The sequence below is a fragment of the Vitis riparia genome, chromosome 3 (genome assembly GCF_004353265.1).
Source record: "Vitis riparia cultivar Riparia Gloire de Montpellier isolate 1030 chromosome 3, EGFV_Vit.rip_1.0, whole genome shotgun sequence".
Lineage (NCBI taxonomy): Eukaryota > Viridiplantae > Streptophyta > Magnoliopsida > Vitales > Vitaceae > Vitis > Vitis riparia.
Genome location: NC_048433.1, coordinates 4,698,603 through 4,921,845, shown reverse-complemented (window position 1 = coordinate 4,921,845; position 223,243 = coordinate 4,698,603). Strand labels below are relative to the sequence as shown.

The 223,243-nt window shown below is 33.5% G+C and overlaps 23 protein-coding genes, 1 non-coding gene and 1 pseudogene across 37 annotated transcripts; 9 read left to right on the top strand and 16 right to left on the bottom strand.

The window, feature by feature from the left end:
• The first annotated feature begins 3,075 nt into the window (after positions 1-3,075).
• On the top strand, positions 3,076-14,272 carry LOC117908835. Of its 2 annotated transcripts, none has more exons than XM_034822619.1 (6): positions 3,076-3,393; positions 4,135-4,370; positions 4,453-4,711; positions 13,307-13,486; positions 13,565-13,720; positions 13,822-14,272. In XM_034822619.1, exons 1-6 carry the CDS (start codon positions 3,364-3,366, stop codon positions 13,993-13,995), a joined length of 1,035 nt encoding a protein of 344 aa, XP_034678510.1. In that variant the 5' UTR covers positions 3,076-3,363; the 3' UTR covers positions 13,996-14,272. The 2 variants fall into 2 exon arrangements, with proteins under 2 accessions (XP_034678510.1, XP_034678521.1); XM_034822630.1 differs by lacking the exon at positions 3,076-3,393 and adding an exon at positions 3,881-4,024.
• A 793-nt stretch (positions 14,273-15,065) lies between these two features.
• On the top strand, positions 15,066-20,357 carry LOC117911204 (polyadenylate-binding protein RBP47-like). 2 transcript variants are annotated; one of them, XM_034825455.1, is made up of 7 exons: positions 15,066-15,492; positions 17,678-18,158; positions 18,528-18,610; positions 18,685-18,815; positions 19,207-19,303; positions 19,657-19,796; positions 19,992-20,357. In XM_034825455.1, exons 1-6 carry the CDS (start codon positions 15,175-15,177, stop codon positions 19,789-19,791), a joined length of 1,245 nt encoding a protein of 414 aa, XP_034681346.1. In that variant the 5' UTR covers positions 15,066-15,174; the 3' UTR covers positions 19,792-19,796; positions 19,992-20,357. The 2 variants fall into 2 exon arrangements, with proteins under 2 accessions (XP_034681346.1, XP_034681347.1); XM_034825456.1 differs by having other exon boundaries at positions 15,067-15,486; positions 19,657-20,352.
• Positions 20,358-23,661: 3,304 nt separating this feature from the next.
• Positions 23,662-26,311, top strand: LOC117908828 (putative serine carboxypeptidase-like 23). Its single transcript, XM_034822606.1, has 9 exons — positions 23,662-24,248; positions 24,323-24,430; positions 24,515-24,610; positions 24,699-24,791; positions 24,873-24,961; positions 25,040-25,401; positions 25,598-25,690; positions 25,773-25,881; positions 26,018-26,311. The coding sequence occupies exons 1-9, from the start codon at positions 23,882-23,884 to the stop codon at positions 26,144-26,146; spliced, it is 1,446 nt and encodes a 481-aa protein (XP_034678497.1). The 5' UTR covers positions 23,662-23,881; the 3' UTR covers positions 26,147-26,311.
• Positions 26,312-30,941: 4,630 nt separating this feature from the next.
• Positions 30,942-34,733, top strand: LOC117911697 (serine carboxypeptidase II-3-like). Its single transcript, XM_034826097.1, has 8 exons — positions 30,942-31,312; positions 31,969-32,076; positions 32,196-32,470; positions 32,557-32,802; positions 32,896-33,014; positions 33,111-33,206; positions 34,113-34,218; positions 34,310-34,733. The coding sequence occupies exons 1-8, from the start codon at positions 30,946-30,948 to the stop codon at positions 34,457-34,459; spliced, it is 1,467 nt and encodes a 488-aa protein (XP_034681988.1). The 5' UTR covers positions 30,942-30,945; the 3' UTR covers positions 34,460-34,733.
• A 2,422-nt stretch (positions 34,734-37,155) lies between these two features.
• On the top strand, positions 37,156-38,487 carry LOC117909140. Its single transcript, XM_034823035.1, has one exon. The coding sequence runs from the start codon at positions 37,226-37,228 to the stop codon at positions 38,321-38,323; it is 1,098 nt and encodes a 365-aa protein (XP_034678926.1). The 5' UTR covers positions 37,156-37,225; the 3' UTR covers positions 38,324-38,487.
• Positions 38,488-42,753: 4,266 nt separating this feature from the next.
• On the bottom strand, positions 42,754-49,176 carry LOC117911653 (zinc finger protein ZOP1). Of its 2 annotated transcripts, XR_004650886.1 has the most exons (7): positions 49,020-49,176; positions 47,551-47,751; positions 45,985-46,087; positions 44,694-44,789; positions 44,073-44,478; positions 43,071-43,334; positions 42,754-42,986 (listed from the first exon to the last, which is right to left on the bottom strand). XR_004650886.1 is itself a non-coding variant. In XM_034826056.1 (6 exons), exons 1-5 carry the CDS (start codon positions 49,026-49,028, stop codon positions 44,114-44,116), a joined length of 774 nt encoding a protein of 257 aa, XP_034681947.1. In that variant the 5' UTR covers positions 49,029-49,176; the 3' UTR covers positions 42,758-43,334; positions 44,073-44,113. The 2 variants fall into 2 exon arrangements, 1 of the variants encoding a protein (XP_034681947.1); XM_034826056.1 differs by having other exon boundaries at positions 42,758-43,334.
• A 6,181-nt stretch (positions 49,177-55,357) lies between these two features.
• On the top strand, positions 55,358-61,092 carry LOC117911436 (pentatricopeptide repeat-containing protein At2g15820, chloroplastic). Of its 4 annotated transcripts, none has more exons than XM_034825810.1 (4): positions 55,358-55,994; positions 56,954-58,920; positions 59,997-60,125; positions 60,801-61,092. In XM_034825810.1, the coding sequence occupies exons 1-2, from the start codon at positions 55,377-55,379 to the stop codon at positions 58,805-58,807; spliced, it is 2,472 nt and encodes an 823-aa protein (XP_034681701.1). In that variant the 5' UTR covers positions 55,358-55,376; the 3' UTR covers positions 58,808-58,920; positions 59,997-60,125; positions 60,801-61,092. The 4 variants fall into 4 exon arrangements, with proteins under 4 accessions (XP_034681701.1, XP_034681702.1, XP_034681703.1 ...); XM_034825811.1 differs by having other exon boundaries at positions 59,954-60,125; XM_034825812.1 differs by lacking the exon at positions 59,997-60,125.
• Positions 61,093-62,528: 1,436 nt separating this feature from the next.
• On the bottom strand, positions 62,529-67,851 carry LOC117911633 (B3 domain-containing protein At5g60142-like). Its single transcript, XM_034826036.1, has 5 exons — positions 67,297-67,851; positions 64,454-64,819; positions 64,153-64,393; positions 63,849-64,039; positions 62,529-63,007 (listed from the first exon to the last, which is right to left on the bottom strand). The coding sequence occupies exons 1-5, from the start codon at positions 67,366-67,368 to the stop codon at positions 62,729-62,731; spliced, it is 1,149 nt and encodes a 382-aa protein (XP_034681927.1). The 5' UTR covers positions 67,369-67,851; the 3' UTR covers positions 62,529-62,728.
• Positions 67,852-68,558: 707 nt separating this feature from the next.
• LOC117911187 (protein ALP1-like) lies at positions 68,559-70,537 on the top strand. Its single transcript, XM_034825438.1, has one exon. It carries the CDS (start codon positions 68,650-68,652, stop codon positions 69,997-69,999), a length of 1,350 nt encoding a protein of 449 aa, XP_034681329.1. The 5' UTR covers positions 68,559-68,649; the 3' UTR covers positions 70,000-70,537.
• Positions 70,538-73,020: 2,483 nt separating this feature from the next.
• On the bottom strand, positions 73,021-76,275 carry LOC117911186 (pentatricopeptide repeat-containing protein At5g39710). Its single transcript, XM_034825437.1, has 2 exons — positions 73,519-76,275; positions 73,021-73,175 (listed from the first exon to the last, which is right to left on the bottom strand). The coding sequence occupies exon 1, from the start codon at positions 76,211-76,213 to the stop codon at positions 73,925-73,927; it is 2,289 nt and encodes a 762-aa protein (XP_034681328.1). The 5' UTR covers positions 76,214-76,275; the 3' UTR covers positions 73,021-73,175; positions 73,519-73,924.
• A 311-nt stretch (positions 76,276-76,586) lies between these two features.
• On the bottom strand, positions 76,587-100,597 carry LOC117910826 (CDPK-related kinase 5-like). Its single transcript, XM_034824997.1, has 11 exons — positions 99,909-100,597; positions 83,681-83,811; positions 83,377-83,418; positions 83,165-83,273; positions 81,168-81,246; positions 80,774-81,070; positions 80,580-80,692; positions 79,149-79,256; positions 79,006-79,068; positions 78,754-78,921; positions 76,587-77,448 (listed from the first exon to the last, which is right to left on the bottom strand). Exons 1-11 carry the CDS (start codon positions 100,410-100,412, stop codon positions 77,308-77,310), a joined length of 1,755 nt encoding a protein of 584 aa, XP_034680888.1. The 5' UTR covers positions 100,413-100,597; the 3' UTR covers positions 76,587-77,307.
• A 10,383-nt stretch (positions 100,598-110,980) lies between these two features.
• On the bottom strand, positions 110,981-115,231 carry LOC117909500 (sodium channel modifier 1-like). The gene is made up of 3 exons (XM_034823544.1): positions 115,010-115,231; positions 111,484-111,924; positions 110,981-111,386 (listed from the first exon to the last, which is right to left on the bottom strand). Exons 1-3 carry the CDS (start codon positions 115,184-115,186, stop codon positions 111,339-111,341), a joined length of 666 nt encoding a protein of 221 aa, XP_034679435.1. The 5' UTR covers positions 115,187-115,231; the 3' UTR covers positions 110,981-111,338.
• Positions 115,232-116,840: 1,609 nt separating this feature from the next.
• Positions 116,841-117,711, bottom strand: LOC117911632. The gene is made up of 2 exons (XM_034826035.1): positions 117,417-117,711; positions 116,841-117,304 (listed from the first exon to the last, which is right to left on the bottom strand). The coding sequence occupies exons 1-2, from the start codon at positions 117,709-117,711 to the stop codon at positions 117,042-117,044; spliced, it is 558 nt and encodes a 185-aa protein (XP_034681926.1). The 3' UTR covers positions 116,841-117,041.
• Positions 117,712-122,774: 5,063 nt separating this feature from the next.
• LOC117908797 lies at positions 122,775-123,488 on the bottom strand. The gene is made up of 2 exons (XM_034822560.1): positions 123,186-123,488; positions 122,775-123,083 (listed from the first exon to the last, which is right to left on the bottom strand). The coding sequence occupies exons 1-2, from the start codon at positions 123,475-123,477 to the stop codon at positions 122,821-122,823; spliced, it is 555 nt and encodes a 184-aa protein (XP_034678451.1). The 5' UTR covers positions 123,478-123,488; the 3' UTR covers positions 122,775-122,820.
• A 3,157-nt stretch (positions 123,489-126,645) lies between these two features.
• LOC117911883 lies at positions 126,646-127,643 on the bottom strand. Its single transcript, XM_034826310.1, has 2 exons — positions 127,141-127,643; positions 126,646-127,037 (listed from the first exon to the last, which is right to left on the bottom strand). Exons 1-2 carry the CDS (start codon positions 127,421-127,423, stop codon positions 126,775-126,777), a joined length of 546 nt encoding a protein of 181 aa, XP_034682201.1. The 5' UTR covers positions 127,424-127,643; the 3' UTR covers positions 126,646-126,774.
• A 4,659-nt stretch (positions 127,644-132,302) lies between these two features.
• LOC117911631 lies at positions 132,303-133,034 on the bottom strand (annotated as a pseudogene).
• Positions 133,035-135,547: 2,513 nt separating this feature from the next.
• On the bottom strand, positions 135,548-136,385 carry LOC117911129. The gene is made up of 2 exons (XM_034825332.1): positions 136,065-136,385; positions 135,548-135,961 (listed from the first exon to the last, which is right to left on the bottom strand). Exons 1-2 carry the CDS (start codon positions 136,345-136,347, stop codon positions 135,699-135,701), a joined length of 546 nt encoding a protein of 181 aa, XP_034681223.1. The 5' UTR covers positions 136,348-136,385; the 3' UTR covers positions 135,548-135,698.
• A 4,327-nt stretch (positions 136,386-140,712) lies between these two features.
• LOC117911126 (armadillo repeat-containing protein 6) lies at positions 140,713-144,741 on the top strand. The gene is made up of 8 exons (XM_034825329.1): positions 140,713-140,974; positions 141,064-141,354; positions 141,825-142,108; positions 142,404-142,532; positions 142,842-142,964; positions 143,611-143,718; positions 144,088-144,266; positions 144,381-144,741. The coding sequence occupies exons 1-8, from the start codon at positions 140,827-140,829 to the stop codon at positions 144,499-144,501; spliced, it is 1,383 nt and encodes a 460-aa protein (XP_034681220.1). The 5' UTR covers positions 140,713-140,826; the 3' UTR covers positions 144,502-144,741.
• Positions 144,742-145,452: 711 nt separating this feature from the next.
• LOC117911128 (peptidyl-prolyl cis-trans isomerase CYP40) lies at positions 145,453-156,666 on the bottom strand. 3 transcript variants are annotated; one of them, XM_034825331.1, is made up of 10 exons: positions 155,663-155,859; positions 154,966-155,038; positions 152,589-153,089; positions 152,231-152,318; positions 152,061-152,113; positions 149,414-149,518; positions 146,482-146,557; positions 146,082-146,119; positions 145,924-145,995; positions 145,453-145,840 (listed from the first exon to the last, which is right to left on the bottom strand). In XM_034825331.1, the coding sequence occupies exons 1-9, from the start codon at positions 155,716-155,718 to the stop codon at positions 145,942-145,944; spliced, it is 1,044 nt and encodes a 347-aa protein (XP_034681222.1). In that variant the 5' UTR covers positions 155,719-155,859; the 3' UTR covers positions 145,453-145,840; positions 145,924-145,941. The 3 variants fall into 3 exon arrangements, 2 of the variants coding, with proteins under 2 accessions (XP_034681222.1, XP_034681221.1); XM_034825330.1 differs by lacking the exons at positions 154,966-155,038; positions 155,663-155,859 and adding an exon at positions 156,303-156,646; XR_004650839.1 differs by lacking the exons at positions 145,453-145,840; positions 145,924-145,995; positions 146,082-146,119; ... (1 more) ...; positions 154,966-155,038; positions 155,663-155,859 and adding exons at positions 150,575-150,711; positions 156,303-156,666 and having other exon boundaries at positions 149,432-149,518.
• A 7,415-nt stretch (positions 156,667-164,081) lies between these two features.
• Positions 164,082-165,021, bottom strand: LOC117911533. Its single transcript, XM_034825942.1, has one exon. The coding sequence runs from the start codon at positions 164,601-164,603 to the stop codon at positions 164,205-164,207; it is 399 nt and encodes a 132-aa protein (XP_034681833.1). The 5' UTR covers positions 164,604-165,021; the 3' UTR covers positions 164,082-164,204.
• A 1,960-nt stretch (positions 165,022-166,981) lies between these two features.
• LOC117910863 (peroxidase 10-like) lies at positions 166,982-169,355 on the bottom strand. Of its 2 annotated transcripts, none has more exons than XM_034825040.1 (4): positions 169,054-169,355; positions 167,953-168,144; positions 167,665-167,827; positions 166,982-167,564 (listed from the first exon to the last, which is right to left on the bottom strand). In XM_034825040.1, the coding sequence occupies exons 1-4, from the start codon at positions 169,276-169,278 to the stop codon at positions 167,155-167,157; spliced, it is 990 nt and encodes a 329-aa protein (XP_034680931.1). In that variant the 5' UTR covers positions 169,279-169,355; the 3' UTR covers positions 166,982-167,154. The 2 variants fall into 2 exon arrangements, with proteins under 2 accessions (XP_034680931.1, XP_034680932.1); XM_034825041.1 differs by having other exon boundaries at positions 167,665-167,823; positions 167,964-168,144; positions 169,054-169,350.
• A 1,648-nt stretch (positions 169,356-171,003) lies between these two features.
• Positions 171,004-174,470, bottom strand: LOC117910903 (la-related protein 6C). 2 transcript variants are annotated; one of them, XM_034825086.1, is made up of 10 exons: positions 173,991-174,470; positions 173,216-173,297; positions 173,032-173,126; positions 172,870-172,941; positions 172,694-172,773; positions 172,529-172,607; positions 172,390-172,437; positions 172,233-172,301; positions 171,991-172,101; positions 171,004-171,624 (listed from the first exon to the last, which is right to left on the bottom strand). In XM_034825086.1, exons 1-10 carry the CDS (start codon positions 174,321-174,323, stop codon positions 171,373-171,375), a joined length of 1,221 nt encoding a protein of 406 aa, XP_034680977.1. In that variant the 5' UTR covers positions 174,324-174,470; the 3' UTR covers positions 171,004-171,372. The 2 variants fall into 2 exon arrangements, with proteins under 2 accessions (XP_034680977.1, XP_034680975.1); XM_034825084.1 differs by having other exon boundaries at positions 171,991-172,119; positions 173,991-174,468.
• Positions 174,471-178,390: 3,920 nt separating this feature from the next.
• On the bottom strand, positions 178,391-181,226 carry LOC117911879 (transcription factor HHO6-like). 2 transcript variants are annotated; one of them, XM_034826304.1, is made up of 5 exons: positions 180,820-181,226; positions 180,170-180,408; positions 179,699-180,086; positions 179,147-179,226; positions 178,391-178,939 (listed from the first exon to the last, which is right to left on the bottom strand). In XM_034826304.1, exons 1-5 carry the CDS (start codon positions 181,031-181,033, stop codon positions 178,652-178,654), a joined length of 1,209 nt encoding a protein of 402 aa, XP_034682195.1. In that variant the 5' UTR covers positions 181,034-181,226; the 3' UTR covers positions 178,391-178,651. The 2 variants fall into 2 exon arrangements, with proteins under 2 accessions (XP_034682195.1, XP_034682196.1); XM_034826305.1 differs by having other exon boundaries at positions 179,147-179,223.
• A 21,212-nt stretch (positions 181,227-202,438) lies between these two features.
• Positions 202,439-209,705, top strand: LOC117911233 (serine/threonine-protein kinase SAPK10). 3 transcript variants are annotated; one of them, XM_034825522.1, is made up of 9 exons: positions 202,439-202,974; positions 205,617-205,691; positions 205,783-205,884; positions 205,968-206,021; positions 206,127-206,219; positions 206,585-206,677; positions 207,676-207,780; positions 207,854-207,952; positions 209,041-209,705. In XM_034825522.1, the coding sequence occupies exons 1-9, from the start codon at positions 202,798-202,800 to the stop codon at positions 209,332-209,334; spliced, it is 1,092 nt and encodes a 363-aa protein (XP_034681413.1). In that variant the 5' UTR covers positions 202,439-202,797; the 3' UTR covers positions 209,335-209,705. The 3 variants fall into 3 exon arrangements, with proteins under 3 accessions (XP_034681413.1, XP_034681414.1, XP_034681415.1); XM_034825524.1 differs by having other exon boundaries at positions 202,880-202,966; XM_034825523.1 differs by lacking the exon at positions 206,585-206,677.
• Positions 209,706-209,951: 246 nt separating this feature from the next.
• Positions 209,952-210,023, bottom strand: TRNAW-CCA. The gene has a single exon. It is a non-coding gene; the product is annotated as a tRNA-Trp (tRNA).
• Positions 210,024-223,243: the final 13,220 nt, after the last annotated feature.

Here is a 223,243-nt window from a genome sequence, read left to right as displayed (position 1 = left end):
ATAAAAATATTAATAAAAAGGCAAGTAACTTAATACTTAATATTATTAAATTTTATTTAGACTTAAATTAAGTGGGTGTTTAGTAAATCTATTTAATAACTAAAAGTGACTTAATAACTTAATTTAAGTCATTAAGTATGTTTTGTGAAATGACTTAATAGTATAATTTAAAGTAAAAAAAAAAAATTAATTAATAAGTAAAAATAATTAATTTATTTTTAAATTCATATCTCCATTTTATCTTTTTACCTTACCTTTACGATCTCTTTTGCTATTCCATAACCTTCATTGCTCTACTTATAATTTATGAAGATAAATATGTCAATTTGATTATTTGAAATAAATTTTAAGTTAATTTTATCAAACAACCTTATAAGTTTTAAGTCAACAACTTAAGTATAATTCAACTTAAAATTAACTTAAGATATTAATTAATAAATATTAAGTTTTACCAAACATGCTCATTTAGTTAATAGTTGTAGTTATCATAGGAGGCGTAGTTTTAGTAAAAAAAAATTTGTTATTAGAGCAGGCTTATTGATAAGAGCGAGAGGTTGAGGATCGCCATCCCTCGAAGTGACCACATCATACCATATGGCTTGTGGTGGCAGTTGGCAATTGACCATCTCTACTCATCAATTTAAACACCATATAAATGATAATTAAGTTAATAATACAAACCCAAAAACAATTTAATTATTACAAAGGTGGCATATCATATAATCTATTTAAGTCATTTTACAATTAAGTGTTATTTAATAATCAAATTGAAATAAGTCTTATATAAGTGATTTATATAAGTCAATTGGTGTATTTATTCAAAATCAAATTTTAAAAAAATCAAATATGTGTTAAGCATGTTAAAATAATTATCAAGTTCATCAACACAAATAAATCAATTCAAAAGCAAATTTTTATCATGTAAGTTGACTTAAAAGGTATTCTATCTATTAAATTAATAATGAAAGTCAACACTAATTAAACTTTATCATTCTTAATACAACCCTGACCCACAATCTTCTTTTTCTCTTTTTGTTTCCAATGGTTGATTACTCACTCTTTTTGGATATGCACAAGCACATCGAACAACAGGGATTGTACATGATTCTTATTGTATCTTCAACCAAAATATTATATTTAAAATTTGATTTATAATTTCATATAAATAATCATAATATGAGATTAATTTTTAAATTGAAGGTCTACGATCCACCACAATGTATTTTTCAAAAAAACCATTTTCATGACAAAAAAAAAAAAGTTTGATAACAAGAAAATATAAAACAATTTTTTTATTAACAAGAAACATGGTATTTTCAGATAATATTTTTTAGTTTTAGTTGTTTTAACTCATTTTTTTAAGATTGTTTAAAAAAATAATTGTACAAATATAAAGAATTATTAAAAATAAATTACTACATATATATTTAAAAACATAAAACACAAATTAAAACATTTCAAGTTTTTAAATAAACATTTGTTTTACAAATATCAGATAATAGTTTTCAAAAATAATTATTTGGAAAATGTTTTAGAAAATAATTACTAAGAAGAATGAGAGGATGTTCCCAAAACAGTTGGTCACTTCTTCAGGACTCAAATATCAACTACCAAACAAAAGTAGTAGACAAACTACCATTTATTTCTCAATATTCGATAATTTATGAACAAATCAATTAAGTTTTCCATATATACAATAGAAGGCATTAAACCACTTGATGAGCATATTCAATGCAAGCTTTCATCCATATTAATTGAAGGCAAAATGTGTTAGCTCATAAACTAACCCAATATGCTTTCCCCTCTATTTATATGATTTGACTAGAAAAAGCATCAAGATGGATTACCTCCCTTCTTGGAACTAATCCATCGACTTTTCTCAATTAATGAAAATTTTCCTTTTTTAAAATAAATAATAAAATTTTCATAATTTTTATATTTTATTTTTATGAAAATTTGACCTATATTTTTTTTTTTCATATGTTAAAAAATTAATTTAACTTTTATTTATATATGATTGAAATATTAGTACTTGAATTTCATCCCATATTTATAAATACAATCTCAAACTCACTTCTACCCTAATTATGGTTCTACTTATTCTTTGATAATTTCCACTTCAATTTGCAATTTATTTGGGATGAAAATTTGATTATTTATTTATATTTTTATAGATACCTGAAATGGTACTATACTTAGAGGTGTTTGATAAAACTTAATACTTATTATTTAATAACTTAAATTAACTTTAAATTAAATTATACTTAAATTATTGACTTAAAACTTGTTATTTAATTCTTATTTTAAGTATTAAAATTATTTGATAAAATAACTTAAAATTTATTTCAAATTATCAAATTGACATATTTATCTTCATAAATTATAAATAGGGTAAATAAATAAAATTGAATAATAATGAAAGTCGTAGAGTAGCAAAAGAGATCGTAAAAATGATTATGACAAATAAGGGTAAAAATATAAAATCAAAATATGTATATAAAAATAAGTTAATTGTTTTTACTTGTACATTCATTTCAAATGCATATTCCATTTTTGCACCAAATTATGAAAATCCATGAGAAGTGATTGAAACTTATTGTATGAACGAATTGTCATTTAAATAATACATTCGTGAATATTGAAGTTTATTATTTAAAGTTGTTTTTAATTTTAACTCATGCAATTAAGTTATTTTAATAAACATGCTTAATTTATTTAATAACTTAAATTTAGTTATTAAATTATTTGGTAACACTTATTACCATTTTAGGATCTTGCATATGCCATTGACCAAATGAGTATTTTAATTTTTTTGCAAAATATTATAACCCATTATGGTTAATTTCTATTTACCATTTCAATTATAGTATATATAAAAAATAAAATCAAAGCATAATAGCCTCAAATTTTTATTTTTTATTTTCATTTTAAGGAGATAAATTTTGGGTTTCACCATCTTTCGATTTGACCAAAAAGCATCTATAAAATTCAGGGGCGGCCGAAAACGGCGTCGTTGGAGTATTGCGATTTTGAACTTTTTAAGTGTAAGAAAAAGTCAAATACGTCAGATAAACGACGACGTTTCAACCTGCCACTGTTCGTGCTGTTCTCAGTTGGGTGTGAATCGTAGCATCCTAGATTTTGAAAGGGTGGAATGTAAATCCGAAGAAGGAAAGCAATGAATGAAGCATCCGATAATATTGTTCTTCAAGAGAAAGAGCTCAAGCCTTGAGGCCTCTGTATTTCATTTTTCTCTGAGAAACTGAGCGAGAAAGCTCGAGAAAGAGAGAGAGAAAATATAAAAGGAGTCGAATCTGAAGTGCCAAATGCCTTTTTATTTTCTTCCTTTTTGAATATTCAAACATGGCAGACGATCTCTGTTTCTTCACCAAGGTTTGTTGATTCATCTCCTCACAAAATGGTATTCTATGAAGGAGCGAGCGTGTATGGATTGTTTGGGTTACGAGTCCAGTTTTCAATTATTTTTTATTACTAGAAATTTTGTTGGCATGTGGTGTTGTCTGATCTAGGTGTTTGAATAATCAAATATTTTTTTCCAACGTTTCCGGGTTTTGTTTTGCTAATTCATTGAACTGAAGCAAACCCAGATTTCCTTTTCCTTTTCTTCAGAGTCTGGTAGGATTGAGAATTTCAGCTTGAATCATCTGATTTTTGTTTTTGTTTTTTTTGTTTTGTTTTGTTTTTGTTTTTTTTTGTTATAAAATCAGTTATCATTATTTTTTTATGTGGGTTATCTTCTAGTTAGAGAATGAGGGTATACATTTTCTAGCGCAACCAGATTGATTTTTTCTTTCTTTCTTCTTTTTTTTTTTAATTTTTTTAATTTTTATTTTTATTATTTTTTTTCCCCTTTTCTCTACCCCTTTTTCATCATCTGGGTAGCTCAATCCGAATGGATTCCTATTCCTGCTTCTAGTTAGACTATTTATTAGTGCCCATGTCATATACCCTTCTGATTTAACTCCTTTGGGTTGCTCGATCAAATTGGATTATCGGTCTCAGGGTAGATAATTTCAGCAATACCCATGTCGTTTTTAAGATAATTTCAGCAATACCCATGTTGTTTTTTCTTGTGATTTCCCATTTTAACTCTGGGCCACCCTTGAATCACAGGATTCCTTCGTCTTCAAGGCTCCTAAGAAATCTCCATTGGTGTTGAGGATGATTGTTTTGGTGTTTGCAATGGTTTGTGGGGTTTATATTTGCTCGATCTGTCTAAAGCAAATTAGCACCACAGCCACAGCTGGGTTCCTAAATGTCCAATTGACTGAAAGGCCGTGCGAGAAGCCTAATGTTGAACCATCAGAAGTTCGTTATGTGCACTTCCCGAAACCCATATCCTATAGCAGGTATGCCGATGTTTATATTTTTCGGTTTTGAATTTGAGTTCCATTTACATCATTATGATATGCTGTTTGGCTGAATTATCAGGGCTGAATGTGCATGCAATCCTGTGCGATATTTTGCCATCTTATCAACACAAAGATCTGGGAGCGGGTGGTTTGAGACCTTGTTGAATAGCCATATCAACATTAGCTCAAATGGAGAGATTTTCTCTGTTAAAGTTAGAAGGAGCAATATTTCTTCAATCACAGAAACTTTGGATAAAATCTATAATCTAGACTGGCTCAGTAGCGCTTCCAAGAATGAGTGCACAGCTGCCGTTGGGCTGAAGTGGATGCTTAATCAGGTTAGCACTATTGATATGGTTAATTTATATCATTATTTTCCTTCTGGTAAATTTAAACCATTTAGTTAGTACTACTTTTGTTTGACGAGAGACCCCTTAGTTTGCATTTAGGATATTATATTTATGTGGCAGATGCTTATGTCTTAGGAGCCACTTAAATTTTCCAGTATTTTCCATGACATGGAAAGCTCCATTCTAGCTACTAATCTGGATCATCAAACAAAGTTAGCATGTACAAATAACAGCCATGTTTATTCCTGCTTATTTTGTAATGCTACTATAAAGTTGGTATGGTCTAAACATAGTGGCCTGTTCAATGGTAATTGAAGAATTTCTGAATTCCTTTATTGATTTTTTAGGTACACACCATACACATATATATACACAAATAACTGAATAAGAAAAAATCAATCTAGCTTGATTCTCTCCTAAAATTAGGAAACTGAATCATCTAAATGATCTTTCCTTTTTTATTCCTAAAATACTTTCCTAAATTAAAAACCCTAACTTTGAATGCCAAATTTCAACACTCCCCCTCAAGCTGGAGAATATATATCATATAATCCCAGCTTGCAAGTTAAGTCTTCAAAGTTAGGCCTAGGTAAAGCTTTGGTGAGGATGTCTGCGGTTTGGTGCTTGGTAGGAACATAGTTCAATCTAACCGTCTCACTAGTCACCTTCTCTGTGATGAAGTGTCTGTCAATCTCAACGTGCTTGGTCCTGTCATGATGCACGGGGTTCTTTGCTATGCTTATAGCTGCTGATTATCACACATCATCAGAATTGGAGATGAACTCGTTTGCCCCAGTTCACTAAGAACCCTTTTTATCCAAATCCCTTCACAGATTCCCTGTGCAAGAGCTCTGTACTCAGCTTCTGCACTACTTCTGGCTACAACTGATTGCTTCTTACTCCTCCAGGTAACAAGATTTCCCCAGACAAAAGAACAATATCCAGAAGTGGACCGCCTGTCAATGATGTTTCCTGCCCAATCCGCATCTGAGTATACTTCAGTGTCACGGATCTCTATCTTTCTGAAGAATAGACCTTTCCCTGGTGTCATTTTAAATATCTAAGAATCCTGTAGACTGCTTCCATGTGTTCCTCAGTGGGCTGTGCATGAATTGACTTACAGCACTCACTGCCAAACCAATATCTGGCCGAGTGTGTGAGAGATAAATCAAGCGCCCGACGAGCCACTGATATCTCCCCCTGTCTACCGGTTACTTTCTTTCTCGATACCAAGTTTCTTCTGACTATCCATAGGAGTATCAATTGGTTTGCATCCAAGCATACCGGTCTCCTTAAGAAGATCGAGTATGTATTTCTTTGAGAGACTACAATTCCCTTCCTTGATCTAGCCACTTCCATACCAAGGAAATATTTCAAATTTCCAAGGTCTTTAACTTCAAACTCCTCTGACAAATACTTCTTCAAATTCTGTAATTCCTCCATATCATTCCCAGATAGAATAATATCATCAACATAGACTATCAATATGGCATTTTCCCGGCATGAGACTTCTTGACAAATAGAGTATGATTAGCTTGACCTTGTTTGTAGCCCAGCTTCAGGACTGCTTTTGTGAATCTATCAAACCAAGCTCGGGGAGATTGTTTAAGGCCGTACAAGGATTTTTGGAGTTTGCAAACCTGATTCTTTGCCATACTTCCTTCGAAACCAGGTGGTATTTCCATGTAGACTTCCTCTTCTAGGTCACCATTTAGAAACGCATTTTTTATGTCCAGTTGTTGCAAGCACCAATCTTGATTGACAGCCAATGAGAGAAGAATCCTGATAGTGTTCAGTTTTGCAACCGGAGCAAAAGTCTCCTGATAGTCTATCCCATAGGATTGTGTAAACCCTCTAGCTACCAAACGAGCCTTGAATCTCTCGACTGATCCATCTGCTTTGTATTTTATGGTGAAAATCCACTTGCACCCCACGGGCCTCTTCCCAACCGGCAAATCTGTGATAGTCCACGTCCCATTCTTCTCAAGTGCATCAATCTCATCTTGTACTGCCTTCTCCATTCTGAAATTTTTAATGCCTCTTGTATTGTGTTGGGAACCTGAGTATCATCAAGAGAAGTAGCAAATGCTCTGTAAGATGGTGATAGCCCTTCATATGTAACATAATTCCCAATTGGATGATCTGTACATCTCCTAACACCCTTCCTCAATGCAATCGGCAGAGTAGAATCATCAATGCTGGGAATTAACACCTCTCCAGCCCTATCCTCACCTATGTTCTCTTCAGGAAGACTTGAATTGGAGTCAATATATTGGCCACATGTTGACTGTGATCCGTGCTCTAATTCCTGTCTTTTCCTCCTCCTGATGTAAACTGTAAGTTCTCATTAGCAAGTTGTGGGCTATAGGTTGAATAGGCATGGGAGACTGGATGGTCACAGGAGATGACTGGACTGATGACGGTATGGGTGTGGACAACTCAGTGGGCGCGAATTGGAAAGGATTTGTGACTCTGAGTGAAAAGAAGTACACTCTCAAGAAGAGACTCCCAAACTTGATGTTCATTCATGTTCTCCCCCTGAACATGAGATTTGGGATAGAAGAGACATGTTCAAAGAAAGAGACGTCCATGGTGGTGTAAAATCTTTGTTGGTTGGAGAATAGCATTTGTACCCTTTTTGGGTTGGAGAATACCTAGGAAAATGCACTTATTGGCTCGAGAGCAAATTTGCTACGATTTGAGGATACACATGAACGAATGCCGTGCAACCAAATACTTTGAGTGGTAAATCAGAAGAGGTGCACGGGTGAGGAAATTGTTTTAAGAAAAGTTGACGTGGGATTGAAGGTAAGCACTCTGGATGGCATACGGTTAATCAAATAAGTAGCTGTGAGAATAGCTTCCCCCCAGAAATAGTTTGGAACATTAAAGGAAAACATAAGGCACCGGGCAACCTCCAAGAGATGTCTATTCTTGCGTTCAGCCACCCCATTTTGTTGTGGGTGTCAACGCAAGAACTTAGTGGATAATGCCGTGATTTTGAAGATAAGTACTGAGACTACTAGTAAAGTATTCCTTTGCATTATCTGACTTGAGGACTTGAATTTTGGAATGAATTGATTTGAACCATAAGATGAAGGTTTGAAAAATGTGCCCGACCCCTGACTTTTCTTTCATAAGAAAACCCATGTTACCCGTGTATGATCATCAACGAATGTCACAAACCATCGAGTGCCAGAAATATTTTTTATCCGGAGGGACCCCACACATCACTATGTACTAGAGAGAAAACAGTGAAGTTTGTATGGGATTTGAGGATAGACTGTTCGAGTATGCTTGCAAACTGACAAATTTCACAGTGATAAGATGCTGGATTTTTATTATAATAATTTGGGAAACAATTTTGCAAGGTAAACAAGCTAGGATGACCAAGCGATAGTGTAACATTATAATCTCACTATCTTTATTGACCTTAGAATTGACACAGAATTGAAAGACTCTAACATACTCTGAGACTGTACGCAACTTGCTTGAGAGACTTGGTTTGAGAATTGCCACATGAGAGGAGTAGAGCCGGAACACAGTTCAGCACTGCCAATCATCTTCCCCGATTTCAAGTCCTGAAAACACACAAGTTTGGATAAATTTAGTAACACATTGGAGATCACGGGCCAATTTGCTAATGGACAAAGATTACAATCCAAGTTTGGAACATGGAGAATAGAGTCAAGATATAAGTCTTTAGTAAGTTTTATAGAACCTGTCCCGGCAATTTTGACTTTGAACCATCAGCAATATGGACGATGAATGACCATTACTTGGCTTGTAATTTTGAAGAATGGTAGCATCTCCTGTCATGTGATCAGAAGCACCTGTGTCCACTATCCATGACTTCATTCCTCCTCGATTAGCATGAAGGCTACACCGTAGTACTGTCACTGCCAACTTGGCTTATAGTTTCTGTAGCATCTCATCTCCTTGTTGAATGGACTCGGCTCCGGGAACAGATGTGCTCTCAGAGTTGGCAGCCACGTGTTGCTCTGCCATCTCTGTCAGACCGTGGCTTTGGTTTCCAATCAGCCGGTTTGCCATGAAGCTTCCAGCAAGTCTCCTTATAATGGCCTGGTTCTTACAATATCACACCAAGGTCTATCCCGTTTCTGACGATCTCCACCACTACTATTAAATGACCGATAGCAAGGGGCAGAGGCATCCAATGTTGGGGCAGGTTGCTCTTTGGATCCCATCATCACTTTCTTCTACTTTCTTCACGCCTAACCTCTGAAAAAGCCTCCCTGAGACTTGGCAGGGGTTTAATGCCATGATTCGGCCTCTAACATCATCCAATTCCTGTTTAGTCCTAGGAAAAACTTGAACAGTCTCTTTTGTTCCACAATTTTCCTGTATGTTGCTGCATCATCAGACATTTCCATGAGTGAGTCTCGAATAAGTCAAGTGCTGCCAATACCTTGTGAGTATGTTGTAATACTGAGTAACTGTCTGCTCTCCTTGGCGGAAGTCATGTAGGGCTGATTCAACCTGAAAAAGTTCTGAAATATTTCAGAACTTGAGTAAGTTTCTTTGGCTGCATCCCATATGTCCTTGCAGTCCTAAACAGCAAGAAATTTTCACCTATGTCATTATTCATGGAATTGATAAGCCATGACATGATCATGCTGTTTTCAATCTTCCACTTCCTGAAACCCGGTTCTGTAGTTTCTGGCATGACTGCTTCTCCAGTGAGGTACTCATCCTTTCCTTTACCGCAAATGAACAGCAACACAGATTGTGACCACTGTAAGTAGTTATGGCCATTTAATTTGTGTCCTGTGATGAGAATAGGAGAGGAATCACTACCACCAAGGTTTGGAATTTCAGATCTGCCTCCTAATTCTGGTGACGTGACGCTGGATACTTGTGATGATGCCATTCCGTATTTCGTCATGGACCGGAAAGGTAGAAGAACACTTCCCAAGGCACGTGCAGGGATTGGAGTTGAGGAAAAATAGCCGGAGGACGTCGGAAAAGCTGATCGGAGGGCTCGCGGAGGCAAAAAGACCCCAAAAGAGGCACGTGCAGGGCTTGGATGGCAGAAACAGGTACGTAGGGTGGCTGGTCGGCGTCAGGCGAGCTTGGAGTAGGAAGCGCGTCGCCGGAAAGTGGCTCACGCGCCCTCACGCGCCGGCGCGTGAGATGCAGTCGCCGGCCGGAAAAACGCGCGTGGGCGGCGCGTGGATGGTTTTCTGGCTCCGGTTTTTGGAAAAGTTGTAGATCTCCTCCAGACGCTCCTTGCGGTGTGAAAAAAAAAGTCGCCGGAAAAGTTCGCCGGAAAAGTTCGCCGGCGGTGAATGTTTTTCTGACGACGATTCGACCGACCGGAAAGCGTTTTCTCCTTGGCTCTGAGAACAGGGACTGATGACCGGAATGAGAGATGGTCGTATGAGAGATGGCCAGAGAGATTTGGCCGGAATGAATGATGGCCTGAATACGAGGTGGCCAGAAGGGATTAGGGTTTCAGAAAACTGGCTCTGATACCATGAAGAATTTCTGAATTCCTTTATTGATTTTAGGTACACACCATACACATATATATACACAACTGACTGAATAAGAAAAAATCAATCTAGCTTGATTCTCTCCTAAAATTAGGAAACTGAATCATCCTAAATGATCTCTCCTTTTTATTCCTAAAATACTTTCCTAAATTAAAAAACCCTAACTTTGAATGCCAAATTTCAACAGTAATAAATTCTCCAATGAGGATTGCAGTAGCATTATGATGCTCATATTTCTATACTGAGGAACCAGCATTCAAGTTTTTAACACATGAGTTGTCTATGAGCTTCCTGATTCCTTCAGAGTTCCTATTTAACAAAGCTCCATGTTAGCTCTTTGCTAACTCCTTCATCTGGAACCTAGTGTTGTTATACAAGGAAGTTAAGAGTAGCTGATCCAATCCCAATGATTCATTTCCAATTGTTGGCTTACAAGTAGGCCAAATTAAGTAATTCATACGTGATTCAGGATTGGATTGTTGCTAACTAAGCAGTACCCAACTTTTCTCTTTGGACTTGTCACAAGCTATAATTGAGACAGATGTGACTTGGCCAAGTCCTACCATTCTTGGTGGATACGTTGAAACTGGTTTGGAACCTGTGTTTTTCGATATAATTAGTGAGAAAAAAGACTCAAATGCGCTCTTTTCTGGGGATGCCTTTTTACTTTTTATTCCTTGGGTTTGCCATATATTTAGAATCAGAAAGGTAAAAATCAATACAGTGAAATGTAGTGAAATTATTCCAAGCATGTGATATTAGTACCTGCTACAAGGGCTTCTTATCCACCCTTTCTGGATGTTTTGTTTTAGAGATCATTTCTAGGAACAATCATGGAGTGTTTTAAATTTTATTAAATGCATTAATTCATTTGATATGAATGTAAGGTTAATTGGTAATGGTCTTGGATGGCTGTCATGATTATCCTGTTTGTAGCACCAAGGAGACTGGAGCTTTGTTTCTTATAGGTATCATTTTTATCCCAAAATGAGGAAACAGTATTCTTTTTATGTTGTTATGGCATGTACGTTTTCCAGAAGCTGGCACGCTCTGCATGCCTCATTCATCGCATATTGTGAAAATATTTCTTGATAAGATAATTTTGCCTATTGTACAAGACTTCAATGACATACTTTCCAAATTTACTATTGTATTTGTGCCCTCATCTGGTAGTGTCAATATGCCTCATTTCCTGTTTCCTTTCTGGTAGAACAGGTGTCATGTCTTCTTATTATTCTCACAAGAAAATAATAAATGTTTCCTTTAGCTTATTCTTCTCTTTCCCAACTCTTTCTGGAGAAACAGACACAAATGAATCTGGTTGGCTTTGACATTTGGGCAGTTGATGGTAGATTCTTTCTAGGGTTGCTAAAAGGAAACTTAGATGTATATGGCAATTCATTTCCTGGACATTATGAGCCAACTGTGTGGTCCTAGATCAAGTTTTGATGTTTGTGAAGAGAATATACCAGATTCAAATGAAGTGGATGGATGTCTATTTAAAGGGTTAAAATATTTTACTTGGTTAACCCTGAGGAAAATATGGAGATTTCTTCTGGTTTGCTTCAATGGAAACAGGAGTCTTGGAAGAAGCGGATGTTGATACTGGTGTCTGAATCCTTATGGTTGTGACTGTTGTCCTATGTTGAGTATTTGAACAATATGGGACTATTAAGGGTGAATAACCAACCTACCCCCAAATAAAAGCAGCCTATTTTGAGCAAAGCGTAAGTTATATTACAATGTGAACATGATGGAAGTTTAACTTTTCTGGAACTATCTTTCTAGATTAAGTTTTCCATAGTACTCAATAAGTGGTTGTTTTCGCTTGAAGAAGTGGGTAAAATATACTTGGAAGACAAAATATCCAGAGGTTTACTATTACAACCTTGGCCATGCATCACTGATGAAATTAGATGTATTTTCCTGGGTAAATAGATTGAAAGATGTCCTTGGAATGCAGAAACAAATCAAGGGGGGGAAGGGGGGGGGGGGGTCATAAACACATTAATGCAAACCATCATACGACTAATTTTGGAAGAAACTATGGCAGTGAGAAAGGCTCAAACCCAATGAACTCTAAATTAAGTCAAAGCACCTCTTTTGACTGGGAAGCTGTCATTTAAAATCAGCTACTACAAGGAATTGGGCTAGTAAGACCACAGATCCAAGTAGATGTAAGTTTTCGTCTAGAGGAGACAAAGCTAATATTTTGTAAATACTCCTTTTTAGTGCTTTCAAAGGAGCATACTTTTCTAAGAGATGCCACTTGATTCCCCCTTCTCCAAAACATTTAAGTACCATATGCTCATCATTCAATCTCTAATAATTTCGGAGCTGGCCAAGGAAGGGTTGAACTCTTCCTTTTGATATCTTTGTAGGCACACATGGTCTATATGGTAGTTAAGAAACCCTTCAGCTCAAACTAGCTAAACCTGCACTGGCACCCAAATGCCCGCATTCATATCTTATCTATGTTATAGTCAGAATTTCAAGTTCAGCCCCCTACCATTGGTGTAGATTGCTGATTGTTTACTTGGATTGAGGAGTCCACACCAGACTGTCTTTCAGTGCATTTGGTTAGTACCTATAAAATACTGTCATGGCTTCCTTTCCCCAAACTAAACTTCAAATCTGAGTAACTAAACAAAACATTGATGAAATGTATTTATTTCTTCCTCCTTTTTTCTTTTCTTTTCTTTTTTATTTTATTTTATTTTTATTTTTATTTTTATTTATTTATTTTGTTTCTTTTCCTTTTTTCACAAAATTATCTGTTTAGAATTTTGGAATGATTGACGTGCAAACCTTAGCAGTTTTTCCAAGTGGGCAGTTGGCAACCAATGGGCTTGCAATTTAGCGTAGATTGCGCCTATTTCTACTCCATATTTTGCTCTGTCATTCCATTCTTTGTATATATGCATCAGTGTGCAGTCACTATGTGGAGTAACATGGCAAATGTGGAGTAGATAGCCGCCTATCTTTCAATAAGTATGCTATTCCCGCCTTTCTATGATTGTTTTGTCAATGAAACCGTGGTTATGGTTGCCTGGAATGATTAATGCAGGGATTGATGCAGAATCATAAAGAGATAGTAGAATATTTCAACACGAGGGGTGTTTCACTGATTTTCCTCTTCAGAAGAAATCTGTTGAGGAGGATGATTTCAATGCTTGCCAATTCTTATGATCGAGAAGCCAAGCAACTAAATGGAACACACAAGTCTCACGTACATTCACCTCGTGAGGTCTGTCTTTCTACTTCCCTCCTCTCTCACACACACATACCTTCATATGCAAGTTATTGAACTCAGTAATGGTTTCAGGCTGAGATACTTGCCCAATATAAGCCATCGATCAATGCAACTTTGCTGGTACGGGATCTGAAGCAAGTAGAAGATACAGTTGCCAAAGCTTTACAGTACTTCAATAGCACCAGACACACAATTTTCTACTATGAGGATGTGATAAAAAACCGCACGGTGAGACAAACTACTTCAACTCAAACCTGATCTCATCCTTCAGATAAAACTTAATACGCATCATCATTACAAAAGCCACTGTTCTCATTGTCTTACTGCAGAAACTGGTTGATGTTCTGAACTTTCTTAAAGTTCCACAAAGGGATCTTAGGAGTCGCCAAGTGAAGATACATAAAGGGTCGTTATCTGAACAGGTCGAGAACTGGGATGAAGTCCTAAAGACTCTCAAAGGAACCCAGTATGAAAGCTTCCTCCACGCTGATTATCAAATATGACTTCACCAAATCTGAGCTTGAGCCCCTGTGACAAATGTAAATAGCACATTCTCTGTCCTAATTATTTATTTTCCAGTCACAGGAGCCAAACACCCAGCAGGACACACCCTGTCGAAATTTTGTCTGCAGCACTTTCATGTGTTGCCTTGCCCCCTAGCTTCTGTTTTCCACGTCCCAATTATTATTCAATTGATTCATTTTTTTTACCTACTTTTCATGGATGGACTCTGGTTTTTCTTCCACCTAATCCTCAGAGAAAGTTCGTTTACATTTCCTGTTACCCTTTTGTTTTCCTTCAATTCTGTGTAAAATTCAGAAGAGAGAGCATAGATTTTTCATAGATTGTAAGAAAAGGTTGTGTCATACATACGCGGTCTTAGTAAAGAAGAAGCCAATGGAGGGTCCAAAGGGACATGGTTGACTCGCAAATGAAGGGCAGTTGAGGTGGCTAACAGCCCTTATTTGACTGGACTTGGTCTTGACAGAGTTCCTCGTTGATCAATGAAAGCAAAAGGATGCCACTTTTCAATCATTCACATGTCTCCTTCGCAAGATAATTTTTTATTTAAAAAAAACCCAATTTATAAATTAAAAAGGCATGCATGCATAAAGTTTTATTTATTTAAAATGAAATAAAATATTTAATTAGTAAATAAATAAATAAAATGAAATAAATTTTACTCCCTTCATTATAGAAAATTTGACAGCTAGAAAAGAAAAACAAAAAAATTGTGAAGAAAAATGAAAATATTTTGGAAATTGAAAGGATGAAAAAGTCGTCGGTAGGATTCCCGGTCTTAAACGTGCGGCACTATTTTACACCGTCCAATGAATCATTCCAATCGTATCAAGGGCTCAGATTAATAATAAAACTATCCTCTGTTAACGAGACAACACGGGAAAAGAAATACATAAGCGGTGGGGTGCCAAAGACGAGGGCCCACACGAGTATCTGTAGGGCAAAGTGACAACCGTGGATTACACGGTCATCAGAATCAACGGCTAGAAACCAATATCGTTATAAACTATGTGAAAATCAAGATCCACAGGCTCGCTCTCTATATCCCTCTCCCACAACACTTTGTTTCCCTCTTTGGCCCTTTCTCTCTCTACTTTCCTCTCTACAATTCTGCAAATTCCCGAGTGGTAGAGAGGAGAGAGATCAAGAAGAGGGTGACGATGCAGACATCGAACGGTGGCGATATGAGCCAAGACCATCAACAGTGGATGCAGCAGCAGCAGCAGCAGCAGCAGCAGCAATGGATGGCTATGCAGTACCCTGCGGCGGCTATGGTGATGCAGCACCAGATGATGTACCCGCAGCATTACATGCCTTACCATCACCCTCAACCTCCACAGCAGTACCAGAATCAGCCACCTCAGCACCAGATGCACGGATCAACCGACGAGATTAAAACCCTCTGGGTCGGGGATCTCCATCAATGGATGGACGATAATTACCTCCGTACTTGCTTCGGTCATACCGGCGAGGTTAAGGTTTCTTCTTTTTCATTTTCTTCTTCGGTCTGGATGTGGTTGTGTTTGGTTGCAAGAATGGGCAGAAATCGGAGGCGCAAATGACCAAATCTCATAATTTGGTTGGAAACGGGTTTGGATTTGGATTTCATATTGAAAAGATTTCGAATAAGTTTTAGGTTCTGGGTTAAGGTTTTCGCTATCCACGGATGTGGAATTTTCAATCAAATCTGTTTCTTAGCAACCTTGCGCGGACTTTATCTAGGACTTTATTCTATATAACGAGTCATTAGATTGTGTTTGATGGTTGAAATGATTATGTGAAATAACAAGCAATATGCCATTATTGGTTTTGATTTGTTGACTGAATTAAGTTCCAATTTAAGATTGATTGTATTAATGAAACAACAAAAAACATTGATATAAATGTTAGATTTTGTGTGTTTAAAGAATGTTTCTGTAACTGTAAATAGTGGCTTTTTGTGATGTGTATTAGACACATTTATTTTATAAATAGACTTCTGGTGTTTGGCTTTTCAATAGAAGTGCATATATATAGTCAAGTCTTTTAAGATTTATGAATGGATTTGGCTGTGGGCTGGGGATGTTTTTCATGAGCTTGGAATATTAGGTACAGTAATTGGTTTCGTAGCAGCGTGAATGTACTTGAGTTTTACAATTTTTTTTTTAATATCTTGTAATGTAAGTTCGTGAATTTTTACATCCGGATCACATTTGTATATGTTCAAAAATTACATCCAAATCCTTGATAATGCCGATATACATCATTAGGAGTGTGTGCAAAATAACCCTTCAGTAAACAACTGAAATAAACTCCATAATCTGTATGCCTTAGTTGTTAAAGGCTAGGCCCAAGGCGCAACGACTCCTTACTTCTGGTGCCTTGCTTGGCAATGAGCTGGCCTTGTTGAAGAGGCCTGCTTTGTTTATTTTCTTTCTTATTTCTTAACACTTTTATTTTTTAAATTTCTAATCGTGTATTGATTTTATATACTCCACCTCAGTTCAGCTGTCTGCCTTTAAATCAATCTTCCTTAGATTCTTGCATCCAGTCTTTCCCTATGTTGGTGTAAAATATTGATGCTGCACTCTTCCTCCAAAGCATGTCCCTCCAGCTGGCAGATCCTGCAGAAGAAGGCGACTGGAGAAACCCTTGTAGCACTACCTCCCATGATTAATTAAGCATAGAGAGGAAACCTAATCACAGAAACTGAATGCCCCTTTTTCTCTCAGGGTTTCCCTCTTTCTCTTGGATGACCTCAGCTTCAATATGGTTATGGATCTAACTATAGTTAGCAATCATGCATAAGGCATTTGGGAATGCGATATGCAGGCCGTGTTCTCAAAAAATACAGATGTTCAGCCTAACGTCTCTGTGAACATGAATGTTACCCATTTTAGACTTTGTTCAGACATGAAATAATGACTGACATTTTCATGAAATCTTGCTGCTCTAGTTTAGATTCTTGGTCACTCATATGGCAGGATCTAAGTGGAAAATAAGGTGGTGCTTGCTTCACATGTGCCTGAGAAAATGGCAGGCACCTTCATCCTAGGGGCTGCATATTTAGAATTTTGGTATAAGCTCTCTCCCCTGATCAAAGCCTCAAAAGTGTGATGCTTAGAGTCCAAAATATTGACAAAAGCCACAGCAAGCTATCCTCATTAATACATTGTCTTGGTGACTTCCCCTTTCCTTTAATGGCTGTTTTTTGATATGGAATCCCATTGACTGCAGTACATCTCCAGTTCTATGCTTGTTGCTTGCAATGGAGAGTAGAAAGTGACAAGCTCATCAGCAAAGTACCTGAACGGTTCATCATTGAGTCCTCAGTCCTAATTTTTTAGATGATTTTGGTGGTTGATTTATGTGATTCTAGATTTCTTCCTTAAGACACATGTTTTCTTGGGTGAGATTGCTTCCAAATTTGAAACCTTTGCACTTGCATATATAATTGAATGTGAGATAATAGTTTGCATCTGACATTTGTGCTTGTCAGTTTGTATCTACCACATTTGTCGTGAATCGTTGAATATACCATTTCTGACTTGTGGATACATTCTGATAACAAAGACAATCATCCATCCATTTTGGCCATTTAATTTTTCCCAACCAGCACATTCTGCTTTCAATTTTTTACACCATGCCCAAGCATGCTCACTTTTGGTGTTATGAACTCTGCAGGTTTCTTCCATAAAGATAATTCGTAATAAGCAGACTGGACAGTCTGAGGGATATGGATTTGTTGAGTTCTTTTCGCGTGCTACAGCTGAGAAAATTTTGCACAGCTATAATGGAACCCTAATGCCAAATACAGAGCAGCCCTTTCGCCTCAATTGGGCAACTTTCAGCACGGGTGATAGACGTACTGATGCTGGTTCTGATCTGTCTATATTTGTGGGAGATCTAGCTTCAGATGTTACAGATGCATTATTGCAGGAAACTTTTGCTACTAGATATCCATCTGTTAAAGGTGCAAAGGTTGTCACTGATTCAAACACTGGCCGCTCAAAAGGTTATGGTTTTGTTAGGTTTGGTGATGAAAATGAGAGGTCAAGGGCCATGAATGAAATGAATGGCATCTATTGTTCAAGTAGGCCCATGAGAATTGGTGTGGCCACCCCCAAGAAGGCATCTGGTTATCAACAGCAGTATTCTTCACAAGGTAATACCATTCTCTGAGTGTTAAAATCATATTGCAATATCTTTGATCTGTGAGTTTTACATAAAGTTCATTCAATTTTTTTGTTTTATGCTGATTGATTCTCTCCATAGCTGTTTGTCTTGTATACTTTGCTGCATGATTTACATATAGATAAGTCCTTTCCGGAACTTCTACTTTTTCTGAGCTTGCAATGCTTCCTCTTCTTTCTGTATTTTGCCAATTGCATATCCGCATATTCTTCTTAATTTGAAGTGCTGAACCTGCTTTTGTAGATGATTAAAATTGTAGATCGGAAAGCAGTTGATTTAATGCCTTTACACATCCAATCTGGATTTGACCAAAAAATTTAACTATATTTTCTTCAATTAGCTTTGGTTTTGGCTGGTGGAAACGCGTCAAATGGTGCAGTGGCCCAAGGTTCCCAGGCTAATGGCGACTCAACTAATACAACGGTGAGTTCAGCTCTCCCCTGATGCATTTACTAGCACAAATTCTATTTATTTCATTAATCCATGTTCTATTGTAGATATTTGTGGGAGGACTTGACTCTGAGGTCACCGATGAAGATCTCAGGCAGTCTTTCTCTCAGTTTGGTGAGGTTGTATCTGTAAAAATACCAGTTGGAAAAGGATGTGGATTTGTACAATTTGCTAACAGGTACACTTTTTTGATATTGTTAAATTCCCAGTTTGTCTACCTATTTGTTTCCTTTTTTAATTAAACAGAGTAGAATATACAGTGTAAAATTATGGCCAAGAGTTTACATTTGTATTAGTCTGCCATTAGTTATTCATTCAATATCATTTATGAGTATTATCTTTCAAATTTAATATTCACTATTTATGTTAAGTAAAATGTTGGAAAGTAAAAGGAATATAATGGATGCTGCAATTACTCTTGATGTGTGGCTCAAGTGGTAAATGTTTGGCGGTGATGGGAGAAGTTGAAAGAGTGGAAAAGGCCTTTCTGAATAAAAATAATTTGGGTAATGTTTTAACATGGATTTGATAGGCGCATAACCTTCCCTGTTTGTTGTCTTTGTTTACAGAAACAGTGCCGAGGATGCACTACAGAGATTGAATGGGACTGTTATTGGCAAGCAGACTGTTCGTCTATCATGGGGCCGTAATCCGGCAAGCAAGCAGGTAATTGCACTTTCCATCTAGATTCCTAATGAGGGTTCCCTTAGTCAACTAGAGATTATTCCTCCATCTCACTTTTAGTTATTCTATTCTGGTCTGCAGTGATGACTATAGTCTATGATAACATATTCTGGAAATATACTCTCGTTTTTGTTGTCAAGCAATGAGGTTTACTTTGTATTGCACGAGAATCAATAATTTGCATCGACGATTCCTAAGTGAAACAAGTTGCATTTTCTCATTGATTTGTTTTTCTTTTCTTTTTTTTCTTTTTTTTGCATTTGCTTTCTATCATCTTGCTCTTATCCTTGGATTGTGCCTTATTTGATTGTTTGAACTACATTGTAACTTGGCAGTGGAGAAATGATTCCAATAACCAGTGGAATGGGGCATATTATGGAGGGCAGGGGTATGGTGGCGGCTATGGATATGCAATGCCACAGAATGATCCAAACATGTATGCTGCAGCTGCAACTTATGGTGCTTCTTAGCATGGGTACGCCAACCATCACTGGCAATAAACCAAGTTTTACTGGGACAGACTTTTAAATTTTAGTTATCGAAAAAACAAAGACAAAGTTTGATAGAATTTAATTGGTTCTAAGTTTGTAGTGTGATGAATTTTTGTAGCTGGATTCAATTTTGACAGTCTTGTAACCATTGTTAGGATGTTATTTTAACCGTCCTTCAGGAATTTGAGGTATGCTGTGATGCTTTGCTGAATAGGCTATGGATGAAACAAAAACCCTAGTAACAGGTGATGGATGAAGCAAAAAATGATCCTAATTCCATGTGCTTCTCCTCCATCATTGACATGGACCTACAAGCATGTCAGATCGACGGGGGTTTCTTATTTGGGCTCTATTCAATTATATGAGTCTAATAATTTGTACTTCTTTGTATTGTTTATTGAGATTGCACCGTGTGAAAGTAAGGACCTGTTTGGGAATGTTTCACCTTTTGGGTGGTAGAACATGCTTTGTGATTTTGTGAAAACAGTGGCGGGCTGGAAGCTTCATGCTTCTCCTCCTCTCACTATGAGGTTTCTTTGAGCGTATACTCTTCCTGTAATGCATGTATTGCTCTTCTTCTTCCTTCTTTTTTTAGCCTTCTTTTTTTCTTTTTTCTTTTCTTTTCTTTCAGTTGTAGAATCATTGTTTTTGTTGTTGAGCAAAAATTAAAGGGGCGGAAAACACATCTTTGGTAGTTCAATTTTGGAAAATTGTTTTTAAAGATTAAGACACCGTGCACTTCATACATTATTTTTGCATATACTTCTTATTTTATGTTTTTTTTTAAATATTTTTTATATTTTGAAATAAAAATAATTTATCTTAAAAGAAAAATATTTTAAAAAATTAAGATATCAAAAAATTCTCACTTTCTCAAATTATAAAATTATTTAAAAAAAGTTGGGATAAAACTAAAAAAATAAGAAGTACATTAAAATAAGTTAATTTTTGCGTAGATGATGACGCTAACTGATTCAACGGTGACGAAAGACTTTGAATGAAAAAATTAAAAAAAGATCAAGTTGTTTAGACAGTTGAGGCAAAAATAAAAGAAGAAAAAAAAAAAAAAAAAAAGGAAAAAGGGGAAGAGACAAACGGTGTAAAGCCATGATGGGAGGGAGATGTTCAATCATGGTTTGCTTTTCAAGCATATGCATTTGCTTTCTTCATCCACCCTATCTCCACGCGCCTTTCCCAGCACGTGGCTTAGGCTTCCGTTGCTTTCCATTTGTTTTTTGGCATAGGGTTCTTCTGGGAAAACGTTCACACCTTGGATTCTATGTGCTTACCATTTTTTATTCAAAAAAATAAACCTTTTTATTTAAGATAATAAGCTTTTTTAATACTTGTATTTTTTTTAATGGTTTTTAAAAATTATTATTTTTTCTTATACTTATAAAGTCCTTATTATTTTCTGTTTTTTGAAAATATAAATCAGAAAATATTTTCAAGCAGCAACCCATTTTAATTGTAGGTGGTTGAATTTATAATTAATTTGGGGTAAGTATTTTTTGTGATTTAATAATATTCTCTATAAATTCTAAGATGTTATTTGATCTGATTTTTAGAATTTATGAACACTTTTAAATTTAATAAGAATTCTTATATTTATTTAATTAATTTATTTAAAAAGTTTCGTGATTTAAAAAACACAATTTAATATCAAAATAAAAAAAAATAGAATTTAAGGGCTTGTTTACATATTGTTTTTTAGAATGGTTTTCTGTTTTTCAAAATAAAAAATATAAAAAATACGTTTAACAATTAAAAATTATTTTTTATTATTAAAATCAGAAAACACAATGCTTTCAAATAATATCTTTTAGTTATTATTATTATTATTTTATTTTTAAAATAATAATTATATAAACATATAAAATAATTAAAAATAAAACACTAGATATAAAAATTATTTTTTAAAAAATATTAAAAATAAATTAAAAACATTTTAAGTTTCTAAACAAACTTTTGTTCTTTAAAATTTAAAGAACGATTTTCAAAAACTATTTTTTTAAATTATTTTTGAAAAGTAATTACCAAACAAACCCTAAGTTTTCTTTGAATTTATTAAAAAATTTAACAATTGGCGCATGATTTGAACTTTTATCGAAAAAAGGTAATAGAAATATAGTATCAATATACAAATGAAATCAAGATATAAATAAATTATGATGGATCAAAGTTTAAGGTTATGTTTGATCCCCCAGAAAGTACCAAATGAAAGAAAAAAAAATGAAAAAGAAAATAGTTTTCTCATATTTAGTTTCACTATAATTTTTATTTTAAAAATTAAATATAATTAAAATTAGTTAGAAATGTATATATTTTAAAATTATTTAATCTTTATATAACGAAGGAAATTAAGTTTGAGAAAATATATAAAAATAATTTATTAATTTTTAATCTTTTTTCTTTTTCTTCATTTTTTTTCCTTTCACTTTTTTTTTTTTTCCTTCAAATTTTGCGGAACGAAACATAACTTAAATGAAAAGTAATTCAACTTGAATTATATATCTAATGTGATCCTATTGATACCATCTTTAGTCCACTTTTTAATCTTTAGCAAGAAGAGTGTAAAGCACATGCTACGAAATCTCGTGGATTAAAGCAGGTCGCGCGTGTCATGTGCAAAACCGTGACCTTTGGACCACCTTCCTTTTTCTTTTTTTTTTTTCTTTTTTTTTTGGAAATATAATATTTTTCCTTGACAAGCTAAACAACTTAGCAATAATTATCTTATCTATTTAAAGATTGAAGTGATTAACAATAGTTTATATCGCTGCATTATTTGATGTGACAAGTTATGCAAGCAAATGAAGTACAATCATTTTGAGTCATATTTTAGTACTTGAAAATGGTAATAATAATAATACCCCATTCAATGGTATCAATAATGTATTAAAATAATTTTTTTAATGTAAATATTTTAAGAAAATAAAAAGAATATCATTAATTTGATCAAATATTCACTTAGTATTAAGAGTCTGTTTGATAATAATTTTAAAAGATGTTTATAATTTTTCTAATATTTGAATTTTTTTAACATTTTAGTATTAGAAAAGCTAAAAATGTTTTCTAAAATCAACGCTAAATGCTCTCTTAAGTGTGAACCGTGAAATGTTAGTAGTACTGGCATTTTCTCTTCGGATAAAATATATGATAAAAAAAAATGTTAAGACATCAATGAAAATGTCGAAAATAAGAGGTGTTTTTAATAGTATGTTCTTGTCTAACAAAATATGATAAAAGGAAAATGTTTAGATATCGAAATGTTACTTATCAAATTTCATTTACGAATGTATATGATAAAATTAAGTCTTGTTAAATAAAGGTACAAATAAATAATATTAAGAATAATAAAAAAAAAGGAATATAGATACAAATAAATGGAACTTAGGATGCTTGCATGATATCACTAAATTAGTGATACTTCTTTAATACTATATCGAAAAAAGTTATTTAATACTAGAACTTGATATTATGAAAAATATTACTATATTATAAAAATTATAATTAATGTTCCAAAGATATTGTTAAGGATATGATCAAGATGGGCCCAAGTATGAAATCCAAATAGTATGTTCTTCCACTAACTAATAAGCTCAAATAGAAAGACAATGGGAAAGAGAAAAAAGAGGCCTTGGAAAAAGCATGTCACCCATTTCTTTTAATAACTTTATTACATTATGTGCCTCCCACCAACACTAAACAGCAGTGAGACGACAACTACTATTTACTCTTACTAAAAAGTCTACACCTCCATCACGTATGTCCAGCCTTTATTTCAATTTTTTGTCCACAGCAGGCCCCATGGATTTAGCAAAGGACCAATCCAAATTCCTCATAAAGAGAAAGCATTAGAAACTGCAGAGAGAATCTTTGAACACCATTGGTGGAAGACATTTTTCAGTTCATCATCAAACATTGGGAAAGGCCACTGAATTTGATACAATTATCGTCATCAACAAATGGGCAGCTGAAAGTACTGCATAAGAAAAGAAAAAAAGATCGATATAAGAGAAGTCCCTGGTTCAGTACAGTGCAGGAGAGGCTTCATTTCTTCTCTGCAATGCAGTACTACAACTTGTTCATTCTTCTTGTTTTGGTGCTCCTTCATGGCCTTAGCCATGGCTTGGGGATTGATCAAGCGAGTAGGCTGAGGGCTTTGAGAGGTAAAAGACTGGGGGGAGAGAGGAGCTCTGATGATGGAAGGTGGGAAGTGTTGGATATGGAGGATGAAGGGTTTTTTGATAGTGGGAAGATGGAGGATGATCTGATTGAAGGTGGGCTCCCTGGTCAGCCATCAGGAGTGTTGTTTAAGCAGTATGCTGGTTATGTAACTGTCAATGAACTCAAAGGGCGAAACCTTTTCTATTATTTTGCTGAGGCAGCTGAGGATCCATCATCTAAGCCTCTGCTTCTGTGGCTGAATGGAGGTGAACATTCTCTCAACTCCTACCTCAGACTTTATTCAGTGCTTGTCTGAAGCTGGCTGCTTTTATATGTACAGGGCCTGGTTGTTCATCCCTTGGAGTAGGTGCCATGGTGGAGATTGGACCTTTTGGGGTTAAACCAGATGGCAAAACGCTCTATTTAAGACCGTATGCCTGGAACAAAGGTAGGTGAATTTGGTCATTGCTGAATCTTCAGCTTATTTTGCTTTGAATTTGATTGTGGCTGAGCCTTGGTTCTGTAAATGCAGTGGCAAATACTCTGTTCTTAGAGTCTCCAGTAGGTGTTGGGTTCTCATACTCTAATAATTCCTTCGAGTATAACGAAAATGGCGATAAACGGACTGGTGAGTGATTATGTGCTTAGATATATCGAACAAATCCGAGCCAGGCTCTGCTGTTGTGCTCTATTTCTAATGTTTGTCAGTGTTACAGCTCAAGACACATACGCCTTCTTGATCAATTGGTTCAGAAGATTTCCCCACTATAAGAATAGGGACTTCTATATCATGGGAGAGAGTTATGCAGGTATGAAATTGAAATCCTCCTTAATCATGTTTTCCACCTTGCGTGCAGTGCAGCTCATATGAAAACCAAATTTTCTTGCAGGTTTTTACATTCCAGAGCTGGCTGATACAATCATCAGGAGGAACATGAAGGCAGTCTCTTCCTCTATCATCCACCTTAAAGGGATTATGGTAAACAGACATTTCCTCAAAAGTACTCTAAACTTCTGTCCTGTTGCTTACTATATTCTGTTGTGGTAATTGGTGTAGATCGGGAATGGGATTATGAACGATATGACGGACAACAGAGGATTCTACGATTATCTTTGGAGTCATGCCTTGATTTCTGATAAAACCCATCAAGGACTAGTCGAATACTGCAAGTTCCCCGACAGCTACGAGTGTAAGAAGCTTGAAGATCATATTGAGTTGGAAGTTGGATTGATAGATTTTTACAACATATATGCCCCAGTTTGCATTCGCTCCTCAAACTCTTCGAGAAAACCGAAACGCCATGGAGGGTTTGATCCCTGTGAAGCAGATTATGTCCTGAAATATCTCAATCTTCCTCAAGTACAAGAAGCTTTGCATGCCAACAGAACCAAAATACCTTATGCTTGGGAAGTTTGCAGGTTTGAAATCTTAATCTTCTTTATGATTATCTAGTATGTACTTTTCTTGAACAATAATTAACAGAAATGATATATTTTTTTGAAAACTCATACGAAAGATTAAGTAGGAAAAGTTGTTCTAGAAGTTGTTCTTTCCCATAAACTACCTACCATCCCAACTGAGTCCTTTTTTTCCCCCTCTTGTGTAATGTACCAGCTCTGTGATCACTTCTTGGACGGACAGCCCATCAACCATGTTTCCGATATACAAGAGGCTAATTTCCTCTGGTCTTCATATACTAATTTACAGGTAACCGGATTTCCAAATATTATCCTCTGCTATTCCAAATATTATCTTATGTTTCTGCCTGATTCTCTGGATTTGGGGACAGTGGTGATGTGGATGCAGTTGTATCAGTTGTTGGTACCCGGTACTCCATTAATGCCTTAAACCTTAAAGTCATCAGACCTTGGCATCCTTGGTCGGAGAGCACAAAAGTGGTATGCTTTTATTTTATTTTATTTTATTTTTTTGAAGTGTTTTTTTCCTCTTGATGGGCAGTTTGGTTGCCTAGAAAACAAAGAAAGAGGAAGAGAAAAAAGATTGGAATCTTACTGAGATGGTTGATAATTGCAGGTGGGTGGATACAGGGTTGTTTATGAGGGACTAACGTTCGCAACAATTCGAGGGGCAGGGCATGAAGTCCCAAGGTTTCAGCCCCGCAGGGCTTTTGCTTTGATGGAGTCCTTTGTAGCAGGAAAATAGTGGGTGTGCTCCTCTGCTTCATCTTTTTCTCACCATGAAGAAATCAATGAATCTGCTTTATGTTACATCTATGATTAGAATTTTTTTTTCCTTTGAAAGGAAATGTTGGAGTATAAAATTGTGATTTTGCCTTTGCTGGATTTAAATTATATGCTATTTCGAACATATTTCATTTGTCTTAAATAATTTTAAAATACATCAAATTTTAATTATTTTTTTATATTTTTATAATGAAATTAAATATAAAAATTTAATTTTAATATTTTTTTCTTATTTATTTTATGGAATCAAACATAAATAATGAATTTTTTTTTTTGCATTGAGACTTTTTTTTGCAAATGGAAGTAGAGACAAATGAAACTAGAAGAAAAATTAATAAAGAAAAAAACAAGTTTATCATAAATTTTGGTATTGTTTTTTAACTCAGATATTTGTTCTCTAAAAAAGAGTTTTTCAGAGTTATTTTAAAAAAATAAAGATTCATTTCATTTACCCTTTTTGAGGTTTTGGATAATATATTTAATTTCCATTAGTTTGAAATTTTATCATATATATTTTTATTTAATTTTTTTTTACTTAAATAAAAGAGATATTCGATAGAATTTCAAATCAATGAGATCAAACATATTCAACCAAAACATTAGAAAAATGAAGTAAAATTAACCTAAAAATTAATTATATAAATATAAAAAATAATTTAAAATAAAATATTATAAATAAAATTTATTTTAAAAATGTAAAAGACAAAATAAAAACATTTCTGATTCTCAAACAAATTATTTATTTTATAAAATATCACAAAAACGTTTTCAAAAACTATTTTTGAAACCACTTTCAAATAAGGGCTAATGGACGATGATCCTAAAGCATGCCTAACAGACATGTTATTTCCACGTTAAAATTAAGTGGGTGGCCCACTAACCTAGTATTTAGCCAATTAAAAGAATGTCCAAAATATTTAAACTGTTATAAATATATTTACCCTTTGACGTAGTGGGTAAATTATAATAATAATAATATTATTATTTGGAATAAAAGAGTTATTCGAATAACACGTTCAGAACGGTTTTGAATGTATATTCTTAGCCCTTTTCTCCTATCAATAAGATATATATACAGAAACCCCTTCATGTGCGGTGAATGCTCTCTTCCATCAATTACAGAAAACAATTCTGTGTATTAAAGTTTGATAAGGAGAAGAAGAGATCAAAGATTTAAGATCTATAAATTGAAGAGAATCTCTCATGGTTGCGTGTTCTTCAAACGGTATGTAATATATTTTAATTTTATTATTTTTATTTTTTGAGATGAGTTTGAATTCAATGATCTGAAATATCGTGTGTTAATTTCCGTGTTAAATCTCAACAAGACCGAGATTGGAAATGGAGAATATTCATGACCTATTTTTTTTCAAAAAAGAAAATTTATATTATTAGAATTGGGATGGTAGAAAGCTTGTAAAATGGAAACTAATAAATAAATAAGAAATTCAAAATTAGTGATTGGGCTACTTGGGTCTACTGGGCCGCCAAGTTCAGCCTAGCCTACCAAGCCATGCCAGCCTAAGACGCATAGTGATCATATGTGTCGGGCTGGGCCAGTCCTTGGAAGGACCGAGCTAGACTGTTGCGGCGTTGCCTACCCATCCGACTTTCGCCCACTGCCGCTCAGGGACGACACGACTGCATAATGATCAATCCGAAGAATTTTGGGCTAAAATGATCTTTCACACCAACAAAATATAAGATTATGGAGTTTACATGCAAATTCCCCGTTAAAATATATATATTTTAAGCGTCGCTCCAAACTATTCTCCCTTTAACCACCTCTTTTATTATTTTTAAAATAAAATCATTTAAAATTATAGCAAAAAATGATGGTGTTAATATAAATTTAGAAACTAAATGTTGATGTAATAATTCGTTTTCAATCGTATAGATATTATCCACTCTACGTCAAAATGAGTTTTCACAACTTTAAAACATTGACTATAGGTTAAGAGAAGTCTATACATATATAGCATTAAAAACTTTCTTTCCCGTCCAATTCTCGACCTCGATGTGAAAGTTTGTTTGTTTGGTCTTATAATCCTATGGAGCATAACGGAATGTTGTATTTGCATAATGGATATTTATGATGTCACATATCGGATATGAGAATCCCGAGAAAAAGTTTTTAATCGTTATATAAGTATGAATTTTTTTTTAACCTTGTAGACGTGTTTTTAAACTCATAGGTCCATTTGGGTTTAAAGTGCACAATATCTATACAGTTTGATCACATGTTTTCAGAATCGGACTAGTGATTGAATCAGAAAAGTAACCGATTCATGGTTCACAAGTTGAATGATTGAATCAATGACGTCATAAATAATAATTTATATATTATATAAAATTTGAATAATTATAATAAATTAAAATTATATATAATTAATTTTTTTAATAATATTTCATTTTTATATTTGACATATCAAATTAAATGATGAAGAAAATATAAATATATTAATATTTTAAATTTTATTAAATAGAACATTATAATATTTAAATATAAAGATATATTTAAAATGAAAAAAATATAATATTTAATTTATTTGCATGTCTTTTGTATTTTATTATTTTAAAATTATTATATTAATTAATTTATATTATTTTTTAATTACATTATATAATTACTATAAAAATAAATGTGAAAGTGTTTTATACTTTTATATAATAAAATTTTGAAAAAAATATATTAATTATGTTATATATTTTTATTTTCAAATATAATACAATGAAGAAGTTTCATAGTTTAATAGTTAAGTTTCAATTTTTACACCTGAAGGTCCCAATCTTGCAAAAAAAATTTCTTTCTCACTAACTAATCCCACATAAAAAATGGATAAAAATATATATAGGGATTGTGGGATATAAAAGGCATGCAAGAATCATTAACTTGTAACACTAAAAACTTATTGGGTTTGATGACAAATGGGTTGAATTGGCTCCCCATAGAGCGATCTAGTTCCTTTAAGGATATGTTGTCGTTATTTTTTGGTCTTAAAAAAGGTTGAACCGACCAGTTTGTTCAATCTAGCCATTAATTCATCCGATTTGACCCTTCAACTGGTCTGATTTCAATTGAACCCTAACTCAATTAGTTGGATTGAATTGGAATCGTGCTGATCAAACTAGTCTGATTCTAGTTGAACCCTTGACCAACTCAATTAGTTGAATTAAACTGGAATCATGATTGACCAACATTTAGATCGGTCGGTCGGTCGGTCGGTCCAATCTAATTTTTAAAACCATAAATGGGTGCACGTAAGTTTGATATGATGACATCCCATGCAATAAGTTTATACAACTACATTAATAAACTAATATAAAATGAAAGATGTCAATCAAGGTTATCAAATCATGTTTCCATAATCTATTTGTTGAAACACGACCAAGTCATGATATCAATAAGACATCATACATATATATTATTAAAATTAAAAATAATGATAAGAATTAGAAATCGTATGTATAAATAATTAATAATTCAAAAATATTTGATCACTTTATCTTTAAGATAAGAACAAAGAAATGATCTAGATAGAAAGAAGATGAATTGGGTTTTAAAATTCTATAGGAGCCAAAGGGATGTACCCAGAAGGGGTCAAATAGGAAGAGAATTCAAATCGTTGCATCCCTACATGAAAGGAGCCGTTTCCATAGCCCAATTCAAATGGACAACTTGGTGTGCTGCTACAAATATTTTGGACACCATTTCATTTTTTGTGGCTTTATTGTAATGCAGCAGAAATCTATAATAATTTTTATATTCACTCTTATTTGACCAAAAAAATAATTTAACATATTTATAAAAATTTCAAAATAATACAAATTACTATAATAAGAAAATTATAAATAAATAATTTACAATATCATCCTTAAATAATCAATGTTATATTTGTTCTATTTTGTATAATTAAAATAAAATATGTTAAAGCTAATAATTTGATAAATAATAAATTGGTAAACCTAAATCAAATTAAAGAAAAAAAAAAGAACCATTCAATTACGTTTGATGATAAATTTCTTATAATTATAAAAAAAATAATTATGTCAAATGTCTACGAGAAAAAAAAAAAACAAAAAAACAAATATAGTACCTCATAAGGTGATAGAATTCAAAGTAGCATATATCCAAACAAGTAAATTAAATGGACCATTTTATAATCATCAAATATGCAATATACTAAACCAAAGGTCTATTATGTCTTTTGCTCGTGGTCAACTTCTAAGTTTTGAAACTTTTTTTCTATTTAAGTACCAAATGTGAGGCTTATCTTTGCGAGCCATGACATAACAGAAGAGGCATAAAATAACAAAATTGGGTTCAAAAGCCAGGCAATGAATAGTCAAACTAACCACGGGAACTTCTAGGCATGTATATATATAGAATTAGCCGGCTGATTACTCACTTGTCACCCGATCCTTGTCCAACTCCCCAACTTCTCCTCTTCGTTGTCTTCTATATGGATCTGAGCCAGAGCTGATATGTTTGTATTAGCTGTGTAAGTGCTTCTGATAATTAAAAACAAAATAAAAATCCAAAAGCATAGTTTCAAGGAATAAAAGCGCTTTGAGTACTCCTCAAAACCCCAGCATTGTTAAGGTGCAAATCCAACAAGAATAGACACAAAACGATACTAACAACAGTTTATGAAAGATCCTCGTGTGCATCAAACCTCACATTCAGGGGATTGCCTTGGTTCTATAAATAGAAACCCATATCAATGACAGTTTGTGTGAGAGACTCTCATAGCAAATATGAAGGCTGCGTTCTTTCTGACATTACTTTCTCTTACTTGTCTTGTTGCCCTGGTGCAATGCCATGGAGGGAGCAGATATGATCTGCTAGGGAAACTTATGCAGGCTCAAAGGTCGAAGAGGCAGTCAGAGGGTCACTCAATTGAGTCCATGTCCACAGAGTATTCACCAGTCTATATGGGGCCTCAAGATGGGTTGAAGGAAGGTGATAGGATCCAAGCATTGCCAGGGCAGCCCAATGGGGTGAATCTGGATCAGTACTCGGGGTATGTCACTGTTGACCCTCAGGCTGGGAGAGCACTCTTCTACTACTTTGTGGAGTCTCAGAACTCTTCTTCTAAGCCTCTTGTCTTGTGGCTTAATGGAGGTAACTGTTATATCACATGGTTGTTATGTGTTTTCTTGATCAGCTTCATCATTCAACTAGCATAATCATTTATAAGTGTGGCCTGATGTTAGAATAGAAACACACTAGTGGAAGAACACAGATATAAATCCTAAAGCATACAATATTTTAAAACCCGTTTAATAGTGATTCTAGGAAGCGTTTTTAATATTTTTAATACTTAAAAATTTTCATCATTCAAGTGTTAAAAATGTTAGAAACGTTTTCTAAAATCACCCTTAAACACACTCTTAATATGATTCTATAAATCGAAACTATATATAATATTTCACAGTATGATAAAAAATATTATAAAATAAAAAATAGAAACAACTTTCCCGTGGTAAAACATCTCATGGTTCTCTATTTTTTGTATCATAAGCTCTTTTGTCATGTTAAATGTCTTATGCTCTTCCTTGCATCCTAATAAGGCCTTTTATTTCCTCGGGTATTTCTTGTTATTCCTCACATCTATACATCATGTATAATCTTTATATACTCACATCTCTTGTAACTTTTTCTCTGGTGACCCAAATAAACTTAGATTAGGAATTTGAGAAAGCTTCCAGCATGCCACTCCATTAACATCCCTCCGAGAACCCTTTTTTCATTTTTTTTTTGGTCTTTCTGTTGAGCAGGACCAGGATGCTCCTCTTTAGGATCTGGGGCAATGATGGAGCTGGGGCCATTCCGAGTCAACAGTGATGGCAATACTCTCGCTTACAATGAATACGCATGGAGCAATGGTGGTATACATCCTCAAATTTCTTATTCAACTCACCAGTCATTCTTTCAGAATAATTTAACAATTTTACAAAGCCTGCAATTAATTTCTTCCTTCTTTTCTTTTTGGTTTGAAATTCAGTGGCAAACATCCTCTTCCTGGAGTCTCCTGCTGGGGTTGGATTTTCTTATTCAAATACGACATCAGACTACGACAAAAGTGGAGATAAGCAGACTGCTGAAGACAACTACACCTTTCTTCTGAACTGGTTGGAAAGGTTTCCTGAGTACAAAACCAGAGATTTCTTCATCACCGGAGAAAGTTATGCAGGGCACTACGTGCCTCAGCTCTCCCAGAAAATCCTTCAAAACAACAAGATCACCAACCAAACTGTCATCAACCTAAAAGGAATCGCTGTAAGTCCACATGTTTGAAGGCTTCAGGCCTGAGTATGAATAAAAAATGAAGAGAACTGACATGAATATACTTCATAAATGTGCAGATAGGGAATGCATGGATAGACTATGAGACAGGACTGAAGGGAATGTACGACTTTTTCTGGACACACTCTCTAATATCCGACGAAATCAATGAGGGAATCAACTTAAACTGCAATTTTTCATCTGAGACAACAATCTCGGATGCCTGTGAACAATATCTTTATGATGCAGATGCAGCTATAGGCTATATCTATATATATGACATATATGCTCCCTTATGCTCTCCATCCTCAAACAGTACCCGACCGGTATAGTTCATTAAATCTACTCAACATGGTACAATTCTCTTCTTTGATTTTTAATTTCTCCTTCATTATTATATGGTTTGATGCTCCAAACAGATATCAGTATTTGATCCATGTTCCGAGGACTACATCCAAACTTACTTGAACATTCCTGGAGTGCAAAAATCTATGCATGCAAACGTCACGAATATCCCAGGTCCATGGGTGTCTTGCAAGTATATATTACAACCCCTCATACATTCTGAGCATTTCGTAAAAATTAAAGCAGATTATTTCGTCCATTGTTTGATCTAATTTGTAAATCAATGCAGCGACGCTATTTTCTACGGTTGGAAGGACATGCCATTGACAGTGTTGCCAGTGATTGAGGAGCTCATGGTCAGTGGGATAAGTGTTTGGATCTATAGGTAAGTGGTACATTATGCATAATTTTCCTTTATGCTATGTTTGGTTTTTAAAAGATTAGAGCTCAAAATTTAAGCTTTGGTCCATATAAGTTCACCATTTAAGTCTGAGATCGGGAGGAAAGTGTGAAAATTGAAAAGAATGATATGAAATTTTTATCTTTTCGGAAATGACCTTTGTTGATTATGAAAAAAGAGAGTAGAAAAATATTAATTTAAATTTTATTCTTTTTGTAAGCCTCAATGAAATTCAATATAATTTAGTGATTTGGAAAAAAATACATAATTTTCCAAAAAAATATAAATAAATTATTATTATTATTTAAAAATCAAATATTTTGGAAAGTACATATTTTTAAAATTTTGTATATAAAAAATAACTAAAAATATGTCAAATTTATTTTTTTAAATGATATATTATTAGAATATATTTTTAAAAATATTAGTTTTCTAAAAATAATAAATTTTAAGAATAATTATTAAAAAAATATTTAAAATCAAAAAGTTTATCAAACATTGTAGTGAAAAATGGTTTTGAAGGGTATATTGGTCTATTCATATTTTATATCTTTTTCATCAATTATACAACTTATATGTGTCAAACTTTAATTTTTAAGCTCAATTGAATTCAAAACACAATTGTCCCAAAAAAAAAATTAAAAAGAAAAGTTAAAAAAATATATATATTTAAAATTGATAAATTATTTTTATATATATTTTTTTATTCATCCAACTTATTTTTACTCTTTTACATAAAAATTAAATAATTTGAAAATAGACATATTTTTAATTAATTTTAATTATATTTGATTTTTTATATATAACTTTTGTAATATAATCAAACATTTTTTTTACATTTTTTTCTTAGTACTATTTAGAATTAAATATAACCTTAAATTTTGTATACAGTGGTGACACAGATGGTAGAGTGCCAACAACATCGACCCGCTACTCCATAAACAATCTTGGAACATCGGTTAAGACTCCATGGTACCCCTGGTACACCCAAGGCGAGGTAAGGATCCATCGCCTATCTTGCTTCTCTATTCCCTAACGAAATCATCAGAACCAATTCTAACAGTCTATTTTTCTTGTTTTAAGGCGAGGTCGGCGGATATGCGGTAGGATACAAAAACCTATCATTTGTGACCATAAGAGGAGCTGGACACTTTGTTCCAAGTTACCAACCAGCCAGGGCTCTTGCCTTCTTCTCATCCTTCTTGGCCGGAAAGCTTCCATCTGCAGATGAACCCTAAACAAAGAAATTCATCACTAATTGAATTTCCTTTTTATTGTTCCATGAATTACATTACCAGAATTTTTTTTACTTAATTTCGTATCCCGTTATGATTCAAATAAGAACAAAGTCCAAATTGTGCATGGCACCCAGTGAGGGACTATTCAAATGGATAAATTTATCAATGGTGTGCTCAACAAAAATTGTCGACACCATTCTTCCAGATGTTCAACTTTGACATCGTGGACTTTCCACGAGCAATTAACGTGGCCAAATGGGATGATTTTTGTTCATATTGTTTTTGAGAGTCAAAGTGCATGAGGACTGAATATGGGCATTTTAAATTTTAATTATCTTGTATTATAATGGGCAAGTAGCATGCAAAGGCATCGTGCCATCACCTACTGCAGAAAGATATAAGGTAAGACACAATGCGGCCTACCTGCCCCTTCATACCAAGTCAAATGCAATATAAAGACAAGCTCTTGGTGATCATCACCTAACTTTCACCATCTGTAAATTTGTTCCAAAAAAAAAAGAAAGAAATTTAAGCTATTATTAGCATTTAGCAGTAGTACGAGCTTGTACAAAGAGAGGGCTGAGGGCGTGACTCGTGAGGAGTAGGGGCCTCAGGCGTGAGGGGCAGCTGGGAAGCAGACAAAGCAAGGCTAGGTGGGGCTGGCCGGCAACATAGACTTTATCTCTAGCGCGTTTCACGTCTAGTCCAGTACATTTTCCATCGATGAATCAAATAAAGAGGCAGCAGCAGCAGCAGCTCCGTCATCAGTTTCTGGGATTTGCTTCCCACACATGACACGACCATTCCATAATCTCGCAATGTGAAATTATTTCTGGTGATTTGAATCTGCAACCAAACAAGTCCTCGATATTATTAGGATTCAGTTAGCCACCGTTTTTGATCTCTTCTTCTCCTCTAGATTTCAATTGGTAGGATGGGTATGTGACATCAACAACATCATCAAGATAATGTGAATTGGGTTTATTTTCTTCATCATTAAATTATATTATATAGTTTTAATATCGAGAAATTCACTGTAAATTTTGTGTCCTTTTTCCTCTAATTCCGTGACTCTTCGCTACAAATTTTGAAATATGGTAGCCGGTTCTTCCCATTCCCCAATACCAGAGAAGAAAGTCAAAATTTTTGTCATGAGTGGGGAAAATACTGTTGGCAGAAAGGCCCTTTAATGCTTGTGTAACGTGCCTGCTCCCCAACATATATGATAAAATAAATTATATTTCAAAAACATCAATAAAATTAGATGATTACAAATAGGATTTCCGCTAATTTTTTCGAATACCCGTCCCGTTTCATCTCTACACGTTTGAAATTTAAACGAATGAATTAGAAATAAATTTGAGATTTTTCTAAAAATTTTAGGACGGGTCCTGATATTACATTATCCAACTTCATGATTGAAAATTAATTTTATTTAAATTTAAAATTTTAATATATATAATATAATAACGATAAATTACTTTTTGATAAAATAAGTTATAAAAAATTGTAATATTTTAATTATTTATAAAGTATATTTATTTTAATATAATTAAAAAAATCTTAAAATAGTTTTTTAAAGATTTGAACAAGAGAAATTTATATATCTGTCTTCTTTATTATCTCGTTGTTATCCCTAATTACAAAACAATGTTAGATATCAGTGATATAAAAATTGGAACTATATTTTTTTTTTTTTTTTACAAATTATAAGATATCGTAAGATTAGAATTGGGTTTAGAATCAACTTTAATTTACAAATATTTAATTTAATTTGCAATAAATTTCAAACCAACTACAAAATTTAGTTATCAATCAACAAACCATATCCATACAATTAAAAATCATTAAAGATGAGACTAACCATGGACCTGACACATTGATTACATATAAATAGTAAAACAAACCAATTAAAACTTGTCATCCCTCTGTTTTTGAAAATTAATCTGCATGTGAGAGTGGGCTGTCCAATGACTTCATCACTCATCACTTTGGTGGCTCTATTAATTTAATCTATCAAATCACAAATTTTAACCTCCCTCTATTTGACTGAGCCCCATTAAATATCACCATCAAATCAAAAAGAATCATTACTCTTTTTTTTTTCTCTCAATTTTAAATTAAAAAAAAAATTGTGATTTGTGAAAAGGTTAAACAAACTTGATGCCACCACACCAACCCATTTTTATGTGGAGGGAGGAGGATTGCAAATTGTAGTCCATTTTGGGCACCATAAATCAGGGAAAAAGGAGAAAAATCAAAATCCTTTAAACCCATTTATTGGCTTGGCCCCACCTCCAACAACCACCAATCTTTTTTTATTTTTTTATTTTTTTATTTTTTTATTAAAAAAATGAATTAAGACCCATAATTAGAAAAAATTATATATTAATGTGAGATAAAAATTAAAAATAATTTTTATGAAGAAAATGTTAAAATTTTATTGTGAGTTGAAGGGGGTAATGCATGGATGTGATTGGTTAATGAGAAAATATATATATTTTTTAAAAATCATTCCCTTAGGATTTGTTTCACGTGGTATGGGGATTAATTGATTTGGAAATTTGGAATGCGACATTTTGAATGGAAGACATTTTCTAATGATAATAATAAAATAGAGGAGGAGAAGTGTAAGATTACAAAATATAAAAGGCGGCTCTCTGGTCAATTCTGCTTCATCTCCCTCCTTCCTCGCATTTTCCTTTCTCGCTCTATAAATCTTTGGGTTTCACAGCAGCTTCAGCAGTTGGGATTCTGTCGTCGATAATGGAGATGGAAGTGGTGATTCCGGTACCGGCCGTCGACTTTAACTTCGACAGCGCTTGTTCTACTCCCTTCATCAGTGCTCCTTCTAGTCCTCAGCGTTTCGGCAGTTTCTTCTCGGCCCCCACCAGCCCCTCACGCGCCTCTGCTTTTTACCGGGAATTCAACGACTTTAACTTCTCCGGCAGGGACTCTTCCGCCTCCGCCGCGTCCGTTATCCCTTTTGATTGGGAGGAGAAGCCCGGAATTCCGAAGGTGAAGACCGCTGCGACGAGGAGCACTACGCGTGATGAAGATGACGATGATCAAGACTTTGCATTTGATTTCAGTGGCCAACTGGAGAGAACTTCTCTCTCCGCCGACGAGCTCTTCGACGGCGGCAAGATTCGCCCTCTCAGGCCTCCTCCTCGGTTACAGCTCAGCAACAACAAGCCGGATGAGAATTTCAAGAGTGCGATTTCGTCTCCGAAATCGCCCAGATCCCCGAAAAATATATTCTCGCCGCGACACAGAAAGGATACGGATCCGTTTGCGGCAGCGATCGAGCGGACGCGGAAAGAAGCGGGAACTGAACCCCAGTACCACCGCGGAAGAGAACGGAAAACTGGGTCGTCGTCGTCGTCTTCGGCGACATCGACGGCGGCAACTTCACGGAAAGTGACGAGGTCTTTGTCGCCGTTGAGGGTTTCGGACGTCACATTTGGAAGCGAACACAGTGTCCCACAGAACATCAACAATTCAAAACTTTCGTCATCCTCTTCAAAAAGTTCCAGAATATGGAGACTCAGAGATTTTCTACTGTTCCGAAGCGCATCTGAAGGTCGAGCAGCGAGCAAAGACCCACTGAGGAAATACTCATTGCTGACCAAGAAGAACGAGGACGTGAAGAACTGTAGCTTCCGGTCCACCGACAGCTCCGGCTCAGTGTCGAGCTCGAGGAGGAGAGGACCGGTGTCGGCGCACGAGATGCATTACACAGTGAACCGGGCGGTCTCAGAGGAGATGAGGAGGAAGACCTTCTTGCCATACAAGCAGGGGCTCCTGGGGTGCCTGGGATTCAATTCAACTGTTCATGAGATTTCCAAGGGTTTGGGTCTTTGACACGTGGATGGTCCAGATCTCTCGATCTGGGGGTTTTAATATTGTGATTATCTTGTTCTTGGACGCCTTTCTTTGCCCATAACAGTGAATGAAAATCCAAAGATTTGCACATTTTGATTCTTGGGTTGGAAAAATAATTTCTTAGTATAAGATGAATTTAATCATATTTCCTGCATTTTTTCATACGATTATGAACACGGTCTACGTGGGAACCCAATAATCAGAATTACATTGATCTGATGGTCACTTTTAAGGGTGGGATGAAGAGAAATGCGATACTTTCCTAAGCTCACATGCAAATGCAAATAAAGGAGAAGTTGATTCTAAATGTTGGTGTAGAGAAGTCACCGAGCGACGGAATGTTTGGGGTGATGATAGCACAACATGTGAGCGTGGCTAAAGAGAATAAAAGGGGAAAGGGAAAGGAAAGAAAAGGAGATTGGCTCCCACACTTGGGCGGAAAGAGAGTTCAATATTATAATCATTGGATTGTGGAATAATTATGTGGATGATGTGCTATACAGTATTGAATAGAGGTCTTTAATCGGGTCTAAACAACCCATTTTAGAAGTTAATCTCGGGTCGGATCGGGTCGTGCCCATATCGGTTCTTAATTTTATATAGATGGGTCATTTCAAATTTCTACTGTTTTCAATTAGTATAACTAAATTTAACCAAAACAAGGAAAAAAGAAAAGCATAGGAAGAGGAAAGATGATTGGGGTTATGCTTTTGTAAGGCAATAGTATTGTTGTAGGAAAAGGCAAAGGTGAGCAACCATGCATGCAAAACTAGCTTTTGTTAAAGGCAATTTGTGTCTATTATAAAGGAAACCTACATCAAATCCTACAATCATGCTCTCACTTCTTTTCTCTTTTCTCCTTTTCCTTTGAAGCTTGCTGGCTAACTAGCTATGGTGGAAAGAAAAGTTGACCAAGAGAGAAGATGGGGATGATAGTGATTACAATCATGGGTGTAGGGCTTCATCCATCACCGAATACCATAATTTCCAAAGAGAGAAATTGTCTCATTTATGATCATGATGATGGTTTTATGATGATAATGAAGATCTTCCAATGGTGGTGGTGGTGGTGGTGGTGGTAGTAGTAGTGGTGGCAAATGGCAATGTTAGTTATATTTGTTCATCTCCATCATTAATCATATTGCATAGTTGTTGATGATAATCATTGCATTGATCCTTGACTCCATTGATCATGAATTTGCATAAATATCAAATTATATTTTTTCTCTTGTTTTTTTAGTTTATGTAATAATTAATGTTTTTATTTATTATTATTATTATTATTTCTAATTAATAATTCAAATGTAGAAATAAACAAAGGGGAGTAGCTTAATTATGACACTTTTGACTTAATTTCATATGATGTGATCTTTAATCTATGGATATTCTTATGCTAAGTATATCCATTATGGACTCGCCTTTTTTACTTTTGCTTCATAGAACAAAGCAATTACTGATCAAGAAAGAAAAATTATATCAAGAATTATTTCGATTTTTTTTTATATACTTTTTTTTTAACCCTCCTTATTTTTATATTTGAAATAAAATTCAAAAAAATACATTAATATTTAAATTTCAATTTCAGAGAGAAAAAAAAAGGTTGGAGTGGGAAAAGTTATTCTAGGAATGATAAAAGGGAAAAAGGGGAAAGGAACTAAAATCAAATCTCCTCTTGAGTCCCGCAAAGTTGGTTGTTGACATGTTGGCATGTAGTATGGTAGGACCAAGAAGAGGTATCCTATCTTTCTATGTTTCAACTTCTTCCATTCCCATTTCTCTCTCAAATTCTTCATTGTAATGCCTAGAGAAACTTGACTCCATAGAGACTCAAAATGAGGTTTAATTTTGGGATTTTATTTAAATAAAACTCATAAAAATATGAAATTTTTTCTATAATTGCTTGAAAATGTTTTAGTGTTATTTTTCTTCTAACCCACAATGTAAAACAAACAAAATTTTATTTTATCAATTGTTTTTAAATATAAAAATTATATTTTTAATAAAATGTTTTTTAAACTTTAGTTACCAAATTTATTCAACACATAAAATGAGTTCTTCTACGGCTCCTTAAGATAATAATAATAATAATAATATAAACATAGAAGAAACCCTAGTTATAATTTTTTTTTTAAAAAAAAAAAATTGTTATTAAGTTGTGTATAGAGATGGTAACTAGATGGGTTTAAGACAGGTCATCTCTATTCTAATTCTATTTATTTAAATAATTTTCATCCTCATGTAATTAAAAAAATTAAATGGAGTAGGGCAATGATGGCTCATGAATTTCCGTTTCTCTTATTTAGTTTTTTCTTATAAATTTTTTTAAGTTTAATTATATTAAAATAAATATATTTTATAAATATTTAAAATATTATAATTTTTTATAACTCATTTTATTAAAAAATATTATTATTATTATATATTAAAAATAGGAATAAATAATTAAATTAAATTATTTTTAAAAATCAATTTTATATATAATTGAAGAATGAAATAAGGTAATACCTCAACCCCATATGTTTTTTTAAAAATTCTTAAATCCAACTTTATTTAGGTTGTATTTGGTCCCGAAAAATACTAAAGAAAAAAAATACAAAAGAAAATAATTTTTTCATGTTTAGTTTTCCTATTAAAAATATAAAATAAAATAAAATATAATTAAAATTTTTTTTAAATTATTTAATCTTTATATCGATGAGTTAAAATAAATAAAATAAGTTTGAAGTAATAAATATAAATAATTGATCCATTTTTAATTTATTTTTTATTTTTCTTCATTTTTTCTTTCTTTCTATTTTTTATTGTTATTTATTTTTATTTTTTTTGGCATTTTCCTTATAGATTTTTCGAACCAAACATAGCTTTAAATTTCAAAATCCTTTTCATTAGGAGCGGGTGGGGCGGGTACCAGAAAAGTCCGCCCTACTACCATCCCTAGTTGTGTCTTTAACTCTTAACGCTTGGAGGAGACGGTGGTGTAGAGGGCGTTAGATTGCATACTAGACAATTGACGTGGACTTGGACGAAGGGCGGATCAAAGCCCACCACGTGGATAAATACTGTTCATTCATTTAACTGACATGACTTCGTATTTATATCGTATATCTCCTCCGCCGATAAAACTGACTGTTTTTAAGGTCAAAGCACTGACCTAGTCAGTGAAGATCAAGACTCCGTTTCGTCTCCCCACCCCATTTTTTTTTCCAGTCATTTTCATATCAAAAAGATATTTCACATTATATAAAAATTTATATTATTTATTTATTTATTTGCTTAAACCTTATCTTTATTGTTAATACATTTTTTAAAAAATATATACAAAAAATATTTGAGAAAAAACTTTTAGATCCCTAGACTATAATTCCTTTCCAAAAAAAGCATGACCAAAATTAAAGGACATTAAAGATGAAAACGACTTTGGAAGAAACCCGAACGTGTGAACATGGAGGATGTGGGCTGTGACTCAAAAGTGAATTGAAATAATAAAGAGGTGGGAAAACTCATCACGTAACAAGCAAGAAAGAAGTCTAACGTGAGTCCATTTATCATAAATAGCTTTCCTTGCATGACTTTGACTGTTCCCCCCCTACCAAACCCATTTACCCACAGCTGGTCTACTTTTAGGGCTCGTTTATAGTGCCGATTTCCCAGCAGTTTCCTGCCATCCACTACTTTCACCAAACAGGTCTGTACAACTGAAGTCCTCCTCCATCTTGTAGATCTATCTGTAGAATGTTTGCCACCATCAGCCATCTTCTTCCTTGTACTTATTACAGATGATGCATCACGTTCAGAGGCCTTTGGCATGTGCAGGGTTAGCCACAAGCTATCTAGATAACACAAGTGTACCGACCAATTCTCTTATATAGATATTGTTTGCTTTAAGTCTATTAAACCCCGTGGCTTAAAACACGTCTACCTAATTAAAGAGAAGTTCAATATATATATACGCACTTTTAGAAACTTCTTTACCCATCCAATATAAAATATCATACTCATTCCAGATACAACATCCTCATTGTGCCCAAAGCCTGTTTTATGCCTAATGAATACTCACAGTTTTAAAATATATTTACCTGATTAAAAGGAACCGACTACATATATGATATCTCCTCTCCTATTTGACTTACGCACAATTGGGTAAGCATAAAGAAGGTGAGATTGGACCGTGAGGAAGAACATTGATGGATGCCCATCCAGCCAAAGATATGGCACTAGCCACCAGGTAAATACAAATCTGAGCACCTAAAAAATTGCATAATCCTTTTGATATACTGGGGCATTAGGCAACCGAGAAATAAATTAAATGATCCTACACCCAATACTGAAATTTCAATTGCAATAAAAAGAAAGATATAAGTGATATTCATGTTCCCATGGTTTCAAGGGTTAGCCTAAAAGGAAGAGCGAAAATGAAAGTTGGAGAACAGCTCATTGTCCAAACAAATATTTGATATAAGCAGATGACATTATCCCAAGTTTTCAGAACTGGAATCTCAAAAGGTGTTTTATCCTCACCACATTATACAAACAAAGAAGCTATAAAAAGTAAAAACTGTTTCTATTCAGTACACACCTGTACAACCATTCTTGCTTGAATTTCTTGTTAGAATAGATAGCATTAGGAATGGCCATGTTCCACCTGGAAATGCATCAGTCAGCAAGAACCAAAAAGTAAAAGGCGGCGTATGAAAAATAACACAAGGGGACAATGAGTTTCTTTCACCAGAAGTGGAGAGTAGATGCACAATACAGAATCCTTGGACCCACCATTTGACGGAATGAAACAATGAAGATCTTTTGAGACAAAATCTGCTGATAAGATAATTAAACAAGTCTGCAAATTATAATATTGATTTCCTCCACTCACTGCATTTCTCTATTAAAAAACAGCATCATTCAATGTTAAGAATGTGACTGAAGACACCAGATCAGGACCCCAGGAACTCTAAGATCTTAGCATAACATGCAGTCAAATAATTCACAATACCTGCATCAGAAACACAAACATAAAGGATCTGCTGAATCAATATGCTTGGCATATGGAAAAGATTATGCATTAATAAGAAAAAGACTATTGATTGAACATGACAAGCGAATTCTCCCACAAGAAGTTGTCTGAAGCGAAAACATAATGAGTATTTCATTTGCGTAGTGCAGCCAAGAATTCATTTCAGACCAAAACCCCAATAAATGCTTATGGATATGATTATTGATATCTGATGTAACACCACCATTGTCTTAGAATAACTCACTAGCTTCCACATGATCTTTTAATGGCTAGGGGGATTCCCCCTTTCTTCCTCTCATTCATTCATACTTCATCCCTATATCTTCATTCAAATGATATTTGTATGCTTGTATCAAAGTTCTATAAGAAGTTGAGGGTGCAACTGTTAAATTTTTGTTGTCCATGCCAATGATCACAGTAACCACAGTTTTATTGTGTCACAGTATAAAAAACAAAGTGGATATATGACATACAGCTGATTTTAGGCCTATAATGCATCATAGGCTCATGATCTAAACGACTCAATTCTCATAACATGAACAAGCCTGCAACTCTACCAAAGCCTGGTTACAAGGGCAAGAAAGAAAGAGAAGTAAAGCATTTTAGACAACTGGATTTGGGCCATAGAATCCATTTAACTACCAAGAGTATTGCACCCGCTTATACATTACAAATGAAGCTAAGTGAAAATATGGTCCAAAATACGCTAAAGCATACCTCATAACAAGGAGAGAAGTATTTGCTAGAGCAGTTCCAAATTAACGGGACCCATAAAGGCCAAGCAATGATTTCTCCCTCTCTTCAACTCTCTTCTTTGCAGCCTCCCTTGCTTTAAGTGCAGATGCTTCCTCTTTAGATACAGCCTTTGGCTTCTCATCTTGCCTCTTCCTCTTGTTAACAGCCACTGATGATGGAGCACATTTGGAAGATCTCCTGGGGTTTAAAGATGCTGAAACAACAGGACCAGGTGGAGGCCCATTTTGATGTTTAGCAGCACTCTTGTTTTCTATGACTTGAGTTCCCTCCGAAACTGAGAATGGACTTTTCAACACAGGTCCTTTTTGTTTGGAATCTGAAGAAGCTTGAGATGTGGCAAATGCCTCTTCCTGTGTCACCCACTTGCCTGTAACATTCAACACAAGTAAATATATATATATATATATATATATATATATATATATATATATATATATATATATATATATATATATATATTATTTTTCTAGATAAGTATTCAACACAAGTAAATATACCATTACATCATATGAACAAAGATGATATTTTAGGGAAGAAAGAATCAAAAGAACAATAAGAAAATTCAATAGTTCAAGTCAATACCTATTGCATCAGAATAGTAAAAGCCAGAATTTGGATCATAGTAGATGCCATTACTTCGACTGTAGTAATAGCCTGAAGCGCTGTCATGCTCCCAATCTACCATCATTGAGAAGTGTATTAGCTTGAACAGTACCACAATCATATTTGCAACAGAAACATGGTAAGTACAAGAATAATGTCCAGAAGATTGTTTATAAGCATATGAGTTGGGGAAAAGCTCAAACCTATAGAATGGAAGTGGTTATTCCAGTGCTCATGTTTGCATAGTTCCCAACCATAGTACAGCTAATGGGTGGATTTTCTGCCTCCCCAAACAGCAGTTTAGTACATTAGAAGTATGGCCTACCCACCCAAGAAGTGATAATCAAAACAAAATTTGTAAGGGCTGCAAAAAATCTAAGGCAACCTCAGTACTAGTTCCTAAAACTCATCTTGGCTGTGTATGGATCTTTGTGCTTGTTTTGCATATGTTCCATTGAGCTCAAGCTTGTTCAGAAACTTAACAGTGCTTTTTAGTTTCGTCCATTTCTTGTGGTGTATAACTGTCCTCTTAATTCTATTGGAGAAGTTCTCTATATTCCTTCTTTTGATGAGAATTTGTAAATTTTGGAAGCATTTCTCATATTTCATTTGTACTCACATCATTGAATTGGTTCGTTTATGATAATAAATAAATAAAATAAACACTGCTTTTTAGTCAGCCCAACATCATGAAAAATTTGTTTCTGCCTAACAATCCAACATGGCTACACTATCCAGATGCTACTCAAAAGCCTTGCTGGATTGATATTTTGTCAACCTTTTTTTCAAACATGCTCTTTGGATAAATTACAGGATCATGTCAGAAGTTGATCCTCTGGTTGCAAGCTTGAAACTTAAGCTTGAGTTTGACTAATTTGAACAGGCCCAAACCATCTGCAGAACAAAATAAGACCCTGTTTATTCTGATATTTATGTACGGTTGAATTTAGGTCTATTGAGATTTCATATAAAAAAACAAAGGCCACTTTAGTCAAGCTATATTTATGAGCAGCTTGGTTCATTCAACTGCTGTATACCCCACCTATAAGACACCCAGGACCATACAACCTGATCAACGATGATTCCAACTATCCACTTCAAAATATGGACCTTTTTTTACATCACACCAAAGAATGCAATAGATCAGTCAGTCACTGGATATCTGTTAGCATGGGATTCTTAGTGAGTCCATCGAGCAGTGCTCCCAGCAATGTGCATGAAGTGTTTGCTTATTACCAAATCTTTTATCAAGACTAGTTTGGAAACGAACCGTTAGCAGTACTTGAATCATCCTCTTGAGCTAATGCATTGGCATTTGACTCTCTGGCCTCCCGAAAAGTTGCTATATCCTTCTGATAGCTACGCTTAGCTTTCTGGCAGGCAATTGGAAAGAAACAAAAACAGTAAGCATAAAGAAAAATGTGTTTGTCCCTGTATGTTTGTATGTCAGTATCTCTGATATAAATCATGTACTGGCTGTACTACAAATAGAAAAATAATTATTTCCTGAAGCAGCAAAGTGAAGTAGGTGAGAGTTCACATGAGCAAGTGTGTAAATGTGCATGAGCAAGTGTGTAAATGTGCTTACTTTGGATGATTTCTGGCATTTTTTTCAATGCATAAAAATAGCACTGTTAATGAAATTAACATGAATCTACTTCAAGCCCCCAAACCAAACTGCAGAACTCATTCAGAAATGGACAAACACAGCGAACCAAATTATTGGCCACTTACACTCACATCTACATTATCCAAACCACTGACAGTAATATCAAATTCTAATAATGATCAAATAGAAAAATAATTATTTCCTGAAGCAGAAAAGTGAAGTAGGTGAGAGTTCACATGAGCAAGTGTGTAAATGTGCTTACTTTGGATGATTTCTGGCATTTTTTTCAATGCATAAAAATAGCACTGTTAATGAAATTAACATGAATCTACTTCAAGCCCCCAAACCAAACTGCAGAACCTATTCAGAAATGGACAAACACAGAGAGCCAAATTATTGGCCACTTACACTCTCATCTACATTATCCAAACCACTGACCAGGTTGCACTTTGGAAATATTTTCAGATTATGCTATATAACATGATTTTCTTTTGCAATCAAGTTTTACACTGCATATTTTCTTAGGTACTGTAACATCCACACTTGAATGAAAGATAGACAAACAAATCCATATCTTTTGTTTAACGTTTAATGTGAAAGACAAGGCTTCTTCATATGCCCATTTCTTCCCTATAATTTTTTTTTTTTTTTTTATCATTATTGTTTTGATCAGTATTTTTTGCTTTGGAACTGTAATCCACTTTAGAAAAAAACCTAATCAATACCACCTATATATTATTGACTATTGCACCACCACCACCATCGTGAATGTATACCACCCCAGCCACCATCATGACATTTTACATGCATGTCACACAAACAGTGCTCCAAAATAGATTTCCTTTTTTTATTTTGTTTCATTTTTTGGATAGGAAGTGCAGGCAGATGCAGTGAGTAAAAACAGTCCTAATGGGTTCATCATACAAGACTGGCAGCCAGAATAGGCTGGTTTTATGAACTAAAATTACTCACCCTCTATGATTCTCACTCAGCAAACAGATGAGGACAACCTAAAGTGCAAACTTCAATGTGCCAAGTCTCAAATATAATGTCAATTAACCATATTCAACATCTAGAGAAACAATATCAAAATTAAGTCATATTGAAATCAAAATTTGCTGAGTTATTGTTCTTGTACATTTCCATGGCAACCACAGTCACCAATGTGAGAGTAGATTCATTTTTCATACCGTGGATTAAAGGCAGAGAGCTTTCAGATATACTTACTGATTCAATCTGTTCAAGGGCATGGGCTGCTTCCTTTTGTTCCTTTTCCTTAGCAGCATTCTCTTTTCTCATAGAAGCAAGCCTCTTGGCAACACTATCCTTGTGGCGTTGACCAAGTTCATGGTTTCTAATGCTAGAAGGATTGTTGGCTATATAGATTTTGCAGAAGTCACACCATTTGTTACCCTGGCTAACCCAGTACTGTAAACAGGAGAAAGGTTAAATAAATAAGACATACACATAAACAATAAAATCATAACTTCATTAACAAGTTCTTCATTCAATTAAATTCTAGGCTGTTAATGGTAACACATCAGGAACTCCCCACCACAAACAAACACAGAAATAAATAATTAATTGGAATAGACATGGATATCATGAGAATTGAATAAAGGAAAAAAAATTAAATATGAAAGGAAAAAATTGGCCCTACTTCCAATTAGTACATGCTCAGCATCACAAGAAACTAGTTAATACTAGAAAATATCAAACAATTCTAAAACTTTAGAAAATCTCAGAGAAGGAATGCAAGCATGATTCATGTAATACAGGCCTGAATGCTAAAACAACTTGCCAACATGAAGATGGATTGACAAATATTCAAAACAGTCCGTACACCCACTGCTAAAAAGAAAACAGAGCATGTCAAAAACGCTAAATCAATGTTTTATACTCTTCAAATCAACCTCTTAAAAATGCATATGATGAATGGACACACAATTGACCTCTTAAAATGCATTCAATGAATGGAGACTACTATTCAGACACTGCAATTCACCCTATTCACTACCGGGATTTGGTCATTTAGACTATGTTTGGTTCCAGGAAAATCTAAGGGAAAATGTGAGGTAAAGAAAATAGAGAGGAAAAAAAGAAACAAACGAAAAAAAAATATTTAAAATCAATAAATTATTTTCATGCTCGGCTTGGATTCGTTTCAGTTAAAAGTTAAATAATTTAAAAATACATTAATTTCTAACTAATTTTAATTTTGTTTTATTTTCTATGGTATTTTCGCAATAAAATCAAGCATTTTCTTATTATTTTTTTTCCCGGAACCAAACATAGCCTTAATGATCATGGAAAAGAAATAGAATTGCAGATACATGAAGGGCACCAAGTTCTTCACATTACTATAAAGCAAATCCGCGGATGAACCAATTATCTGGGTATTTCGTATTAAGTTTGAGTTGCTTGTAGACAACCCGCACGCATATCAAAGTACAATAAACAAACAAGCCGTGATCTTTGAAGATAAACAAAAACAAACAAACAAACAAAAAACCCTCTTTTTTCGGTTGATTGTGTAAGGACTGGTTTGGTTTGTAGAAAGAAATGGAGAAAATAAAATGCTCAAAAACGGATTCCTTGCGCGATCAATTTGAAGCATTTTGCTTGCTTTTCTCTCAACTCTTCCGAGAACCAAACACAGCGTTTCAAACAGAGAAAGAAAGAGGGATGGACAGTACCTCAGTCATGGCTGCAAATTGGATCTTCAGCTGCTGATGATTATGTGAGAATTGAGAAACCTAATTGTTAGGGCAAGTCTGAGAATTGCAAATTTGAAATTTGGATTGATGGGAAAAGGGTAAGCCCTACTGACTCTCTCCACTGCCCTCAGTCAATTGGGGTTCTGGCCCATTTTATTTCAATTGCTTAAAAAGAAATTAAAAAATAAAAAATCCTGGGCAGGACACTCTAATTTCTTTGCTAAATTATTTAAGAACGTTTAAAAAGAAGCGAGGAAAAACTAATTTTTCAAATTTAATTATGATATATTTTTTAAATTCCCTTTCCAACAAGATTTTTTATAAATATTTCATTTAAGAAATTGTAAAAATAAAAATAAAAAATTCATTAAAGGGGATCATATTCAACAATTTTAGATTTTTGACAATAGTATAGTAGTTTTAAAAAATAATTTTTAAATTATTATAGTGGAAAAAATAAAAATTTTTAAAATCATCTCTTCAAAAAATGATTTATTTCATTTTAAAAAAAATATATATTAAAATTATCCTTTTCAATATACTATTTCTAAAATTTCTATTTTAAAAAAGGGGAAAAATCGTTTTTTCAAAAGACGGTTTCCTTAAAAAAATATATATATTGAAATCATCTCTTTAAAAACGATTTATTAAATAAAAAGAATATTATAACATAAATATCTCTTCAAAATTATATATATATATATATATATATATATATATATATATATATATATATATATATTCATTTTGTAAATAATTATTTAATAAATTTGTTTTTTATAAACTAATTTTTTATATAAAATTGATAATAGTTTTTTTTTTTAATTCCAAAGTGAAAAAAACAAAAAATAATATAGAAATATTATTTATCTTATAAATAAAAAAACAATATAAAACTAAATTAGTTTTATTAGTTGTAATTAATTGAATTAATTTAAAGAAAAATTGAAGATAAAGAACAAAATATTCTTTAAATCAATATATAATTTAACATAAAATTTTTAAATATGGAATGTTAAATATAATTTATATTTTTATAAACTAAATAAGTGTACACGTACTTAAGCGCGTGAAAGAATATGAAAAAAAAAGTCCAATAAAAAATTAGTATGTGAATTTATTATTTAAAGACTTATATAAAAATAAAGTAGAAATTAAAAATCAAATAATTGAATTAAACATGAAACCAAATTAAAAAATAAATAAATAAATGAGATTAAATATAAATAAGATCACACTTTTTTACACCAAATTTTATGATAATAAAATTATTTTTTTAACCAATTTTCTTATATTAAAAAAATTATTCTACCTTAGTCCTTGACCATAATATTTATCAATCTTAATTTAAACCCATCATTTATTTCTTTTAGACTAAATTTGTAAATTTTTTTGAGTTAATTATTTTATATATGGTTTAAATACTTTTTCTTCTTTTTTATATCAGAGCTTTTTTAATAAAAATCAAAACAAAAATGAATTAATTTGTGAAATAAATTTGTGGATTAAACAAAAAAAAAACATCTTAAAAAAGAAAAAAGAACGGATAGCATACTCAAAAGAGTTGAAAAGAAAAAATTTGAAAAAAAAATAGAAACTGACAAAATAAATAAAAAATTTCAAACTTTAAATATGAAAAATGAAATAGTTACAAGAAATTTGAAAAGTTTTCAAACTTTTAATGATAAATTTTTATAACATTGATTATATTAATAATGTGGTTTTAAATATAATGAAATTTATAGCTTTTAAGACATTTTTTGAATGAAAAAAGTGAAAAATAAATAAAAATAATAATGATCGGATACACTTTCTTTTAAAGAAAAGAAAATAAAAAATTTATGTTGAATTTAAAAACTCTTATAAAAAAATCATTGACTTATATTATGTTGTTAAAAATTATTTTTTTAATTTGTTTTTAAAAACCATTATATATTTTGTATAACTTATTATTATTTTTTTCTTTGTAAAGATAGAAAATAGAACCAGATTAAATTAAATAATTTCACATCAAAAAATAGAATCCAAATTAAATTAAATAATTTCATATCAAAGAAAAATATATAATATATTAAATTATTCAATCAAACGAAAAATATATAAATAAAAAATAAGTTTTATTCTAAAAAAAATTAAAAATCAAAAGAATTAAAATCTAGATATAAAATTTTTCATCATTTTTGTAAATTTTATATCAAAATCTTAATATTTTTAAAACAATGTAGTAATTTTCTTAATAAATTTAAATTTGTTTAAATAAATAATGTAAATGAGTGATAAAACTTTTTATTCAATAATTATCTATAGTATAATAAGTGTTATTATTAATTCATTGTTATTTAATTAAATATAAAAGTTCAAAAGATTTAAATATCTTGAAATAAATAGAAATCACTATTACGGTTATAAAAAGTAAAAAGTTTCATATAATTTTTTTTTTTAAAAAAAAAGATAATTTATTTCTTTGAAGAAATGAAAGATAAGTTAGGATAAGAAGAAAAAATTAATAATAAATATAAGTATTGAATATATTTTATTTATTTTTCCAAAACATTCTCAAATATAATTTAAAGTACTTCAAATTTATTATTGAGAAAAAAAAACATGATTTATGGAAGAGTTCCAAACAAACCTTAATTGTTTCCAAAATCGAAAAACATTTTGCAATGATCCACTACTATAATCAAACTAATAAACATTGTATTGATGTTAAAAATGAATGTTTAGTTTGAGAGGTTTCCTACAAATATTAAGGGCAGTTTGGTATTACTTTTTAAAATTTGTTTTTAAAATAAAGAACAAAAAATAATTTTTTATAATTTTTTTAAAACTAGAGTGTTTGGCAAGATGTTTTAAAAAATAATTTTTTTAAAACAAAAAAAAAAACAAGAAGTGAATGAAAGAATTTGTATTATTTTTAAAGACAATGTATTACTTTTATTTTATAAAAAAATTATAATAATATGAAATCAAATTCAAGTTAAATATTATTAAAAATAAAAATTAAATTTACAATTAAATATGAGTTAAAGATAAATATATATTTTTAGTTATGAAACAATTTTTTTTTATTGTAGTGAAACAAAAATTTCTATAAGATAAAAATGATTTTAATATTTATTTTTAATACAAGTCAAATAAGTACTTTAATTATTATTTTAATTTTTTTTTGTTTTATCATGTTTTCCTATGCTTTTTTTAGAAACTTTTTTTTTTTTAAGTTAAAGAATCAAAATAATTTTTTTAATGTTTTATAAAATCAAGGATATTTGGTAAGTTATTTTTATAAAGGATTTTAAAAATAAAAAACAAAAAGGTTTGTTCAGATAAATTGTTTTTTTTAATTGTTTTGATTTTGAAAAAACATTTTAAATTCAATTTATATAATATTAATTAATTAAATTTAATTGAAGCCTCATTGAAAATGAAAATAACTTTGTAATTACAAATAAATTAAAAAATATATAGTTTTTAGTAAAACATAAATATCAATATGATAATAAAATCATAAATTATATTTTTAGTAGAAAATATACTATTTTATATGTTAGAAAAATTATATTTTATTATATTCATAAATTTATGGTATTAATGAGTTTATTATTTAAGTTTTTAATTATTTTTAAAAATTAATAGTCTTATTAAAAAATTCAACGCATCAAGTCTCGTTTAATTTGGAGTTAATTTGTCTGAAGAAAAAAAAATTGAAAAATATAAGTTTTATGTAGAAGATTAATAATAGAGTGTATTTGTTTTGTTTTTTTTTTTTTATTATTGTTTTTAAAAACTGATGAAAACAATTTTTACTTGTTCTTTAGAAGTTGTTTTCTATTTTACTTTGTTTTTAAAAATTGAAAATAGATAACAATAACTAAACAGTGTTATGAATTTTAAAAAATTGTTTTCTATTTTTAAAAACAAAAAACTGTTTTTAAAAACTCAGCCAAATAGACTCTAACTGTTTATTTTATAGTTTTTTGAGAGCAGTTTTCAAGATTGGATTTGAATATAAAATTAAAATGAAGTATTGAATTTGAATTTAAAGTCAAAATGAAGTTATGAATATACAGATTTTGTTGTGTCAAGTAATTAAACTTTTAAATTAAATCCCTATTAAAACAGTTGATGAAATAGAAATCGGAGGCAAATGAAAATATTAAATTTTTTATTACCTTTTAGGTTTGTGATACCAATTTCAGAAATGACTTTTGTTAACCCTAAGAAAACAAAAAGACTAAATTCTCATTTAAGTTGATTATGAGTATGAAAATTATTAAATTTTGAATTACCTTTTAGGTTTGTAATAATAATTTTAAGAATGGTTTGTGTTACGTCAAATCATTAAAATCCTAACAACATGAAAATATTAAATTTTATAAGTAGTATAGATTTGTTGATAAATATCTCAATAATTATAATTATTTATACATATTGAATTTACTAAATAAAATTAATTAATTTTATAATACATATAGAGACGATTTTTTTTTTTAAAAAAGAAATCTTCTCTAAAAGAGACAATTTCTCCCTTTATATATATTTTTTAAAAAGGAATTTTATAAATAAAACATGATTTTAGTATTTTTTTTTAAAAGGAAATTATTCATCTTTTGAAAAGACAATTTTAATAACGATTTTTATTTTCCTTTTTTTTATTTGACAAAAACTATGATGAATTTATAGTACGTTTGGAAATTGTTAGAAAAATTAAGCTAATCCAACCCATGGTAATCACCCTAGAGGTATGAATAGGGTGATGGTCTCTTTTTGTAAATTTAAACTACGTGAATGTAAGAGACAATTATATGCAAGTATATAATAAGTAGTATAAAGACAATTGCATATAAATTAAAAGAGTAGGGAAGAGAGAATGCAAACACAAAATTTTGTAGTGGTTCGGTGCAACCTGGCCTACATCCACTCTCCTCTATCTTCAATCCCAAGCTTGAGGTTCCACTAATTCAAGGCTTCCAAACCAAACCTTTAAGCAATGCAATTGGATTATGGTTCCAATTCACCCTCTTACTTTTGGCTCCAAACACCCTTTACACTTCTCAAGAGATATTCTACTCTTGAACAACCCCTCAAGTGATACCCCACACTTGAGAAACTTACTCTCAAAGATTTACAAATAAACGATCTCATAAAATCCTAGTACAAAAACTTTAAGTTCAAATGATACAAGAAAATTAGGATTGAAAGGTGCACTAAAGATATTCAAGTTTTAGAACAATTGTGCACTCAAAAACACTCTTCTAAGACCCAAATATATTCAAAAAAGGTTTGGAAAGGTCAAGCTTTTTAAATAATGAAGATTAGATCCTTTTTATAGAAGAGAAAGTTAAACTAGCCGTTTGAGGGTTTGACCAGTCGAGTTAGGCGTCGACCGGTTGACTAGCCGTTAGCATTTAATACTTAGCAGGTGACCGTTGGGCCTCGACTGGACCTCAACCGGTTGAGATTCAACCTTAACCAGTTGAGATTCAACCTTAACCAGTTGAACAACCGTTCTAGAAGAAAGAGAAGGTTTTTTGCACCCTCGACCGATTGAGCTGGGGGTCGATCGGTTGAGCTGTTTTTTGGCTCAACAACCAATTTTTTCAACTTAAAACCTTTTAAAACAAGTTTGAAAAACATTTAATACAAGGTTTTAGTTGAAAACATGAAATCATCCAATTTTTAAAATATTTAAAACAAAATAACTCTTGGATGATTTTGGTGCATAAGTAAAGAATGTAATGTATGAAAATCATAGTGCACCAACAACCTTACAAAGAGATCTTATGAAGTTTGGGTCTTGAAAAATACTTATCTTTGAGGTGGTCTTCTTTTTCATGATTTCTCTTTGGCTTGATTTGTCTTTGTGATTGTGACTTTGGAAATTGTATTGCCTAATCATACTTGAAATATAATCATTAGTTCTAAACCTTATTTTGTTATCATCAAAATCAAGATTAACTAAACCTTGGTTTCACATAAATAATTCTAAAAAGTGTTTTTAACATTTTTAACACTTGAATGATAATTTTTTTTTTTAAGTATTAAGAATATTAAAAGTGTTTGCTAAAATCACTATCAATTGAGCTCTTAAAATTATTTTTTCCACTACGCTAGACTACATCACTCTTCTAAAAAATCCCATCAAATTTGGAAGGGATGGTTAACTTGGGCCGTCATGCTCATAGCAGGCCGCAAGCCGCAAGCCGCATTTATCAGATGTCTTGGGCCGGAATGCTAACAGCGGGCCTAGCCTTTCTAATTTGGCCCTTTGATGAGATAAACTCGTAAACCTCGATACAGATAGACGGAAGCTTGGATTCAACTGAAGCCAGAGGGATGCTCATCGGCAGAGCACAAGAGCTCTCATCTTCCACTCTCACCATAACCACCGCTTTCTCCTCGAGCCCTAACCCTAACTATACTTTTTCCCTTCCCATGCGCACACCCGTCCTTTCTTCACTCTCTCTTCTCCGCTCCCTCTCCCCCTCTCTCCACCACCGCTTCCTGTGCTCCCTCTCCCTCTCCAACTACTCGAAATCCTTTTTCTTCCCATTACCCACTACTAATATCCGTCATTCATCTCTATTTCGGCGGCCCCCATTGGCGAAGCCGCTGAGTAGTTTTGTCGAACAGGTGGTAGGTGAATCGGAGAGGGACGAGAATGAGGGTTTTTCTCGCGGAGGGGAGGGCGAGAGTTTCGACTTCGGGGTTGCTTTTGGTTCCACTGATTTGAGGCACTTGAGTTCGCCTTCTTTAGAGGTTAAGGAGCTGGAGGAGCTGCCGGAGCAGTGGAGAAGGTCGAAGTTGGCTTGGCTGTGCAAGGAACTGCCGGCGCACAAGCCTGCGACTTTGATTCGGATACTGAATGCACAGAAGAAGTGGGTTAGGCAGGAGGATGCGACTTATATTGCGGTGCATTGTATGCGGATTCGTGAGAATGAAACTGGATTTAGAGTAAATTTCGTTACTTTATTGAACTTACTTTGAATTTGGATTGAAGTGCATATGTTGAATGTCTGGTACCCCCTGAATAATTATCTCATGTACATCTTTTACTAGGCTCTAATTGGTTATGGAGATGAATGAGAAAAAGAAAAGAAAAGAAAAAAATGCACAGAAGGTTGAAACTGGAACAAGTAGTTAATTGAAAACACGGGAATATCTACCTCTCATGTTGTATTTTATAATTATCATCACATTGGAATGTTTCTCTTTGAATTATGTGTATTGTTGATTCTTGAATTGTACACTTGTAACTAGGATGTGAGTCTATCGTTGATGTTTATGATTAATGTGAAGTTTGTAAGAACATATGGGTCAATTTTTTTTTTTTTGCATGATGGTAGTTATTCTTTGGATTAGCCTGGGAAGGATTTGGATGTGATACTTCTCTACAAGGTTTAGGCTTTGGAAGACTTGAATTAGAGGTTAATTCAGACAGGGGTCCAGGAGAACTAAAATGATTAATGTTTGGTTTTTGCTTATATAAAATGTTTTTGTGTGATAAAGGTGTCATGTGCATTTGAAGTTGATTTCCTTTTTCTAACTCACACCCATTCATTCTGTCACATTTTCATATAGAATAAGGATAAAAGATATTGCATTTAAGGGTGGGGGGTGGGGGACTTTGGAGATGGTTAATGCACAAGTCCCTCAAGTAATGGCTTTTTATTATATATTAGCTTGATTGTTCTGTGTTTTCTTAATATTTGTAGTGTTGCCTGTTAGGGTGGAAGTTGGGACTCAGTTAGCTTTTTGAAATGCATCACTCCTGCAAATTTGTGGTTTCTTATGTGATGGCCTGTTTGTTCTTTGATTTATTATTGAAGTCTTGGAATTAATGAACTCATTTCTGTTCTAGTTGTTCTGGGGTGTTAGATTTCCTCATTGAAAAAGTTTTTGTTATATTTTAGGTGTACAAATGGATGATGCAACAACATTGGTTTCAATTTGATTTTGCTCTTGCTACTAAGCTAGCAGATTATATGGGGAAGGAGCGGAAGTTTTCAAAATGTCGGGAGATATTTGATGACATAATTAAGCAGGGACTTGTGCCTTGTGAATCTACATTTCATATTCTAATCATTGCCTATCTTAGTGCATCAGTACAAGGCTGCCTGGATGAAGCATGTGGCATTTACAATCGTATGATTCAGTTGGGAGGTTACCAGCCCCGGCTTAGCTTGCACAATTCTCTCTTCCGGGCTCTTGTTGGCCAACCAGGAGGCTCTTCAAAATACTTTCTCAAACAGGCGGAGTTCATTTTCCATAACTTGGTGACATCTGGATTCGAGATACACAAAGATGTTTATGGTGGCCTAATTTGGCTACATAGCTATCAGGATACCATAGATAGAGAAAGGATAGCATCACTAAGGGAAGAGATGCAATTAGCAGGAATTGAAGAAAGCAGAGATGTGCTTTTGTCCATCTTGAGAGCTTGCTCGAAGGAAGGAGACGTGGAAGAAGCTGAAAAAACTTGGCTCAAACTCCTCCATTCTGATTGTGCTATTCCTTCTCAAGGTTTTGTGTACAGAATGGAAGTCTATGCAAAGGTAGGGGAGCCTATGAAATCTTTGGAGATATTCAGGGAGATGCAAGAGCAGTTGGGCTCCACCAGTGTTGTGGCATATCATAAAATCATAGAGGTGTTATCTAAAGCTCAAGAAATTGAACTTGTAGAGTCTCTTATGACAGAGTTCATAAACAGTGGGATGAAACCCCTCATGCCATCTTATATTGATCTAATGAATATGTATTTCAATTTAAGCTTGCATGATAAATTGGAGGCAGCCTTCTATGAGTGCCTGGAGAAATGTCGTCCAAATAGAACTATTTACAATATTTACATGGATTCTTTGGTACAAATTGGCAACCTTGATAAGGCTGAGGAGATCTTCAACCAAATGTATAGTAATGGGGCAATTGGTGTCAATACTAAATCATGCAACACTATTTTAAGTGGATATCTCTCTCGTGGAGATTACTTGAAAGCTGAAAAGATATATGATTTGATGTGCCAGAAGAAATATGCTATTGATGCTCCATTGATGGAAAAGCTTGATTATGTTCTAAGCTTGAGCAGGAAAGTTGTTAAGAGACCTGTGAGCCTGAAGCTAAGCAAAGAACAACGGGAGATTTTGATTGGTTTGCTGTTAGGTGGTTTGCAGATGGAATCGGATGAAGAGAGGAAGAATCATGTGATTTATTTTGAGTTCAACGAGAACTCTGGTGCACATTCTGTTTTGAGGAGACATATACATGAGCAGTACCATGAGTGGTTAAATTCTTCCAGTAAGCTAAGTGATGACAATGATGATGTACCATACAAGTTTTCTACCATCTCACATTCTTATTTTGGTTTCTATGCGGACCAGTTCTGGCCTAGAGGTCGACCCATGATTCCAAAGTTAATCCATCGGTGGTTGTCACCACGTGTTCTTGCTTACTGGTATATGTATGGAGGCCACAGAACATCATCTGGGGACATTTTGTTAAAGCTAAAGGGAAGTCGTGAGGGTGTTGAGAAGGTCGTCAGAACATTGAAAGCACAATCAATGGATTGCCGGGTCAAGAGGAAAGGAACTGTGTTTTGGATAGGATTGCTGGGAAGCAATTCTACCTGGTTCTGGAAACTGATTGAACCATATATTCTGGATGACGTGAAAGATTTTGTCAAAGCTGGCTGCCAAAATACCATTAGCTTTGGCAGTGGGTCTGATACCGATGAAAATGCTGCCGATTACAGTGACAATGAGAATTCATAGGATCTCTAAGTAAAGCATGCACCTTGTCACAACACGGTCCTTCACCCTTTTTACATGGATCTGTTCTTGGTCTCTGGGTTGAAAAAGTGAGTGCAGACACACTGGTTCATGAGGTAGGCCAACCTTCAAAGTTGTATATACTTCAGTGCACACAAATCAAACCTGTATCTTTTGTTTAGTCATGTGGTAAGTGGCTGTTGGAAATGTAGGAAAGGAAAAAGAACTGAGTCTTGCAGTTTGTAGCCTCTATTGCCTTGGAAGTCCATAGACCTATATGTGCAAAATGTCTTACAGAGAGATGTGGTCCACACATTAGCTTGGTTCCATTACAATTCTTAGGTTCTATTATCCTACTGTTGACATTCTGTAGATCTTTGAACCTGTTTGCAAGGAGCTTCTTGTCACCAACCTTCATTTTCAAACCTTAGCACCGGCTTCATAGCACAATATGTTTCACCTAATAGGGTGGAACTTCTCTTTTGGTCCTCACCCTTTGAAAGGATTTTCTCTTATAAAACTCAAAAGAGAACTTCTCTTTTGTATATGTAAGCAAATATATGTAATTGGATTGGAAAATCTACTGGGTGCCTGAGATCAAGGTTTCTCTTCAACCAAATGAAATGTAATTTCCTGTTATAGTTTCCTTTTATCTTCTTTGTTCTGTTTTTCAAAATAAGTAATTTCCTTCTGAAGTTCAGGAGGAACCTAAAGAAGGGCCTGGATGGTAAGTTGATAAGATATGGAGAATCAATTGATAGGAAACTTTACCAAGTTGCTTGGCAAGCATACCATGTGTCCTCCATCCCCTAAAAAAACCCTTATTCCAATCTATCTTAAAATCTTAGGAGTTCATGTGGGGTTATAAGATTCCTAGTATATTTATAGTTTCCTAGTATATATATATATAAACAGAAGGGACTTAATGTTAAAGAAATTTTGGCTACCAGTAAAAGAGAATAACTTTGTGCTGGTGCCGTGGCTGTATTTTGAAGTGCAATTTTTCTCCTTCTGAAGTTTATTTGTTGTGATATTATATTTCCAGGGTTCCACATAAATGGACTAATTTCTCATCTTTTGTATTTGCACTGCCTTTTGATACTTGCATTTTCCCATGCTATTCTGATAATCCGAAAATGCAATTATAAGTGTTTTAGCCTATGCTAACACTTTAAGAATGATGGAGAATCAGAAAACATAAAGTAGAGGAGAAAAATAGAAGAAAATAGTGGCCCTGAGTCAGAAGGAGATGATGAAGATGCAAAGGATGAAGAGGAGGAAGAAGAAGAAGACAGAAACTAACGAGAAGTGAGAAAAGGGGGTGAGGTTTTTTATTCCTTATCTATCTCTTCCTCTTTGTTGTTATGCTTACTTTGCTTTAGGCTTTTGGGAAAAAGATGGTTCATTAGAGTAGTTGTGCCTATAGAGAAAAAAAATAATAGTTAATTGGAATAGTTGTGACTTATGACTTTAGGAGGAAGTGAATTCAATTACCATTTTTTCTCCCACTGATTTAGAATCATGTATTAGGAGTTGGTTTTCCTCCACTGAGTAGATGCATACTCCATTGGTGAAACCGCATTTTTATTTCATGCATGATTGAGTGACTTGTCTAGGAATTTGGGTGTGGTAAAGAACCTTTTTATTCTTTGACTAAATTATTGTCATTAATTTTCTTTATGGCATGGATAATTGGGTATTTGAGATTGTTGTTGTTCCAATGATTCTTGAAAAGATACTATGCACAGTTTTGAACTAGAAGATTGAAGTATTCTCTTTCCTCTCAAAAGAGGGGAAAAAATAATAGAAAGAAAGAAGCAATATTTAGATGACTCACGCATTTGGAGATTGTTATCACAAGCAACATACTGATTACATGCATGATTGATTGGGAATTAAGTTTCTTCTCTCTTTTTTTTTTTGGTTATTAGTCCATGCAAGTTAGGATGGAAGTTATGGAACTTAATTACTCATTTTTCTTTTCCGTATCTTGTAGGTTGTCTGGAAGCTTTGGTTCTATATCCGGGAAAACAATTTGCAAGGTCCTAAGAACAAGCAAAAGATAATATGTGACGAATCATTATAGTCCCTTCCCTTTTTCGTGTTGATATGTTTCAAATGAATAAAAGACCAGTCCAGGCATATTTGACCATTAGATGTGGAAGATGGTATTTTCTGAACTAGCTTTTTCCTTCCCTCATATATGAGACACTGAGTACAGATACATGCCTTAGTTTACTTGTTTATTTTTCACATTTATGATGCAGTAAGATAGCATTAATTTCCTATGAGTACAGACATTGAGCATATAATAAATTTTATTAAATAAAACATGTAGAATATTTGACTATGAAGATGTATTTAAGATGAAAAGAAAATTTTAATATTTAATTTTGTCTTTATTTATTTTATTATTTTAAAATTTTAAAAATTATTATATTATTATCGTACTTATCATTATATAATTATTATAAAAATAATTATAAATTAAATATTTACATTTGTTAAATATCTTAAATCATAAAAAATTGGAAAAAAATCAATATATACTATTTTTAATACAAAAAATATTTCATAAAAAAATTAAATCCATTTACAGCAATGCCTGATGTTTTTTCAAAACGACATTTCCCTGGTTGGACCCATAATGATTTCGGTAAAAACATCCGGTTGAAGGGAAACTAGACCGTTGTCCAATTTGAAAATCGGTCTACCGGTTTGGATGGTTCAACATCGGTCACATGCAGAAGCAGTTTGATTTTTAAAACATTGTTGTAAAATAAATGCAAAATGTTGAGTTGTGTTTTTTGAAAACACGTCCATTGTTTTCTCTGTTTCTCAACTTTCATTTCTGGCTAATTTTCCATTTCTGGAACAGATTTGTATTTTTTTTTTTTCCTTTTTTCTCAATTAGTGTTTTGGGTTTATTAGTTCACTCAAGAGAGGTCTTGGTTGATGGTCCAATTGATTGAATTGGTCGATTCGATCCAATTTTTAAAACATGGTTATAAAAAAATTCAAAATGCTGAGTTGTGTTTTTTGGAAACATCCATATTGTTCTCTGGTCTCTCAACTTTCACTTTCTGGTAATCTTCCATTTCTTGAAACGTTTTGTTTTTTTTTTTCATCAGATAGTGTTTTGGGTTTATTAGTTCACTAAGGACACTAGGAAAGGACCCTTCTTATAGACTGTTTGGGTAAACATAATTTAGTTTTTAAGCATTGTCCCATTTTTCATGTTTTGTCCCCCTGCCGAGTCTTCTGCTCAAACAGCTCCTCAGTTGGGCATTGACCAAATATGATATTCAAAAGTAATTTTTGTTTTATACAAAATATAATTCATAAAAAAATTAAACCCATTTACACCAATGTCTGGTATTTTTGTAAAATGACATTTCCCTCTCACTTTTTTTATACAAAGAATTAAATCACAGGCATTGATGAGATGCAGAGGAAGATCCTCAGTACATTTATTAAAGCACATTGAATATAAACTTTCGGCTCATTTTCTTAACATCAGAAGACATTAATGCAATTGAAAGTATATAAAACCCATTTGAGTATAAGAAAAATAAATGGGATATTCACTAGTAATGAACAGAAACAGGGACTTCACTGCCTTGCTCCATCAATTCTAAGGACCAAACGACCAAAAGATTGGCCTTCTTGGGTGGGCACAGGTAGCTTCTCCCATGGAAACTTGCAGAACTTGGAAGGCCAAGCAGGTAATAAGTGAGAAGATTGTAAATTATGTATATAAAGAAGAGTTTGATTGATAGTTCAACACCAAATCCAGAGACTCATAGACCATATATATTAACAACCAGAATAAGCACCAATAGTAAACTTCATGGAGGTCCTAGAATGGAAATGATTGTGAAATTCAGGGTTGCCTTAAAATCACTTCCTCTCTCCTTTCTACTCTCAACTGCAATTGGGCGCCTTAAGCCTAGGTTGTGCCCGTTGAATGTGAACAACAATGACATCTCCCTGGTGGCCTCTTTCCTCTACTAGTTCACAAATGCAGGTGTCATTTTCATCCACATGGTTCCACTTGCAGAAAGCTCTCCACCCGCTAATCCATGTCCGACCGTCCTTCCAGACAGCAACATCTCCAGGCCATGATCTCCCGAGAGGGTCACGAAGCAACACCCTTGGAGGTAATGCAATGTTATGGTCTTTAAGTACATCTACTGGAACATACTGTGAGAGGGGAAAAGGAAAGCTTCTTTGAGTAACTAGCAAACTGGCAAAAACTAGCAACTATAAGTCAGGTCACTGCTCTGTATAATCAACAAAATAACAAGAAATCAAGTATAAGCCATCAATTGGATTTCTTAAGAAACCTGGATTCAATGAATGCATGCATGCATGTATGGGACAAATTACTAACCATGGCCTCTCTTAATCAGTCAGTGATCTGCCTCTCTTGCATATTTGGCAGTAGCAAGACTACTGAGAAAAGGAAATGCTTCTTTCAAGGAAATCTCCCCAACCCACCTATTCAACTAAAGCTTGGGCTGCTTATCATTCCCAACCAAAATAGCAATTCAAAGAATGACCTCATCCCACCCCTCTTTAATGGCTTCCCACAACCCAACACCATGTGTATTCTTTACCTCTTAAGTCCTTTGAACCCGCTCCATCTCATCAAACCTTTCTTGGATGACTTTCCTCCAAAAAACCGTCCTTCATAGCAAATCTCCACAAACACTTATCAAGCAAGGTTTTATTTAGGATATTTACCCAATGATATTCATCCTAGATAGCCATCAAATGTTATTGGGAATTACCCATTAAGATATCTCAAGGTCATATTCTGCTTCTACAGAAAGGCTAAGAAGACGTGGGAAGACATTGTGGTGACTAGTGTCATGGATTATAGTACCTTTGACCCTAGGCAAAAACAAATGAACAATTAACCAAAGAAGTATTTAAAGCCTTTTCAATAATAGAAAAGACTATGTAGGTTATAAAAGATGGGACACAAAACCATAAAAGAGTTCAGGAAGAGAAAATTATAGATAGGTAATACAAGCCTTACCAATTTACTTGGCCTCATTGGTCTTAATTTTGTCGTGAAATAAGGATTTTTGCTTTCAACGATACTTGCCATGGCAAATGAATTGTCTACCTCAGCCTGGGTGCCTGAAGGTTTTTTATACGTGCTGTTGCTATGAGAGGTTCCAATGTATGCAACTCTGGTTTTTTTTACAGCAGTTCCTTTGTAACCTCCTAAATCAAGGAAGACTGTAGGTCAAATATGGAAAAATACAATATATATACTTATGCCCATAAAAGAAATAATGGAAAACTGTTGAGAAAATAAAAGAATTACAAAACTTAACTATAATTTCTTGTACCAGTTGGTGGTCGACCTCTGCCAGAATATTTATGCTTCAATACAACCACTTTCTTGTTAGAAGATTTTGGTTGTGGTTCCTCTTCCACTCTGTCATTTGTTTTGTCCTCCTCCTCTTCATCTGATGACTCCTCTTCTTCCTCCTCTTCCTCCTCCTCCTCCTCCTCCTCCTCCTCCTCCTCATCTTCTTCTTCTTCTTCTTCTTCTTCTTCTTCTTCTTCCTCCTCCTCCTCATCTTCCTTCTCCTCCTCCTCCTCCTCCTCCTCTTCCTCATCTTCTTCTTCTTCTTCCTCATCCTCCTCTTCCTCTTGCTTCTTTTCTTCTCTTTCTGCTTCTACCACATCCTTTTCCTCCTTTACACTAAAATCCTTTTGGTAGATATCCACACTAACCTTGTCAGTGTCTTTCTTTTCACATGCAGTTCTCCCAAACAATTTAAAATCAAATATATGATTTCCGTCATATCGGAAAACCAAAAAGTCCCCCTCTTCTACAGAATTATCTGTCAGAAATCGCTGCCAACCGTTCAGAAAGCACACATCCTTTCCAATTTGGCCTACCTCCACATGCCAAACTCTCCCAAAAAAATCTCTGAGGATGGCCTTTTCAGGCACAAGGCCATTAAAGTGCCCTATAAAAGCTGTTGGGATGCGCTGCACAATAAAAGGTATGCATGTCAGCGGAAAATAGTCAATCACAATAACAATTAACAATAGATTATGTTTACCAATATTATATGGAAAACCTTTATTTCTATTTTCTTTATTTTCATCATTTCTTGTGGGTTAAAAGATGTCTACTGCTGTTGTAGGATATAGCAGTCCGCTAAACCAACTGAAAAAAGCCTTAATGCATGATGACTTAATTTATTGTTGGTTCTATGTTTGACAAAACCTCCACCTTTGGGAATCACCTTATACATAGTTCAGAAAGGAGGAAGTTAAGGCTGACAGTAATAGTAATATATATAAAAAAAAAAAATTGACAACCAATGGGAAAATTTTAATGTGCTTTCTTTCATGGACATATTTGCCATAAGTCAGGGTCCATAAACATGCATTTACTTCCTTGAAATTGAAATTGGAAGTTCTAATTGAAAAGATTGACCATTTTAAAGTTCAATAAAATGGAAACAATGTCTTTAGAGTTCAAATTTTACAGGTCTGACAGACTTCTAGCTCCTAACATATTGATGTAAGGGAACATGCAACAAAAGTGTTAAATGAATAGGAGAGCTTCTGGAAAGAAAATGAGGCACTGTCAAAGTAGCCTTGTCCTAGACCCTTTTTTTTTTTTTTTTGACATTTTCTTCTAATCACTAAATTGAATAATTTTGTAGATATATCAACTTGCAGCTACTTTCCTTTTTGATTTTCATTGGAATTATCTTTTCCATCTTACATATCAAAGCTTTCTCGAGTGCAATAAAAGCCTGCATTAATTTTTCAAGTGATAAGATACTCTCACCAGTCAATATTGTGGCTATGAAGACAAACTGATTTTTTTAACCCACTTATGCACCAAAAAATAGGTATCACTGGGCTTTATCTCTATCCAATTAGAATTTCCTTTATCCTTCAACTTTGTTAAACCTTTAAGCTAATCCGATTCTTTCATTTATTTCCCCCAAGACATTTTTAATAAGAACAAAAAATAAATAAATAAATAACAAAAAACCATGAGAAAACAACTAAGGAGAAAAATGGACCCTTCTTGGATTCCCAATATTTACATAACAAACAAGAAACAATGCTTTCCAATGTTTAATGAATGCTACTTAAGACACTTTATTAGAGTTGCCATATGTGACACTAACAAAATCTAGCCACTATCATTTTTAATGCTGTCATAGACTTATCAAAAAATAAAAAATAAAAAATTAATGCAGTCATAGCTGCCACTCCGTGTCAGTGACACTATTGCGCTAACACAACCAAGGCCTCACTTAGAACCATTAGCATGTTGTACTGATTAATCATAATTCCCTGTTTGCTAGTATTAAAAAACATAATTGGATAAGTACTTTGTTCTTGCTTTAAGTTAGAGGAAATATTTTTCTGTTCTTTTTCATAAGCTAAGTAACCTTTGTAACAGTCTGCTTGGTTGGGCATTAGTTTATTTCAATGGTTTCACCCACCATTTTCAAGGAATAGGAGTACAGTTCAAACCTCTGATGCGTCCAAGATTATAACCTAAAGCCTTGATCTATGAAGGTCCATTTGTTTGAACTTACAGAATAGAGTTTCCTTTCATTCCAGTTCACACCATCATTCCTACAAAAACTTCTTCCTCTCACCAATTCATAGATTAAATGATTTCACTTCTTGATTTTTCAAGTGGGTGTTTTGGTTCCTACATTTGTCATCTCTTGCATTCTGAAAATTGTCAAATGTCACTGGAACACTCAACCAAGTCACCTTGACATAAAAGTAGCTTTCATTGAGTAGCTCAAAGCCTCAAACCGATTGGTTGGGTATTCTTAGGAGAGAAGTCACCATAGTCAGGACAAAGAACTAAACACTAAGGACCAAGTATCCTAAAGGCAAAATGTCGAACTCCAACATACATGAATTGTTAAATTACTGTGTCGAGAAATTGTCATAAGAGGCATATTCAACCCTGATTATCCATTCTTTTTCTTGACTTTTCTTTCTTTCTTTCTTGTTTGTTCCACTATTCAATCTGATATCTATGAAGATTACAGCAGTCATCTCCTGAAAGCCCCACAACACCATGGTATTCCCAAGTCCCCTAGACAATCTCATCCTATGAATAATGCATGACCTGCCTTTTTTTTTTTTTTTTTACATAATACTACATTTCCCTATACTCAATGGCTTATGAAATTAAAATTACCCCAGATTAAACCTATCAAAACTCAAATCAAAGTCCAAAATGCCAGCTAAATAAGCAAACAAATTGGAGAATTTACAAGTCCTACAATCAGTCAACCTCACAAGGGTAAAGCCACCATGTTTTTCAACATTCAAAGCTACAAACTTGGCAAATCAAACAAACCATGCATTAACCTTTCAAGAGCCCAAAAAAGAAAAGGAAAAACAGAGAACCGAGACCTAGAAAATGTGGAATATTTTCTCATACAAAAAGGGTATCAGAGAGAGCTGATTACCAGTCTGTCCGAGCTGTATTCTGGGAGATACACTTTGAAGAATTCAGGCAACACTCTTGGTGGTGAACTCATCAGGATCAACAACAAAAAATAACACTCCAAGAACCCAGAGAAGAAGGCGAGTATATCAGCTAGAAGGGAAAACCCATTGTTTCAGCTCACAAGGTCACACCTACTTATATAAGCAAAAACCCAGAGGCATTTCTGAAACCAGGAGCAAGAAAAGCAAGAGACGGCCAGTTGTGTCAGACACAGTGGCCTCATCCTCATCTGTGGCGCGTGGAGGCACTTCCCAATGGGTGATTTGGGATGTGGAGTGTGGTTAACACAAGAGTGTGCATGTACGTGGTCGGACAATGAAGAATATGGAGCGAAAACACAAAACGCTGAGCTGTGTTTTCTGAAAACATTTTCATTGTTTTCTCCGCTTCTCAATCTTCAGTTTTCATTATCTTCCATACCTGAAAGCGTTTTGCTCAGAAAGTTTGTTGCGTTTTTTTGGGCTTTTTCTGAAAAGTGTAATCCCTGTGGGCATCACTCTGATAGCGACTGTTAAAGAAAATCCTCCAATTTTTTATTTCGTCTTCTTCCTGAGTCTCCTTCCCTCAGTTGGGTGTAGCCCATTTATCATCTTCACAATTATTTTTGTTTTTTATATTAGTTATATTATTCATTAAAAAAAAAATAAAATCAAAGCCATTCAATTCCTTTTTGGTAATAATGTTGGAAAAATTATGTTGAAGAAGGTCAAAACAGAACAAAAGCATATTATTTTTTATTTTTTAACTTAAAAATAGGTAATAAAAACAAAATTTAAAAAATATTATCTAATAAACCAATTTTTTATTTTTATTTTAAAAAAAGGTGAAAAAAACTCTTACTTATTTTCTAAAACTTGTTTTTTAATTCATTTTATTTTTAAAAATAACGATTAAATAGTATTAAAAATTAAAAAATTATTTTTATATTTTATAATATGAAGAATAATTAAAAATAAAGTACTGAAAATAAAAATTATTTTAACGGAATTTAGTTTTTGAAATCACTTTGTTTTTGTATTTTGAAATTGTTTTGCAAAACACTTTGAAAGGGGATCACAAATTGTGAAGGTAGAATGTCAACCCAATTCGAAAAGACTCTATTAGAATTAAGGAGTCCAACATTTGAAATGTTGTTACACCGAGGAGTAATTTTTGTTTTTTCAATTTTGATAATGTGAATAATTTCCATGAGTTGTCCCATTGCGACGTCGTATAGGGCTGCTTCCTTTTCTTCCTCTTTCTCTCTGCAATTTCGGTGAATTGGAGAGGAGGGTAGGGAGAGGACGGCGAGAGTGAGAGAGAGAGAGAGAGAATGGATCAATCTTTCTTGTTAATGTTGTCGAATCTCCTCCACCTCCACAACCACCTTGATCCCACCACCACCTCTCTCCTCTCCGACACCTCCACTGCCACCACCACTGCTACCACTTCCCCCACTTCCCCTACCTCCCTTCTCTCCTCCACCTCCGCCGCCCCACTCCTGTTCTTCACCATCGCCTCTGTCCTTTCCTATGTTGCCTCCTCTCGCCCATCTTCCTCCTCCTCCACCTCCGCAGCCGCAGCCGCCGCCGCCCCCAACCCAGCGACTACTTCTTCCACTTCCGACTACTCCGTCTCCGCCTTCAGGGCACTCTCCACCGAGCACATCTGGGCCATGGAAGCCCCTCTCCGAGACGCCCAATGGCGATCGCTCTACGGCCTCTCCTATCCCGTTTTCACCACCGTCGTCGACAAGCTCAAACCCTACATCGCCCTCTCCAACCTCTCTCTCCCCTCGGACTACGCCGTCGCCATGGTCCTCTCTCGCCTCTCCCACGGCTTCTCCGCCAAAACCCTCTCCTCTCGCTACTCGCTCGAACCCTACCTCATCTCCAAGATCACCAACATGGTCACTCGCCTCCTCGCCACCAAACTTTACCCCGAATTCATCAAAATTCCCGTCAGTCGCCGCCGTCTCCACGAAACCACCCAAGCCTTTGAAGAGCTCACCTCCCTCCCCAACATGTGCGGCGCCATTGACGGCAGTCCCGTCAAAATTCGCAATAATTCTGCTTCTTCTTATCGGTGTCGATATGGGTTTCAATCCGTTCTTCTTCAGGTGGTCGCTGACCACAAGAAAATTTTTTGGGATGTTTGCGTTAAGGCACCTGGTGGCACCGATGATGCCACGCATTTGAGGGATAGTTTATTGTATAACCGGCTTACCTCCGGCGACATTGTTTGGGATAAGGTTATCAACGTCCGGAATCACCATGTCAGGCCTTATATTGTTGGGGATTGGTGTTACCCCTTGTTGTCTTTTTTGCTAACTCCCTTCTCTCCCAATGGTTCGGGCGCGTCTGGACAGAACTTGTTTGATGCGGCATTGATGAAGGGGCGGTCCGTGGTGGTTGAAGCAATTGGGCTGCTCAAGGGGAGGTGGAGGATTCTTCAGGATTTGAATGTGGGTATGAATCATGCTCCGCAGACTATTGTTGCCTGTTGCGTGTTACATAATTTATGTCAGATTGCAAGAGAGCCGGAGCCAGACCTTTGGAAGGAGCCGGAGGAGAGTGGACCTCCTCCTAGGGTGCTGGAGAGTGAAAAATCAGATTATTTTTTCAGTGACAACTTGAGGCAGACACTGGCTGATGATTTGCACCAGCGGCTTTCATCAAGATAAGAGTTTGTACTGAGAAGGGGATGATTTTCAGCCTTTTGTCTCTATATAATGATGTACTTTTCCTATAGTTTTAACATGCTTTTAGGTTATTAGTGGGTTTTCCTCATTACCTCCTTAGTAAGATCTGTAACTATAGTTTCAGGACAACTAAGTTCCACGTGATGAGTCTCAGTTGTAGCTGATGGGACAAACTAACATGGGAATGAAAACTGAAGATTAAATCAAAAGATGTCTAATGGGAGGAAGTGGCATAGATCATCCATAGTCTGTTAGTGTGCTTTCAGTAATGAATTAGTTTCTTACCGCTGTTATGTTTTTGGCCGTGTGCATAATGTTCAATTTCCTCTGTTTAGAACATGTGAAGTTAGTCCAGGCCCGATGTCATGTCAATGCATTCTTAGAGTAGAGCTGATAAATTTGGTCTGTTGTAGGCATGATGATATTTTACATGTAAGAGCAAGCTAGTGGCTTTGTAATTTTGGCTGGAAGGAATCTCTTTTATGAGAATATCATTTTAGAATTGTTTGTAGTTTTTTAAGGCTTGGACGTTGTCTTATTGCTTCTTTCTTTTATGCAGTGCAAATATGCTTTTTCTTTTTGCCACTTGATTGGAAATATTCTTATATTGTTGAAATCTCTCTGATTTGTGTTTGGTTGCCTATTCCATCTCTCTTTGAACTCCCCAGTAATTGAGATGAGTTAAGGATACTAGATTTTTGGATCTATTTATTGTTTTGGAGTTATTTTGGATGATTGGTCTGCAGATATGTGGAGAAAACTATGATGTGCAGGGATGAGGTCAAAAAGTTCTACAGATGTAAAGATTCTGGTGGATACATGTAAACCTAGAACACGATCTTTTTAGATGGTAGAGATTTTGTTAAGAAAGGTTATTCTTGTGTCACCTTTCCTTACACTGGAGGGCTTTTCCCTCACTAGGCCTCTAAAGGAGATTGCTTAGGAAGATAAGAAAGGTGATAGCAGTCATTACACTTTGGCAGATATTTGTCATCAATTGGTGATGTATGTGCCTTGTTCATTTTGAAAATTTCAAAAGATACCATTGATAAAGTGCCAAAGGATCTCATTTGTTGTGGATTAGGAATTGAGGAGAGTGATCATTCTGTATTGAGGAAACTTTTTTTGACAGGTAAATGGTTATAGAGGTTTCCAAGGGAAACCGATAACCATTTGCATGCTTTTTTTAAAGCAAGTATAACAGTCACTCTAATTACTACCCAACTAATATGGTGACTTGTTGAGCTCCTTGAAAATGTATTAGCCAGGGATATAATTTCTGACGTTATATCTACTCCAGTAGCAAAGTAATATTTTGTGGAGATATTTATTCAGTTTCTTGGGATACATTGTTTGTTCAGACTTAATTCTGCATTGGTCGTGGAATTCTTTATTTCCCATGGGCAGCCCTTCTGGGAGCCATTTGACTGAAATCCTATTGACAGAAACTTCATGAGCTTCTTTTGCTTCTTGAAATGCTCATATGTGTCCATGTCTCTTCTTTTCTTTATAGAACCATTCTCTTTAGAAATTTGTTCAAGTCAATTCTCCATTGTCCCATTAAATGATCTAGTAAGCTCTTTCAAAATTTGAGGAGCTTGTGTGCACAGTTGGTTATCGGAAGGTTAACGTTTGAGCTATGCTTCAGAAAGGAAGCACAAAGCTCTGTCCATCATACATGCATATGTGCTAAAAAGGCAAGGATACCACATAAGCACCTCTTTGTTGGTGAAGTCAATTCCATTTGGAAATACTTTTTGTATGGTGTGGCTGACTGTGATTCTCCCAGGTACATGTCCTTACTGTATTGCACTTTGATCTCCAGAGGGAGGCTGTTGTTTACTTATGCAACATGGCCTCTGTTTGGTTTATTTAAATGAAAAGGGAAAATCGATTTTCTATTGATATGTAGTTCAAAAAAATCTATGGAGGTGAAATTTCACTTCTTGTTGGTTTCCATTTTGGGCTACATTTTATAACACTTTCTACAAAAAATTTATATCACTTCAGCAGGGATTATGATTTTCATCACATTTCATATCACTCACTCTCCACTGTTGTATTGCTCCCTTCATGGCACACAACTCTGATTGTTGTTTCCTAGAAGAATTTGATATTAGTTTTGAACCCTTAGAAACCTTTTGGAGAAGTGAAGACGCTAACAACTTGACTTGCGCTTTTTACTGGTTTTAAGGTTAGCAGGACCCAGAGTCTCCATGACATCATTTAGTGGTTACAGTAGGGACGTTATTAAATGGGTCTTTGGAGATTGTTCTACGTGTTGAAAGAGGCAAACAGTGTTTTGAGATATTTGAAGTGTTGTTTTGATGGGTGCCTTGATCACTGAATCATGAAGCAGATTCTCCAGCAATATGCGGATAATCGGCTGCTGAGTGGTCTATGAGTTGAACTCCACCATTGGGCCTTTGATCTTTGCTGCTTGTACCTTTTTTTTTCCTCTCTGGTTTGAGGATGTGTCATCCTCCACCCTACATTTTTCTTTTATGGATTTTGTTTTGCATGAGGAGAAAAGGGGAAAGAAAATAGAGGATACACAGGCTTTAGGTCTAACCTGTGATATGCTGTGGACCAAACTTTTAAAAAAACTCTGCGGCTTCTTGGAGTGGCTTTATGGAATATGTGGTGGGCTTTGAGTTTCAATTAACTATTGAGCTTTTAAAGATTTCTGAAATACTGGATGGCAGTCCAAGTGAGCAAGGAATGAATATCCGAGCACCATTCATAGACCAAAGATACAGCACCCAAAATGCAGGCCTTTGAAAGGGGAAGTACTATACAACTGCTCTAGCTGTTCATTGTTTCAACTTGAGAGAATTTGAGATTGAAAGCTTAAACTCTAAGTTAATGGAACAAGTTGAACCTTGTTTAAACTCTGTCACAGTTCCAATGATGGCCATCATCCAAATGCTTCTACCGTCTGGTTCTATTTTCAAATTACTCATGATGTTTATCTTGTTTGTTGAACTCTACAAGATTGATGAATTTGCTGGAAAGCCTTTGGTAACATCTGGGATTAAAGCTTTCTTTTGGTAGCAGCACAAAAACTAAACAGGTTGGAAAACATTTGATGTAAGGCATGGATGCGTTTGGCGCTTTCTGGCATAAACATCTGAAGGTGGGAAATATCTGACGGAGACCTGCAATTGCAAAAATGGCAACATCACATTCGAATCTGAAAAATTCATCACCAGCTCATTATGAAAGTGGGCGACTCATTCTGGGTTATGGATTTGTAGGTTTAATAGTCATCTAAATCATAGTGGATGGACCAATTCTACCTCCAAAGGACATTGAAAACAAGCCGTTAGTGAATTTATTTGGTTGTTTCCTTCTCCCAAAATCTGATTTGGGTAAAAAAAAAAAAAAAATGAAAACAGAGGCTACAACCTACTATTCTTCTACAGAGCTTATCTTTGATGAGCAAATTAGAAAGTATGTATAAATACAAAGGGCCATCAACATGAAAAGGAAGGCACCTACCAAATATACAACAGACCCCAGGAAACGAAAGGGAAAAATCACAACCAACAGAACACGGCCCACCTCCTTGCCCAAAGCACCAAGCTATCTATAAAAGCCTAGCTAAGAAAGCTTGATTGATAACCCCTCCCAAGCCATGTTTAAGAGCTTCAGCAAGAGTGGTGGACTCTTAATAATCGTGGGTCATCCTGTCCTGATCAAGTAAAACCTCTGTAACAGTCCAAAGTAGAATCCAAATGTTTTGAATTAGATGCATGGGACTTCAAAATCAAGAATACTATCAGATATAACCAAAGCGTGGATACAGAGAACGTGAAGGAATAGTAGACTTTGATCTGTTCTCCCTTATGGCGTCTATTGTACATGAAGAACGTATTCCATACTCCCTGAAGATCTATAATAGGGTTTATCCCCCAGCATAGGCAGTTTTCCCACTATTTGGAAGGAGGCCATCCTTAGCCATGTCAGTAAGTACATTAAGAACTGCTTCCATGTTTCCTTCTTTATGGTTAATCTCAACAAGAACTTTTGCAAGCTCAGCCTCATTCAGTCTACAGCTTCTCAATGTCTCGCCTATGACTTCACTCATCTCCTCATTCATTCCCTCCTTGAAAAGTGCTTTAATCAGAGTGATGACAGTCACAGTATGAGGGACAAACCCAGAATGAATCATTTCCTTGTATAAATTAAATGCCTTTGGCAAATTTCCACCCCTACAATGACCATGTATAATAACATTATAAACTGCCTCACCAGGTTTGTGGTTTCTCTCAGCCATAGATTCAAAAACTCGATCTGCTTCATGCATTAACCCCTTCATACAAAATCCCTTAATGAGAGCCACCACGCTCTTGAATTCAATATTACTGCAATTCTCTATCAGTGTGTCATATGTGACATCACTTGGAACAGACTCCTCATAAATCAACTTATAGAGAAGCCGCTTTGCTTCCCTTGTGCGAGCTTGTTTATTAAGTCCATTAATAAGCACACTGTAGGTAACAGCATCAGGAAGGAAGCCCTTATGTATCATTTCATCATGTAAATGAAGAGCCTTATTTAGATCTCCTTCTACACAATATGCGTTGATCAGCGTTGTATATGTAAATTCATCTGGAGGCAGGCCCATGTCCAACATCTCTTGGGAAAGATCACAGGCTTCCGTTAGTCTCCTCATCGCACAGAGACCTTGAATGAGTGATGAATATGTAACAGCATCTGGCGACACACCCTTCTCCACCATCTCCTGCTTCATTTGGAATGCCCTATCCAACTCTCCGTTTCTACAAAATCCAGATATAATTGTACTATAACTTACTACATCAGGAGCCAACCCTTTCTCCACCATTTCCTGAACCACTCCTAGAGCCTCCTCCATTCTTTCCAAGACACAGTGCCCATGGATGAATGCATTATAAGTCACAACTGAAGGTGAGAATCCACTCTCAGTCATCTCATTTAAAATCCGATAAGCTTCATTCAAAAGCCCCTGCCGGGAGAACCCATCAATCAAGGTTGTATATGTTCTCTCATTAGGACGAAGCCCTCTAATGCGCATCTGATCAAAGAACTCCATTGCTCGATTCAAATTTCGAGCCTTACACATACTATTAATCAATGCAGTGTAAGTAACAACGCTTGGAGAGACACCATTCCTCACCATCTCCGCATGAATAACAAGCGCTTGATGAAAATTACCCTCCTTACAATACCCATTCAGGAGCGTATTATAAGTCACCTCATCTGGAGTAAAACCCTTATAACCCATCTCCTCAAGAATCTCCCATGCTTCCTTCATCCTCCCTTCTCGACACAACCCATTAATGATAACATTGTATGAAATCAAATTTGGCTGCATACCCTTCGAAGACATTGACTTTAACAACCCAAATGCTTCATCAATCCTCCCCATTTTGCAATATGCATCAATTAAGGTATTATAAGTAACCACATTCGGCAAACACCCATTTCTCTCCATTTCACCAAAGCAACCCAAACCCTTCTGCAATTCCCCTACACTGCAAAATCCGCGAATCAAGATGTTATAGGTATACACATTTGGTGAAACCCTACTCCTAATCATCTCTCTATACACCTCCTCAGCACTCAATTTAACTGAACCCCGAGACCTAACAATTGCATCAAGAACCGAATTATACGACAAAACACCAGGCATAAACCCACTGGATTTTGCTAAATTAATAGTATTCACAGCCTGATCAATCATGTTCAAGTGAGAATAGGACTTCACCATGAGATCGAACACCGCAGAACTCGAATTGTAGACATGGTAAGAATCTTTAAGGCACTGAAAAATGGAAGAACCGGAGGGGTCGCTGGCACTGAGGGCGAGTTCTTGGGCCAGGGTTTGGGCGGTTTTGTAGAGCTTGAAGCGGGTGAGAATGTGGAGACAGAGGCATTTGCAATGGGAATCGAAGAAAGGGTGGTTCCGAGCCCAGGTGAGGAATTTTAGGGTTAGGGTTTGGTCGAATTGGGACTTGAGTAGGAAATATGAAGCGGATTGAGGGGTGAAACGGGAGGATAAGGAATCGAGGTGATGGGGGTGGAATTTGAGAAGAGTGATGGCTTTGTCTACAAGAAGGGCATGAGAAGGAGAAGAAAGAGAAGAGAGTAGGGCTTTGGAGGAGAGGAGTTCTGGAAGATTGGGTCTGTGGTAGGATTTCGGGAGGAGCATTTTGGAAAAGGAAGAAGCTTGGGCTTACCGGAGGCTGGCTGCTCACTGGTCATATCATGGCCTCTTGTCTAGAACTGGAAACATTTTTGGCATGTACCCTAGAATTTTCCATAATTTTGAAATTAAAAAAACAGTTAGGTTAAAAATGAAAAATAAAAATAAAAAAAGTTTATGAACCTATCTCCAGAAAAGTGTAATTCAATCCTAATTTTTGTATTTATTAATATCCTTTTAATATATAAAGGAATAGAAAAAAGCAATGGGAGTCATTGGATTAGTCCTTTCATCCACAAAAATTTACTCTCCTACAAAAGGTCAATTAAAGAAATATTAAATCAAAAAATGAAAACCCCACAAAGTCAGAATCTGATAGTTGTAAATATGACTGGTAATTGCTCCATGCCTCTATCATGCAATTCTACAAAAGAAGATCCAGAGTCATAGATTTGTTCTTCAAAACGGTACACAAAGCAAATGCCTCTCACCCTTGTACATTGGACATAACCCTTGTATTAACTCAGTATGTTCAGCTTGCCAAAAAAGAGAAAAAAACAATAATTTCATCATAACAAAACTTCTAATTTTGGCCTTTTCCTCCTCTAAACCAGTCTAGAAAACTATTACTATCCAACACGAGTAGCAGCATGGTTCCCACCAACCTCAGCATGGCAATTTGGAGTAGAGTTCACTACCATCTTCCACACAAAAATCAAATGACCAAAGGAACAACTGTTCTGCTATTAAGACAAAAGAAAGAATGTTGAAAGTACACATCTGATGAGCCCGGATAAATGGAACATCTATATATCATCAAATACCAGAGTTATTAAGAAAATACTATCACCCATACAGGCTACAACTTTACACCGAGTAATTCCAGAGCTAACTTTCATGGCTCTGGAATGGACGAAGGACAGCGGCCTGCAGATTCTGGATGGTGCAAACTCCACCCAGATTGATTAGCTTCAGAGTGGAAGGCTCAAGCTCCATGCCAAGTAGTGTACAAAGTGTGTGCAACATACTTGACCCTTTTGGTTGCAACATTGCATGGAAAAATTGATCCCTCTTTGAGTTCTCAAACGGGGTTTCAGTGTTTACTGTGCCTTTGCAAGAGCTCTGCTGGAGACACCATGCAACAATTTGACAAATCCAAGGAAGCTTAGTTTCCCATCTGTGTGCCTTATCCAGTCATGTAGAACAGCATGAACTGGAACAGAAGGGCCAAGGCCAAGTTCCTGAAATCATATTTAAAAGAAATTTAAATTCAATCCCATTAGTTTCAGCAATCTACAAAATTCAAATCTCTAACAATCACTTAGTACCACAGCATCCAACAGGAGAAGGAAGATTTTGGTGCATACACAGCAAACACGGTTATGAACTTCACAATTTTATGTGAGCCAAAGAGGACGACAAAAAAAAAAAAAAAGAAAAAAAAAAGAAGCAAATTAGTAAGTTCAGTCTATTATTGAATGTTGATGAGCTGTCGTCAAACTCATTAGAATCATCCAAGCAGGTCACTTCTTAGGACCATATACAACCAGCTCTGGTTCTTATTAAATTTCCTACCATGTGTAATATAAGTTGCAGCCCACAGGATTTGATTTCAGAGTTTTAAAAAGCAAATGAAAACCCAGGGAAAGAAAGGAGGATGAAATGGAGTCAAAGGCATGTCTTTCCAATTTTGCAATTCCATTTCATTAACAATACATACACGCATCAAAAATAGGCCAGGAGGGCAAGGCGAGAGAAGAAAGTAAAACCACAAGCCTCTGTCTCAGAACTAGCCAAAACAAAGATGTCCAGTATATCCAAACTTACAGTCTCCCTAAAACATGAACTCGAGATTGGCAAGGATGTTGGTTATTCAAAGCTCTGTTAAAAAAAATAAGTACTTAAAAGACTGACACATTCTTGTTTTTCTAAGTGAATGACAACCAGCTTCTGTGATTGTAGATAGTCACATGCCCAATGCATGAGTGCATTTGGAGATAGTCACATAGAGAGAGAGAGAGAGAGCACTGAAAAGGTGGCTCCAATCCTACAGTAACAACCCAAGCCGGACATTAACCACACAGTCCATACATACCATGTGCCATGGAATGATACTCTCATCTCTTCACTTCATCCAGCATTATGGGACATTAGTATCCTAGCAGGCTAGCACCAAAGGTAGTGCAGCACAATGATTTTGAACTCCTGATGCAGATCATAAAATTCCATGATTCTAGATCCTATATGATATTTTTTTATCTCTCACTGGAAATGTCCAAGTTAGTGAAATTTCATCAAATTTCAATACATGTCAATAGGACTATATATTTGTCCAAATTGAGTCAACCTGTGAACTGGTGAACGCATAACCCAGCCATCATGTGGTCAAATATGATAACAGCATAAACTACAGAAGTCCTGCATTCTATCAATAACCTAATCAATCTATGTTAGTTGAGGCTTTGATGTAATTTTAGAGAACACAATACAACTTTCAGTGACACAGGCCATCAATTTTCTTCAAATTTGAAAATTTTCAAACATACCGAAGCAAGTTCCTCAATCATAATAGCCCTATTTCCATCCTTGTCAAAGAGTTCATATGCACAACGTGCATGTTGTTCCCAACGATCGAGTGCCTCCAGCTGATGGACACTTAATGCAGCTGCACAGAATTCTTCGAAATCCATCCTTCTATATTGAAGTGCATTTAGCTGTCATAGAATGGAGATCCTACTAAGCTATAATAAATAAAATAAAGAAACAGTCACAGACATGAACAGTAGTCGAGCTATTACCGACGCAAGAAAATCAGGGATGCGAGACTCCTTCATTGCATCTGTTGCATTTTTCATCAGGGCCTGCATAGAATAACATGGATAAGAGACAACTTCCACTATCCAATCCAGCTACTTTGAAAAGATAAAAGAAAAAAACCAACCGTCCTAATATTCTCTAAGGTAATGGTCCCATTTTTGTTTGGCTCCAAGTGTGCAAACTGTTCTTTCAAATAAAAGAGTTCATCCACAGTCAGCGTCTTCGACAATGCCTGCCAAAGAGACACATGAATGAAACAGTAAAAGGTTTGTTAGAATGAAGTAACAAAAGTTTGAAACTTCAAATATAAGAAAATATTATTCCTCAGCTAAGGCAATGGTCTCAGAAGTTAAACTTACATAAAAAACAATAACACTAACTTAGCTAGCTTAAGAAAGAACACAAACTCAACTCAGACATGCTTTACAAATGGTAGGCACAATTTCTAACCCTGAAGTGAAGTTTAAACTTCCACCAAACAATGCATCCAGTTTGTTTTGGTACCTGTTGATATCTCTCAATCTCAACACCCAAGAACAAAAACCAGAAGCCCCAAACTGGATTGATGAATTGATGTAAGTGTGATGAAGAGGTAATGTAGTATCATATCATTTAGAAAATGCCCATTTATATATCCTCAGATGGAGACTTGAAGATTAAAAAGAAGAGCTAAATTTCTGAGATACACTAGGAAACCAGTTATCCATTCCATTAGAATTTTTCTTTCTCTAGATAAAGTTGCAGCCTGAAGAAGAAAAACCAAACAAGGTTGATGCTCCATATTCTTTCTTTACCCAAAAGAATATTCTACTATTCCATCTACGAAGCCATCTCTCCTGGTAGATTACACCCAATCAATTTCGGGAGGGCACACCAATTTCTTTGATAATTCTACTGACACAAGCATGGAGAAATATTGTTCTGTAAACAAAATTTACTAGATCAAGGAGAGCTTCTAAAAAGAGTTTATTTATTTCTCACATTCCTCTATAACACTCCACAATCATATTCCCTTCTTTTCTTTTAGTGGGTAAGCAAGGATAGAACACGCATCACATGGTTATGGTGCAAAATGTCAACAAATTGAACTAAAACAAACATGTCTGAGCCCAAGGGCAGGAGCCACTTTAGAAAAAAGATTAAAAAAAAGGGACCATCAAACAGCTGGGTTTGAGCCAATGTCTCTTCTACAAAGAGAAAATGGGGAGAGAGAGAGAGAACTTTTCTAATACTATACATATGATTCTTCAAAATGGAGAAGTACCCAATAAAGAAACATATGACTTAGCCCCTGATTCCATGAGTGTCACACCTATTTCAACTCGAAACACAAAGTTGAGTATCTTCTGTAAAAGTGAAGTGAAACAATTGACTAAGTGGACATTTTGTTGATTATGAAACTCTCTGGAATTTCACTTCTCATATTTTCATAATTACAAATAAAGTCAATAAAAACAGCATAGCTAATGCATAAAGGATTAAGCACTTCATACTAACACTTGCATAGTTAAGGAACATAAGAATATTTGCCTTTGTCAATATAATCTGTACACACCCTTAAAGCAGCCTTACGCAAAGATGATGACCGCATATAGGCTTTCATGAGTTTGAATATTAGAATATCAAGAGGGACTTTCACACCATTGTAACCTCGAATCCAAGGATGACCTGCACAAAAAGAGCTACTGCTAGATACTCGGGAAGATGATATTAGAAGCTAACATTTTTGAGAGAAAATTTAGCACTCACTTAGAGCCTGAGCAGCAGTGATTCGTTTCCGAGGGTCTTTATTTAGTAGGCACTTGACAAAGTCCTTTGCCTCTGAAGATAAGGAAGGCCATGGTACTTCATCAAAACTTGGATCAGCTTTTAACACTGCCCTAAAGATTCCCGACTCAGTTCGGGCCCAAAATGGACGACTACCACACAAAAGAATATATGCTATCACGCCTATACTCCATACATCAGCCTCTGTACTGTAAGATCTATGCAAAACTTCAGGGGACACGTAGTATGCACTTCCCACTATGTCATTAAGCCTTTCATCTGCAAATTGACAAAGCATTAAAACCCTGATCTACACTCCCAAGACAAAGAGAAAAGAAATTGCTATAGTCATATTATTCAGGATGGAAGGACAAACCTGGTTTGACAAAATCTGATAAGCCAAAGTCAATAGCTTTCAACTCAGAGTTCTCATCCTTAGAAGTAAACAAAAAATTCTGGTCCAGAAAATGATTGCATTAGATAACAAAGAAAAAAGAAATATAAAGAAATAGCAATGTCTTAGCCAAACCCGATTATCCATTATGTACTAGGTAAAGATAAATTATTTTCAAATTATGCCATTGGACAATATCATTTGAGGTGAGAGATATTTTGAGACCATAATACAATACAAATTCAAATAAAAAAGTAGACATGATTATATAATAGACAGTAGTATACACAATCCATGCGTTTTTCTTTATTTTTGGATAATTGCAGTTTTATGCAGATTTCCAAACCATGAAAATCCTACAATTTTAAGTAACTAAATATGTGACACATAAAAAATAAAAAATAAATTAATAAAAGGACAAGTCAGAGCAGAGCACTCAAACAGGAAATTTGGTTCCAGCAACGGTTGAAATTCATTTATGTATTATACCTTAGATCTACATAACAAGGATAGAGACGTAAGTCAGTGCACTGCACCAGTATTTGACATGTTCCATATGTGCCTAATACAATAATCTCAAGGATAGAAATTTGAACCTCAATGTGGCTACATATAGCTACGATAATAGACATTCATTGCACATTAATGTCAAGGAATTTAACCTATCAAAAATGCAAAATAGTTGATGTAACAAGAGTCAGGGTTAATTCTAAATTAGAATTCAAGAAGGATACAGTAGAATCTAAAGATTTTAAGAGCAGCATGGCTATGATAGAACAGATGGACAGTAACCTTAGTAAAACTAGGAGTGCAAAGTGAAAACAAATGGCCAGATACCCAAGGTCATCCTATGCTTGAGGAACTAGTAAGGGATTTGCAAAGACATGAGGTGGAGAAGTGCTTCCAAAGTAATGCATGATCATACAGCACATATCAAGATAAAGGGAAATTTTAAAAAAGACAGGTTGTCAAGGGGCAGCTCATGTTAACACAAGGATAGCTAAAATGAAATTGCTGAAACAGAATTGCAAGAGCAAATAGAACAAGAAATTAATGCATATGTGAGAAGCTAGAGAATGAGTGAATATATACGCATAGAGAATGAGTAAATATATATATATATAAATTTTGCTTTATATTGTGTGCATCAGGTTCCTTTTCTATTTATTCAGACACCTGAAAGAACCAGCTATTCAGAAAACAGCAACTTTAGACTTTCATGATGTGTTCCCACATTCTATGAGTGCAAATCCAAACCTCCTATTTTTATAAGCTAAGTATTTTGGGTTTGGGGAGGATTCCTCATTCTTTATTTTTATTTTTAAATTCATATCAATAAATATGTTTGTTTCTGATAAAAACAAAAAAACAAAACAAAACTTCTCAACTTCCGGAGTTTAAATAAATTTAGCCAAACTGAAGATATTTCCTGAGTGGCTCAGTCCCAATGAAACTGTCAGGAACATCTGTCACAGTGATCAAACTAAATGAGTCCAACATGTGGTTCAATTTCCTTACCAATTCTTTCTTGTCAATTCAAGTAGTCATCTGGTCACTTTTTATCCTACACTACAGTCCACAATCTCAAATCCTCCCTTTGACACCCCAGTTGTAACCAATCAGTTAGAAGAGAGATGACTGAGCCATTGATAGATTACTGCCATATATTAACCACGCAGTCATGAAAACCTACCAGATACCAAACAACTGTAGACAAGGAAATTGATGCCACTCAGGGAAGTTAAACATGACATCAACCATTCAAATAGAAAGGAAATAGAAACAAACGGTGATGAACAAGTCTCATCACTTTGGAATTTGGATGATCGAGTACAGTTAATGATTCCAATTCAAGTAACTCTAAATAGGTAGAACTCTAATCATATTGCATTCCCTACATTAATTTTTAACAAATATAACTTCCCAGCAGGTACTATATGATCTGAATAGGGAAAGAAAAATAAGGGAATATGTTCCACCTCTGGTTTAAGATCTCTGTGTACCACACCCTGGAGATGGAAAAATGAAACAACATTCAATATTTGCACCATGACAGCCCTCGCATCATCTTCTGAGTATTTCCCACCCCTAAAGGCAATAAAATATCTAGTTAGGGGCTACAATAATGCACCTCAAGAGCCTCAAAGAACAATGTTAAGATCGTCCATATAGCTACCACAAAAAGAATCACCTTGAAAGTATTCTATCCAGGAGCTCGCCTCCTTCGCATAACCTGAAATATGCATAATAACTGATCAACTTCCATACAATGAAATATATTATAAGAAGCAAACAATCCTCTTAATGATTTTACATTAAAAACAGACTAACAGAAACTCCATGAGTATATGCCTTAACCAAGGAACAATGTCATTAGACCAAAACAAGAAAATTGCTAATAGCTATATAGCATATATTATTTTACATCGAACAGAAAATATGCAATTCACTCTAATTAACTATGATCTTAAATAGCACTGTGTCCCTGAGCTTACTCCATTACTATATAGACGTTATCATGGTCTTCAAATGCATCATAGAATTGTACTAGATTCTTATGTCCTGTCAAGGCTCGCAATATTTTCACCTCCCTTCTCACATCCTCGATTGCAATGGCTGTTGTCATCTGGGAACAAAGAATATATTACTATGAGATAATAAGTGTAAGGATAGCAATCTCAAAAGGAGAAAGAAGAACCTTTTAACTATTCAATATAATCATATATCTATGAATTATAGAAATTAGTATATAGAAAATCATTGGTTTCAGACCAAAGAGCAATTGTTAGCCCAAAAAATTTTCAAAATAAAATTCTCCTATTAATAATATATCACATCATACAGAGGTGACATGCATTCTCATGATTGAATTTCCAGATTCCAACTATGACTATAATCCTTCAACTTTATAGAACTAATTTCTACAAAAATCAGTCGATCAACTCTTAATGTAGAGTATAATATTCCAACAACACTGCAAATATCCTTTTCAGCCTTTCTCTTACATTTAACAGAATCAAGTCATAATATCTAACTACTGACTAGTTCCATGTCAGCCTCCTCATGAATGCTTGGAATTCTTTAAATTTAAACAACCATTCCAACCATCACAACCAAATTTCATATTAATGAGCCCCAACCAGAACTTCCTAAATGAAGATATGTTCTATGCGATCTGGACTCAGGGATAAGTGTCAGGTGCAGGAGTGGGTGTGGTATCCAGATGGCAAATTTGTTCAATCACAAAATTTGTGGATTCCAAGAGACAGCTTTTCTTTTTTTTTTCAGTGTCCCAAAGCAAGGTAAAGATATTTGTCTGAAAAGGCATTGTCAAATAAATGACTGATTTGTTAAATATCCATATCATGTGCATTTTAGTACAAAATGCAAGCAATGGATTTCAAGTTATAGCAAATACTTGCTTCATTCAAAATGCAAGAAATGAAAGGGCCTATTTACAAATCTCTTATCATAAGTAAACAGCTGTTCTTGAAAGCTAAGTCCAAGGGCAACATCCATCCAACCATCTTTCAGGGACTTGTTTCACTTACAGAAGAGTCCAATGACCTAAAAGGTATAAAGATACAAATTTTCCTTTTTCTTGTATTTGATTTTTTTTCCCTTTGTTTTTCTCTCTTCAACTTATGCTTCTTTGATTGGACACAGCAGTGGCACTGGTGATTTACATCAAGTCCATGTTTTCACACCTTGTGTTCAAATTTATGGTTCCCAGTATTAACTCTTCTTCATCTCAATGTCCTCAAATAAGTTGAGATTATAGACCAGTTTGTTCTCTCTTTTTTATAGGAAAAAAATAAATTATATCACAATAAAAAGGAAATAGGATGAAGAAAAAGAGTTACTTCAAACATAGAAAAAATGAGAAACCAACAACAAGGCCCCCCAAACTCCACACACCAAATACAAAGCAAACCCAAAGAGTTAATGGGAAGTAAGTGTCCAATATACCCCATGAAAGAGGTTCCCCCCTTAGCCAACCAATCAGTTTCTTGATTGACCAGCCTGGACATCCACACAATGAAACAATCCAGCCCCTGAACAAACCAATGATTCACTGCATCCAGCAATTGCACCTCCAAGTGCTCTCTTAATCCAAGAAGTAGGGGGAAGATGATAATCAAGCCCTCGTCCAGAATGAGGTTGTAAACTCCCACTATTGCAGCCTCTTTCTGGCCTTCCAAGTTCCAATAAGACTAAGATATCATCTATGGCCAAATCAGTAGCACTAGGCTAAGTGGAAACCCAGACAAGGATCCCCTATCATCCATAAGTAAACCTCCAATATTCATTTCACCTAGATTACCTGATTAGCACCCATCAAATTTGATCTTGAGGAGCACTACAGGTGGAGGAACCCCCACTAAGCACCAATAATATCTTTGATCTAATGACATAAGTAATCATCCTCCAACCCAGTGAGATAATGCTGACAAGAGAACTTGTAAACTCTACAATGATCGTAAAGATCCTACTGTCTTCTTACAGGTAGATATCTCAAGAAAATAAACTGACAGGTCAACTAACAAAGCATAATTCCACAGAAATAGCAAATAAGTCGCTAGGTCCCCTCCCACAACTTTGAAAAGACATAAACATTTCCTCTAGAATGTCTCTAGAAGCTATCCACATAAAACCAGCTGATGAAATAAATAAAGCCACATACCAGCATCCCAATAACATGCCACTTCTCAATTACTAAAAATTGCTTCATAAAGCATAACTACTTTTTTTCCTCCGACAAAAGATCAACCCATTTAAGTTTGATTGGCCTCCCTTGATGGAACCTCTCATTAAACTCTCCCATTTGCAATTGTGGAGGCAACATCCTCCTTAAAGCTATGGTACTAATGGATAATCTTACAAAAAAATTGCATTTCATGTTTTTTTACAATCAATAAATAAATGCACAAACAAGAATAATTCCAATTTAAGACTACAATAAGAAGAAACCCTTCTGTGTCAATATTAATGAGCATTACACTATTGATTGCTCCATCACACGATGTCATTGATAGCATTAGTATATTTCTTGGAGCTAATCTTTTAAATGCAACAAAAAAAATAGAACACAAGGTTTTAAACAGGGTTTTGACTTGGGTCATTCCAAATATAGATACACACACATAAATAAATACACACAAACGCACATATATACACAGACATATGTGCACATATATACACATGAATACGTATGAGCATGTGTGTGTTGTGTGTGCATTGGAGTTCTAAGAATCCCATCAGCACAACGTTATAGTATTTTAGCATTTTTTTTTCTTGATAAGCAAGCAAAAAATGTATTAACAGCACCAACCAAAAAAGGGCACCAAAAGGCAAAAGCACAAAGAGAGAAGTAATATAACAAAAGCAATAACTCCTCCCCTTTACTCCCCTTACACAACACCCAACCAATCAGCTGTTGCATCATTTAAGCCCAATCTTACCCACTTCAAAAGAAATCATAAAAAAAGAATGTTTTAGCATTTGATCCGTTTGTTCCATGTCTTTAAAAGACCTACTATTTCTCCTTCCAAACAGTCCAAAAAAACACACAAGATAATGACTTTCCATGCTTTCTTTCTTTTCTACCCCATAAAGGATCCTTGCCAACTTAAAAGGGACCCTTTAACTGGAGTTGGCATCACCCAATCTCACATGACCGAAGAGAAAAATAGCCCCCACTAGATTCTTGTTTTGGTACAATGAAGCAAAAGGTGGCCTATTGATTCTTTTTGATAGGTGATAAGATTAATATATTGTATTAGCAAGCGCAAAAAAATAATGGACCAAAGTACACAAGACGTATACAAAGAGTGCTAAATGATAAACAAAACACCCCCCACCCCCCTCCTCCTCCTCCTCCTCCTCCTCCTCTGCAAAAGCCTAACCACCAATAAACAAAATTTATTAAAGACTTTGAGCCTTCATCTATATACAACTTTATCTGGCAAAAAAAGGTACTAAGGAAAATACTGTTAAGAATGTGAACCAACTACTCCTTGTTTTCAAATGACGTTCGATTCCTCTCTTTCCAACTGTCCAAAAGTGCATAACAAGGTAGCTCTCTAAACCTTCCTTCATCTTTTTCCTACAAGGGAGTCATGTCAACCTAAAAGTCTCTTTAACTATGGCAGACAAAACCCAAGAAACATCAAGCGAAAAGAAGAGCAACTGTCAAAGAACCCTTGTCTTGGCACAATGCAATAAAATGTGATCAATCGATTCATTTTCGACTTTACAAAAAAAACATCTATTAACTAGAGTCCACCCTCTTTTTTGAAGTTGATCTAGAGAAAACCTTCCCCTAACAAGCTTCCCATGCAAAGAAGCTTACTTTAGATGGAACCCATGGGTTCCAAATGACCCTCATCAGAAAAGTAATTGAATTCCCACACTCAAGCAGCATCAAGAGACTTCATGAAGAAGCAATCATTCCTCAATCCCATCCACGTTGCCCAACCCACCTCCTCTCTTTTCAGCCTAACCTAGCAGTTTAGAGAAGAGTTGCTCCATATTATCCTGTTCCCAAACATTTAGATTTCTAGAAAAACATGTGTTCCACTGTCCCTTCTCCCCTATCAGGTCCCACCCAAGCCTCTTTTGATAAGGCTAAAGTGTATAATGATGGGAAAAAAATACATAAAAAGAAATTTTACCATAAAGGATATCACAATCCTTCCTGACAACTTTTCATAACCCAACACCATACCCATCTCTTGCAACACAAGACCAATCCCCCTTTCTTTTTCCTCTCCATATTTTCCACTTATGAGTTGTCTCCATAAGGCTCCCCTTTTTGGTGTATAATGCCAACTCCACTTGTCCAAGAAAGTCTTATTAAGCAAAGGATGACTTTGAATGCCTAAACCCACCTTTCTTTTCTTTGTGAAAATAGTTAACCACTTTCCTCAATGAAATCTTTTCTCTAATGCCCCTCCTCCCAAAAGGAAGTCTCTTTAAGTCTTCTCAAACCAAATTCTAACTAATATTACAGAGGAAACAATGGCATAAAATAGATGGGTAAGCTAGAGAATGTGCTCCATATCAAAACAAGCCTTCTCCTCTTTAGAAATATATTGTCTTTTCCATACTAATAGTTTTTTGCAAAATCGCTCTACCACTCTATCCTAGGTGACCACCTATTTAAAAGAAGCTTCCAATGGAAGCCCAAAGTAAAAATATGGAAGATCTCCTATCCTCCACCCTAATTCATAGCCAACTCTGCATTGTCCACCCTTCCAACTACAATCAGCTTGCTCTTTTCTAGGTTAATTTTCAAACCCAATATGACTTCAAACCACATGAGCAACCAACATAAATGAACCATTTGATCTTGATTAGTCTTATAAAATACAAGGGCGTCATCTACAAACAACAAATGAGATACCTCCTCTCACTCTAAAACCTGACAAGTAGCCTCCTTTCTTTGCCCTCTTTAGAAAAAAAACTATGGACCTTCATTACTATGACAAATAAGTAGGGGGGAAAGAGGATCCCCCCTATTTTAATCCCCTAGAGCTTTAAAAAAATCCATAAAGGGTGCCATTAACAATAACTAAAAATTTTGCAATCAAAATGTACCATTTAATCCATTTTTATCCATTTTTGCCCAAACTTCATCTTTTCAAAAATTAATTGTAAGAAGTTTCAATTGATATGGTCATAAGCCTTCTGATACACACAAGGCAAGAAATTAACCAGAAAACGCAGAGAAAAAGTAGAGGAATAACTGGTATTTCTCTATTAATGTCTGAAATGAAATATCCAAGCTTTCGAGAGGCTTAGTTCTCTCCCAAATGGGCAAGCCCAATTCTATATCATTCTTTCCATCCCCTCCCCCCAAATCCCACCTCACCTTTTATTCCCTTCACCCCTTTGGTCCTAACAGAAAATCTCAACCAAATACCAAACATCTCATTTCTAACAGAATTTGCAATCATTCCTTCCACGTCAGCTACTGCTTGCAATTCCAGAATTATTCTTACGCCTAGTGTAGGTGAAGTGCACAGGTGGCCTAACATTACCTCCCCCCCAAACTTTCACCTTGTCCTCAAGGTGGAAAGCAGGAAATTGTTGGTGAATCAAATGAAAATCTTCCCAAGTGGCTTCATATTCTGGCAAAGACTTCCATTTCAACAGCACTTCAACTTCACCCGGCTGGCCTTGAGCTTTCGGACGAACATCTAGCAATAATTCCGGCTCCACAACAAGTTCAAGTTCAGGAGTTAATTGTGGAGGTAAAACTGGTGAAGAAGAGGAGACTCCATGTGCAGGTCGCAACTGAGAGACATGGAAAACAGGATGGATTGCTACTGTTGGGGGAAGCTCCAGCTTATAAGCCACCTTGCCAATACGCTGCAGAACCTTGAAAGGACCATAATATCGAGCAGCTAATTTTTCGAACTTTCGTTGTGCAAGAGAACGCTGCCGATATGGTTTCAGCTTCAAAAAAACTAAGTCACCATCTTGAAATTCTGCATGATGACGCTTGGTATCAGCTTGCAGCTTCATCCGCTATTGCGCCCGTAACAAATGCATGCGCAAATCATCCAAGACAGCATCTCGATCATCCAAAAGCTGATCTACAGTAGACACCCACGCAGTGCCTCGTTCATAACGAATGAGAGGTGGTGGATCGCGACCATACAAAGCACGGAAAGGGGTACAACAAGTGGAGGAGTGAAATGAAGTATTGTACCAATATTCAGCCCAAGCCAACCATCGAGCCCAACTACGCGGCTTATCAGAAGCAAAACAGCGCAAATAAGTTTCTAGACATCGATTAACAACCTCCGTTTGGCCATCAGTTTGTGGATGATAGGCAGTGCTACGCTTAAGAGAAGTCCCTTGCAACTTAAACAACTCATTCTAGAAATTGCTTAAGAATACTCTATCCCGATCAGAAATAATGGATTGAGGAATGCCATGAAGCCTCACAATTTCACGAGTGAAAATGGTAGCGACCGAGACGGCTGTAAATGGGTGTCTTAAGCCGATAAAATGAGCATATTTACTAAGTCGATCCACCACTACCAAGATTGCATCCAAACCTTCCGAACGAGGTAGCCCTTCAATGAAATCAAGTGTGATCTCATCCCAAACCTGCGCCGGAAGAGGAATGGGCTGCAGGAACCCAGCAGGTGTGGTGGCCAGATACTTGTGCTGCTGACAAACCAAGCATTCCCGAACAAACTTGGCTATGTCCTTACGCATACCAACCCAATATAACTCAGCTGCAAGGCGGTGATAAGTTTTTGTTTCCCCTGAATGGCCCCCAACTAGAGTGGTATGAAACTCTCCAATTAGAGTAGAAATGAGCTTAGATGTCCGTGGAATAACGAGACGATTCTTGTAAAGCAATACCCCTTGTTCCACAGTAAACCCAACATGAGACTGAGTGCCCGAAGTGATGTTGTCCTTTAATTTCTTCAGAAAATCATCCTCTGCCAATTCTGTCCGTAAAGTGTCCCAATGCTGCCACTGAGGTACTACTAAGGTAGTACACTCTACTTGATCAGATACACGGGAGAGAGCATCTGCTACTCGATTGCTTGTCCCACTACGGTATTGTATATCGAAGTCATACCCCATGAGTTTAGTAACCCACTTTTGGTATTCTTCCCCAACTATTCGCTGCTCCAAAAGGTACTTCAAACTCAGCTGATCTGTCCTCACAATGAACCGTCTTCCACGTAGATATGGCCGCCACCTCAAAACAGCAAATACAATGGCCATCAATTCCTTCTCATATATAGACTTAAGGCGAGCTCGAGAACCAAGAACTTGGCTATAATAAGCCACTGGCTGCTGGTCCTGGAGAAGAACAGCACCCAAACCAAATCCAGAGGCATCTGTCTCTATGATAAAGGGTTTGGTGAAATCGGGCAACGCTAAAACAGGGGTTGAGGTCATGGCTTGCTTAAGTGTTTCAAAGGCTGCAGCGGCTTCCGAATTCCACCCAAATTTATCCTTCTTTAATTGATCAGTCAATGGCAAAGCAATGCGGGCATACCCAGCCACAAACTTCCGATAATACCCTGTCAATCCCAAAAATCCCCTTAGAGCTTTCAAAGTGGTGGGGTTGGCCAAGAGAGCATGGCCTGAATCTTGCTAGGATCTGCTGCTACCCCCTGTCCAGAAATGATATGGCCCAAGTAAGCCACCTCAGTTTTCCCGAATTCACACTTTTTTTGGTTGACGAAGAGGCGGTTAGCTTGCAGAATCTCTAGAGCTTGTTTTAGGTGCTGCTGGTGGGACTCTTCAGAAGGACTATAAATCAGGATGTCGTCGAAAAATACCAAGACAAACTTCCTAAGGTAGGGCCGGAAGACATCATTCATCAAGGATTGGAAAGTAGCAGGGGCATTCATGAGCCCAAAGGGCATGACGAGGAATTCGTAATGCCCATCGTGAGTCCGAAAAGCTGTTTTGTGAACATCTTGGCTACTAACTCTGATTTGATGATAACCCAACTTCAAGTCTAACTTAGAGAAAAATTTTGCACCGTGTAACTCATCTAGTAACTCATCTATTACTGGAATTGGATACTTATCTGGTACTGTTACCTTATTCAATGCCCTATAATCCACACAAAATCGCCAAGACCCATCCTTCTTCTTAACAAGCAGAACTGGACTTGAAAAGGGACTGTTACTGACTTGGATTATTCCAGCTGCAAGCATTTCCTTGATTAATCTTTCAATTTCGTCTTTTTGGGCATGAGGATAGCGATACGGACGAACACTAATCGGTTGGTTGTCGTCTTTGAGTACAATGGAATGTTCATGTCCTCTAATAGGGGGTAGTCCCATGGGCATGTCAAAAACTTCTGCATACTCTGCCAAAATCTGATGTAGAAATGGTGGCACATCGGACTTTTCTTCACCCAAGCCTTCTAACTGATTCAACTCCACTAAAATTCCAGTGCCCTCATGCTTGATGGTTCGCATCATAGCCTTTAGAGACACTAGTGTCTTCCCCAGTGAAGGATCCCCACGTAGAGTAACCGATTCATTACCCAGCCTAAACTTCATTACTTGAGTTTTCCAGTTGGTATGTGTCATACCCAAGGTCTCAAGCCATTTGATTCCCAAAATCACATCAGCACTTCCCAACCCTAGTGGTAAAAATTCTTCTACAACATCAATCCCCTGTAGATGAAGAGCTACCCCTCTGCATAATCCTCTCCCACGGACAGCAGTTCCAGTCCCCATAGTAACCCCATATTCCTCACTGTCATCAATAGGCAACTGTATTCTTTTAACCAAATCTAAAGATATAAAATTATGGGTTGCACCTGGATCGATCAAGACCACCACCTCCTGCTCACCCACCATTCCCTTTAATTTCATAGTTTTTGGGGTAGTTAATCCCACAACAGAGCTGAGCGAAACTTCCGCCACTTGATTAAGTTCAACCGCCTCCAAATCAGCCACTGCCTCTTCCGTAACGTCAATCTGACTCGATTCTTCTTCATCGGCGTCATGTATGAGAAGAACACTTAGTTCTTTCTTCTTGCAGCGATGCCCGAGTCCCCATTTTTCATCACACCGAAAGCACAATCCCTTCTCTCGTTTCTTTTGTAGCTCCGAATCAGAAAGTCTCCTCACTTCCCCGGCGATCTTGGCTTCCGAATGATTTGCCCTAAAAATTGATCGGGAGGCTTCAGAGGGCACAATACTGCCCCGTGAAGTCCCTGTTCCTACTCTTGTAACCCCACTAAAGGGTTTATGGGCTTTAGTGATCCACAATTTTTCCTCAATCCTTTGGGCCAAGTCCATGGCCCGGCCCAAATTGCTGGGTTCCAGAATCCTAACCTCCACTCTGATTTCTGGCTTCAGCCCGTTAATGAAATTACCCAGAGCTACTTCATCAGAAATGTTCTCTAATGGCGCCGACAACTCGATGAATCTCCAGCGATAATCCTGTACACTTCCGTCTTGAACCAGGGCTAACCATTGCTCGTGAAGAGTGCCGGCCTAGGTTGTTCGAAACTGCTTCAAGAGAAGCATCTTCATCTCTTCCCAAAGAACGATGGATCTTTTCCTATTTTCCCACTGATACCAAAGCAGTGCATCACCTTCAAAAGCCATAATTGCAGCCTCAAGTTTCTCTTCATTTGTTAGTCGATTAAATGCAAAATATCGCTCCGCCTTGAGAATCCATCCATCCGGATTCGTTCCGACAAACGGAGGCATTTCGAGCTTCCGAAATCGGGATTCATGGCGAAATCCGGCGGAACCAGAGCTGCCATCTGACCCATGAACCTCCCCCATAAAAGGTCTGTCTGCCCTATTTCCCCCAGAAGAAGTTCCTCCCGCCCGTACAGCGTCTTCTTGCAATTTGATGAATTGCTCGAATCTGTGATTCAGATTCTGCATCTCCTCCTTTAGCGTACCCACTTCACGCCGAAATTCTTCTTGCACTGCTGCAATTACCTCCTCCATAGAATCCATACGCTGAGCCATGTTTTTACTAGCCATTTTCTCAAGTTCGTTACCGCTCTGATACCAATTTGATACACACAAGGCAAGAAATTAACCAGAAAACGCAGAGAAAAAGTAGAGGAATAACTGGTATTTCTCTATTAATGTCTGAAATGAAATATCCAAGCTTTCGAGAGGCTTAGTTCTCTCCCAAATGGGCAAGCCCAATTCTATATCATTCTTTCCATCCCCTCCCCCCAAATCCCACCTCACCTTTTATTCCCTTCACCCCTCTGGTCCTAACAGAAAATCTCAACCAAATACCAAACACCTCATTTCTAACAGAATTTGCAATCATTCCTTCCACGTCAGCTACTGCTTGCAATTCCAGAATTATTCTTACGCCTAGTGTAGGTGAAGTGCACAGGTGGCCTAACACCTTCTCCATATATAGTTTGCACAAAACACAACATCCCCAACTTTTCAACATAGACTCTACTGCCTCATCAACTATTAGCACCACATCAAGAATTTGTCTTCCCTCTAAAAAACATTTTGAAACTTGGAAACCACTTTTCCCACCACCTTATTTAATCTCCTTGCCAACACTTTAGCAAGACTTTTATATAAACTTCCCACCGAGCTAATAGGCCTAAAGTCCTTCAAATCCTTTACGTCCCCTTTCTTAGGGATTAACACCAAGAAAGTAGCATTAAGACTTTTCTTAAACTTGCTTCATTAAAAAACTCTTTGAAAGAACCCCATTACCTTTGTTCTTTTTAGAAAATCCCAACAAAATTGTTGAAATGCCATTGAGAACTCATCTAGACTTGGGGTTGTGTCCCCAGTCAACTCCAAAAAAGCATTAAAAACCTCTTCCAATTTCTCCAATTTTTTTTTGCTTCATGCCTATCAAGAGTATCAAAAGCCACCCCATCTGTTGATTCTTCCTTATCTTTACACAATACACATCTATTCACCTAGGTCCAACCCATCTTTTTCAGTTTAATCTATGATGAGGATCCTACCCTAAGTTGCTTCTCATGCAAAGAATCCCACTTTCATTAGCATCCATAGGTTCCAAACCATATCTACTTGGTATCAAAAATGAGTATTAATATTCTATTGGGAACATTCTGTTTTTCATTTCTAACCATATCACCATATCCTCGCCGCTCTTGCTTACTATTTTCATTTGCAACCTTAAAAGAAAATCCCCCATTCTTTTGAGCTCCTAGTCATGTAGTTGTCTTACAAAAGGGGCACACCAATCCCATTGCTCCTACACATTTGCTACCCAAGAATCTTTTGAAGTAGTTACACAATGCGCCTAAACCATACCACCTACCTTTCCAAAACTTTACCCTTCTTCCATCTCCCAGTATGAAACTAAATTTGTTATTAATGGCATCCCATCCTTTTCTTATTGTGTTCCACAAGCCCACTCCATAATTATCCCTTATATCATAGAAACATTAACGCCCTTCTAATTGCCCTAATTTAAATCTTTTCCACAACACTTCTCATTGAGCCTATAAATTCCTAATATCAAGACCCGAACTTTTTTTCTCCATGCAAATAATTTCCAATTTACGACATGGGATTTGTTCTCTAACTCCCCACCACCACACACACACAAAAGGAAATCCCTTTGAATATTCCCAAGCCTCAAACTTACCCTTTTTGGGATAACAAACAAGGGCACATGGTAAATCAGTAGATTTAATAAAGTATTTTTAACTTAAGTGAGTCCCCCCCTTCCCCCTTGAAAGATATAGTCTTTACCACATTGCAAGTCTTCATTGGAACCTATCTTCCACTAAATCTCACACTAAAGATGATTTTAAAAAGGCACCTAAAGGGAGCCCCAAATATGTGGTGCGGAGTACCCCCACCCTACAGATCCGCACCAAACTAGCTCATCTACATTTGTTAACCCTCCTATTAGGATTAACTCGCTTTTTAGTAAATTAATGTTTAGCCCAAATATTGTCTCAAACCACATTAGAGTCCAACTTAGGTATGCCAAATGCTCTTGGCTAGTAGCACAAAGAATGAGGGTCATTGGCTAGTAGAAGATGGGATACCTCCACTCTCTCTTTCCCTCTTGCCTTGAAACCTAAGATGAAACTCCCCTTGCATGCCTTTTTCAGAAGACATTTAAAAGGAGAAAAGTGTGTTTCCACACTTGAAAAAAAAAAAAAAAAATAGGAGCCCAATTTTGCAAAATCCAAATTTAATATATTTACCTAAAAATAATCAGGATTTTGTGAGTACCTTTGACCACACAAATACTACACCTTTGAATGATATAGTTACACCTTTCACCATCTCAGGTCTTTGATTTAATAGTGCATGAAATTTAAAATGTGTACAAGGAAACACATTTTTCCCCATCTAAAAGCTTTCATAGCCAAAACAAGGACCTCCCTCTCTCACATCCCTTCAACTTTGAAAGAAACCAACAAGAGTTCCATTTACAAGAACTCAAAATCTAGAAAAGGAAATGCATCATTTTATCCGACCTATCCACTTTTCATCAAAGCTCATCCTTTCCATAACAATAATAAAGAAACCCTAACTAAAATGACCATAAGCCTTTTCAATGTTAAGCCTACAAAGAATACCACCAGTCAAACTCCTTAGTGTGAACCCATAGTCTCATTTGCAATAAGGATGACATCCAAAATCTATCTTCCCTCTACAAAAGATTGTTATGATTGAGACACAACCTTTCTCGGCCAAAACCTTTGTTAGGGTCTTATACAAACCTCCCATCAAGCTGATGAGTCAAAGTCTTTCAAGTCGTTTTTCCCCTTTTTGGGTATTAGAACCATAAATGAGGCATTTAAGCTTCTTTCAAAAGTGGTTTGCGGCCTTGCCCACAAAACTCCCCGAAGAAACCCAAAACCTTGTATTTCACAAAGTCCTAGTAATGCTACTGAAAGACAAGAGTAAAGTTGTCGAGACCAAGGGCTTTCTCCCCATGTAAACTAGATAAAGCCAAGAAGACTTCCACAAGAGCCTCCAAACTCCCTAAAATCACCATCCCACAATGAGGCAAAATACAAGTCATCTACACTAGAATATCAATCCCCTAATGCAAAAAAAAAAAGAAAAAAAAAAGGTTTTGATAGGCATTAGACAACCCTTTGTTCATTTAGGACTCCTCTGCTAGTCTCTATCAACCAAACATCATTCACCTTAACTCAGGCCATATGGTTCTTTGTCCTTCAAGCATTAGCCATCTTAGAAGAAAGGCTAGTATTTTTATTGTTCTCTTTCAACCATAACTCCTTGGACTTTTGCCTTCGACAAGTTTCTTTCAATCTATCCTACTTGTTGTACTCATCCAATTCCACCTTTCTAGCCTTAGCTTCATCAATACAAAGGACCCCTTCCTCTCATTAGTGTCCTAGAAACCAATCTAATTTAAGGCACTTACTTTTCCAACAAAGACGTTCCCAAACACTTCTTTGTTCCAAATCTTGGTCTTGTTTCAACGCTTTCAGCTTGGCCAAAATATGACTAAAAAGAGCCTCTTCCGTTATAATTCATCCACCATTTCTTTAGAAGCTCTATAAAACCAGCTACTTTTAACCACATGTTGTAAAATCTAAACAGGGTTTTGCCTCTCCTCATTCCACCTGCATCCAACAAAAAGGCCTATAGTCAAATATAGGCTTTGGCAACACACTCTAATATAGACCATTAAAATGATCTTCCCAATCTTCCTAGTCTTCTGATACTAAGAAACAATCCAACCTTGATGCATAATAATTATTCAATCCATCGCACCACATGAATGGACTTCCAATCAATGAACAGTCCCTCGATCTCTACTACGCAATGATCTTCGAGGAATGCCTCATTGATAACAAAGGCCCAATGTGGTTCTTCCTTTCTACCAAGAATCTTTTCAAATAAAAGTCTCCACCCACACAACAAGGGACATTCCAAAGCCTCTTATGTCCCCTAGTTCTGCCCACAAGTCTTCCTTTTCCTCTTATAAAAGAAACCATACATTCTTGTGAACATCCAAAAAATTTGTCCTTACAAAATTTGAACTGTCAAGAAATAGAGAAGATTCCCACCTCCATCTCAATCAAATCCAGCACCCTATTATCTCAAAATACAATTATATCCCCTGCCATTCCCCTAGCTTCCACTGCTCCCCACTCTAAGAATCTTCCCACCCCTAAGCTCCTCACCAACTCAGTTGACATTTTCTGGGCCTTAACATCTTGTAAGCACACAATGTCAACCATTGAGATTTAGCAAATATTTTAAAGTAGTCATGGCAGAAAAGTATGCCAAATTAAAGCCAGCAATGAAATCATACAGTACATCTCTAGCTTAGCTTCTAAAGGAAATCTTAGCATAAATCTCTTGGTAGCTAAGAGATTATTTTACAATATCAAAATAATTTTTCTCACATATCTCATTAATTATTTGCATTCACATTGGTCGATTCATACTTTGCTTTGTAGATGTTAATTAGCAGCAAGTATGGCAAAACAATTTGATAGTTGTTGCATCTTCAACTAGGCCCTGTTTATAGTGGGATGAACTGAGATACTGGTTTGACAAGCAAGTAAGTTTTGAACCAATCAAAATCATACCATTGATCAGAAATAAAAAAGTTATGAAAAGCTAAGATAGCATCAATTTAACGCTATATGAAGAATGATCTGTAGTAAATCCCAAGTAATTTGTATATAAGGCTTTGTCAATTAACTTGAGATTATAAGAATATAAATTTATGAGAAAAAATTCAATATTTCATCATTACTGTCTGCTATGGCTCTAGAACCTCTTTTCCATGGTTTTGACTGCATTTAGAGAACTCAGGTGCAAAAACAAAAGGAAACCACAAACACCACAACATGCATGTACCTTTGAGAGAGAAACAAAATTAATTTGTCCTATTCTAGCATCTTTGTGTTTGATTACATCCACAATTTTTGGCACATGCACAGCATCTCTCATTGAAAAGTTTTTCCTCTTCCAACTGGTTAATAAATGATCCTAGAAAATCATTTTCTAATGAAGGGAAAATAGGTGCACAATGGCTTTCTTGGGCCTTGATTTAGGTTTCTGAGCCCCTTATCTTCATTAGCTGGATATACTCCCCTTTCTATGAATAGACCATCATACATACACTCAAATAATTGATTAAACACCTTCAATTTGATCTGAGATTAGGAGTAAAATAAATCATATAGTCAATTTAATGTGCCAATCATTTGGGGTAATGCTCCTATCTGGTTGATGCACATCATAGTGCAGCTAGCCCATCACCATTTCCTTTGAGTGGGTCCACTAGCTAGGAGGGAGATATAACCCAAACCATGGACCTACTCCCAATCATGTCATGTGGCCCCCATCACAAGCTTCAGTCAGGCTAGGATGGCCATGACCTGTGAGCATGGTCCAGTAGTGGGCCTCATTTGAGTGATTGTACACTGAACTTAGTTTCTTAGTAGACCATGATCCAAACCCTGTTTGGGACAATAATTTTTTTCAAATGATCAGGTTCAATCATGACCATAAACCATCTGCTTTTGATCCCTTAGTACAGCAGCCAAAACTTATATAACAACAGAGTGTTTTGTCATTAAGTGAAGACAATACATTTTTATCGTTAATTTTCTTTCTGATTACGTCCTTGACCCCTTCCATCAATTTCCAATTAAACAGATTGATGATTCATAATTGTACCGTTAGACCAAAATGCAATTTAAACATAAAATATGCAAATCAAAGGTAAAGGCATCAAGAGAGTAGCTGGGGGTGTTTTTCAATGTATGCAGACTGGAAGCATGCCCTACCATTGACCCAAAAATAAACAATTTAACCGATAAGTCTCACAGACAAACTTCCAATCAAGAAAATTATTTAGCTCTAAAGCTCCTACAGTATCACGCAAAAATGAAAGAACAAACAATATTCTTCCCGTAAAAATATTTGAAGGCGCCAAATATGTAAACATGCGATAGTTCCTCCTCTGTCGTCACTCTTCCTAGCTAAGTGGAATATATACACATACGTTAAATGTATAGACAAGTAAAATAAAGAAAGATACATACACACATGCATGTATATTTGAAGGAAAAATATCAAATAACTTAAATCAATTGAACCCTAATAAATCACACAGTGATCATCGTTTGAAATTTGGTGTCTTTTGAAATTTGGTGTCATTCGCATATGCGAATCTTCAGAAAAGCAAATAACAACACAAAGAGAAAATCAAAGGAAAAAAAGGAAAAGACCAAACCTTGGCTTTAGGGATGACTTTGACAGCAACTTGCTGACCCTTGCGCTCACCTTTCTTGAACCTAGCAGAACAAGTATACCCAAAATGTCCTCTCCCCACTTCTTCGCCAACCTCATACTTACTGGTGAACTGCTTCGAGAACCCGAAACTCTTATCCAAACCTCCCGCCGCAGCTTCTTCCTCCTCCCCCTCCCCCTCCGGTATCGCGGCCGCCTTCTTTCCCTGCCTTCGGGCCAGCACCGCCTTTATATGCTTCGCCGGAGACGGCGGCGGAAACGGCCTCTTGAAGAACCGCCGTGGCGTGGGGCTGGCGCTCCGCACCGCCGGAGACTTCTTGGAAAAGAGGTAGTGCGCCGGACTGGGACTGTAGAAGGGGAAGAACGGCGAGCGCTTCCCCGGCCCCTCCGCCTCATCCTTGCTGACTGCTCCAGGGGTTGCAGAAGGTTCCAAAGACTCGGGGGCGTACGGATTCGGCTTCGGAGGCTTTGAGGCGCAGATTCCCATTTCCTCGCTTTCTAGAAACTCATGACATTGCTTCGTTTATCACATGTATTCAGAACAGCCTGGTCCGATGGCGATGTGGTGACCGGAGGTCGTTCCTCTGGTGGCGCTCGGCCGAGGCTGAGCTTTGGGAGTCGGAATAGATCCAAGATTTTAGAGAGAGAAATAGAAAGAGAGAGAGGGAGTGGTGTAATAATATTAATAATAATAAAAGCTGAGAAAAAGATGATGTATGAGATTTCCCTTTTTCCCTTTTTTTCTCTCTCTTTTCTTTTTCTAATTTTTAATTTTCTTTTAAATATGATAATGTGGATTCGTGTATGGTGGATGAGATGATGCAGCCTGTACGATCTCCCTTGCCACGTGGCATCCACATGAGTTTTTGACCACTCCAGTAAATTAACAGGTAGTTATCACCTGCGGTCGAGTCTACTGGATTCAACTACGTCTTATTCTGCTAGCAGCTGATTGGCTACTACAATTAATTTTCAAATTTTCAAAAAAGACAACAAAATAAATAAAAATAAATATTATTATTAAAAAGGATAATGCGGTGATCCTCTAGATGCACTGGTGTCATCCTATTAATATTATATTACCATATTTTCTAAATTCTACATCGAATTAATAAATTTTAGGTTTTTTTAGATATTTTAAATTTATTTATTTGAAAAATCCATAATATTGAGAAATGTGAGAAATAATATACATTGATTAATGTGACGTATCCTTTAAGGAATGGTGATCCAATAGCAAGAAAAAATTATTAAAGCTTACTCCCATGGAGACAAGTAGTCTAGAGACAAAAATTTTAAAAAATAATAATAAATTTTATTTAAAATATTTAATTTTATTAAGCTAAAGAAGTTATAAAAATGTTAAAATTTTAAAATTTTTACATTCAAATAAAATTTTTAAGAATAAGATTTATTTGGGTGTTTGGTAAAGTAACTTAATAACTTTAAGTCACTTGATAACTTAATTTAAGTCGTTAAATAAATTAAATATATTTGATAAAATAATTTAATGATAAAAACTTAAAGTCAAAAATAAATTTAAATAATAAGTAAAAACAATTAATTTATTTTTAAGTCCATATTTTTATTTTAGTTTTTTATTCTTATTTGTTCTAATCTCAACAACTTCCATTGTTATTTGACTTGTTTTGTCCAAATTATAATTTATGATAAAAAATATATGAATTTGATAATTTAAAATAAATTTTAAATTATATTTTATTAAACATCCTTAATACTTAAAATAAGAATTAAATAATAAGTTTTAAATCAATAATTTAAATAAAATTTAACTTAAAGTTAACTTAAGTCATTAAATAATAAGTATTAAGTTATATCAAATACTCCTCTAATGATTATTTGGTAAACCAATTTAATAATTTAAAGTGACTTAATAACTTGATTTAGATCATTAAATAAATTAATTATATTTGGTAAAATAACTTAATGGTATGACTTAAAATAAAAAACACAATTTTAAGTAATAAGAAAAAAAATAATTAACTTATTCTTAAGTTTATATATTCATTTACCTTTTTATCCACTACTATATCTTTTGTTATCTGTGGTTACTAACCTCTATTATTGTAATTATAATTTATGATAATAAATATGTCAATTTAATAATTTAGAATAAGTTTTAAATGAATTTTATCAAATAATTTTACCAAACAACCCATTAGTTTAAAAATCAAATGATACTGAAATATTTAAAATTTATTAAAAATTATATGTTAAAAATAAGGGTCAAGGGTTGGGCTAAATTATTATTTGATCTTAAATAAATTCAACTAACTAAAAAAACATTGGTAGAAATTGGCGCTACTAAAAATATTACAAAAATGCCATTCATGATGAAATTAATATTTGTCTTAAACCACTTTTGTCATAAGACTAAACTTTATATTACTGGGATGTTTTTATTTGGTTTTAAGTATTTACACCAATCCAACCTTTGCATTTTTCTAATATTTTAATCTTAAGATATAAATATAATTTCTGATATTTTTCTAGTTGTATAAAATATTTAGGTGAAGAAAAGATTATTATTTAGAATACAAAATTAAGATTTTGATGTCGGTAGAAGTTCTAAAAATGTCCTTTTAAAAAAAAATCCTTAAATTAATATTTTTTTTAAAACAAATATTAGCATTTTAAATTTCAAGTTAATAATCCTTAAAAAAAATTAAAATATGATCTAGCTTTGTTGGAGACATCGGAATTTATAATCAATTAAATTATCATTAAACGAGTTTTCAAAATTATGGTTTCTTAATTCAACAAAATTTGAGTTTGACAAATAATAGTCCTACACATATTCATATATGCAAACTGCAACTTAATATTTTTTTTTAAATGTAGCAGAGAGAATAATTACGATATAAATTTGGATAAGAATTTTCATTTATAAGTATGTGTGAACGAGTGAATGATACTTCTACCAAAATGGAAAATGCAAAAAAAAAAAAAAAATTCCAAATTTTGGAAAGACCCTATTAATAATCAATGCTATCATGCAATAAAGATATTTGGAAGAGTAGTCGAAGACCATGCCTTGGAAGTCATATAAGAATTAAAGTTGTGGATGTAGCCTTGGAAGTCTTATAAGAATTTAAGTTGCTGATGTAGAAGTTCAACCACTTGGCCATTTTTTTTCCTTTTTTTTTGGATAAGTATAAAATTTCTAAATTAATTATTTTAAAAATTAAGGCATATATACACTTTCCTTTTTAAGTAATTTTCTATTTTTGCTTTGTAAGACACAATGAAGTAGAAGCCACACTATTTATTTTACACATCTTTTATTATAAATAAAAATAAAATAATTTTAAAATTCATAAATATTTTAATTAAATAAAATTTTACCTTTTACACAATGCATGAGACCAAGAGGAGTCAAATTTCGATTCATAATCATGCTTATTTAAATATCCTAAGAAATCTTATAAGAAAAAAAAAAAAAAAAGGTTTTGAACAAAAATCATTTGTGTAACAAAATAAACTTCATACAATAGACCCTTCTCAAAATACCTTCCAAACAAACATTATTACTCATCCACGTTGATAACTATATAATGATTTACACCCAATCATGTGCGTATTATCTACTCTAAGTCTAAAGGAGTCTTCAGAGCTTTAAAAAGACATCTACATAGTTAAGAGGAATTTATATTTATATAACATAAAAAAATTTCTCCTCTATCCAATGTGGGATATCATAAATATCCTCCCATTTAGACACAATGTTCTCATTGTGTACCATTAAATTATGGGACCAAACAAACAAACAACCCCTATGGAGCTAAACAAACCCTTACAAATCAGCTCTGATATCATTTGTTCCAACTTTCATACAATCATGTAGATATTGTTTGCTTTGAATCCAAAAAGGCTCTCATGATATCATAATCGACAACCATAGTTTTGATTTTTTTTTTAATCATCAAAACCATAATCACCCATTTTGGATTTATATTTGAAAAAAATTTTAAATCATATTTATCATGTTTGGTATCATGGGGTCTCAATGACAAGTCAAAAAATTTATAGATTTTAAAAAGAGAGAGATATAAAGTTAGGGTCAAAATTAGACTAAAATATTGTTTGGCATTAAATGAGTTCATCTGAAAGTGAGAGTGATTTTAAATATATCTATATATATACACATGAAGATAGGATAGTCCAAAACGTCCATTATAAAAAATTCATTATGATGGGCCAACAAATTGACACTACTAAACTTATAAAATGCCATTCATGATGATACCAATGTTTGTCTTATACGTACAACTAGGTCATCCACTAGTTCCATTGTTACTAATTTCTTTCATTAGACCCCACCTTTATACTTAAGCTAAGGTTTTGATGTAGATTGGGCCAATGTATAACTCAAGCACAACATGAACACTACAAGTATTAAAGTTGACGTAAAAGTTTAACCACTTGGCCATTTTTCTCCGAATGGTGTAAATTTCTAAATTAATTTTAAAAAAAATTAGTCGTAGTTCGATTAATGTTATGTTAGTTAGAACATCTTGTATTGATAGGAATTCAGATTACAAAACATGGATCATGTCACACTCATGGTCCGATGATTCTTTCCATGCTACCATGAGCCCATGAGCCCATGATTTTGTACTCTAATTCCACAAACCCATGATCCCATTTGTGGGATCCATGGGAACTTATGAAAAGCTACAAAGATGATGAATAAAGGTGGAACAACATTTCAAAAAAATTGAATGTTTCTACATCTTGGCATTGTCCATGGGAAACAAAGGATGTTCTTTTTTTTTTTCATCTAAAATAAAATATAGTTAAAAGGTTATTCAACCATTCCGTGACAATTCAATCATAAGGCCATGCTCATTATGAGGAGGGAGTGATGACACTTGTCAATGACCCATTAACGCAATTGCACCGATGCCTTGAAGAATAGTGACTTTTGGTTTGAATAGAGGATGCAATCCTTGCCCTAGAGGAACGGGGTGTGTGTTTGGGATAATGAGAACTCTTAGAACGACTTTGGTCGCAATGCTCAGCTTTTCCAATGACTATTCTTGCCTCATGCTATAAACTACTCTGATAAAGAGAAGTCTTCCCCTGCCTTGGAAGAAAAGAAGAGTATGATAGATTTTATGAATTTTATTAATTTCATTTTAAAGAAAATATCGGTAATATGAAAATTCATTTAAAATTTTATTTTGTTTTCTTTAATGCCAAAAGAAAAACCCATATGGTTCTATGACAATAAAGGATGAAGAAATCTCATATTGGTGGAGACAATATTAGTATTATGGCATGAAGTTTTTATGATGTTGATTATAATTACAAACATGTCATGCATGGATCTTTTGACTCCTACCCACTACCTCTCTATAGACCGGAAACCTAGAGTTCGCCCATGCATTTGTTTGAATCCTTCTTACATTTGATCAAGAACGACAAATGATATTTGTGTATGAAAATATTAAATATACTACAGTCATTATATGCCAAACTTGAGTTTATCCCTTGGTTTGGAGGAGACCAACCATAACTCATGATATAAAGAGGATAAACATTAATAAAAAAGAGTCATCGTCAAATGTTGCATCTTTATTGTCTCTTTCTAAACGGATTTATGATAGCTCCGATGTTGAGACCAACTTTTTTAGAATCATGGTATTTCATTTTCTTTTTAGTTATTGATAGGAATGACAATTTGTGTTGGTAGATCATGTTCGTATTATATCAAAGCATACACATTTTACATACACATTTTACTACATAAGTCAACTTAAACTCGACATAAATAATAATCCGGTTAAAAACATAAACCAAAATGCCACCTAATTATTAAAAAAGTAAAATGTTGTATAATCTATTTAATAATCAAGTTGAGTTAGTTTTTATATAAGTCTATCAGACATGTTTACGACTCAATTGACCTATTTATTTAAAAACAAATTTAAAATTAGTCAAATATATATTAAATAGTCTAAGATGATAATTAAGTCAATTAATAGAAAATAAGTCGATTCAGATCAAATTTGTATTATATAGATTGAATAACAAAATATCTATTTATTAAATGGGTTATGTAGGTTGACATGAATTTGACTTAAACCTAATTTACTTAACCCAAACCTATAAAAAACAATTAGATTCAAGTTATATTGACAAATTCTATCAAATTTATCACCCCTACCTATTGATATAAACTTCCATTTCCTCCTACTCTATTTTCTTGTACTTTATGTCTAAGTACTTGTTTTTTCTTTCCTCTTAAGGAGATGGAATTAGTATACTCATATCTATAATATGGATATGCAATGAAAATTAAATAACAATACGAACATAGTCAACCACTAATATCTATATTGTTAATGTTGAGCACTAATTGTATATTTATAAAGTTATAATAAGTTGTAAATTTGTAGTAGTAAAATGTCAACTATAACTCCTATACAATTAAATTAAATATAAAAATAATATTTAAAATAAAAACATTAAACATGTAACTTGAAAGTTAAAGCAAATATATTGCACAATTGTGAGTATAATACAAAAAGTCATATTTAAATAAATTAAATGTGAAAAATAGAACATATATACATTAAAAATATAAATTTATAAGTATGAATCTCAAACCATATTAAATATTAAACTAATATTTAAATTGAATAAATTTAAATATTGAACTATATACACAATCAAATTGAATATCAATTACTACAATTCAATCTCAATATCAAAATATTATTTAAAAATGAAGTAATAATTTAAATTATTTAATATTATTCGCATTGAACTAATTAAATAATTTAAATTTAATCATGATTACAATTTATAACATTAATAATTTAGCACAAAAAAAAAAAAAAACAAACAAAAATAAACAATGACCACCAAGAATGGTGAAGTCCCAACAGGCCCACATCTCCATGAATGAAGCTCCACCCCCAAGAAAGTAAAAAAAAATGAACCCTACTGCCTAAGGGTGTGATTGTGACCATCTCTCATTAGACCCCCACCACCCTCTGAACTTTTCCTTTCTCCCCTCTCCACTTTCTTGTTTCTTAAAGGGTCCTCCAAATTATTCATCCCCACAACCAAAAATGAAAAAATGAAAAAAATTTCATGATTGTTTCTCAACATGAGTGGGTTGTTCCCCACTAAATGTCATTGTTTAGGGAATAATCCAAGGCTTCTCATCAATATGTCTTTTGACATTAGGCACCCATTTTGAAACTTTTACAACACTTTCAACTTTCTTATATTTTGGTGGTCAAAAATAATTTTGTGCTTTTTTGACCTCAAAGTTGAACTTATAGTCGAAAACCAAAATAATAAATTTTTAAAAATAATATCGATGTTATAAAAATTTTATTAAATAGTATAGAATTTTTTATATAAGTCGAACATTTAACAAAAATAATGTTTTTTTTTAGTGTAGGTGAAAATACATTTTCTGCTTTTTATTTTTAAAATAAGAAAATAGTATTAAATTTAAAAACTAAATGAAAAGATTAAATTTTGATTTAAGTTGATTATTAATATAAAAAAGATTAAATTTTGAATTATTTTTACGTTTATAATAATAATTTCATGAATGGCTCTGTTACATCAAATAATTAAAATCTTAACTAAATGAAAAAATTAAATTCTCATTTAAGTTTATTATTACTATTGATAAGGGTATTTTTGAAAAGAAAAAAAGTGAAAAATACCTAATACTTTTATAGATAATATAGATATATGAATTATTATAAGTTTTTATATTAAAAATTAATAAATTTAAAATTATTTTTTTGAAAAAAATTAGGTTTTATTTGGTAACTATTTTTGAAAATAGTATTTTATTTTTTAGGATAAATAAATAAATAAAAAAACTCGTTCAACAACCCAAAAATAGAAAATATGGTGTTTTAAAATAATATATATTTTTAAAAATAATTATATAAATATTGAGATTAATTAAAAAATACCATATATAAAAATTATTTTTAAAACATAGGAAAATGTTAAAAACTTTTCTATTCCCAAATTGACTTTTATTCTACAAAATATTATAAAATAATTTTTAAAAACCATTTTAAAAATTTATCTTTTAAAATTATTTTTTAAAAAAATAGAAATTTTGTTAAAGAAAACACTTAACTTTTAGGGGGTGTTTGGTACGTCGGAAAAGGGAATGGAAATGAATATTTTGTTTCCATTTCTATTTCTTAGTAGATAGAAATGAATTTGATGATTCCATTTATAGCATTTGGATGAATTTAGAAATGCAAAATTTGAATGATTATTTATTTTCATTCCAATATTTGATAATAATAGGAATGAAAATGAAAAAGAAATAAATTTACAATAATATCATTCCATATAATTTAAAATAATTTTTTATTTTTATTTTGATTTAAAAATAAATAAATTTTGAGAGTTTTTTTGTTATTAAATAATAAGATTAATATATATATATATATTCTCAATAAATAAAAAATTAACCATAAAAAATCATATAACCCTAATGTACAAATATTCAATTATTATTTTTATTAAAAATTTGAATAATTTGTCATACTCAAGTAGTTATAAAATTATATTTTACAAATATATATATATATATATATATATATATATATATATATATTATAATATTTAAAATCTCAAAGCTAGCAAATGTTTTTCCTATTTCCAAAAGAAGAAATAAAAGAATTCAAATTTCATTCTAATTTTCAACAAGTATCATATCCCATAAAATCCATAACCTTAAAAAATTTTAAATATTTGTTTTTTTTAATAAAAAAATCATGTTCTTGAATTTTTTTTTCTAAATGTCATGAAAGGTTTAATTGATTCAATTTGGGAGAATCACTTGTTGCATAGAAGTGGATGATGAATGAGTTTCTAGTTTTGCAAAGAAGATAAGAGGGTAAAATAGTAAATTTATGTTATTTTATATTATCAAATGAATTTAATGAATCAGAATACACATACTTTTGATGAATTCAAATCCGATTTATAAGTTGAATTTGATTTCTGTCTGAATAATTTTTTATTTCATTTATGTCTTTTTAATATTTATCCAAACATAGGAATAAGAGAGAAAATGTGTTCCAAACACTCCCTCATAGTAAACTCCTTTTAAAATTATAATTTTTTTAAATAAAATTAATCAAATAGACATACCTATAAACTCTTAAGGAGGCCTTAGAGTATTTTAATTTTAATTAAATACATAATAGTAAAAAAATTTAGATAATACAAAAATTATCACTTAAATATATTCACAAACTAATCTCAATCTCTTACGCTACATATTTTTTTCTTTATCGTACTATTTAAGCCACACGAGCATAGGAAAAGTGGAAATTAATTAATTAATTAAAAGAAAAAAAAAAGGATAATTCTGTAGACACTCAATGAGACAGCAACAGGCCACCACCATCTCCACCATCAACTGCTTTCTTCCAAAAGGAGTCAAACTTTCATTTGATGATCACCACACAAACGGGTGTCCCTCCACTCATGATGGGCATACGTGTGATGCATAATGCCCACTTCCAAAACATGGACATCATGGCATGATCATGAATCATCATGCCTCTTCCACTTTCTCTCTCTCTCTCTCTTTCTCTCTCCATCTACGGTTCCCAACCACCATATAATATGCCCATGTAGTGGGACCTCCTACACGAGCTATTTCATCATATGACATCACTAACCTTCAAGTCCATAGTAGATAGGACATAGGAGGAAAACCCATTCTGGTTTTTTTTTTTTTTTGGGAAAAAAAATCATGGTGATTCGATTTCATAACTTTATCCCCGAGCTTTAGTAGATAGGACATAGGAGGAAAACCCATTCTGGTTTTTTTTTTTTTGGAAAAAAAAATCATGATGATTCGATTTCATAACTTCATCCCCGAAGCTTTACATTTAAGTGGTGTTTGTTTTTTGATTGAATAAAAAAACCTAAAATATTTAACTTTTTCTAATTAACTAAAAGTAATTTGTTGACACCATCTAACAATTTAAATCTCATTCTCATTGCATCGATGTTTGATATCAAAAAATTGATATATACTTTAATCGATGCCTAAGATCAAGAATTTGATAAGTACCAATTTGGTACCTCTCATTCATTTATACTTGATCTCATTTGCTTGTATATTTATCAAAAGACGTGAATCCCAACTATGGAGATGAAAATTTCGAAAAATAGTTATTTGATACATTAATATTGTCTTGTCCTATCAACAGACATACCAAGAGTGAAAGATCACCACATAAAAGGATGAGTGTTTGGTATCACAAATGGTCCCATAACATATATATTGTTCCACCAAACAAAGATTTGATTGGATTGAATACTTGACAAGAAAGGGAGCTCTTAAGGTTTATAAAGGGAAGAAAAAGGAAGAAGAATTATGGAATAGTACATTATTCCGTAGTTAGGCCTAATCATATGCTTAACAAGAAGCTGTTTGTTTTTATGTTGGAGTTGTTGCAGTCGTACCAGCTTGAAAATGAATGTTCACATATTGGCCTTTTGTGGTTTATAGTACATAGAATAAATTCATATGTTGGTAGATCCATTTCCTTCCATTTGTCTGTAGCTGAAAGAATAATTTCTGGTTGGATAATGGGGTCTAAACTGTGACTACAAATTGACGAAACATTGGATATTTTATGGATGTCATAGTCAAGGTGAATGTGTTTGGATGAAAATGATCAGCATATTGGTCGTTTTTCATTTCTCCTCCACCCCTAAAATATGCTAACATCCAAACAAAGGATATCCAGGAAAAGTAAAAGTCATGGCCATTACCAGTAAGGGTGGAAGTTCTCCCAGAACTACTTTTTCAGTTTCCAAAAGGATTCCAGAACTAAAGGAAAAAACAATATCAGTTGGTGTGGTGGGGATTCAGATTTCCATCAAATCACCTTTACTGGGAAATTCATTTTGTTTGGGGAGTAAGCTTTATCTGCTCAGATGACTACTTTGGCAAAAGAGAATCAATATCAGTTGCTTTAATGGGGTGCGGGAAATCCAAGAGTAATGTAAGACAGATTTGAAAATGAAAATTGAAAGAAAAAAGTTAATAGCTTTTGCTCCTCAATTGACATTTTCTTGAGTCTCAAGTATCAAAGTAGGCTTCATGTGCAACTGGGTTCTTCCTGCATTTTCAAAAAATGCCTGTAGTACAAACAAATATGAACTGGGACCATAGGGAAATAACCTACCAGAAGAGTGGATTCAATGTATAAAATTTTGAGAATCCCTAGCCCAGAGTACCTTAGCGTATCCAGAAACTTACATACCCATGTCTTACTTCTCACCCGCCCATCTCTCTCTGGCCCAGTGGACTATGCACCTGCATTTCACCCTACAAACCTCTCTAGTTTCTTTGCAGGGGATAAGCACATAGTCAAGCAAGACAGATGTTTGGATCTTCTTCATCAGAGTCAAATTCAACCTGCAAGCAAAGAATAGGCATAAAAATAACTAGAAAAACGCAGTTTTTGGGTTATCTCCATGGGGTAATGAATAAAATGGCCTGAGAAGAAACTCACGTTTTCATCTTTAAACCACCTTCCATGGCAGTCGCGCTTCCAACCGGCAGCGGTGAACCTGAGTTCCCTCTCTCGAATGGCCTGGAAATCCAATTGGTGCTGTACAACCACTCTTTCACCTGCTTCCATTGCAGGGAAGGAGCTATTGTCATTACAATTTGATGGTCCATTTGAGGAATCATCTCTACTTTCTTTAGCATTATGGCTCTGAATTGTAACATTTTGAATTTTATTGCAGAGTGTCTCAGAAGCAGCCTTCTTTGTCTGTTCAATCAATGGCTTGCTTGCGAACCTAAATTGTTTGGCAGAAGTGCTAGTATCACCACTGCCTATGGAACCATCAGATAAAGCTATTCTCTTCTTTATCTCATCTTGTCTCCTTAATTCTCTCTCCTTGAACCTGGACTCGGCAGCACGATGGCGTGATCCCTTTCTATGCATCTGCATGCAAAATGACTTTTCAATCAAAGGCTAACATTGAAGGAAGAAACTTCTGCACCGGAAAGCATCAACAGAAAACACTCAATGGAAATAGAGAACATAAGTAAGCACGTACTAGAGACACCAAAGGGAGGTGTAATCCAAGTACACTGGATGTAAATGAGTAACAATTTCCACCTAACCAAACAAAATGACAGACTTTTATAGACCACTACAGTCCAGACTAAGAATGAAATCGAAGAATGATTGCCTCCCATCCTCACCTCAACAGGCTACCCCGTCCAGAAAAACAAGAATGCAGCTCAAAATCTGTAAGCTTTCTTTCTGAATTCCCAATCCCCTCAAATGTCATCATTTTTATATCAAAGTGTGAAAGGCTTGAGCATCGAAAAGTCATTCGGCTATGCAACCTTATGGACTGGAGCTTTGTGATAGCATGGGCATTTCACAACAAGAGCTGCAGAAATTTGATTCATGGTCATGCAAATCTATTAACATCACTAGAACTTTGAGATGTTCCTTTCTTTTGGATCCCTATCTGGCCAATTACATAGCAGATCTTTTATCTGAATGAAAGGTTTCGCATTGAGAGTCTCTGCGGGGGACCTTTTGCCACCTTGAGTTCTACTTTTTGTACTGATGAGATTACTTCTCTGTCCCTGTTTCATTTTGATGTTGTTCTCCTTTCTGAAGGCTAACTTATCCTTCTTGTATTGTTGTTAAGGCGGTAAAGTGACCACCCATGTTGCCTGATACAAATGGATGAGAAAGAAAAATATAAAGAGAAATGGGAAGGGGATATGTCACCTAGTAAATGCAGATTATGAGAAGTTTTTGGGGAGTTATATTGGGTAACCATCCCCATTTTATGGAACCTAATGAGCTGCTGGACAAATAAAAGAATGGGAAGTAAAGGGGGAAAAAGGATGAAAATCAAAGAATTTTATGCAAAAAATGACTTGGAGATGTGACCTGCCATAATGGAATCAATAAGAAATAAAAACTAAAATTGTGTGGCCATCGCATCCAATCCAGAAACAGAGCATACAATTTAAAGAAATGTGGTGCATTTAAGGGTAGAGAAAGGCAGATGGGCTATTATAAATAAGAGGAAAGAAAAGAATGGAGAAACACAAAGAACATCTTAGTCACATTTCAGTCAGCTTCTTAGCTATATCTTTTCTCTGCTAAACATGATATTCTCCTATATCTTTAGGAGTTGGGCCAATGTAGGTCATCCATGAGTCATCAATGAAAGGGCTTTAGCCGTGGGTTCTCATCACCTTCCTTCAAATTAATGAGTTACCTTCACTAGTATCTAGACCTTGGAAGAAGAATAAATAATCAAAGTTGAAGCAAGGAATTTGATCAATACATCTTGATGTCTTAATATCATGGGAAGGAGATTACAACTAAGGTACCCCTCGAGTATTGTTGCACCATCCAATTTGTTTCCAGAGAGATCTTAGCATCCAGTGAAATATCAGTGAGGAGACAGTGGCGTTGTCCTAGCCAACAACAAAGTATCTCCAAGATCAAGGCTTTGAGGCCTGACTTAAGTAGTAAATGGTTGGGAGAGTTTGTGGGATTTTTCAGGTTCAAGTCCGAATAGGGGCCAAAAAAAAAAAAAAATCATCTCCAAGATGAATACAATTGGCCAATGGGCTCATCTCAGAAATGAAAGCTAGTGTGAATCCCCAATAAGAAGTAAACATGAAAGACTATCGTTCCATCATCCAGCATGGCCATGCTCCAATACTTGTGTATTTAGCACCCTGCTCCAAAAGGGGTAAAATTATGGACTGACCAATGGAATAGGTTCTATTGGGATCAAACAAAGATCAAGGGCAGATTGCAGTGCAGTTCCAATTAAGTCATGGGACTGGTCAAAGCCACTAGAAGACAAGAAAAGAATTGTTCCAGCAAATCCTTAGTTATTCCTACTGCATTCCAGGTCGCAGTGAATTGGAAGTCTTTGTCCCAAGGCAAGGAAAGAATCCAGCACATGCAAAGTTCCTGACTCTTGCATACATTTGCTTGATAAAGTCAGAATGGACAGCATTATTTGTCCATCAGCAACCTCCAAGCAAGAGTGCTAATATTCAGGAACAGTGGTGGTAGGACCCAGCTGGCACCATTATGGTTGCAGGTTCTTCGGCACACCAACACATACATTTACAAAGTAATAAAATTGATTATGTCACTCCCTCAACATAAGGTGGGATAATTTTGCTGCAACAATTGTTCTATTGTATGAAATGAATGGTTGGAAACCCCCGATTTCAAGTGTGACACTTTACAATCACATTCGATTTCAAGTCACTTTTTAACTGGTTAGAAACCCCAACTATCAAGCTCTATTCTAGGCATGTCACATTAACAGGCAAATCATATATTCTACACCCAACCTAATCTGAATTTCAAAATATATACAATAAAGCAGGCCTCCAAAGTAGAAGAAACAATAAGCTTCCTCTCTAGCTCATTACCCTCTATTCAAGCCATAGACAAACTAAGAACAATCCTCAAAGTAGTCAGTTAGAAGCCTGTCCAACGCAATTCTGAACAAGAATTCAATATGATTGCAACCTAACTGAACCCTATGATGTCAACTGCCATTGACAACAACTCTAGACTAATAGCCCTAGCTAGATATCTTGGTATTAGACATGTGACCTTTTCTAATTTATTTGCATTTTAACTGGAATGATCCTTCAAGAGAAAAGCTACGACTACCATTCAAGAACTCATGGAGTTTTAAATTTAGGGTTATTCTCCAAGTCCCAATACGCCCTCTGGGTTCAGGCATTGTTTTTCCATTGCTCATATTTTCCAAGATTGTTATCCACCATTATTTTCCGTACCAGGAGTCAAACATAAAAACCCCACAAGACCACAGTTCAAACATGCTTTACAGGCTGCAAACTTACACCCAATTGAAACTCCAATCCCCAAATCCAATCTCCTACAATTTTCCAATAAAATTTTAATTTTTTGTCCCAAACCAAATACGAAATTTGCAGAATTGGGTAGTGGGGTTAGTGGAGAAAATAGAAAGAAGCAAAAGAGGGATGATGAAACATACGGAGAGCATAAGAGGAGAATCGAGGATGGGGTTGTTGGCGCAGAGGAGGCAGGCGAATTTGCCGGTGGAGAGCTTCTTGTATGAAGATGCATCAAGTCCTTCCACCATTAGATCTTCCACCTTTCTCTTTCTGTGCTGGGCCTCTCTCGCCCAGCTATCTCCCCCGAACACACTCATCCCTCCCTCTCTGATATAGTCTTCCAACCCTCCTCCATCTCTGTTAAGAACAAATGATGATACCTTTCAAATACATACTCAAATATTTTTAATTTTATAAAATATTATTTGATTTATCAAATAATTTGACTTTAAAATTTTCTTTCTTATTTCCTACTACTTTTCCTTTCTTCCTTTCCCCTATATTTAATTTCCTCATACTTTTTTGAAATTATTTCTATTTGATAAATCAACTTAATAAGTTAATATGATGCAATAAATTAATTTAAATCATTAAATAAATTAAAGATATTTCGTAAGATGATTTCGTATCACAATTCAAAATAAAAATAAACTTTTAATATTAAATTAAAATAATTAACTTATTTTTAATTTTAAATCTCAATTGTCTCATTTTTTCATATTTAGTAAGAATATATTTTATGGTTATATGACTTTACATTCACATCGTCTTTTATACCAAGTCTTTTTATAGTTCTCTGTATAATACTTTAAATATGAATATTTAATAAATAAATTTATTACTTAAAATTAATAAAAATATAATTATTAGTAAAAATTAATAAGGGTAAATATATTAATTTGATGATTTAAAATAAATTTTAAGTTTACTTTATCAAATAATCTTAATACTTAAAATAAAATTTAAATAACAAGTTTTAAGTTAACAACTTAATAATTTAATTTAAAATTAATTTAAGTAATTAAGTGATAAGTATATTAAAGTTTTATATGAAACTTGCTATTTCATTAATCTTCCCATGTGTTGGTGCTCAACCTTCCTAGATGTGATGATCCATTGACCATTCGAGTCGCTAGCCAACTTCTAAGTATTGTAGGTGCCTTCGCTAATTAGCACAAGGGTCTGGTTTCTCTCTTGTTCTTCATCTTCCTTTATAGGCTTCTCAAATCAAATACCAATTTGGCTGAATGGGTCAACCTCTTATAATGAAATGGCGGGAGTTAAATGTTGGAGGTTGTGTGACCCTTATAATTAGCTGGATGGATCTGCATTGGAAGGTGCATGGCTGGCCCGTACAAGATTCTTCTTCGGGATCCATTCCTTGTACACGTCTTGTCATAGCCTTCAGTATTTATGCCACATAGACCATGTGGCGGCCCGGAAGCTTCTTCCTAGTACTCTGTTTTGAGTTCTTCTAACATCAAGTAGGGCGAGTTATCAGACAACTGTAGGCTTAAACGGAATCAGAAGGGCTTCTTGCTCGGGAGATAATATTCGACTGATGTGGTTCCAGGTACTCCTTCCCGGAAACACCCGGAACCCCACTAGGATTGGGACTTTTCAGCAGTTGTAGTGAAATCCGCCACCCGACCCAAGCGGGTGGGCAACCCCGCGACAAGGGAGGGTTGACCGTCTGCTATGGCGGGTACCTCCACCATGCATACTCACCAAACTATGAACTAAAACACAAATAAGACCTTAGTCTGCTTGGCTTATGCTTCATCTCTTGCATCAAAATAGAGAAGTGTAGTATTATAATTTCACTTCATTCCAATTAAGCGCGCAAGAGTTATAAAGAAGGAAATGAAACTGGCCACAAAATGCAAGATGATGCCCCTTATATTTCCGAAGAACCTTTTTATCTGATATGAAATCAATCATGACATCTGTTACATAAAATTAAGAACAATATTAATAAAATTAGTGTGTGTTTTTATTTTTCTAAAACATATGAAGCAAATCAGCAGCATACAAACAGTACTGATGATCAATATTGCTATATATTCTAGGATTAAATCCTCCCACAACTCAAATCTTATTGTTTCCAAATTAACAAAAGCCTGAAACACTGGAGCACTGCATCTTCTTCTTCCCTGGCCAATTCTCCATTGATCAGCCATGGTAAGGACCAAGCAGCGGCATCACAAAGAACTTCATCATCCCCTCTTTGCAGTGCAACCCATCGTGTTCTCCGCAGGCAAAGTAGTGAGGCCACCAGTTCTTCACCACAAACTCGAAACCCTCCCCGCCTCCTTGAGCCACCGTAGCCACCTGCTCCGCCTTGCTGAGGTCGCATGTCAAGAAGCTCCAAGGGTTTGGCAGCAAGTATACACTGTGAGGAAATGTTGTCTTGCTTGGAGGATCATACTTGAACACTGCAACAATCACCATATCATTTCATTGTCTTACAATTCTGCCGTGCGAAGAGCAGAAAAATTAAGTATCGAGAATGTAAATATTCCTGTTAGATACAAGTAATAAACTGACCTAAAGTATCATTAACGTAGAAGGGACCGTTATTGAGAGCCCAGTCAGTGTAGTTAAAGCCATAGCGCCAGTGCTCCGATCCACCGACGATGAACTTCTTGGGAGGTCGAGTAGTATTATTATTATTGGGGTGGAATAGATGACCATTTCTGGGACCCCAAAAGCTGTGTTTGAAGCCGAAATTCCAATAGTTTGCAGGCCTGCCTGCGATGGATCTGCTTGCCAAACCAACTGCTAACATGGAAGCAGTCAATACCAGTAAGGTGAGTACCCCTCGTGCAGAAGTGAAACCCATCTCTTGGCTATCTTTTATCTGCCTGAAATTAATGAATATTAAACCAGAGATTGAAACTTGATTGTGGGAATGAATGGAGGCATATATCAGTTGATAGGGTTTATATATAGGAAATGGACAAGTGCAGAAGGGCCAAAATTACCTTCTGCTAAACTATTGGGTTGGTACGTAGGAACATGGAAAATATTGTGGTGCAGAATTTATTGAGTTGGGTGTGTCAGCTTCCACTTGGGTCCTCTTTATCTTCTGAGTTTTTTTCTCATACACTGGTAAATATGTGACAGCTTCTTATGGGTCAAGATTAGTGGAGGGTAGGCTAAGGTCCTAATTTTCATTTGGCTTCACATTGTCCTCATGCTTAGGCACTTAAAACTTATGCCATGTATCATGTGTCTAGCTATCTACTAATTAATTATGGATGTCATACACTGGTTGGGTATTAACCCAAACCACAAACCACAAACCACAAGCCACAAGCACAAGTAAAAATAAAGAAAGACAAGATTTTAATGTGGTTCATTGACCGATATGATCCCCACATTTAAGGAGCACACCAGCACTCAATAATATACTAATCAAAATGAAAAGAAGATTCCAATGATAAAGTCTCCCTTTTCTCTTAATTTATTATCGCACTCTGATTTTTTTTTTCTTTAAAAATGAACCTTAAATTATAAGAGAGTTAAAATGTAATAAGAATAAATTCATCATTCAATATATAGATAAAAATTAGTTAGGGGCATTAGTGTCTTACACTCCTGTGAGTTGACTATGTAGCTTGATTCTCGCAAGCTCGATGGGGAGTTGAACCTCTCCAACATAATGCAATGAGACGACTGATTCAATCTTCATAATTCAATACTCGAATTAATATTATTATACATTTATGTAAATTAATCTAAGGGTTAAAATGAGTTACAAAATGTTTTCAAGATAATATTTTATCGGAAGCAATTTTAATGTTAATGAAATATAAAAAAAGTTGAACTAAACCTTTTGAGTACATAATTACGTTTGCCATAGCATCTTGACTCAATTACAAAAAATTGTGCATTCATTTTCAGTCCTTAATGATGACAGACCATTGGGTGAATCCTAATTTGATATTGTGTAATCTATTGAGAGCATTTGGAAGGCTTTTTAGTCAACTAAACGTGTGTAGCTGTAACCCTCTCATACAAAATTGCCTTTTTTTTTTGCCTTTCTTTTTAATTGAAATAAGGCATGAGATTTGACCAAATCAAGGCAAGTACAAAGTGGGAATTAACTATTGGTGGGCATTGACTCAATTTAGCTGAAACATGTTAAATATTCATTACTCTTGCAAACAATTTTTTTTTTTTTTTTTTTAAAAAAAAGAGTTGAATTGTTGAGATATTAGGAATGCTTTTCTTATATCATTATTTTCTTATATCATTTAGTGTTTAGATATTAGGAAAGTTAAGATATTATGAATATTGAGATATTAGGAAAGTTGAGATATTAGGATATTAGTTGTTATTTCCTTATATTAATCTTTCCTTGTATCATCCTTTCCCATTCTTAGAATGGTGATTACCCTCTATATATACTCTGTACATGAACGAAATAAAGTATGAATGAAAAACTATCATTCATCAATTTGAAGATGGTATCAGAGCCAGGGAACTGAAATCCTGGATATTTTGCCGTAAGGCTAACAATTGTCCCTCCTTTGCGAGAGAAAAAAAAATGAGTGAAAAAAATACTATTGTTTTTCAATCTGAAGGTAGTTTCAATCCAGAAATTATTTTGACGGAATCAATCTATGATGTTTGGTCACAACTCATGGAGATGCATATTGCCGAACGGGAAAAACTTTCCTACATCCGAGGTAAGACAAATCTACCAAAAGAGTCAGAAGATGGATATGAAAAATGTGTGCAGGAAGTCTTAGTTGATCCAAGGTGGAAAACAAGATTGGTTAGCCGATATCCTCACCAAAGCTGCCTCAAGTCAAGTATTCTCAAAATTTTTTAGACAAGTTGGGCATGTGTGACATCTATGCACCAACTTGAGGGGGAGTGTTGAGATATTAGGAATGCTTTCCTTATATCATTATTTCCTTATATCATTATTTCCTTATATCATTTAGTGTTTAGATGTTAGGAAAGTTAAGATATTATGAATATTGAGATATTAGGAAAGTTGAGATATTAGGATATTAGTTGTTATTTCCTTATATTAATCTTTCCTTGTATCATCCTGTCTCATTCTTAGAATGGTGATTACCCTCTATATATACTCTGTACATGAACGAAATAAAGTATGAATGAAAAACTATCATTCATCAATTTGAAGAGAATTTTAGTATTGCAAACGTCACCATAGCATCATGCAGTTGCATAGGATCTTGTTACCATCTTTGGAAAATTTTTTAAATGTTTTCAACGATTAATCAACCATCATTTATTTTAAAATCCATGGATTAGTACCTTATGAAGAAAAAAAAATTAAGAAAAAATATTTTAGATAAATGTATTTAATAAACCTCTAAAAATAGATTATATTATCAAAAAATATAAATTTTGTAAATGAAATAAACTTACGAAATTTGAAACTAAATGAAATTTAGTGTAATTACGCTAAACCTCATACGATGTGAATAAAATATAATCAACAAAAAGTTTATGAAGTTTTTGTTGTGAGATGTCATTAACATAATTAAAATTATATGAGCTTATAAGAGGAAGGATCCAAGGTGTTAATATAATGGTTAAAGTTGATAATTTTATTCTAAAGATTTGATTTGAGAATACTTCACTATTATTGAATCTTGTACTAGCATTTTTGAATCAAAGATACTAAATTAAGGTAAGTATATAGTTTTTTATTTGGTTAGATAATAACAAGAAAATTAAAAGAAGTCAAAAAAATTCAAGAAAGTTTAAAATATCATTTTTTTTTATAAAAAGAAAAAAAAAAAAAAAAACTGGTTTTCACTTTTCAACTTTATTAAACTTTCTATCATATGTATTTTAATTCGGGTTTTTATGCATATAAAAAGAAATAAATTCGATAAGGGCGATATGTATCTAGAGGAAAGATTATTTTTGTCATTACTTCACCATCATTCTTAAACTCTCAAAATCAAGGTTTTAACCATAAAATCTTAAAATTTCTTTTGAGGAAAGACAAAGATTAAGGATTCAAACTGTCAAGTTTCAATACAATTTTGAAGTGATTGAGTAAGAAGCAAGAAAGAGTACTGCATCACGCATATGAGTAAAGAATATGTGTAGATTAAAATTAATAATAATTACATATCAATCCTCAATTTAACAATACATTAGGAAGGGTAAAGGATCTCATAATACTTGAAAACAATATTAAGCTTTTGGTAAAGATTAAAAATTACTTTTAACAATAGATATAAAATCACTTGAAATCATTTTTGAATTGATTTGAGAGGTAATTCTTTAAAATCAATTTTTTGTTATGTGAGACATCACAAAAAATACCATGTATAAAAGCAAACTTGAGTTGCCCTTATAAGATGGACAAAACTATATCATCTTTTGGCTTGATCATAGCCTCTCCCACCCATATAAAACCCAATTTAAAAAAAAAGAAAAAGAAAAATATGTTTGATAATTAAAAAATGGAAAACAATTTTTTGTTGTTAAAAATATAAAATAAAATATTTTTTAAAAACATATTTTAGTTACTTTTAATTGTTTTTATTTATTTTCTTAAAGTTATTTTAAAAGATAATTATACAAATACAAATAATGATTGAAAATAAAATGCCATAAAATTAGGGTTAGATAATTACTTTCTCAACCTTTGACATGTTTTGCGTTTTACTTTATCACATTCCAAACTGAATACTTCTCAAATTGATTATAAAAGTTAATGAATAGTTTATTCAGTGAAGAAATAATATTAAAATATGAAAAAAATACTTATTACCCGAGTTTAAAGTTATCGCAATTCATCGTTATATGAAAAAATCATGAGTAGTCATGTACACATATCTTTAATAAAAAAAATTTAAAAATAAAAATTCATGGCTACTATATTTTAAAGGTTTTTGAGAAATTTTACTTTAAAGCTGCTAATTCAAAGTTGGGTCTATTCAAGTTCAATGTTCGAACGAAGTGTGAAAAAAAATCATTTGTTTTGTTTCTATACGGAGGGTTTGTAATTAGAGGCAAAGTATTGGTTTTAATGAGTTTGAGTTGTAAGCTATTAGGTTTTGAACGTGAGGGAAAAAAGTGTAAAATATGCAAAAATTTGAAGGGTTAAAATACATTTAACCCTAAAAGTTATTTTTAAAAAAGTATTTAAAAATATAGAAAAACAAATTAAAAACATTTCAAGTTTTAAAATGACCTTTAATTTTTACAAAATATCAAATAATAATTAAAAAAAAAAAAAACTATTTTGTGGAACTGTTTTCAATAATACCTTCCAAACATATATGCCTTTGGAACTATAATTTCACTTTAATGCAAATATGTAATTAAGAAGTTATAAAAAGGGGAAGGAAATGAAACTGGCCCCAAAATGCTAAGACAATCCCCTTTAAATTTCCATATATGGAACTGCTTTATCTTATATATGTAACCAATCGTGACATCTATTAATACATAAAACTAAGAAGAGTATTAATGAAATTAGTGTGTTTTATTTTTCTATTATAAAAATGATTCTTTCACCAAAAGTATATTATAAAAATGATTTTATTGTATTCAATATTTTAACGTGAAATTCATAACTCAATTTTTTTAAATAAAAATTATTCTTAAAATTTTAAAATAAACAATATTTTAAAAGTGTTGAGAGAAGATTAGAGAGAGTTTTTTTTTTTTTTAATTAAAAATGGTATATATGAAAAAATATAACAAAAAAGTGTTATTTTTAGCCAAAGGATGTTGTGAATAATAACCCTTAATCAAATTAGTGCCTTTTATTTTTCTAAAACATATGAAGCAAATCAGCAGCATACAAACAGTACTGATGATCAACATTGCTATGTATTCTAGGATTAAATCCTCCCACAACTCAAATATTATTGTTTCCAAATTAACAACCGCCTGAAACACTGAAGCACTGCATCTTCTTCTTCCTTAGCCATTTCTCCATTGATCAGCCATGGTAAGGACCAGGCAGCAGCATCACAAAGAACTTCATCATCCCCTCTTTGCAATGCACCCCATCATGTTCCCCGCAGGCAAAGTAGTGAGGCCACCAGTTCTTCAGCACAAACTCGAAACCCTCACCGCCTCCTTGAGCCACCGTAGCCACCTGCTCCGCCCTGCTGAGGTCGCATGTCAAGAAGCTCCGAAGATTTGGCAGCAAGTACACACTGTGAGGAAATGTTGTCTTGCTTGGAGGATCATACTTGAACACTGCAACAATCACCATATCATACACGATTCCGCCATGCAAAGATCAGAGAAATCAAGTATCGAAAATGGAAATATTTTTTGATTGATATGTATAAGACTGACCTAAAGTATCATTAACGTAGAAGGGGCCATTATTGAGAGCCCATTCAGTGTAGTTAAAGCCATAGCGCCAGTGGTCTGATCCACCCACGATGAACTTCTTGGGAGGTCGGGTGTTATTATTATTGGGGTGAAATGGATGACCATTTCTGGGACCCCAAAAGCTGTGGTTGAAGCCGAAATTCCAATAGTTTGCAGGCCTGCCTGCAATGGGTCTGCTTGCCGTACCAACTGATAACATGGACGCAGTTAATACCAATAAGGTGAGTACCCCTTGTGCACAAGTGAAACCCATCTCTTGACTATCTTTTATCTGCCTGAAATTAATGATATCTTAAACTAGAGATTGAAACTTGATTGTGGAAATGAATGGTGGCGTATATGAGTTGATAGGGTTTATATATAGGAAATGGACAAGTGCAGAAGGACCAAAATTACATTTCGCTTGCTGAATTATTGGGTTGGTTCGTAGGAACATGGAAAATGTTGTGCAGAATTTATTGAATTGGGTGTGTCTTCCACTTGGGTCCTCTTTATCTTCTAAGTTTTTTTCTCATACAGTGGTAAATTTGTGACAGCTTCTTATGAGTCAAGATTAGCGGAGGGTAGGCTAAGGGCCTAATTTTCATTTGGCTTCACATTGTCCTCATGCTTCGGCACTTAAAACTTATGCCATGTATCATGTGTCCATGTACTAATTAATTATGGATGTTATGCACTGATCAAGTATTAATCTAACCATAAGCACAAATAGAAATAAAGAAAGACCGAGAGATTTTAATATGGTTTAATGATCAATATGATCCATATGCTTAGGGAGCTAGCACACCAATACTCAATAATCCACTAATCAAAGGAAAATAATGATTATAATAATGAAGACTCTCTTTTCTCTTAATTTAAGATCACACTATGAATTTTTTCTCTCTAAAAATGAAACTTAAACTATAAAAGAGTTAAAATATAATAAAGATAGATTCATCATTCAATAAATAAACAAAATTTGATTAGAGGCACTACTCCCTTAAAATGCTTGTGAGGTGACCGTATAATTCAATTTTCCTTAGCTCAACGAGGAGCTAAACCTCCAACATCCCTTATATAATGCAACAAGATTAATTCAAGCTTCACAATCTAATACTCGAATTAATATTACTACCCATTTGCCTAAATAAATCTAAGGAATGAAATGTGTTACAAAGTATTTTCAAGATAATATTTTATCCCAACAAATTTCAAAGGCAATGAAACATAGATAATGTTGAACTAAACTTTTTCTTCACGTAATTACATTTAGCATAACATCTTGACTCAATTAAAAAAAAAAAATTACGCATTAATTCATTTTCAGTCCCTAATGATGACAAACCATTGGGTGCATCCTAATCGTATTGCGTAATCCATGGAGAGGATTTCCAAGACTTTTTAGTCAACTAAACATGTGTAGCTATAATTGGTTTTTCATTTTTGTAAAAAAAAAAAAAAAAATTGAAAAAAACATGAGATTTGACCAAATCATGGCAAATATAAAGTGTGGAATTAACGATTGGTGGGCATTGACTCAATTTAGTTGAAACATGTTAAATATTCATTCCTCTTACAAACAATTTAAAAAACAAAGGTTGAATTTTGGTATTGCAAACATCACCTATCATCATCATGCAGTCGTAGACATGGTGTCATGTTACGATCTTTGCAACTTCGTTTCAATGCATTTTACTTAACAAAAAGAGGATTAATTTCATTGCCGTCCACGGGTTTGGTGCAAATAGAACCGACCACAATTGATTTTAAATTTTATCAGGTAACATCCATGTAAATTTTTATTATGGATTGCTACCAAGACAAATAAAATCACAGGAGCTTGGAATCAGGAACAAGAGAATTCAAGGTGTTATAGTGTAGTGGTTAAAGTAGATCATTTTACTCTCAAAATTTGATTTGAGACTGTTTCACTATTATTGAATCTTATATTAAGATTTTTGAATTGAAAATGTTGAATTAAGGTAAGTATATGGTTTTTGATTTGGTTAAATAATAATACAAAGTCAAAAGAAGTTTGAAAAATTTTAAGAAAGTTTAAGGGTTTGTTTGTGAACTGTTTTTGAGAATTTAAAATTCTTCTCAAGAATAAAAAATATAAAAAATACGTTTGACAATTAAAAATTGTTTTCTATTTTTATTCTTAAGAACAAAAAATAGTGTGTTTTCATATAACTTTTTTTAGTTTTTTATTTATTTATTATTTTTACTTATTTTATAAAGGTTGTTTTAAGAAATAATTATATTAATATATAAAATAATAGATATAAAAATAATTTTTAAAACATATTTAAAAATATTTTAAATTCTCAAACAAACTTTTGTTTTATAAAATATTAAAGAATAGTTTTCAAAAAATTTAAAAAAAATTATTTTTTAGAATTATTTAAAAAAAAATACCAAATAAAGCTTAAAATACCTTTTTTTTTTTTTTTTTATTGGTTTGCACTTTTCAATTTTTTAAACTTCCTATTATATTTTAATTAGGATTTTTGTGTGTATAAAATGAAAATTATTTTTCATAATCCTGGAAGGAAAACATTTACCCAATTTTGTATCATCATTATCATCATCTTTTTATTATAAAAAATAATGAAAGAAATGTCAATTTTAATTTAATTAAATTAAACAAATAAGTTGATTATTCTTGATTAATACAAAAACAGTTATAATTTTTTATTTGGTTAAATAATAATAAAAAGTCAAAAGAAGTTTGAAATTTTTTTAAAAAGTTTAAGGGTTTGTTTGTGAACTATTTTTGAGAATTGAAAATCGTTCTCAAGAATAAAAAATACAAAAGATACTTGGACAATTAAAAATCGTTTTCTGTTTTTTGTTTTTAAAAACAAAAAATAATATATTTTTAGATAATATATTTTAGTTGTTGTTTTTATTATTATTATTTTCACTTATTTTATGAAGGTTATTTTAAGAAATAATCATATTAACATAGAATTATTAAAAATAAAATGTTAGATGTGCAAATAATTTTTAAAACATATTTAAAAATATTTTAAATTTTCCAACATACTTTTGTTATGTAAAATATCAAATAATAGTTTTCAAATTTATTTTTTTTTTAAATTATTTTCAAAAATAATTACCAAATAAGGTTTAAAATAGGTTTGCACTTTTCAATTTTATTAAACTTTCTATTATATTTTAATTAGGATTTTTGTGTATATAAAAAGAAAATTATTTTTCATAATCCTAGAAGGAAAACATTTACCCAATTTAATTTGTATCATCACCATCATCATCTTTTTATTATAAAAAATAATGAAATAAATGCCAATTTTAATTTAATTATATTAAACAAATAAGTTGATTATTCTTGATTAATACAAAAACAGTTATAAAATTTGTAGATCTTTTCTCTCAGACCTGTAAACAAACCATTACATTTTTCTATTGCTGGATATCCTACAACTGTTGAGTCTGAAAACTCTTTATTTCTTTAAAATTCAGAACATGGAAATTAAGCGAAAAAAAACACATAAGAAGAAGAAGAAGAAGCACTGCATCTTCCCTAGCCATTCTCCATTCATGATCAGCCATGGCAGGGACGAAACAGCGGCATCACAGAGAACTTCATCATTCCCTCTTTGCAGTGCAGCCCATTGTGTTCCCCGCAGGCAAAGTAGTGAGGCCACAAGTTCTTTAGCACAAACTCAAACCCCTTTCTGCCTCCTTGCGCCACCGTAGCCACTTGCTTGGCTCTACTCAGGTCGCACGTCAGGAATCTCCCAAAGTTTGGCAGCAAGTATACGCTGTGAGGAAATGTGGTGCTGTTTGGAGGATCATACTTGAACACTGAACCCAGCATCATATTAACAATTAATACAGAGGGTTATTTCATTTTCTTCTTAAGTATAAAAAATGGAAGTATTGTTGGTCATATAGATATAAAACTCACCCAGAGTATCGTTAATGTAGAAGGGTCCATTCTTGAGAGCCCAATCAGTGTAGTTAAAGCCGTAGCGCCAGCGCTCCGATCCACCGACGACGAACTTCTTGGGAGGCCGGGTATTATTGGGGTGGAAAGGATTGTTTCTGGGACCCCAAATGCTGTGATTGAAGCCGGAATTCCAGTGATTTGCAGGCTTACCTGCAATGGGTCTGTTTGCCATACCGACCGCTAACAGGGAAGCAGTTAACACCAGTAAGGTGACTAGTCCTTGTCCAGAAGTGAAACCCATCGCTTTGCTGGCTTCCTCTCTTCCTCAAATGAATCTTGAATCAGAAACTGAAAGCTGGTAGTTGCAATGAATGGAGGCATGAGTTTGTGGGGGTTTAAATACCGGAGTTGGACTAGTGCGGAACAGCAGGAAATCGCCTTTTGGCAGAATGGGGTTGGTCGGACATGGAAAATAATCAAATATGGTGGTGAATTTCTTGAGTTGGGCGAGGCCTCCACTTTGGCCCTCTGGTTTCAAACGCTTCTCTGTCATACACAGTGATAAATGTGTCACACGTACTTAGGAGTTGGGACTCAATAGCAGTGGACCCTTAAATTTTATTTATTTTTTCATTGGAGGGTAGCTGATAGGGTACCCACTAAAGGGTCCTCGTGCAAATTGCTATAGGGTTATGATTAGCTAGGCACCTAAATTTTCCTCATATGAAAAGGGGTGCTAAATTCTCATTGATAATTAATTAAAATTTTTCCATGAATTTGCTATGAACATTCATGGACTGGATGGACTGCTGCTGTATGTGTTTGAATTTATATACACTAAGTGTGGAAGACTCTCTCAGGAGTCGACCAACTGCATGGACCAATTCTGTCTGTTTATGTTTTTTTAAAGCCATGAAATTTGACTAGGAGTAAGTGGTGCGATTTGAACTGCAACAGAAGGTGGGAAAGTAGAGGTAAAAGATATGTTAAATATCCAATTATTCATTAACAAACTCATACTTCACTTTATTACGATCCACTTACGGTATGATGACCTCCTTTTAAAAAAAAAAAATTATTTATTGAAATGAATTTTTTTCCATTTTTCTTTCTCTCCATCGTTGAAAGATAATATACTATTTCAAAATATAAATAATTTAAAAATATGGAGCAGAGCAGCTAACTATGGATATGATGTTGGAAATAGATTGATATTATACCATCCTTCAATTTGATTTAGCAAAAACAACATATCATTATAAGTTTTTAACAAATTTTAATTATATTTAAATTTCTTTAATATTTTTCATAATACAATCAAATTTAAGAAAATCATTTTTCTTAATATTCTTTTTTTTTTTCTCGTTAATACTTTTCAATAACCATAAATAACCTAAACAAAACTTATAACCATAATTTTTAAAGATATTATGAAAGTTTTATGAAATACAAAATAAATTTTATATAAATCAAAATGTGGCTTTTATGAGTTTATTCTTAATTCTTTTGAACTTTTGTCATTAGGACGTCATCATAGGTTTTATCTAAGTTTATTATACTTAGCTCTTTTGAACTCTCATCATTGCAACGTCATCCTAAGTTTTATCTAAATTTATTCTTGGTTGTTTTGGACTCTTATCGTTGAAACGTCATCCTAAGTTTTATCTAAGCTTATTCTTAATTCCTTCGGATTCTCATCATTGCAAAGTCATCATATATTCTAAGTTTATTCTTAATTGCTTTAAACTTCCGTTATTGGGATGCTATCCTAAGTTCTATCTAAGTTTATTCTTAATTACTTTGGACTCTTGTCATTAGAACAACATCCTAGGTTCTAAGTTTATTCTTAATTGCTTTAAACTCTCATCACTGAAACATAATCCTAAGTTCTATATAAGTTTATTGTTGGGTCCTTTGGACTTTCGTTTAATAGAATTATTCAAGGAGAGATAAAAGCATTTAATCAAGTTTAAGACTGAGATGATCATATCCCTACATTTAGGAGCACTCCAGAACTCAATAATTCACTAATCAGATGAAAAGAAGGTTCCAATGATGAAGATTCCTTTTTCTCTTAATTTATTATCACACTTTGATTTTTTTTTATTTAAAAATGAACATTAAATTATAAGAGAGTTAAAATGTAATAGGAATAAATTCATCATTCAATATATAAATAAAAATTAACTAAGGGCACTACTCTCTTACACTAGAGCTGACTATCTAGCTTGATCCTCGCAAGTTCAATGGGGAGCTGAACCTCCAACATCTCCTATATAATGCAATGAAACTGATTCAAACTTCATAATTCAATACTCGAATTAATATTATTATTCATTTATCTAAATTAATATAAGGATTAAAATGTGTTACAAAATGTTTTCAACTGAAGCAAATTTAATGTCAATGAAATATATAGAAAAAGTTGAACTAAACCTTTTGAGTACATAATTAGGTTTGTCATAACATCTTGACTCAATTACAAAAAATTGTGCATTCATTTTCAGTCCCTAATGATGACAGACCATTGGGTGAATCCTAAATTGATATTGTGTAATCTATGGAGAGCATTTGGAAGGCTTTTTAGTCAACTAAACGTGTGTAGCTGTAACCCTCTCATACAAAATTGCCTTCTTTTTTTTTGCCTTTTTTTGTCTTCTTTTTAATTGGAAAAAGGCATGAGATTTGACCAAATCAAGGCAAATACAAAGTGGGGAATTAACGATTGGTGGGCATTGACTCAATTTAGCTGAAACATGTTAAATATTCATTCCTCTTGCAAACAATTTTTTTTTTTAAAAAAAAAAAGAGTTGAATTTTAGTATTGCAAACGTCACCATAGCATCATGCAGTTGCATAGGATCTTGTTACCATCTTTGGAAATTTGTTTAAATGCTTTCAACGATTAATCAACCATCATTTGTTTTAAAATCCATGGATTAGTACCTTGTGAAAGAAAAAAAAAATTCAGAAAAAAGATTTTTGATAAATGTATTTAATAAACCTCTAGAAATGTAAATTTTGTAAATGAAATAAACTTATGAAATTTGAAACTAAATGAAATTTTAGTGTAATTATGCTAAACCTCATATGATGTGAATAAAATATAATCAACGAAAAGCTTATGAAGTTTTTTTTGTGAGATGTCATTAACATAATTAAAATCATATGAGCTTAAAGAGGAAGGATCCAAGGTGTTAGTGTAATGGTTAAAGTTGATAATTTTATTCTAAAGATTTGATTTGAGAATACTTCACTATTATTGAATCTTGTACTAGCATTTTTGAATCAAAGATACTAAATTAAGGTAAGTATGTGGTTCGTTTTGGTTAGATAATAACAAGAAAATGAAAAGAAGTCAAAAAAATTCAAGAAAGTTTAATATATCATTTATTTTTATAAAAAATATTCTGGTTTTCACTTTTCAACTTTATTAAACTTTCTATCATATGTATTTTAATTCGGATTTTTATGTATATAAAAAGAAATAAATTCGATAAGGGCGATACGTATCTAGAGGAAAGATTATTTTTGTCATTACTTCACCATCATTCTTAAACTCTCAAAATCAAGGTTTTAACCATAAAATCTTAAAATTTCTTTTAAAGAGGAAAGACAAAGATCGAGGATTCAACCAGTCAAGTTTCAATACAATTTTGAGGTGATCGAGTAAGAAGCAAGAAAGAATACTGCAACGCATATGAGTAAAGAATATGTGTAGATTAAAACTAATAATAATGACATATCAATCCTTAATTTAACAATACATTAGGAAGGGTAAAGGATCTCATAATACTTAAAAACAATATTAAGCTTTTGGTAAAGATTAAAAATTACTTTTAACACTAGATATAAAATCACTTGAAATCATTTTTGGATTGATTTGAGAGGTAATTCTTTTAAATAAATTTTTTGTTATGTGAGACATCACAAAAGATACTATGTATAAAAGCAAACCTGAGTTGCCCTTATAAGATGGACAAAACTATATCATCTTTTGGCTTGATCTTAACCTCTCCCACCCATATAAAACCCAATTTAAAAAAAGAAAAAGAAAAATATGTTTGATAATTAAAAAATGAAAAAAAAAAATTTGTTGTTAAAAATATAAAATAAAGTATTTTTTAAAAACATATTTTAGTTACTTTTAATTGTTTTCATTTATTTTTTGAAAGTTATTTTAAAAGATAATTATACAAATACAAATAAGGATTAAAAATAAAATACTATAAAGTTAGGGTTAGATAATTATTTTCTCAATCTTTGACATGTTTTACACTTTACTTTATCACATTCCAATACTTCTCAAACTGATTATAAAAGTCAATGAATAGTTTATTGAGCGAAGAAATAAGAATTGAAATATGAAGAAAAATACTTATTATCCAAGTTTAAAGCTATCACACTTCACAATCATATGAAAAAATCATGAGTAGGCATGCACACATCTTTTTAATATAAAAAAATAAAAAAGGATAAAAATTCATGATTACTATATTTAAAAGGTTTTTGAGAAATTCCACTTTAAAGCTACTAATTCAAAGTTGGGTCTATCCAAGTTCAATGTTTGAACCAAGTGTGAAAAAAAAATCATTTGTTATATGCAAAATATTGGTTTTAATAAGTTTGAGGGAAACTATTAGGTTTTGAATGTGAGTGAGAAATGCGTAAAATATATATGCAAAAATTTGAACGTTAAAATATATTTAACCCTAAAAGTTATTTTTTTAAAAGTATTTAAAAATATAGAAAAATAAATTAAAAACAGTTCAAGTTTTAAAATAACGTTTAATTTTTACAAAATATCAAATAATAAATTTTAAAAATTATTTTGTGGAATTATTTTCAAAAATACCTTCCAAACATATATGCCTTTGGAAATATAATTTCACTTTAATGCAAATATGTAATTAAGAAGTTATAAAAAGGGGAAGGAAATGAAACTGGCCCCAAAATGCTAAGACAATGCCCTTTAAATTTCCATGTATGGAACTGCTTTATCTTATATAGTTAATATGTAACCAATCGTGACATCTATTAATACATAAAACTAAGAAGAGTATTAATAAAATTAGTGTGTTTTATTTTTCTAAAACATATGAAGCAAATCATCAGCATACCAACAGTACTGATGATCAATATTGCTCTATATTCTAGGATTAAATCCTCCCACAAACTCAAATCTTATTGTTTCCAAATTAGCAAACGCCTGAAACACTGAAGCACTGCATCTTCTTCTTCCCTGGCCAATTCTCCATTGATCAGCCATGGTAAGGACCAAGCAGCGGCATCACAAAGAACTTCATCATCCCCTCTTTGCAATGCACCCCATCATGTTCCCCGCAGGCAAAGTAGTGAGGCCACCAGTTCTTCACCACAAACTCGAAACCCTCACCGCCTCCTTGAGCCACCGTAGCCACCTGCTCCGCCCTGCTGAGGTCGCATGTCAAGAAGCTCCGAAGATTTGGCAGCATGTACACACTGTGAGGAAATGTTGTCTTGCTTGGAGGATCATACTTGAACACTGCAACAATCACCATATCATACACAATTCCGCCATGCAAAGATCAGAGAAATCAAGTATCGAAAATGGAAATATTTTTTGATTGATATGTATAAGACTGACCTAAAGTATCATTAACGTAGAAGGGGCCATTATTGAGAGCCTAGTCAGTGTAGTTAAAACCATAGCGCCAGTGGTCTGATCCACCCACGATGAACTTATTGGGAGGTCGGGTGTTATTGGGGTGAAATGGATGACCATTTCTGGGACCCCAAAAGCTGTGGTTGAAGCCGAAATTCCAATAGTTTTCAGGCCTGCCTGCAATGGGTCTGCTTGCCGTACCAACTGATAACATGGACGCAGTTAATACCAATAAGGTGAGTACCCCTTGTGCACAAGTGAAACCCATCTCTTGACTATCTTTTATCTGCCTGAAATTAATGATATCTTAAACTAGAGATTGAAACTTGATTGTGGAAATGAATGGTGGCGTATATGAGTTGATAGGGTTTATATATAGGAAATGGACAAGTGCAGAAGGACCAAAATTACCTTTCGCTTGCTGAATTATTGGGTTGGTTCGTAGGAACATGGAAAATGTTGTGCAGAATTTATTGAATTGGGTGTGTCTTCCACTTGGGTCCTCTTTATCTTCTAAGTTTTTTTCTCATACACTGGTAAATTTGTGACAGCTTCTTATGAGTCAAGATTAGCGGAGGGTAGGCTAAGGTCCTAATTTTCATTTGGCTTCACATTGTCCTCATGCTTCGGCACTTAAAAACTTATGCCATGTGTCATGTGTCCATGTACTAATTAATTATGGATGTTATGTACTGATCAAGTATTAACCTAACCATAAGCACAAATAGAAATAAAGAAAGACGAGTGATTTTAATACGGTTTAATGATCAATATAATCCCTATGATTAGGGAGCACACCAATACTCAATAATCCACTAATCAAATAAAAAGAATGATTATAATAATGAAGACTCTCTTTTCTCTTAATTTAATATCACACTTTGAATTTTTTCTCTCTAAAAATTAACGAATCTTAAACCATAAAAGAGTTAAAATATAATAGGGATAGATTCATCATTCAATAAATAAACAAAAATTGACTAGAGGTACTACTCCCTTAAAACGTTTGTGAGTTGACCGTATAATTCAATTCCCCTTAACTCAATGAGAAGCTGAACCTCCAATGTCCCTTATATAGTGCAATGAGATTGATTCAAGTTTTACAATCTAACGCGTGAATTAACATTACTACCCATTTGCCTAAATAAATCTAAGGATTGAAATGTGTTACAAAATATTTTCAAGAGAATATTTTATTTGAAGAAATTTTAAAGTCAATGAAACATAGATAATATTAAACTAAACTTTTTCTGCACATAATTACATTTAGCGTAACATCTTGACTCAATTACAAAAAAATTGTGCATTCATTTTCAGTCCCTAATGATGACAAACCATTGGGTGCATCCTAATCTGGTATTGCGTAATCAATGGAGAGCATTTCCAAGACTTCTTAGTCAACTAAACATGTGTAGCTATAATCCTCTCATACAAAATTGGTTTTTCTTTTTAAAAAAAAAAAATTGAAAAAAGCATGAGATATTACCAAATCATGGCAAATTCAAAGTGGGGTATTAACTATTGGTGGGCATTGACTCAATTTAGCTTAAACATGTTAAATATTCATTCCTCTTACAAACAATTTGAAAAAAAAAAAAAAAGGTTGAATTTTGGTTTTGCAAACATCACCTATCATCATGCGGTCGTAGACATGGTGTCATGTTATGGTCTTTGCAACTTCGTTTCAATGTATTTAACTTAACAAAAATAGGATTAGTTTCACTGCTGTCCATGGGTTTGGTGCAGATAGAACCGACCACAATTGATTTTAAATTTTATTAGTTAACATCCATGTAAATTTTTATCATGGGTTGCTACCAAGACAAATAAAATCACACGAGCTTGTAATTAGGAACAAGAGAATTCAAGGTGTTATAGTGTAGTGGTTGAAGTAGATCATTTTACTCTCAAGATTTGATTTGAGACTGTTTCACTATTATTGAGTCTTATATTAAGATTTTTGAATTGAAAATGTTGAATTAAGGTAAGTATATGGTTTTTGATTTGGTTAAATAATAATACAAAGTCAAAAGATATTTGAAAAATTTTAAGAAAGTTTAAGGATTGGTTTGTAAACTGGTTTTAAGAATTGAAAATTGTTCTCAAGAATAAAAAAATGTAGAAAATACGTTTGACAATTCAAAATTATTATTATTATTTTGTTTTTAAGAATAAAAAATAATATATTTTCAAATAACATCTTTTAATTGTTTTTTATTATTTTTGCTTATTTTATGAGGATTGTTTTAAGAAATAATTATATTAACATGTAGAATTATTAAAAATAAAATATTAGATATAAAAATAATTTTTAAAACATAGTTTAAAATATTTTAAATTCTCAAGTTCTATAAAATATCAAAGATCAATTTTAAAAACTTTTAAAAAAAATTATTTTTTTAAATTGTTTTCAGTTATCAAACAAGACCTAAAATATCATTTTTTTTTTATTGGTTTTCACTTTTCAATTTTATTAAACTTCCTATTATATTTTAATTAGGATTTTTGTGTATATAAAAAGGAAATTATTTTTCATAATCCCATAAGGAAGGCATTTACCCAATTTTGTATCAACATCATCATCATCATCATCGTCGTCATTATCATTATCATCACCATAATCATATTACTTTTGTTTTTTTTTATTATTATAAAAATAATGAAAGAAATGTCAATTTTAATTTAATTATAATAAACAAATAAGTTGATTATTCTTGATTAATACAAAAACAGTAATAAAATTCGTATATCTTCTCTCAAGTCGTGTAAACAAACCATTACATTTTTCTAATATTGCTGGATATCCTACAACTGTTGAGTCTGACAACTCTTTATTTCTTTAAAATTCAGAACATGGAAATTAAGCGAAAAAAAACACATAAGAAGAAGAAGAAGAAGCACTGCATCTTCCCTAGCCATTCTCCATTCATGATCAGCCATGGCAGGGACGAAACAGCGGCATCACAGAGAACTTCATCATTCCCTCTTTGCAGTGCAGCCCATTGTGTTCCCCGCAGGCAAAGTAGTGAGGCCACAAGTTCTTTAGCACAAACTCAAACCCCTTTCTGCCTCCTTGCGCCACCGTAGCCACTTGCTTGGCTCTGCTCAGGTCGCACGTCAGGAAGCTCCCAAAGTTTGGCAGCAAGTATACGCTGTGAGGAAATGTGGTGCTGTTTGGAGGATCATACTTGAACACTGAACCCAGCATCATATTAACAATTAATACAGAGGGTTATTTCATTTTCTTCTTAAGTATAAAAAATGGAAGTATTGTTGGTGATATAGATATAAAACTCACCCAGAGTATCGTTAATGTAGAAGGGTCCATTCTTGAGAGCCCAATCAGTGTAGTTAAAGCCGTAGCGCCAGCGCTCCGATCCACCGACGATGAACTTCTTGGGAGGCCGGGTATTATTGGGGTGGAAAGGATTGTTTCTGGGACCCCAAATGCTGTGATTGAAGCCGGAATTCCAGTGATTTGCAGGCTTACCTGCAATGGGTCTGTTTGCCATACCGACCGCTAACAGGGAAGCAGTTAACACCAGTAAGGTGACTACTCCTTGTCCAGAAGTGAAACCCATCGCTTTGCTGGCTTCCTCTCTTCTTCAAATGAATCTTGAATCAGAAACTGAAAGCTGGTAGTTGCAATGAATGGAGGCATGAGTTTGTGGGGGTTTAAATACCGGAGTTGGACTAGTGCGGAACAGCAGGAAATCGCCTTTTGGCAGAATGGGGTTGGTCGGACATGGAAAATAATCAAATATGGTGGTGAATTTCTTGAGTTGGGCGAGGCCTCCACTTTGGCCCTCTGGTTTCAAACCCTTCTCTGTCATACACAGTGATAAATGTGTTTGAATTTATATACACTTAGTGTGGAAGACTAGGACTAAGTGGTGCGATTTGAACTGCAACAGAAGGTGGGAAAGTAGAGGTAAAAGATATGTTAAATATTCAATTATTCATTTACAAACTCATACTTCACTTTATTACGATCGACTTACGGTATGATGACCTCCTTTTAGTACCAAAAGTTTAATCAGCTTTTTATTATTATTATTATTTATTGAAATGATTTTTTTCCATTTTTCTTTCTTTCTTTCTCTCCATCTTTGAAAGATAATATATTATTTCAAAAAATAAATAATTTAAAAATACAGAACGGAGATGCTAACTATGGATATGATGTTGGAAATAGATTGATATTATACCACCCTTCAATTTGATTTAGCAAAAATAACGTATTATTATAAGTTTTTAACAAATTTTAATTATATTTAAATCTCTTTGACATTTTTCATAATACAACCAAATTTAAGAAAATCATTTTTCTTAATATTCTTTTTTTTTCCTTAATACTTTTCAATAATCACAAATAACCTAAACAAAACTTATAATAACCATAATTTTTAAAGATATTATGAAATATAAAATAAATTTTATATGAATCAAAATGTAGCTTTTAAGGCCAACAAAATGTTTGTGGTTTTTATGAGTTTATTCTTAGTTCCTTTGAACTCCTGTCATTGGCACATCATCCTAGGTTTTGTCCAAATTTATTATACTTAGCTCTTTTGAACTCTCATCATTGCAACGTCATACTAAGTTTTATCTAAATTTATTCTTAGTTGTTTTGGACTTTTATCATTGAAACGTCATTTTAAGTTTTATCTAAATTTATTCTTAATTCCTTCGGATTCTCATCATTGCAAAGTTATCATATGTTCTAAGTTTATTCTTAATTGCTTTAAACTCCCGTTATTGGGATGTTATCCTAAGTTCTATATAAGTTTATTCTTAATTACTTTAGACTTTTATCATTAGAACGACATCCTAAGTTCTAAGTTTATTCTTAGTTGCTTTAGACTCCCGTCATTGAGACATAATCCTAAGTTCTATGTAAGTTTATTTTTGGGTCCTTTAGACTTTTGTTTAATAGAATTATTCAAGGAGAGATAGAAGCATTTAATCAAGTTTAAGAAATATATATATATTTTTTTTTACCAAAAGTCAATAACCAAAGCAAAGAATCTTGTTTTAGTAAAAGCTTTTTTACATTCTTTTAGTTCAACACATTATTAAGTTCTTAAAACTAGTTTTTACCAAAAAAGATTCAATAAGTTAGGCTTCATTAAAAAAAATTCACATAAATATTTAAACTTTATAAATTTTATGAAATAAGAAAATTACTCATCTATTCTTTTAAGAAATTCTTCTAAAAATATAGTAAACAAAACACTTACTGTAGTTCATGAGCTTTCAATTTTTAAAAAATAGAAGCTCTCTTCTTCCTTAGAAAATGAACATTTCTTCTTTTTTATATAGAACTGATTTTGTCTTAATAATTTGAAGACCTTAATTTCTTGTGTGCTCTATACATGTTTCTTTCAAGGTAAATTATGTAAATAACTAGTCTTACAAATAACAACTACAAATTCATTCAAGTATGGAAAAAAAGATCATATTCATTAATGAGCAAAATGTAGCTAGTGCATTGATGAGTCCAAATGACACCATTAAGAACACGTAAAGGATGGTATGTTGGTGATGGAAGAAAGTAAGCTAAAGACCATCCAATAATACGATCAGCCTACAAGGGTGTCATAATGAATTACTATTGATGGTTCATTCGAGGTTACACAAAAATGATAGTGAAAACCTACTAAAGAAAAACAAAGTAAGGGAATAAGATGATAAATGCCAACAAGCCTATAAAGATTTAAAAGATTGTGACTAAGGACCCAATATTGGCACTATCAAACTATAACAAGGTATTTGAAGTTCATATAAATACCTTTGACTTTGCTATAAGAGTTCTAATGCAAGACATACATCCCATAGTCTTTGAGAGTAACATGCTTAATGATATAGAGAGGTATTAAACGGTGCAAGAGATCAACTACTTCTAGACAGAAAAAGTTAAGCCCTAAACAAATAATATAATAAAACTTCTTAGCAGAGTTCCCTTGCATACAAGAATTGACATGATTACTTTTCGAGTGTGAAAGTGTGAACAAACATATAGTTTTTTTCGCTACTCAACCATTTTCAATCAAGCCTCGCTCCTTAAAGGACCCATCTCAGGTAAAAAAGGAAATTAATAAAAGAATCTCATTGCACGTGATGCCTTTTTTTAAAAAGAACTTACTCTTAGTTAAGTCAATTGGGATGAATAATAAAGACAAGACTATACTTAGTAAAACTAATACTATGATTCTATGATGTCCTTCTTCATTTAGAAAAAACACTATATTGCAAAGGTTCAACCTAACAAGGAACACACTTTATAGGGTACCTGTGCATAGAGAAATTAGGTTTGAGCAACTTGATTTCTAGTTGCCTAGAAGCAATTCTCCCTTAAGGTAATCTAATTCATTTCTAATAGTTGGAGGATCTTTCTTGAATTGAGCTATTCAACAAAAACTAAAAGCACTCCGTTTAATAGTTATGCCCTTTTATGTGAAAGCATGAGTTAGCAATAAGGCTTTATTGACAAGGATGTCCCCATAAAAAGGATTTGGCTTATTGAATGCAATAAGAAAGGGATCTTTCTACCTTTATTATCGCACTTTCCATATTAAGCTAGGTAGTTAGGGCTAGTCTCCAATAAAGTGCTTCCACCTTAGCCTATTGGTGGTCCATCCAATATTGTTAGCATTCAGATGGATTCTCACCCTTGGCCTTGAGAAGTGGACACTATCGCCTTGCTCAAGCTTTGGAAACCCCATCAAAATAGAATTCTCATTCTAGGCCATCCTAATTGTGGGTCCTAGTTTGGGGAAAAGGGAAGACCCCATTTTATTTAGAAGGTCTAAAGATTCAATTCAAAAATTAGGTATGTTAGATTAGTTAGCCCGTTGATCTATGATCACCATTCTCTTTGTGATCAACCTAATCTACCATTATCCTTATCTTTTTTTAAGTGTGTCATCAATCTTTAGAAGTAAATTGAGTGTTTTTATCCCTCCCATGCTCATTGACTAAGGCAAATGACTCTAATTTTAAAACAATCAAGTTTTTTAAAGTATTCTTTTGTAATAACAATCTTATTTACTTTTCTAAACTTTTAACTATGACTTTCTTTCTCATCTCTAACTTTTGTATTGCGTAACATTAATTAGTTTAAAAAAGTCAACTTACCAACTTCAAGTGGCTTAAATTATTTAAGTATCATGTGGGTTGGTTAGAAAAATACTTTGCATTAGATTAAAAGTCATTATCTTATAGGTATTTATGAAACTTTCTGAAATCGGTATAATTCAAAATTAACTCAATTAGGCTTCACAAGCTATGGACAAGAGTTCATAATTTTTCTACACTTCTTTACATTGCTTCAAAAATTTCACCTTAACTAAAATATAAGCACGAGGTCCTTGTAGTCTTATAAAAACTTTTGAAATGCTCGAAGAGGCTCAAACGTAGGCATATATTATTATGTAAACAATATGCTTATTTATCATTGTTTGTAAATTCGTTGGGCTTAAGTAGTGTGTGGCAATCCACCAACGCATCCAACATATGATTAAAATGAAAAGCTTCTATGTTGAATATATTAATACTTTAAAGTAAATAATTTTTTAAACCAAATCATAAAGGTATCATTCGAAAATCTTTTTTTTCTTAAAAGCAAAAATAATAATAATAACTCCTTTATAAAATATAGAAATTCGTGTAATTTTATATTTTTTAAAATTATTATAGAAATTTTTTAAAATTTAAGGTGGTATATTTCAATTTTTTTAGAAATTATTACCTTAACAAGGGAGTGTATTGAAACAGCATTTAAACATTTTATTTTTTATTTTTAAAAAAAATTGAAATGATATTATTAAAGAAATTATTTAAAAAAAAATTATGCGCCACGTGGAAAGATGTAATTGGATTGTCACAACATTCTAATGCACTTTGCAGTCAGCCAGACATCAATTCCCATCTCCACCTCTCTGTGATTTCAAATTGAAAATCCAAATACAAAACCCACCATCTTTCACTCTGCTTCACTTCCAGCGCTCTGAGACTTCATCTTCTTCAGATCATCAGACGGCCGTAAACGGAGATCAGAGATGGGCCAAAAGAAGGGCGTCCGTACGATCTCCCAAGCTGCTTTCGACGAGCTGGTGAGAGAGAACATGGAAGACTTAGGCATGGACCCCGCTGAAGCCCTCGAAGACGCCCTGCAAACCCTAACCCTCCAGGGCGTCGACCTCTCCGGTACCCCCACTTTCCATTTGTTTCCGGAGAAAAATAGTTTCTTTGCGACCAAATATAGATGTACTTATGAAATTGCATCCATCTCGCAGGCATTGTCGCGTGTGTTCCTGGAGACGGCAGTGTTGGGGACAATCCAGTGATTCAGTCTCTGGATCGGTTGAAGCAATTGGATTCTGATCGGGGGGGCTTTGGAGAGATGGTGGAGGTGTTTGATAAGCTAACCGAGTTGTGTTCGATTGGGGGATCCGGCAATGCGGCGATTGCGACGAGGAATGGGGGTGTGGAAGTGGTGTGTTCTGTTTGTTCGAAGATTCGGGTGGGGTGTGAAGGTGATTCGGTTCTTGTTTCTGGGTTGACGACAATGGCATCATTGCTTCACGGTATATATAACTATGCACTTTCGTTCATAAGACTATTATCATCAATTCAGTGAATTGATGCTTCTAGTTATTTGATGTTGCTTTAATTACAGATCCATACATTGTTTAAGACTAATGATCACTTAGTTGAAATCGAAAAAGAAAATGAAAAATGAAAACGACAAACGTGATTACATCAATGGCTCACAAAATCTGGCCTTGGAGAAGGGTTGGAATCGGTCCTTCTTTGCAACTAGTGATTTCATTGTTGTTGCCCAATTGATATGTGTACAAGATTATGGGAATAAGATTTTAGGCATCAAAATCTTGAACTTTGTTGTTTGTGATGTATGGTCTGTGATACTGCAAGTTTTATGTAATAATTGTGGCCGTCATTGTATTCCAGTTAGTAGCTCGCAGACTTTGGACTTGGGAAATGGTTAATAATTTTGTTTGGGTGTTGTTTGAGATGTGTATGATATCATATGCAGATGTTCAAAGTACAGAAACATTTCAAAAGATTGGCGGACCAAAAATTGTGGTGGGTGTCCTGAATGATGCCAGTCAAAATGTAGACATCTTGAACAGTGGTTTCTCTGTTGTTGCTGTGGCTGCAACTGGTAATGAGATTCTGAAGGAATCATTCATGGACTTGCAAATTGATGAGCTCATCATCCAAATTATGAAGAGCCATGGTAGAGGCAGAGTCCACAGCATATATGATGCTATATGTGTTCTGTTAACACCTGATGATAATCGTGTCGTGGCTTCCCAAGTAAGTAAATACTTTGTTGAAAGTGTATAGGTTCAATTTTTGTACACTCCACTAATTGCAGCTAGAAATTCAGCATGTTAAGGTAATATGTTGCATGAAGTTAATTGATCTTCTATGCTGATGTTTTCTTGATGAACAAATTGGAGGCTGGGTGAAGTTTGGATCTGAACCCAGGCCATATTTTGAGGCCCAATGACCAAACATGGTACTGATGTATCCATATGCTTGCATTTAAATGCATCTAGACCCTTGGGAATTTTCCTCAAGGTAACTATTTGATGTGTACAAACTCTAGGTTTATGGTTATGCTCGAAGATTTGCCAAAGCTGGAATTGCAGGAGCTCTTGTAGAATCACTTGGCGAAGGGCTTAGTTCACCTAGTCTGGTTTCAGCAAGCATTGCATTAAAGGCTGTTGCTGTCAATGTAAGTTCCTTAAATTTTATGAGATGCCAATTAAAACGAACTGTTTATATATAGAACAGACTATTGTGAGAATGTGATAGGGCGAATGCTTATTTTCAGTAATTTGTTACCATCGAGACTTCTCGTTTACCTTAGAAGCATATAGCAGGGGAATTACTCATACTTCACCTTGGAACTATATCCTTATTTTTAGGACTCAGACGACTAGAATTAATGATACATCAATAAGATAAATGAGGAACCTCTTCTATCAGATACCCATTGATTTATTGAATGATTTGCTGACTCCAGGCCTACTTCTCTATGTAGGATGAAATCTGTAAATCCATTGCTGAAAGTGGAGGTATAGATGCAGTGCTCCGATGCATTGATGACAGTGGTGAACAAGGCAACAAAACTGTAGCCAGAGCTTGCTGTTCTTTGTTATCTAAGGTTTAAACCATTTTTTTTTTGCTATTTTTTAACTATTTCTTTTTTTCAAATCTGAAGCAATTTCAATGGCATATTTCAACAAATCCTAAAAATCTGTACAAAGTACTCATGAGATACTCTTATGGAGTATGCTTTTTTGGATTCTTCAATGTTTATTGGATTCCTTATGAGGAGACGAAGAGAAGAGTTGGAATCTTATGACAACTTGGATTTGAGACAGTTGTAAGATCCCAAATTTATTCTTTTCCTCTGAATTCTTGGCAGCCAATTGTAGCATGTGTGCTAATCTAAATTTTGTTATTGAAGATGGGTATGATTCAGAGAGATTCCAATGAGTAATCTACTGAATTCCCTGTTGTATAAAATGATTTTGTTAAGGATAAGTAAAGGATATGGATTTTCTTTGTATTTTGACGAAAATAAAGAAAAGTTATTGATGTTGATTGCAGATTTAATTACATTTGCAAATTGATGGGTCCCTGTTTTGGGCTTTCTGAATTGCACTCATCTTCTGCATTGACTACTGCACTTCCTGAATTCTCACCACAAATGAGTAGCTGTCTAAAGCTTTGCATTACAGATAGATTTGGCAGTGTTACTCCCTGCTAAAGCATTTAAGCACTTCTTATATTGTTTTATCTAATAGTTGGCAGGAAGCGACGCAAATAAGAGTACTATAGTTGAGAAGGGTGGAATGGATAGGCTAATCAAACTCTCTGCCAGATTTTCTGATGACCCTTCTGTTCTGCAAGAGGTAAATTACCTTAAAGTTTTTATACAAATGAATGTGCTTGATCATCATACTGCCATATTGGATGTTAGCTGCACTCAATTGTAAGATCCTGCTGTGCTAATTGCATCCCCTATTTCTGAATGCATATTAGCTGCTGATATTTCCATGACATTTCACTGGCATATATATATATATATATATATATATATATATACTGGTTATCACATTATCTAATAATGGTGGTTAACAGCAACTTTGTCATAACAGAAAATGCCTAGTTATGTCATATTCAAGTATCCTGGAACCTGATGTGTAATAGTGATTATATTCTTTGGAACATGAAGAGATCGTGGTTATTGAGAAGTTTGCATTATTTTCATTACAATACAGGTTATGCCCATTTTTTGTGTCCTTTCATTGAGATCACCAGACAATGCAGCCCGTGCTGTTGAGGCTGGTGCTGGAGACCTTGCCATCCAGGCCATGCAGAAGTTTCCTGCAGCACAACAGATGCAGAGGAACTCCTGTCTCATGATCCGAAACCTTGTGGTCAGGAACCAAGAAAACAGGCTAGTATTACTGTTACACTATTAAACTGCTATTCATTGTGCAGAAGTTCTTTCCACTATATTTGGTATTTTACAGACACCATAATTTATGCGGAATCACCATTTATTGAACAGAACCCTTTTGCTCAGTAATGGCATTGAGAAGATAATAAGAAAAGCCAAAGAAAACCATGAAAGTTGCAAAGAGGCTGCTAATGACGCACTGAGGGATCTGGGGCTTGACTACAATTCATAGCCCATACCCCAAAAAATTCACCTGTTTTGGATTCATTCTTTTGTTTGCTCAATTTTGTTTCCTAGTTGAGTTGTGCACTGGCAGGGCTATGATATATATATCTCATTTGGTATTTGTGACAAGCTTTATGTAACATATGATCCATAAGGAGGTAATAGATGTTCTCCTGGATGAACTTGGTGTAATTTTATACGTATTTTGTGTTGGAAACATATGGATGCTATGGACCTTTTATCTTCAGGTCATCCACTCGTCATTCTTATCTTCTTACAGTAAACAGACTGGAGTCAACAAAATCACACATCCACTCTTGTCATTTAAAAGTAAACAGACTAAAGTTAAAAACAAGTCACATGAAGGTAAGCCTTCCAACCAATATGTAGAGGACTCGTTCTACTGAAACTTTTTAAAGAGAGAAAATTCATTTTACAAAGGGGTGAATGGTAGTCGTGTGATAAAGATGCAAGCGTGGTTTGATCAAAGAATCCCTGAATCAGAGATCTGCTGATGGACGGATGAACTAGCACACAAAAATTCATTTAATGGTAGTAAAAGCTAAATTGGGCATTCTGCTTTTGGCAATTCAGAGCTTAATCCAAGCCTCAGCTTCACAAACTGTGAAGAAATGAGGAGGCATAATTAAGGATTGAAAAGTATTTAAGCTTTAGAATTAATAGGAGGTGAGCTGAATGAATGGTTTATTAATTCTGGCCATTAGTTAAAATGCACGATACTACATTAGTTATTATCTCCATTAGTTAAAAAGCATGATACCACCCAGCCATCCAACTCACAAAGACCCTCAATATGGAGAAGGAAACTCTCCAATTTCCAACAGAAGCCTTCTGCATGCCTCATGAAACTCAAGAACGGCCAAACAGCACAAATAAACTGTTTGATTATTGAGTGTTAGCACAGTATAATAGTCATGAACATGCAAGGCAATGTATGCACAATAAAGTACCCAATTATCAAAAATGGTGACATTTCTTCAAAATCTTGATGGTTCATATACCATTTTAACAAAAGCATCCCATTGGCTACAACCACGAAAAAAGGTTCAACTTTAGGCTTTAGTATTTGAGGTTTTCTCCAAAATGTTTTTTGGCCTACGATCCTTGGGCCAATAGTGTCAATAATTTGTCTATTAGGCAAAGCAGAGGGATCATTTTTTTTCCCTTTTGGTAAGAATATATCAAAGAAGCAGAGGCTGAAAATTTCCTAACATCTACTCAGCTAATCAGAGCATGTAACACAAAAAACCCTGAAGCAAGGGATTATCTACCAAAGAATGCGCGCATGGAATCTGAAGCATCTGTTTCACTGAGGTGTGGGCAACCTGCATTCCAAAAACCAATTCAGGAAAGTCATTCCCAATATTAAATAATATCATAATATAGTTCCTAGGATTACTCAACACACCTGTTGAATGAGAAAGCTCTATTGGAACATCCTTGAATATGCCTTTCTCTCCTGCTCACGTCTATCAGCAATCTGTAATCAGTTCAATTGTTTAACAACCCATTTGGCATAAGGATATACTACTATAAACTGACTCAGATTAGCTACAATCTACAAACCTTCTTCTTAGCTGCAGCAAGTTCCCTTTTTATCCCCCCTGCAGACAGTTGATTACCAAGTGAGAAACCAGCAAGTTTAAAAAAAGATTAATTTAACAGGCTAACCTGATAACCTGATTCTATAAGAACATACTAACTTAAACCTTGTATGTAGCCTAAAGCAATAATTTGGTCATATGGAACTTATGCATGACCTTCCTCAAGAAACTTTTGTTACTATATTTCACCCAACTTGGAAAATATACAGTAGGATCCCGATTATCATAATCCCTAATGTTTTATCCTTGTCCGTCAAAAACAAATTGAAGATTCATCATTCTACAATCCATCAATCATTTCAATCAACATTGGAGCCAAACCTTATAAAACTGGAAGAAGTAACTATGTTAAATTAACTAACCATCATTTGGCTCTAGTTCCAGCGCCTTCTTGAAACTTTCTGCTGCAGCATCTATGTCATTAAGTGCCATGTATGCCTGAAAGATCAACAGAAGCAGAATCATCAGGGCCAGAAATTACTCTTCTACTACTTGATAGGACACAAAATACAATCCAATAAATTTGCATTGGAATGTGAGCTATCCACACTGAAGAGTAATCATAGTTCAATATTTAAGAAACACTAAACAAAATCACAGCCAAGCACAGAACAAAGAGAAACAATAATGAATAGATAAATGCATTTCTGTCCCTCTAAGAATGTACAACACAAAACATGAGATCATAAAGCAACTCCTGACATTCCCAAAAAAAATATGAAAAATAATAAGTAAAAATGAAAAGGTCTACAAGTTGATAACATAATGCTCAGAAAGTGGAAGAACAAAACAAAATGTTTACTACTATCATCAGAGAAAAAAAAAATGAAGTGGCAACATGTCATTGTGTTTAAAAAAGCCACTATCATATATGATAAAAATTGCCATTTTAACTCATAATTGTGTAAACATATGAGAAATGAAAGTTAATCAGTCTATAATTTTTTATTTTTTTTATTTTTTATCAGGATTAGTCTATCAATTTCGAATTTTTTTTAAGTTGATATTTATTAGTAGTCAGAAAATTGGAATAACATGTAATAGAATACAAATATTTTAAAAAATGAGACTAACTTTTTAATTTTTAAATACGAAAAATTTAAAAATTATAATTCATTTTAGTTAACATAAGAAGACCGATCGCTGAAAATTACATTTATGACATTTTATTATATATAATAAGAAAAAAAAATATTTTATAAATCAAAATGCCACATAAGCAAAAAAATTAATTTTATAAAAATAAAATACCACATAAGCATACAAGTTATTGATAATTAATTAAACTACTCATACATGAAACCCAAAAACCATAACTTTTCTTTTTATTGGTCTTCTCAAAAACTCTACTCTATTCTAATTCCAATTTTCAACACCTCACATGCAACTTTACCCTTTTTAAAATTCTTATCTATTTTTACTTGATCGTTTACATCAAATCACTTATTTTCTACTATGTTTTATTTTTTGGGCTTAATCAATATATTTTTGAAATTATGTTCTTTTCATTTTTATTTTTTTTGTTCTGATTTTGTTTTTAGTTAGTTACTTTTAATTTTTTTAATTATTTGATGATAACATTGAGAAATTAAATCATGCAACCCTTACTCTTTCATATTTATATTGATGAGAATGAAGAACAATATGATAAAAGATAATTTTCCTTTTTTGCCCCTTGTTTTTTAGGTGGCCAAATAAAAGGTGATTTTCTTCCTAAGAAACTTCTACAAAACTAAACCATTGTAAAAAAAGATGATACAAGTTTTTCAAAAACTTTAAATAAAAAAAAACAATTAATACACCAAAAGATTACGTTTATTTGATTAGAATAACTAAAGAATAGTTTGATTGAAAAAAGGAAAAGAAGTAAAAGAAAAAAGATGCCTAAGTGAAAAACGATGTGCATATATCATTTCCACATGTACAGCACCACCAAATCAGTTATTTTTGCAGTAATACCAAGTCAATTATTTTTTTAAACTTTAGAAAAATGTTAAAATAAGGGTACTTTAGTTATTATCTTTAAAAAATATTAAGTAGTCTCTTTATATCAAATAAAATGCATTTTAATCTTCTTTGGTTGTAAAAGCAAAAAAGTTGGTCTCATTTTTTGAAATATTTTTATTCTATTACACCTTATCCCAATTTTCCCATTAGCATTAACCTACCATTCTCTCAAAAAAAACATTAACTATGATTTAAATTTTTTTCCTTTTGTACACTACCAAGGCAATCCTATTTTTCCATTTCTTTTTCTGTCTCAAATCTGACACCAAATCTAATTAGTTTTTGGAGCAAAAATCAGTCTCTGCAAGTGACATAAAATCAACTATGAAGATTGGAGTAAAATCCCCATTGACATCCATTCAATAAATCGTGAAGTGATTAAACTACTACCTATTCTGCTATTTTAAAAGCATGGGCATTACTTAATTTCTACAACCCAGAAGACCAAAGAGAAGCAACACATGAAAGCATCAAATAAGAAAAGTCATGCAAGAATTACTAATTACTAAAGTAACAAGGGCAAGCAATGCACCCTTTTGGAGCAACAAGGAAGGGTGACTAGTTGGTTGATGATGTAAGCACTCAAGCTCAGAAATAAATTACATGACAAGGACACTCATGGCATGTAGGAATAAGTGAAACCCAACCCATCAAGTTTGTGCCATGCAATGACCCCATGGCTCAGTCCCTGGCCTATTGGCTTGAAACAGGTCTAAGCAAAGAATGCCAAGATCACTGTCTTTCATTATGGGTTGAAGCTTACACCAGTACCCTTTGCATTAGACACCTACCTAGTGCCTTATTCAAACATTCAGGAAACTAAGTGCATACCTAATATAAGAACCATGTATGTACTCCTGTAAACAACAATCAGAGCAAGAAACCTCTGGTATTGACGCCTATATGGAACCAAAAAAGCATGCACCTAGTACCATATGCTAAACCCAACAATTCCGAGGTTCCTAACTCACTACTTGTGAAGGTTTTGGATCTATGGAAACTATAGGAAATTGCACATATATACATTTGAAATGCATATTAGAAATTAACAAGAAAAAAAAATGTGCAGGTAGATAGACTTAACCATTCACAGAAGAATTCTCAAGCATAGCAGCATCACAGAGCAGAAAAAATGTAAAAAGGAGAAAGCTAACAGGATGCATATGAGCAAGTCCATCAAAAGGAGAAAAGAAGGATGCACATGCGTGCTGACCAGCTAAGATCACAAACAAGTGAAGCTCCTATCCTCCTAGTGATTGAAATCCTTATCACTTGATTGATACAAACCTGGCCTTGGCGATATAAAGCTTTCACATTGTTCTCCTCATCACGCATTGCAAAGTCTGTGTCCAACAAGGCTCCTTTCAAATCTCCTAATTTCAGTTTACAAGCCTACAGCAGCATACCATAAATTAATTTGAAAGACAAAAAGAAAGGATTATTGGAAAGAATACGAGATTCTGCACAAATTTACAAGTAGATGGGCCTAGAATATAGAAAACTGCAGCATCCAAAAAGAAAAAGGAAGTGAAAATGCTTTGGAATCAGATTATCAAAAACAATCATATCAAACTTTGACACAACATAAAAAACAGTCGGGGAGATCCATTTTGAGGCGACCTACACCAAAAAACATATTCCATATGTAAAGTAGCACATTAAGAACTCAAACCCAAAATTTTTAATATATGGTGGTGATAGTTTAAATCTCAGCAAGATATTTGGTTCCAGTTTGAGCTAAGTGTGAACTATGGAACCAGGCCAAGCTCCTCAATCATTGTGCATCATATAGCCCAATTTTTATTGTTTCAAGAGAAATAACCAAAATGACATATTTGTGTAGCATACAGAAAATATTCATAAATCAGGATTTTAACTCCAATGGCTAAAAACCAAAAATTCATACAAACCTAATGAAAGGTTAACAAAACGATATCCCATAGATAACATGATACACACACACACACAAATAAATAGTTACAAAAAACCTATGCAGACGTAAGCAAAGGCCACACCAGGATAAAATCTGGACTCAAATTTTAAACTTCAGCTCAGGCAGCTACCTGAACTCAAATTAAAGTTTTGGCTCTGCCACCCCAGTTCAGCCTGCCCATATTTCAAGTTGATCAGACTGATTTCACTGCAGGCCAACCAAGCTCAATTTGCCCCCTTCCCAAAGCTAGCAATCAGGCAGGATACAATTGAGATGGATTTAGCCTGGGCTAGATTGCATAGCCCAATTACAACCATATTGGGATATGTAACTTGATCCATACCTTCTTGGGTGTTCCAGCCAGCCCACAAATCCAGTTTTAAAAAGAAAACTATAATATAGGTAAATAAAATAATAATGGTATTACTACAATGATATCTATAGTTTGATAAAATCTAACTGTAATTAATTGACAGTATCATGTAAAATCTGGGTTTTGATTGGAAAAGCCTAACCTGGACCCAACCCGCTTATCTTTGGGTTGGCTTGGTGTTGAGCCAGAATTGTTTTCAGGTCTACAAAACACCCACAGCAACATAATTACTTTAGGCAGGTTGGTGGGCTTGGGTTAAATTTTGCCAGCTTTCCCTTCCTGTGGTTAATTAAGAATGGCATGGACTAGCATCAAATTTTGCATCAAAATGAGTCCAACATGTTATAAAATCTAACAGCTATGATTTACAATGTGGACCCATTGCACATCAATTTTTTCATTGAAAATGGCTCACTGGTAGATTTAGACAATGCAGCACCATTGGTTGAAAAATTCCTGGCTTCTCCTTCCCCGAAATTGGGGAACTTTATGATATTTTCATTATGCAACTTGCTATATAAAACGAAAGGAAATTCTTGAAATATATAACCATATATCTTGCTCCTCTTAACATCCACTGAGATCAAAAGATCATGAAAGTATGCAATACTAAATCGCATGTGTGTATAACCCCCCCTTCTCTCTCTCTCTCTCTCTCTCTGGGGAGTTTGCTTTTGATACCCCTTTTTTTCTAAGCAAGGTTCCCATCGCACTCAACATATGAGACCCTCTCTCTCTCTCTCTCTCTCTCTCTCTCTCTCTCTCTGTAGGGTCTGCTTTTGATACTCCAATTTTCTAATCAAGGTTCCTATTGCACTGAATAGATGAGGATATGCTTTAAATTTCTGAGCCCCTCCAATCATGCAGACAGTCCTCAGATCCAACAAACCAAACCAACCACACTTCAGAAAGTTAAAAGAGATTTTTCATTCATTGCCATAGTCAATGAAAAATCAGCTCTTGCAGTTCACAAATTTCTATTAACAGCATTCTTTCAGAATATCCCTCTATGGACAAAAGATAATGAAACAAATGGATTTTTGTTAGTGTACATTTTGAATCAAGGTAAAGATTAAGAAAAACCCATCAATTCAGAAAATGACTGCATCTTGAAGAAAAACACGCTGGCCAATGTTTGAACAGAGGAAACATGTTAAACCTTATGATCATATTGGCTCTGAATTACTCCAACTACATCTAAAGAATAAGCCAGCTTAACCAACAACACACCAATGTTTCTGTACAGTTGAGAGAAAATTAGTGCACAAAATGTGCTCATATTTAAACTTCACAGAAAACTCAAGAGAGAATATAGTACAAAAAACTATAAGTTAGATAAAAGTTGATAATGGAATAGGCCAAATGCTCATGGATAAGACAAGCAAAGAATGCACAGAGAAAGGACCAAAAGAATGCCAAGGTTTCTTGACTAACCAGACTCTAATTCTCTTAAACACATATATTTACTATCATACAAGCATATTAATACTTGACAACCATATAGATTTCAAGAATTATTTCCATAGCATGTTAGACCTTGATGTCATGCTCAGATAGTGAACTACATGTCCAAAGTACTATAGCCAAATAGCTAATAACATCCATCCAACATGAAAATAAGAACTTACAGAACTGTTTGTAAATATCAGTGACTTTGTTTTTCTCAAACATGAGCTCTTCTCTGCAGAGTGACAGGGAAAAATAAAAACCACAAATCAGTCACAGCAGAGGCACAATTAGTTGGTATCACGAGAGAGAAAAACCAAAAACATGTTATGACAGAAAACGCGTGGCACACCTTCATCAATCCCTTCTTTCTCCCAGCATATATCCAAATAGCGTAAAGCCTTCCGATATTTCCTGAGTGCCATTTTATAGTCTTGCTTCTGCAAACATTGATAACAAAAATTTCATCAATGCAGTACACTAAACAAGGAGAAACAATCAAGTACCCAAAAAAGAAAAGACAAGAAAGAAGAAAAGATAGAGGAAAACAACAATATCAAGCGAATTTAGGGGGAAATAGGGGAAAGGAAACCAGGAAACCAGGAAACCGGAAAAAATCCTTGGAGTTTGTAAATTCCTTTTCTTTTACAAAGAATTTGAAACCTCCAATTGCTTCAAAAGTATGAGAGCCATGAATTTGCACCCATTACCTTGAAATGTTCATTCCCAAAAGCCTTCACAGAATCTACGGCATTTGTCCACCAAGAGAGGTCATTAGGATTCTCATCAAGGTCTGCTGGCCAATCAGGATAAGTATCACCATCTTTGAAAAAATTAGAAACCCCATCATCAACTCCCTCAGGAATTTCTCCACAATCCGCAATGAGGACATTGGCTGTGGGACAATCATTATCACCAGTAGTGACATGCTCAATTGAACGAACAACTCCCATTCCTTTAACTACCTTCCCAAATACAACATGTTTACCATCTAGATGAGAAGTGCGAGTTGTTGTGATGAAGAATTGAGACCCATTTGTGTTAGCACCACTATTGGCCATTGATAGCATTCCTTTCCTTTCATGCTTCAATTCAAAATTCTCGTCTTCAAATTTCAGACCATAGATGGATTCACCACCAGTACCATTCCCAGCAGAAATATCTCCACCTTGTATCATAAACCCTCTAATAACACGATGAAAACAAACTCCCTGAAATGGATATAATTAAACATTAGCAACTTATTGGGGAAGATTGTACTCTTAAATTAGTCATCCCAGAGGTAGACAAAACTGAAGCCACACAAATGAGTAAGTGCTTTGCAATAAATGGCTTCCAATGTTCTTCAAAGAGCTGACAGAGTAAAGGAAATAGAGCATGTGAACTTTCTATAACAGTCAAAAAAGTCAACAAAAAACCATACTTCATCACAATACATGACTGATAAAAAGGAGAACACGACCACTTATATTTTATAAAAGAAGAGAAAAATCAATCTAAAACCTCAGATTCCGTGCCATTCAGAGACTTTCTGCACTCTTGTACTAGATAAAAAGGTGAAATACTCTGGATTGCCATCAGATGACCTCAATATCATTTCAGATCAAGTTAGACAAGGTTAAGAAATTAATATCAATTCCTAGACACATTTTTTATATAAGAAATGGGCTATATTGATACTGTTGATAGAGAAAAGTAGGAAGAAATGATTAAATAAACGCTCATTAGAAAAACAACCCAAAAACAAAACACTCAGAAGGAAAGAAAGTTTTCCTATGAAACACCGTAAAGCAAACAAACCAGCCTCCCAGTTGGACAACCAACTAGCACAGTTGTAGGAAGCTTCATAACACCATGAGGGACAAGGGATCCCCACCACCATCCAAGACCAGGGGATCACAAGTCACCTCAGAAATTCACCATTAGTCTCTAAACGCTTAGCCATTGCACTGCAGTGTTTTTTAAACATTTAAGCAGGCTTTAACCATAACTTCAATATCCAACCATAATAATATGATTTCCAAATGACCAACATAACATGTGTTCCATGTTACCCAATTGGCCCAGAATTTCCAAAAACCAACATCGAAATTAACCTATAACCTTCTCTCAGAACAAGATCCATACCAAGTCAATAGATTCAGTACTAAATGAAAAAAATGAGACCAGAACAATCAAATGGTCCTTCAACTAATGCATTGTATTTCACACACTAATAATCATGTCCATCAAGTGTGGAGTGAAAAACTCCTGCTCAGAGATGGAACATCTTAAGCAATTTCCAATGTTTCATAGAGGTAGTTCATCTAAACATAGGGATGGCAATTCATATCAGGCTCATGTTTTGTCAAGCAAGAATATTCTGAATCTGCTTAACCTGAAACCAGCCCTTAATAATAATCCTTATTACATAAGGGACATCACACAACTTGTATAATCCATATAACAAACAAGTTGGATTGGGTTGGGTGGTTGTTCCTAAGTTGGTTTGTATTTGTTAACTTATGTGTTTAGTTATGATTGCAACAACATGACACATTAATCAAATAGGTCATATATGGGCTGGATTGTATTGGTGCCAACATAAAACAATCATTAAAAGGTTAAAACAAGTAAAACAGGCTACCTCCAACCAGAATACACCCATTTGATAAATAGGCCAGGCAAGAATACAAAATTGTAACATGAACACAATTAGATTCAAGTCAATCCAACTAATTTTGTGCTCTTTTCAAGTCATATTGCTGAGTGATTGAGAATTGTCAGTCCTATCTATACACAGAAAGTGCCTAGAAATTCTTGTCATTTCATATCAAAAGAAATTTTCATTGTGATGAACCATAATCAGGCTTTCCTGAGATGCATGCATCTTTACAAACTCCTCGAATCAAAACGTAGTTCTAGCATTTGAAACTTAAAATTTGAATTGTTACCGTTCTTATTTGTTTCTGCAGAAAACAATGTCAAAAAGAGAAACGTGTCTGTGGTGTTTGACGAGGAGGTACTTCATTGAGACTGCGATATTACTAAGAAGTTATATCACCAATGTATTTAGTTAATGTGAGATAAATGAAGCTGGTTTCCAACCTGTTTTCTGGAAATAAATGCCCCCAACATGGAAAAGGAAATCACTTCCCACCATTCCAAAGAAGCTTCAGAACTGTCATCAACAAAGTTTTGGTTGCAGAAGTGAGAATTCCTCTTTCAAAAAAAAAAAAAAAAAAAAACCTGAAAATTCTGAAAACATGTTTGATAACACATCTTCAAAAACTGTTTATGGAAAATTTTCTAGAAAAACAGTTAAGTCTTAGAAACATGAAAATATTTCTTTCCACGTTTTCAAGATGCAACCACTAACTACTGAAACAATACAAAAACAAATTCGTCCATTGTTTCAATTTCAATAACAAAAATGTTGAAAGAAATAATATAACTATAGATAACTTAATAATACAACTTAAAGTTTAAAGAAATCAATTTTTCTAAATGCAAAATAATTATGTGTCAGCATTGCCAAAAAGCTCTCAACTTCTCTTGAACCCTTTACCACAACCATCAACTCTTCCTTTCTCGTTTCTCTCTCAAAAGTTCATTATTTAACCTTAATAAGTGTAATTATGTGAAATTTGGTAGTTTAAAAGAAAATTTAAGTCGGTCTAACCAAACAATCTCAATACTTAAAAGTAAGAACCAATTAATAAGTTTTAAGTCATGAAATTCTGTAAAATTAAGATCAAATCCCTGTTAGTCATTGAGCTTCTCACTTTCACCAAATGCTACCTACCTCTGCAGCTTACTCTGAAAGAATTGACCTACAACAATCATAAAACTATTTCTCATAACCCAGGAAATCAAATAGCCTCCGAAGCAAAATCAGGTATCAAAACATATGTCATGGTTACACTCTCAAGTTTCTAAACAACCTCAATCCAGAAAAGAAAGAACATGTAGCAAAAAGGGAAAAATAAAAAATCCAATACGCATTAATCATTTAACCCATATGCAATTAAAACCCAATATGACCATACCCGGTGTTGCCTATCCTAAAACCCCAGAATCCCATTTCGTAAACTAATATATATATATATATATATATATATATATATATATATATATGGAATCAAATGTTTTATCCATCAGTACTCCTCAGATAAGAAATCGCTCTTAAAACTAACGCAATCAAGTTAACAGATAAATAAATGACAAGCAAAAGAAATGATGTATCACAACTGCCAGAATCGAATCAAGAATCAAGCATCAGTACAGACACCGAAAAGACAATCATGCCCTAGAAATCCATGATAAATAAATCACAAAAAATAAAACCCCAAGATTCTTCCAGAAATGAAGGACACAAGAGTCTTTTCAGTAAAAGAAGAATAACTAGAGAGAGAAAGAGTGTGTGTATGTGGTGGGTGAGGGACCTTGTAGTGAAGAGGGACACCAGTGTTGGGACCAATGCCCTTTTCGCCAGTACAGAGAGCCCTGAAATTCTCGGCCGTCCTCGGAACGATGTCGTTGTAAAGCTCCACCACTACTCTCCCTTCCAGCTCTTCCCCTATGCTTATGTCAAGATAGCATCTTGGCCTCCCCATCTCTCTCGCTACAACTTTCTCCCTCAAGGGCCTTCTCTCTACACAGATTCGGAAATGGAGGAGAAAGACAAACAGTGAAAAACCCTAGTCCCGCTTTTTATTTGCAACGCCTCATTATTCAAACGCCTCCCTTCTCTCCTCCGCCTTTTATTTCTTCCGCTAATCTGCGCCGCATACGATGTACGGTGTTTTTTCTCAGATGCCCCTGAGTCTTACTGTATTTCGATTTTGGCCCCTCCTGTGCATGTATTCGTGCTTTCCGAATTCGGGAGTTGTATTTTGCTAGGGCCTAGGGGTTTCGGAAATCACTAATGAGGACGTTTTTAAAAGTACGTGTTTGGATTGACCTTTTGTCGTTGATCCATGTTCTAGGTTCTTCTATGTGAGGTATCCGACCTCATGATTTTTCAATTATTTAAATTTGTCTTCGTCTCTTAATTTTAATATGAATTTTAAAATTATTTAGTTTTTTTACATATATGAGAAAAAAACTGAAATGATTTTTAAAATTCACATAAAATAAATTACTAATTTTAATTTTTTTTTTCTTCGTTTTTTTTTTTTTATTTTCTCTCAAAATTTTCAAGAATCCAACCTAACATAAATTATTCTCCTTAAAATAATATTTTAATAACAATATTATAAATTTTTTAAGTTAAAAATACTTCCTAAAATTATTATCAAACTATTTTTAGCGCTTTAAACTATAAAAATTCATATTAATTTATAGGAATAGAAGGTAAATTATTCATTTTTATATAAGATTTTTAGTATTTTATAATAAAGTTGATTAGATAAGATAATATGTATATCTTATGATATTATTTTTAATGAATATAATATTTTTTATATTAGATTATATGAAAATAATATTTATAAATCTTTCTTTTGTTTAATATTATTTTTTATAATTTATAATTTACTCCACAATTTTAGATTTATTTGTTAATAATTTCATGAGTAAAATATTTAAAATTTATAAATAAAAATATTATCCTATGTGATTAAATATATAAATATATTTTGTATATAATAAATATTATAATATTTTAGTATTATTTCGAATTGTATTATCATGCCAATTAATTTTATTTACCCCTTCTTCATATTATTTTTGTGTACATCAACTTTTCTTCAAATTAAGGGGGATATTTAATAAAATTCTAAATTTATGTCAATTGGATATATTTAATAAAAACCTCACACTAACCCTTATTATACATGTACTTTTAAAATTATTTTTTAATTAAAATCATAAATTTTAATCAAAAGAAATTAAGAAAATATATAGGAGGAATAAATTTATGATTGTACATCTCATGTCTAAATTTAAGTTTATTATACAGTAAAAGATCAATCCCATGTTTTCTCCAATATGGGTAAGGGGATCAACTATCATGTCTCATTACTAGGGATACCATTTATTATACTCCCTCAATCAATTATTACCTTAGAAAATGTAAAATTATTTGAGATATAAAAAGTCAATTTAGGGTTTAAAATAACAATAAGTAATGGTAGGAGTAGGAAGCGTACAAAAGGTGATCACTAATCAAACGATTTATTAGTATAAAAAAATAAGACTAATCACAGCGTTTCATATGTATAGTTTGATATCATCGTTTTATATTTTATTTTTTATATCTTAGTCTTATTTATTTATAACTTAATCTCGTAAAAAAAATAACCATTAGTCAAAGGTCTCGTTATTGTATTGTCTCGATACTTATAAAAAAGCGGGATCAATACAATATATCACCCATATAATATGATTCTATTACCTTGTATTTTAACATTCATTTTTTGTATTTTGGTGGTATTTATTTATAGACTTTGCCATATATTTTCAACTAGCAAGGATACAACTTCAATAAGCATCTTATCCGCCACCCTAGGATTTTCCTTAATCAAAATACAAGGTTTGGCATGCAAAGAAGGAAAAAGGAAGGAGCAGATCTGCAAATACAAGAAACCCACAAGAGAGTGATGGAGACTGGTGAGTTGGGTGACAGTTGGCAGAGAGTGTAGTGAGATGAGGACGAAGATAAGACATAGGTTTCTCCATTTTGTACGTAAAATCATGGAGATATGTTTCCTGCAATCCGGTGTACTCCCCCCACTGCTCTGCCCTCTGGGCCTCTAGTTTCTTCCCACTTCCTGCTACGATCCTCTTTGTCTCCTACCCTTTGTCCCTTTCCTCTCATTCACATTTCTTAAGGTCTTTCTTGTTGCTTCTCTGCATAGAGATGCCAATACTCCCCAACTAGTGGCTTTGAATTTCCTCACATAATCCAACCCCTACCAAGTAGCTGTGGGTCCATTTCAGACATTTAATTATTGATTTATATATATGTTTGACATTACCCATAAATCAATAGCATGATGATGAAATGCAATATGGGATATGGTAAGTTTGTCAAACTTGGTATAGTTTTTGCATCACAAAATGAGCAGTTGGAGAAGGCATGGGAAAGTGAAAGATTTACAAAATTCCTTCTCAATTATTATCTTCTCCTGTTGAAGAGTCCTTCAAAATAAGCACCCATATATCATTCTATTCCATTTGTTGGAATGGACACCTCAAAGACCATGTTTGCTTGGTTTTCAAGATGAGTGGAGAGAAATTGCAGATTGGAACCACTAAAAGAAGTTGGGTTTGGCCAATGCATTACCATTTCAGGATCCAAAGTGGGGGTGCTTGGAACTTCCACTAATAGGCATTATTGGTAGCCAATTCACTACTATGCAACCACAAAACCTAAAATCTTTTCCCTTTAAATAGTAAAAGTGGGTCTATAAAAAATGCCAATCCAATGCAACTAGTGTACAATTCTTTGAAATGGGTTTCCTTGATGAGTAGGTATCCACCTCAAGGGTATCTTTGTTTAGCACCAAATACATTTAATATATATCCATATGTTACATTCACACCCATGCATTATCCATATTTGTGTCCACATAATATGATGGTTTAAATCAAGGGATGCTTGCATGTATCAACACTTAGATACGATTGACATGACATCAAGGTGTTATGTGATGACACCTAATACCATGAGTATCTATGACATATAAAAAGACATCATACATAAGGTGAAATGATGAGTGAGACTAAAGACCACATCAAGACTTGATGGCGTTTTGAAGGTGGTAGCGTGTCATGCTATTATGTGAATGTGGACATATAAGGTCAAATATGTGTGGCTTAGCATAACAATATTTTTATTGCAAGATTTTTTATAGTTGATATTTTTCATGTCGAAAGAATGCCTTGAAATAGGGTTTTTAAGTGGAAAAATTACTTTTTTATATTTTTCAAAAAAATTATTATACTTCCTAAAGCATCAACGATATCTCCTTTTGACAATTTGAGAATGACTTAAAATGTTATTTAAAAAAGGAATGATCCACTCAAGGGTGGTAATGGTAGCATAAGCTAGTCACACGAGTAAGACATTTTATCTTACCTAGTAGGTATTAGGTAAAATGATGTATTGATATTTGACTTGAGAAATATAATGCAATGAACTATTTCAAAACCAGCCGAATTGCTTTTGAATCAATCCCCATCAAATTGAAATTAACTTGAATGATATATATATATATATATATATATATATATATTAATTTAACATAGGTTCAAGATATTTTATTGAATAATGCGGATATTAGCAAAGGACAATGGTGAGTCTTGCTAACATTTATGCATAAGTATAATGTCATAAGTGTGGGTTGTGGGTGAAATGACATAGGATGTGGTTGTGGTCACATAGTATGAGCATGCATGCCTTAGAAGGATCTAGTAAGCTTCTTAGGCCAACATATAGCAACACATATGAGAGCATAAGATACAAGATAACATTACAAAAGCATATCCAAGAAAGGATTTGGCACCCGAGTTGCCTAAACACAAAATAATGGACTAAATGACATTCATGGACTTAATAACATAGAACACTTGGCATTGGAGGACAACCTAAGTAAGGATTGACACTAAGCATGACATGTGGAGGGCACAAAGGTGTCACCTTATTATTAAGGGAACTCCAAGCAAGGGGCTACTAGCATAATAAGGGTAAGACATCTAGTGGGGGATTGAGATGAGATATGTAGGCACAAACCAAGCAAATCTCTAATAAAGAGGTAGGTGACAAGCAAAGGTGTAAGAAAACAACTAATTCCCTTTGATGAAGGCATGCAAGAAGGTGGGTTTTTGAACTTAGGAGCTAATAGCAAAGTTAAAGGCAAACAATACATGCAAATGAACAAATGAACAAATGGTTGAAGCCCTAGGATAGGTAGAAGTTTTTGAATTTGAACTTAAAATAAATTGAATTCAAATGAGTGTACTTCCTAACTATGGGGGAAGTTTAATGATGGATGCCTAAAAATAGTATTTCCACATAACCAAAGAATAATGTGGAAGTTCATATAAGCTTGGGTTGCTCTTATAAAATCTCTATAGAGTAATAGGTAGGGGTGTTGGCTTATAGCTCTTCTAAGCACAACTCAATGCTAAAAATTATAGTAGTATTTGGATACATTTTCTAATTTTTTTTAGTTTTAAAAAATAACAGTAATACCATTATAAAATATACAAACTTTTAAACGTTCATCTTTAAGATGCATATTGAATGGGTTGACCTAAACTAAATATCGTTTTTAGTGCTTGGGTTGGTCTTGAGTTAAGTTTTTCGATCCAAACTTACTTCGAGTTAAACTTGAATCAAGGTTCAAATAACCTAAATCTAAATTCTATTAATATTTTTTTTTATAAATACTTGTAACTTATATTATGATATATATTATTATTAATTACATTTATTCTTTTTTGGATTTATAAGAAAAATATCAAATTATAATTATATCATATGCCTTTTCATCTTTCTATACAAATATATAAATTTCTATTTAATTTATTATTATTATTATTTCGAAATTTTATCTCATAGATGAATATACGTATAAAACCTTTTAATAAACATTGAGTTGGATTTTGAATCATATAACTTGATCAATGTAAATTAAATCCAACCAATTCGAGTTCAACCTAAACTTAAAAAAAAAGGAAATTTGGTTGAATTTAAATTAAATACCGGTCAAGTTGAATTGAACTTGAGTTAATGGTTGAATTTGTACTTTACCGTATAATATGTCATACATTTTATAAAATATACTATTATTTTCATCTTTTAAAAATAAAAAATAAAAATGTATTTAAACTAGTGTCTTTAAAACTTTTATCACACGATTGAGAAAGACAAGGCACTCTTTCCTCTAGTGACAATTTCCAAATGGGATTACATTATTTTTGGATAGGGCCCAATTTATTTAGGTTGGTCAAAGAGGTAGGCCCAACTTCAAGAGGGCTTAGAGGCTAATACTAGTTTAAAGTGGAGGCCCAGTATCAATAGCAGCACAACCACAACCAGTTCAAGCCCAATCCATCTTCATACACTTGGAGCTAGGCTCAAGCCCACCTAAATCCATCTTCATATGATTAAACCATGTGGTTAAATCAGGATTATTGAATAAAAGTAAAAAAAAAAAAAAAGAAGGAATAAAGACTAGAAATAACAAAATTCAAATCCAAACAAATATAATTAAAGTCAAAAGAAATGAACATATACACAAAAAGATTTTTTAGAAAGCTAATGGAATAAAGCATTTAGGATATATTCATATCGACTTTTGATAGGGCAAATTTTTTTAAAGTTAGGTAAAAACTTATATATTTGAATAATTTTTGTCATGGGTTTATGATTTAAAAAAGAATTTAATATAAAGGAAAACATTACTTTTTAAAAAAGCTTTATCTTGATTCTTGTAATAAATTCTTTCGTATCTAATAAACTTTTACATAAAAGTTATGACTTTGACTTTAATTTTAACTTATGATGATTTTAACTTTAAGAGTTTATTTAAGACTGTTTACGAAATCATTTTTTCTATAAATGAATTTATAATACTAAAAATAATTTTTCAAAAATTTTAAAATATTTTCTAAATTTTGTTCAACACCTAATTTTTCTTTAAAAATACTTTTTAAGTAAAAAGTGTTTTTTAAAAACACCATCAAATAAATATGTTTTTCCATAAAACATTGTACATCATTTTTAAAATTTTTAAAAATGTTTTCTAATTTTTGTCATATACTTTTTTTTTTCAAAAATAATTTTTATTCTAAAAGTGCTTTTGAAAAATACTCTCAAACAACTCTAAATTGATTAATCACTCGTTTTTTCAACCTCGTCTTTGAACAAACTCATTGAATAAAAATAAAGATTATTTAATTAAAAAAACGATCAAAGAAAAATAAATACTAAAAAATGATCTTTTTTTTTTAAAACATAAAAATACAAAACTTTTTTAAAAAATACCCTTATTCAAAAAAATTAAAAATTAAAAATGTTACAATATTTTACTTTTTCAAGATAAGACGAGAATTCTTCTATCTTATTTAAAATTCTTATTAATTTTAAAATTTTAAAATTTAAAAATAAAAAAATAAAAAAGTATATATTAATGTTCATTTACCTAAACAAATCCAAAGAAAAATATTTTAATTTATTTAAAAAATTGTAGTTTAGAGAAAAAGTTAAAAGGATTAGTTGAACAGCTTTACTGACAGTGTATGGAGAGAGGAACTCCAGAAAGGAAAGTCCCAAAAAAACCCAGTACACCTTCTACACAAGGGACAGTCCTGGGGAGAGTGCCTCAGACAAAAGCTGCTCCCATCACATGGTTTTTCCCTCTACATCCCTCTTGAGCCACGTGATCTGACCCTCCCACAAAAACCCCATTTTCCACTCCACCAAATCACAATTTCCCCTCAATTTTTTTTTTTCTCATTTTAAAAAAAAAATCCTCAAAAATAAATTAAAAAAGGAAAAAAAAAAAAGTGGACCAAAAGTTGCACCCACCAAGCCTTTTGTATAGGATTGGAGACTGAAAATGGAGGCTTTAGGGTGGTGGTAGTGGTGCAGTGGTGATTCATCAAGGAGCTGTCAATCAGCACTTTTGATCTCATGTGTTGTTGGTGCCCACTGCCCAGTGCCTCTGCCCACCTAAAGCTAAAGACACAGCCTGAGGCCTTTGAATGCTAGGAATATTCATAGACAAAATTCAAGATATTTCTCACCAATTCTCAATTATTAGACCAATAACTAAAAAATCAGCCATGAGAAAAAATTTAAGCATATAAGATAATAACTCTACTTATAAAAAGAATGAGACTAAAGTATAAAATAATGAATCGAACCCGAAAACCCGAAATAATTTTCGGGTTTTATATATGTGGTAAAGTGTATTTAACATTGATAATGATATCTTCTACTAAATTTTTTAGGTAAAGTTGGCAATCATGGGAGAAAGAATTTGAGATTTGGGTTGTGGGCAAGTCTTCAAATTGATTCATCAGACTATGGGAGTTTAAAACCCTAAATGGCATCAAGCTTTGATTCTTATGCTCTAATAAAAAAAATGTTATACAATTGCATCTGCCATTGGCAGATCACAAGAAGGGAAATTGCAAGTGAATATTCAAATTTAAATCTTAAATATAAGGAAAACTAAATAGTAATTATAATAATAAAAGAAGAATAAAAATAATTTTTTAAGAAAAAATTCTGATATTTATAGGAAAAAATTCATGGATTTATGCTAAGTCATGAAATATACCAAAAAAAAAAAAAATTACAGAAAAAAGATAAAACCCATTTGACATACACTTCAAGATTGAGCGGTTTCAGGTGGGGGTTGATGAGACTGTTCTTCCTGCTTTATCTCTTGCGTTGTCTCTGATGAATCTGCTGGAGGAGCCGACTCGCCGGGGCTGTAACTGGTGGGCGCCGGTGGCGGCCTCGGAGGTGGGTCGACTCGGCCGTCGATACAGGACGAGCACTTCCTCTCGACCCAACCTTCGACGTCGTACTGGCCGTGACCCATGATTCTCCGACCTGAACAGAGCCTTCCAATCATGCCGGCGATGACGCCGAGAATGGTGATCACTGCAAGAACGGCGATGACGGGTCCGACCGACCCGTGACCGGAATGGGCTGTGTAAGCTTGCTGGGTCAGACCCCCAGGCGGTGACTGTTGCTGTTGAAGTGGGTCTATCGGTGTAGACATGTGAACGAACCCAGAAACAAGCTTGAAACTTTTTCTGTTCTGTTTGGAAGAACGGAAAAGAATATGTAAGAAAGATGGGTGCTTGAAAAAGTTGTCAAATTCGCGTTGTGTTTTGATCCTGAAAAATGCAAAAACTTCCAGGGTTTTGTGGAGGTTTGAAGAGTATGTGAAATGGTTTGATTCAAAGAACAAAAAAAAAAAAAAAAAAAAGAAAGAAAGAAAGAATAACAGAGGAAGCTTGTCGTAAAAACTTGAAAGGAAAAAAAAAAAAGCAGTGGAAAAGGTGGGATCTAAATTCAAGTAAGGTAAGAAAAAGTGGAGAGAAAGTGTAGGAAAATCAGTAGAAGAGATAGGAATGTTTGGGGGGCAAAACCCAAGAAAAACCCTTTCAAACGGTGGACTAGTTTTCTAGGGGACCTTTTCTGGTACTGCAAGAAATTATAGGAAACTGCTTTCCCATTACTTCAAAATGGAAAAAGCCAAAGTGACTTCGATTCATGGTCCACTGCCCTGTAATTCGGAGTTACATGATTTCAAATTCCCAATAATGAAACTTCAAAAATCATTGAGTCTAAAATTTCAAATTCATCACAGCCTTTTCAAATCTTCTATCCAAAATATAATGTTTTTAATTTCAAAGTAAAAAATTATGTGTCAATCGATTAGTACTTGTGTCGAATACAAATTCCCTCTTACCAAACAGATCTAAGGAGCTTAGCATGATAAAAAATGAAAAGAAAAAGAAGGCTAAATGTAACTTTAAAATTCCTTTTCCTTATAGCAGATGGGTTTGCTTTTATGAAAGGTCAAAAGTTTAACATAATTTTCAAGCTTTTGAGTGATCCGCATCTCTTTCCATTCTTTAATGTTGTTGGCATTCCCTTTTGCTCTCTTAGATCAAATGTAATTTTAAAATTCTACTTAGGCAGGGTGTGTTACCCAATTTAACAAAAGACATAGCAAGGTTGGATTGCCACAAAAATACAAGAAAGAAAGTATAAAAAGAGAAAAAGAAAAAGAAAGAAAAAAGAGAAGTTAGATACACTTTGGCTTTTATAAATCAATATTGTAAAGAGGGGATAGCTGGATCTCATTCTCCTGTTATCATAATGAGATGGGTTATCCTTTACTCTTGTCCTTATGCCATTGAGAAAAGCTAAGAGATTATTCATTTTCAAGGCCTAAGTTTATGAAGAATTGTCAGAATACTTTATCAAGATAGGAAATGTTCATGATATTAGTATTGAAGGTACCTGAGCGGGTGTGACTGCAGGACATGCATGCATATATGTGTCTGAGATTCCTGGAATATTTTCACTTGGCAGCCTGGGATCACATGACTGATTTTGAATGTGACAACACACTTCAACCAGAAATTCAGACTGATATCCCTGGTTAAATCAAGATAGGGGAGGTCTGAAATTTAAGAGATTCTGTCATTAAGATAGTTTATCATGATGTAGAGACCCGGTGACCTGGTTTTTGGGAGGTAATATATTACAAATATACAGCATATATGACCATTTGGGGATGACCCAGTTGCCATTATTGATTGAAGTAGGTAAAAAAAATAAAATGAAAGTACCCCCCAAATTGAACTGAGAATGATTCAGAGCCAAAGGTCTCAAGTACAAAACTACTCCACAGGTGTGGTGTCAACATTGAGGAATCTCATCAGTATCCTTCAGAGTAGAGAATATATTTTCTTTTCGGGGTGGAGGATGATGATGATGATAGTTCATGATTTATGATAATTTTGGCAGACCCAATTCTTAAAAAAAAAGAAAAAAAAAAAGGGAAAAAAAATGGTTTAGAGGGACAAGGGCATGGATCTCAATGATATCTACAAAGGTTGGTCAGGCATCTACCAGCTTTTCTTCTTCGTAAATATATTTTTTCTTTTGTACAAACCCAGGCACTCCTTGTCGCCTTCTTTTTTGAATGTATATGCATTTGTATCTATTCTTCATCTTCTTCTTCTTCTTCTTCTCAGGCCCCTTTTCCTTCTCTTCATCCAAGCTCAAAGTGCATAAAACTTTAAAATACAGTAAATGATTGTGTGTTCTGTGGAGTACATATTTTTTTTGTACCTGGGTCCATTGGTGAAATCTTTCTTGATTTCTATAGTAATTGGTGTTAATACAAAATGCTGATTTGGTCTGCAGTGAGAGGAAGATTGAGAAAGGTTTTAATTGGAATGAGAGAATGCATTTGGACCAAGGTGGAGAGAGTGCTGATTAGAACTCCAAATATAGCAAGGCAAACAAATTGGCTTGTGTCTATGTTTCTGAAAAAATTGGTGTTTCAATCATAAGGAAGGCAGTACCGATACCAAAAACCGAGATCAAGTGATGCTCTAGTTCTACCAATTTTGCAGATTGGAGAAAATGATCATGTTACATCACAAAGCTTTCAGAATTATTCTTGCCAGTGACTTCAGTTACAAAGTTGGATGGAGATATACAAAAAGACCATTTTATTTAAGCATGAATGGTCTACTTGGATCCTTAAAAGAAAATCACAGAAGTTTCACACAGGGAGTCTACATAATTCAGTTCACAAACCTACAGTCCTTCCTGATTTGCCCTTTTTCCCCTGTGAGTATCCCAACATAGCTCAGCTTGACCATGGATGCAACAAAATCACGGAAGAAATAACGTGGGTTCGTTCTATATCTGTTCACTAAAGCAGCAGTGTCTGGATTGGTCATTAAGGCTTGATCAGATTTCAGAAGGCCGGTGTTGCGGACAAGGTTCCCATAATAGGCATTGTCAAATCTGTTATTGCTTACAGAATCAAGAGGAGCAATGTTGGTGTTTGCACTATCTTTGTTGGGACAAGTTTTCCTCAAGTCTGAGAGGACAGAAGCATCCAGGGTAGGATCAGGCTGGCCAGTGCCTTGAAAGTTGAAGAGCCTGCTCTTGAAGGTGAAGCATTGGGCAAAACCTATGGTGTGAGCTCCTGTATACACAAGAGTAATAAGGCCATCCCCATCCATTTTGAATCTTCCTCTGGAGCTAAAGAATAGACAGTTACAATAGAGAGAAGTGAGAAAAAGGACCTGAGAGTGCTACAACATCCTTCAGGTCAAGACCCTTTGAAGTGAATTTGGCAGTGATGTTTTCTAGAGGCTCAAAAGGTGCAGGAATCTGTACAACTGCTTTTGGATCGGATGTTGTTCCATCTCGTCGCCCTAATGGAATATGCCAGAAAGGTCCTCCTGACTAAACTAGAACACAGTGAAATGAAATGAATTCAAATACATAAAGACAGACAAAAGAGGCAGAGCACATAAAATTGGTCAATTGAATCGGTTTAATTAAAAGTTGGCTCTTAGTGTGTTGGTTACCAAAAGAACACCTTCTCTTGCTGCAAGAGTCAGTATATCAACACATGAAACAGTTGAGGGGCAAGCACTTTCAACATCTTCTTTTATATTGTCAATGACTTCAAATGCAAGGGGCAACATGCGGTTGACAGGCGTGCCTTTTTCCCCTTTGAAATCTTCAGTGTCATCAAGAAGCACAGAGGCGTCACAGCCCTATACCAAGAAAGAAAGTTAAGATATGCTCCTCAGCAACTTAAAAGTTAAAAGTCAGAACATGCTAACTTCAAGCAGAAATAGTGAACGACAATGAGTTTTAACGCCTGAATTGGTCCATTTTAAACTAGTGTGTTTAGAAGCAACTTCAGGGAAGAAGAACTGCTAATTCAACATCTGCTATTTTAAGTTCTTATATCAAGTTTGGCCACTGAAATAGTAACTAAAAGAACTAGTTCCACCTTTGTTCAGTATAAGGGCACCTTTGCGTTCTTTTTCCTTTCCTCTTAGCCTCATACTTGGTTAGGGTGGAAAGATTGAAAATAGTATGTTTCCCATTAAAGTTCAATCTTACAGGAAAATTCAATGTTCATGCTGTAAAAATGCAGAGAAAGTCACAAAAGAGGAAAATCAATACTTACCTTCATCCTTCAGTACTGGCATCAGAAGTACAAAGGCAGTGTCAACTTCTGTTTGTTTTGTCAAGAAATACAGGTGATTGAATTGAGACAGGCAACAAATAGAAACTGTGATTTTTTCTTCCTTCTTTGATTCATGTTCCATTAATATATTGGAAATAACTGCAGTCTGTTTTAGTTTGCATGTATTTTAATATATAGAACAGGGAAACTAGGGAAAGGATTAACACTAAGATGCATCAAAACATTTTGTTTCTTTTCCAACATCCTCTTCATTACTGGAAGGAGCATAAAGAGCACTTGAAAGAGGTTGTATTAGAAATGAAAAACACAGTCAAAAGAAGTAAATCTTCCTTGTAGTTGCTACAAAAAAGCACTCTTAAGTTCGTCTATTAAGCCTAATGCAATTTTGCAGAAGAGAATGCACAGCTGAGGATTGTGGCATAGAAAATGGTAAAAATTTATGGACGTTTAAGAAAAGAACAGTTACATTTACTATACAGTCATGGAAGTGCAACCGAAGGAGGGTTGCAGCAACTCTGGATTCCTTCCAGTAAGCTTCCCAAACATTACGCACGACCATCGTTGGCAAGTCAGGGCATGATCTATCATAGAACTTGTAATCGAGAAACTGGCTATAAGCAGAAGGAACCAAAAATGAGAATAGACACAAGAAGGGAATAATGAAGTAGGAAAAGTGCACTCTGTGGCCCATAGTTTGTGAGTATGAGGAAGGTGTTTTGTGTAGTGTTGCTGACTGAGATTTGGTATGGAGCTTTGTAGTGATTTATAGGCAAAAACAAAGAGGATGGAAGCAAGTTCATTGGTTAGTTTCATAGAGTGGCATCGTGCCAGTGCCACTAAGGTTGTTTAAACCAAGTGGCCATGTTTGAAACTAAGGCAATATGGAGGTAAATTGTACCCCATGAGATCACTTAGCAGAAAAAAGTGGCTGATGGCATCATCTACTTGTCTTCCAACTTTTGTATTATCTTTTCTGATAATTAAGAAAATGTCACTATATATCAATACAAAACCCGAAAGAAAGGACTCCTAAAAGCACTACCAAAAGGAATGTGGCTCATTGCTGGGGCATAACCCTCCAGTGGACAGGGCTACTGATAGTTTTGGATCATTCTATTCAAAAACTTAAGACACTCTCAGAGAGTGAGTCACACAGTGGTAAGTACAGAGTCCAGAATCCAGAATCATCCAGACATACAACGTGATCCAGAGTCGATAGATCAGATTGTTCAGTCAGGACCCCTGTGTGTCAGAGATACAGTTCTTATCCATTCAAGATTTTATCCACACAGCATGATATATTGTCATAAAAATCAGGGGACATCAATGGAGCTCACACCTGACAACTTTACTACTTTGGGGGTGGCCTACTTAATCAACTCGTGCCAAAATGCTGAAACTAAAGTGTTTCTTTGCATCACAGAAACTGACAAACCGAAAGTCAATGAATCAGCCTTGTTGATCTAGTGCCCCATGGATCTAAAATCAACTTTCTGAAGGTTGATGCAATGGGGATAAGCCTACAGAAAGATCAGATTCACATACCAATACATCAGAACATAGTCCAATGGCTGACAGAAATCAATTCTAACATCACTTCTGCTTGGTTCTTCATTTTAATGTGATCAGATGTTCATCAGTAACCAGAGGGACAATAGAGAGGATTATTGAAGCAGGTACATACTATAATAATGTGATCCCTAGTTCCAACAACTTCTTCTTCCTTTTCAGATATAACCCTAATTAAAAATTTTAGTTGAAGATGTGAGGAGCAAATTTCAATATTCATTTTATAAACAAAGTCAAGCATGTGCTAAAAAGAATGCACAGAATATGCCCAGGATCTCATACCAAATAAGCATGCAAATGAACTTTAACCAAGTCAATAAATAAAAAGAGAAGGCACCATAGATATTTTAGAAATCTTTATCAAATCATTCTCCAGTGGAAGTACTGGTGTCATTAGAAGGCACGCCAAGCATTGATTTTCAATTACCTGCACTTAGGGTACACTAAATGATGACTCGAAAGATCAGTGAGAAGCAGTGCACCACTTAGCGACGACTGCCACTCCATTAAATAATTCTTCATATGGTTTATGCATTCTACCCTAAGGGATTGAAACTAGAACAACAACAAAAGTACCCTAGCTTTACATTGATTTCTCTCAACTAGACAAGCTAAAGCCCAATGAAAGCTTGAGAAGGTGATTGGTAGCAAGAATAAGACTTTTTAACTTGAAACCAATCTGATCTTAGCACATCCTCAGGCTCTCATAAGCTTTTCAACTTCTCTGATTTCTGATATGATTCTCATGAATCAGAAGGGCATCGCATTTTTTCTTAACAAATGCCATTAAAGCAGTCCAAGCAAGGCATATTAGATAGATAGTAATGATAGTAAAACAAAGCAAAAGGATCAAAAACTGTACTGTGCTACATTATTAGATTGGTGAGTAGCATTTACATGTTTTGTTTGCTAGGCAAGCCGACTAATTATTACACCTCCATTGCATTATTCTAACAGATTTTACAATAACAGAGAAGCTAGATCCCATCCCAGAAACACCATATCCTCATATAATAGCTAGGAGCACTGCTATGAGCTCTGAAATACAATATTATACATATTGGATTATTGATGAGGTCGAACCAACTAATAGATGATAGTCCAGTGCACACATTATTGACTAGATTACCTATTTTTTGCTTCCCAACACTCACCAGGAGACTTGGAGCCAGATCCTAATAACTAGAAGTCTGAAACAAAAATGGAGCACCATGAATCACCCCAGGAGTGGACTTGCTAGAGCTGGAGTACTTATTGGCTTCCCTCGTCCCATGGTGAAGCCCCTTGTCCCGTCTGGCATTCTTGGTCCCTTGGTAGTCTGTTTGGCAGATGCTTCGAACTGGTTGGAGCCACTTGATTGTGGGGATGGAGCGAGCAGGCCCCTCCCAGAGGTAATCTGAGTTCGTCCTCGTGGTTTCCCACGTCCTCGTGCCCATCCTTTCTTTGATCCACTTGAATTTTCTTCAGCCTACCAAAATGTTTCATGCAAGTAAGATTATGAAATATTTGTTTTTAATAAAAACAAGGGTCCATTTCTTTCAACAAAAACAATATCAGTGTTGTGGATGAGGACAATTGTATGGTTTTTTCATTAGAGCAATGCAGGACTTGAGATGAATTAGACAAACATATAGAGCATATTTGCCAGAAAATGACTTGTAACGAGGGAAAAGCTCAAAATATTGTGTTTCCTTCATTCTGGTGACTAAATAATTTGTTAGGGACATCCTTTTAACTGGAGCATTCTGAAATCATTCCCAATGGATGCAGTTTTGTTGGAACATATAGTTCGAGATATTGTAATATGATTCGGTATGCAAGAAAGGGCACTTACATTACTCTCAATAACCAATTCTGTATTATTAGGATGAGAGGAGTCTTCTGAAAATTCAGGATGTGGTCCCTCTTCTTCATCCATAATCCCATCAAATTCTGACCTCCTGTTCTTTAAAACAGACTTTGGCTGGACATTGTTACATTAAAGCTATGAAATATTTTGGTGAGCAGAAGCACAAGTAAATTGGAAGTACAAAAGATGTAGGGAAAGAACAGTTTTCATGGTTGATTAAGACATACCGAGCGTCTGAGCAGCATCCTTACTCGGAGGCCTTTTCTCCAGTTCCTTTCATCATTTAACATCTCAACCTGGGAAAGGTTAGCAAGGTCTAAAATGCTATGGCAAAAGGGAGAACTACTAAACAGACAAGGGTTTGATTTTGAAAGTGTTACATACTGCTTTCTCAGCTATCTCCACAGATTCATATTCCACGAGTGCATGGAGCTTCAAAATAAACAAAATGGGGTTAATTTCATTTTTGTTATAATTCCTTGGAAAATTTAGAAGCAAATTTGGTTTAAATCACTCTTCCTACCTTGTTACTGATAAAAAAGTCACCCTTGGAACGGGAATTATTGGATTCCTGAGGATGACATATTCGGATGTTTTTCACACTGTTCATCACATTAGAGAGTGTCACGTTATATTTTTTTAGCAAGTGGATAGTAGAAGGAGAAATTGCGTAAGGTAAAGACCAAACCTTCCAACAACACTGAATATTTTCTGGAGGTTTTGATGAGAATGATCTTCAGGTAGATTCTCTGCCACCACAGTATGAGCCTGCAAGCCAAACGACAAATAATCAGCATTGCATCAAAATGTCTAGAAGAATTTTAAAGCATCCATGTGATGGAGGAATAGCCTTCCATCTAGTACCTGCAATTCCTCTTTGTCTCTTTCAGTGAAAAGGTGCTTTCGTCTAACCTTCTTCCCATCACTGCTTACAACCTTCAAAACATTCCAAAAAACAAATGTATACATATTTTCACTTTTTTCACAGCACAAAAATTTTTAAGTAATGAAATGAAAAAACCTTACAAGCTGTGAAGAGGAGCGAAGTGCTTGGGCAAGCAATTGGTTATTACTCACAAGGGCCTTGACTTTCTTAGAAGATGCAATAACAGATATTGGAACTGTTACAATGCCACATTCATTAATGGAAACCACCTCAATCAAAACAACAATTCATAGGCTACTTGTTATACTGTTTCATGATCCTTACCATAGCCTTCAGGATCTTTGTTTATGTGTTTTGCCAAGGAGTCACTTGCAAGCAAACTCATGTCATTGAATTGGTACTCTACCTGCTTCCAAGAGAACTCTCAAAGTAATTTTTGAGATATATTATCAACAAAATTATGTTGTCAAACCATAAAGCCAAAGAGATAAATAAATACATTGCAGTTCATATGAATACATTTATGAAATCCGAAGCGGATGAGGGCAACATGAGAAAAAAGATATGAGATCAAAAGTCACACTTTGGAGACCATTAGGAACCATAAAGAAATGAAACCCAGCAAAAGATTTGGTTAAAATTGATGAGAAGCATCACGAAATCAAATGAAGAATCTGATGTGAATCACATTTTCCAAAAAATAAAACATTCCATTGGCTTAGAACTTTCAATGATGGAAGGCAAGGCACTAATTGAAACAACTTCACCTTGCACTTGGAGAGAGGCTTCTCATAAGTTTCATTCCAAACAGTTTATGGGCCAGATGAAAAAACATATATCATAAATAGTTTGAAACTAACATTATCAAGAATTTCAAATGATACAAAAATGGCAAAGATGGGGGATGGGAAATGGGTGATGGATGATAAAGAATCATACACAACAAGAATATAAAATTCAAAACAATCATCAGTTATGAAAGGAAATTAGGATTTTGGAGAAGAACAACCACCCATTGAAAACAACGTTTGCATTCACTAACGGAAGATAGGGAAAAGAAAAGGAAAGGAAAGGAAAGGAAAGGAAAAAGATGCCTTACCTGTTTGATGATCTTTTGCTGAATATCATGGGTGAGAAGATTCTTGGAAGAATTGGGTAGAGAACCATTGGAATTTGAAATGAAATGGACAGGGTCTTGATCCGCAACATACAACCAATCTGCAGAGCCAGCACCCCCACCAAGCAAGTGGAAACATGGATAGAAATAACCAGAAATGGGGACCTGGGTATGTGATCTTGGCACGAATTCAGGTGCCTGGGCATTGAATTTGAAGGAAGCAGCAGCACTGGTTGTGGTGCTGCTCTCCTTCTTCTCCATTTCTGCGGTTTCTTGATTCACCATCTCTTGTTCTTCACGTTTCAGTTGTGCCATCTTTTCCTTTCTTACAAATCTCTCTGTTTTTTCCCCTTCTATTTTTTTTTTTCTTATTTGTCTATGGAGGTGATTGTGATGTTGATTGTTGAATGTGGTTTATTTTTCTCTCTATTTTTTCCTTTTTCAACGTCTCCTGAAGTTTAGTAACTGTATTTTGAGATTCAACCCACAATTCGCGCCCAAAAAAAGAGCTTTAGCCTTCATCTAGTCCTTTTCTCTTGCACCATGACCGTTGCTTGTGGGTTTGACAAGTTTTTTAAGGTTTGGATTTTGCCAGCTGGCTAACTTCTGCTATCTCTCTCTCCATTGACAATATTCGTGTTTTGCAGGCCCAGTGGGCCTCCTGCCAAGGGTAAAACCCAAATTGGAGTTTAGGGCTTGGCTAGGCAGTTTGCCCGATGGGGCTCATGCGCAAAAATCGTGGGCCTTCTTGACATGGCTTGTTTGGTTCTGACAGGGAGGAAAAGAAGGAAACACTTTGATTTTAAGATTTACATTGTTTTCCCTATTTATACACTTTTGCTTTTACTATTTTTAAGAATATAAAATACAATAATTTTTAATTTTTATAAATATTAAATGTGTTTTGTAATTCTAATTTTCAATTTTTTTTTAAAAAAGGAAAAAAATGTTTGTTACTTGTATATAACAATAACTAGACACAATATATATTTAATAATTTCAGATGATTTTTTTAGTAAACCTTATAATCATTCTGAGAATGATTTTAAGAAATGTTTTTGAAAAAAAATAAAATTAGATGTTTAATAAAATTTAAGAAATATTTTTGAATTTTTGAAAAATAGTTTATAATATTTTTTGGAAAAACATTTAACGGATAATTTTTGTAAAAAACATCTCCACATAAAATATTTTCGCTAAAATGACTTCGAGTAAAAATCCTGTCAAACATATTCTTAGTGATTTTTTTTGTTGGTTTTATAAATGGGGTAGCTATGTTGTTGATTTTGTAAGAGTCAGGAGTGTTATTTTCTATTTTAAAATTTGTTTTATAAATTGGGGACAAATTATTTTTTAGCTCCTCTATTTTTTAGAAAATTTTTCCATAAAGAAATTCAAAAAGTAGAAGCATATTATCTAACACAATTTTCAAATTTAAAATATAAGAATAGAACTAAAAATAGTGCAACCCAATAATACCCAAATTTGTTCAGTGTAAAAATAATAATTTTGGAATAAGAAGAAAGGCATATTATAATGGGCTTGTTTTTAATTTTTTCCTAATTTTTTTTTTCAGATTTTCTCAAATTTCCAAATAACTTATTTGAATTTCAACATCTGCTCATCCTAAATTTTCTCATTCTTCCTCATTAGATTTTGTTGTCTAGTATGACTTTTATCACCTTCAATCAATGCCCATAATCATTTTATTTAGTATTTTTAGAACTTATATTTTAATAAAGGTGACAAATTTTTCCACATTTTAGTCCCATCACTATTTCGTTAATTAATTAATTTAGGTTTTGTTTAGATATATTTTTTTATTTATTTTTTAAAATAAAAAATAATTACTGCCTCAAATTTTATTTATTTTTTTTCAAGTAATTTTTAAGAATATAATTTCTACTTTAAAAAAATAAATAAATAAGAAATGTGGCCAAACCCCACCATGTTTTTTTTTTTTTTTGAAATTAAATAATTCAATTTTTAATATTTTTCCTAGCACATGATATAGGAATCTGCAATGGAAGTAGTGGTTCACAAGGTGGGTCCAAAGTGGGTACATAATCTAATTAACCTGCCATGTGACCAATGCCAATATACCTATGCTGCTGCAAATATTCTATTCCCTAGTATTGGTAAATAAAATGAGCAAAATATTTGTAGGGTTTTGAAAATTTTGGTAATTTTTTTTAGAAAAAGGGAAGATACCCTCTATTAAAAATGGGAATTAATGAGAGATTCCATCATTTTCATTCACCACTTTCAACAAACAATTTATACCATATTTAAAATAGTCCTATCAATGTGGGCTCACTTTCATTATATCTTGTCTATGAGATTCTCTCCATTATTTTGATTGTGAGAGTGACATATTTGTCAATGGCCTTGGATAAACACACCAATTGATTGTGTTTTTTGAGTGGGATATGACTTTGTTAGGTAAAAGGGATAAAATTTTGGGAATTTTGAATATTTTTGACCAATTAAAGAGTTGTTTGTAAAGAGGACAGTTGTGTGATTAGGTTTGAAATCATGTAATCTAATCTAATTGATTGATGGAATATATTTTAGAAACATGCTCTGATTGGAATCTCCTTAGGTGAGTCCCCCTATTAGCCAAATTTTTGAACTTTTGTCCCTTTAATGTATCCAATTTTTACAACTTTTGCCCTTTAATGTCCATTTGGTGTCAAGATATTTCAACAACCAAAAAAAAAAAAAAATCATATATATATATAGTCTGCCTTATTTTCTTTGAGTCGTTTAAACTTTTAAGTCAATTCGTAACTTAATAATTTTTTTAAAATTAATTTTTTATGTTAAGCGAACGATAGATCGAGCAATGTTTTAACTAATCACATGATTTGGGATTAAGCATGTGGGACAGGGAATGTTTGCACCATATTAGAAGAACCATCAATAATGATGTTAGGGGTGTCTGCTTTTTCTTTGTTGTTGTTCCTACTTTGGATTTAATCCTTCTATTCTTTACTAGAAAAAGAAAATGTAGAGACTAAAGACTTTGGAGTAGGATTAAGTCTTTCTTTGTTGAGTAAAATAATAATTCATGACACTGAAATGGTACCTTCTAGTTCATTTTTGTACCTTGTCTTTCCTTTTTCTCCACTTAAAAAATTGGGACTCTGGACTAAGCACTTAATCATTTTGTAGTAAATTTTCTTACTTCCCAAACACCCCAGATGGAAAAACTTAAAGAATAATGTCAACTGCTTAATGGTCTACTTTTCCTTACATAATAAGTAAGAAGAACAATCGATGTTGAAGATAATCTTGAAAATAAATGAAGGAATAGAAACCCTAATAATATATTCTAACTAGGATAAGACCAGGTGTTATGCCATCATCAGGTACTATCAGCTAAATAGTTTCTTTTTGAGCATGTTAATGGAATATAAGACTATATTATCTGGAGTAGATTGTACTCATGATCTTAGAGGTGAAACTTATCTCTATTGCTAGAAAAAGGTAAAACTGAATTCATTTCAATGGAATGATAGCATGGTGACTGGTCAAGGAACTTTGAATGAGACCCAGCTGTTTCATCCCTTGTACAGAGGAATTTGGCTTGGGGAAATTGGTATACTGGCTAGGGGTTTTTCATTGAGCTGTTTCCTTTTCTGCCATGGACTGATAATAGGAAATGAAGGCCACTGGTGAAGCAGCTGTAAGCCATTTGAATGTGTGATGCAGCTGCCTCTTGTTATGTTTGGGCATGGAGTTTCCTACCCATCTAGAATTTGAATGACTGATGAAGATGACCATGCCAGGGTTGCACTTACAGTAACATTGGATCACTGAAAAACCGGAAAAGGGAAGAAAAGATTGATCCAACTAGTGAATTTGCCCAAGCATATTAAGATGGACCAACAGAAAGTGTGAGGGAGAGAAGATGGGAAGTTTCCCTATGAAAAAGGCTGATGTTATGTGTGGCCTAATCCTAAAGAGCATCCTGATTCAGATGTTTTATCAGAAAACGTCAAGAGGAGAGTGAAGGAATATCAAAGAATGAGAAAGGAGAATTATAAAATGTTTGACACCTTTCTGTGAAGAACCACTGAAGGAATTAAAGACTGGGGGATATGAAAACGAAATATTCCTAACGCCTGCGGCTCTGGATGGAGGAAAATGAAAACCTTTGGAATCTTACCATTTTGAGTGGAATATTAGACTTCTTATCATTTTCCTCTGTCCTTGACCAAGTAGATATGCCAACCTTCAAGAATATAGAGATATTGAAGCAAGAATGGGTATGCTGCACAAGAAACCTCTCAGAGAGAACAATCAGCTAGACCTCAAAATTTCCAGCAACCAAGCATTCTGAACCAGATTCAATAAAAAGGAAAAAAACACAGCAACTCAGACAACAAGGAAGAGCTTCACCATATGGAGAAAATGATCCTGTTTATTTGTCCCATGCACACATGGATCTTACTTTATGTTCCTTATACCCCACAAGAACAAGAAACAAAACTCGAATTCAAGACACCAGGGAAGCTAATCCTGCAAAATTTCACATTCTCTCTCTCAAGATCCATTGTCTTAACGTATACTGTATTATTTTTATAGTCATTTACCCTCCCATGTCTATTTTTATCTGCAAAATTCATGGGGGATGAGTTCTATACATCCTCTTTTACAGATTTGTGAACTTGACTTTTCCAGCCATAGCTCTCAGATTTCTCATCTTCATCATCTTCCATGCTGTCCCCACCTGTAGTTGAGGTCCCTCCAGCAGCTGCGCCTAACTGGAGGGGACCTTGGGGGGAAGCAGACTGAGAACTACTCGCCTTTGAGGAGTCACCATACTGATCTTGGGGCATCCACAGACTTCCCAATACTACAACAGGTTGATTGGAAGGAGGGGCAGCTGAGGTAGTTGGCATTCTTCGAGTATGAAGTCTGTATTTCTGAAATTGCAGGAAAAAGGGGAAAACAAATGAATTGGCATCATCTCCATTTTTCCAACAAGGTCTAGTTCTCAGAATGGAGAAACCGAGAGGAAAACACCATTAAAAATGGTTTCACTTGTTCAACCATTTTCAAGATCTTTCCTCTTCTTTCCTTAACAAAGAAAAACTCCTAGAATAAAAGAGGAAAAAGAAATCAAAACCCACCTGCAAATGACTCTTCACTTCATCATTGGTGAGGCCATCAACCTGCATGAGTTCCCTAATCTGCTTTGGGGTGGCAGCTGCTAGAAATCCAAAAACATCAAATGAAATTCTAGAAAATAAAACAAACGAAAAATTAAGTAAACAATAATCTAGGCATGAGTGCAAGAGGGACTATGCTTTCAGCCTTCTACTTTCTTATCCACTGTCCCTTTTCCTGGTCCTAACTGATTTCCTTCCACATAATCTTCCATTCCATTTCATACAACCAAAAATCTAAATTTCTATTTTTGTCACCATTCAAATACCTAGAATGAAACACATAATGCAGTTTTAGTGCCACTACTTGTCATTTTTCTCTTTATCCAATTCAATCATTCAACCACATACAATTCCACCATAAATAACCAGGGTTGTCTTCTATGAGCGGAAAATTAAAGCAAAGAACCTAATACAAATAATACAAAAACTTTTAGTCCACCATCATCACAAAATTCCCACAAGCTCTCTCTTAAATACTCATTTTTAACTTGAAATTAGAGTTTGATTTCTAACCTTGTGAGCCCCCAAGTTGCTGCAAGGCATTGACAAACCGTCGATGCAGCTCAGGTGACCAGCATCTTCTTTGCTTCCGGGCGGTCTGCTGCTGTGGTGGCTGTGGTCCAGTCCGTAAATTGGGTTGAAGATTGGGTGCAGAGGAGGAGACTCCTCTGCTACAACTAGTTTTTGAACCACTAGAACCGGATTCTTCCCTGGGATTTTTAATCCCTGGAGTGAGAAGAGAAAGTCCATGGACCGGTAATTCATCCTTATCTTCCTTCCTAGCAGTGGCCACCGGAAAAGCCGAGTATCCCTTAAATGGCAAGAATGCTCTTCCCCCAGTCCTGCTTTTACATGGCTGAAATGGATCCTCAGTAGCAGGGCGATTCTCTTCATCAACTCTCTATCAATTAAAGAAAAATTCACATAAGTTTTGATGAAATTAATTGATTATTTTTGGTAAAATTTTGGGAACTTAATATTTACCTGTTTAATTTCTAATTTAGAGTCTTGTTTTTTATCATAGATGTGATCAGTAGAGGCAGAATCATCACTGTTCCAGAGCTGCACAGAGCTCATCCAATTTTTTTTATCTTTACAGTCCTTTTCCTCCTTTGCCCCACCTTCTTCATCACAATCTTTCTTCAATGGAATGAATTCTTCCAGTACTGGTTGAACATTTGAAGCTTTAGACCTCATCAACTCCTCTTTCAAGGCTAGAATCGCTGCAACAACCACAGAAAATCACCCCCAAAAAAATATTAATTAAATAGAACAACAAACCAAAACCTATCAAAAAAGAAAAAAAAGAAAAAGAAAAGCGCATCTCCACAATTGAAATCTTTTCCAACAAAAACAGACGAAGAAAAAGCAAGACATTAACCAAAACCATCAAAAACCAAAAACCAAGCTTCCTGTGGAAGAAAATAGAAACATAGAAGAAGAACAGAGACCCATCAAACAACACTATCAACTACCCAAAACCCATTTCCAGAAATGAACTAACTCCCAAAATTAAACGAAAAGGAAGAGGAAAAAACCCAATGGCGAAAATGGTGAGAACAACAAAAACCCATATCCAGGATCAAACAATTATCATCAAACTCAAAAGGGTAGAAAAATGAAACCAAACCAACCATCGCTTAGGAGAATCATGCAGAGAGGAAGCTCGCGCTTAAAGGCGTCGATCTTCCTCATTTCCTCCTCCAGCCTCTTCAAAAACTCATCAAGCTTCGTCACCCTCTCAGAGACATCGCCGATCGTGGAAATCCCGCTGAGAAAATCGTTAATCGTTTTGGGCACATAACTGGGCCTCAAATCCAAACTCAGCTCAGGCGGAATCGAACCCATAGCTGATCCCCCTCAAAACCAACCTCAGATCCTCTCTTCCTCCAAAACGGAGCTCAACAACAGAGAAAAAGAGATGGTGAAACTGTATATAAATAAATATAGAATTGGAAAGAAGAGAATCTAGAGAGAGAGAGAGAGAGAGAGAGAGCAGGGCGAGGGGTTTTTTGGACAAAGCAGAGAAAAGAGGCTTGTGGGATTGAAACGCCAAGATTCTGCTGTGGAAACGCCGGCTTTTAACAGGCTAAAAGTCACTTTCGGGTCGTCGCGTATTCTATCCAGATATCCGTTGGGTCGACTCGGTCCCAACTCGGACAATAGGGCTCTTCTCCTTGATTTCAAATGTCTAAACTACCCCTCCATGGGAATATATTATAGTCGTTTTTAGTTAAGTTATTATTATATAAATATATATTCAAAAATTACCTTAATATTAAAATAAAATTCATTTTTATTACAAATATTTTTAAATTTTTAATTACTAAAATTATTTTATTTACAAAATATTGGAAAATTTTGTAATTTTGATTTTAAATTAATTTGGATATTCAATAAAAAAAATATAAAAACATTTCCCGTGAATATTAAAGGCTTAGAATTTACGATTCAAATCTAAATACCATTTTTGCCCTTCCCATCCACCAGTTGAGCAATGAGCGGAGAGTCGAAACATGAAGATTCCGCTGACCAAATCAAAAGTTTCGGGTCGTTGCATATTCTATCCATAACTCAGCCGAGTGAACTCGCTCTTCACCCTTTCTCTGAGCCGAATCCCTTAAATGCCCTTCATTTCTTTTCCAAATATTCTTTAATTATCTTAACATATTAAAAGCGTGATATTAATTATTAATTTTAATTTTTTTAGCCTTTAAGTGTAGAATGATATTTACATTTCTAACCTTTTTCCAAATTCAATGACAAGTACACATATATTTAAATATTTTTTAAAAATTTTATAAATAAATTGTGAAAATTTGACCCAACATTGCTTTTTGAATTTAATGCATGCCAAAAAAAATAAAATAATTAATTAATTAATTAATTAAAAATAAAAAAAAATAAAAAAACAATCCAATCCATCTTTGGACTCCATTGGAATTAATTCTAATATTTTTTGAGCCACCACTAAGATTTTTTTACAAGACTTGAAAGCTCTTTTGTCATAACTTGTGGCTTGAGAGACCTTGTCACATTCAAATAGAGAATGCCACTAATAATATTGATTTTAAACCAACTTTCCATTTTTAGCAATTAGCTTGGACTATTTCAAAATTTCAAAAATAAAAAATAGAAAAATGGAAAGGAGTCTATACAATTTTTTTTATTTAATAAAAAAAATTAAAATTGAATTTGTATAGAGGGGGTGTGAACATGACTCACATTGACCTTAATGTCTAATGAGGACAAAAAGGGAGATTATAGTCTATTGGGCAAGATGCTTGGATGACTCATCATCTTTAAATACAACAAAATATCTTACCTTATAAATTAAATTTTGGTCACATTTATTAAATTAACACCCACATGGTCTTACCAAAAATGTCTTACAATAAAATTATATCTTCATTTTTTAAATATTTCTTATTATATTTCATGGTATAATTGTCAACTTTATACTTTCCAATGACCATTACTTGGGTTCATTCAATTCATATAAAAAAAAACATTCATATTTGTTTTAATAAGAATTTTATTACATATGTTATGAAAAAAAATATTTAATGTCAAATTTAGTCCCATTTTGTTTTTTCAAAATTTTGGGGTTGTTTGGCAACTATTTTCGAGAATAGTTTTTTGTTTTCTAGAAAAAAATGTAACAAAATATGTTTGACAATTATAAATTGTTTTCTATTTTTTATTCTTAAGAATATAAAACATGTTGTTTTTATAACATTTTTAGTCGTTTTATATTATTTTCACTTGTTTTTTTAGAGTTATTTTATTAAATAATTATACAAGCATGTATAATGGTTCAAAATAAAGCACCGGATATAAAATTTATTTTCAAAAATATTAAAAACATATTAAAAATATTTTAGGTTTTCAAACAGACTTTTGTTTAACAAAATATTAGAGAACAATTTTCAAAAGTTATTTTTAAAAACTATTTTTTTTTAGAATTACTTTCGAAAAAAGTTACACAAGACCTTTGTTTCTAAATTAAATTTTTAAAAAAGTAAAATAAAATTATGTTTAATAATCCATTTTTATGGAATTTGGTAGGAGAAAAAAGAGAAAAGAAGAAGGATTCTCTAATTTTTAAAACATTTTCTTTTACCAAACCTATAACATAGTGTCTTATATGTGGCAAAATCATTAAGTTTAATTGAATTTTTTTTAATCTTTTTGCTATATATTTATGAAAATGTTTTTATTTTGCATTTTTTTTTTCAGACAAGAAGCAAAAAATATAATTCATAAAATTAGTATTTATATATTCTATCTAAGATATTCACATGAACTCATTTTTTATCTATGTCATTTTCCATAAATGAGTTGAATTTGTACTTAATTCTTTAGAGTTTTTTTTTTTCTATTTAAAGATTAATTTTAAATTGGAGTGAACTTTATAACATCTTGTATGATTTTTTTAGGGTGAAGGTAAAGTAAAAGGGAGGTGAAATTTGGACAGGTACTAATTGGGAAAATGTTTCCCTGGATATCTGCAACTTGTCACACTTTCTTGTTGTTCAAGATTCCATCAATATTACCATAATGTCCTCGATTTTTAAAAAAAATGACAAATAAATACTTCATAAAAATCCAAATTACAAAAATTCTTTGAGAATCATTTAAAGAAAATTATTGTAGAATATTCGTCTTATAATGGGTTTGAGTTGAAAAATATCATTTTAAATTAAAATTATTATTTTTTATGATTCACCTAAAATTAAATAGATAAATTAGAAATGAAACTAAATGTATTCACGTAATATAAACAAAAGAAGTGAGAAAAAGAAATAAGAGTTATGGGTTCTGTAGAGTCGAGATGATGAATATGTTTGGTTTTAGAAAAATTTAATGGAAAGAAAATAAAGAGAAAAGATAGAATAAAATAAAAAATAAATTTAAAGTTAATAAATTATTTTTATTTATTATTTTAAATTTATTTAATTTATTTATATAAAGTTTTTATCCTTTTATATTTATATTTTTAAAAATAAATGAAAGGGATTTTCCGGGGCATTTAACATTTCCAATATTAGAATTTCCATTGATTCCACGCCCAAGCAGAATCATTGACAAACTTCAAAATGGGCCCCTCATGGACCTTTTTACCCCTTTAAAGTAACCCTTTTGGGAAAGAGGGAAATAGAAAAAGTTCAATCCATAACCAAAAGCACCCATTAGAAAGTGCCAATCTAATTTGAACCTTAAAGTATCTTAAAATTTGGTCAATTTCAACTAATAAAAAAATTAAAATAACAAATATGATAATTCTATTTTTCAAAAAAGTTCAAAAAAAATAAAAAAATAAAAATCCAAGCAAAAGCAAAGGGGATGGCATGACTTGAAATAACAATGCCATAGCAGGGACATTATTGTAAAAAAGAAAATATATTAAATTATTTTCAGTCCTTCGGCCCTAAAGCCACTTTTGGCTCAACAATGGTCCATGATGGGTTAGAAAAATTTCCATCTATCGGAACAATGAAGCCTCCAAGTTGGAATGGTGAGACCAATCCACATGTCCACTGAGATTCCAACACGTGTTTAATGTAATTTTGATTTTCAAAAATAAAAATATTTATTTAATTTAAATAATGGGTACTCTTTTCTATGTAATTGTGCAAAAGGGCCTTTTCTCAATTTCAAAGGGAATCAAATCGCCACTTGGGAGTCCATGTGTTTCCCTCTTTCCCCACCTTAAAAAAAAGGGGGAAACCCACCTTGATTCCAAACCTTGTTCAACTTTGCTTCCATGGTCCACAACCACCAAGCTTCCTTAACATATGCTTTGTCTCTATTCTTTGTTTAGGAATGGCATGAAATTCCATTGAAATGGGTCTTCAAGAAGTTCTTCTCTAATTAGGTAGAGAGGGGGCCTAATAATTGAGATCCCATTCCCTATCTTGATTATATATTATTATTATTATATTTATAAAAAAAAATAAAAATAATATTCTATATATGACTTAATATTTAAAATTTAAAAAACAAATATTTGTATTGATTTTATTAATTTAAATATAAAAGCATGAAATTTAAAACATTAAAAAAAATTTCCCATCGCGATAGGAAATTTATTCCTTTAATGGGATTTTTGGTCCTACTTAGTCTAAAATGGGAAATGGGATGAGGATGCAGAATAATTTTACAAGTGAGGATGAGAATAAAGGAGTCTTCCTCAAACCTAATAAAAAAGTTTTCGTCTATCTTACTTTGCCTCGTTTATATCCTTATCTTTATTTGGAATAGCTTTTTATTTGTGCTTTTATTAAAAGTAGAAGTAAATGTGTAAAACATGAATTTTATTAGACTAGTTGATGTTTGAAAATTGTATTTTAAAAGAATTTTTAGTCGAAAATGGGTTTTTTTTTTTTTTTTTGTATAATAACCATTTACACGTATTATAATTAAATAACAAAAATGATATATTTGAAATTTTAATTCTTTTCTTTTGAAAATAAAGAGGAAATGTATACATAAAAATGAAATTTTAGCTTGTTTTCTATAAGTTGAATTACACATTTGGAAATCTTCGAAAAATTTTACTTTTACATAAAATTTTGAAAATCAACTTGTTTCCTTGTGAAAATTAAAATGTTAATTAATATAAATGATCGGTCCATCATTACCTAACAAACTTAGAATTTTCAGTCAATTAATAATCGAATACAATATCTTAACCTTAGTTCCCATTTAATTTTTTTTTGTTAATTAGTAGCTCTATAAATAATTAGACATTTTATTTAGTTTAAACTTTTCGATTAATTCATGACTTTAAGACAATAATTGAATTAGTTTCCCATGAATGAAGAAAATCATAAATAAAATTTAGGTTATATTTTCAATTTTGTTATAATTCTTTCAAATTTGCCACATTTTTTAACCTTATTTAATAGTTTAGTTTTAAAACCAAATTTCATTTAAACTATAATTTTGATTATTTATTCTATATACTATTACGATCCCCTTCATTCTCATTCTATTTTTTTTCTCATTCTTACGCATCAAACATAGTCTTAAACGGTGTTACTGATTTCCTATTCTTACATTTCAAACAGAACATTACTATTTTTGCATCATCGGGATGATTTGGTTAAGAGATATAATCATAATCACCCAACTAAAAGTATAAGTAAAAGTCATTGTTGAAGTCCTATAGGAAAATATATTAGTAATAATAAGATATGGTCATGAGAGGATGGAGATACCACTCCCCTAGGGTTTGAAAATACACCCACAAACAACCAATGATATACGATTATAATAAGGTTTAAATGTCATTTTCAGATGTAATCGAAGGTAAACCAAGAATCTTTTGTGAGATTCATCTTTATAAACTTGTCAAATTATTTGAGAGCTTCTTTCATTTTCATAGTCCTTTCGCTTTCATCAATTTGTCATGTGGGGTGATAGTAAATCCATGCTCATTCAATTTTAAAAAATACAAAAAATAATTTAATTTATTTTATTCTTATTCCCGTTTCTAACAAGAGCGGTGGATAGAGCAACGAATAGAAACCACAACCATCTCCCATTTCCACGTGTGACTTGTTGTTCTCTTATTGTAAGACCTCCCCACCATTCTATTAATTAAATTAAAGCTTGAGAAAATTTAAAATATATATTTAAAATTAAATAAATAAAAAAATATATCTAATAATTGATAAACATAAAATAATTTTTTGTTCTTAAAATTTAAAAAAGGGTATTTTTGGATGATATTTTTTTTAATTTTTTTTACTTATTTTTTAATGATCATTGTAAAAAATAATTATATAAATATGAAGAAAGATTTAAAATATAATATTATTAGATAAAATTTATTTTTAAAATGTGTTTTAAAATATAAAAAAATAAATTAAAAATATTTTATATTTCTAAATATATATTTCTCCTACCAAACATCATAAAACAACTTTTAAAAATTGATTTTTAAAATTATTTTCCAAGGAAAAACCCTTAATCTCAAAATTGAAACCCATTACACCTACTCAAGAAGGGAAGATATTGTAGCTATTAGTTGACACTAATTTTCTCGGAAAAAAATCTAACCAAACAAAAAAAAGAAAGAAAAAAATAAAGAAAAAGGTGCATATGAAAAATGTTATTTGGGAAAAGGACAAAGAGAGAGAGGCACATGTGAATGGAAGGTGAAGAGGGGTAGAAAAATGAAGCATTGAAAGAGGTGGAGGTTGGAGATAAGGGAATCTAAGAAGTGAGAAGGGCCCCAAATTTTCAGAAATGGTTTGGAACATAGGAGGAGAGGGGACAGAGAAGAAGATGCCCTTTTCCCTCAACCTATAAGGACAAGCTTTTTCCAGCCATTAGATTCCATTTCTCTTACCCACATTTTAGAATCTCTCTCCTTTTATTTTTTTTATTTTTCATTTTTATTTTATGCTTAGATCCACATCTTGCATTCTTTTCCTTGGACTCTTGTGGGGAAAGAATCTCCATTTATTTTCACTCATACACCCACCATGCCCCTCAATTTTAGCAACTTTTTTTTTTTTTTAATTTATTGTTGATTTTTTTAGAATTATTTATTTATGAAAAATAATATTTGGTGGTGAAATGAGTATTTTCAAAAAAAATTTAGAAGGCAAAATGACATGCACAATAAATTTTAAAAAATATCAAAAATAATTATAAAATTTGTTATATTTGACCATTAAATTGATTAGTTTTTTTTAAAAAAATTTAATTTTTAAAATCAAAATATTTATGAACCTTTTTTAATGGAGAGATATTTTTAAGATTGGGATCCAAATTAAACATGACAGAATCTGATGATCATCCAAAAAAGGGCAAGAGTTGAAGAATAATAAAATGAACTTGACATTTCTTCCTCAACCAACAACATCTAGAGCCCACCTCCACAGTGATTTGAAACAAACCCTTGGACATTATTGTTTACATTATTGGAAATTTTTTTTTTTTTTAAATTATGGGGGCATTTTGGGGAAAATAAAATATGGGTTTTCCCCCTTGTGGGTGGTTGATTATTATATTGCTTGATAATGAGCAGTCAAAGGTATAAGATTCTCCCTAATCCTCCTCCTAATGACAGTAATGATGGCAGGGAACAATGTAATTTGTCAATTCAAGAAAAAGTTAAAAAATAAAAAAAAATCCCAAAAAGCAGTACATTTGGTTTGAAGATACCCTTGGGAATCCAAGAAATGGTATCTGTAGATGTGTACTATCCAAAGTGGTTTCTCACTTTGAACTAAAAGGTTGACAAATGACACCACCTTTTTTTACTTTCTTTTTCAGCGTTGGACTTTCCCACCTTTTTTTTTTTTTAAAAAAAAATTTTAAATTACAAATTATTTGTATTTATATTTTTAAATGTAATAATTAATGATACAAAATATTTTTATGTATTAGAATAAGAAATGACTAGAAATGCTTTGTAAGGCTATGTTTGGTATTCAAAAAATTTGAGAAAAAAAAAATCACTAAAAATACTTCCAATAAAAATACTATCAAAAACTCATTTTTAAATTCCTAATTTTTAGGGATTGTTTTTGAAAGTATTTTCAAATAGAACTTAAAAATATTTGTAGATTTTTTTTAAATTTTTGGTAGATATATTGATTGGAAGATATTACCACCCCAAAACGTGGATGAAACACTCATAGATGGACACTTGCAATAATGCTTCACCAAAGGAAAAAGAAAAAAAAAAAGAAAAAAGAAAAAAAAAAGAGGGGTCATGATCAAATGTCCACAAGATTCAATGAATGAGCAAATGTCTATCATTTGATGGAAGTGCAAACAAAATAGGGTTGAATCCAAAGAACAAAAACAAGATACCAAATATTATGGGCATTAGGAGAGGAGGCCAAACAAGTCCTTATCACACCTCTCCCACCCCCAAATGGCATCTTTCACGTGATGACAAGCCTCATGTTCATGGCATTTATGTCACTTCCCTCCTCCTCCTCCTACGGCTATCTTTCTTTCTTTTTTTTTTTTTTTTTTTCTTTTTTTTAAATATATATATATTTTTATTTAATATTTTCTCCACCTGCCCATAACTTGGAATCTTTTGAATTATGTGGGTTACACTAAACACTATTATTTTTTTTTTCCCCTTTTTTCCCCCTTTCTTTTAGGGGTGTTTTTGGTCATTTCCTTTTTTTTTTTTTTTCACACATGTTGTTGAGTGACATTATTGCAAGACTTCCACTCACTTGATTTCATCATTTTTTTTCTTACCCTTTTTCATGTTACCCTTCACGTTTCAACCCTTTTGATTAAGGGCAATTTCCTCTTCTTTTTTTTTTTTTCTTTTTTTTTTTAATAAAATATTTTGTGGAATATTCTTGACAAACGTGGCTTCTCATGCCATGGGGAATGTTGGACTGGTGATGAGTGTGTTATGAGCACTATTTTTATTTCGTGCGCAATCAAATCATGGGTTGGACCATGAGATATGTTGAGATGAGATGAGCTGTTTTCCATTTTCCCTTTTTCAATTATGAGTTTTTAATCCTTTCCACATTATACCACTCCATTCTATTTTTGTTTAATTACCATGTACAAGGAATATGTTTTCTACCATTTTTTTTAATTATAATTTTATTTTTTAAAAATATGTTTAATTAAAAAATGTGAAAATTATTTTTTTAAAATTGATATTAATATAATTTTGTTTGATTTTGATTTTATGATTTCTGGTATTAGATGAAAGGTTTTTCGATATTATATAAATATAAATTCTTTTTAATCATGCAAACATATTTTAAAATCATGACAACTGAATCATCAATCTCATTAATACAAAAATAATAATAATAATAATAAAATGAATTTAAAAAATATGATTTTCTTTTTTTTTTTACCCTCTGAACATGTTTTCAAAATCAGATTTTTGATTTCTTTAAAGGAAAAGAAAAGAAAAAGTCTAGACCAACATGTCTAAACTTTTTTAGATACTTACGAAGACTATAACAACATTTGGTAGAATTTATGATACCAAGTGGGTAGGTACCGGAGAATTATTTTGTACCATTGGATGTGCTAAATAAGATCTTGACCATTCATTTTAATATATTTTATTTAAATTTTTATTATAATTTGTATACGTGTTAATATCCCACCCAAAAGTTGTTGTTCAGTATCGTAATTTGACCCAAAAATTTAACATAGTCATAAATTTTATTTATGTTTTATTTATTTATATTTTAATTTCATTATTTTGATATGTTTTTTTTAATATTTAGATAATAAAGTTTTAATAAGTAATTTTTATATAATTAAATTTAATAAGATTAATTTGAATGAAAGAAGAAATGTGAGGTGGAAAGAGATTCCGGCGGTGGTATCTGCAAATGGAGCGACAAGAAACGATGGGGTTGTGCGGCGAACGGCGAAAAATGGGAATCGGTTCGCCGCATAACATACGGCGGTGCTTTTTACAAAAATTTCCCCGAATATTGGTGGGACCCACGGCCTAAGATTCTCGCTTTGACATTTTCTACGGCCAGCTCCCTTTTATTTTATTAATCGTCACGTTTCCCACCCCCGTTCTCTACCTGAAAAAGCGTGTCCTCTGCAACTGCTCCATCTTCCCCATCTTTTCTCTTTTTATTCCGAAACTACCCTTGTCATGTTCTTGGAATTACAATAATAGCCTTATTTAATACGATCATATCATATGGCTAGAAATGGAAGTATTTATTGGTCCTAAAGAGTTCCTCAGTCGTGAATGGCAGCAGGCACTTCTTTCATCTAGTTTCCAAGAGTGTACAAGGCAAGGACAACCAAATCTTCTTGGGTGGGAGCAACATTGCGTAAGGTTTGACTGTTAGGTATTGTGAGTTGCCTCCACGAGTTCATGATGTGATGCAAGAGCGTGATACATTACCATATAGCTTAGTCAATTTTGACCATGCTTCATGGCTATTGATTGCAATCAATTCACTAAATTTGAAAAGAAGGTACACATTTTATTTGATCAAATGTATTTACTCAATTGGGGTTTTATATTATTAGTATTTATAATTTTTTTTTTATTTTACGTCTTTGACTTAACATAGAGGTGTCCAATGGATTGAGCCGTTCATTTTGACTTATGGTTGAGTAGACTATATCGGGCATAAGGAGACGACTCGTCCTATCTATCATCGTGTTTTATTTTTTATTTTTTCCTTTTTATTACATGTCAAATGCAATTCTCACTTTTTTCTCTCACTTTATTTGTTTATGTAATTTGTTGAAATATTGAATAAAAAATTATTTTTTTTATATCATTTCCTTCTATATTCTATTATTTTAAATTTATTGTTATTTTGATAGTAAAAGCCAAATTCAAATATGATTTTTTTTTTTACTATTTTTAAAAACAAAAAATTAACATTTCTATAATTTTACGATTACAAACTTGATAAATATAAATATAAAAAAAAGTATAATTATTATAAATATTTAAAGTAACAAAAAAGAAATTTCATTTAATTATGAAAAAATTAAAATAAAATGACTTTAAAAATTAAATTAAAAATTTTAATAAATTGAGTGGGCCATGACCACTAGCACGACACGATTGGCATAAAATGACATGATATGATTGACTTGTCAGCTTATTGGTCATGTTGAATCACTTATTTGGTATGTATGGGTTAGCTTGACCCAACACGATTTTTAAGTGGGTCGTACGGACCAACATGTCGACCCCGTACATGGCTTATTGGACACCTTTAGCACATCTATATATTCCTTTATTGATCACCTTAAAGATTTTATTAAGACTTTAGTAATTCAAATTGTTGACCTTTAAATTGTTAAAAAAATTTCTTTCAAGAATAGCCTTAAAAGATTGAGAGATCGACTCTTAGGGTTATAGGGATAACTAATCTCTTGGCCTCATATTCAACATTTTAAACTTGTATATTTATACCAAAAACCTAAGATATTGATTTGAAAACAATCCTAACATCAATTTTACAAAAATGCTCCCCCAAAAATTGCGAAGAATAACTTAAAATTTTTTTAAGCAAAGAGTTAAGTATTTGAACACCCAAAGGAAGTTTCAAACACTAAGGTTATGTTATGTTTGATTTTTGGAAAATTTGAGAGAAAATGTAAGGGAAAGAAAATACAAAGGAAAAATAAAAGAAAATAAAAAGTAAAAGAAAATAAAAATTAAAACTCAATAAATTATTTTTATTTGCTACTAAATATCCATTTTATTTATTTTAAATCATCAATATAAAGATTAAGTAATTTTAAAATACTTAAATTTTTAACTAATTTTAATTATATTTTATTTTCTTTAATATTTATTATAATACAACCAAATATAAGAAAACCATTTTCCTTAATATTTTTCCTTTTTCCTTATTCTTTTTTGGGACCAAACATAACCTAAAAAAAATATTTGAATGTTCTCTAAGGCAATATTTAAACCGCCAATAGGATGTTTAAAGCTCACTCGAGAAGTTCACACGTGCTTCCTAATTTTTGGCTTTGAATTGTTTTTTGTATTTTTCTTCAAAGTGAACACATGATTATGCATATCAATCATTCCTTAAACCTTAACAACTCCAATTACACATCTTAAGAAATATTGACTCTAAAGTAGATTGAAGTTAAAATAGTAAAAAAACAAAAAAAAAAGTTTATTTTATCATATTTATCTCATGTTGTTATCTTAACTTTTAAGTTGACTTTCATTTTCCAGTAAAACACTTTTTTTTGTAATAAAATAATCTATAGACATAAAAGGTTTTTACTTTTTGGACTTAAGAATTAAAGCAAGCACGCGAAATTATAAGATGTTAAAAATAATAATTTTGTTAAATGTTTACATAAATTTTATTATATTAAATAATATATGATGTGTCTAGTGTTTTTCCAAGAAAAAAGTAAAAGAGAATTTGATTTTGTATGATATATATATATATATAAGAAAATCATATTTCAATTTGTATGCAAACTGGACTAAATTCGGGCCCAACCTCAATAGTTGGGCCATCCTTCAAACCATTCTTAGATGCCTAAGAGCCCAAGTGGAGATGAAAGGGGCTATCCTCCAACCATTCTATAGATTCTTTATAGGCATCAAAGAACTCCATAGATAAGAAATGTGATGCTTACTAGTGCAAAATGCACTTCCGTCTTGCACTAAGATAACGCTAAACTTTTTTGTGCCCATCCACCTATCCTCATCCCATCATCCACCATCCTGGTTAGCTTAATAGGTAGGCTCTTCAGCCCATGAATGGGAAGGTGCGAAGTTTGAGTCCCAGGTTTACATAAGACTAGGACCTTGAGGGAGAGATCTAGTGCATTTCTATGTTACCAACACACAATGTGTTACCTGACCTATTCCTCAAAGGGTTATTTGATTAAAAGGGATGAAATGATTCCCAATTTGTAAATTAACCTCTCCGACTTTTGAACTTGAAAAATACCCATTTTTGACAAAAATGACCCCATTTTTTCCTTGTAAAATAATTTTCTCTATTCAAACTTACATGTAAATAATCAAAATGTTGAAAGACATTTATGTCAAAAACTGGTTATTTTTCAAGTTCAAAAATGGTAGAGGTTAGATTTACAAATTCGGGATCTTTTCATTCTTTTTAATTAATTTCCTCGAACTACTAACTAAACAAGTAATATGATACAAATTGACCAAGATATGCATGCCTATGCACACATACACAAAGGTGCAACATGTATAGTTAGGGTGTATTTGGTGTGTGGGAATAGAAATAGAAATAAGATGTGAACGAGGGTGAATCATCAAAATCCTAGTAAGTGAGATTTGGTTTCCACAACAATGAATTTTTTACTACTATTCTCATTCTAAAAAAAAGTCTAAACACATTAATGAATACGAGGAATTGGTTTCTCATTCTCTATTCCAACATTCCAAACATGGCCTAGAAGGAAACAAGTCAATATAGAGAAACAAAAGATAAAAGGCATTTGTATTCTCACATATTGTAAACATGAAAACTAGTTTTGTTCAAAGAAATACCTCTTCAACATTTAGTTGCCAAACATGCTTTGACAAGACTTTGTTCATTTCAAACATGTTGATAGAATCATGTGAAACAGCTCCTGCAATGATTCATCACAGATTATATTTCTATTGTTCTTTGGATCTTGTAAGCTGTTCTCCTGGATATATGTCCAAAATTTCTTTACAACCTAAAACCAAGAATGAGGAAAATGAATATTAAATCATGGTGGTTCCAGAGACTTCATTCTAAGCAGCACAAGCCAGCATGAAATGGAATGCAATTATCTCTGTAAGTCGAAGAGCATACCTGAGGCCCGGTCAATTCAGCAGCTCCAACAATTTTTTGAAGTTGGGGAGAAAGGCTGCATAACTTGTTATATCCACCTCTTTTCTTGACATCTATTACTACCTAGTCAGACCTACTCAAAAGGATAAAACAATTGTGCTTAGAAATATCAACAACAGCAACATGCAGTCCAGTAATCTCTTTGCAAACACATGTCGGTGTATCCTCATATATACCTAATTGCCTTTCTATCCCCTTCTCACAAAAACATGGACAGACCAGTGTCGTTTAAGCATTTTGGCTATCAGGAAAAAGGACCCAGACTCCCCTTGGGAGATGTAAAATGGTAGTGTCACTGACACTGATAAGGCACAGGGATCATAGAGTTTAATTGCAATGAGTTCCAAAATGATGCCTTGAATAGTTGGATAAGTAGGTTGGGATAGCTGGGGAACTGTTTAGATTGGAACAGACAAGGTTCTTGAAATGCCTAAAAATCTAACATGATTCATGATCCATGGTCAGATGTACTTTTCTTACTAAAAACCTCCAAAGAAAACTTTCCCAAAATCCAAAACAAGCACAAAAACACCAGCAAAATCCACAATCTAGTAGTCCATGAAACTCAAGTCATCAAACCCCGGATACCAAAAACTTAAATCCTTGAATGCCTTTCTTCACCCCTTCAATCCATTTTTTTTCAACCTTCTTTATGTCCTTTTCCCCGCCTCCAATGGTAAAGCGGTTCCCGGGTCCTGCCTTCAACATGAGAAGCCACTCCCCCATCCCGGTGCATGGCCATGTTTTTTTCCCTTTGCCACGTCTCATTGATGAGATAGGCTCTCTTAGTTCTTTTTCCTATTTTTCGGGAAAAAAACAGACCACAAGACCCAACAACAGATTAAAATTTTCGTTTCCTAATTTTCTCCGTTTTCTCATCAACCAAACAGACGATATAGAACGAAAAGAAAGTGCAAGAAAACCTCACTTAATACAATTAAACTGCCTTTATGAGTTTTCTTTCTTTTCCTAACTCCCGAGAACCAAAACAAGATAATGAAACAATAGATCCAAAATTCCATTCCCTTTTCTTTTTGTCCATGTTCTCGGAAACCAAACAGAGAGTGAAAAAAAGAAAATGTGGGTTTGTAACTTTCTTGTTTACTTTTTGAACCAAAAGAACACAACCAAAACACCCAAAATTTCTTTTCGTTTCTTTTCCTTGCCCCCCCAAAACACCCAAGATTATGATAAATGCCTTTGATTCACTGAAAGATGAAGGGCAGAAAGAGACCATATATATATATATATATAGGATAATAAAAATAATTAATAATTATAATTAATTGATTTAAAAAATGAAAAGATTTAAAAGGAAATATATATATTTTTTGTAAAAAATGTAATTGATAAAGTCTTTATGGCACTTTTAAAGAATATTAAAAATATGATTAACCAATTTCATGGTAAAAATAATTTTTTTTCAAAGATATTTTCAGTTTAAACAGAATCTAAGGAAATTTTGGAAGAGAAAAAAAAGAAGAAATATTTAGAGTGCATGTAGTTGCGATTTTAGGAAATGGTTATACTATTTTTAGAATTTAAAATTTTTTATCTTTTAAGTGATAAAAATATTAAAAACTTTTTTTTAAATAGTTATCAAACGCAACTTAGTGTTTCTCTAAAAAATATTATAAGTGATTTTTCAACATGAAAGTTATTTATCAGATTTTTTAAATTTTATAAATTTTTTTTTTCAAAAACACATTTTAGGTTAAAAAAACTTCCTAAAATATAAGCATTTAAAGAAAACAACAATGATAGCTTACTCTTCTTATTACAAAGAAACTCATTGGATATTTCCTCTCGTCTTGTTTTGATTTTTAATTACAATAAACATAAAATATTATAATTTTTATAACTTATTTTTTGAGAATAACTTTTTTATTATTTTATGTGTTAAAAATGGAAAAAGAATTTAAATTAAATTATTATATATATATATATATATATAGAGTGAAAAAAATTCAATAGATCATGTTTGCTTCTTTTTGAGAAATAATTGAGATGAATAAGTTTTTTTATCATAAAATTATATATAAAATTGGCGTAGGTAGGACAAAGCAATTTCCAAACCTACTTCAAAATTAATTTTTTTTTTAAACCATCTCAAAACTCGTCCCATTAAAGGTAGGACAAGACAAATATATATAAAAAAAAACTTGTCCCATTACCACTACTAGTCATTGTTATTATCAGAAATTGGTCTCTTCATCATATGAATGTACAAAATGTTTTTCTTCATGGTGCTCTTGATAAAGAAATATTCGAGCTTTTGTCTTCTAGTTATGATTGATAATGGGATAGCATAGAATGTCAACTAAACAAGTTATTATATAGATTAAAACAAAGAAAAAATGTGTTTTTATACACACATTTAAAAATAATCACAAAATGGAACCCTAAAAATGGTGATTCAAGTTTCATGTATTCTCAAGTCAAAAGTAGTATTTGGTTAGTCAAAGGTAATATCTTAAATTAAAAAGTGCATAAAATCCTAATTATTTTTAGATAAATATATTAAAATCTAATTGTCCAAATTTGGGTTCTTATATTGTAATTTTTTTTTCCCAAAGGTATGTATGAAAACACGCTTTTTCTAAAACAACCATCTCATAATTGGTTGTTCAAGTTTCCTATAGAAATTCAAAATACTAAATTTTTCATTCATTATTGTTCTTATCTATGTTGATGATATAGTGATTTACGAGAAATGATTATCTACAATTAGAACTCTTAAGAAATTTCTTCACTGTAAATTTTAGACCAAAGATCTTGAAAAAATGAATTACTTCTAAGGAATTGAGATTGCACATTTTAAGCACAACGAAAATAAATGTTTAGACATCATCGATGATACAAAGTTAGTTGGTGTCATTCATTCATATGTAGCAGAATCTAAAGCTTACATTGACAAATGGTGATCTCCTTAGTAATGCATACAAATATAGAAAGCTTATAGGACGTCTTATTTACCTCACTATCATAAGATCATATTTATCTTATTCAACACATGTCCTTAGTTCATGCAAGCGCCATGAAAAGTCACAAGTTGATGTAGTTTTTTGGGTTATGTAATATTTGAAAGTTTTTCTTGGTCAAGGTTTTATAACTCAACAACTTAGAGTTGATTGGATATTGTAATGCAAATTGGGCTATGTTTTTCTTGGGAGTTCCCTTATTTATTGGAAAACCAAGAAATAAACCACTATTTCTCGTCCATCAATGCAAGCAAAGTATAGAACTATGACCTCCATTACTTGTGAGTTTACTTGGTTGAGTTACCTCCTCCAGAATCTATAAGCTATCAACTTCAGGGCAATGAAAATGGATTATGATAATCAGGCAACCATGCACATAGCAATTGATTTAGCCTTTCATGAGAGGAAAAAACCTATTAAGTTAGATTATTATCTAGTTAAAGAGAAAATTCAATCATTACATGTGCATACTCTCTCATGCCTTACCCTCTTCAAGTTACATAAATATTTGTCAAACTTTTGTGAAATATGCTCTTCCCTTCTCATGTATAGATATTCATAATCCAATTTGAGGGTGAGTATTAAAATACAAATAAAGAGAAAAAGAAAATTGAGTTTAGCCATATGAACATGTCCTATAAGCTTTTATTCTATGTTAAGAGGTTGCTCCAAATTTTGTAGCAATTAAGTCTAATTTGTTTAGATATATGTTGGTGGTATTAATGAATGATTTCCCCTAATTTGCCTTTATTGATGATTATACCTTGTATATTAATATGAGTCAATTGACATAGTTCCTCACTAGTGAATTTTCTTTTTTCTCCCTTCCATGGATATGGGCACAATTCTAAACCATGTTAAATCTTTTTGTTTTTGTTTTTTTTCATCTTTTTCCTTTTATCTTTCTCTTTTGTCTTTTTTGTTTGTTTTGTTTGTTTACATGAAACGACAATGTCAACATATGATCACTGAAGAGAATACTTTATCACTTACTTATCTCCTCGTCATTTGTTAATTAAAATAATTTTTCAACCACCCCATTTTGAAAATATTTTAAAAAAATTATTGTATTGGTCAAAATTCCATCTCTAATATTTCATCAAATAGTGCAACTATGCTAAAGGGTTAATGTCTTTGATTTGATGACTTAAGCTTTGTTTAAAATTGCTTCTTCAACATTAAAAACTAATGAAATATTAAACCCAATTTTTAAAGTTTTTAAATAGATCTCTCAAATATGGTCTTCCTAATTTATCTACAAATTTTTTTATTCTTTTGAATTCTTATAAATATTAAATTTATTCTTAATTTCTTACTTTTAGGTGTTAGGATTTTAGTTACATCAACCTAAGATAATCATCCTAGAGGGAGTGAATAAGGTGATGATCATTTTTTGTAAATTTAAGTTATATGAATGCAAGTGACAATTATGTGCAATTAAATAATAAATATAATAGAAAACTAATTGCATGTAAAATAAGGAGAGTAAGAAGGACAAAATGCAAACTTAAGTTTTTTTTTATAATGATTCGATGCAATCTAGCTTACATTTGCTTTCCTCAAGTTCCTGATCAAGTAAATGTTTCATTAATCCAAGACTTTCAACACAAGCCTCCCAACATTACAATTGTATTAACTAGATCCAATGAGTACTTCCAATTTTTTTAAGAGATGTCTACTCTTGGACTCCTTAAATGATACTTTATACTATATCAAGTGATACCTCACACTTAAGCCCACTTGACAAAAGCTATAAGAAATGATTGAGTGTTACTCACAAAATCCTAGTACAAAACTTAAGTTCAAATCATATAGAGAAAAAATATGATTAAGGTGCAATAAAAGGATATGGAAGTTTTGAATCAAAGTGTACTAAAAAACACTCTCCCAAAGCTCAAATATATTCTATAAAGATTTTGGAATGTCAAGTTTACAAAATAATGAAATTTAAAGTCTTTTTATATGAGTTGGAAGCTCAAACTAACTTTGAAGCACGGTTTGAGGTTGATTGATCGAGCATCAACTTGATCGTTTCACTAGTTATTGGGCATTAATTGTATTGACAAGTGATTGTTAGGGTCTAGGTCCTTGACCAATTGAGCAATTGGTTGGATAAATTCTCCATCGAACCTTGACTAAGTGACCTAAAAGCTCAACCGATAGCAACATAGATATTGGAAGAAAGAGAGAGAGAGAGAGTGTGTGTGTCCGCAAATGTACCTTAATTGGTCAAGCCTAACCGACTCAATTAGGTCTTGACCTCCTCGATTGGTTGTATTGTGAAGTGCTTAAAAAACATGATTTGAGATCTAAAACCCCTAACAACTTGTGTAACCTCTTTTAAAACCTTTAGAACGAGTTTTAGAAAAAAATTGACATAAATTTTTAATTAAAAACATGATATCATCTAAATATAGAAGATTTTAAAGCAATTTAACTCATGGATGATTTTCATTCCATGAATAAAAATAAGATGTATGATCTTAGTGCACTAACAACCTTATAAAGAAGTTTTTCTCTTTGAGGTTTTCTTTTTTTTCTTAAATTTTTCTTTGACATAATTTCTCTATGATTTGCTACTTTGAAAATCTTCTTAGCTAAATATACTCAAGATATAATACTAGTTTCAAAACCTTATTTTATCATAATCAAAACCAAAATTAACCAAACCTCGATTTGACACTAGTAAATACATTAATTTTCAAAATATAATTCTCAAACATTATCCTCTCCACTTATTTTAGTGTAAAAACTCAAAGTTAAAAGGTAACTCAAGTAGACTCTTATATGGATTTAATAAATTATTTAATATTGAAGTCTTTAAAAATATTAAATAGTTCTATGTCTTCTTGCTAAAATTGACAACTTTCTTCTTAAGGAAGTGGTTAGAAAATAGAAAACCAAACCACTTTAATTGATCATAACAAGCATTCATTTTCATTAGGTCAACACCTAGCTTAAATAGCATGTACCCACGATGACTTATCCCTTTCTTCCACATACAATTCCCAAAAACACCCTTAATAACATCCTAAATATTCGAGGCATGAGGAACCCATGTATGGGCATTTTTGTCCATGTAAAAAGTTTCCTCATCCATGGTCAAGTCCAAGAATATTCTATTTCAATCATTTTCTTATCCTAATTTGAGTAATTTCCAATTAAATGATGAAAATTCCAATATTTTCTAGAAAGGGAGTGATGTCACCTTTTCATACACATAACACAAACTTATCATAACTTAAAGGATGTCCCTACATTTAATTTTTCAAATCCAAACCAAACTTAAAGGAGTGGATGAATTGGCCTACTCATGTGATGTTGAAACTTGAAACTAAAAAATAAAAAATAAAAAATTGGAAATAATGATTTAATTTAATGAAAGTAAACTCTTCCCATAACCTACATGCCTTTACATCTTATACCAACCACAAAAAGAGGCCACATTTATTTCTTAAATAATAATAATTATAATTATTATTGTCTAGTTGGTGTTTGGACCTCACCTTTTGACAACTTAAAACCATTAACAAAAATAATATTTAAAAAAAAAAAAAAGGAAAAATGGTTGGTGGCGGAACAAAAGTCAAGTGCAACAACCAACCAATGAAGTTAAAAGTCCAACATGAATGAAATGAAAAAAAATTGGAGATGAAGTCAAGGAGAGGTTGAGTGAATAAATGAGGGAGTTTGTAGGAAATGTTCCTTAAATGGAAATTATTAGTAAGGTAGGGTATAGGAAGACCAAAGACCAAAATGATTGAAGGTGTCTAAGTTTGTAAATAATATTTTTTCAATGGAAAACTTTTAGATGGTATAAAATTATGTATGAAGAGGGATAGGATAACCACTTAACCAACCATCAAGGTCTATTTGAATTGACTTCAAAAAAGTTATTTTTTTTTAAAACCTTAACTACCCTTTTTATGTCTTATTTGATTAATTTTATTTAAATAATTTATTAAATTATTTTTTTTAAAAAATAAAAGTTAAATAAAATGTTTAAAAAGATTTTATAATATTAATATTACCCTTTAAAAATTATAATTTTGATTTCTGCTTCACCTTTAAAATTTATGTGATGTTTGTTTTTTCTACTTAATTTTAAATAGAATTTAAAACTAAATAATATTTTTATATTGTTAGGTATTAGGATTTTATTTTTATAGGGTTTTATTTATATTAATCATTAAAAAATAAAGAAAAATTATTATATTATTTTTTTCATTTAGAAAAAAATCAAATATTTTGATTTTTTTTTATTTAGCTAAAAATTTATAATAAATCATAAAAAATTATAAAAACAAACCATCTAAAATTTGAAGTAAATTACATATAAAAAATAAAATTACTTTTAATAAAAAACTGAAAAAACAAACACGCTCTAACTCTCTTGTTCAATTTGTCAATAAAAAGCTTAAAAACTTATATATTTTAATTTCTTTATTATTTGTATAAAAAGAGACAATAAGAAAAATAATTTAAAGAATAATATAGAAAAATTTTATTTCCTTTAATTTTTCTTATAATATTTATTTATTTTTAATAAAATCTCATAAATATATACTTTTAGGGTTATTTAGTCCTTCTCTTATTTATTTATTTTTTGTGAATTATAGATAAATATAAAAATTACTAAATGGATTAATTTAATAATTTTTTATTATTAATAGTAACTCTATTTTCCCAAAAAAAAAAAAATTAAAACTAAAATATATAGTTAGTAGAAGATGATTTTTATAAAACATATTTAACCAGGGGAGGACAGTTTGGTCATTCTAGAGAATACCCAAGGGTACACTCGTAATTCTAGCCCAATTTAAAAACATTTCACTGATTCAGAGAAGATAATAATAACAATAATTGGTAGTAAAATAAGTAAATAAATAAAAAAGTAAGGTCGGCCACCGGAAACAAAAATATCTCATCTTCACGGTCACCAGCCCCCCAAGTTCTGGAGAGAGAAAGAAGAGAGAGAAGGAGCAGAAAAAAAAAGCAGAGCCTTTTCACGAGCTCCCTCACCGCCTCTGCAACCACAAAAAATAAAATAAAACCCTAGAAATCCAAATCTGCTGAACACCGCTCTCTCTCTTTCTCTCTGTGTGAGGTGGGTGAAGTCTTCACGGGCTCGGCCACATCTTCGGTCCCTATCTCCACCCAATCGCAACCAATCGACTGGTCCCCGTTCCGCCACGTCGCGTAACTTACTGCTTCGATCTGGTTTACGGTTTGTATAATATGAGCAGGGCCTCGTCGGAGTAGGGTTCGGGAGAGTGCGGGTTTGTCGGAGATGGATCGGTCGGCGATCACGGTGGGGCCGGCGATGGACGTGCCGATCATGCACGACAGTGATCGGTACGAGCTCGTGCGGGACATCGGGTCGGGGAATTTTGGAGTGGCCAGGCTGATGAGGGATAAGCAGACTGGTGAGCTAGTTGCGGTAAAGTATATCGAGAGAGGTGAGAAGGTTAGTGTCTAATCTTTGTGTTTGTTGTTGGAAATTTGGAAAATTTGATTTTCTTTCTTTTGGAATATTTAAGGGTCTTGTTTGTTTTCGTGTATGTTTTGTTTGGTTCGGAGTGTCTTTCCAGGGTTTCTCGGGAAGCAATTATTGTCTGTGGAAAATTAGCTTTCTAGCCACTTGATGTCATGATGAATCTATAGAAAAATGGATTGGGAACTTCTCGCATTCTTTAATTGCAAGTACTTTCATTTTTGTTATATTGAAGGGTAGATGGTATTGGTGCTTTGTCTTTTTGCCGAGATTTCAAAGAAAAGAAGAAAATTACTTAGTTTTTGCATGTTTTAGTGCGTGTGAATATATAGAATTAGTAATGGAATTGGAACAATGATTGCCTTTTTTCATTCCCCACAATTTAAACGAACAGAAAAGGAAACCTGGAATATCATAACGGCTACCTCATCCTTTATTGGAAGGATCATCAATTTCATTTTTATTATGAGATGTTTAATTGTAGGCATGATATTGGAATTAGTTAAGGTTAAGGCTTTGTTTGAATGCTTAGATTTTAACTGAAAATAAAAGAGAAGAACGAGCTTGTGATAGCTGACAGTTAACCAACCCACCATGTGAGATTATAAGTTCATTTCTTTTCCCTTTTTTTTTTTTTTTTTTGATAAGTAAGGATATGCATTAAAAAGGCAAAACGCCGCAAAGCATACAGGAAGTATACAAGGCAACTTATGCCTCAAAAAAACAAAGACAAAGAATCACCTCCCTCTAAGTGGAAGCTATCCACTCTAAGAAGCCTATAAGGGAGAACGCCTCCTCTCCTGCATACAATTTGGCCCAACTCCACAAATTACAAACAAAAAAATTCTTTAACTTTTGAACATTCAATATCCCCCCCTAAAAGCTAATCTATTCCTCTCCTTCCACACCGTCCAAAAAATACACAACGGAATGACATCCCATATCTTTTTCCTTTTCTTTCCCACAAACGGTCCCCTCCAACTAGGTAAAACCTCCTTTACAGTTTCTGGAAAAACCCATTTCACATCAACTAAACCAAAAACAATATCCCATAAGGCTCTAACCACTGTACAATGAATAAGGATATGATTTACACTTTCTTCCTCACAGCCACACAAGAAGCAACGGTTTGGCAGTTGAAATCCTCTTCTTTGAAGACTATCCAAAGTTAGCACCTTCCCCCATGTCGCCTCCCAGGCCAAAAAAGCAACCTTAGTTGGCACCCTTGCCACCCAAATACTTCTTGAAGGAAAACCTATATCATCAGACTTCGCCAACAAACTATAAGCTTCCTTTACCCTGAACTGATCGCTCTTTCCTTTCCTCCACAGAACTGAGTCTTCCTCCAAGGAGGGTTTGAAACCCCTCAAAATGTGGAGAAAGTCCCCAACCAACTTTGGATAATCAAAATGAGCCTGAAGAGGTTCTCCAGTTGTCCTTTCCCAGCCTTTCCAATTAACGGTGTGCATAGATTTAAAAGGTGGAAGGCACAACACAATATGGATGCCTGAGCAAGGTGAAATGCAACCTGGGATGCATATTAGTTTTTTAAATATGATCCAAAATCCAAATAACAAAAAGTTTAAGATTTCAAACATTTAAAATAAACATTCAACAAAAAATTAGTGAAATTATATAATTCAATTACGGTTAGAAATTTTCAAAATAAGTGTGTTAAAAAAGGAAAAATAAAATAGGTACCCTCTCCAACAAGGTGCTATAACTAAGGAGTGATCGTGCCTTGGGCCTAGGCACACTTTAAGTGCACCTTTAAAAACTATGACAGTGTGGTCTTGTTTTGTCTTTTTTTCTTTGGGTGCAGAGATAATTCCTTCTTTGGGTGGAGATTTCTCCTCATTTAAAAACGAATGAATGAGATGAAAATCTTGGGATGTTTGTAGGATCTAGAAACATGCATGTGTTTTTTATCTTGTAATGACTTAAATCTTGTCAAGACTTCATTGTTGATTATTTTAAAGAACAAATAGCTGGGAAGTCTGGCAAATCAAAACTTGAGTATTAGCTAAGGTTTCTCATTTATGATCACTGCCAATGTATATATAGGTTTTCTTTTTGATAGGCATGGGCAATGTATATGGTTAATACTAGGCTGTTGGCTGAGTTGTTTTCAATATGGCCCAATTTGTATAGAGCTAAACATTGTACAGTTCATGAGTTTTTCAATAAGGTTGCTGGATGTTACAATTGAAAATTGGAACCCACTAGCCAATGGCTCTTATTTAGGACCTTCTGCAGCAAGATCACTCTAGAATAATTAGTTCTAACCAACCAAATTGATTATCAATTTTTATTGGAAGTAAATGAAGTTATTCAACTGTTGTGATTTGGAAAATTGGATTTATCATACAGGATCCCATCCATTTTTTTTTAATAAACATGATAGCCTAAAATTTTTGCTTCTGCTAACATGGGGGTAAAATTTTGAGAATCTGACAAACTATGTACTCATGCTGTAGTTCTGGACTTGATTCATTCACTTTGTCCATGTGATGTTAGAACTTAACTACTTATAAGACATGTATAATTGGGGCCTTTTTAGGTGGTGCCTTTTAGTTTGATGTTGTGTTTTACCTTATTTTACATTTGTTTAACAGATAGATGAAAATGTACAAAGGGAAATCATTAACCACAGATCACTGAGGCATCCCAACATCGTCAGATTCAAAGAGGTCTGGTCGAAATGAATTTTTCCCAACCACATTTTCTATCCAGTGAATGATGCTCAGTTCAATAATTTTATGTTGTTTAATCATACTCTAGGTTATATTGACACCAACCCACCTTGCTATTGTGATGGAATATGCCTCTGGAGGAGAGCTCTTTGAGCGGATATGCAATGCCGGCCGGTTCAGTGAGGATGAGGTTCTTATGCAACTTGCTCATTTGGTTTTCTGTTACTCTCCTCGCACTCGTTTATGGCTTACCTTCTCTAGCTTGTACTGCAGGCACGTTTCTTCTTCCAACAACTTGTATCAGGAGTCAGCTACTGTCATGCGATGGTATTCAAACTTTTAGTTTTCTGCCTTAACCTCTGTTTTATAATTTGCCTGAAAAAAATGAACTAGGCGATTAAGTTGGATTTCATGTTGTATTTCTTTTTGAAGCAAGTATGCCACCGTGACTTGAAATTGGAGAACACACTGTTAGATGGAAGCCCAGCTCCTCGTTTGAAGATTTGTGACTTTGGGTACTCCAAGGTACTTAGTTGTCTTTATTATTCTTTTTTATTTTTATTTTTATAGGCTTCGTTGTCTTTATTGTACTTGCTCTTATCTTTGTTTGGTATATATGATATCAAATCTTCAGCATTCAGGTTTGAGACTGAAAAGTTAATGAGAAGTATGCTACCGTGTAGTTGTTTGAATGCTATATATATATATATATATTAGGGGCTTTCACATCCTATGAGCAGTGATCTGAGTGAATTTGCATGTTTAGTGTTCATGGTTTTAGTTGTTTGTAATAAAACAATTGTTTTGATGTTCATCTGTTGCTGCCCCTGCCTCTTCATGCTATTTTTTATTTTGATATCTCTATATTTAACTTTGGCTGTTTTTCTCAGTCCTCAGTGCTGCATTCACAACCAAAATCAACTGTTGGAACCCCTGCATACATTGCTCCTGAAGTCTTACTTAAGAAAGAATATGACGGGAAGGTAAATTAATGTCCTAATTACCTGAGTTAAATTTATATGGTGTACAGATTCTGTGGAAATGACAGTTTTAGCATATAAGGTAGTCCTATTTTGTCAATCTGAAGGAACAAGAGCTTTATGTCACAGATTTAGTCTTTTCCTAAGCTCGTGCGACACTTAGACAAGTCAAGACATTTGATCTTGTTAAGGCAACCTTACTTCCGATGCTTAACTTACTAGGCTAAGATGCTTACGACTTGGAAGCTTTAGAAGGCGTAGTAGGAAACACTTAAAAAATGAAAACTTTTATTTCTCTCAAAGGATGCTTACAATGCTTTGGAAGCTCACTTGCTTGGTTAGGAAGTGATTTTGGGTGGTGCATTGGCCAAATGAGGTCTTAATCTATTTATAGGCACCTTAGGAAATCTCTAGAACCTTGAAGGGTTCCTTACAAATCAAGAATAATTTAGAAGCTCCTACACTAGTTTATGTACAAGATGCCTTTGGAAGGCTCTAGAACGCCCCACACTATTCCAATGCTCTCCTAGCCAAGTATAGAGATGTGTGAACATCTCTAGCCCTCTCTAGAAGCTTCCATACTCTTCCACTTTGTAGCTAAGTGTAGATGTCTCTAGGGGTCTCTAGAAGCTTCCTACCTTCTATATAAGCCCATGGGGAGGGTCATTTGAAGCATCTTGTGACATTTAGCTCTTATGAAATTTACTAGTTGATGAAAGAAAATTGACTAGTGATTTTTTCTATTCTGTTTCTACTGTTTCACTGATGTTTTAAGCCTATATTATTTGTTTCTTGGTCAAAACCACATATACTTGATGTAAGGTGTTGAAGTTTTAGGACAGCTGTTCTTTCATGTAAACCATTGACATCAAAAGCAGACCGCTGTCTTCATTATGTGACTTGGAAAATGTAGTTTGTATAAGTATTATGGTTATATGAGAACACCAAAATATTTAGACTTACTAATGTTTTGTTGCTCTGATATTTGATCACATTTTCAGATTGCAGATGTATGGTCTTGTGGGGTAACCTTATATGTAATGCTGGTGGGTGCTTACCCATTTGAGGACCCTGAGGAACCTAAGAACTTCCACAGGACAATACAGGTATTTGCGCAGGCATAATTACTGCATATGGCAGCTCAATTGAAAATTTTAAATGATTGTTTGTTTCTTGCAGAGAATTTTGAAAGTCCAGTATTCTATTCCAGATTATGTTCATATATCTCCTGAGTGCCGTCATCTGATCTCAAGGATTTTTGTAGCTGATCCTGCAACGGTTAGTACACTTTTTAATTACAGATCTTTGTTTGCAAGTTCATGGGTATTGGTAACATGTTTAGTGCTTTCATTATTGATATTCATCTGAGCACCCTTGCATTGTTTATTTATTTGTTGGGCTGATTCCTTTTATTTTTCTTCCATCTCTCGTTCTCTCTCTCTCTCTCTCTCTCTCTCTCCCCCTCTTTCTCTCTCTGTTGGTCTCTGTTGGTGTGTGCGTGCACTTGTTAGAATAATTTTTTTTGATTGGTGTGTGCTTGTTAGAATAATAATCGGATTTTGAGTGGAAAGAATGTCATTTCATGGGACTTGGATAAATTAAACTCCACATTTATACATGTATGTTTGCATATCTCCATGTATTTTTAATTATATATGTAGTCAAATGTACAGCAAAGGAGATATCCTGAAAGCCTATTTATAAAAGATTTGAGAGACTGTTTCTGTGTGGCTTGGGATTTCAACAGAAAATCAAAATTGGTAAAAGAGTTGTTGCTCTTTGCATGTACTATAGTTGGACCTTTCTGGTATATTTTGGCAACTAAGTTGAGGAGAGTATGAATACACCTTTTGACTTAATGTGGTAGTATGATAAGTCCTTTCCTTTTTAGTGTTTTGATTATGGAGAATGGAGTTCTTTTTGTATCCTGTCAGGCTTAACAATCAGTATTTTTAAAATTAACTATCATTTATTTGGATTCTTGTTTCTTAATTAACTTGCAAAACGTTGCAACTGTATGTTTATTTGTACTTCTCGTAAGTTTTATGTAAATTATATATTCTTTGTAGTTATTCATTTGTCTTCTCTTCATGATTTTTTCTGGAAAAAGGTGGTGGTTTGGGAAGAAGGTAGAGGGGGCTGGGTTCTTGATTTTGCTGGAGTCTTACTGATAAGATATGTTTAGAAGAAGACTGCAAGGAAAGAAAGGAACCAAAAAAAAAAAACCTATTTTATTCCTGCCTTGTAGATCTTGATGCAATGACTTGTCTGTGTAGCTTTGTTTCCCTGATGTAATTAAGGATATAAGACAGAAAATTTTGAACTCTGACCAAATTTGATTCCCTTGAATATCAAAATCTCAACAGAGGATAACGATTGCTGAGATCAGGAACCATGAGTGGTTTCTAAAGAACCTCCCAGCAGATCTCATGGATGAAACTAAGATGGACAATCAATATGAAGAACCCGAGCAGCCGATGCAGTCAATCGATGAAATTATGCGGATAATAGGGGAAGCTATGATACCTGCAGCTGGAACCCAGTCTCTGAACCAATATCTGACAGGCAGCCTGGACATTGAAGATGACATGGAGGAGGATCTGGAGACGGATCCCGACCTCGATATTGATAGCAGTGGAGAAATAGTGTATGCAATGTGAGGATGAAAGCGTGGCTGCTGGGGGAAGTGAAGAAGAAGACCAACATCTTCACAGAAAGTCAGAGACTTCCCTTCTGGGTCTGGGGTAAATGGGTGTGAATTGGAGGACCAAAAAGGGAGGGCATATGTATGATTCCAAAATCTCTCTTTATCTGGGTCAGTCAGAACTCCAACGTTGCCCACGAATGTTTCTTGTCTTAGTGATGTGGTGTTTTTGCTTTTGTTGTTAGTTGTTACCATTCCTAAGTGGCAGGTGTACTCTTATGTATGTACAATTTGCATTATAGTAATGTAACAGTGTACCTAATATTCCTCTCCACCGACCCTCATACAAATCTCTCATTCTGTTATAAGATTAGATGCTTCTTCTTATCCATATCAATTCTCAATTCTCATTACAGTGAACAAAAAGGGTTACTCCTACTCTCAGATGGTTTTACATTTTATCCAATCTCTTTCATATGATTAAGTGAATTTAGTTAAAACCTCAACAAGATAAATAAAATTAATTCTAAAACCAATGATGTTTGGGCGTGTGCAAAAATATAGTGAATGTAGTGTAAACTACTCTGGGAACAAGCCTCAAGAGGTCGTAAATTTTTAAAAAAATTTGGGAATTGAACCCGACGTGAATCGAACACGCAACCTTCTGATCTGGAGTCAGACGCGCTACCATTGCGCCACGGATCCATCATGTGTGAAACTTGTTAGTTCTAAAATTTTTAATAGAAGGATCACAGAGAACCAACAGGTAATGAAGTACCTCCGAATCAAATTTCCTTAACCGGTCAAACCAAAATGATAGGTAACAGGAGCCTGACCATTGAGTGAGGTGCATCATGCATCCAAGTTCAATAGACCCATTATTCTTATAAATGCACCACTGCACTACTCGCTGATTTTATACACTTACCATTTTTATATTAGAAAGAGTATGAATTCCCATGTGCTCTTAACAACAATTAATTTAAAAAGTTTAAAATTTGAGATATAAATTTTTTTCGTAAATTTTAATATTAGATTAGCTTTTAGGCACATGTTAATAAATAATTTAGATCACCAGATAGAAATGATCATCGATATGTTTATCCAAGGGAACTCATGATTCATGTGTAAGCAAATAAAAGGAATAAGCAAATAAAAGGAATTTGTCCATGCTGCATGGTGACACACAATGCCATCAAAATCTTATCTGATGAAGCTAGCCTGCACCTCCACCTGCGTTATCTAAGATCTTATCCGCAAAATTTACATCAGACCCTACTTCATTGGCCAACATTAATGCTAGGATTATTTCTCTTTTTCTACAAGATGGAGATGAACCAAAAGAAGAAAAAAAAAGGGAAAAATAGTGGTTAACCAGCATACCTTCAGTTTGCAAGACAACAGTTCCCTGTTGCTGAATGGTTGATTGCAGCTGGTGCTTGATGCTATGGGACCGTCTCTGGGATTTGATTGAGCTGATCCTTTCTAAGTTGTTCTATCTTTCAGTTATTGTCTGTGGTTGTTATTGACTCGTATAAGATGGTCCAACTTCACTTTACTCAACCAATTTACAACAAATCATTGTTATTGACAAATAATAGCCTGCTAAGAATCTTAAACACCAAAAGGATAAGGTTGACAAATCCAGAGATTGTTTTTTATTTTCTAAAAAACAAAAAATAGAAAAACATGTTTGACTTTTTTTTTTTTTTATTTAAATAATGCGCTCAAAAGGATAAGGTTGGCAAATCCTTGTTTTTTATTTTCTAAAAAACAAAAAATAGAAAAACATGCTTGACTTTTTTTTTTTTAATTAATAATTTTCTGTTGTTAAAAAAAAAAAAAACTAATGATGTGTTGGGGAATTGTTTTTTAGAACAATTTTCTGTTTTTTAAAATAAAAAACACAAAAAGCTTGTTTAAGAACATAAAATAATGTATTTATAGATAACATCTTTTTATTATTTTATATTATTTTCAGACTATTTTTAAGGAGTGTTATGAACATTTGAAGGAAGAAAAGGAAGGAAACGCAAACCACCCTCACCAAAACGGTGCCATTTTGGAGTCATACTACAATGCAAAAGATATTTATGTCAATTCTTAAGGGAATTTCCTTTTTTACATTAAAGAATAAAATGGATTTAATAATATAACAATTTAAAATATATCACTATCTCTTTGCTTATTATTATTATTTTTTAATTCATCTTGGGAAAAGAAGATTTTTTTTTTCTTTTTTCTTCCAATCAAATATAAATTAACATAAAAATAAATTTAACTCTTTTAGAGGTCGTTTGGACATAATTTCCATTTTATTTCTAATTTTAAAGCATAAGAGTAATTACTTTCCAAAATAATTAATTAAAAATTAGAGGTATTAATTAAAAATCATAATTCATATGCATATATGTTACATCAACTGTTCATGGCAATTTGAATCATATGGTACATTAAGAATTTTTTCAGAAGAAGAAAAACAAATCAAACAATTCAAAAACCCCATCAAACAATGATCGCAATTTATATAATAACCTGAAACCATTATAAATGATTTTGAAAAGAAATTGAACATAAAATATCAACAAAACAATTCAATTGCATAAAATAAAATACAATCAATAAATTTAATTCTCTCATCAAAATTTGATATCGTAAGAGAGAAACATAGAATAATCTTTAGAGGAAAATCATAAGTTCTTGAACCATCACTTTAATACCACATGTAAGTAATTATTTAATTATGCAAATCAAACCCTAATTTTGCATCAATCATAATAGTCAAGGATTTTAGAATAATATGATTTTCAAAGTTCCATTATTTAGAAATGACGTAGCTTTAATCCATAGATAATTCTTGAAGAGACCAAACAATAAGCATAGTAGAAACCATGTTTCTCTCACTTAACCCTCTTATCCTTAGGTTTTCTCTTATGCATATTATTGATAGAATAGAATGCTTATTTTATAAGATGGAAAGAAGATTAGTTCCTTTATAAAATAAGGAGTGCATTTTCCACCAAAAAGCCTTTAATTTAGGAAACTCCTTCTGAAAAACTAACCAATAGGATTTTAGCTTTATTTTTTATTAGACCATAATATTTAATTTGATATTTAAATAAATATCACATAATAATATACATGTGCGCCATATAAAATTCCTGCTATATAAATAAAGATCATGGCCAAGGTGCTACTTGTTTGCCTGATAGACTCATGGATGGTTGGAGTCTAATGATCATTCACAAGTTTTCGTATCCTAATTAATAAATTTTTGTAACTAACTTCATTATTCATAACAAGATTCACTTTTTTTTTTTTTTTAAATAATAATAATAGTTGAGTTTTATATAAAATATAAGAACTCTAGAAACTTATATTAAAAATAAAATGGTTTTTAAAATCTGGTTACAAAAATTGTGTTAAAATTTTTTTACTATTTGAAATTAAATTTTTTTAAAAATAATTTTTTTTAAAAAGGGCACTCAATCAGAAAAGAGAACATCCCGATGAGTAAGGTCATTGCTCGTATGGTTAATGACATTGAAAGAAACTCCCAATAAATTAAGAGCACCAAGTTGGCCTCCTGCCAAAAACCTTGGCATAAATTTTAGGCTTCATGAAAATGTGTCTGTGTAAGTTATACTACAAAATGGAAGTTACGAAACCCCCCTCTAAACGGTGTCGTTTGGAATCTCGCATAATGGCATTCCAAAAATTTTGTTCACGTCACTGACATTTCAGCAAATTTAGAACTCAATTTTTGGGTTTATGATGCCCTTTTAAGGAAAAGAAAATATAATTATGTAGACCCCTTTTGTGGGGGACCGGGAGAGAGTTTTTTACTTCTTTGCATTTGTTTTTAAAATAAGGGGAGGGGGGCCCCTTTTCTGCTAGGGGAAAGCGGCATTGGACGGGTAGCAAATGGGGATGTCAGCCATGCTGGTGGTTGAAAAACACCATGCTGCTGATGGGTGAACAATAGAGTTGGTGATGGCTTGTGAAAGAAGGGAGAAGCTGGGAAAGAAAAATCCGAGGGAGAAGGAGGACTTTTGGGGTTGGGGGGGGGGCAAAAGGGCATTGGAGAATTTCGGGCGCCAGCTGGGCAGGAAGAAAAAGGAAAGGTAAGAGAAGGGAGGGGGAGGCCAGCTGCAGAGGTGCTGCCTGGAGAGTTTTAAGGAGGTAGAGAAAAAGAAAAGGTGAGAGAAGGGAGATTCCGGGAGCTGCAGAGAATGATAGTTTAGCTTAGAGGAGGTAGTGGTGCTTTAGGGGGCTGCCAGGAGATATTTTTGAGGGGGGTCTTCACTGAAAAGAAAAGGAGAGGAAGAAAAGAAAAACGGGAAGAGCTTTTCAAAGATTATAAGAGAGGAGCAGGGGAGGAATCACTCAGGTTTGATCTTTTCGCACCTTAGGATTCTCTACATTTGTCTCGTTTTGTTTTATTTTCAGTCGTACCTTACCTCTTCCTGATATTAGGATGCTTGCTTTGATAATTTAATGTGTTATGCCTATTTCTCGTTTTCATTCGCTGGATCTCTGTTTTTCCCTTGTATGAGCTGCGTGGTTGTTATGCTACTCGTTTGCGTGTTGAGACCATTTGGACCCTCCCACCAGTTTTTTTTTGAAAGCTCGTTGATCTCCATTAAACTAGAGGTTGGATTTGGCGGCATTATCTTTTCATGTATATACTCTGTTTTTTTTCTTCTTCTTCGCTCTCTTTTCTCTGTTTCTATTTTTTTGAATGGTGATAACCACTGGCCTATCGGTCATGCCAGCACTGTTCGTCGTGATGCCCCACCTGGGCAGGAGGTTGGTCTCATTGCTGCTAGGAGGACTGGTCGTCTCCGAAGACAGGTTGCTACTACTGCAGTCAAAACTGATAAGGCTTAAAAAAAACACCTGGCACTTTTTTTTTCTTGTTCTCTTCTCTGTTTTTGTTTTATTTTGATCACATTGACCATACTGCAGTGAAGGGTACTCAAGTGGTTTTCTTTTTAGTTTCCTAGGTTTTTATTTTTATTTTTACTTGAAGAATCACCAGGTTATCATGATTGTTTTAGTCAAACTAGTCTTATGGTATTGCGTGAGGGGGCTTTGATGGGTTATTTTCTAGTATTAATGCTAATAATCCATTTATTAATTTTTTTTTAATTCAATCTTTTAACAACTCTTCAAAGTTTTGATTTCCGAATTTAATTTCCTATTTTCGAAATTCTGATTTTCACACTAATTTATTTAATCACTATTATCATCATTTTATTATCTATTTATTTAATTTTAAAATTCAATCGTTAAATAACTCTTCAAAATTCCGTTTTCTAAATTTAATTCTAATTTCCGAAATTCCACATTTCATATCAATTTATATAATCATTATCACTTTATTCATTTATTTATCTATTTATTTCTTAAAATCCAATCTTCAAATAACTCTTCAAAATTCTGTTTTTAAATTTAAATTCCAATTTTCGAAATTTTAATTTTCACATCATTTTGTTTAATCATTACTATTTTATTTATTTATTTGTTTATTTAAAATTTTAATCTTTAAATAATCTTTCAAAATTCCATTTTCTAAATTAAATTCCAATTTCCAAAATTTTAATTCTCACATCAATTTATTTAGTCATTATTATTTTATCTATTTTATTTATTTATTTTTAAATTTTCATTTTTCAAAATTTGTTCAAAATTCCAATTCCTGAACTTAATTTCCGATTCCCAAAATTCTAATTTCCTTCAAATTTAATATCTAAAATTCTCATTCTTAAATTCAATTCCCAAGGCTCCAATTTTCAAATAATCTCTAAGATTCCGATTTTCAAATGAATTTCAAAAATCCAGTTTTCTTTCGAACAATTTTAATCCCTGCTTAGTGATGCATGTGGTATGTTTTGTGCTCTATATGGTGTACTAACCCTCTCTATTGATAGCGCATGGCGGTTCGTTGCCCAGGTATGTACCCATTTTCCCTCTAATCGATGTCTATGCATATCTCGACTCTCATGTGTGCATGATCATTCAGGATATTCACTGATTTACTCGTAAATTGCCACGTCAGCTTCATTTTATTAGTAGAGACCCGATTTTAAGGACTTAAAGGGGTGCTACGGTCTGTACCGTACCTTCCCGATAAGTAACCTGACCCCCGAACCCGATCCGGTTTTTCACAGACCACCTTTTTCAAAACAAGGAGTCACACTTAGGGTTTTTCTTTCTTATTTTGTTTACCTTTTTAAAAAATAAAACAAAAATAAGTGGCGGCTCCAAGTCATTTTCTTAATCAATAAAAAAAATCATTTTTTTCAAATAAAAATCGAGCTCGCCATCGAGTGGGAAACGCATTGAACCGAAATGCGGGGTCCACAAATTATTAATTATAATAATTTAAATAATTTATTATTGCCTCTCATATTTCATTGATTTACACTTGATTGATTAAATATGATAGAATAAAATATGCATATACTAAATTCATATATTTTTTATATGATATTTTTGGATATTATATTTAATAGAAAAATATTTTATGAGATGACATTTATTGATGTTTTCGGATTTTTTTTCATTTTTACAATGAGGCAGATGCATCTTACTATGCACTGTTTTATTGGTTATAGTAAACTTTGAACTCATTTAGAGTTGGTTAATTTTTAGGTAGATGACAATAGAGAAATTATTCAAATTGGAAAGAGGCATTCAAATGTCCCAAAGCCATTCAAACATCTCACATGGCCTTCAAATGCCCCTTACCCAAGTGAATTTATCTGCTATCATTCAACTTGTAGCTTTTTTTTTTTAGATTTATGGAGTTTTAGGGGAACTCTTAGATGATTTTTCTATATATATTTGGTGTTCTTATGTGAGTTTAGTTATCATTTACTCGTTAAAAGTGTTGAGATTAATTAATGTTATTAAATTACAAATAAAATTAAAGAATTGGGATATCTTGCATAAAATATCAATTCAACACACCACAAAAACTCCTCCCTTCCCTGATTCTCCATTAACATGTAGTAACAATCAAAATTGAAAATATTGGTAATCATAGATATATCGATACTTCGATTTTATGGGTATGTAAGAGAAATGTCGTTGGATATTTTGATATATACAAAATATCGATGGACAAAAAATTAATAAAAACTCGTAAAAATGTAAGAAAAAAACTCTTTAAAATGAAATTAAAAATATAATGGACATTTAAAAGTTGTTTGGTTGAAGAAATTAATATAATACGTAATATAATTTACAATATCCAACAATAATGTTTAAAACTTAAAAGCATAATTATATATATCTATTTAATTTGGATATATTTAATGACATAGAAGGAATGCATGATAATACATATATAAGTATTTTTTTATATTAAAATGATGCACCACGTAATGAAACGTGGATCCCATTTACCCATTCTTCATTGCACAAGGGTACGATTGTACAAACCCACATCCCTGTGCACCATTGTACAACTCTCTTGTGTAAGTTTATTGAAATGTCAAAATGATTAAGATAAAGATGAATTCTATGATGATTTTACTTCAAATTTTAATCCATATTCAAATTTTAATCCATATTCAAATTTTATTATTTAATAATATTTCTTAATTTTAAATAGTTATAATTATTTTTTAAGTTAAGATGAGTTTTTTAAAGAAAAATTTATAACGGAATTTTTATTTATTTAATGTTGTTTAGTAAATTTTATTAGTGATAATTAAGATTAGTTTATTTAATAAAAAATTCAATTTGGAAAATATTTTTATTCCCATATTTACATCTTCTATTAATTGATGTTAAAAATTATTTGATAATTTTATTTAATAATATTTTTAATAAATAAATAAATAAATTTATTTTTATTTCATCTTACATTTTCTAAAAATATTTTTTTGAATCTAGTGAAATATCTTAATTTATTTTTTCTAAAAATACTTTTTATTCTACAAACACTTTCCTAAAGCACTAACTAAAACACTCATAATCAACCTAAAGTTAATAATCAATAAGTTAAGATCAACAATAATTTACTCAAGAAAGAAAGATGTTGAGATGTTTATTTATTTTTTTTTCATAAAATTTTTTATATGACATGTATGATTTTTTTTTTATCAATTTTTTTTTTAATATTCTCATTTTACAAAATAATTTATTATTATTATAAATTAAATTTAAGATAAAAAAAGAAAAAATAAAAAAAATATTTATAAAACAATATTAATATATGATATATAAATTATTTTTATATATTAAATAACATAATATAAAAAAAATATTTGTAAAGTTTAAATATTTTAATTGTGAATATTGTTAAACATAATAAAATTTTCATTTTTTTAAATATAAAATATTTGAATGTGATATAAATTTTATTTTAAACATAAAAAATAATATATATTTTATATTATTTTTTATTTATTTCACAAATTAAATATGCTATCCTAGAATATACATATTCTATCCTATCCTATCCTATCATCCAAACGTAATCTAAGTTAATAATTAATAACTTAAAGATGAACAATAATTTACTCAAGAAAGAAAGATGTTGAGATGTTGTTTAAATAGTTTTTTTTTTTCGTAATAATTTTTATATGAAATGTATGATTTTTTTTTTTTTAACAAAAAGGATGAATTTACTCTATCATTTTTAAAAAAAATTAAAATTAAAGTAATAAAAATGTTTTAAATGCCTTTATTTGAAAAAGGAAGAAGTGAGATAAATATTACTGATAAACACAAAAATTTAGTTCTAAATAAGAAATGTCAGTATATACAGGTGAACAAATTTTAGAATGTAATTGCATAGAGTCCAAAACGACATTGTTTTTTCGGAGGTTTCATAACTTCCATTTCACTAGCATGGTTCCCGTTTTCCTCCATTTCTTCCTTGAAATTTTCACGACGTTCCTCTCTATCCCTCTCAAGAAGGTCCCTTGATTTTCTTGGCTTCTCTCCTGCAAGAATTTATCTGAATTTCCAATCAGAATTGGAAGACGAATGAAGAAGATTAAGATGAGGACGAAGCAAACAAGGACGTCCTTCCAGAAACTATTGATCGTCTCAAGATAAAGGTGGAGGAAGAAGAGGCCCAGAAATCCGCTCTTGCGCTTCTATGGTTATCCTCAATTCTCTACCTTCTTTATTTTAAATGATTTTTTTTTTTTCTGGCCTTTACTTTCCTTCTTCACGTGTGTTTGTTTTGATGGATTTTGGAATCGGGGAAAAAAGAAATGAGGTGGTGTTGCCAGTTGTCAATTGCTTGTTGCCCAGGATCAAGATTTGTTTGAACAATTTTTTTCTTTCTCCTTTCTTTATTCATTTCTTTCTTCTTCTTACTCTTTTTGTTTTCCCTTTTCTTTTCGGTTTTGGTGCGTCCATTATCAACCCCACTTCCAAGCTTTCCTCTTTTAGTTCTTTCAATTAAGAGAGTACCTACACCTGCTTAAGATTTTTGTCTTATCTGATTTCTTCTTATAGAACTATATTATTTATTTATGTTGGAAATTTTTACTGAGCTTCTAATCTCATTGTTTTATTGGGTAGGAGTGATTTTAGAAATATTCTATGCATTGTTTCCTTTATTCTTCTCCTCGATCTTGATTCTCTTTCTTGAATTCTTTAAAGTGGACTAGACAAGCCATGTTTTGTCTGGTCTGTATTATTTCATTTTTGTTCATTTTCATATGTTGTGCTTTTAAGTTTCTTCAACTGTTTGAAAGTAGACTCAGTACTACTAAGATAAGTTATAAAGATATCTATGACAAGTTGTCTTGATGCAGTGGGACTGTGTCTCTGGGATTTGGTTGAGCTGACCATTAAGCTTCAGTCATTTTCTCTGGTGGATGCATGCATGGCTGATGAGTGTGCCTCATCTCCAGCTTCTGATAGGATAGGATTGTTGCGATGTAATGGTAATGCTGGAGGCATGCCCGATGGGGGTGCCTGATACAATATGCCTAAAGGTTTATCTGATGAAGCTAGCCTGCACCTTCACCTGCATTATCTAAGATCTTACCACAGAATTTACATGAGACCCTACTTTATCAGCCAACATTAATGCTAGGATTATTTTTTTTTTTTTCTAAAAAATGGAGATAAACAAAAAAACGAAAAAAAAAAGAAAAAAAAGGAAAAAAAAGGAAAAATAGTGGCTAACCAGCACTACCTTCAGTTTGCAAGATAATAGTTCCCTGCTGTTGAATGGTTGACTGCAGCTGGAGCTTGATGCCATGGGATGAAGGGAATTAAACCGAATTCCCAACCTGTGAGAAAAAAAAAATAGAGAAAACACATGCCAAAGAAAAACAATCACACGCACAAGAGAGTATTTACGTGGTTCGACAATTTTCCTACTTCCACGGAGTTGTAGGGATATCACTATTATCAGGGAAGAATACATAATACAACTTGCAGATACAATATTTTCTCTCTATATAAAACACGACAACCACACCACACTAAAAAACCCTAATTACAAAAGGTGGTTCTACAATGGGCAAAATGGGCCCAAAATAATATTGCACGCATATTGCACATTAAAAAAAAAAACCACGCAATATTATTAGGGTCAGGTCGTCAAACCAGATCAAACGAAACTAAGATCCACAAAACCCGATATGAGACTGTCTCTTTGGGATTTGGTTCAGTTGATCCTTTCTAAGTCGTTCTATCTTTCAGTTATTGTTTGTGGTTTTTGAGGCTTATACTGATGTATGGCTGTGAGTCTGCCTGATGCTCACAGTTTGTGATTGGATAGGATTAATGCTATCAAGTAATGGTGGTGGTGCATAGTAGGTTTCAAGTCAGGGTGCAGGAGGCATGATGCACCATGGGATTGCTTGATATTGACTGTTTAAACGAATAGGATATTGTGAGGTGAGGTGCTCTCCTAGCTGAAATGGTGGACGCAAGACTGACTGGTGCTCCATATTGTGAAAGCCTGGATACAGAGTATAGTAGTGGTGGCTTGGATAGGGAAGAGGAGTTGCAAGCTTGGGTGATGGGTTTTCTGGATTGTACCACGCAGCTGGCGGGATGTGATAGCGACCTGCAGCGAATTAAGCCAAATTCCCAGCCCGTGAGAAAAAAAAAAAAGAGAAAACACACGCCAAAGAAAAACAATCACACGCACAAGACAGTATTTACGTGGTTTGGAAATTTGCCTATGTCCACGGAGTTGCAAGGATATCATTATTATTAGGGAAGAATATAGAGTACAACTTGCGACTATAATATTTTCTCTCTATATAAAACACGACAACCACACCACACTAAAAAACCCTAATTACAAAAGGCGGTTCCACAATGGGAAAAACGAGCCCAAAAAAATATTGCACAAATATTCAACATTAAAAAAAAAAACCACGCAATATTATTCAGGCCGGGTAGTCAAATCAGATCAAACAAAACTAGGCTCCACAAAGCCTGATATGGGACTGTCTTTAGGATTTGGTTGAGTTGATCTTTTCTAAGTCGTTCTATCTTTCAGTTATTGTCTATGGTTTCTGAGGCTTGTACTGATGTATGGCTGTGAGTCTGCCTGATGCTCACAATTTGTGATTGGATAGGATTAATGCTATCCAGTAATGGTGGTGGTGCATAGTAAGTTTCAAGTCGGGGTGCAGGAGGCATGATGTACCATGGACTTGCTTAATATTGACTGTTTAAACGGATAGGATATTGTGAGGTGAGGTGATCTCCTGACTAAAAATGGTGGACGCAAGACTAACTGGTGCTCCATATTGTGAAAGCTTGATTACGGAGTATAGTAGTGGTTGCTTGGATGGGGAAGAGGAGTTGCAAGCCTGGGTAATGGGTTTTCTGTATGGTACCACGCAGCCGGCGGGATGTGATAGTGACCTGCAGGGAATTAAGCCAAATTCCCAACTCGTGAGAAACAAAAAAAAATAGAGAAAACACATGCCAAAGAAAAACAATCATACGCACAAGACAATATTTACGTGGTTCGACAATTTGCCAACGTACACGGAGTTGCAGGGATATCACTATTATCAGGGAAGAATACAGAGTACAACTTGCGGCTATAATATTGATTACTACCAAAAAGTGCTATTTTGTAGACCTAATTATAATTTTTTTAAGCACCTTTGTGTAGTAATCATATTCATTTAACCCAATTAATTCATTAAGGTCCTTAGTCATTGGTTTTAACCATTTTGTAGCAAGTTTACATGTTTTTATCAGCTTATGAATCAATTCAAGCATGCTAAATGATGGAGGAGCTACTTGGACAAGTTAAAGGAAGGATTTTGGAAGTTTACAGGCTTGAATTTCAAGTGGAAACACGAGCACAAGCAAAGAGAAGCAAAGAGGAAAACAGAGTGAAGAAAATAGAGGACAGCAGCTGTAGTCTTCTTTCGCACTTTTGGGGAACTTTCCGAAGTCCATTTTCTACATGCTATATACCATTTCAAAGCTCAGGAAGTCAAGAATCCAACGCTTCAAACCGTGTACGATTTGGAGCTGAAATGAGGAAGATATGGCATTTGGAAGACAACTGCATCAAACCTTGTGAAAATTTTGCAAGGTGAATTTCTCTTTGCGAAATTTCGCAAGGAGATTTTCCTCATGGTGCGAAATTTTGCCATTTCGCACCATGAAGAAACCACCTTGCGAAATTTCGCAAGGAGGATTTAGGCACCTTGCGAAATGCCAAATTTTCGCAAGGTGGCTTTTCACTTTGCGAAATTTGGACCCTTCATCTTTCCCCTTGCGAAAATTTCCTCTGTTTCTCCACGCACACACCACCGACTTCCCGGATATTTTTAGCTTGATATTTTCTCGTGTAAATTCCTTTTGTAACCTTGTATTCAGTCGACATAAGGCTTTATCTTGTAATTTTGCTATATATAGAGGTGCACAACGCCTCCGAAAAGGGATATATTGGGGGATCGATCCTCTGTACATTAACTTAGAAATATATAAAGCTCTGTTTTTCTCTCTTCTCCTGTTTTTCCCCATTTCTATTTTCTTAGTAGCCAAACAGCCTCTGAGGACTTTTCCTTAGAGGATGATTGGCTAAAACTTTTAAGTTTCTCAAAGTATGGATGTTATGTGATGGCTTGGATGCAATCCCATGGAAATTTCTCGCACCTGGAAGGTAAGGTAGTCGTTTTTCATTAATGGTTCATTAATGCAAAGTTTGGTTTTTATTTCCTTTGGACAACTTCCAATGGCCAATGCTTGATAAGCTTTTGGATTTCTATCCATTAGTTATCTCCTACGAGCTATTGGAAGGTGAGGTTTTCAATTCCAAGTTTTGCATTAATCCGTTAGAACCAATTTCAATGGCCATTGAAAGGTGAGTTTATCACCTGGAATGACTTTGAGTTGCCAATATTTGGTAAGCTTTTAGCTTTAGACTATTAGTTATCTCTTACGAGCCATTCAAAGGAAGTCTAAGGTGAATAACCATTGATGAAATTCACTACCATCTGTTTTGCCATTTTAAAGGATTAAAACTTGATTTGCTAAATCCATACCGGTTCGGGAAGCAAGCATCGCCATAGTTGCAACCCTAACGCGAGGAGCCTATCCTGAGATTTCCAATTTGCATAAGAGCTAGAGCATAGCTATCCTATCTTTGAGAAACTTGTTTTTACACCCTTTCATTTTAGTCTTTAATGTTAGCTTAAATTAGTTTAAATCTTTCTAAAACATTTACATCTTATTTTAAAGCTAACATCCATGAGAAAATCACCTATTTTCCTAATTTGAATATCACTTGTGTTTGCGAAAACCTTTCCCAGTGAACGATCCTAGAACCACTATGCTATAGTAGCTTGGCTACTTTAGTAATAGTATTTAAGGTATAAATTTTGTTGATACGCCTTTAAAGCTAAGCTACCAAGAGTTGCATCAAATATTTTCTCTCTATATAAAACACGACAACCACACCA

Bases quoted from the DNA above. Each gene is read 5' to 3' on its own strand.
- LOC117908828 (XM_034822606.1), top strand. From the start codon at position 23,882: ATGCAGTACTACAACTTGTTCATTCTTCTTGTTTTGGTGCTCCTTCAT. The intron at 24,249-24,322 runs GTGAACATTCTC...TTATATGTACAG, and splicing joins GCTTCTGTGGCTGAATGGAG to GGCCTGGTTGTTCATCCCTT. The intron at 25,402-25,597 runs GTTTGAAATCTT...GTAATGTACCAG, and splicing joins TATGCTTGGGAAGTTTGCAG to CTCTGTGATCACTTCTTGGA.
- LOC117911187 (XM_034825438.1), top strand. From the start codon at position 68,650: ATGGATCAATCTTTCTTGTTAATGTTGTCGAATCTCCTCCACCTCCAC.
- LOC117911653 (XM_034826056.1), bottom strand. The intron at 44,790-45,984 runs GTTCGTTTCCAA...CAATGATGGTAG, and splicing joins TGATTCAAGTACTGCTAACG to ATTGGGAGCATGACAGCGCT. The intron at 44,479-44,693 runs GTATTGACTTGA...TGAATGTTACAG, and splicing joins TTACTATTCTGATGCAATAG to GCAAGTGGGTGACACAGGAA.
- LOC117911129 (XM_034825332.1), bottom strand. From the start codon at position 136,347: ATGGGTTTCACTTCTGGACAAGGAGTAGTCACCTTACTGGTGTTAACT. The intron at 135,962-136,064 runs GTGAGTTTTATA...TGCTGGGTTCAG, and splicing joins CTACATTAACGATACTCTGG to TGTTCAAGTATGATCCTCCA.
- LOC117909500 (XM_034823544.1), bottom strand. From the start codon at position 115,186: ATGAGTGTGTTCGGGGGAGATAGCTGGGCGAGAGAGGCCCAGCACAGA. The intron at 111,925-115,009 runs GTATGTTTCATC...TTTTGCATGCAG, and splicing joins ATTCTCCTCTTATGCTCTCC to ATGCATAGAAAGGGATCACG. The intron at 111,387-111,483 runs GTGAGTTTCTTC...CTTTGCTTGCAG, and splicing joins GGTGGTTTAAAGATGAAAAC to GTTGAATTTGACTCTGATGA.
- LOC117911233 (XM_034825522.1), top strand. From the start codon at position 202,798: ATGGATCGGTCGGCGATCACGGTGGGGCCGGCGATGGACGTGCCGATC. The intron at 205,885-205,967 runs GTTCTTATGCAA...CTTGTACTGCAG, and splicing joins GCCGGTTCAGTGAGGATGAG to GCACGTTTCTTCTTCCAACA. The intron at 207,953-209,040 runs GTTAGTACACTT...AAATCTCAACAG, and splicing joins TTGTAGCTGATCCTGCAACG to AGGATAACGATTGCTGAGAT.
- LOC117911204 (XM_034825455.1), top strand. From the start codon at position 15,175: ATGCAGACATCGAACGGTGGCGATATGAGCCAAGACCATCAACAGTGG. The intron at 18,159-18,527 runs GTAATACCATTC...TTCTTCAATTAG, and splicing joins ACAGCAGTATTCTTCACAAG to CTTTGGTTTTGGCTGGTGGA. The intron at 18,611-18,684 runs GTGAGTTCAGCT...GTTCTATTGTAG, and splicing joins GCGACTCAACTAATACAACG to ATATTTGTGGGAGGACTTGA.
- LOC117910826 (XM_034824997.1), bottom strand. From the start codon at position 100,412: ATGGGAATCTGCGCCTCAAAGCCTCCGAAGCCGAATCCGTACGCCCCC. The intron at 79,257-80,579 runs GTGTGTACAGAT...TCTCTTTGGCAG, and splicing joins TGCGTAAGGCTGCTTTAAGG to GCATTGTCGAAGACGCTGAC. The intron at 78,922-79,005 runs GTAATAGCTCGA...ATTCTATGACAG, and splicing joins TCCCTGATTTTCTTGCGTCG to CTAAATGCACTTCAATATAG.
- LOC117911883 (XM_034826310.1), bottom strand. From the start codon at position 127,423: ATGGGTTTCACTTCTGGACAAGGACTAGTCACCTTACTGGTGTTAACT. The intron at 127,038-127,140 runs GTGAGTTTTATA...TGCTGGGTTCAG, and splicing joins CTACATTAACGATACTCTGG to TGTTCAAGTATGATCCTCCA.
- LOC117910903 (XM_034825084.1), bottom strand. From the start codon at position 174,323: ATGGCACAACTGAAACGTGAAGAACAAGAGATGGTGAATCAAGAAACC. The intron at 173,298-173,990 runs GTAAGGCATCTT...TCTTGGAAGCAG, and splicing joins AGCAAAAGATCATCAAACAG to GTAGAGTACCAATTCAATGA. The intron at 173,127-173,215 runs GTAAGGATCATG...GCATTGTAACAG, and splicing joins CAAAGATCCTGAAGGCTATG to TTCCAATATCTGTTATTGCA.
- LOC117911436 (XM_034825812.1), top strand. From the start codon at position 55,377: ATGCTCATCGGCAGAGCACAAGAGCTCTCATCTTCCACTCTCACCATA. The intron at 55,995-56,953 runs GTAAATTTCGTT...GTTATATTTTAG, and splicing joins AGAATGAAACTGGATTTAGA to GTGTACAAATGGATGATGCA.
- LOC117911126 (XM_034825329.1), top strand. From the start codon at position 140,827: ATGGGCCAAAAGAAGGGCGTCCGTACGATCTCCCAAGCTGCTTTCGAC. The intron at 142,965-143,610 runs GTTTAAACCATT...TTTATCTAATAG, and splicing joins GCTGTTCTTTGTTATCTAAG to TTGGCAGGAAGCGACGCAAA. The intron at 143,719-144,087 runs GTAAATTACCTT...ATTACAATACAG, and splicing joins ACCCTTCTGTTCTGCAAGAG to GTTATGCCCATTTTTTGTGT.
- LOC117911186 (XM_034825437.1), bottom strand. From the start codon at position 76,213: ATGCTCCTCCCGAAATCCTACCACAGACCCAATCTTCCAGAACTCCTC.
- LOC117908835 (XM_034822619.1), top strand. From the start codon at position 3,364: ATGGCAGACGATCTCTGTTTCTTCACCAAG. The intron at 13,487-13,564 runs GTCTGTCTTTCT...TAATGGTTTCAG, and splicing joins ACGTACATTCACCTCGTGAG to GCTGAGATACTTGCCCAATA. The intron at 13,721-13,821 runs GTGAGACAAACT...GTCTTACTGCAG, and splicing joins ATGTGATAAAAAACCGCACG to AAACTGGTTGATGTTCTGAA.
- LOC117909140 (XM_034823035.1), top strand. From the start codon at position 37,226: ATGGAGATGGAAGTGGTGATTCCGGTACCGGCCGTCGACTTTAACTTC.
- LOC117911128 (XM_034825330.1), bottom strand. From the start codon at position 156,473: ATGGGGAGGCCAAGATGCTATCTTGACATAAGCATAGGGGAAGAGCTG. The intron at 152,114-152,230 runs GTGTGCCACGCG...GTCACTCTGCAG, and splicing joins GAAAGAAGGGATTGATGAAG to AGAAGAGCTCATGTTTGAGA. The intron at 149,519-152,060 runs GTAAGTTCTTAT...ATGCTGCTGTAG, and splicing joins TGATATTTACAAACAGTTCT to GCTTGTAAACTGAAATTAGG.
- LOC117908797 (XM_034822560.1), bottom strand. From the start codon at position 123,477: ATGGGTTTCACTTGTGCACAAGGGGTACTCACCTTATTGGTATTAACT. The intron at 123,084-123,185 runs GTCAGTCTTATA...TGATTGTTGCAG, and splicing joins CTACGTTAATGATACTTTAG to TGTTCAAGTATGATCCTCCA.
- LOC117911879 (XM_034826304.1), bottom strand. From the start codon at position 181,033: ATGGGTTCGATTCCGCCTGAGCTGAGTTTGGATTTGAGGCCCAGTTAT. The intron at 180,409-180,819 runs GTTGGTTTGGTT...TGGTTGTTGCAG, and splicing joins CATGATTCTCCTAAGCGATG to CGATTCTAGCCTTGAAAGAG. The intron at 179,227-179,698 runs GTTAGAAATCAA...TTGGATTTCTAG, and splicing joins GCAACTTGGGGGCTCACAAG to CAGCTGCCACCCCAAAGCAG.
- LOC117911633 (XM_034826036.1), bottom strand. From the start codon at position 67,368: ATGAGTTCACCACCAAGAGTGTTGCCTGAATTCTTCAAAGTGTATCTC. The intron at 64,394-64,453 runs GAAGAAGAAGAA...GAAGATGAGGAG, and splicing joins AGGAAGAGGAGGATGAGGAA to GAGGAGGAAGAAGAAGAAGA. The intron at 64,040-64,152 runs GTTAAGTTTTGT...TCCTTGATTTAG, and splicing joins AACTGGTACAAGAAATTATA to GAGGTTACAAAGGAACTGCT.
- LOC117911632 (XM_034826035.1), bottom strand. From the start codon at position 117,711: ATGGGTTTCACTTCTGCACGAGGGGTACTCACCTTACTGGTATTGACT. The intron at 117,305-117,416 runs GTCAGTTTATTA...TGATTGTTGCAG, and splicing joins CTACGTTAATGATACTTTAG to TGTTCAAGTATGATCCTCCA.
- LOC117911533 (XM_034825942.1), bottom strand. From the start codon at position 164,603: ATGTCTACACCGATAGACCCACTTCAACAGCAACAGTCACCGCCTGGG.
- LOC117911697 (XM_034826097.1), top strand. From the start codon at position 30,946: ATGAAGGCTGCGTTCTTTCTGACATTACTTTCTCTTACTTGTCTTGTT. The intron at 32,803-32,895 runs GTATAGTTCATT...TGCTCCAAACAG, and splicing joins CCTCAAACAGTACCCGACCG to ATATCAGTATTTGATCCATG. The intron at 33,015-33,110 runs GTATATATTACA...AAATCAATGCAG, and splicing joins GGTCCATGGGTGTCTTGCAA to CGACGCTATTTTCTACGGTT.
- LOC117910863 (XM_034825040.1), bottom strand. From the start codon at position 169,278: ATGGGCCACAGAGTGCACTTTTCCTACTTCATTATTCCCTTCTTGTGT. The intron at 168,145-169,053 runs GTAACTGTTCTT...TTCTTGGTATAG, and splicing joins TCCATGACTGTATAGTAAAT to GGCTGTGACGCCTCTGTGCT. The intron at 167,828-167,952 runs GTAACCAACACA...GTTCTAGTTTAG, and splicing joins CAAGAGAAGGTGTTCTTTTG to TCAGGAGGACCTTTCTGGCA.